Here is a 288,358-nt window from a genome sequence, read left to right on the forward strand (position 1 = left end):
ACTATTGTTAAAATGCTCACAATATGCAGCAATGTTCATGCTTCACATTGCTGTGGTTAAAGCTGGAGTTAGAGCTGGAATAAAACAGCCTGAAACTAAAACTAAGGATAATGACTAAATCTTTTTCATGGAAGCCTGAGACCTTTGGAGAGGCCAGCATGGCAAAATTTTATGAAAGACAGAATACCTCAGACTGTTGCTCTCCAAGACAATTTCAGTCTGTTTCAGAATTTCCACAACTTCATAAATATGCTTTATGGAGCTTGAGTGATTGATTTTTATGCACAGGTTTGCTTTTCAGCCTGCCAACACGTGATCACTACATAAAATATTAACCAGGTACTTGTTTTTAGTGCAGTTACTGGCTAAGGACCTCTTACTGAAAATGCTCCCCCTGTCCCATTTGGTGTAAAAGAGTAACTTACCCAGTTCCATAGACAAATAAGAAGTTCACAATATCACACACAGGGAGAGTATCTCGCAGGTCTTACAAAGTATTTGAATTTCAAGAAATGAAAAATAAAAAACACCTAAACATCTTAGAAGAAACTCTGAAGACAAACTGACACTTTATATTGCAGAAGATGTTTCCTCTGCAGTAGCTGCAAGTCATCTATCTTCTTGAATTGTACATAATGTGTAACTATTTGTATTACAGAAACAGTCTAAAAATTAATTCTAGATTGGCCTAATTATTCATCTTTTTCAAAAGGTATTCCTGCTTCCTCCTCTCACCCCCAATTTCACATTTAATTATTAACACAGACAGATCATTCAATCAGAAATATTATTCCTACGAGAATTGAAGCAGAATTAACTGAAGAAAGCTAGAAGTCCAAACCAGCTGTCCTGTAGCACAGGCTTGTGCCTGCGTGATGAAATTATCTTCTCTCTGACACTGGGTTTGAGGTGAAGTGGCCTCTGCTGTGTTGTCAAGCTCTGATTAATTAGCTTGTGAATTTTGTAATTCCAGGGGCTTGAGCAAGTTTGTGTAATTTGTACATAGTGTACCTAGTACATAGAGAGTACACTGAGCTCATGAACAGGGTCCTGTTATTGTTGCATAAAGCTATCTAAATGGAGGGTTTATTTTTCAGTGCAGCATTATTAATGCCTTATCTATTATCGTGCAGTATGAGGAACAGGATGCCTTCACCTCCCTTGTTGGTTGCAGGCTTTCAGCATTATTACCTTTAAATTTCTAATGCTCTGATCCATAGATATGCTGTAATCATTGATCAAACAGCTTGCCAAACTCCACATTTGAGATCAAGGATATGGACTTTCAAGGAAACTTTCTCACTGAAAAAGTTTTGTAGCTAAGATGCATAACCACATGTGTATTTAAAAAGGAGGAAAAAGTTTGAATGCATCTTTTGAAAATTAGAAGTTTGCCTTACTTCTTCCCAAATGGCGAGATTAGATGTCCTGTTTGTTTCCATGTGACTCCTGGCATACCATGACACAAGAATTCTGGGCTAATTTTCTGTTCTTTGGTGTTTGTAACAAAAGTTAAATGCTATCTCATAAAAATTGATTTCCCTTTTCTCTTTGTTTCTATTTCATCCCACACACACTTTGAACTGAAATCCTTAAAGACCCAGGTGTTGGATAGTTTGAGCTTACAATATAGGCTGCCAGAGCAAACAAGCAAATCAAATGATAGGAGAAGACAACAGTATAAATCCCTACTGTTCAAAGTTTTTGGTATACCCCATTCTTTTCCATCAGTTTGATATAACTTTGTTTGTGCCACACAACTTTGTTCCTCGCTTGAATGACCGTCAGGCAGCTGGCTCCCCATCCTTCAGCAAACGCATTTGATATCGACTGTGATTTGCCTGATTCTCTCTAGATGTCCACAGTGCAGATGTGTACATCTGAACTAGTCATCACAGATCTTTTACTGTCAATAGACATCCAGTTAATGCAGTCAGTGGAGTTTGGACGAAATTCCTCATCTGCTGAGGTGGTAAATAGAATTTCTTTGATTAGACCTTCACTATTAAAGGATAGCAGGATGCTTACTTCAGATACAGATCCGCAGTGCACAACTACAGTTGCAGAAGTATAGATGTCTAGTGTCATTTTAGGTGCTGTGTTGTATCCCCTTCAGCCATTTTAGAGAGGAGTGAGTCTTTTCTAATTCCTGGCTCAAACATTCCAGCATTATGGAGAATTCCATATAAGAGCTCTGGACAGACCTAGATACCTCTGGTAATGCAACTGCATCTAGTCAGATGAGATGAATCCCACCTGTCAGGACAGGAGAGCGAGTGAAAACACAAAGGGCTTCAGCTTCTCTGGCCAACCTTGGGACAGAGCCTTCGTGTGTCACACAATGGTAGGCAGACCCGAGCCTGTATCATACTGCTGGTCTTTGGGAATCTTCCTATAAAATGTAGGAAAACCTTTTTGAACATGTTTCTATGGGGTTTTTTGTTGTTGTCGTTATTAGCCAAATGCATATTAATGCACTGCCTGAAGCCCATAGTCATGATATGGCTTTTGCTGGTTTTGGCTGTCTACAAATAACAGCCCTTAAGGACAGCCACTGGCTTTGATGCTGTCTATTCAAACAAAGCAGGCAATAGAGGAGGAGAAACAGAGGCACCAAGACATAACGAATCCAAAACACAAGTAGTAGGTCAGCAGAGAACACAAAGCAGAATTTGGCTTTCCTAAGGATAATCTGAAGCCCAGGCTCTGGGCCACAGGGCTTCTGTTTCAACCTCTTTTCCACCCATTTCCTATCCTCACCCTTTCCCTGCTCGCCTCACCAGTGAAACAGCAACAGAGATTTAAACTCATTCTCCTACTTTTCCTAACTTTCTTTCCTGGCACTAGCTGTGTGTATACACCCTCTTCTGTTTTCCAGGCTGGGACACATTTTTTTGTGAAGTCATCCAGCTCTGTCTCCACGCTGAGCCCTTCCTGGCCACACTGCTGCTGTGTTTCCATGCAAAGCACACTCTTCCCTGCTGTGAGTCCCAGCAGGATAACTGCTGGCACAGATTTTCACGTTTTCTCTGTTGGGTAATTACACGGAAGGACTCCACATAACAAAAATTGCCTCTCTGTAAAGATCCTGTTCTTCCTGGGTGCTGCAGCTCGAGCTGGACTTCCAGCCCTGATCCCACAGAGTGAATACCGGGGTCTTTTCCAGCACCTGCCCTTCTGCAACCCGGGCTCCTTCCGCCGCACGCCAGGCAGGCTCTCATTTCTCTAGGTCATCCATCCCCTGGCACACTTGATAAGGGCACCCTCAGGCACACTCTTCTCTCTCTACAGGAGAAGAAACCTTATTTCTTGAATGGAATTAAGAAATACATCCAAGCATTGGAAAAAATTCATTGGAAATCCCCAGGAGCACCTATAGGGGAACTACACACTTGGCCTACTCCCAATTTAGATGTCATTTGCCATCACCACTGATCTCATTGCAGCAGCAACACACACAGATCAGAATATCCTCAGAATTACGGTGATAGAATATGGTAAAAAACGTTAAAAGACTGATATAAAAGGACCTTAATTGATTTTATATTCCTAGGCGTATCCATGCCCACTAATCTGCATAGCCACTGTGCCATACAGAGGTCAATGGAAAATAAGGGTGAATGAATGTTAGGGTAGGGTTACTCTGGAGAACTTCCCATCCCAGAAAGGAAGCTGAAACACTTGAGATATGAACAATAACAGTATAAAGAGAAAGAAAAATAAATATAATAGAGAACTTTTTATGAACTATGCCTCTGCAAAGGCATGGAGCATCCAAGAGAAAGAGGAGTATCTTATTTGTCTTCAAAAATGACCTCTGCTTCTGAGTGCATTTTGGTAGTGCAAGGAGCAACAGAGGACAATACAGAACTGTAGCTGAAAGCAGAACAGGAATGAGAGACTGGAAGATGTTGAAAAATTTTGTGGCCACCCCCATTTCACATCTCACCCGAAACATGACCTCTGGATGTGCACAACTTCCCCAGTAATGCACTAAATGGATCTGAGCCAAAAACTTTCAGTGCCAGAGGCAGAAGGCTTATCTACTAAGTCACGGTGACACTAAAGCCCTTCATTAGGACCCAGGATTTTAAAGGCAGGGACTGTTCTATTCCAAAGTACACTTTACTCCGTTTTTAAACAGTTCTCATTACCTCAGTGCACCGTTTCCTAATCTTAATGGTCAGTTTCAAAGACTTCTCAGTTTTTCTTTTTTTCATGCATTTCAGTGGATTTCTGACAAAGAGAATTTTTTGTCACTACAGAAGACACACACAACCTGAGTTGTGTTCAGTGTTGTGTAAGGCATGTCAATAGGTGACCTGAATGATAACTTTTTTAAAATTATGTTGTTAAATAATCCTCCCTTGTGTTATCCTTAATAGAGTAGATTTAGACTTCACATGTGGAACAATGATATTAAAAAGCTGACCGGATAAGAAAGTATCAGGAATACTGTGATATTTTGTATAATCAAAAAAAGACTGGAGCTCTTGGCTAGGGCTCTGCTACGTCAGCATTTCTTCCTATACACGTTACATAAGCATGATGCAAAAAAATAATACACTGGTTATGACAGTAATAATAACTCTGATATAATCTGACATTAGATACATTCAGAATCATTGTATGCTGCCTGTTCTCACTATATTGCTCATTGTCATATGAGGCTTTCAGTCTCCGGTCTACTGAAATTTAAATATTTATCAAGAAGCATCCCTGTTAGCTCGAAATGCTCCATAGCCTCTGATTAGGGAGCAGGCTCCTGATCAGGCTGTTCATGTTGATATGGGAGAAGATGCCTCACCACTTGAATACCCCAGCCACTCCTCACTCCAACAGCTATTAAGCAAACACAGGATGTCACCACCAGCATGTCACTCTTCTGAAAATTTCGCTTCCATAACTATTTGGTTTTTGGGGTTTTGTTTTGTTTTCCTGCAGGTGTCTAAAAAAGACTCACTGATCCGCTTGTTTCATTTCACTTGGAACGATTTAAGGAAAGCCTAATTTTTCAGTTTTCCTCTTTGTAACAAGGAAGGAAACCATTATTTTGTTCAATCTAAACTGCTTTCCCTCTCTCCTTTTGTTTACGTTATGTTACTTCATTTTTTGTTCTGCTGCTAAACCAGAAAAAGTGGGGGGTTTGCACAACTCTAGTCATTAGCTAATGAGTGAAGCATATGAATTAATGAGCTTAAGATGCAGCAGGGAAGACTTCAGATGTGGGGAGAAATTAAACCAAGAGAACAGACAGTAAAGCCAAGAGGATATTGTACAAAATACCAGCAGAATACAGACTTATGTTGGTAGCTGAATCTCCTCCAGCTACACTTTTCTTTCCCCTCCTGGAGTTAATTTCTGTGTACAGTTTATGTTCATGGCAAAACAAATTTCAATTTCATGCATCTAAATTTGCTTCTGTAACTGTTTATTTGATAAGTGCTGACATACTTATCCAATCAGAGAACAAATACAGCTTTATATCATTTTCTTTCAGTTTATGAAATAAAGTAGTGCAGCCAAAATAACCAAGATGAACTAATTTCAGATCCCTGGTCCTGATATATTTTGAGTGAGGTGCATTACAGTGAAAAATGAATACAGTGAAATAAGGTGTCCAGAGACGTTGCGAGGAAAAAAAATGAAGGTTAGCTAACATCATCATTCTCCATTCAGAAGTGGGGATAGAGACCACAAAAAAGGAGTCTGATTTTGCAACTTTGTAAGGATGACACCACCTTCTCACAAAAGTGAACCCTCTCTACACCTGTACTACTTCAGGATGCAAAGCTTTATCCTGGTCAGCCTAACAAATGCAGCAGCCCCTTGTCTGCAACCAGCAACTTCAACCTTCCTTCCACCTTCAAGGAGACTTGGAAGGTCACTTGGTGCAATGTCAGATTATTGGGGAAAATAAAGGGACTGGCAGGAAAGGGTGTACACTGAGGGACCTCACGTATAATTTAAGGTTTTCCCATGGAGGAAGCAATGCATCTACCTTGATAACAATAATAAAACATATTACACTTGCTCAACAAACAACAGGAAAGCGAGAGGTGATTATGGTCACTTCCATAAAAAGCTGCTGATAAAAGCCCTCTATACTCTTGAAATGAGTGTTCAAATATGGGAAAACAAGTTTTTCTTCTGTACCAATGTGTTTTTCAAAGACAACAGCAAAACAAGCTTTTCTATACTGACCAACAATCTTTGCAGCCCTGGAGAAGAGGAATTCAAATATTCCTGTCACTATTTTGTTTTTGGAAACTGCTCATATTGCATGTGATAGCACTAGTTATAGAGTGAGATCTGGAAACCAAGCAATAATTTGTCAGGTTGGGACTAGATGTCAAAACCACTTTTCTCCATCTCTTTTCTGATGTAATCATATTGGAAATGTAAAAAAGAAATCAATCTTCAACGAGATGTACCATTACATCCTTATTAACTGATAATTACTCCAAGATTCTACTTGACAATTAGTAAGCTAATTTCTTTTATCATGGGAAAAAGCACGCAAACTGCAAAAATTACTTTTTTAAGAAGCTGTGGAAAATATTTGGTTTTAACTTGCTTGTCTGTAAAGATCTTACATTTCTCTTTTCTTACTGGCTTGCTCACTATTAGAATGCCACTATTTTGTAAACATCCATCTCTCTAATGTATTATTACCATCATCACTATCATCATCATCTCATAGCACAAGATCTTCTAGTCCCAAATATACCTTTAAAGAGTCCTTCCCCTTTAGTGGAGTTCAACAGTAAAAGTTACAGAAATAAGAGGATGTCCGTTAAGCAAACAGTTGTAATAGTATAGGTCAGGTAAGCAATTCTAGTTACTATATCAAAATATTAGCACAAAGTAAGAGCATGTTTAAATATCAAGGAACAAGATCTGAGGAAGACGGTGAAATTTTATATGTGCGTAACTCTAGTCTGTATCAAAACTGTACGAAAATCTGCTATGTATGTAGGGAGGCAAAGTCTCTACTGAAAAGCACTATGAAGCAGACAAATTTCTATGAATTTACTAGCTTATACTCTCTCACATTCAAAGGCAACTCCTACTTTCAAAGCAATGTCAAAATCTGTTGAACATTTTTCCCTTGAGTTCTTTTAATACACCTAACTTTGCTCCTGACTGGCATTTTTTGACTGTGCCAAAAAATTCACACTTTGTATTATAAATACTGGATGCAGATAATGCCTGATCCTTACTAGTACTCTGCATCACTTACACTGGTTTAAGACAGGCAAAATGAGAAGTATTCATACTTGTAGAAAACATTGTTTGAGTCATCTGGCCTGGAGTTTTCTGTTCAGAAGTTTCTATTTTTCCCTTATGCCTCCATGAGCTTAGTGAGACAAATAGGATGTAACTAAATGGTGTTATCAGGTCAAACAGATTAGATATGATTATTCATGGACAAGAATGAAATGAGCTAGAACTGTCCTGCCTAACCCTGGCAGCCCCTGCAGTGGAAGGCAAACTGCAGGAAGGCAGAAACCCCTTAAGCTTCGTTCTAAGTCCATGCCTAGTTTAGCAGCTGTGAAGAAGGGGAAGGAGCACGACCTGTGAGTCTGCATAATAAGAGGAGGAAGATCCCATGCATCTCCACCCTGCTTTCTTCTGTTCCCAGGCACAAAAACATTGCTTGCCTGTGCAAAAACATGGCTCTTTGTACCCAGACCTCTCCCACAGGCTAATATTGATCCTGAGCAAGAATGTACTGTGCAGACATGAAAAACTGCATCATCCTGAAATGGTTACACTTTTCATCATCCTTCCCTCTCCCATTTTCTGTCTGCCTTAATTGTTTCAATCAAAACTGCTCTTAGCAAGAAGCAGCAACTGGCATACGGTACTTTACAAGATTTAAGTCCTTTTGTTTCCTCCCAGACAATGTAAACAGAGGCAACAAGATGGCCTTCTATGAACAGATCATCTGTGTATTACCTGACATTTTGTTCTACTTTGTGACCAAAGCATCACTGTCTGGGTTTCTTTTTAATTCCCAGTATTTTCAAGAATTCTCCTTTCTCTTGAATTTTACATTTTAAAAGTGAGCTACAATTCCCTTCCGTCAGGAACAGGAAGCTTTGATAGCTAGAAACAGCTGCAACATAACTGATATAGTACGGTCATTATGAGTTTGTTTTAGCCACGCATTAAAATTCTGTTGATTTAAGTATTCATGTGTGTCTAATTCTGCTGCATGAGCCAGAGAGTTTTCAGGCATTTGTGTGAAATATCAATATTACTTTCTATTTACTTTCCATGTGAAAATGAGGGAACAGCTTGTCAGTCTTGGTGCTGATTTTTTTCCCTGGTAGTGTTCTGGTTTGCCTTTTGCCATGTGCCCATTCCTACATCCCACTTTTCAATGTTACTTTATTTTGGCAGGGAAATCAACTTGACTATCATTTATAGAAGCTAAGAGGACTATAGGCACTGAAAAATTTCAAGTCCCACCCCATAGTCCTCCTGGAAGCTTTACAATTGCACCTTAATTTGAATCACATTTCCTAGATAATGAGTAAAATTACATGTTAATTAAGGGGGTTTCCCAGCTCCTGTTAAGTTCATGCAACTCTGATAAAGTCCAAGCAGTTGCTCTAAATTTAAATCACCTGAAAAATTGGTCCTGACTTTTTCTTTTACAAAGAATTAATAAATGGGATAAAAGACACATAAGAACAGATTTCTTGCACAACCAGATGGAAGTTTGAACCTTTAATATGTCCAGGCATTGAGTAAATCCTCCTTAGCTCATATAATGTACCTATTTAAGTAGGAGCAGTAGCTGGAAGTAACAGCACCTGTATTGCAAACTACATGACAGGATCCACCACATCGTACAGCTGTATCATGGACCACTGCCACTTGAGAAAAAATGAATTTATCCACATACCTAAGATTTGATGCTAATTTTCATTATATTTGCCATGAAATCGGTGCAATTATTAGCTTTGATAATTGTACAATGGACTTTTATAGAAACAATAGTTTTAACTCAGTACTATGCAGCACAGACACATCTATCAGATGGCTGTTGGCTGAATGACACCTACAGGCATGCACATAATTAGTAATTAATTACAATATATTTAACAGAGTATCTTACATATCAATGGGCCAGTGACCTATAGCAAGGCTATAAAAACTGAGCAATGAATTAAGCAAAAACTTTTATAAAATTATACTGTATATGATTCTGCACATTAGAAAGGAGTTTCAAGTAATGAGAGTAAATGTGAAAATATGTAAAGGAGGAAGTGAAAAGAGAAGGTAATAATTATTTTAATCATCACTGGCTGTGCTAGAAATGTAATTTCTTCATATAACAGGAGTTGAAGAGGAAAAAACATGATCACAGTAGATATGAAAAGCCTGCGGAGGAAACTATGTGCTAGACACAAAAAATGAAGTAAGAAGGAAGTGAAGAGTTGGAACAAGTGCATATGGTGTCTGGAACTTCCTTTAACACATTGCATATGAACCCTCTCTGGTCAAAGTAATATCTTACCAGATATGCTAAATATAGACATAAAAGAGGCAAACATGGGGTTAGAGGTCCTCTCTTACATAGTCTTTGGGGGTTTTTTAATAACATTTTTAATTGATTTTGCCTTCATATTTCCTGGAACTTCCATGCGTTGGGTGATTTTTTTTCTAAAAATGGATTAGCAAAAAGCTGCAGCTTGTGACAGACTATTTTAAAATCACAAAATGTCCTCCTAAGATTATCTCTTACATGGAAAGATCGGTACCTTTCTGGGAGACAGAGTCCCTCCAACAAGGGCTTGGTTTTTACTTCTCTTTCCCTCATTTGTGGAACAAAAGAAGTGTTAAAGCACCACTAAAACACATACAGTATATGAAAGCTAGCTATTTTAACAGTATGAAATAGTGTATGGCTTAGTCACAAAATATCTTGGATATTCTGCTAAAGCCATACAATAATACAGGACCGTGTTCATATGATACAACTGTCTGTAGCAGTTTCTCACTATACCATTACTGCCTGAAACTTATGAATGCTGCAGCCCATGGGGCTACTTTGTACATTAATCTCAAGAGCTTGAGAAAATTTTCTAAATCAGGGGTTGTGTTTTGATTGCTTAGCATAAATGATAGTAGAGATTGAAAGAAAAAAAATGTACCAGTACTAGAAATACACTTTAAACCCTGAAAAAATAAGGAGAAGCCTCTTTAGAAGTTACTGTAGGAAGTTATTTTCTCTTCAAGAGAAAATCACATAAGCATAGCTGTAAGTGAATGGGATTGCATGTAGCTCAATTCCATCAGCACAGTAACATAAAAGAATTGTTTTCTACATGCCATTTGGAAAGGGAATTATAGCTTCTGCCTTTATATTCTCTCAAGAACTGCTGCATCAGAAGATAAAACCTTAGAAGGTCATGCTGGTCCCAAGAATATATCTCCATCCTTCAAATGAATGGAGGAGGAAATTTAAAAAAAAAAAAAAAAAAAAAACAAACACAAAAAAAACCAAAAAAACCTTTCATTTCTTAAAAACCTTGCTCATTTTCTGGCTGCTTGATTTCCTGTATGACATGACATCTGGTAAAGTGGTATAGTACATTTACCTTTTATATGGTTTTCTAACAGGTGCTCAGACTATGGCCGACTTCCAAATCATAAGGTCAATGTTTAAATCGTGGAGTAACCATATATTTTTTTTTATGAATGTAATTTACAGGCTTTAAAGTTAAGATACATTTTAGTATGCATAACTATCTGATGTGACCAGTAGAATTTTATGCATCTATCCACAAGAGCTGGAAATTGATTTTCTACTTGAACTACCAAGGTTGCTCAGTAATTGTAAACTATTATAGAAGGATAATTTCCATTATATTTTCAAGGATCTCAGTAAAGAGGAAATTTGGTTTTGACATCTCCTTGCCCCTCACTTCTGCTAAGCATTCTGTGATTTTGCTATTGTGTTTTTGAAAATGTAAATAATATGCACATTAAAGTAGAATTTTTGTGCATACAGAGATATATGCAACTGTGTTTGTAAGAGTAGAAATTAATGACTCCAAAGATATGGTTTACCTATTCTACTTAAATGAGTTACATATGGACACAGAACTGGGCTCATAATTCTGTGTGTGTGAAATTTGGCTCAGTGTTTGGCACTCCCAGCACTTAGCTGACATTGTTAACTTTGAGTCAGTTTGGATCTTTTTTTTTAGTTCTCTTTTTCTAAATTCACTAGAGTGAAAACAGCATTAGATGAACTTGTACCTGTCTCCCTTGCAGCACCTCCAGGCAAACACGCAGACTCCCTCACACAAACGAAACTAGTAGAACATAATCAAACTGTGTCTTCAGATGAGAAAGCAGCAGGGATTGTCATGGCAAATGTGTTATTAAAATATTACAAAGGCACGGGCAGAGCACGGTAAGTGATGCCAAACCGTTGTCTTTTAGGACAGAGAGCGTGCACAGATAGCAAAGCGATTGATCCTGAACAAAGGGCTGTGAGCAAACAGCTCATTGCAGCACCATTCTCTGCAAAATGCTTTTCACCAGCATTGATCAGCCCAGGTGCAGCCTGATGCTCTTGGCCAGACAGCTTTCAGCTGGCCAGACAAGTTTAGTCTGATGCTCAGGCATCTCCAGCCTGTGCAGCAATGTGTGGTACAGTCCACCTTTAGAGGAACTAGACAGAATTGAAATTAAAAGAAGTCATGTGATGCATTTATTTAGGTGATTTTTAAAAGCTCACTACAATTAAATTACTGTAGAATTTCTTCAGCAAAGATTTGAAATACAACTGTGGTTTTATTCATTAAACTTTCAAGGAAAAAATGCTATTTACATTCAGAAATATCTGAAATTATTTCTGTGCTAAAATTATGAATGTGTTATTAAAAAAAATGAAAAGATCATTCACAAATAGATGACAGCTTGTAATGCTCATGTCATCATTTAGATGACTCCAAGGTAAAATCTACACATTTTCTCTCTCCTCTTTTCTATATAATTATTCTGTCAAGGTAACTTTCCTAAAAGTCCACCTTAAGTTTTTATTTGCAAAAGTAAAACAAATTGATTTCCATGTTCAGGAAAATTACCTTCATAACATAAGTTCACAGCTAACAAAACTTTCTATTTAAGATTTGCCTGTATATTAATTAGTATTTCCTATTTTTCTCCTCCTGCTTTTAATATAATTTTGTTGTTGCTACTAAATGGTTTCAAAGACTGTTCTGAATGCAGACTTGTCCATTTCAAGCATTGATGTTGCAACTGATAGCAAATAATTAAGTATGTTCTGCCCAAGTGCTGGGTGATTTGTGTGCAATATAAATCAATACAATCACTTGCAGGAGTCTGTCATGGGAAAAAGTAGAAGTCTAGCAGCTATTCGGAAGCCTCTTCATCTATCCATCTACCTATCTATCTATATCTACATATTAATTTTAGTTTACAGCAGTGCTCAGTGGGATTGCAATAGTTAAATCTGTATCTAAGTTCCTATTTTAAATCCCGGTCTTAAAAGGATGAGAACTCAGATAGAAAAGTTCCCTCCAGGCTGGTTTGACATATGGTTCCTGACAATATTGCAAGTGCAGCATGGTGGAAGAAAGAACAGTTAAAATAACTTTCAGGAGGAATCTTGTACACACCTAATCCCATCTAAGACTCCAAGTCCCTGTTGGTAATGACTAAAGTAATTAGTCTTGTACTGTTTGCATTGCAGCGGATGTCCCTGCTGGAGTCTCAGGCCTAGGCCACAATTTCACTATGGGGAAAACAGTGCAAACCCAGGAGAAAGAGAAGCAAGGAAGAGAAGTCTTCATGCCCCTCGGGGTTTTCTGCTCAGTTCCTCAGAATTTGACACTGTAAAGAACTGAAGATGTCTTCCTGAACACATACAAAGTCTCCTTTTGAGGTAAGGAAAAAAAAAAAAAAAGAAGAGATGGTGGAAAGACAAGAGCAGCACAGCACAGAAAATAAGAAAGCGAGTCTTCTGTTGTAGCTGTATCTTGGCGGGACTGATTTTCAAAAGTATGCTGCTGTTCACACACACAAGTTGGGCTAGTACATGGCTAGCCTTGGGTAGGGCAAGCCATGAACCCTGTACCACTGCTGGGATAGGCCCTCCCTTACCACCTACAGAGTTCTTTACTTTGCTCACAGCCTACAAAGATCTTAGTTCTCAAGGATGGCTAGATACCTTCCATTGTGCAAATCTTGCATGTTCGTGTTCCTCCACGCGGCTGGTCTTTGTAACCCTTTCTCCCTATTGCATCAAACAAACTGCCTTCTTTCTCCAGATGCTTTTAGACTATTTCTCACTAGGTTTTAAGATAATCATTTTCATGCCTTCTCCATTACTGCCATTCCTTTTAGAAAGAGTTTCCTGTGATCATCAGACCTACTTCATTATTTTCAAAGCAATTTCCTTGCTCTTCAAAGTTTCAAAGTTATGCTTGAAAATAGTTGACACTGTCTAGGTATCTGCTGACTCTACCATTGTAACATTTCATTTCTTCCTTGCACTCTTATATTTTGACTGTGCATTACAATATTATGAGTTATAGCCCTTTGGAGCAGGAGTCCTCCGCCCTGGCAGCACAGCAGTTGGGATCTGGAGACATCATAGAATCAGCAGATGCTTAGATAATTGCATCAGCAAAAACATCTTCTGTGCTGAAGCATTATGATGGAGTTTCCAAGGTTTCTAGTGTATAGTGTGAGGTCTTCTAAGCTATTGCAGGCACAGAAATGTCACTGAAAATTTACCGTAACTGCTAATCTCACTCAGAGCAAACATGCATTTTGTTCTCTGTATCTCACTGAGTTCAGTTTGGCCTGAATTTCGTGACCTACTCTACGTATTTAATGCATTAGGATGAGAAGCCTGGTTTAGCCAGATGAAACTATGGGAGGTTGAAATGCAACAGATAAATCATTGGTAATTACAACTTCATATCTCATTTCCCCTAGAATAACAAATGACTCCACAGTCTCATGTACCCTAACAAGCCTTCAAGTTGAGTCCTTATGAGCTAATTATGGCTTAGGTTTCCAGCACAATTATTAACCTTGAACCTTTGTATTGTATTTGTTGTACCTGGAACATCACCAAAAATGGTTATAGTTTTAGTAATCATAACACTGTAGGCATCAGTATTTACTTAATACGTCACCTCGAAATCTGCAAAATTGAAACACTGAGTTCTCACTACATTAAAAATATAATGAGCTCACCTCCCTGCCTTAAACAAATTTCAAGGCTAGTGTCAGAAAGCAGACACCAGTCACAGCAGGACAAGGCAAACAAGCAAACATTAGGAGCAGCTCCCTTACCACTCTTCTGGACAACATGCTTTATGAAGTTGAAACAGCTGGACAGAGACTGATCAGGTCAGAAACCAAATAATATATAGTTTGATATTTCACTAAAAAAAAAAAAAATCCCTTTCTCCCCAAAAAGTCTTTCACTTGACAATCAGTGGGAAAAATAAATAAAATTTCAACTGAAAACCCCCTATTTTCTGTATCTAACCATCTAAAAATTAATGAAGTTGTAGCTATGAGAAGCCATTCCACACAGCACAATTCTACTAAGATGTTCTTCACACATCAAAAAACAGTTCAAAACCACATGGGTCTGATTGCCATTTGCACAAAGGCCACTAATCGCCACTTTGGCAGTATAAAGGAGCTTTGAAGTGGGTATAAATTCTTATTCTGCATTCTTATTAAGGCTCCTTTCATCTGTCAGAAAGGTCTAAAAAAAGACAATTGTTATTTCTCTACATACTTCCCATCTCACTGCAAAAGACACTCAAACTCATACTAGCTATTTATCTCAGTGTAAAATTCGGGGCACTTACAACTCAAGAAATTGCATCAAAGTAACTGCGTCTTGCCTCCTATAAAAAACAGTGAAAATCTATTAACAGTGAAAATCTAGTTTTCACATAAATGATACAAAATCTTGGATCATATTAATCCTGTTAGATTTAAACGGAGTTGCGAGTTGTTATCCCTGGGTCTGGTAGTAATGATCACTTCACTATGCAACGGCAGGCGTTTCAACAGGAAAGGGCTCTTGTAATTCACCCTCATCTTAAACATTCTGGCCCATCTCAGAAAAACAGTTACATGTCTTAAAGAAGAACATGTGATTAAATCTTTCTGAAGCAGGCCTGAATCGGAAATATTAGTAAAGGGATTCTTGTTCTATAATATATATTGTTGGTGAGGTGCATGTATGTATATATGTATATTTATAGATATGAGGCACACACCTATATATGTCAAAACACTTTAAAATAGGTGGGGCACAGAGGTGAATAAAAGCTGCCTGTCATTAGAAACACTTTGAATGTAAAAGGACAGATAAATGCTCTTGCTAGAATCGCAGGGCTGACTGTGCTCTGACTCTTCTCTCTTCTACTTCATGACGTACTCTCCTTGGCCTATGTCTTCCTCTAACCATCCTGAAAAGTCCACAGGACACAAAGCTCAATGCTGCTTCCAAATGTCAGTTACCACCCGAAGGAACTTTTGGTAGTTGCACTGCAGCCCTCCACCCTTATTCATTCAGAGCCAAGACACTACTAAAAGAAGAGTAAAAACGAGGAACAATAATTTTTATTTGTCCTGTACTTCAGCAGTAAAATTGGCTTGGAAAAAAACCTGCAGTGCACTCACCTAAGACCTAGTCAAAATGGCTTGAATTGCCTAGCATCACTTATCAAAGACATAGAATCAAGCCATTCAGTGTTAAAACAAAACAGGAAATAAAATGAGCAGCAGTCATATTGAATGAATCCTGACAGATGTTTCCAATGGATGAGTTAGTCCATGACTGCAGTGTTTGAAAGAGAGCTCTGTCTTTCTACAGTTGCATGATGAATGGTTTTAACAACCCTGTTTCAAACAGTACAGTGAGGTGTTCATAAAGTCTAGCTGTAGCCTGGAGAGACTGTCACTGGCCAACAGAGTCTAGGAAGAAACAGAACAAGTTACTCAATTCAGAGTATGATAGTTTCTGCCTCCTGGACTAGTGTGTCTGGCTGTGATTCCCTTTGTCCTTGGCTAAAGACGGAGGTTCCTCAGACTAATACTAGAATTTGCTGACAACCCTTCCATAAGGGTTCATTGATTACTGCTTTGAATGTCATCTACTCGTAGCTAGCTACTTGCTGTGTCAGCCTAGCCACTTGCTATTGCTTCTTTCTCTGCAATGGATGGGTTTGAATCCAAAGATTTTTTAAAGCTGATTTTTAGCTGTTGCAAATACAAGGAGACTTATCTAGGCACACAAATGGTACTCTCTGTGTATAGGAATACCATGATGTGAATATTCGATGAACTTGCTTGTCAAGAAAATTGGTTTTGCATGAATCTTAATTTTAAGTGACTAAAGGGATTGCAAATATCATCTACGTGATTGGTTTTGTATCATTCTTGCCGCTGCATTTCTAGTTATAGGTCCCTGGATAACAGTGAACAGTTCATCTCCTTCCTAGGAACATATGTTCCTCAAATAATACTTGTAGATTGTTATTAAAGGCAGAGTAATTGTAATTTAACCAAGCAATGCATATAAAGTTATTTTAATCTTTTCTCATAAATCATTTATCCTAGCCATTTAATCAATTAGGTAGAACTCCACTGAAGGCCTGCTAATTTGAGAAAAACTTGCTGGTACAGAAAAGCTCAGTGCTTTTAAGTGTCCTCTAGACATCTTGTTAGCAGAGACAGATCGAAAACAAGGGTCTGCCCCCAAGGTAGAGTGCTTCTCTGTACCACCTTCTAGAGAACTTGGCTGAACAGCTCACAGCGACATCACAGAAAAAGAAAGTGAGGGAAAGTGGAACAACACTGACAAACTAGGAATTATGGTATTCCAATGCTAGCCATTAACACAGACAGTATATCCCAACAGTACCTCACTAGCCATAGGCACTGTGAATTTCAGTTCCTGATCCCAAATGAGTTAAATGAATTAAGTCTGTACTTACATGTTCTTTTACTGATTAGTAAAAATGTAATCTTATTCTTGGAAAATACTTTGTCAAGATATACTGAACAAAATTAAATGACTATTTAAACTATACAGCCATCTTTTCTAAATTTTGACAGGCTATTCTTTATTTAGAGATTTATTAATACAACATGACAACTCTCATCATGGTGAGGGTAAGTTGCTTTTAACAGCAGTGTTGAGCTACTCAGGAGAGAAAACTTGTGTCCATAATTAGGGAAATAGAATTCTTTGCTGTCACAGCAGCCCTGGAACACCTCACATCTTCCGTTTAAACAAATGCATGCCACTCATGTCATAGGAAATTTATCTTTCAGTTTGATCCCTCTGGATGTTTGCCAGCATGGAACTTGAGGGCTTCAAAAGTGCATCTTTTAGTGGTTCATAATCCTAGCACCTGGTGTCTTTAAAATCATTGCCTGTCAAACACCGCAAACAGATGTTCCTGTCTGTTTGGCAGTGCTGTTGCAGCAAGTTAAACTGTCTGCGTCTGTCTTTATAGGAAAGACAAATCTTTATCATTTTTCTGATCATTATTTTCCCAAGAATCATTAATCCACTTGGCAGTTTATGTAATACAGAGCAATACATGATCTCTTCTCCTGGGCCACCCATGTCTTGTAATGTAGATAAATGTGCTTCACATCACTTATATTAATTATCTTGGCTGCCTGTAAGGAGAACAGACTTCAAAGGATACTCTCTTCCTCATTCTCTCTCTCTTTTTCTTCTTCTTTTTTTTTTTTTTTTTTTTAATGGGCTGGGGATGGACTTTCTAAAACTTCTTGGTTCAATCAGGGTTGTCAATCGAGGATCTTCTGAACTGTAGGCTCAAACAATCAAGATGGCAAAATCCACAAATTTCCACCTCTGGCTAACGAAAAGCAGCTGTCCTAACAGAAGTATTAGCTATAACCATGGTAACCCACGAATGCAAAACCTCTGCACTGTCTTATAACTGTCTTAATTATTACAGTTATCTACAATTTTGACAGCAATCTGTCCTCCTTCTGCTTCATTTCGCCAGGAAAAAAGAAGCTACAGTCATAAACTCCTGTTAGACTGAAGTTCCATTTCCCTGGCCGTACAAGTAAGTCTTTCCTACACATGGCCGAGAATGGCACAGGAGGCTTCGAGGGCAGGCACAGCTTTAACACTTCCCTGTCTCTGCAAAAACAACAGAATGAAACCATATTCTAGATGCACAATTGCACTTTTGTAGTGCCATCACTTAAGGATACAGACTCATCCTGCTATCGTCTTCTGAGACCCATTTCCCCCAACAGCAACCAGCTTCTACTAAAATTTTGTATTAAATTCAAATTAATTTGGTCTAATAAAATTAATTCTAGAACACCTAAAAAAAAGGCTAAAGCAATTTCTAGCCACTAATTATCTCTGAGAACTCACAAATGGAAAGGGCATCAAACTGCTAGGAATACGGAAGAAATACTTAATATAATGCTGATTTTTTTAAAAAAGAACAAATTTAGAGATGATGAACTATATAGTGATGACTTTAACTTAAATTCTCAACAAATTATGTAATAAATACTTAATCTAGATACCAGCAAAGAGCTAGAAAAAGAGAGGAAAAGTGGACATCATGTGTTTGTCAAAGAGGAACTTGTGTTAAATCAGTCTAATTGTCTTCTATGAGCAAGAATACACAGATAGCAGACATTCAAGTGGAGACAAGAGCTATCTGTTGTTTAAAAATTTTGACTCCAGGTAGTTTAATTTATACTTTCACAATCTAGTTATGCACATATGATCTGGATTAAAATATCTCAGTCTGGGTTTTTTTAACCATATGTGCAAAATAGTTACCAGTAATCAAATGGAAGGATGTCTAGGTTGAAGTTTCACCTTGTTCTGGGTTACTTTTGTGTTTTCCTCCATGACATAAATTATGGAATAGAGTTTATGCTTATAAAATTTGCAAGAAATATGAAAGTGGGAGTGACTGCAAGTATACCAGAGGACAAGATAATAATTTGAAGTGGTTTTGACAAACCAAACATATGGAGTAGAAATAATAAACAAAATTCAAAGGGAGATAAGCATCAAGTTCTACACTTGTGAAGGAATAATCCACTTAAATGCAGAATAGGCAACAACTGGTTAGGAAACATCTTCAGAGAAGGGTCTGGGGTTACAGTAGATGACAGCTGGACATGAGTCAACAGTGCCACACTTGTGAAAAAAGCAGCATCCCCTCAGGACATTCAGAAAGGACAACATTCCACATGATGTGAAGCAATCCTTTCATGCTGAGGCAATTGCAATGCTGGGACCAGTTTTGAGGAAAACATTTCAAATTAAGAAAGTCCAAATGAGAATGACAAGAATGATGAGAGTACATGAAAACTGTCCTAAATCAGCAAGACTGAAAAAAATTAAGTTGTTTGATCTAAAAAGGAGAATATCGAGGTCACACCTGATAACAAAGGATTGCTGTGAAACAGAGAAGGGTATACTTTGTCTTTCACAATAAGACAGCTAGTACAACAGATATGGGATTGAAATTGTATCAAGAAAAAATCAAGAAGGATTTAAAAAGCATTTTTCCCCTGGTAGAGATACTGAAGTGCTGAAATAAACTGCAAGGAGGAAGGGGAGCAGTTGTTTAAGAATGAACTAAATTAGCATATGCCAAGGTCCATCTTTCTTAGACGAGACAGTGGACTACATCTCTCACCTCCCCTCACCAAAAATACTTTCTAGTCCTACTTTTCTGTCATACTTTCCCCTCATTCTATTACATTTCTTCCTATTTCCAATTACTCCAATCTTCCAATATATCCATCCATGGATATTTTGTATTCACCATGATCACCACTCTTATGTGATCAGGAAAAATTATCTCAAATTTTCTGTATCAAGTTTGTAAGTAGCACAATTATTTAAAAAGATTAAGCAAGATCAGTTGCAAAACCAAACACTCTCTATCATCCGGAGACATTAACTATGAGTAGAGATAAAAGAATTATACCTTTATAATACCCAAATAATTTCTGAAAGAATATATTTATTTTCTATGTATTACCTAGGTCAGTGCCAATGTGTCTGTGTGCTGGTTTGGCTGGGATCAAATTAGTTTTCTTCATAGTAGTTAGAATCTTTTCTTTTTAGTAGCAAGCATGGTCATTTGTTTTGGATTTAGTATGAGAATAATGTGATAACACACTGAACTTCCCATGAGAAAGACTTATTCTTACCTGGGTCAGAATTAGATTTTTTCTTTCCAGCAGCTAAGCTGGGTTCTGGATTTGATGTCAAAAGAATGTGAGAACTCACTGATGTTTTGATATTTTGGCTATTGCCAAGAAGACCAAGGACTTTTTCAACTTTCCAGTTGCAGGTGCACATAGAAGCTGGGAGGGAGCATAGCAGAACAGCACCTAGACTGACATCCAGGCTGGCAGGCTGGCCAATGAGAGATTGAATTCCCTACCATTACCGTCATGCTCCATATATAACTGGAGCCAGCTTTTCTAGATCTGCTTCTTTTGCTCTTTTTTTTTTTTTTTTTTTTTTTTTTCCTCCTGAGATCAGGTGTCGAGGACTGAGGTGCTCTCTTTTCCAGGACTGGCTGTTTGGGGAAACCATGTTGGAGCACAAGCTGTTGTCTGGATCTCCAGTCTTCCAGGATCGGCTGTGTGAGACCAGTGTTCATGAGCAATTGCATTGTGCATCATTTATTTTTTATCTATCTATATAATTATTACTATTTTATCTTATTTTGATGTCTTATTAAACCATTCTTATCTCAACCCACGAGTTTCTCCCTTCCCTTTCAGTTCTCTCCCCCAACCCCCTTGTGGTGGGGTGGGTGGGTGGGAAGAGGGGGTGTGAGTGAGAGGCTGCATGGTCCTAGTTGCTGACTGAGGTCAAACCATGACAAGTCAGAACCAGATAAAGATACAGCAACTGAGGCAGTATGAGCTAAACATCTTGGCTCTCATTATAACCACTTGAGATCTATGGCACAAGTCAGTGACCAACAGGGAGGCAGCTATAGTCATCTAAGACACCCTAAGGTAACAGAGACATTTGGACAGAGCTTGCAGATATGCCAACAAAGCTACAGGAAACCTGCACTCCCAGCTGGCAGCCAAGGCTGCTTGGTGTACTAGGGCACCCTAAAAACCACATGATTCTTATAATATGAACTAAGAGGCTTCTGGTAGAATATGTGGTGGATGAAGGGGATGGGAGAGGGCAAAGCAGCTTCCAAGAGTAATTAATAATTTGAAACATTGACTGTGGAGTAAATTGTATTCAGGAGCCATCTATCCACTGCTCAGAGTGGGGACTACAGAACTAGGTTAGATAGAAACAAATAGTTTTCAGGTACCTGAAGATGAGAAAAAGGAGGTGAGGTAAGAAGTGTTGATTTGGTAGAGTTGGCCAGGGTTTTGAAAATAAAGATGGCAAATGTGAACTTATGTGAAAAAGCAAGTCAATAGAAGGTTTTAAATCTCTGGCCTTTGGAGTAAAGTTCTTTTAACAAAACAAGTCTTATGACCCTTGAATTCACACCATTATGACCATCTCAGTCAGAACAAACTAACTATGAAATAAAAGGAATCCAGACACTTCTGTTCCTGGATATTACAGAAGAAGAAACTGTGTGAGAAGAAGGCTCCTACAAGAAATGCAAAATGTTTATTGGTTTTGGCGTGTTCCTTCTCCCCATCCTTTTTTTTTTTGCCTGGATATAGATTAGACTATTTTTTCATGTGCTATAGAAATGTTTTATGATATTACTTAAATCCCATTAAATCATCCCTTAGGATAGGTTATCAATAATAACATCAGCTTCTGCAAAGTTAATAAAATGTTCATTTTCTTTCATAGATGTCACTCCAGCTTTGCAGTTATCTATCTTACTTTTGAGCACTGGTGAGCTATTTACTGTTGTGTCTTTAGGATTTGATAGTTTTTATTTGATAGATGGTGATTTGTTCTCACAGCATCTCAATGTTATTCATTTAACTGGAATAATACTATGGATGTGAATTATAATAACAATGTCTTACACTGCTGCATGGATGAACTAATACTTTCTAGCAAACCACATTCTTGCAGTAAATAGAGTAAATTATTAATACCAGTCCCCAGTTTCCTAATCGTTTACAGAATATATTCTGTGTTATGATTTATAGGGTGTAGTTCTAACAAGTTTTCAATATCTGATAACCATTTTAAGCAAACAACAAACTATTAAATGTAGAGTATATTATGCAATAGAAATGCCAAACTGGAAAAATACCTACCTTAAACAAGAGTTTTAAAACCAGATCTCCCATCTGCGCAAAAGTTTGTAATTTGGAACAATTAGAGATGCAGTTTTGCTCCTTGTGCAGATCACTCCTTTCAATATCAGCTGTCTATTTTATTGGTACAATCACACATCAATGCAGAAAGGCAATGATGCCATCAGTTACTTATGCCTATGAACAAATCACTGTAATGGCTTTATAAAGGGCTAAGAATTGGTCTCTAAGGAAAGCTGCAGAGTACGGAGTCCAGCATACAGAACACAGGCATGAGTGGCATTTAGATTATCTTCAAAAAAAGGTGTTGATTGCACCACTTATCACACACATCGAACTCCCTTCTGAAGGCAGTCTTGAGACGGAATGATTGTTCATGTGCAGCATTACTCTTCACTCCTTACTCCTCAAAATAGGGTGGCTACAGCCGATCTGCTTGTTGCAGTTGATCCCTGGCCCTTGCTAACTCCAAGACCATTCCTGGACTCTGTCTGGAAGATTCCTAGTAGGCACAGGCCCAGACCGTAATGAGGTCCATGTTAGATTGCACAGATTGAAAGCTTTGCAATAGGGCTTGAACCAAGGCTTTGTTACTGTCAGTGGCACAGCCTGCCTATTTAATTCTTCACCCCATCTCCTGTGGCGCCAGTCAGGACCAGACCTGGCCTCTGATTTCTGATCTCTGGACTGAGTCTAGTTTAAAGTAGGCATTCACTGAAACAGAAAATGGACAGAGATGCCTTATGTACAGCCATATGTAGTCACATACACTCCAGAAAGTTAGAGTCCAGACACTAATGTATTACCATCATTTCCTTTTACTTATCTGAAGAAAGTCCCCGAACACACGGGGGGTCCTCTGGAACTCTAGAATGTTCACCACTGACTGCAAAGGAAAGTTAGGATTGTATTACTGATCTGCTATATCATCTTGCTATACAACACCTGAGTTGGAGCTGCTTGATAAAACACTTTAGGTCTTGCCTTAGACAAATTACACAAGAATATTTATTTAACAGTTCTGAAGTAGCAGGGGAGAATTTGCTTTCAGAATTACTCTCTTGAGTCATGAAGCCATGGCAGTGTTGATTACTGCAGCTAAAAATTATAGCGGTACATTACCAAATTGTTACTTGCAGGCCAAATCATGTAGTCCTTCCTCACTTCAATTAGCACAGGCTTAACTGTTTGCCAGACAAACCTAACCTTAAAAACATGCTTAAGCACTTCTTAAACAGAGATACATTCTCAAATACAGATCACATTTCAGATCTCTGATATCACACATAGACTCATTATGCATATGTGTACCTACATAAAAAAATTAACTTCTAGATGTTTAAAGTAAAGTGAGATTGATGTTTGCCACCTGAATACAGTCAAACACTTCACAAAGCTACTCGTCAACATGCTGTTGACAGTCGGTGGCAGGGATGTAGGTTATACCTAGACTGAACTGCTGAGTGACCCAGTAGCCAACAGTCTGGTCCTAGTATCCTGAGAAGCCACATCAAGAACTTGAGGTGAGCTGCAATTCCTGGATCCTTCATCATGGATATGGGTCACAGAGCATGTGCAGGCCATGTTTGTCACCTCATATGGTGCTAGGGGACAGCCAGAGTAAGCAGCAGGCCTGAGAAACTGGGAATACTTCCAGGTGCAGACACAGACACAGGAACTCACTGAAGGTGGCTCATCCCATTTGAGGACAAGATATCTGAGAAACTGAAACAGTTGTCCCCTGGATGTCCTTCTGTGTTTGCAATAACTACAGGAGACTGTAAAACTTCACGCAGCTTTTAAATACCAGGTTAAAACTTTCCAGTTCTAGGGAACAAAATAGATAGTAAGTTTAATCATTACACTAAGGTCTTACTCTCCCTATTTTCTCTCTACAAACTCCATCCGATATCCCTGGCAGTTTTATTATGGACTCAAAAGAATATGAAGAACAGAGATGCAAGCTGTTGTTCTGAATCGGTGTGAAACATCTACATTAATGTCATAGTTCCACGTTTCCTCTAAAATATTCTGACTTTGCACTTGAGAGATGAAGTGCAATTTCTGAGCACTTTGTAGTACAGGTTCAGTACTGCAAATCTCACACTTTCCAATCCAGCCTTATTTTACATACTGCTGGATATCACATTTCATCACCCAACTGCCAATAACCCACAAAGAATCGTCTGCTATCACTTTGTTTTTAAAATGGAAAATAAATTATTTTAAATCTGGCCTTTTTTCGACTGTATCCCCTTTAGTCAAAGTTCATATACAGATGATATTTGATATTAAGGCTTACCATGCTATCCTTCCAGACTGCCTTTCCCATGGGTATGTATGAAGGAAAAGTACTTCAATATGAAAAATGAATGTAATATACAGTAGGAATCATCTCTGAATCTCAATTAACTTGGCTTGTGAAGGATTACAGAGCAAAAATCAAATTTTATTTTATTTACTTATTTATTGCCTACAGTTAGCAAGTCATGTTCCAAGTTGCCCTGGAATTGTTGCCAATAAGTAGTGAAACAAATCTATCTGTAACAGGTTCTTTTAGGCGAAAGTGTGCATGTTGGGACAGACATTTTGCTGAAAAGATGATAACGCCAGTAAATCCATTTTTTAGCTTTCTGAACAATCGGTCAACTCATAAAAATATTTAGGAGAAACTGATAACCTGATCATATCCATTTGTATTCTCCCCATTCCTGACACTGCTGTAAGGCTTGTTCCCACTTCTTCAGACAAACCGTTAATCAGGGTGACTCATGATCATATTTGCAAAAATCACACAGTTACTTAGGTGTAGATTTATTCAAGGAATGAACCCCTCATTAAAAATGCATAAGGCTCTAAAAATACAACAGACAGACAACATTGCTAACCATTTTATGCACAATGTCAATTTGATACAGCATTAAACATCCCTGTAAAGAAGATTCACTGCTGATTGGTTTTAGACACCTTTTTACTACCAGGTTTGCAAACAGGCCTGGATGCGGTACCAGCACACATGACACAGCAGCTTTTGTCTTCATTCTTTGCTTGGTGAAGTTCAAAGATGACAGCAGTAACTCTAAAATGCAAACTGATAACAGCTACATGGAAACAATCAAAATCGTATGTACAATGTGCTAAAGAGATCTGAAGTCATTCACATGAATACTCTACCAAACTCTTGAAATACTGCTGAGAGTGGCAAAACCACATGAAAAATGGTTCATATTCTGTTGTTGCCCTGTTGATCCATCCTCATCCTCACTGTTAATTCTGTCAGTTCTTCAATTGTCTCTGTGAATCCCTGTATACCTTTTTATAAAGTTGAAGGTAGGGATTTTTCAGGCTCAATTTATCATGCAGTAGAGCGTGAGGCATCATATCTTTCCCAGGAATTTCTAGCTGTGTGACTAATAACTTTTTGGTTTTCAATGATGAATTCAAACTCAGTCAAGATGGGAACATCAGTAATTTATGGCCACTTGAAAGCTGGATACAAAATTTCAAAAATTATTTGATGGTTTCAGAACAGTTCTTAGTAGACCACTGTTCTCAGCAAACCCCATCACAATAGACATTAATAACTCAAAGATTAGACTCGGCTAGAAAAGTTATTTGTCTTTAGATAGTCTTCTTAAGATCACACATCACAGACATACCACACTAGTTCTACAGATCTGACAGAATAAGTAGTTCAGGTTTCATGGAAGTCCTGTGAAGGTGTAGTCTTCCATCATCTTACAAACGCTGGTGCTTTTCAGGAGCAACACTTTTCAAAGCTAAGAAACTAAAGTAAATATTGTCTTAATGTTTTCAATACTTACATTATTTTTCTGTCTGAAGGCAGAATTATGAAAATATTTCCATGGCCATGTCAACAGTTAGAAAGCATTTCCTTGATCAGCTATGTATGTATGATTAGTAAATGCACTTAGATCTTGGAGACATGGGTTGTACTCCTGACTCTGCCTTTTAGTCTGTTATTTTGGACAATATTTCTTATTGTTTAGTCTTCATGAGTGACATAATTACATGTACCTAACTGCATATGTAGGCCTTAACTTTCAGAGGCAGTGGGTTCAGCTGGCTGCCAGTTCTAATTGCAGATGCACTTTTCGGCAGAATCGTATTGCCCCAGAAACTCTCTCACTTTATCCTATTACAGATAAATAGTCAGTAAGAAAAATAAAATGGCCTGGAGAGTCAAGGAGTGGTAGTGTAAGTGAAAGGTAGTGATAAACGCACAGGCAAGACACTTACAGAGCTTAGATTTTTTTTCAGAAATTACACCCTTAAAAGATGCATGGTTTCAGCTGATTTAATAATTTCAGGGCATTTTCTTAGATCTCTAGCTTTTTAAAGTCTTTTGCCAATGTTTCTTTTGTAATCTGTTCAGTATTACAGAGGAAGAATTAGACTTCTATTTCTTTTTCTCATATATGAAAACTTGCCTGATATACCGTTTGTTCTTCAAACAGACTAAGAATAGTCACTATTTTCTTTCCTCAGTCTCATTCACTAGATAAAATGCTTTGCAGAAAACTAGCGTGAAATCTAAAGAACCACTAGGTTGTCCAAAGTACAGGCATTAAGGGCTTATGTGCAAAAGAGCTTGACAACTTTTCCCATGTCTGCTACAAAACCTGCTTATTTATATATAGCTTATCAGGAAACTAAGCATTCTGAAGGTGCTTGAAGTTCTGCTACAGAAGACAGGCAAGAGCTGACAGCAGCCGAGCTGACAGATGTTTTGCTTAGAGCGTAAGAGACAGCTTCCCAGCTGAATGATGTAAGTATCTGGTTCCACACTTAGCCTAGGATTCTCCCCACCTCAGCACAATGCTTTCACTTGACTCTCTGCTGTGAAGCAAGAGATTTGATTCCATCCAGGAAATGCAAGAATTGAGCCTACATATTGATTGCCAGAGAATGCTCTAACTGCAAAGCTCTTCTGAAAAAAGAAAGCAGCAACTTGTTCTCCCCTACTGTGGGCAGAACACAAGACATTTTACACTCATGATCCTGGCTGTAGTGGCATGGAAATCCAGGAGAAAGATGGTTCATTGGATACAACCTTCTCTTTGGCATCCCCTGTTTGCTGGTTTAGCCATTCCCCATTCAGTCTATCCACTGTTGCAAGCCCCATTCTTTGGCATCCAGCTGTCCCCATTTACTGTACTTTGGCTTTGTATGAATTGCATTCTTGAACCCAGGACACCACATCTTCAGTGCTGTAACACTGACTGCCATGGCAGGTAAGCCCCTCTGGGGGATCTACGTTTATGCAAGAGCATTGTCTGTATTTGTGTATTTCGCCCTTTTCACCCCAATAATTTTTCACTTCACTGGCTAGTTTCAACCATACTTCATGGAAAGGTAGATATCTTAAAAATATGTGTATATACAACACTTGTAGCAGTGATCAAGCAGATCAAGCAAAGGATCAAACAGATAATGAAGCAGAGGAGAGAGTCTATAAACATCCCGAGTAAACACTATGGTGCCGCATGAGCTAAGGATGTGATAAATGCTGGAGAACCTAAAGCAGATGAAGTTCCTCCTTCTCCCTCCCCTTCCCCCCAGAGCACCAACCATGGGAAGGCCTCACTTGGATCTCACGTTTTCTTAGACACCAAAATCAATCAGCCATGGGATACAAATCTCTATGAAGCCACGATTCTTTAGTTTCCCGTACTCCAAACACTACTTCTAACACCCTGTTCCTCATAACACTTTCACACCAGAACATCAGAAGTGGCCAAGATGTATTTAGAAGGAAAAATGAGAGAGTTTAGGGAAGTGTTTGTTATGCCACAGTTAACTGCTTCTTGAGATCTGCTGTACAACACTGAGGTCACCTTAAATCAGCCTTTCATCTAAAACTGAACTACTGTAACTCACAAGGGCAGCAGAAATAACAGACACCATGAAGCATCCAGATCCTATGTGATCACATAGAGAAAGGAGGGGAATAAATTGGTAAAAACAGCAATCTATGTAAAAATCAGCTGTGTCTTTTCTCTATTACAATTTCACAGTGAAGCAAATCACGTGAGCAATGACCTCACTGAAAAACACCCTCGTTTGTTTTTTTTTTTTTTGACAGTTGAATATATAGCCTTTGAGCTTTCAGTTTCAAATAGGTTGTTACTGTTCTGCCATATTTTTATGATTTTGGGGGCAGGGGGCACATATTTCCAAAGAAGATATGACCGAGGTACTGGAGGAGAGAGTCAGCTGAGTTCAGCTGAAGTCATGGAGAAAAAATCACCTTGTGCGAGTCACAGAATGACTGAAAAATACCACTGTTCTTATAGCTCAGGTATAGCTTCTCAGCATGCTTTTCTGTGTATACTAAGGTACCAAACCAAATCTTTTCGTACCAGAAGCCCATAGCTCACCCAACAGCAATTTTCAAATTCTCTGCATAGGGTAGAGTGGGAGCATTGAAGTCATGAGTTAATCATTGGCGGGGGTAAAAAAAAACGCAAGGGAAGGTTTTATACAGAGAGTTTTAGGTTGAACAATAAATGTTTGGGTGAAAGTATTTCCACATACTTTACAATGACCATCTTACATGGTTTTTATTTATATGCTGTGCCACTAGAATTAGACATAAATTCATTTAATTCAAATCAGAAATTTAGCCTATTGTAACAGATCTTGTGGTTCTCATAGTAAGCTGTCCAATGTTTTCAGCAGATTTGATGTCTGAGTTTATTTAATACAGGATCACCTTGGTTACCAGATAACAAGAGACCTTGTCTACTTAATAGAGCTGACAAAATGCACATAAAGACACTGGAATATATATAAAACATTAATTATAACTAAATTACACATGGCACAACTTTAAGAAAGAGCACTTGTATTCTTTGATCTTTCATTATGACTGAGGGATTTTGTTTCTTTTATGGGGTCAGAAAAAACAGCATACAAAGTCTCTGACTATGAAGTGTAGAAATCTAAATGAAGTTTCCATGATGCACTGAGATTACAAGCCAGGAAATAAAAATGGAGAAAACAGGCAACTGTTGTAATGGAAAAATAAACCCCAGACCTACAGGGAAAATGGAGAGCACAACTCTGGGCAGTATTTGACAGAAGCCATCTAAAAAGATGGTCTAGAACTTGGACTAGTAGAATACACTTTGCTGCACCACCAGTGATGGCCCTGCAAAGGGCACAAGACTACACAACTAGATAAATGTGACCTATACATACAAGAGAATTATTCAAGAAGAGGGGAAATAATCCATGTTGTGAATGGAAGGGTTATAACATTTCTCTTCCCATTAGTCTTCCTGACATTATTTGCCCTGTAAGACTATTACCTGAATAGGTGTACTTGAGTCTCCCATGAACTACATTGATGAAGGCAAAAATAAGTCTTTCAGATGTCATCCCAGTTACAAGGGAAAAAGGGTACACAAAGCAATACATGACACAGTTTCTGAGTGTAGGATGGGGGATAATAACCCAGAGACACAACAGTCTTTACAACCAACATTGATATAGGTGAAGAAATGATTCCCGATCCTTCAACTTTTGGTACAGCTTCTCTGAGCCCAGTGTAATCTGAAGGAGTCACAATATGATCTTTTATAATCTGAAAAGCTAAGTACAAGCTCCAGAGGTGCAGATGGTGTTGTCTGACAGAGTTGCAGAAGCTTTATTTCAGAGAAGATTCCATAATGTAACTAACTGTTTTCCTGTGCTCTATTTTCTATACAGAAAGATCTTTCAAGATTCAGACAAAAAGGTAAGGAAAGTCTTTGTTTCATCCAAGAAAGAAAAGCACCTTTCTATCAGATGTTCTATCAGATGCAAGTATTGCCCAAAAATTAAAGGGAAAAAAATACAAATTATTTAAGATGCAGTATAACCAATATAATTTGTTTCCCTTCCCTAGGATTTATTGTCAATACTGGAGGAACTTGAAGAAGGTATAAAAATCAAGTTAATTTTAACAATGCTGTATTTGAAGTGAAGCTGCTATAGCCCATGGTAACATAGTAGTATATCACCACACACAGACTAGTTTTACGGGATGTGAATCCACTGATTCCAGTGAAGGAGTTCTCACATTCTTTTAGGCCCAAACTCTCCTCCCTGGAGTATTTTCTAAATTCTAGCTCAAATTCCCTGAAGGCTGATGCATACATAAAAATTAAATAGTTGAACAAGTATTCGCAGGAGTAAAGCCTAAGAGGTAGCCTACATGAAGTCTGACATAACATTGTTTTGAGACCTTTAATTTCAACCCAAAATAACATTGAGGTGAGCATCTTTAAAATGGCTATTTTGAACAGCCTGGACTTTTATAGTGGTTAAGGTCCTCTTGTAGAGTGAAAAGAGATATTTTCCATGAAGACCAGGTGTTTGACAAAAACGTTTTTTTAAAATTCCATTCCAAAACAAACCTCACTTTGTAGCATGCTTAGGTATGTACATGCAAACATGAAGCTTTTTTTTTTTCCAGCTAGCTCTTCAAGATTAACATGGTTATAGGTTTAACTTCCACTCTTAGACCAACACAAATTGCTTTATCATTACTATTTTATTTTTACAATCATTCCAACCTAAAATTTCCTCTTGGCAGTGTGGCTTTTTATTAGCCTTTTGAAAACATTGGGTCAGAAATTCAAACTATAAAGTAGCCATTACTTGGTTATTGATGCTAACTCTTTGATAGGTCTGGGGAAGTAAGGTACATAATGTCTGGGCCTTTGAACATTTTTTCCTTTTCATTTCAGCTAGCAATAACATCAGAGACATCAAGCTAATCCTTACAGCTTCTAATCGGTATTGTGGACACATTTATTTCAGTGACCGAGCCTCTCTGCAGCTATTGAGAATTTCAAGTTGAAATGTTAATGATTATAAAAATGTCACTGGGATGACATAGTGCCTGTTTCTGCTGCCTACAGTTTTGCAGGAAAACAAAGTTACTGGAAGTAGCACTTGATCATACTGTGAAGTACAACATTACCACAACCATTTTACATGCATAAATAGAATTTTCTAAAAGAAAATATCCTAAAGTACTACTAGTCATAGACAGTATAGATCTATCTGTTCTGGTCAGTTCCCTCTTTCCTCATCCTCCATAAAGTGGGAGATGGCCTTTCTGGTGTTGGAGGATCTCATGTCACCCATTTCTGTCAAGAGTGAGCTTCCTTGATACAAGTGGGAATCTCAGATCCAGAGACTAGACTTTTCCGATGGAGTTATTTTTACCTCCTCTAGAAGATATCTTTGCTGTCCACCAGGCAGATCTTGCAGAGAAGGCAGGCAGAGCAGAAAGAACAGTTATTTTCTCACTGAACATGTTGAAAGTCAGCATTTATTCTCAAATGAGCAAGCTCAACTCTTCTTTCTGTTCCTACTCTCTCGTGGCAGAGCATCATGAAATAAAAGCAAAGAAGTTGCTCTAAATTGCTTTTTGAGCTCAATGGAGCTGCTAGGGATCACACTTCTACTCCCCTCCTCCCCTCAGCAACAAAAAGGCAAACAAACTTCCCTTGGTACGAGAAAGGATTTTCATACAAGTCACTGATTCCCAGAGCTCAGACACCAAAGAGAATATTAAATCTTGTGATGATTAAAAAAACCTCAAGACTATATAAAAAACATAAGACTTGACAATACTGGAAATTTTAGAATTGTTGTCCATTATAGGAACGCAGTACCGAGACTAAAAGCTTCTTTTAGCAGAGAATAAAACCTCTTTTACCTACAAGACAACCTTGATGGAAGGTGAAGGGAAAGACAGCTACTGATGCTTGAGATATTTAAATGAGGCAGAGCAATTATTCAATGTCCCTTCTCCTACAGGCACAATCACTACAAGAAAGGATATCAAAATAATAATTGCTCAAGATTTCTAAAGCCTTTAACCAACCTCAACATGTTAATATATTCAAACATTATTTAGATCTTTTTTTGCTTACTAGCTCTTTTCTTATATTAACTCTAGATTACTTCAGCACCAGTGAAATTTTTTACCAACTTGTCTGAAAGCATATATCCAAAACAAATGCTTTTTCAAAGTTAATGCAGAGTTATGGCAATGTATATCCCCAAAACCATTATAAAATCCATCATTTTAATCTGTAATCTATGCTGCTAAATTTTTTTTTAAAGTTGTATTCATCACTTCCGCAGTCATATCAGCAGAAAAACTATTCTTTAAAATTCTAATACAAATTAATTAAGGTAAAATGTGCAAAGACTTGTTAAGGTGATTTATACCCATCCTTGGCACTGATAAGCAAAACCAATATCCTTCCATCATATTTTTATATAAAAAAATGCCATACACCACTACACAGTCGAAAAGAATGTCCAGCAAAAGCTGAAAAAATAGTGAGGGTTATCTGCCATACCATCATTCATTTTGATGTGCCAAGATTGGTTAAACTCTTAAACTAGACCTGATGTTTCAGAGTTCAGAAACTTTTAAAGTTTCTGACAGCTTTAGTTGATATACTTCTAAATAATCAAGTTGTCTTCATGTCATTCAATTTACATTATTTCCATGAACAACCAGGAACGAAACTCAGCATTTCTGGAAGTGCTAAAAACAAACAAACAAACAAGGTAATTGGTGTTTCATTCCCTTCCACTCTACATTATATACACTGTACAGCAGAAACTGTCTTCATTTTGCCTCTTCTTCTCTTTCTAGATGAGTGATCTCTTTATTTTGCCACCAAATTTGGAATTTCTCACAATTTATGTAAAAATACTTCAGACTTCTCGACAGAATACTTGTTTTTATTTCCTAGCCTTTCTTGCAGTAACTGATTCAGCTTGGTGCTATTTGTCATTGGCAGAAGTCTGCTGTGGATCTAATCACAAGTTCTCCTTCTCTAAGCAGAAGCAGGGCTGGTTTCCCACACATGCTTGGCAAAGCACAGGATGCACAGACTGGATCTTTATGGATCCATGCTTGGATCTGTCACTTTTCTGACTTAAATACAGAGCTTGTATTTTCCCTGAGATGGTTACTGTTGGACAGCTTTTCATGCCAGTAGCTTGCTCCTGTGTTATTGAAACAGTGTAGCTCAATTAAGTAGATATGTGCATATATGACCAACTATGTCCCCAAACCATTTTAAGGATGTTATTTACAGCCTTTCATTGTTTCAGTTTATAAATTCCAGCCCTTTAAAGCATTCGCCTTTTATTTTTTTTAATGAATATGGAATTCCAGTATTAACGCTTGAATTATTCTTTTTTAAATAAGGAAAAACTTATTCAACAATCTCAATTAACTAAAATTTTAACAATAATTTCATTTTCTCATCTTTGCAGTAAAATTAAAATTCAGTACTAACACAGGTGATAGTTTGCCAATAAAATGCAAACTATTTTGGCCTTTCCTGGTCCTTCTAAGACAGCTGAATCCCAGAATAAATGGCAGTGGCATTTTCAAGGCTGCTAAATTATTCTGATCCTACTGAAGCAGATACTGTCTGGCATGAAGGATCCTAGAACTGGTGAATCTGAACTGACAGGAATAACTGAGTGAGCAGAATTCAGTGTTAAAACCATGATAAAGAGCTTAAGATAAAAGGAGAGATTTATATTGAAATAGAAGCTTACAGTAGCAGATCGGTTTAATTTACTCTGCCATGTAGTAAGCAAAAAGGCATGTAAAAGGTGAGCAGACAGATTTGACTTGTAGATCAATATTTTGTTGATCTCTGACCACAAAACAATTCATTTCTGCAATGCAGGGCAAAAGTAAAGGGGAATTTAATGTCAAATCAGTTAACCACAATCTGAAATTGAAAAAGCATGCAGTATTGATAATGATGGCTAGCACAAGTTCCTCCTATTAAGTGATATCATCCAGTACGTTCATTGCAATGTATTAATTACGCAGCACAGTAAGCTCGATCTCCCAGGCTAACACCAGAGCAATTAATTGCAGCAGTGTCTCCGCCATTCTGTTTAGAACTACATTTTTGTAGCTCAGTCTGGACTTAGAGAAAAATTTAATTTCAGCTGCCTACTATAGGGTCTCTTTATCTACACAGTTTGCATTTTTGAGGGAACACAACTGTTCAGGAAAAAAAAAGTAGGCATGATACCATCGTTATGTTAATATACTCGGAAATTCCATTTGGAAACCACATTTTTTGTCACATCTCCAGACAAAAATCAGTAGACTTTAAAACACATATGCATTCAGTGTTCGTAGGTTTTTTGTGGCTTGTTTTATTTTGTTTATTTTTATTTAAGAAAAATATGGGGGATTGATATAAAAGGGGAGTATAGTAAAAGGGAAAAAAAGAAAGAAAAGGAAACAGATAATTAAGCTCTTCCAAGAACAGCATATTTTTTCAGGAACAGATATGGACACAGCATGCATATTATGCAATGATATTAAAAGAATAACTGTTTGAAATTATAGGAATCTTATAGGAATATTCCAATAAGCTAATATTATTCTTGCTTCTGAGTATCTCCTCAAGTAGTTGAAAACTGATCTCTCATTTAACAAAAGTCAGACCTAGCCAGTTCTCAAGTGATCCTTGGTAGTTTTACCATGAGTTGCTCACATGACTAGTTCAAACATATTTTTTGTTCCACATCAGAGCACAAAACAAAGACTTCTCAGTATTCCTCATGAAACTGGCTGAGATGTACAGATACATTGACCACCTTGGACTGGTTGTTTTCCCATCTAATTTCAAGCACCTGTCCTAGTTACCTGATCAAGAAGTATCACTGAAGTTCCAATACCACTGTGGGACACAGGGTCACCTCCCCATACAGCTGTAAATCAGAACTCATAACATCAGCTCAGTGCAAGGGAGACCCTTGCTAGAGCAACATCCACTTGGATTAATTTAGAGAAAAAAAAAACCCACCTTCACTGCATCACAGCCACTGCTCTAAACCTAAGCCAGGTAACATCCAGAATCATGAGGCAGGACATCTCAGTATATATCTACTGTGGAGCTAGTCAAGGTTCTCCCTTTAAACACATAGAAAAAGGCAGTTTTTAAGTTATGGTTCATCTGATCTATTTTAGCTGTCTACTTTAGGACAAGACAAGCTAAATCTCAGAAGCTCCTGTGTCTCTCCACTGACTATAAAAAGAGATTCAAAAATCAACTTAGGTGTAAACAGTCGTATGAGAAATATGTATTTGGTCAGATAAATGCACTGCTTTCTCCTTTCAGTGCCTGTCCGTGTCTCATCCTGCATTCTACTGCAAATTTTCAAGAAGAGTTTTTCCCTATCATGTTCTTCATGTTGTTTTTTGGTTTTGTTTTTGTGTTTTTGTAATTAAGGGACCAGTTATTTAACTGTCATCTCTGTCACTAGTAATCCTTAACACCTCCTGAACAGGATAGGAAAAAATATTATTTCAGACTAGCTAGGAATTCAAGAAGACTTTTTGCATCAGATAAATGTATTTCATGTTTCACAACTGCTTCAGATGCATCAGTTAGATCAGTCTTTAGAGATTAATGAAAAGTTCTTAAGTCACCACTAACTTATTGTTTACATCTATAATCCAGCTTGAGGAATAAACATGAGGCAGAGCTGTAGATAGGATACTTGAAATTTGCAGCAGAAGACCAGTGGAAAAAAAAACCCAAAAACCAAAAAACAAAACCACACAATGTAATACATAAAAGGGCAGTACTGTCAATTACAAATCATTTTTAATGGACAATTCTTTCAATGTAAATAAAATAGCCACAACACAAAGGCATACTGCCTCAGCTATTAAAGAGGATATGTACATACATGAAGCTTCACTGAGAGAGGTAGAGAAAGAGAATTGTTGAGCCTTCATCATGATCTGCCATTATTGACTGGACAGAACTATTTCATTTTAAGATACCCATCAGTTTTGCTAAAACTCACTCTGAATGAATCACTGTGCTAGAAATTAGGGGAAAACTATTTAATCAAGGCCACTGGCCCAAATGCAGATAAAAACCCAAATCAGTAATTTCTAAACTGAAGCATATTGACTAGCCAAAAATGGAGTTAATTACTCCTGAATGAATGACCATGGAAACAAAATTAATGCTACTGAGTACCTACAAGACAAGAATATTCTTAAGTACATCTTGCTAGCACACTGATAACACCAGCCTATTCCCACTTCAGAGGTACTTACAGCTAAGCCCCATAGGGTATCCTTTTTCCTGAGTTTCCCCGAAACATCAAAGGAGGTGCTGAGTGTACAAGTACCTCTTCCACAGTGCCAGAGCAAATGTCACTAGGCAGGTTCTGGATTCAAAACAGTGATACAATTAATAAAAAAGCCAGGAAAATGCATTAGACAAGTAATGAGGTTACTCAGCCAGTTGTCAGCAGAGAACAATGCCAAAACAAAAACATAACAAACAAAAAAAACCCAACAAAACAAAAACAACCAAAAAACCCACCCTATTTTACATCAGCTCTTGGGTGGATAGTCAGTGGTGAATAAGTCTTCATAGTTACAGGCAATACAGCCTTCAAAGCATCTACACCCTTACCTCTGCCAAAGGGACTTTCGAGTCAGATATACACAAGGGATGACCTGGTCACAGAAGAAACACCCAGAGCAAACAGTTCAAATTAAAAACCATCTCCAACATTTCATTTTTAGGCTAGATCCCACTGTTTTTATTACTTCCAAGTTTTTTCCCTTGAGGTCACAGTGTGAGCTGGAGACATCAGAAGACATGAGAATGGTTCAAATGTTCAATAAAATTAACAAGGGACAGGAAATTTCTGTTCACCCAGCTGTGTACCAAACTATTATAAAACATTTGGGGTTAGCTTCTTGGCTGCTGTAAATCTGAATAGTTCTACTTAATCCCATAGAAGTGCACCCACTTAAAGCTGTAAAACAATCTGATCTCCTTCAGTGATGAGAGTTTGCCTGCATATCACTCAGGTCAAAAGCACTTATCTCTATTTTTCTGGTTTCTGCCTCTAATGGCTGCACTTTACCCTTTTAGGCAGAGGGAGTTAGCAAGTGAACTCAGAGCAATATATTATTTTTGAATATGAATCATGTTTATGTCCCATCAGTCCAGCAACACTTCCTTTTACAATAATAAGCCATTAAAATATGTGTTAGAGGATCACTACTCTTTCCAGAGATTAACATGTAGCTCATCCAATTCTAACACTTCCATGACAGAAGTGGGAATTTGGGAACAGAGCACATTTTATGAAAAAGAAAAGGAAATACATATGCAAAGAGAAATGCATTGTCAAGACATGTGAGTGCCCATGTTGTTATTTCAGATATTTATACTGGAATAAAAGCTTTCACTCTGACCCCATTCTTTCCATTGTTTTGCCCTGCCATTACATCAGTCTTCTGACACAATTGCAGTCTTAAAAATGCACAGTGTCATAAGGTCAAAGATGGGGTAGAGAAGCAAATGTTAATAGCAACGACCCATCACAACAGCACCTTGTAAGAGGCACCTGCTGTGTATCTGCCAGGCAATAGGCATGGATGGAGGGAAGTCCTCTTTGGCAGAATCAGAAAAGCCCAGGTCATTGAGTGACACCTGGTAGATTTCGGTGGTAAAACTGGTGCTCAGACTTTGTAAGCTGAGCCTTAACCACCAGGGAGAAAAAAATCTCTTCAGTGTAAACATGACGTTCCGAGAGCTTATACACTCCAGAAGTGCAGCAAGGAGAATGCATGTGCCCCCAGAAATTACAGCAGTATGCAGGGAGAAAATTGAATCCTCTGCAGAGATAAAGGTGGGATGTGCCCTTGCTTTCTGCAGAGGAAAGGGACTTTTAGTCTCCTGCCCTCTCTTTGTATTAATACCTGTTTGTTCTCTTGGTGACCTTAGAAGGCATATTTATCAACAGCCAGTGAAAAAACAGCTTCCGGATCACATCATCTCCCATTAAGTCTTATGCACTGAAACCTCCTTTCTCAATTGCAATCATTGCTGCTTCAGCTGCATCTCATCCTTTGAAATGGATCTATACATTCTAGTTCATCCATGAGACTGACTAGAATTATTCACAATATACAAAAAGGTTCAAGATACCCAGCCATGCAGCTCATAATACAAGAAAGCTGAAAATCAGATAGGCTTACCAACAACTCTCTGCTCTCTACGGTAATCTGTCAGCACTGCTACTCTGCAGCAGGTGACAGCAGCAGGAAATAATGGGATGCTGTTTGCTCTGTGCACTGCTGGGACTCAATAAAATAGTACTTCCTTTGTGCTACCAGAGAAGCTACCTAGACCAAAGTGGTGAATTCTCTAAAGGGCCTGCAAAACATTAACAGCCTCTTGCTGAGACATTTGGAAAAACAGTGGAAAATACTTTAGTGATCTGCTGCCTCTAGCTTATGAACAATTTGGTGAGCTCTGCAGACCCGTGTAGAACACAAGCAACTGTATGTTTCCCACTACAGCTATTCTAGCTGGGCTGTACCAGTGTAGCAAAATAGAAAACACATACCATGTAGGAAAACTGACTATGGCTTTTACATAGATTACTTTAATATATTATACATAGTATTCTCCCATAAACTTTCAGCTCATGAATTATCTGTTAGTAGATCATGGTTTCTGCAGTGGTCCAGTCATTACTCAAAGTTCTTTGTAAAATCATGTCCAATAATCTATTCTGAATAGCAAATTAAGAGCTTCAAAATATGAATGTTTTTAACCGGATGGTGAGCACACCTTCTCAGTTCCCAAGCTACGTAAGTGCAACTCATTGCAGGCACCCATCAGAAGTTACTGGATATTTAACTTCTCAAAACTCTCTGTAATTTTATGGCACAGCCTGATTTATGCAGAAGCAAAATAAACCTCTTTATGTTACAGAATAGAGACAGAAAAGCATCACTCCAAAAGCCCCTGAACGAACTTTCCATATGGTCATGGCAGTGAACAGCAATGTAGAAAGAAGCATCTGTCCTGCTACCATCTCTGTTTCCATGAGCAATGAAACAAGAACAGTAAATAGACCAAAAGTCCCAGAAACTCATGAAGAAGAAAGGATGAGAAGATTTGTGTCAGAGAGAAAAACAAGATGGGGTTATAGTAAAGCCTATAAAATCAAAGTGGGATAAAAGAGGGTGAATTGTGCTTTCTGGTTCAGAGAACAGTGTCATCAAACCTACAGAGAGCACATCTCCTCATCATGCAGCCAGAACACCTGAAAGAACAGTTGAGGCCTCCAGAGGCCCCTTTCGGTCTCTGAGCAAGACATGGCAACAGCACATTGCTCTTTGCTTCTCCTTCCAGGGAAAACCACAAGTCATTGTTTCTGCAAATGTCCTAGCAAATGGACATTAAATGAATACACATGAATATTGGGAACTGGTCCTTTGTAGTAGTTGCCCAGATGCTGTGGCTACATTATATTGCTGCTAAACAGCTCTAGCTATCTTCGACGGGTTCCCAAAAAAATGAAAATAATTTGAAATCAGCACCAACAAAATAAAATAAACCCTCAACACTGAGCAGGTGCCAAGGCATGTTTTTGTCTTTTATAAGAGACAAACAAGACTACTTTGCAAGAAGAAACACCTCCTGTTTCTTGATTTCTGCATAAATATTTTCTGCAAAGCAAGCAGGAATTTCAACCGTTTCTTATCAGTAACTGGAGCTGACTGAATCATTCAAAGAACATCTGTTTTAAAAGTATCCTTCTTTACCTTGTATACTTCGGTGAAAAAACTGTTAAAAATGTTCAGTTACAGCTGGGTGTCTGAGACATGATACAGCTAAGGAGAAGCCTGTGAGGTGGTTCCACAATTATGGCTGTGGTTTAATGCTGTAGCTAATTTTGTTAAACCAATTGGCCACTTTGACACACACTCTGGTAGATATTAAGGTATGGCCTTCCCAATATTTAGCAGATGAATATAGTTCTGATAAGTATCAAAGGATTATTTAAATGTATTTCATTCTAGTTGGTATTGCTGTTGGAAGACTTTACCTTCAGTGTGACTGAAGCAATGATAAGTCATTTGACTATCTGTTCCTCATTAAAAAAATGCTTCAAGTGCTATTCTTGCTCCTAGACTTCAAACACTACCAAAAATTTAAGAAAAGAATGGCAAAAAAACCTTGAAAAATAGGATATAGAGGGAAGTTAAAAAAAAAAAGGTAACCTAGCTGTAATCTGTCTAGAATAAGCACAAATGTGGTGAGTTGGTAACAGTTTAAAGTGCAACTCCATATGCACTATATTCAGACTGCAGTTAAGAACATTTAAGATTAACTATGAAGAATACACTTGTGACTGCAAGAGTAGCTTTTACTGAAATATAAGCATCAAGACCCTCTTTCCCCTTTCCCCTGGAGAAAGAAATCCTGACCCTTACGTTACATTCAAGATGATTTAGATGCCTGAAGTAGCTTTTCTGTGATTCCAGCAAATAGACTAAAGCTGCTTCAAGCCCAGACAGCTCAGTTTACTCACCCACCTCACTTATTGAGGCTGTTGCAGAAGAGGTTGTGTCTGTATTTGATGTATTGGCACAATACAGAAAATACTCAAATTTACAAAAAGTCATTAGATGTTTATCAGAAGCATATGACAAGCAGACTTGAGAAGCATGTAACAACTTATCAGTCATTACATGCGAATGGAGTTCAGAACAAACTATACGATCACACAATCAAACCTCCTCTATGATGTTTCCAATAGTTCTTCTTCCAATTGTTTACCAGAAAGAAAAACATCCACAAAGAAAGTATACAGACTCTTAATACTCAAAAAGATGAAGAATGCACCACTCCTCATAGCAGTTTGTCCCAGTCCCTCACCGCTTTGTGGTCAGAAACACAAACCTTAAAATGAAGCTGGCTTTCACTCACAGCCTCTGGCGCTTGCCCCTTTTCTGCATCACTGATATTGATCCTCCTCTGAAGTGTGTCTCGTTGCCACTGTTTGTTTTGAAACCATTAGTAACATCCTGCCATCACCTACTTAACACCTGGAACATGTCTGAAATTGTAATTTAACAGAGAGTACAGGTGTTAGTTTTACTCAAGAGCAAGCCACAGTGAGACAGACATTCAGAGCTCTGGCCACACACACCATCAGGGCTCCCTGATGAAGGAGCTCCAAAACCCTCAAACTGCGACCACCAGCACTAAGGGCTGTGCTCTCAGCAACCAACACACAGTTTTCAACCTGGGTTTTCCTTCTTTCAGACACCCTTGGATTTTGCAGAACAGCCAGACATTTTTCAAAGCACCATCATTCACCTGCTCACTATCAGAGCCAGGACGTATGAGACAAATGTGGCTTTGGGCAAGACTGCTAAATGGAAGTATGTAATTTTGCCAAATTTTCCTGCTTTTTGTGGAAAAGATACCAGCAAGGAACCTAAAGAGATTACAGCAACTGTACTGGACTGCAGAGAAGCATTAAAAGTACAAGACAGAGTCTGAAAACATCTACTTTCAAATTCATGATGTTTATATTATTCTCACAGTTCTCCAATACCTCTGCCAAAGCACTGTTGGGTTACGCTGGGGTTATGTCTGGACACTGGTATTCCATGCTATTGTAATTGTTACTTGTTATGCTTTTTTCTAATACTGCAGACAGAGCAGCTGTTCTTAGTTTCTAAAATTCAGCAAATAACTGTTTTGGGGTTTTTTTTTTTGAGGGAAGGAGGGGAAGAAGAAGAAGAGAAAGACTCACATCACCGGAGGAAGCATGGGGAGGGGGAAGACAAAGAATTAAAAAAAAAAAAAGAGAGAAAGAGAAAATCAACATTCATTTGTGTAGTAACCTTAAAAAAAAAAGTTTTCAAAAAGCACTTTGCAAATTTCTAATTTTGACATCTTAGGGTCTCAATATAACAAATGTTAATAGGTTCAATTGCAGTCAAGGTTCTAAAAACATTTTTGTGCTTCCTAAGAGACTTCTCCATGTCAGGCAGAGGCGGGTGTACTCTGAAATATGTCTGGGTAAAAATAGCATCATTAAATTCAGACTCAGATGCATTTAAACAAATGAGATAAGGGGTTCTGATGCTTTTCTGTGTGGTTAACAGTGTTTTGATAACATAGCTTGTCTTTTTGTAAGATGTACCATGATTTCTTAACGGTCATGAATAGTGAAAGTCTCTTGCAGTCATTAAGGCAGACAAATCTGACTCAACAGATGTATAATGGCTTTTCTAAACACAGCCCAGGAAGATGGTGTCAGACACATTCAGCTGACTGTAGAATTAGAAAAACCTTCCTTTGACCAAAGTAAAAGCAATATGTGCCATGATGGGTATTTATTCCTAGTAAGAAAATAGGACTCACTATATGAACACCACACGAAAAGTGTGATGTGAAGCCTATTAAGAATAGAAAAAATTCTGCTGACATCAACAACCTTCAGATCACAACTAAAGTGCTTGATGAGCTTAGTCATTGAAATTCTTACAGAGAGAATGAGTACAGTACATAGAAAAGAGCATTAGCTCTTCAAACTTTTTGGCCAAAATGTTCTAATTAGCCTCTTGTATAAAATCTGGTGCTCACTTTCCAAAGTGTTTATAAAATATCAGAAACTTTGCTAGTCAGAGAATTTTGTAGACATCTTCCAAAATAAAGGCAACATTAATACAAACTACAACTATTCTGATAGGACTGTCACCAGGAACAATTGTTCTCCATACTCATATGACTCCTGGAATCCTCCAAGACCCTCCAAAGTCATGTAATGACATAACTCCCAAAGGGAAGCCGTATAGTCCATCTGCTGGTCCGTGGGCACAATCACTTCTGCCTAAAATATTTCTGACCTATGTTTACCTATCTACTTTGTTTTTAAAAACCTAAATGATAGAGGTTTCACAGCTTTCCCAAGCAATCTATTTCAGCATTTAGCTTCCCTCACTATTAAAAACATTTTCTGTGTACTAAATTAAATCTCTCACATTGCTGTTTGTGTTCATTCGTTTTCTTCTGCCCAAGTCCACTATGAACTATTTATTTCCAACCTCCTTGGGGCAATATCTCCATATTTAAGAGTATTACATCTCCCCTCTATTTTAACTTCTCTAGACTAAGAGAATACAACTGATGGCTGTTTCTTGGGATTTTTTTTAAATGTCCATATCTAGATCATATACTAATTATAGCTGCTGGATAGTAATTACTATACTTGTTTGTATTGGATTGATTAGTATGATATTCATACCATGAGTGCCTTGTAAATAATTTTTAGAGACATCCAGCATCCAAAAATATTTGAAGAGGTTAATTTGTATTTTTGAACTGATAAATAATAATAAAAAAATCTACCAGCAACAAAGAAACAGAAACGTAGTTTGTTCATGTTAATGGGATCAAACACTCATTTTAAATTCTTTAAAAGCTTTGTCCTGATGAAGAATTTTGAGTTATTATTTTAGAGCAGGAAAGAGACAAGGATGCCGTATCACCACAGGCACACAGTCATTTTACCAGTACATCAAATCTGCATCAAATGAAGCCATCGTAAATGAAGACTGGGGAACCCAAACCAAACTGCACATATTTAGGGTGCCAAAGCATAAAATAGGTCACAGATAACGTCTGAGCCTATAATTCAGTTCAGCTGTACTGTAAAGCTCCAGCAAAGAAATATCAAGAAAACACCTTAAATGGTGGTTAGACATCTTGAACTTGAATTTCCGCAGCCTTTAAAACAGTGGATTGCACCATATTGTAGGTGTATCTGAATACTTCATACATCGAATTGTTTCCAGTTTCATTATCGAAAAATTCCAGGTATAACAGCTCTGTATTTTAATTATTGAAAACCTGTCTTCCTATCATGTTTCATTTTTGCAAATTTATTAGACAAATGCCCTAATCCATCTGAAAGAAGATAATTGGTGAGTAAATCTAGTCTGACTATGTATGAATGCGATAAACGTGTGTGTATATGTGACATGCTTGTGTACGGGATGTGTTAACTGTGCATTGATACAAGCTACAGTTAAAGCAAACACAAACTCTGGACCTCACTCTCAGTTTCAATGAAGGTTGCCTTGCACCACTACGTCACTCCAAAGCAGAAATTATGCTTTCTCATTACAGGAACACATTAGGAGAAAGGAAAATCATCCTGAATGTTTCTGCCCTACATCCTGAAAGCCTGGAGGTTGGTTTGTGTGGCCCTCTGAGACAGGGCAAGAGCTGCACTACAAATCAGTTTCCTGTATATGGGCTGTTCTCTGGAACTCATCACTTGACAATTAGTTAAGTGCTTCTACTGAAATCAAACAGCAGAAGGCTTCAGGCACGTGCCACACTGTGCAACTTGAAGCTTTTCTTCTTTGCCAGCATTAGCTTAAAGCTTCCTTGAAGCAATTAAATTCAGTTTGGCTTTTTCCCTGAAGATGTAAGATCAGGGCCAAAGAAGGGTCAGAGTAGAGAGGGAAGAAGAACGAGAGAGAAGATGAAGCTGAGACAGTGTCAAGGGCAGAAACCTGGAGAGCCAGACTCACCGCTTTGGATGCGGAGGATCAGATGGATATGGTGATGCCAGAAACTCCTCCTTTCAGGAAGCATTATAACTCCAAGGTCTTTCCAACAGTGGGAAAAGGAAGGTGGTTAACCTGATTTTCATAGCTCTGGCACAAGTTGTGCCATGGCTGTTATCCCACCCACGACTGGCAACTGTTGTAAACGACTACCTAGTTTGACTGTGTTCAGAGCTACTCCTGGCAACTGAAATGCATATTGTGTTGATTTTCACTTGAATGAAGAACAGATACAGGGCTTTGATCTGTGCCCCACAGGAATATAAATACAGACCCTTGCCCCAGGAAAGTTTCAAACTCTCAAAACAAAAATAGGTTAGTTACTTCCCAGGTCTTCCCAAGCCTGAAAAGAAACTCTAAGATCATCAGGTTTCAACTCTGAGGAAGGACTTTGTTTCGAAATGAATTCAAAACTCTCTTCTTTGCACTCTTTTGTCCTTGGGTGACAAACTGGGGCAAGGTAGCTTTCCATTTTGCATGGTCCAGTCTAATCCACTGAGCCCTGCACGTTGCATCTGCCCTAGCATTACTTCAACACCTCCAAGTCATATGTGTTGCAACATGACTAATATTTATCATGGTAGATCTTTTTATAATACCCTTCCTATGTTAAACCAGTACTTTTTCTCAACACTTTCTGAGGAACATGAGGATGTCACACTTGGCTTTGCAAAACTTGACTTTTATGCACTTCCCTTATATGCATTGATGTTTCTGGGAGAGGTCTGCCTCAAAAAATCAAAACAAGGATTGGAAACCACACTATAGATGTTAAATTTCCACTGAGTTTAGAGCTCTGAGTCTCATCTAGACGATATTCTAATTCTGTATGTTGCATTGTATTATCTGATTGATTCAAATAATAATAAAAAGAATAATAGAAAGACAGCAAATGAGATTCCACTGTGCATGAATTTGAAGAGTGCTGTGCCAGCTGTCATGACATAGTTCACCCCAGAGACATCTGAATTATAAAAAAAATGGGCTTACATACTTTGAGAAAACTTAGATTCTACCATGATTTGGGGAAGTTACCAAGATATTATCAAGACACCAGTATTGTCTTATCATCACTGATTTAGATTTATGACTTTCTGAGTATCTGAAGGGGTTTTTAAAAAAAACTTTATTATGAATTATTGGGAAAAATCTTTGGTACATTCTGCCCCAGATTTGATGCACTATATGGTATTACAATATTACAATCAATAAATTCAGAAGAGCAGCCATATGCATCTTTCTGTGAATCTATAGGGAATTCCAAGGATAATGGATGCTTTCTATGAAAAAAGCAGATAGTAAAATGTTTTCCTTTTATGGTCTCAGGTGAAAATTCTCAGGATGAGAGTGCAGAACATTCCCGTTGTGCACGTGACAACAAATGGCCTCGTGGTGAGGTCTGCATGGAGCCCGTGTACCACAGGCTGACCTCTGCCTCCTGCCTCAGCCCATGGACCGAAGGACGTGGCTCTTGGCTCACACCCCACATGTTTTCATATGAGATTGGCTGGTTTCCATGTTTTGAAAGCATCATACCCCTGCGATCTCAGAGCAGCCTCTGATTGGATCCCCACTTCCTTCCCATAAGGAAGATACAGGTACCCTTTATATGCGTGTATATATTAAGATATATATATCTTTAAACATATAGAAAGATCTAGTAGTTTAATGTAATAAGGACAATAACAAAAAGGCTCATGGAGTTTCCCCCAAAAGACCACACAAACCAGAAGAACCAGCCAATGGCTCACGAATCAGAACATTTTATTTCAAGGTCGGTTTCAGGCAGAGAGGGCGGGTGGCGCGGAGCTCCCTCGTCCAGGGCTGTGAGGAGCCTCCAGCTGCCTGTGGGACCTGGCGCGGTGCAGCCTGGGGCTGTGTGTGCTGCCTTGTCCTTAGGTCAATGGCTTTGTCCAAAGCTGCAGAAATCTCTGGCTGAGCAGCTGTGCAGGGAGGGGATGGGAGTGCACCATGGTCTGGTCATGTCCCTGTCTGGGCCTGTGGCTGTGAAAGGCAGGAGAATAAAACAAGGAGCAGCCACCCTGGCTCACCATGGGTAACTCCTGCCCAGGGATCTACCAGACTCCCAGTTCCTTAACCTGTTGTCAGTGTGCTTGTAGAAGGTAGCGAATCTCTGGCTATGTGGCTGAGGACAGGAGTGTGCCATGATCTTGTCCTGTCCTGTGTAAGCCTGCAGTTCCAAAAGGCAGGGTAAAAAACAAAAGGACCAGCCCCCACCTCTCACCATGAGCAACCCCTGACAAGCCTCTGCCAGGCTCTAGATTCCTTAGCTTAGCATCAGAGTCCTTGTAGAAGACAGTGAGTCTCTCTGGCTATGTGGCTGAAGTCGGGAGTGTGCCATGGTCTGGTCCCATCGCTGTCTGGGCTTGCAGTTGAAAAAGGCAGGAAAACAAACAAAAGGAGCAGCCACTGCTGCTCATCAAGGGCAAACCCTGCCCAGGGCTCTACCGAACTCTCCTCCCTGTGCTCTTGCCTCAGCCGTTGCTTGCCCATCTGCTCCCTGCCAGTCTGGGCTGGCTCACCCCGCAGCCCTTTCTGTACCTGTCCTGGGCAGCCATGTCACCAACTCTGTGATATGGCCACCACCAACATTCTGCCCGCTGTGACATGGCCACCACACCGCCAGGGGTTCCAGGGCTGATGGAAGGCCCAGCCCCTGGCTGCCCAGGGAAAAAGGGCCCTTGCTCTTCAGCCTTGTTCAAACACAGTGGGATGGACAAACCCCACAACTCAGGTCTATGCGGAAAACAGCCAACATGGAGAACCTGCTGTCACCCCTGTCTGTGTGGGGACAGCATCTCACCCGGGGCTGTGGTCACCGCACAGCCTCTCCCCATCCTGTCCCATCCCACCTCCCCTGTGCCTCCTCCTTGCTGTCAGGGCCGGGGCAGAGCCAGGTGGAGGTCAGCACGAGAGTGCAGACAAATACTGTGGTGTCTAAACACCGGGGAGCAATTCAGGTGTTTGATGTACTGACCTAGTGCCGCTTGGGCTCTTACAGCCTAATATCCTATGGATCTACATGAAACCGGCAGAAAGGACACAGAACATGGGAAAAATGCACTAAATGCTTATTTTGATCCTAGTTGTAACACCTAGAAGTCTGCTGTCCCCATGCATGGACAGCTGGGTCACGCCTGGCTGCACAGAGCAGGTTCAGGTGTCTGGAAACAGGCTCCGCAGTGTGACCTCAGGTGCTGCGAGGAGCCTCACCTGGGCTGTAGCCGCTGCACCGGGACAGGGCAGGGCTGGTGTGAACGCAGCCCCGTGCTGGTCTGTTCTGCCTGGGGGTCTTGGGCACTGTGGAGATCTCCCAAATGGCACTGGGCATTTATTTTGTAGGAACGGAACACTCCCTGTACAGAATAATTTACGTGCCTAAGTTAGGTCTGCAGTGCATTTCAGGTGTTCTAGGGTATCCCCAAAGGCCACTTCAGAGATATCCCATAGATACTCTGTCATACATGGCAGCTCTCTGGGTAGGTCTTTTGGAGTCTGCAATATGGTTCTACATAAATGTTTAGACTATTAAAATGCTTTCCTACATTTAGACTTCTAAATTTAATTGTAAGTAATATGCTGCTGACAGATACCATAAGAGACTCGATTCTGTGGTCTAGTGATTGCAGTCATCTGAACTGTTTCAGAATTGTGTCAGAATGGCCTGAACACACTCCTAGAAGTGCTAGGTTTCTCTTGTAATTTAGCACTAATGGTGACCCTGTATTCTGCTAAGTAGAGCATTTCATCTCACAAGTTATAATCATAGCAATAGATGTTGAACCGCTGATTGCAGAATTCATATATTTTAGTAAATCCTGAAAACAGAATGACTGCCACAGTGGCAGTCCCTGTGCAGGATGGACTGTAGTCAGTTAAAGAACAACAACAAAATGCTGTTCAGTACGCAGCCCTACAAATTGAATTTTTTGGCATGGTACTCTTTTCCTGATCCAAAGCTAGTGTACATATTTTCTTCCCTGGTATTTCTATGATGATTGTCAAAACTATACAACTTCACAGACTTTATAACCGGTACTATTTTTAGTCTCAGAGATAGATGGGATCTTTAGGCATGGAAACTTGAAAGTGTGTGCAAATTTTGGGTGCTCAGCCTGGGAATCATACTACCTGGTTTTGCAGGTCTCCTAACACAGAATTTATCACTCATCTCATACTGACTTTGTTTTTGTAACATTTGTGTACCAACAAAATCCTTAGGAACTGGTATTTGTCTCCTTTCACCACAGGTGATTACACTACAGGTACCTTTGTAGAGATGTCTGTCTCTATAGGTATGTAGACGATTGAGTCAGTGGAGAGTGATCAGTACTTCTACAGCAGATGACCCCTTTGATTAAGATGAATAGCAACATTAAATGTTGTTGTTTCTCTCCATGGACTGTAAGAGGAGTCTAACATAACCAGTCCTAAGGAGAAAGGATGCCTCTTTAGCATCACTGCCTGGTGGTTGTGGAGTAAGTTTTGTTCCCTCACTGCATGAACCTTTCCACTTCCCAAAGCCTCAATCCTGTAGATCAATGGTCCACACGCACAAGAGGAGGAAGTTCTGAGCGTCACCAGGGCTGTTTATGAAGCCTGCATGAGACATTTATTGGATAATACATATAAACGGTAGCCTCAAAAGCTTTTTCTCTGTGTGTGTGTGTGTGTGTGTAATTTATCATTTTCTGCTCTGCCCTAACGTGATTCTGAGTCCTAAACAGTAAAAATACATCAGTACCATCTTTATAGCTCCCCTGGGTTCTTGTACCGTGATGCAAGACCCTTTGTTAGGATAAAATCCGTGCAGGAAGGGAATATGTCAGAACTTCAATATGAACAGATTTCCTCTCTGCTTTGTTCTGAAAAAATGTGCTTTCACACAGCAGCAAGGTGAATGAAAAGGCCAAAAAAAATAAGCAACAGATTGCTTTTCTGACTTGTCAAATCTACTGTTCTCCCCTTATCATGCCCTTGCCTTAAGAAAACTTTCCAGGAACCTATTCCAGGATTTTCAAGCCAGATTACACACACAGATTGAACAGAAAATGTAAGATGTGTCAATGTTTTTTTAGCTAGTACCTTTGGTCCCAGAAAATTTGACTTCTATTTCTATGCTCTCTTGCCAAACAGCACCATTTACATTATCCAAATCCAAGTTTCTTGTTTTACACATGTCAAGCAAACATGTTTGTGGGTTTTTTTGTTTATTTGTTTTCCCCAGTATGTATAATACATTGTTCCTCAGGCACCAAGCAAGTTCAGGACGCCTTCTTCCCTTCATATGGCACAAAGTATGTTACTGTGCATAGTGTAGGTCTTATCTGTTCCCACCTTTCCCATGCACCTTGGCAAAGAGGCCCCTGCAGAGCCTGCTTCCTTGCTGCCTGGCGTCTGTTCCCTTTCACAGGAACATCAGGCTAGCAGTCATGGTCTGTAGCCTCTAGCAAAAGAAAGTCTTATCATAAATACCTATTAAGTTAAATACAAGTCATTAAGAGATGGTGTATGGGAAATATCATCCTCACTTTAGAGAAGTCCGCTTTTTTACTGCATCCTATTTGGGTGCATCCTGATATGGGTAACAAAAATTTCTTGTCCTCTCACTCCATAGTTTTTTCATTTCCTTCAGGAAAGACACCACATGGTGGGAGGTAGAAAAGGTATGTGAAATCCATAAGGTGCTAAAGCCTTCTGTCTCAGGGTAAGCCATTTCCCAACATTTCGTATTAAGATCTTACGATTTAATTAATACACAACATCAGTAGCACAAAATAGTCCCCTTCACCATCATTACAAACACTTGTGACCAATTACTTCCAACTCCTTTCAAGCAGGTTTATGAGAGGATGTTGCCAGATATCTCCGATATTAGACCTTGATATGGAGGCTGAAGATACCCAAACTAATGGAAAGGAACAGAGGAAATGGGAATAGAGAGAAAGTGTGAAAGGTGTGAAGACAAGTAGTATGTAACCACTGAAGAAATTAGGGTCATTTGTTTTTCATACCCTTGCCCCTCAGGTGCCTTTTATTCTTTGTAGGACAATGTAAGATAGTCCATTAAAAGCTTCTAGCAATAGAAATAATTAATAATTTCTACTTTCCTATTATACAGTTCCCTATTATTCACTATTCCACTCTGTTCCCTAGTGAGCTGGCACATCACTGCAGGCCTGAATTGTACACGCAATCAGAAAGACTGTGTTCTCTCTCTATTCATTAAACTCTTCTGGGATACTTAAATTCTCTTTCATTCAGTTTCTTACTCTTTCCTGCCAGAAGGTTCTGACTTATTATGGGGAAAAACAAGACAGCACAATGCTAAGTCATTGCATTAGTAAATGTCATCCAAATATAATTTCTTCTTCTCTAGCAATTAATCCGTGCCACGAGAATACTTCTTCTGGAAGTTTTTCTCCTGGTTTAAATATAAGTTGTTACCTGAAAGGACACTAGTATATACTAAAATAAATTTCTGATTAACACCCAGTGGTGTATTTCAGTGTCCCAGTTTCTAGTAAGGAATTAATCCTGTTGTTGCTACTGCTTCTGTGTTATCTGGCACCATAATAACTGTGCTTCTGTGAAGTGACTGCAATGTTCTGACTCATCAGAATTCTCAAGTCAACAATTTTGGTTAATTAAGTAAATTTATAGATATTGTGACCTCTTCGTTATATGTCCACTAATTTTGACAGTATTTCCAGAGTCATACGTTGTGTAGAAATCAGCTCTGTGGTTACAAAGACTGGAAGGGGAAAGCATACCTTTCTATGACTCTCATTTCCATTTCTCCAAGGAAAACTGTTTACTCAATGGCATTGTAAAGAACGTAAGTGATGAGAGGCAGGTGAGATAGAGAGGAGAGAATGTAACTGATTAGTTCTGCCACCTTAGCTTCCAATGGAAAGCTTTTGTAACTATTTTCATTTTACTATAGAAACCAGACAGTTTTGTCTTTTGATCTGTATTATTGCCCAAGAAGGCACAAATGACTACAGAGCTACACGTATTTGGTCTTTTCAGTATTTCATTTCAGGGTAATATCTTTGTTAGTTTTTCAGCATTACTGAAAATCCCTCAAAAAACATCTGAAATAAATATTGTTAGTTTTATTTATTTGTTTAGTTGCTTATAATTTGACTAATTAATTAGTCATACATCTTTCTAGAGCGCTATCACTGATTTTTAAAGTAAGCGGTTCTACCTGACGCAATAGCAATGTTAAGAAAACCATCCCACTGTTTGGTCAGGGTAATTTCAGTTATGGGGATGTGATCCTTCTGATGATGACTTCTTTGTAAAGATGACCTGGAGAGCAACTTTACAGAAAAAGTGCAAAACATAAGTCAAGTTTCTTAGTTATACAAAAAGCTAAGCTTCTACTAGGGAAGGAACTGGGATCAGCTGATGAAACAGAACTTATTCAGCTGTAATATCTCTGTAATGTCTCTTCCATCATCTCTCAGCTGGATCCACTGCCCATTACCGAGGTTTCAATGTATGACATTCTTTATTTTGTGTTTTCATGGTGCTTATTGCAAGTACTCTGTCTTTCATCAACAGCTCTTCTAACACAGCATTCACATAGTTTCTGATCTTACATATGTGATTGAGGTATCTGATATGCCTTACAAATCTTGCTCTTTTTTTCAGGAATTTAGTAACAAGTGATGTCCATCAAGAGTCTGTACTGGTGGATGAAAAACTGAACATCAGCTGGCAATGTGCAGTTACAGCCTAGAATACCAGCAGCATCCTGGGCTGCATCAAAAGGAGCGTGGCCAGCAGGTTGAGGGAGGTGATTCTACCCCTCTACTCCACTCTGGTGAGACCCCACCTGGAGTCCTGTGTCCAGCTGTGGAGCCCTCAGTACAGGACAGACATGGACGTGTTGGAGAGGGGCCAGAGGAGGGCCCTGAAAATGATCAAAGCGATGGAGTACCTCTCCTGTGGGAAAGCCTGAGAGAGTTGGGGTTGTTCAGCCTGGAGAAGAGAAGGCTCTGGGGAGACTTTGTTGAGGCCCTTCAATATATAAAGGGGGATTATAAATCATTCTATGATTCTATGACATGAAATCTAGGGCTTGATCACATGTTTAATGGATGCAGCTGTGCAATGCAAAGTATAGTGTGTCAGTACTAACTTGGCCTGTCTTTAAGCACATGGGATGTGACTACATCCCTATCTGGAGACACATTTAGAAATTTTCGTACAAAATTATACATAATGCTGTTTAGCTTCCTCTCAGAAGATGTAAATGTGACTACTGTCATGGCTGAAATGGATTTAATTTTGAAAGTCCCAAGCAATAGTTTCTAGAGAAAGTCTTTGCCTTCTTGGATGGTCAAACTAGGAGTCCTTCTGCTCATCTCAATGTGAGGGTTTGACCTGGCAGAAGTGGGAGGTTTCGAGGGCAAATATTCTGAACCAATTTTCACACAACGTAAAAACGGTCCCAGAATCTGCAAGGCAAAGGTTAGAGCTGTACCTACCACAAAGATCTAGATTATTGTTCATGCTGTAATAGCTCTTTCAGTAACAAAATAAAACTCTGGCCCTTCTATTGATATTTGAGCTTTGTTACCACTAGGCAAAACCCAGAGACATTCCAGGTCCTGCCCAGAACTTACCTGCCTATCTCAGACAGTGAGGCAGCTTCACTAAGGTAGTTGGTTGAGTGTCCTATCTAAGAATACCTCTAACCTACATAGGTAAACCTCAATTCCCCCACATGGAGGAATAAGCTGGAAGTGTTTTACACTTGCCAGATGACTACAATAATCTCATAATCATTGAATAAAACTATGTGGAGCAGTTCTTCAGCCATGCTTTGTGAGATAAATTTGAGTAAAGCACTTAACTTCAGGAGATGTTTTATCATAGAATCATAGAATGTCCTGAGTTGGAAGGGACACACAAGGATCATCCAGTCCAACTCCTGTCCCTGCACATGACAACCCCACAGTTCACACCATGTGTCTGAGGGTGTTGTCCAGTCTCTTCTTGAACACTGTCAGGCTTGGGGCCGTGACACCTCCCTGGGGAGCCTGTTCCAGTGTCCAGCACCCTCTGGGGGAAGAACCTTTTCCTAATGTCCAACCTAAACCTGCCCTGGCACATCTCCCTGCCATTCCCTCGGGTTCTGTCATTGGTCACTAAAGAGAAGAGTTCGACGCCTGGCCCTCCTCCTCCCCTTATGAGGAAGCTGTAGACCTCAATGAGGTCTCCTCTTAGTCTCCTCTTGTGCAGGCTGAACAAACCAAGTGACTTTAGCCACTCCTCATACGGCTTCGCCTCCAAAATCTTCACCAACTTTGTGGCCCTAAGATCCTTTCTTCACTTTTAAGTTCCTTTCTTCCATGCAGAGAAAGTTTTCTAAATCGTTGGGGAAGAATGGTGTAGTTTAAAACACATTTCCCTCTTCAAGGGGTGAAATCACATTCTTGCTTTCCATAGGTAGGTTCTTGACCAGATATAGGCTTTTGCAGGTTGTTTTCTTTTCCATAATCACTACATCTGAATAATGATCTTCAATGGAGGTCTACAGAATGCATGGAAAATACAAACCTGGCAACTAAAATTCATAACTCTGGAGCCACAGACTGAATAGAGACATTGGTTTGCAGCACATTACAGTTTTCCTGTCACTTCTCACCTCTGCCCCACAGATGCCAACAAACCTTTCACTCAGTATGTTTTTTCTCTGGTATACAAATTGTATCTATATCAATTGTTCCTAGATGGAATGTAGCTTGATATTTCCTGTGTTTCTCCTAAAGAAAGGCCTGTTCCTCTGAAAGCTTGTTTGCTTTTAGCTATATATTTACATATGTATGTACAGACAAGCTAGGCAAATAAAAATATTAATTCTCACAAACTTTGTTTCTCTTTTGAATGAGAATTTACATATCTAATCTAGGATTTTGCTGAGTGTTTCTGTGCAAGAAGATATGTGCTTCAGCCTCTTTCTGCTAGAGAACTGAAACAAAGGCTATATTACTTTGTGTAGTGGTGTCAAGGAGGCACCCCAAAATAAGTTTAGGCGGACAACAAGGTCCAAAACAAACTTTATTGTGGCTGGAAAAGTACCGCCAATAAACCGATTAGAAATGGGGTTTATACAATTAGTTAGCACTCCAATAACATAAGATACAGGTTTGGATATTAGGTTAGGAGATTATTTGGGGTGCAGTGAAATAAGAATAATGAGGATCCACAGTGTGCATACATGCACTCACAAGAAAACAAACCAGAGCCCTCTCTGCCCTGTTTTGCCCATAAGAGCTAAGCATTAGCCTACTGCGGCCAGGACTTAACGCTTGCCTGCCTCAGGCAAGGAATTTACACTCATCTGTCCCAGATGAGGAATTTACACTCGCCTACCAGGCGAGGACTTATTAAAGCATATATCCAGTAATTTATCACTCACCCACACACAGAGGTGAGGCGCTCCCCATCCCGGGAGGTTACCTCAGACAGCTTCTCCGTCTAAGGGGAGGGACTCCGGCAGCACGGCAGACCCGCAGCTCCAAGGAGACCACACAAAGGGAGTCACCGGCGGGAACCCCATTTATAGTCTGCTCAGATCTGGCTGTGGCCATTCCAGAAGCTTCTCGGCTTCTCTACACCCTGCCCCCTCGAGTGTGGGCCTTCGAGAACCTTCTCAGCTTCTCTGGGCTGTGGGCGCTCTGGGCCCCTCCTCTGCTGACGACCCTGCCCAGCGACTCTGGGTCTGCCACACCAGTTCTCAGGGTGTGTGTGGGCGAAAGTGCAACTGCCACAAGTGGTGTTTCCAAATCATGGTTCTCAGCGTGATTTATTTTCAAGCTGACCCTGTATCAGGGTGTATTTTCATTTCCTTGGAATTCTGGTTTCTGCACGAAAGGAAACTGTGGTGCATCTTCTGCGCTCTGGACTCTCTATGGATTCAGCATGAGGGTCACCCATGAATTTATATGAACATAGTTTAGTTTTCTGTTTTGTTCTCAATTTCCTAATAGGTCCCAGGGTTTAATCTGTTGGCTTTTTTCTGGTTGGTTGGTTGCTCATTTTGCCAGCTGGCAGATACCAAGCACATTTTTCCATTGGTCTGTCTCTCATAACCTCAAGTCTCAATTTTGTAGCATTAATGGTCACCTCAGAGCTCATCATTTTACACAGGAAGCTGATAGTCTTTTTCCTCACATGCATTACTTGACATTTATCAACACTGAATTTCATCTTTCATTTTATTGCCCAGTCACTCAGTCTCATACATTCTCTAGTTCTTCATAGTGATGTCCTGGTTTTTTTTATTTTGAATAACTTCATATCATTAGCAGACTTCATCACCTCAGAGCTCACTGTCTTTTCCAGCTCATTTATGAATATGATGTCTAGAGAACAAATGTATGCTGTATAGAGGAAGAGCTCTAAGTGGAAGGCACTGTGAACCCTTCAACACTTTGACTTTAGTACAAAAGCATCTGCCTGAGAATTTTGTGGTGGAAGTGCCTGTCAAATGCTAAGAGATGAAGAATTTTGCAAGCCTTCATCTAGATGTTCTCTATGCAGACAGGTGCAGTGGGCTGCAATGATCCAGGCAAGAGAGAGGATTTCTACATAGACACATCAGAGGAGATAAGGAAACAGTAATTTCCCAGATAATGTGGGAAGGATTGTTCAATATTATGACTGGGTACAGCTTTCTTTAAATGTCGTGCCTATAATTTGTTAGGGTTAGGAAGATACTCTGGCCACTACTCTAAAGGCCAGATTCATATCCGTTCCCATCTTCTTCCAGATGTTCGTTTGAAAATATATTTCTCCATTCTTTGAACTGTTTTATTAGTATGGGTTTGGTCTTGTTAGCCTGCTTTAAATCAAATAATACAAATCTGGAAACAAAGAGCATATATCATACTGAAATCGAGTTATTATTGGATGGAATTATTATAAAAGGGTATCTTATCATTAGGGAGATTAAATGTATTTGGAAAAAACATAAATCATCAGCTAAATGTGTAATCCAAAAACATCAGCAGCTCACTGGGCAAAAGTAAACTTTGTCTCTGCTAGCAAGACAGTAGCAAATAAAAAGATTATTTTCTCTCTCTATCTGGAGATAAGAGGACTACTTGCGAAAGGCCAGTAAAGTCTTCATTTAAAAACATATGCCAGAAAATTGAGAGGTATCAAAGGTCACAGGAATATTATGGAAACCTGCATTATAGCAAAAGAGGAAACTCAGTCTATTTGATTCATGAGGAAAAAAAAAAAAAGACAGAAACCAAGTGACTGGAAGCTCAAGCAAGACAAAATTAAACCAAAATTAGAATTGATGCTCAAAGTGAAGTAATTGATTGTTGGGTCAAATGGATGATCACCTGTTTGAGAAATCATTTCATATTAGTTTGGGCCTTCATGCCAGAATTTTAATATCGAAGAATAACTTCCTCACAGTGTTAACTGTCAGTTGTAAAAAGTAAAAAGAAATCCCTTGGGCATAACAGAGAAGGGACAATAAGTGGGGTTTTCTTACTTCTGCTCTCAACTCAAGCACCAGTATTTTCATCTTCTGATCAGATGGAGAAATACAGTTGTTTCTGAAGAACTAGATTTGAAGGACTGTAATTGGTCCTGGCATAATGACACAGTAACTGAGAACTTCATATCCCTTTATTCCTTATTTGTTCAGTATTTCATAGACAAATAATCCTCTTCCAGATGGGGAGTGTGAACTCAACAGTCCCAGAACCAACACTGTAGTAACTTTCCCAGTTGGTCTGATTTAAATGACTTGTTCCACTAACTACTGTATCATTGTAGCTTTAAATATTTTGGTGCAATTTCATAATTTCATAATTAGCCCATTAACTCTTGTGTTTTATGATGTATTACTCCTGAGAAGACTTTTATCCTGAGGGATTTTGATATTTGTGTTAATATAACAGAGGTATTATGCGTAAGTTTTTCTTTGATCTTCAGAATTTCACTGAGAAGTGCCATTTGGGAATGAATTGATTAGTTTTAATCACAGAGTTAGATCATTAAATAACGTGTATCTAGCAAAAGCAACTATTTTACCCCTTGACTATTTTATACAGGTCACGAATAATGAATAATTTGGCACTAAAAAATAATTAGGACACCAAAGGTAACGTATTTACCACACCAAGACAAATTATTATATTTTTCATGGCTGCTATTAGTACCTACAACAACACTTCAGCTCTTACTTTTGCTTGTGAGTTTTAATGTATGTAGTATTTACTGTGCTAGGTCATTGCTGTGGTTCTCTTTTTAATTCCACAGAGCAATCATGCACCTGATTAAAGCTGTGTGCTTAATGCTTCAGGATATCCAAAAGTTTTCACTGTAACATGTATTACAGTATTACATTTCAGTGATTCCATTTGCTTTCAGGCTTAGGTGTTTCCAAATCACAGCTTTTTTTCTTATATGCCATATTGTCTTCCAAGAGCTAGAACTATTTGAGCTAAACTCACATAGCCTCACTTATTTCAGTGCAAAACTTCTTTTTATATGTAATGGAATCTTATTACCTGATCCATTGTTTTTTACTGTTAAGGCTTAGAAAGGTCATATAGTAAAAAAAATCCCATATAGGAAACAAAACTCTAGTACAGTTATCAAAAACTAAGGGAAAAATACCCAACCATGTAAAGCAACACTGGTGGACTCCACTGTTCAGAAAACCATATGTTACCATTTGATTATGTGTCATTCCTAGGTTTCATTTATCAGCCTAATGCTTCTTTTTAATGTCTATAATAATCCAACACAGTCCACTCAACTGAATTCCACACTGTATTTGAGACATTGCTTTCCTGAGAAAATTGTACTATCCCATGATTTTCCTCATAGTTTAAGAATATTTTTCAGATGTCTGACTTTTCCATTTTCTAACTCTAAACTGACACCTGTGAACTTTGTGCCTTTTTTTCCACCCTGCATATCTTTTCTCTACTTCTTTTGAGCACTGGATCACAAAGCAAATGATACAAAGACCATTGCATTGTCAATTATGCTTAGGGAAAGGCTGTCAGCTCTCAGAGGCAATGATCAAATGCTCACCTTTCAAATATTCTTTTTTCCACCTTTTATCCAGTCTAGACAGGATATGATTCAGTAATGGGGGGCGTCACAGTCAAAGAAAGGCTTTTTTTCCTCCTTCTTTGGATGTGAATTCTTCTCCTCAAATTTATGTATTTTTTACAGTGAATACAACAGTTTAAATAGACATTCTTAAGGGCAGCTAAAACCATGTCTTGCTTTTCTTAAGTCACTGTAATTTTTGATTTAAAGAGAAGAAAGAGGATGTTTGCTGTGAAACAGATTTCGCACTAATCAAAAGAAGTAATTAGTTCAGTGGATATAAGAACATTGGTTTATTTATCCATTGTTTTTTAATGACTCTGTTCCCAAAGTACCCTAAACCAGTGTGTTTTAAATATGGAGATCCTCTGTCAGTTATTCCCAACAAGTTATGCAGCTAGTAATAACTAAAAAAAGATCAAAAATACATATACCAATGTGATTCCATGGGAAAATATCAGTGTTCAAAAAAAGCCCCTCATGCTCAGTTTGTTTTAAGTGGACATTGTGAGAACTAAGAATTTTCAGGTGTTTTTATTTTTACTTTTATTAGGAGGGTAAATTTTATTAAAGGAAGTAACTTTGTGATTTGAAACTCCTTAAAAATGACTGATTGAATGCTTTGTCCCAGAATCTCTGCTGTGGAGTGGCATCTTGGTGACGCACTAGGCTTGGATTCTGTTTTCTAGAGATAGGAATGTGGTGCCATCTGAAACGCCTTTGGTGCCCATCTAGGCCTTCAGATGCTACTGCAGAAGGGCACAGCTCTTCTACAAATCCTGAGTGGTACCAGTCAACATCAATGGGTTCTCTAGAATATCTTCAGTCTTACATACATTTGTGTAACTGAATCATACCACATATACTCCAAATAATTCCAAAAAAATGATGTGACATCCAGAGAAGGTTTTGCATCACTGCCGCTTCTGTGCTGCTGCTCTTTTGAAAGCATGGGGTCAGCCAAGTGCCAACAAGAGCCTCACACCTCTTCAGCAAACTCCTCCAGCCTCTTTAGCTATGTCTACTGCCAGATGTAAAGAAGAGATGCTTGATTACTCTGTCAGCGGGTCAAGTGGCATCTTTGGGAGCTAAAGTATCACACAGAATGCTCCATCCCATTGAATCATTAAATGATTTGGGTTGGAGAGGACCTTCAAAGATCATCTAGTCCAATCCCCCTGCCATAAGAAGGCACGTCTTTCACTAGATGACATTGCTCAAAGCCCTGTATAACTTGACTTTCAAGATTTCTACTGATGAGGCATCCACAACTTCTCTATACATCCTGTTCCAGTATGTCACACCCCTCATTGTAAAATATTTCTCCTTAGATCTAATTCAAACCTACCTTCTTTCAGTTTAAAACCATTGCCCTTTGTCCTGTCACTACAGATCCTGGTAAAATCCTCTCCCCATCTTTCTTATAAGCCCCCATATTGAAGGGTCTCAATAAGGTTTCCCCAAAGCCTTCTCTTCTGCAGGCTGAACAACTCCAACTCTCTCAGTCTGTCTTCACAGGAGAGGTGTTTCAGCCCTCTGGATATTTTCAGGGCCCTCCTCTGGCCCCTCTCCAACAGGTCCATGTCTGTCCTGTACTGAGGGCTCCAGAGCTGGACACAGGACTCCAGGTGGGGTCTCACCAGAGCAGAGCAGAGGGGCAGAATCACCTCCCTCGACCTGCTGGCCACGCTGCTTTTGATGCAGCCCAAGATACAGTTGGCTTTCTGGGCTGCAAGTGCACATTGCCAACTCATGCCCAATTTTTCACCCCACAGTATCCCCAAGTCGTTATCCAGAGGGCTGCTCTCAATCCATTCATCGCCCAGCCTGTATTGATACTGGGGGTTGCCCTGACCCAGGTGCAGGACCTTGTGCTTGGCCTTGGCTTGTATCGGACTGTGGAGAAAATGCTCTGCTAATGATCAGACTTAACAGGACAGTAAGCTAGATAGATAAACATGATGATACTGAAAATAATTGGACAAAGTTTAATAGATAGTAGCATGCTATAGTGATATTTTAATTTTAAAATGCCTATAAAATAAATTGTTTGACTTAGATATTTACTTGTCTTCATTGTTCTTCTCACTGTTTTTTTCCTAATTTTATAATAGATATTGGCTAAATATAAAGTTTATGAATCTGCAAAATAACACGTGTCACCTGATTGCCTGTTCTTATGTCACGTCCTGCGTTCAGGTATGAGTCAGGAGAGAAGTGACTCAGGTTCATGGGTCCTCTTTGGTTGGAAAACAGTACACACAGTACTTAAGGTCCGCCAACAAAAGGCTTTTATTTTGCAGCTTGGCCCAAATGGTATATGATTCGGTGGCAGAAGGATTTACATTATTATAGGTTCGATTGGCAAACATAAAAAGTTTGCGGCATATGCAGGGTTGTAAATCTTATGTTACTATGTTACTTATAAAAGCAAAAAAGGCAGAAGTATGGGAAAGAAAGAAAAGAGAAAGAAAGATTTCACCATCCTGATGGCTCCACTTTATGTACGATGCGGTTCACAGTCTCAGGTCCAGCAATGTGCGGCGTCCTCTGGTGTCTTGTTCAGTTCATATGGTGAGACTGGTGGGCAAAGTGGTCCTCAGGATGGTGGGTGGGTGCTGCCAGTGCTTGCACAAGGTGGGCCTTCATAGCCCTCTGGGTTGCCTGCTTGCATAACTTTTGGTCTTTTGTGGAGGTATCTCAATTCCACCCAGTCCTGGAGAGGTGTCTTAATCTTCCATAGCTTTGAGAATTTATATTCCCATATATCAGTTCCACCTCAAAAATAATCAGGTTCTTCTCTTAGAACCCCCATATTCCATCAGAAACCACTGAAACCAGTGACCAAAAATTGTGCATGGGATACAATACTGATCTGATGTAATTCATAAAAAATGGCAACAGGGATGGATTTCTGACAGCAGTGAGGCAGCCCAAGAGCTTGGAACTTGACAGTGGCATCGATCCACCATAAAAAAGGGTGTTATTATTTTTTAACATATAGCAAATCTAGAAACGTACGTGGTAGATTTTCAGGAAAATTTGGAGTTGGCTTAGTTCTTAGTTCTTCTAAAAAATCCGGTTTTAGTCACTGCAGCTTTTTGGGTTTTTTTGTTTGTTTTTTTTTTTTTCTTAATAGCATTCTAGATGCATTTTCAAAACCTTCATATTCTTTAAGACAGCTATATTAGTTCAACATTTTAAAATGTACTGTTTTCTGTTCTTAGCCAATTGCAGACAGCAAACCTCTAGCAAATCTGTTGCCTGACACTTTGGTTTAGGTTAGTGCTATTTGTTGATGCTCAGAGAAGGCAGGTAGAAAAATATTCAGCATAATTCATTACTTTTGATTATTCCCATATAATACTCAGTGTCTTAAATCCAATGGATAAGAAAGTGACAAATATAACTAAAATGAATAAATAGACAGATCATCTGGCTCGATCTCTAAGAACAAACAATGATAAAGTTTGAAAAGTATCTTGAAAGTCCATTGAAATATGGCTTTTTACATGTCACTGTCTAAATGGTTTTGCATATTTATGGTAACATAAAATAATAATAGCTTACAAGCTACGATGAAAAAATGCACTGTGGCATTATAGGTTGTCACAGTGAATGTTAAAGGAGGAAGTATTTATAGATTTTGTTAACATTTTCTTAGTAGAGATTACTCAAAATTATTTTTTCTTCATTTATTTTTCATCTCAATTGTTTTCTGGGTTTTTTGGTTTATATTTTTTTTAATGTTGGTTTACACCATTGATGTTATAATATTCTGAGAAGCTGAGACAGGGGACAAAGCACTATTAAAACCTTTTAGTAAGGTTTCCCTTTTTTATGCCACTGTGGCTCATTAACATCCCCATTCAGCAAAATAATTAAACTTGGGCTTGTAAGGAGATTCAATTTGAATATGGATGCTGATGTGTTTAAATAAGGCTCAGGACATTTTTCAGATTCAGGGCCTCATTAGTTTCATTATATTCAAGGTATTCTGCATCAAAGTGTCACAGAAAAATGCCCAGCACTAATGTAATCACAGCCACCTGAGAACATAGGCATGGAAAAGTCTGTAAATAATGGCAATGCTTTTTATTAGTCCAAATAGCATCACTGGAAAACTAAGAAAGATTAAGGGCTATTACATACAATCCTTTACAATTGTATGGAATGCCAATGTTGCAGAATTTGTGCCTCCCTTGAGTGGATACATAGAAAACTAAGGTGACTTGGATATCACTTAATGGGATGCAAGCTACTGCAGCCCAGGAGCTAATGTTAGCTGAGCAATATGTATGAATTCCTTTTACAAAATACATTTGAGTTTTCTTTGCCTGTGCAGAAAGCATCAAAACTTATATAATAAAATTGTCTTATGCATCTTGTACCTTTTATACTACTATGAATTCCATTTAGCATTCAATGATAAGATGATTTGCAACTGAGGTAATTTATAATATCTGTTATAAAGCTACAAATAGAAACAGATTTTACTACCTTACCTATTTGTATTTTGCTGTGAATAAAGTGAATTTTGCCATCTCTAACCTTTGGCACTACCTTCCTGCTGTCATCCATAAAGCAAAGACAGCTGCATAGGACAGCTCCATATTCTCTAACACTGAAGATTCCCAAATCATTGCACAAAAGAGTGAAAAATAATCCCCCAACAACTAACAAGTCACAATAAACCCTAGCAGCAAGATGATCTTTGGAAAAATCCCACTTACGCTTTAAGAACTGGGATTGTAACTATTTATACATCATTTGTCTTGACTTCTGTGGCACCATCAATGTACTGAATCTCACTGAGAGCACAAGAAACATTATTGAATTGCACACTGTTGGGGCTTTATATGATGTATAGGCAACTTTATAAAAGATGTTAAACGTAGAGGACTAGAATTTAAGTCTGCTAGGTACGTGACACAGCTCTTCTACTGATGTGCTTTATCATCCATTTAGCACCTTTGAACTTGCAAGTCCCGGTCTTTAGAGTGGCTGTCCTGAAACCTACGTAACTCACAGGGCCCTGAGAATTTAATAAATAATATTTGAAAAGTAGATTCCTATATTAGGATAGCAAGTGCTTGATAGATGAATGTGACTTGATTAGGAAAGGTACTAGAGCACATGACACTAAGAATTAGGTGCCCAAATAACTTTTAAAAATCTGTCCCCTGCACTATATGTGTATTTAAATTTAGATACTTGCTTATATACTAGCTGAGACTGGGACAGTGATGGTTTTGCTAAGTGTGGCAATGTCATTTCCAGAAAAAACGTAATGCTAAACTGGACAGGAAGGAGTAAGGAACCTCTGCTTCATGAACAGCAATTCACTTCCAGTTTCTTACATTGTTCTACTTTTCGTTATACATCCTATCTGATACTAAATCTGAGCTACTTCTAAACAGAAATATTTCTAAATGAGTGGTTTCAACAACTAAGTTTTTTATCCTGTTTCAAGGCAGGAGTTCAGTCTAACTGATCTTCTGCACTCCTTTTACCCTATTTTTTACGTATCTACCCTGTCTTCAAAGAATTTTCACTTCAATTCTGTGTTCTAATAGCAGATTAAATGATTCATGAACTAAATCGAGCATCTTTGAGTCAAAATTGAGCCACATTCATCACCCTTTTAAACTTTGAATAGAAAACTAAGTTCACAGGAAATTTCTTCATGGAAAATACTGTAGAAGCTATCTCGTAAGAAAGAAATAACATTTATGCTCAGTGGGTCTTGCAGAGCTTGCAATGACAGCCTCTTCCTGTGCCAGTGGGAAACGCTTGAGATGATACTATACATTGAACTTAGGAGACCTCCTGGTGGATCACGCCACTGTCTGTGACTTATCAGTCAAGAACACAATAGGTCATAATTTTTAAGAAGTTGTCATGAGCAGAGAAGTTCCTACTTTAGTATTTATTAATGGCTTTTCTTCTGAATACGGCAGCATACCCATACATTTCATATTCTTTTCTCCAATTCAAACTGTTTCACTATTCGCTCAATTCAGATACAAATAAGGGCAGAAGTAAATGCAAACCCAAAGTCCCAAACCCAGGTATCAATTCACTATAACTAAAAGCAGAACACACTGCAGATCTCGTAACTTCTAGTCTGATTACTAGACTATTAGGCATCATTTCCTGTTATGTAATTAATTTCATCTTGTTTCATATTTCCAAATCAGTTAAAAGAGTGTAAGAATATTTTTGACAAAGTATTTCACACTTACATATACTAGAAATTACTACAGGAAAAAATGACTCTATGATTAGGATTAGGTTTTGTCTAAAGCTCCAGGCACAGCAGATAAAAGGCTCCAGTTGTAATGCTGGCTGCTATGACAGTATGAAAATTTTATTTCGTGCCACAATAGTCCTTACCTTTCACACAATGAGCACCTTCTCCTGATCATACCGCCTCACTCTTCTCCTGAAGCCACGAAATAACAATATAGCAACATTCTCTTATTCCCATCATTCTACAGGACTATAGCCCTAGTAATTCCAATTAATTGTTCTTTTGGTTTGGGTTTGGTTTAAATTCTGTTTCAAACCTGGGTATTCCCATTACTCATGAATCATCAAGTGCTTTCTGTTTCCTTCTGAATTCTTATCTTTAGTACACTTTGTGGCAATGAGTTACACTGGTAGTTCACTTTCCTATTACTTTTTTAATATCAGCTTTATTGTTTACATATCTGCAGCTATGCTTGCACTAGTATCTCTGAAAGTCCTGTGAATTTGGAGTCAAACTCTAAAAACTCTCCCCAAAGCATAAGATTAACCAGCTACAGGTTGGGGACAGAAAAAATTATACAGAGGAGCATTATATTCTCCTGTACATAATACCGCTACAAGCATCAGAAAGAAGCTTATGAATGTCATCTGAAGCCTAAGAGTTTCAAGAGATAGCCCAACCTGGTCTCATATTCTATTCCTCTTTTATGCTGAACAGACTATCTTCTCTGATGTAATGCTGCCAATTTGCCCTTTCCATTTTCTCTTACAGCCAGCCTATTTTTTATGTATCTCATGCCCTTTGGGTCTAAATCTGCTTAGTAGTACTTAGAAGTCAAGTTTCTAGGTGCCTTTGAAATGCTAGAGAAGAGAAAGCCAGACAGATTGTCCAGGGTTCCATTTACCTTGTATCTATTTTACAAGAACATTAAATCAAGGATTTAAAACACTCGTGTTAATTACTACTTGCTATAGTTAATTATAGGACAAGATGGCAAAATAGCCTATTGAGTCACTTGGATAGACCTTGCAAAGATTTGGTCTTCTGCAATGCTATGTCTTGAATTTCAAGTTGAACAGAAAATTCAAATCTATGATCTGCATTAGTTAAACACCGCAGCCTTTGGGTTCAGGGCTAATACCTGTGTACACAGGATAATAATCTCCTGCCTTCTAAGAATTTCGTGAACACTAGCTAGTTACTGTTTATATAACTTTTTAAAAAATATACAGTGCTATGTGACTGTCAAATATAACTTGACAATTATAGGATAGAAGGCCCAATAGCTACAGTGCTACTGTGGGTTACAGTCTCAGTGATGGCATCTATACTGAACCTGAGCTGCCTGGTCACAGCAATGTCACATGCTTGTATACTCTGGAGACCCAGTTCCAGGTATCTACCTGTCCTCATAAGCAACCAGAATGAGGACTGAATAAAAATCCCACCTTCACTTGTAAATGGTAAATTGGTCCCTTCTAAGAGGAATTTTGGGCTCTCTTGCATGCATGTTAGTCCTGTGATGTCGCTGCAAAGCCAGGCAAGAAATATGACAATGGCCAGACACATCCTGCTGGGGTGAATCTGCTGTCACTGCAGATAAGTGCCTTTGGATGCACTTTACAGTGCAGAAGGTACTAGAGATTTTCCTACTGTGTGCAGCAGCTAGCTTACTCTGAACCTGGCCCTTGCATCAGTCCTTGTGGTGAATAACATGGTCAGTTGGTGAATCTGCTTTCAAAAAACCGTATACACAGTGCCTATGTACCTCAGTTCTTCTGTAAAATGATGGCAGATTATAATTAATAATGCCTAACAAAGGTATTATGGAGATGATCATATTTTGAAAATGGCTCAGATACTGTCTTAGAGGGGGACTATAAGTACATATTACTGATTGTAATTGCATCAGTTCCATGTAGTAGATCACATAAAATATACTAAAGGTGTGATAATTCATTATTATTTTTAGTACTAATTAAAATAACTGTAGACAGTCATTATACAATGTCTTATCTGTAAATATGAATATTTGCATAATGATCCAAGAGGAAATCTAATACTTCTGAAATGCATCCAGATGGTGTCATCTCTAAAGCATTCAGATAATAATCCTTATAGTTGGTGGAATCTCCAACTTTTATATGGATGTTCTCCGGTACTTACAACCCTAAAAACATAGACACCAAATTCATAATCTTGATTAAGAACATAATATAATAAGCTGTCTTATTCCATTCACTTAGACAGCTGGGGTCCAGCTGGGTTAATCTATGAAAGCTACTCCATATGCAAAAAGATTAGGTCTTAGAGTAATGAAGATGAATCACTGATGATTTCATGAACTGAAGACAGAAGACGATGTCTACAATGTCTTCATAAAGCTGATGATGGGCACCTGGCTGATCAGATAATAAATCCAAAGTATGCAAGGCTCTGTTCTTTAGCAAATACTTAATCAATGTGAACCTTACATAGGGACCTATTACTAATCACATTAGTTCGACTGACTGTGAATTAGCTACAGATTTTTGGCTAAGGGAATGGTTCAGCACTGTGCTGAATATGGTTACTCTGTTATCCAGGATTAATGTCTGATGGATGGATCACTGAAATAAGAAAAAAAAATTCCATTGGTTCAGTTAAGGTTTGGATTAAATACTAACAAAATATATATTGAGCCAATTGGTTATATGTGATTTTGGTTTAGACCATAATTAAATTGAATTTTATATTTATTCCTCTGTAGATCACTGCTGATATTTTATAGCAGGATACCATAGAACTACTTTCCTTTTATGTTTTTTAGAGCAGAGCTCATTTTGCAGCAGCTGACACATGAAGAAAGAGCTGGACTGTGTAAAGGCAACCAAGTATAACCACAGCACAGGAATTTTCAGTTATCTAGGGGTAGTATTTTTGCTTTAATCTAAAAGAATTTATATACATTATGAGCCTTATAATGAAGACGAAAACATAATGATACCCAGTATAAAACCAAGTTGCTTTTCAATTACAATAATGCTCATTATAATTCATTTCTTTTACAACATGTTTTACAGAAATCAAAAAGCTTCATAAGAAAGCTTCATGGGAACATGATGATGGCACAGTGTGATTCTGAATCACATCCTTTCTTTTAATGAATCAAATATAGAGTGGAAAATACAAAATAAAATACCAAGAAAAAATTAAGGCGCTAAAAATAAGTTCACCAAAGTACTAAATGGGAGTAAAATTAATCAAACCCTTAAATGTCATCTTATTAAGTAGAAGAATGCCATGCAACAACTACCTTAACCAAAGAGAATAGAAAAAATATCAGAAAGGCCAAGCATAAGGATCTCAGTATTTGGAAAGTTTGCCCTTTGTACCTTTTAGACTGCAAACGTGAGGGATGAAGGGGTAACATTCAAAGGCTATGAATATGGTCTCTCAGCACAAAAAGAGCAAAGAGATAAAGAGAATACAAAAGATGACAGTACTTGAATAAAAGCCAGTCATATAAAGATATCAGCACACAATAATAGAAGAGACTGGCAGACATCCCAAATCAATTAGGGAAGATTACTACAGCGTAGGCCAATATACTTGCCTTCAGAAAGCCTAAGATGTAGATAACAAAGTTCAAGAAGAGCTACAAAAAAAAAAAAAAGGAAGAAAATGTGAATCTGGGGAAGCAGGAGAAAAACGAAATCTAATTATAAAGGCTAATTATAAATGAAGGTTAATTATAAATCAAAGGAAAGCACAAATGTATTGTGATTTCACTAACTCTGTTTGACACCTCTGTATGACCTACACAGAGTCTCAAATTACTGATTATAGACTGTAACTAAGACAGTAATTTAGCAGGTGTGGAAAATATTGAGACACTTCATCCTGCAACCAGGTAGACTGTAGCTTGAGGTTCAGTACTCCTGAAAAGATATAATACAAATTGGTGTAAGCTCCCAAGAGCTTAATCTACTCAAAATGTGAGATATTGTTACCAAACCAGGCATGTCTAACATGATGGATTTCCATTTTTTAAATTAATAATATTTAATGGAGACTAACAAAAAACTACAAATAAACTCCTGCTCATAAATCAGTTCTGGTTGTAAATAAGCCCAAGGACATTTCCATTACTCCCACAACATGGGAAAAATTATCACCTTAGGAAACTTGGGATGAAGGTAACGTAACCCATAAATTCTGTGCATGGTGGTTCAACAGATGTTAATAATTGATTACTTGGGCTACAGGTATTAATTACTTACTGGGACCGCAGCTGATGGCTGGCAATCGCATTGAGACTGTTTCTGAAAATACAAATTGACCGACAGGAAGTAAAGCTATTAAGACCATCTACTGTTCAACTTTTGTGAATAACAAACTAACATTCCTGATTCAGTTTTTTAAACCATAGCTCCTTGAACTGCAGTTATGGACTGAATTCCATGGTAAGAAAGCACATGCTCCTTGGATTTATTTTTTTCTTTCTGTTTCTCAAATATCTTATATAAGCGCTACGTTCCTAATTTTTCATGTAAATCTCTGTTTCTACTATTTAAAGTGTAACAGACTTAGAAGAGAATTGTCAGGCAAAAAGAAATTGCCCCTTACTCTTAATTTGCTTTTTCTTCTGTGCCTTCTGCAATGGAATTTAGAACAATGCACTGTTACTCCTTCTGTAGAGAGTTATTATCCTTATTTTGATTATGAAAACACTAAGAAAATATGATACAAAAACAGTGAGATTGTGAATCATAGCTTGGTTACCTGCCTCACAGTCACAGAGATATGTTACCAGAACTGTTTTCCTTTCCATCACTGACTAGATCTCATGATGAACATGAACTAGTGTCTCTCTCTTCTGCAAACATATTAGAAGATGGTGTGTGTGTGTGTGGGGGGGGGGGGGTGTAGGTGTGTACAGCAAATTAACAAACTGTAAAAAGCCAGTACTGTGTGGATAGGTAAAAGTGTCAGCTGTAAGAATACAGTCAAGATAAGCGCATGACTTCCAACAGAGAATCTTACACAAACACTACTGTTTTCAATTACTCAAATGAATTCATTCTCTATCAAAACTGTGAGGTTTGATCAGGAAACATTTTTCAAATGCTTACATAAAACCTGTAGTAAACCTCTTTTATCTCTTTTTATTCAAAAATGAGCCTGACCACTTTGCTTTCTATAAATTGTTCTTTTCAGATCTCAGTGACTCAGCTGATTTTTTTCCAGATTAGTTTATTTTGACAACTGACTGACAATCAGAGCAGCAGATTCTGTAGTCCTGAAATTTTAAGTAAGGATATTTCTTTCATAGGTAAATATTTATAAGTTTCTTTATTGCAGTTTTTGCTTGGTGTCTTAGGTTTGTACCAACACCACAATGTGTTCAATCTAAACCAGCTGTGTATAGTGACACACTGTGTGGTGTGTCACTTTTTGGGCATGCAGGCTTGCACTGTGTAAATGCCAGATTGCTAAAGACAATTCATTACCACCTCCACTGACTTTTGATATAGGGTATCTGCCAGCATATCCATGCAAATTGCAGATCTCTCCAAAACATTTTTTCCAACAAAATAAGTAGTCCCACAGTCCTTATTTAAACTGAGGGTGGGGAATGCTAGCAGTGGAAATATGCTTAATCATGTGCTGAATTGATCAGTGTTAATGGAACGACTATAAAGTTCATGGTCCGTTTCTCCTCTCCCTTCCCAAGTAAATTTGTAACTGCAATAGACATACAGTTGTAATGACTGGATATCTACTGTGCCTGCAGATGATGCACTCTTCTGAAAATCAGGTTTCCAAAATTAGTAGGCAGTTTTGGAAATACAGGTCTAAATCAGTTTTCTGGTGTCCTGCAGTAAACTAAATCAATTCAGGTCTCCAAAGCCCATTTCCAATGTGTTAGATGTTAATGCCCTGCCTAGGAAGGTCACCAAATCCTCATACACTGTTCAGTGGGTTCATAATGGCTAATAAAAAAGCTCAAATGATCTATCCCTGCTTAATGAAAGTTGCCATTGCGATACAGCCAGAGTGAGCCTACAGCAAAGCCTCTAATTCCTGATCCTGCTGATTTCCACCATCCAGGGCATCTTCTGAGCAAGTAAAGTGCCAATGAAAGTAAGTTAGGAAGGAAAGGCAATTGTTGCTAATGCTGTTTGGTGACACTGAAAGACATTTCGTTGCTCGTAGAATATCCCTAAGACTTACACCAGGAGGATGCATGAAAGATGGCTCGTAAGTTTAAAAGTAAACTGTGTCTGAGGAGCTGTGAATTATGCGGTACAATCACCTCCTGCAACCCCTGAGATGTTTTAAGTGACAATATCGCACAAACAGTTTTCAGTGCTTAGTCAAAGTCCTTTTCCTTTTGCACAAGTCTGTAATATCAGCATGCAAAATCATTGCCCTACATGCAATGCTACAGTGCAGTTTGCCAGGAGGAAACAGAGTGAAAAATTTGCTAGACATTTTAGCCTAATGACTTAAACATTGACATGGACTGCCATTTGTTACCTGATAATTTTGTGCAATGTGACTCTGGACAAATAATTTTAACCAATGTTTTCCCTATCTCTACAGTACAAACGTTAACAAACACCTAGCTAGCTTCCAGAGAAAGGCTCTGATGATTGCACAATTTCTGTAAAAACTTTTTTGAAAATGCGATGTTCTTACTAACACCAGAGGAATGCTGAACAAACAACTAGAGCTGAGATGTGCACATGCTCACAGGGCTGTCATGCAAGCTCTGTTGTCTGCCACAGAACTGAGAAAGGCTGGAAGTTTCTCAGGGAGAGCTGGTAAAACCACCTATTATTAATTTGCCCTCCTTTTCTACTATAAGACTCTCTTTTCAAACTTTCCAAGTGTCTACCTCAGGATGACGTCTTTTCACTGACAGAGAATAACTATTATACTGCTATTAAGATTGTCATGCCAACCTTTCAAAAGGCATTCTGTGCAACCTTAATTTGGTCCCTTGCGCATATCTATTACAAAGCCAACTAACAAATAACATGATTGGAGACTATTTTTCTTTACAGACTCTCTGCCTCATTCAGTGTCCAAATTGGAAGTCATCACAGAGGGCAGGATTCACCTGCTCTGCCTTCAGACATCTCCATGTCTGCACCTGAACTAATCACTGTGAGCTTCCCTTAGTGTCACTGAAAAAAGAAAAAGGTACTTCTAGAGTACAACTCAGCTTATTCTTAGGTAGACATCTAAAACACATGAACCCTGTTCAAAAACTCTCAATTTTTCTCTATGTTACAGACATAACAGTCTGTAACTGTTAGACGCAGTATTTTATTTGGCAGAATATATACCAGGCATTCAATTTGAGTGTGACTGTATAGCGAAGTATGACATTGTCCTCTTTCTCAAATGGGATCAAGGTGCAGAAAGATTAAGGCAAATAGTTTTCAGTAGTTTTAGATACTAAGATTTGTGATGCTTGGCATTATATAGCACTACACATATTCAGGAAACAACTTCTGCTAACTTCAAATACAGTCACGTGTGCTCTGCACTTCTTCAAGTCAGACTCTACTGTCTCCAGCTGGGTACCCAGAAAATGAGGAACACAGCACTAGAGATCAGCTGTGAGAAATCTGGTTTATGTCATCTGTGTTGGTAGGTGGGTGTAGAAACCCTTTCATGGCACTCAACTGTCTTAGGGATTCGTTTTTCTTCTTCATCCACTTCCTGCCCCACTCACTTTGTAACTTTCAACTCTGTAACAAATGAAGGTTCCACAGACTCTGTCCTGTTGTACTGTAAATCATGATTCATCTCCTCTATTATGTTTACTGAATCCTCTGGAAAAAGTAGTTTGCACACCTAATAATTAAAGCATGTCCTACATATGTAAAAGAAGGCTGTGTTAAGATTCATAAACCATTTTATTTCTGAAATTTTCTAACTTCTGATTGCTGTGATTGTTTGGGCTGAAATTAATCTGCTGCAACTTATGTTTCCTTAGGTTAGACATTGAAGTCTGAGCTAATCACCCATAGTTCTCTTACAGTCACTGGGGAAAGAGCCACTGGGGGAAAGGGGAGCTCCATACTTCCTAAGATAATTATGAAAATGGCATGTTACATTAAGAATCCACTATTGGCGCCTGTTTCTCTCATAGACTATAAAGGGAACCTACGGTGTCTGCATCAGATTTAGCCTTCTAAGTTTTGTTTTGTAAGTCTATGTTTAGAGCGGATTATTTCTACACTTGTTAATACAGTACACCAGTACTTTAGAATACCCACAAGGACTCTAGGTGTGCACAATTTTTTCTTTTATTTGGCTTTTTTCAATGTGTGTTTTTATCTCTTTCTGCCATTCCAGAGGCCTCTGGAGAGGCCTTGGTATTTAATTTAGAAAATATTTCTAAATGAAAATGGAGCTAGATAAATGACAAAATATATTTTACTGTACACTCTACTTCCTAGGAATGCACTGAATTAGTATGCTTTGTTGGGTTCTCCCCCAGGAGACTGATTTAGTCTAATGATAGTGCAAGGTCATTAGCACAGTATCAGCATAAATTCTGCTTAACCAATGCCAGGTGGTTAACTAGTTTATGTTAATGTGTTGTGTGCATAAAACTGTGAACTCAACTCCTCTGTATGACAACGTGATCAGAAGAAAGAGTTGGGCAGCCTGAATGTATTCCCACTAATTTGGAACCAGAGATAAATCATTCTCACTGCTGCCCCAAAGATAAGCTGAAGACTCTCATGCATTGCCACGTAAAGCAGATTGAAAATAATTTTTTTCTCAAGAACCTGATTTACAAAATGCTCATATTTAAAAGAAATAATTTAAAATATGCTTAATGTACTTTCTCCAATATTTACAAATCAAACCCATTTGAAAATCTGGTTGCTTATATATTATACTCTGTTGTACGTGGGTTCTGGTTTTAGTATGATGTAAAATTACCTTCCCTGATAAAAAACAAGGCTGAGTGTATGGTCCTGCACCTGGGTCAGGGCAATCCCAGTATCAATACTGGGGATGAAGGGATTGAGAGCAGCCCTCTGGATAAGGACTTGGGGGTCCAGGTGGATGAAAAGTTGGACATGAGCCAGCAATGTGCACTTGCAGCCCAGAAAGCCAATTGCACCCTGGGCTGCATCAAAAGCAGTGTGGCCAGCAGGTGGAGGGAGGTGATTCTGCCCCTCTGCTCTGCTCTCGTGAGACCCCACCTGGAGTCCTGTGTCCAGCTCTGGAGCCCTCAGTACAAGAAAGACATAGATCTGTTGGAGAGGGGCCAGAGGAGCCACAGAAATGATCAGAGACTGGAACAGCTCTGCTGGGAGGACAGGCTGAGAGAGCTGGGGTTGTTCAGCCTGAAGAAGGGAAGGTTCCAGGGGGACCTTATTGAGGTCCTTCAATATAATATGGGACTTATAAGAAAAGCTGAGAGGGACTCTTCACCATGGTCTGCAGTGACAGGACAAGGGACAGTGGTTTTAAACTGAAAAGAGCGTAGGTTTGGATTGGATGTAAGGAAGAAATTTTCTGCAGTAGGGGTGGTGAGACACTGGAACAAATTGCCCAGAGAAGTTGCACATGCCCTATCAGTGGAAATGTTAAAAGTCAGGTTGGACAGGGTTTTGAGCAACGTGATGTAGTGAAAGATGTCCCTTTTATGGCAGGGGAATTGGACTAGATGATCTTTGAAGGTCCCCTCCAACCCAGACCATTGTATGATTCTATGATTCTATGATACAAGCTCTGGAAGGCAGAGTTTTGAACCTCAGAGTTTTGCATTTCTGTCCCTTAGATTCTGGATTTGTCCTTTTAATGGTATCCAGTTATTGATTCTGAAATGACTGAAAAGGCCTCATTTTGCTGTATCTGTGAAATATAGACATGCCAAGAGGAAGTATTAGAAGTTTGCTTTCCAAGCACAAAACCACACACAGTACTAAGATGGTTAGCAATGGAAAAGTGGTTCTCCATTGTGCGTTGTACATTTCTTACTAAAACGGTGTTGTAAAATTCTTGAGTGGGAAAGAAGAACAGAAAAAAAACCAGAGGCTGAGGTTTTGGGACAATCTGATTTACTAAGTATCTTGATTGCACATGTGCATCTAGACCCCAAAGAGGAATGAAATTACGCACGTAGGAAAGAAAAAAAAAAAACCCAGAGTCATGTCTCGGCAGTTATGAAACACTGTTCACGAGATGAGTAAGTACTTTTCTGTAAAACTGAAGACAAAGGATGAAAGGCAAGCTGTAACTCAGGAGGACATAACTCAGGAGGACAAGGAAAAAAGTTACATAACTGGAAGGTTCTGTCCTTACGAAATCCTGAAAATATTATCATCAACTTTCCGAAGATCTACATGGCTGATTATAGGACTTTGTATAGGACACACATGTGTAATGGCTATGGCTGCTCAGAACTTCAGCTCTCAGGAAACTGAGGTGGAATCTTTAATTAACAAGGGAAGATATTTGAGTTCTTACACATCTTCTCAACATAGCACAAACTGCAAAAGAGTAGATGACAAGAAGTTCATGTGTTACTGCTCTGAGGGGTCAGCATCGAGGTGCATTTCAGTCTTTAGAGCATTGTTCAGATGGCATGTTCTAAATTGTCTTCGAGATAATAATTTACAGAATTTCAGAGTGTTTCCATGATGAAAATGTGCTGGAGAAGTAAAATACTCAAGTTGAGGAAGGAAAATGCTTCCTGTCCCAGTGGAGAGAACACAGAAGAGTCCAGAGGGAATGTCTGGACAGGAATCTACACTATACTGTTCCCTGTCTTAGAAAACCTGGACGCTTTGTTTCTTAAGTAATATCTATAATGTGCAGACAGAAAAAATTATTTATCATGAGAAATTTCAGTCTGAAACTTCTGATCTTAGATATCTCAGGCTACCAGTAAGAAAACATTCCTAGAATTTCTCTAAAATTCTAGGTGACAGTTTTCTAACTCAAATATATTCTATCCAAGACAAACAAAATCTGACCTTGTTTTAACAAGTGCAAAGGAATTGATCGCAGAAATAACAAGAGTGGCTAGGTAGAATTTACTGTGGCTTGATGACAGCTGTTTTCCAAAATCCAGAGAGTAGATTCAGATTACTTATATTCAAATATTTTGAAAGACCAAGCAGAGTATCAGATAAACTGTTACTGTTCATAAACAGTACAAGATCCAGAGGGAAAAAAAAAAAAAACAACCAAACTAAAATCTTTAAAAAGAGTAATTAATCACTTAAATTACTTAACATTGATGTTGGGGGGTTCTCTGTCTCAAAATACTGTAAAACTGATTTTACTCCTATTTTAAAATCAAGTTTGTTTGTTTGTTTGTTTTTCTAAAGATATCATGTTAATTCTTCAGAAATCAAAGCAGGAGGTCAGACAACAAAACACTTTGGCTTATTTACACAAGAAGTCAAACTATATCATGTCAGAAAGGTCTCTTCTGTTCTTTGAATCTATGAACCTGGGAACAGGGATACAGAAAAAATATAGTCTTTTTAAAGGTATTATTTTCTTATTAAGAAAAACTTATGAGAAGGCATAGCCTGTTATTTGTAAACCTGAATTTAAATCTAAATGCTGGTTCTACTGATATTAGTGAGGGAAAAAGTCCTACTTAACCTCAGGAGGGCAACATTTCTTCTTTTGTTGTTGGTCATATTCATTTTTTGAAAGCATGACTCTGAATATTTCATGCACACTATATGTCAATTGGCCTCGTCATTACGTACCAGTGGGAGAGCCTGAGTGATAGAGCAGTTTCTCAAAATGTAACGAATGAGCATGTTCAGCTTGGGACACCCTTTTTCTTTCCTTTCTATGTGCTTATCAAGAGTGCAATATTTGTCTCTAACACTTCCAGAGCAGAACCAGCCAAAAGCTACGTACAGCCAGCAAAAGTCATTTAAGAGCTGGGAAGGGAAGCAGGTGTACATTGAAAGGGAGAAGGGCACAGCATTCTGTAGCAGTGCAGACACAAGAGGGAAAACCAAGAGACTGAATAAATCAAAGCTGCCTGCAGCTGTTCTCAAGAAGGGGCCAGAGAAGCGAACAAGCACAGCTGGCTGCTGGAGGGGGACAAACAGCAGCACCAGGTGCAGGTCTATGGCCCAGATCTAATGTTGAGAGTTTTTTACCATGAGTTCCCATGAATCAATGCCAAGTTCGTAGTGACACCAGGCAGCAATGCTTGGGCTTGTGCTTGATAATCTCAACACCTCAAGTGATGAGTTTCACTGGGGAGTTTCTATGTATGTTGTTGAACTGCTGCCTCTAGCGCAGACAGTAAGTCTGGGCCATGGATCACTGTGGTGCACTTCTCTTCTTGGTGTCTTGGTGCCTGTGGGACATTGTGATTATCTTAGCAAGACACAACTCACACCCTGTTTTCTAATTCCAGACGCATAATGACTTTGGTCTACTTCTCCCTTGCATTCTTTTGGTCTGCCATCATGGTTACATTAATTTACTCAAGATGCACATTTTAGCAATTGTGAGATATTTCTCCATCCTGTTCTTTGCACCTCTACTCAAATAATTCACAGATTATAAACTGGGGGGAGAGGTTGTTTCCATCACTTGCTTGCCCTCCTTTTTAAGAGAAATCACAGTGCTGTCCTGAATTAATCCCTGAAGGTACATTTTTTAGTTGTTGTTTTCCAATAAACTGTGGAACCACTTAGAATTTTCATCTGTGGCTTGTAGCATGGTACATATGAACAGGCTTTTCACTGTCACCTTTACAGACCTTTTAGAAGTGATCAATAGACCCCACGAGTTCCTAAGTACAGCTTGAAACCACTTGACTGGTTAAAGGAAAACATGAAATCTTGCCTTTCAAATTTTCAGTGATGAAGAATATACAACTTTGATAGTTACATGGCTTTGCATGGCTTTCCACACTGAAAAGTATGACTTTCATTTCTAATCTTAATTTGTCTCACTCCAGTTTTCACCTTGATATGTCATTGTCCGCTAGACAGAATAGCCTCCTAGAATCGATATCCTACCTCTCGGAGGTAGCTGTGACTCCTCTGATTTTCTCCTTGACAAGCTAAATCACTTGTGATTTTTAAGCTTTTCCCTGAATGGAATATTTCTCAACCTCTAAGCAATCCTGTGGTTTTCCTCTCAGTGTTTTTCACTTTATCATGGTCCTTTATTTAGACTATATTCACAGGAACTTGATGCAGCAGTCTAATAATAACAGAAGAAAGCATAATGCCCCTACTATAACTGGTACAGAAAGACAGAAACCTAGAATAGTTTGGGTTGGAAGGGACCTTCAAAGCTCATCTAGTCCAACCCCCCTGCAATGAGCAGGGACATCGTCAACTAGATCAGGTTGCTCAGAGGCCCATCCAGCCTGGCCTTGAGTGTTTCCAGGGATGGGGCATCTACCACCTCTCTGGGCAACCTGGGCCAGTGTTTTACTGCCCTCATTGTAAAAAATTTCTTCCTTCTATGTAGCGTAAATCTACCCTTTTTAGTTTAAAACCATTACCCCTTGTCCTGTTGCAACAGGGACTGCTAAAAAATTTGTCCCCATATTTCTTCCATTCCGATCTTTAAATAAACATCCAAGGATCTCAGTGATAATGCACAAAGATCTTGGATTTTGCTACTTAATAACCATATTTGCAATGTTCTGAAGGGTGGACACACAGCATATCTGTGCTCCATGGACAAACAGTATGACACTGGAACATTTCCCAGCCAACAAATTATAACTGAGAGGGCTACAGCCCGTTGACTTCCTCGATAATCCACCCACATATTTCTTCTGCATCCATGCTTTCTAGGATTAAATATTTTATCCAGTAACTATACATGCAGTTGTTCCATACGCTCTGTCTATAATCAGTGGAGAGAAACTGGACCTTCCAGAAAACAACTTATCCCATCCCAGCACAACTGCCTAAAACCGCTGGGCTAGAGTGCCCTCTGATGGGTGTCCAATTGCCTCATGAACAATGAGAACCTCTATGACTGGCTTACACCAGGCACTTTCAGAAGACTAGAGTGAGGTGAGATGGATGCCACAGGCTCTGGGTAGTGCTGCCGTTGGCTATGTTAAAGCATAAGCTATGCTGGGGCTACACGTCTGTCTCCATGTAACACCATCAATATAAATCAGACTATTACTTCCCCAAGGGTTTTGTCATCTGCAAATGTCATGAGTAATGAGTGCATTTTTCCCAGGTCATTGTTGGAAATGCAAATCAATGCAGAAGCAAAAATTAGCCTAAGTGGGGGTCTCTCACAAAGAATCCATTTAAAAATGTTTCCCTTTTTAGTAAATGTTTTTAAACCTGTAATTTAATGAGTTTTGAAAACATTCACTATGCTTGATTTTCATTTCATATGATTTAAATTGTGTGGTACCAAGTCAAATGCCTTATGAAAGCTGTAATTTGATGCTATTCTGTTTGTCAACCAGATTTCCAAGTTAGCATGATAAGATTTTCCAGGTTTATTAGCATTAATTATATTATTTTCCTTTTTAATTTGTATTAAATAGATCTCATATCAACTGTTACATTATTTTATCAGGATCTCAGTCAGGCTGACAGATTTGTAATTACCTAGGTCATCACACTTATACATCAGTATGTCCTTTTATGTAGGAAACATGATTTGCTATAAGTCTTCATATTGAAATCACCCGATGCCTTCAATTATCCCTAACTCTTAGAATACAGATTAGCTAATGTACTAGAACGTTTTCCAGAATGTGAAGATCCAGTGATCTGCTCATAAAACTGTCTCAGCATAACCTAAACTTCTCACCCTTTGACATGGAGTTCTATGACACCTTATTATAAAGATACTATTTTGTTTTGCAGTGGGTTTATTCATATAATTTATTATTATGCAGTGGATTCAGAAGCTGTAGCAACAGCCATTGAAATGCAGGTTTTTTTACAAAGGTCTACCATTGCATGTCAGTCTTGCTGCTCTATCCCAAAATCTTACTGTACACCTGTACATCAAATGGAAAAATCTGGAATTTTTTGATTCTGGGACTAAAATAAATATCTGATAATCGAGAGAGCTAGGCCTCTATTTGGAACCCCATAGTAATATTCCCTGTCTGTTTTCCAACCTGAGAAAAAGACTCGTGCCTTCTGCTACAAAAATATTTTTTGGCTTTAGAACAATGACGGTAGCATCCCATGCTTTGCCCAGGGAGGAAGAGAAATTTGCCGTGAGTGTATGATAGGAGTTATACACAGTTCCTCTTGACATATGTCAAAGCCATTGACGGTGGAATTCACTTGCCTGTTTTCATCACTGTCTAATTTATGAGGCCTCATGCTGTTTTGCTAGAGAGTTCTCTAAGTAGCACAAGCACCTCTGCTGCAGGGACAGGAATTTTGACTTACGCGCCACAGCAGTATGTACTCTTTTTCAAAGAAAAAAAAAAAAAGCTGAGAAAACCTCAGTTCTGTGCCCTGGTCAGCTTGAGGAAGTTTAAACTTATACACTGTATCAAGCCAGCGAGCAAATCGGCCAAACAGCTACCCAGTGTTTTACGCGAAAGCCTGTCCCATTCTTGCGTCAAAGCTGGACCTGTGCAGCTAGGAAGGCACGGGGCCAGAAAGACAATGCATGACCTTAGCTCTAGACCCAGCTCTTGGGAAGATGTATGAATTTCATATAGGAAAATTTATACCGGTAAAGCTGGATACAGAAAGAGGAACAGCCTTGGAAACAGTGCCCTTTCTTGACTGAATTATGTAACTGCTCAGATACTGTCAAAACAGCTTTTGTCTGCCTTCTGAGTGGAAGATAATCTGTCCTTTCTTCTCCACTACCTTGAAACGGCCACTGCACGCCCCCAAAGGCAAGCAATTATAGATTCTAACTCCCTGAGTCTAAGAGAGAATGAGGGCCTGAGGGCACTAAGAAACTTCACCAAGGGGCAGTGGTAAAGGTCAGAATATTGACCACCTCCTTTTACCTTAAAAGGTACCTCCATTCAGAAGAGAGCTACGTAGCTGCGACCCTATTGATGCTTTCTGCCAGTAATGCAATTGGAAACAGGCAGACACATTGTCTGGATGAACAGAAGACACCTTCAAAGCTCACACTCTCTTAATTTGCTCTGTCTCCTCTATTTGACTTTCTCCTTTTATTAGGATGATTGGATTAGCCACCTTTTCTCTGTTTGCCCAGTTGCCCCTCTGAAATGGGCACCTAAAATACAGGCCCATGTACTCACAGATGAAGCACTACTGGAGCCTTTCCATTATCTACCACATGGGAGCAGGATTAGGCTCGCTGTCAGTTTTGGGGAACATGAAAGAAAGAAAGAACCACGAATTATGCATAACAGAATTGCATCCTACTGGTTCCTTAAGACACACAAGATGTTTCAATCCCATTGTCATCTGAACATGCTTGTGGAGAAAATATTTCATACAGCCAGAGGCAGTTGTCTGGGTGCTGCAGGACTCATCTGATATTCCTGATACAGCACCATATCAACAGTCTTCTACTAGATGAGGTGTTGTTTCATGTTCCTGGCATCATGTTACACTTTGTTTGACTAGTCGAGTCTATATGAAATGTCTTAAGAAATAAACTGAGTAAGGATTAGAGAACTATTAAAACCTTGTTGTTTTTTTCTGTGCCTTCATTTGATTATTTTCATTGCAGATAATGGAAGGAAAAAGAGTATTAAACCAGCGATCTATTCACAATCCTCACATGCCTTTGGTTTAGACCTAAACTCTTCCAAGCAGTAATACAATCTTTTAATAGTAGACACAATTTAATGAGGGTCTCAAATAGTAGGAATTAACTTTTTATTAAAAGCTTGGCATGACAGAAGAGCCCATATATTTCTCCCAGGGACAACTGCGGGTTTTCTTCAGCCAATGCGTTTTCACCAGTTATTCCACCAAGTCTCCTCACCCACCCTGGTGCAAATCTGTGATTCGAGTCCTTCCAGCCCAAGCGATAACCTTTACACAGCCACTGCAGGCCCGAGAGTGACAGGACACTTGGGTGCGTGCCCTCTTTGCTGGCCGGGTGCCCCTGGCACACGGCTCCCACCGGACCCACCCGCCGGCAGCCCCGCGGTCCCGGCAGGGCAGGTTCACGCCGCAGCGGGACCAGCCCCCCTCGCACAGCCCTCCGGACACTTTCTGCCCGGGCTGGAGACGGCGCGGCCGGTAGCTCACGGAGGTCCCGCGCACCGCTCCCTGCTTCCCCCCGCCGGCCGCTCCCGCCCGCCTCCCTCCCTGCCCCCTGGCCGCCCCCTTCCCTCGGGCCGCCTGTCCCCCCCGGCCCCGCCGAGGAGCGCGGGGCGCTCCCTCCCCTCCAGACCCCGGCGGCGGCTCCTGCCGAGCGGAGCGGGCGGCGCGGGGGCGGTGCGAGGCGGCGGGCGCGGTGCGAGGCGGCGGGCGCAGCCCGGCAGCGGGGCCGCTGTGACCGCAGGGGAGCGCGGCTGCGGCAGCCCCCGCCCGCGACGTGGGGCACGGCGCTGCCGGCCGAGCGGAGGGGGCGGCGGCCCCGGCCCGGGGATTTCTCACCTTTGCCGAGTTTGGCCGGCCCCAGAACGCAGAAGAAAGTTCAGCGTGCAGGAAGTTTTGGGGCAGCTCGGGGAGTAACGCGGCAGCTCTGACTGCTATTTCGGGCGGTGTGGTTTTTGTTTGGGGTTTTTTTGTGTGTGTGTGTGTCTTTTTTTTTTTTTTTTCCCTGCATACAACTCCTCCAAATACACAAGCAACCCGCAACAACAACATACAAAAAGTCCGGGAAGGGGGTGAGAGCACGAGAGAGGGAAGCACCCTTGGTGGGGAGAGCCCGGTTTCTTTGCAGAGACACGGTCCCGTTCCCGGCGGATCCCAATGCAACTGCTCATCCTCCTCCTCCTCTACGCTGTCGTCTGTGCGAACTTTTGCAGCCGTCAGGGCACCACTGCCCCGGCCCAGGGCGGATCTATAAAAGCCTTGCGGTCCTCGAATATCAGGCGAGATGGTAAGTGTCCCTCTGTCTTCTTTATTCCCCAGGGCTGCATTTGCAGAGGAAGCTCCGATCCCGGAGCGCGCCCCGAAGGCGGCCGTCCCCCCTGCCCCGGGAGCGGGGGCCGTGTCCCCAGTGGCCGGCGGGGGGTCTTGTCCGGGCAGGGGTCCCGTCCCTGGGTTGCCGGCGGGGTCAGCCGGGACGAGAGGCCCGATCCCCGAAGGCCGGCGAGGGTCGGCCCGGGGTCGTGTGGCCAGGTGGCAGGAGGGAGGTGTGTGCTGAGGGGACGGCTCTGCCCGGCGCCTGCTCCTCCGGGCGGTCCCGAACTACTTAGGGCAACTCGAAGGAGGTTTCCCGGGAGCCGGCGGTGCCTCCAGCGTCCCCTCGGGGCTGCGGGCCCCGTCCCCGACGACGCGGGGTGCCCGCTGCCGGCTGCCGCGGGGGGTCCCGCCCGGCGCCCCTCGGCACCCGCGGCCCCGCGTCCTCTGTGTCCCGTTGATGCGCCGACGCCGGGGCTGTACGGGGGGACACGGCGGGTTTGTGGCGGCTGCAGCCGGAGCGGTGCCGCGGCGGTGCCCGCTCTGGGGGGTGTGTGGCGGCCGAGGGCGGCGGCCGTTGTGCCTCAGGGCGGGGCGCGGGCGGTGCCGCCGTCGCCTCAGGGGTGCTTGGCGGGAGCGCGGCTCCTCTCCCGGCCCCCCTGCCGCCTTTCGCCACCTTCGGCTGCTGTCATGGCTCTGGGCGTGCCGTCCTCCTGGTGGAGGGCCGCCTTGGTGAGCGGCTCAGGGCCCGGGGCTGCGTGCTTGCCCGTTGCTGGACAGTGCTCCACGAGGACTGGCCTGGTCCCTTGTGCCGGCCGGACCGCTGGCAGGAGTAGGATGCTCAGTGATGATGAGCACCAAGCAGGGTGGCTGTGGGCTTTTGGACACTGCCTGCCTGGTAGGAAGGGTGGTTTCAGTCTTTCTGTTTGAACTCTGGCCTGTTTCCTGCTGCGAGCCACGGGCAGAGGATATCCTGGACAGTTGAGGTGCTGTCGAGGTTCTGCAGCACAGCTGCGTGGGACACAAGTGCCTCCAGGGACCAGTCAGCGTGGCCATGCGCTGTGGCCTCGTGGTGAATGAATGTGGAGGCTGCATAAAAACAGCACCACTGAAATTCACCTTTGCAATACACGTATTTGTACCTAAGGGTGAAGAAAACCAGGTCTTTCCGTTTGGGAACGGCAATGAGCCTCTGGTTGGGAGCAGCCTGTTGTGTTCCAGCTTCATGTGGGAGGACCTGCTTTTGCATGTTGCAGTGTACCTTCTTGCAGAGGGAAATGCAAGATGTTCTCCCTGAAAATGAACAGAGTTAACATCTTCCAGTTGCCAGAATTTATATATTTTATAAACCCTTTTAAAAAACCCAGCCACTTGAGCCATTTCCAAGACTGTACTCTGTATTTGCCAGTGTTTATTTTTCAGCATGTATACAATGTGTGTAATGGGTATACAGTTGATTTAGGAAGATGGTTTTGTTTCAGCTTTGGAGCCATACTGAACTTAATAATATTTTGTATGCATTTCCTAGTCACTGAAAGAAGGCATAGAGAAGGTGAAGAGGCTTTTTCTTAGAACTGAGACAGCAAGTGTGGAAACAAGACAGAATTGCAGTTACTTCTGTCTCAGAAGTCAAGTTTAATCTAATTAAAAATGAATGTGTTTTTAATAAAAGCATACATCCATTATTTCTGTTTCATTCTTTAAAACTACGGTGAATTTTATCAAGATTCATGACTTGTAAACCTGCCATCTTAACCTTCATAGAATAACTGAGACTGTCTCTGAACTGAGCTAAGCAAGCTTCCTTCCAAGCCAAACTCCAAACAAGATTTTTCATGAAAAACTGCAGTGATTTACTAAGAAAACTTAAAAATGTGTTTTAGTCTGATCTTCTCTGTTAGTGAAGTTACCAGTGACGTTAGTGAAGTCAGTGAAGAGTTAGTGAAGAAACCAGTTAGTGAGTTAGTGAAGAAACCAGTGATGCCTAATGTAAATAAAGTTTTCAGCTTACTGGCAGTGTGACTGGTGTTTTACTCTGCAGAAGAAGCCTTCCCAGAGTGATGAAGAGAACAAGCCTATGTGAAATGATTAATTAATTGTCCTTTTCCTACTTGTGATAATTTAACATTGTGATTAAGCTTAAAATTATCTTGTACAACTCGTAGTGGCTGAACTTTCTGGGTACCAGGGTGGACTGGTACTAGAGCTGTTTGAAAACACCAGATCTGTATGAAATTACCTGCTACCTTTGACCCTTCCTGGGCCATATGCTGGTACAGCCTGCAGCCATAGCAAAACACACACACACCGAAGTCAGACACCTCTGCAGTTCTTTAGCAGATGTTATTCATGTACTGAGGAGGTAATACGCCTTTAGGAAGACCACATGTGAACCCCCAGCACAGTGCAGCCTTGCCCTCTCCTTCTGCTTGGGAATCTTCTTGCTTTTTCTCTGTAAAGGATAGTGTGTTCTGGTACGGCCGGTGGAGCTGGGCGTCAGGTCACAGTATCTAAAGCAGATCAGCTGCTGCTCGGCCCGATTTTACTCAAAGGAACCAGACTGTTGCTTGAGTTTGCTGACTAAAGGTCTATATTTGTGCAGCCGAAGGTTATGAGCAACATTCCAAATGTTGCATGCATGTGACGAGCTCACAAGCAAAGTGTTTAGACCACAGTTGGCTGTTGGCCACTGAAAGTATTTCTGTCTTTTATGATTTTCAGTGGTGCTTGTTTCTTGTTTTGGTCTGAAGTACTGATATGGAATAGCATTAAAGACATGTGGGTTGCATTGCTGAGTGAGGCAGACGGTGTTTTTTGCTTTGTAAATATTTGCAGACATGACAATATGGAATAAGATCTAAAATCACACAATACAGTGGGGGGAATATGTTCCAACAAGCTCTCTCAAAACACACAGCAAGGATCAAAACTAATTTAATATTATGCCCTGGCTTGATGATCATGATTATTACATTGTGAAATTAAGAGAGATACTGAAGAGGAAGCAAGGTCTGTTCAGCTCTTAAAAAAAATTCTATATCTTGGCAAGTCCAAGACCACCTGCACTTTTTATTAAAAAAGAAAACAACCATTTGGATTCCAGTTGTCTGTTACCTCCAAGCAGGATAAACTAGTGATACTGCATACACAGAACTTGGAGTCTTGGTCTTGCTTTTGGCCAAAACAAAACTTTGCACCGTGCACGATTCCAGATTATCTTTCTGCTTTTAGGCTAAAAGAGGTTGGCCTATTTGTAATTGCTCTTACTTGAGACTGAGGTTGCTCTGGGAAGAAATCTATAGATGAAGGGCAGCACATACAAAAAAAGTGCTATTTAATGACTACCAAACCTAACCAGGCTGTACTTCCTGCTGAAGATATTAAGAATATAAATAACCTGCTTACAAGACATCCACCTGTCCTAGTGGAAGGACGGGCATTGATGACTCAGCTGTCCAGTGTAGCACTAATCAATTTTTTAAAGTGTCCTGGGGTTGCCATCCGCATTTATAGCACATGTAGTGGTATTTATTTGAAGTGTTTATTAATGCCATTAACTGTTAAGACCTTGGAAGTTTGTCAGAATAACACAGAGGGGCCTTCCAAAGGCTTCTTTTGTTCTCTTTGCCTCAGTTTTTGTAATATGCAGGTAATGCTGCCTGATTACAGAAGTCTGGTAGTTTGTTTCTGCTATATTGGTTGTTTCTGTGATTTTGGTTGTTTCTGCGATTTTGGTTGTTTCTGCACACTTGGAGATGAAAAGTGGACATGAAGAGTGCTAAGTAATATTTTTTACTGTATGGTGTTTTACTGAAACATCAGTTGCTCATTCTTATCTGTTACTGAACAAACATCTGTATGAATGCTCAGTCTAGGAAAGTATGCCTAGTCTGTATACTTAGACTAAGCATCACTATACATATTTTAAACTTTAAAATCTAAAGTCTGAAGAAAAGGCAGAACAGAACAGACAGCATAATGTCAAATCATTTCAGTGTGTAAACAACTGAAAGCCATGGAATCAGTATCTTCTGATGTGGATTTGAAAATGTGACATCAGAGAACTTGAGATAAGATTCTAGACTCTTGTAATTTTCATTCTGAATCCAAAAAATAAGACATTTCCAAACTTTGGCTTGCTTGTGCAGCACCAAAGTACAAAGAAAAACTGTATTTCACCATTCCGGGGAAAAGGCAACGGCTTCTGGCTCTTTGATGGCCTGTCAAAAGGCATGTGTGCCATTTATCCTCCCCTTCATTGTGTTGGCCTATGTCTAAGTGCAGGGAAAAGGCTTTGATGATCTGGGCAATATTCTCTCATGAAGTAGGTGTTAACTGTCTTCTCCTGGGAAAAGACATAACTGTTTTTTTTCATACTGCTTTGAAATGGCTCTTGTATCACTAGTGGTATAGTAACCTCAGTTTTGGAATGAACTTATTATTTTATAATAGACTTGTATACATTTTTTAAAGGACTTTGGTAACATAAAATTGTGTCAGCTGGAAAATAGCTAAAATAAATTTGGTGTTATAAGCTTTATTTTCCTGATTGTTTTTGTAGGTTTTGTAAAAAAAAAAAAAAAATGTGTGCTTCAGGCTTCATCAGATTAAAGAAAACCCACCTTAGTAATTTGCCTGTAGTAATGCACTTTGGTCTACAATTGTTTAACTTTGATGATGTCTCTTATCTGTATAATTAACTGTTTGGACTGAAGTATCAAAGGATATTGCATGAGAATTCCAATCCTGACTCAGCAGCAAGCAGCATGGAGGAATTCTCCAAAGGAGCTTTGAAACATGTTTTATCAGGCAGATGTGTATCATATAGTAGAAGTCACTTCACTTATTAACTCTCCAGCCAGTCTCTCAACATGTCTTGTTTCTTTTTTAAATAATGTATTTGCATGTAACTTAGTTAGGCCAGCTAATTCTTAAAAGGCTTGCAGATAAAACTTGATGATGTTATTGCTTTGATTCTTAGAAACTGAACACTGCTGAAAACTCAAAAATAATGGTTTTTTTTCACTGTGATGAGAGGCTGTGTTTTATAAAACACCTGGGAATAGGCATAGATCGGAAACTCACAGAGTCAGAATACTAAAAAAAAAACCAACCCTGAGGTTTAATGTAACTTCTTGAAGTCCTAGTTGAACAATGAACAGTTAGACAAATATTTGAGCCTAATTTTTCAAGGTAGTTAAGATATTCTTTACATGATGTTGTTAGCTATGTAATTTATGGAATTTGGTTTGAAAGCGAAAGGTATGTTTAAAAACGTTTGTTGGTTTTCCATGTTGCAAGTGGAAGTTCTGAAAGTAATTTACGTTATGCAATTTTTAATCAAGTAAAAAGGCACTTATAGGGAAAAGGAGTATCAAAGGTGGAAAGTCTTTCAACAAAATAATATAAAAATTCACTACATTACATTTCTGGCACTCCTTTAGACTGAGTGTAAATATTGTATAAAAGGAAAAGATCTGCAAACTGTGTATTATTTATATAACAAGAAACTCCTTTGGGGAACAGTAAATTAGAAGGACAGGGAATGGCTTTCATTTCATTTCTCTACTAGTAATATGGATACAAAAGGTGCAACAAAAGTTTGTATGTTTTATGCTCCAGTCTTTTCATATGGATAGTCTTGCTTATATTAAAATATATCTACAGTAAATTACAAATGGATCTCTTTAACAGCAAATAAAATATCTTACAGGACTGGCTCTGAACACAGGAAAAGTAGGCAGCTGCCCACAATATCAGAGTCAAAAAGACTTCAAAATGTCCAGCTCCTTGTTGCCTCCAGAGCAATAATGATGACTTCCAGAGGCCCCTTTCAACTTCAGTCATTCTATAATGGCATCTACTGCAGCTGACAGATGGGTGGTGAGGAGTGTTGGTTGATGAAAAACTTAATATGACCCAGAAACGTGCACTTGCAGCCCAGAAAGCCAACCATATCCTGGGCTGCATCAAAAGAGTCGTGACGAGCAGGTCAAGGGACATGATTCTGCTACTCTGCTCTGGTGAGACCCCACCTGCAGTACTGAGTCCAGCTCTGGGGCACCCAACACAAGAAGGCCATGGACCTGTTGGAGCAAGTTCAGAGGAGGCCACCAAGATGATCAGAAGGCTGGAGCACCTCTCCTATGAGGACAGGCTGAGAGAATTGGGGTTGTTCAGCCTGGAGAAGGGAAGGCTCTGGGGAGACCTTATAGCAGTTCTCCAGTACCTAAAGGGGACTCACAGAAAAGCTGGGGAGGGACTTTTTTCATGGTCATGTAGTGATAGGAAAAGGAATAATAGCTTTAAACTGAAAGAGGGTAGTTTTAGCTTAGACATAAGGAAGAAATTATTCCCCATGAGGGTGGTGAGGCACTGGAACAGGCTGCCCAGAGAAGCTGTGGATGCCCCATCCCTGAAGTGTTCAAGGCCAGGCTGGATGGGGCTTTGAACAACCTGGTCTAGTGGAAGGTGTCCCTGCTCATGGCAGGGCAGTTGGAACTGGACGATCTTTAAGGTCCCTTCCCCCCCAAACTATTCTATGAATACATCCTTCCCCAGAAGCAGTGGTCACCTTCCCCATCTGCCCTGTACCCCTCTCTCTCTTTCTCACTCTTACCATTATCTCTGTTTGCAGCAGTAACAGGAACATGAAGTCTGGCTGTCCCACAGCTCTGAGCCCAGTTGTGCTCCTTCTCCTTCCTCTCCTCTTCCATTCCTTGTCTAGCAATGGTCAGTTTTGCCCATGCAGCTGAGAAACCTTGAGTTGGCTGTCAATGTTCGTAGCATGTTCCCAACCCAAGAGAAGGGCTGTCTGCCCCTGTCTTCTCTGGCTTTTCTGGACCTGCAGGGATTTGACGCTAGGATATTAAATGAATCCTAAGAAATACCATGAAGGCTCTGTGTTGGTATTGTCTGTAGTAAGAATGTGCCCGCTAATGCAGGAAAAATCAGTAGTACTCATTTTAATTAGATGATTCAAACAGTATTCAAGAATTGCTTCCACAAATGAGGCTAATTACATTATACCACATTTTGGATAAGAGAGACCAGTTGTATCACTGCTTCTGTTGAGGATCTCTTGGCTAAAATACTGGATTGTGTTAGGTTACTTGGCAGTTTGTTTGAAATCAATTTCCTGTTGACAAAGCTAAGGAAATGTCCTGTTTACAGTGTCAAACTGGCTAGATATTCTTTTGGGAATTTGGGTTTGGCTCTAATATTTTTGGTAGTGAATAAATCCTACATGATCTCAAGCTTCCTATTGTACTTGAGTAATCTTCAGTTTCATGCTTCCTTTTTGATCTGTGTCCCATGCTGTGAAGGCCAACATCCCGTATTCCTGCTTTGGCAGTCAGAGCTCCGCAAACTTGGAGATGGTGTGGGAGGACACAATTTTACCTTCTGTACAAACTTCCTGCCAATGTGTTTTAGCCCTGCTGTGCATTGAGACTTGATGATGTGAGACTCTGTAAAAATATTTGTTAAACAACAGGTCCATGAAAAACTTGAAAAATAGCCATCTTGACCTTCGTTTCACTGAAATCAATGTCATAACTTCCATCAGCTGTTACTGCAGCAGGGTCTGGCTCACAGTTTACATTAATTAATACATGACAAAAGAAAATGCTTAGGAATCCAGTGATGAGTTTCTCATAGAATCATGGTTGTAAAAGACCCTTAAAATCCTGGAGTCCAGCTTTAAAAAAATAAAAAAAAAGATGATGACTCAACCACTTCCCTGGGCAGCCTGTTCCAATGCCTGACAACTCTTTCAGTGAAGAAATCTTTCCTAATATCCAATCTAAACCTCCTCTGGTGCAACTTGAGGCCATTTCCTCTTGTCCTATCACTTGCTACTTGGGAGAAGAGACCAACCCCCTCCATGCTACAATCTCCTTTCAGGTAGTTGTAGACAGCGATAAGGTCTCCCCTCAGCCTCCTTTTCTCCAGGCTGAACAGCCTCAGTTCTCTCAGCCGCTCCTCATCACACTTGTGCTCCAGACCCCTCACCAGCTTCGTCACTCTCCTTTGAACTCGCTCCAGCACCTCAATGTCTTTCTTATGATTAGGGTCTTATGTAGGTAACCTTTACAATACTCACAGTTAAGATAGTCAGTGTCCATGAAGTGAAAACATACCAAATCCTTTGCACTGACAGAGATGGAGGGGTAACTGATGTAGTTACAGATTGTGTACCAAAAGTACAGAACAAAACCTCGTGGATTCAATGTGTCCAGTTGCTTTTTCTCCCATACTGACAATCTTACGTGTCAACCACAGGATATCCTACAAGACGACTTCAGCTGTAGTAAATTTCTAAGCAAGAGCTTAAGGAAATCTGTCAATATTTTTCCGTGTCTTGCATTGTTTCTGATTGTTTTTTAAAGAGGCTCCAAGTGTAATAGGCGTGGGGTTTTGTTATTGTTTCTTCTTGGATCAGTTGCAGAAGATTTTTCTCATAGTTGAATGTATTTCTAATCTGATGTGACTCACAATAAAAGCGGATTGAGGATAAAGCAAAGCTCCAGACTGGTTAGAAAAGGAATAAAAATAGGTACATAGAATTTTGATTACCAGAAGTACTGTGGAATTTGGAAACCCTTTATATACCATTGTGTCCTTAATTTTTCAACCAGGAATTTGCTTGAAAAATAAATCCTTTGCTTTAGCAAACCAGTAGCAGTCATATTGCATGAAAACAGCAAGTAGGTGGTAATAATGTCTTTAGATTCTCTGTGGAAATGGACCAACACAGCTTCTTAATCACAATGTCTCAGCAGGGATCAACGCTGTTAGTAATGATTTCACTAGCACATCCAGATGTCAGTGTAAGGGTTTAAGACCTCATGACAGAAGCCTACAGAGAAATTGCTGCTTTTAAACTGATGGAAAGCCCCAAAGTTACGGTACTGTTTCTTTTCCTGGATGAGGCTGTAGACCTGTTCCCTCGCTGCTGCAAGCCTCCTTGTTGTTGCTGTCTGAGGTTGCTGAATGTTTGGAAGTCAGCACAGGGTGATGCTGGTTAGCTCCATTGCTGTCCGGGTGACCTGGGGGTTCCAAACCCCCGTCCCCACAGCTGTCACTGCTGTTTTGGTAGCATGGCTGTGTAGGTGTGAGAAGGCAAAAGGTGTTCTTTGATCCTTCTGTTCTCTTAATGACAGAGAACAGTTGTCTCCCTGGATAGGCTCCTTTTAGTTTTTGTTCGTAATTAACAGTTGTCACCCTGGAGAACTTAGTGACATGGCATGCATTTCTCACTGATTCCCATCATTCATTAGATTCTGGAAAGAGGAAACCAAGGTTAAACTCTTCTTCTAAGCAAGAGATAAAATTCTTGCATCATACAGTAGTGACCTGGCTGCCCTAGTATATAGGGAATCTCCTTTTACATAATTAGCATGTGCAAACATATGAACTTCCAAAGTCCTCTGACAGTGCACACCACATTTACTGTACATGCACTCAGAGTGGCTTGAGTGATGCCTCTGAGAAATGGACACAGTGACAACCCTACCCTTGCAGCACCTTTGGGTGATGCCAGGGCGCCTTCAGTCTGTCCTTGGACCTGCATGGCAGAGCCAGGTTTTGATGTTACAGCCCCATCTCCATACAGACTGCCCGCATCCCAACAGACTTCAGGACACAAGTAATTCCCTTAGCCACATGACAACATGGAAACAAGCACCACTCCAGAAAAGAAACTTATTTTTACCACAGAGGAACCTCATGCCATACTCTAGTGCACATCTGAGGACCGATCCTGGACCTGTGTTGTTCCCATGGTGGCAAGCAGGGGAGGGTAAGAAGTGGACCAGCATGGCTGTTCAGCCTTCTCTTTCCCCAGTCCCCTAACTGGTCACAGCACATGTGGTAGGCCTTCACTGGACAGTGTTCATGCATTTGATGACATTTTTCTGTGGACAGTAACACTGTGTGGTCATACTCTCTGCTTCACTGTAGAGGTTGAGCCCTGGCAGCTTGGAGAGGCAGAAGTAACACCCACAGCAGTCACTACCTGCGTGCAAAGACTGGAGATCCCTACAGGGATGCAGCCATCCTTAAAATGCTGTGGTCTTGCTGCCTGTGCTGTCCCACCTCCTCTCCAATTTCGTGCTCAGAGTTGCCACCATTTTTGCAGCTATGAGGTAAAATATCACGGCACATGGGTAGCTGGTTTTGAGGAACAGAGAATCGTACAAAACAAGTGTGTTGTCCTGTATAAAAATAAAATATCTTGGCTCTCACATGCTTCCCTGAAAATAACTCCTATGGCAGGGGAGTTAAATAGCAGACTCCCCTCCAAAGAAACACCAGAGCAGACCAGGGAAAACTATTATCCTAGTTTTATTTCTTTGCATGTTTCTTGTGTTTGGTTTCATCTAGACCATAAGGAAATAGGGGAAGGCTGTGAAGAAGAAATCATCATGATTTGGTATGTAATTTCAATTTTTTTTTTTTGGAAGAATGCCTTTAAAGGCTTTTTTATCAATATGTGCAGGATATTTTTCTAGGCTTTTAGGTGCTGCCTTTACTTTTTGTACAAGGACCTTGTCTCAGGATTTCTCTCTGCAGCCTTACCACAACAATGCTGTTTCCTAATGCTACTGCTATTTTTTGTGCCATCTCTTGCAACACCTGAAGTCAAGCCTTATTGAGTAGATTGCTTTTCAGCTTACCTCAGGCAAGTTGCTAGTCAAAATATTGACAAAGGAAAAAAAGTGTCACTTGTTTTTATTACCAGAAGAGAGATGGACTGTATTTCTGTAGATGCTTTTGTTGTGAAGTGATTACAAATATAAGTACACAACATTGTAATTTTGACAAAGTTTTTCTAGCACTTCATTTTCAAAAAGGCCTTCAAAGATGATTGGACAAACCAGAGCAGAAGTACCCAGAGCTGCCTTGTTTCTTTGTAGAGAGGATAGCCAGACGGGTCACTTAATGTGGCTTCTGCTTTCCTTTGGTTCACGTGGGTAGGAGACATCCATTTCCTTTGCTTATTTATTATATAAATCAATATTGTCTATTTTTATTTAAATTTTACATTTATTTTGGCTAAAGCAAAGCCTACACTTAAGAGACAAATCATCATGAACTTCATAGTGTCATCATTACTTTCCTGGCTTGACGCTTTTGCCAGTTTAGAATTTCTTAAAATTACCAGGTAAAACAGAGGCTCTGATGCCAGCACATGAGTCCAGGCAGTTCTGTAAATTGGTTTTGACAGAGGTTCCTACCTGTGCAGCAGCAGCTGGCACAGCTTTTCAGAGAGCAGGAGTGGGCCTACTGAAAGACCTGACTTGAATAATCTCAGGGAGCTCCCATTAGGGACTTCGCTGAACTTCTGTAAGAAACCTACATGCCACATCCCAGTTACACAGTGCTTGCTTATGGTGGTTACTAGTAGAGTTCGTACTTGTAATGGTTGCTGAATGGTTTCACATAGAATATCCTTTTTTTTCCTGCACGTATGTACCAGTTCTGTTAAGAAGTTGATAAATTTTGACTTTTTGATGCTGACATCTGAGGCCCAGAAAAACAAAGTTGAGAACAGACTGACAGTACTGGAAGCTGAAGATTAGCAGTGCCTGTCAAATCTCTGCATTTACTATACTGAAAACAAAGCATTGCCCTCATAAAGCTCTTGCCAAATGTTTGCTCTTCTAATAATGCAAAGGAAAGCATGCAAAAAAAAAATAAAAAGGAAGAAAAAGAGATTTCAGCAATAGAGACATTTTCATTTCAGTTCTTGCCATGACAAAAAAAATCTAAACGACTAATCATGTGTGATTAAGATGAAACATAATAAAGAAAACAGAAGAACTAACAGTGTTGTCTTTGTTAGATTTGTTGTAAGGCCAGAGGTGGGAGGACTAAAGAGTAAGATCGTGCAAGTTGAGCATGTGCATTACCAGCTGTGTGCTAAGTGTCAGAGAGAGGATGGGGAAGAAGCTGCAGCCCTGCATCGGTTTCCCACTTGATCTTACCCTCGGTGTACACAGTGAAATAGAAAGGGTCTTGTTGTAAATACTGACGAAGATGGAGAGGTGGAAGAAGTTGGATAGTGTGTTAAGACTACTCCCAGCTCTCTGCTGAAGTCGTTGCTCCATGTCTACCTGATGAAGATGGAAGGGCATCCCCTGTTTCAGTGTGTGCTGGACAGGGCTCCCTTCTGCCTCCTCCCCTCTGCCCCAAGAACTGAAGCCACAGATTAGCACTTTGCCAGCAAATAGTCTGATATATTGCCAAATGTGACTTTTTGCAGTTGCTTCATGTGGTACTGAAGCTTTTGCTAAGGAAACAGGTGATGTGTTCAGTCTCCATATTCCTTGCCGAGCTGTGTGGGAGAGCCAGTTCATTGCTCTGGCAGGGGGATTGGACTGGATGATCTTTTGAGGTCCCTTCCAATCCCTAACATTCTGTGATTCTGTGTGAACTGTGCACCTCACATGAGGCACATAAATCTTTTGTGTCGTTTTTGGTCCATGCATGCCATTTTCACTTCCCACAGAAGATGGACAGTGGGTATAGTTCTTGTCCTCACCTTAATGCCAAGACTGGGAATAATGCAGTTTTAAATATTGTGTGATTGTGCTCAATTTGTACAAAAGTAATTTCCTGTAATTGTGACCTTATTAAGGTTACGTGATTTTGGCTGCTGTTCACCTCTTACTAATGACTGGTAAATAAAATGCTAATTTATTTTACAGCTTTTGTGTTGCAAAAGTTCAGGTGTTCAGATGACTTAATTAGCACCTAATTTCCACACTACACTGAATGGTTGCTCTAATCTGATAATTTTTAGACATCTTTGCTGAGAGGAGTCAAACTGTAATGAAGCTGTTAGTGCCACTATAGTTTGAGTGACATCCATGTTTCAAATATTAACTAGTATTCTTACATTCATACTCTATGGATCTATATTTGACTTTTAGTAGAGAAGAAAAATAATAGAACTGGTTAAACGATGTATAAAACAACGATGGCTTTTCTCCATTGTGGCTGGTAGAAGAGAGAGGAATATTACAAAAACATGAGAGGCAGCATCTTCATGTGTGTTTTCCTCTAGATCTGGTAGCTGGAGCCCATCCTGTATACAAAGAAACATATGCTTGAGGAATCTTGAGACAAACCAGTTTCTAGCATAGTGTATCGTAAATCTGTCAGGATCACTCAGTCAACATAGAGCAGCAGCCGACACCATCTAGTTTTAAATGTGTAAATTATGGGTTATTCTTATATGAGCTGTATTATGCTCTAGTGGTTCATGTTTCTCCCTGTGATTATTCTGGAAAATTCTAAACTCAAATGTAATGAATACACCTCAGATAGCTTCGGTTGTTCTCCCCTTGAAGAAATCCTCTGCTTCAAAGGTGGTTCAGGCTTGCATTCCTGCTGCCACATCAGTGGGGGTGTTAAGTGGATGCCTTAGCACTTCTTTGGAGAGATATCTGGTTTCTAGTGCTCTCAGAGATCTAGTTTTCAGACCTTAACTGTATTCTGTAACCTTTTCCCTTGTCCTGTTTTTCTAAGAGAGAAATGGTGTTTCCTGGTCTGTGTGATTCTTTACATACCTGTACCTTTGTGTTTAGCAGCTAGTCTGTCTATGGAGAGATAATCAAGTGCCATGCAGTGTTACTTGATTCTAGCACAAATATTCTGTGTTTCCTTAGAGCATTTTAAAAATAAGTTGGAGCTTCTATGCTGTAACATTTGTTTCATTCCTTTGTCTCTTCTTGCCAGAATAATTTCGGAATAATCCTTTTCTGTTTGCCTCTATTTCAAAAAGAATCTCTGCTATGGACCAAATGCCATCATCAGCCAGTGAGAAGGTTTCTATGTCACTTATACGTAGGACTTCTGTACAATAAGTGCAAAGTGTTATTTAGTTCCCTGGTAGTATTAATGGGATCTATGCCGATGTTCATTTCTGAGTATCTGGGACCTTACTCCAAATTCAGGTGCCCAAATGATAAAGTTTTGTTTACAGGCCCTACAACCTTCTACATAAACTCTATACAAGACTTTTTATTGTTCTGCTAGACATAGAAAAGCAGGCCATGCTTTTTTGCTTCTACAGTTTTGGAGCTCTCTGGACATAAAGCTTTTATACTACAGTAATAAATTTGTTGTTCTCAGCTATAATCATGCTTAAGATTTCAATGAAAATCTTTGTAATCTGATGTTGTTCTGAAGAACTGATGTCATATGATCTTGGTGTGAAGGTCTATTTACTTTTTGTATTGTTTACATCTGTTGCATTGAAAACAATGCTGGTGGGGCTGCTATGCTCTGGAGAATAGTCTGCACAAATCTTCATAAAATCTGAAAATTTTTCTTTATGATTAGTCTTTGAGGCAGTTCTTGCTTAAATATAGGGCTTGATTGTGTAATCAAAAATGCATGTTTTCTAGTTTGGAAAAGAAACCCATTTGAAATCGTGACAGCTTATTTGATGATGTCTGCTCAAGTTTTTCAACCATATCATAGTAGGACGTGGTTCATTAAAGACCTGTATTTTCTGTGTTTACAGTAGATCGAACGTTGGTGTTGGCATTTTTTTCAAAATCTGAGACTTCAATTGCTGCTGTATAGAAATTACACTTTCATTATTCTTGGTTTCAATTTGTCTTGCAAGTGTGGAGTGAATATTCTTTTTACATTTTGTTTAGTTCACTCAAATTGAGAAATCAGTTTGGGCTTACAGAAACCCACAAAACAAACAGAGTGATTCATTTTCTCTTTCAGTCCATAAGTAAAAAACAACTACAAGTGTATGAAGTCAGCATTGCAGAGGAAAACATCCAAAATACAAATAATAACATACCTGCATAGATGATTTTAAAAATATTTAAATTGTTGTTTCATTTCATTTTGCGGCCCATGAATAATTTCAGAAATATGGCTGCTATTGTGTGAATAGGAGCAATGGGAGTTAATTAATAGGCAGTATTTTGTTTATTTACTAAGTCAGACTTGAATGCAAAGCATGTTATGGTACTTCTTTTTCTGATGCTTTCAACACGATTAGGGTAATTTTATTTAACTAAGAGCTATTTAAAATGCTGGGATATGCACATTTTAATTGAATTCTGATTTCTATCCAAATGCAGCTTGATGCAAATCACAGTCAAAACAATAATTTTCGTTATTATGAATATGTTCTCTGACATCTTAAAAAATTACGAAATTCAGGATGTACAATAAATATATGGTGAGGCAAAATATCTTTAAAATGTTATTAAACAGAGCTCATCTTCCTAGGGAGCAGAAAGAATTACCAGATTTTGTGCTGTTATATTTAATTGCAGACAAATATGTCCTTAATGGTTGTGTCTTTAAATAGTCTTTTAAAACAAACAAGCCTGAAAAGTAAAAATGAAAACTCGGATTAAAATTAAAGATATAAAGCTAGGTTTCCTACTAGTAGCTTAAAAGTTCATTTTACCAGACGTTGGTGGTTTGAAAAATGGGGCATCGTGTTAAAGCTTCCCTTATAATTGAGTGGGAGAGAAAGGCGCCTGCAGAGAACTGTTCATCCCATTTGTTTTAGATGTTCATCTTCAGGTGGGTTGAATTACCTTCTATGTGTGCTGCCTTTTTGCACTCAATACAGAGCAAGTCTAGGGCAAGTAGGTCAGTAGGACAGCAAACTCAGAGCAGTACCTAAAAATATTCCAGTTTTTATCACTCTGTGAGAAATGTGAGTTAGGTCTTCTTGATCTCTTCAAAATGCTGCATCTTGAGGATAAGATTAAAGATTTCTTTAAAGTGATGAACAATGGCATTATACTAGTTATTTCTGAATAGCAAGTGATATCAATATATCACTATGGGAGTGTGAACTTCAACAATAACGTTCACTACCACTGCTTTTGGGATAATATTTGAAGGGTTGACACAACTGTTGGAAGAAGAGCAGGTTTAGGCTTAGATTTGGCTTCCTTTTTTTTTTTTTTTTCAGGATCACAGGTAGGCCGGCATATATTTGCACAAGATCTTGTGTTAGCAGTTTTTTATATGTACAGATGTCAACTGAGATACATATCACCCTTGCCAGCTGTTTTGGACCTCATAATGACACTGGGCTCTGACTCATGGAGAATGAATTTGCCAGAGGTTTCTGGCAGGGTGAAATCACTGCTGGTAAGGAAGTGGCTCTTGGCGATGCCTGGTTGAAGGTCCACAGTTGTGGAAGTTGAGCCAGAGGTTGCTGCAGAGTTGTAAGTACTGGGAGGAAAAGGGGTTCATCAAATGCTGGCTCTCAAACTGCAAAGAACATCATTAATCTTGCGGTGGCATTCCTAGGAAGACACCTTTGGGTGTGGGCTAGTTGTAGGAACATGTAGGTGCAAACATAAATATGTGCTTTTTGAGCCCATTACCTCTCTATCTTCTGAGTCTTTGCTGTTGTGTTTGTCTTGCTGCTCAGCTGAAGCCTCTTTCCCCTTTCTCTCTCTTCCCTCGTCCTGACCAAAGCCCCTCAGACCTGTGCCTGCAGATCTCCTCCCTGGATGTGCAGCTGTAGCACATGTAGTCATGGACCTGTACATGTACATGTGTTCCTGCACCTCCAACTGGGAATGGGAGGTATTTGATGGCTGTCTACCACTCACATATTGTAAGACAGTGTTTTCTCTTCTTGATCAGCAGATGTAAAAGGCAAAAAACAAAAAAAATCCCATACGTATTTCAATTTTGGTTTATAACGTTTTTTCTTGCTTAAAATAAACCTATCTAAATGTTTAAATCTTACTGTGTTAAGACCTAACCTTTAATATATTGAATTCAAATAAAATGTAATTCTTTGGACAGCAGAAGTAATGCAACCTGATCTCATAAGGCTTTGTGCTTCATTGGTAGGCTGCATTTGAAACTTTTCCTGGTGTTAAGGTGTAATGTTTTCCCTCTGGATTGCCTGCTGACTGGTGAGGATGAGGATCATGCTGTTTCCCTGCTCCCAGGGAGGCATTAATACAGACTCTCTTCTCTGCTTTTTCTTCCCATCTTCAGAAAACTAACAGAACTGAAATACTTTTGAGGCTTTTATTCTCAATTTAGCCAACAGGTTCAATAGTTATTAGGGAAACTCACAGATGGGAATATAGGCATAAAGCAAATTCACACTAGTGATGTTATTGAGTGCTGAAGTATTAAAAAATAGATTTTGTGTATACCTAGAAGTCTCTTTATGGAAGCACTACAACATGAAATTAGGCCTCAGCGTTGCCTGAGCTCTCATCCCACTGGAGTGTGGGATAAAACTAGCAGTGCCTTCAATGGGAATAGAGTATTTAGAATTTTCAGAAATCCCCATCCAGACATATTTTTATTTCTTAGAGAGTTATGAGTATTTCAGATAGTAGAATTTAAACACATAAAAGAAGAAAGGCAGAGTCATAGGAAGTAGGGGATTCCCATCTAAAAATAGAACATATTATAGATTACAGAATGGATGGGAGAAGTAGAGAGGTAAATCACATTTTGGATATTAGACTGAGATTTATATCTTGATGGGAACACCATGAGTCTCTAAGGTTTGTTCAGTGTTGTGCAATGGCTCCGAATCCAAAACAAGTGCAAGTAGAAACTGAGTATTTTCTGGGCATCTGAGTACTGTTTCTGGTTCACACGTACTGTATTTAGAACACAAAACATCATAGCTCAGCATGTCTCATTTCTTTCTTTTCAAGAAAAAATCCCATTCTTATTCAGCCCTTTACATTATTTCTTTCCAGCTACTAGTGTTAAAAAAAGTATTTGCAATCTTGGACTTTTGTCCCCACAAATAACTTGTAGTTTAAAAAGAATTATTATTAATCAGTTGTCTTTTCAAAGTTAAGCTTGAAGAGCTTTAGATTTGATACACCAAATCTGAGGAAATACAGGCACATCTGGTGGGGACTTGAAGTCTTTCTTCTTTGTCTTACAGCTGTGAAGCATCTTTTATTTGGTTAAATAAAGTGCACAAAAGAGAGATGCAAGAGCTAGTGAATACAAATACAGAAGTGAGAGGATATATAAATAACATAGTACAGAAAAGCTAAGACAAGATTCTTTCACTTTGAGAATAGATGATGGAACCCAATTTAGCTGAAGAACAGTGTTTCTGCAGAGGTGTTGTAAGGATTTATTTACACAATAAATTCACTTGCGAAAGTTCAAGTGGTAGAAGGCCTGATTCAGAATATTTCAAAAGGGTATTTGATTGCATCTCATGTGAGACAAATGGTTTAATAAGTTTTGAGCAATGCTAAGACACTTCTGGGTTTGACCATATGCCCTGGAAGATAATTACATTGCTACCATTGTTTCCAACGTGCAGAACTTGGCCCTGAATGAAATGGAATATAAACTATTGTTAAATTAATGGAATGTGTCTAGAGCTCTGAATCCAAATAGAATTAAAAAAAAAAATCTATAATCAAAAAGATGTTTTCTTTTGTTATCTAATACTACAAAATCACTTATGCCTATTGTAGTTGTAAGTTGCCCTCTGAGGAACTTGGCACAAGTACTTTCAGAAGAAAGATGTCAGACTGAATGACTGATTTGACCTGTTCCAGCAGTTCCTACCAAGACATACAAAACCCAATCACAATAATTCCTTCTTGGCTCTTATTATTGAACTTAGATTAAACAGAAAAACAAAGGCAGATGTGTAGAATATGTTGGAGATAATGATTTGGACAAGCAGTGGCTGTTTGTCCTCTCCTCTGATTGTTATCTGTTGGCACACTGAAAAAACTCACTTGAACGTGGTCTGAACCAAGGGATCTCAGCATCAATCATCTTTTGGTCTGAATAGCAGCCCACTGGGGGAAAGGCTTGTTCAGAATGAAGGAACTGAAGATAATAATAGCATTTCACATCTTAATTTTAGTCTGCACCTTGAAGGCTTTTAAAAGGCATTAAAAATAAAGCTAAGGTCCTCCTTTATCTTCTTGCATGTCTTCATCTTTTCACTTGACATCTACATGAGGTTGAGAACTGTTAGATGGCTTTTTCTTCCTCCTTGCTGGCTTTATCGTAAAAAATGCTGAGAATTGTGGCTCAGATATAGCAACAAATATGTGTTTAGTCCCAGGAGTAGATTACTCAGTGTCCTTTACATTTTGCAAGTCTGTGGTCTCTCTAAGCTATAGTCCACTTTCAAGGACTTTTTTTGCCTTGTGACTGGAATCTTCTCAGCTTGGTTGTCCTCTCCCATTCTTTGACTAAACTATTTTTGTCCATTTCTCTGTGCAGTTCATTCCCCTTTTTAAGCTTCAGTAGGGGAAAGTAGTGCCTCACACTACCCATGGTTTGTCTTTCACTTCTCATGCCTTTTTTTCAATATGCTATATTCTGCTAAATCAGCATTTTTCAAGGCTTGAATCTTTGCCTATTTATAGAGCTCTACCTGTCTTCCTGCTAGGCAATATTCCTAACATAATTTACTGCTCTTCACATTTCCTATGAAATCCTTTGCTAAAATTCACATATTTTATTCAACGTATACGTGCTTCACCTCTGTCCTTTTTTAATTTACACTGCAGCTGGAAAAGCTGCCTCAGTTCAAGTCTCTGTATACAGGTCAAGTGAGCTCCATCTTCAAAATAGTATATTCTGGTTGGTACTACTTAGGGGCTGTACCCAATCTGCTTAGTAACCTTCCTGTAATTCTGGCCATGATTTGGCTCTGCCAAATTTACTTTTGTTTGCTGCCAGATGAATACTGTCCTCTAGCTTGGGTAGTTCTCTCTCTTTGGAGTTAATTCCTTGGCATATTCATGGAAAATTATCATGTTATGTATTGATGAACTGACCCTTGCTAATAGGAGGATGTTCCTAGTAATTTTGTTTCTCATTCCCTTCTGGAAAGCAGAACAAGCACACTGGTGCCCAGTTTTAGTACATGAATGCTACACTGCTGTACAAACAGTGGCAGCAGAGTAAGAGTGGTTCAAAACTAATAGAGAGGACACATAAGTTAGGTTTTAGGTGCTAAGTTATTAAAATGCTTTTCTGAGTGACAATAAGTTGTCTTGTGAGCAGTGAACCAACAAAGATTGGTTTCTTAAGGGCTTTCAGAGCCAGTATGGATAGCTGGATGCCTGATAAGGATACTCACATTCTGCAGCCTTTTTTTGAGTGGTGTCATTAACAGAGTCCCTTTTTCTAGCTGGCCTCCTGTTTTCTCTTAGCATTCAGAAATACTATATCTTGCAACCTCTCTTCCTATTTCATATGGGTTCGAATTAGCTCAAAGATTAAAAATCCAGTAGTGGGGGTTGACAAGTAGACATACAGACTTAGTGTGTTTACATGGGAAACCAGCTCTAAAACTGTCTTTGCATGTAAATGTACTGACTTGATATAAGATCCATTTGTATACGGAATGTTATTGTGCATGCTTCAAACAGTATAATTATTAAATTATAGTTCAGCAAGTGCAAGTCTCACATGCTTAAAAATACTAGGATAGTTTGACAAAAAATACGTGTAACTAAAGAATTTATGTGGAAACAGTTTAAAAGCCAGTCTCATGCCTGTATAAAAAGGACTAGCTCTATCTTCATCCTTTACAGAAAGTGGAGGTAATGTTGATATTCTTGAAATGTCAGGCATATACAACCCATTGAGGTGGTTAAGTTTCAGAGCTCTAATGCTTTTCACCTATTGGACTTTATATTGGCTTAAGTGGAAGAAAGTCAGCAAGAGCATTTAGTTCTCATGATTTACTGGGTATTAAATATCTAGCAGAAATCTCCATCAGAGCGTGTCCCACATTCCAACACCCATTTTTGAACTCTTCTTTTTAAGAACCTTACTTTCTGGTCCCAAATCAAGACAACATTCAAGCATGTACTTCCATCCCATTGACTTCAATAGCATTAAGTTTCTTTGTGTCCATGCATGTACATTGTAAACAAAAGTCTGATTGCAAAAGTTAAATGAGCCAGTTGCCTGAAGGTGGAAATCTGCTCCCAAGATGCACCGTCAAATCTTCATATGCAGGAGATCACAGAGTGTGCTGCTGCATGCCAGCAGCTAGAGCTAAGGGGGCTCTCGGCAAGAGTTTCATGTCCTGCAGGGTGATGTGACCAATATTTGCATTTGTTTAGAATAACCTAATATATTTGGTACTACTGATCTTTGGTGTTTGTTTGGTTTTGTGGTTTTGTTTTGTTGTTTTTTTGTTGTTGTCGCTGTTGTTGTTTTTCTTTTGAGAGGTGCAGTGTGATTTAAGAATGCATAAGGCTAACATAAACAGTACAATAAAAGAATCATGAATACTTTTTTAGGGTGGAAAGGCTTTGAGGAATCTTCCTTTTACATTGAAGCCTACTTATACTTCATCTGTGTATTATCATTGTTCCTGTTGTGGTTGCTGATCGCCATGTGGTGTTGGGTTGGAAGACTGATCTCACCATTTCCCTCAGCTTTGAACAAAGGCTCCACTTTTTGGGTCTTCAGGACCTTTCTCTTGCTTCGTGCTGCTGTAGCTTGAATGACTTCAGCAGAAGCAGGATGTTACAAAGGAATGGCCTGATGCATTAGGCCTCTGATGCTAACAGAGGCCTTTCAAATAATGACACTGCGGTGGACTTACAATACTGTTATAAACACAAGTCTGTTTATCCCAGGGTAGTTATTCTGGAAGAGGAGTTTCTGCAGAACTTGTAAGCAAGTTTTACACCAGAAGAAACTACTAGATTTAGTCAGACATTCCTCATTAAGCAGACTATAATATTTCACCACAATTACTTCATTGCAGTGACACATTTCTGATTAAGTTTAGAGCAAATTTTTCTTTCATTACTTAAAAATCCTATTTTTAAACGCTGGAAGTTTCTAGAATACATTGTTAAGTTATTCCACTGGTTCAGAGTTTAATTTGGTCTTGTTTTCAGTCTGAATTTGTCTAGACTTGTCTTTAAACTGTTGCAGCTTGCTATGTCTCAAATATAAATATTTGCAATAATGGGAACAGAAGATGTGTACTGGCTAAGAAAATTTTCAACATGTGAATTTGCTCTAGTGTGAAAGACTACTCCCGCTTTTTAAGGCAATAAGAAAAACTAGTCCTTTATGTCAGTTTTAGCCAGTTTTGTCACGACTGTGACTGACACGAATTCAAATTTTTCAAGATAACTTACCACTTTATTAGTAAAGTTTAAAATACAATGTAACATTAAATCAAATAACCCTACTACACTTACGTGAGGTATATACCGGAATGATTTCCAGACTCAGAGCAGCTTATGATATACTGGTGAGAAGCATGGTCCCAACACAGATGCTTTGCCAGAAGTACGTACTTTGCTTTATGCCTTGGACCATCCAGTGAACGTTATTACGAACAAAAATTTTCTTTTTTCCTCCTTGCTGGTTCTGATCCTTTCCATCTGGAAGAACTGTGTAATTAGCTATTTTCTGACTGGTAAGAGGGGATCTGTATCCTCTATGTTATACCTGTTGTATTCTCTCTGACTTGTGCTCCACTCTGCCCTCCTTACTGAAGAAGAAAGTCTCACATAAAACTTCAGAAGTGCAGACCCTTGGGATTAATGCTTCTCAGTCCCTGGAAACCTGGATTGCTGCAGAACAGCAGCAGATCTACAGTTGTTTAAAGCCATGGCCTCTGAAGGACAGGATGTTATGTGAAAAGCCTTTTTTTTTTTTTTTTTCCCCTCCTATCATGTACAGAGCTCTGTAAATTCTGTCTGGGGAGTATCTGCATAGGACCTCTCTCTCCAGCATGGTCATCTTTCAGATCTGGTGTGGCTTCATGAGTCATGGTTCACTTGACGTGTAACCACTCTGTGAGCTGTTAGCTCTTGCTTAACAGGAGCTTGTGGTTGTGGTAGAGTATGGGATGTCATTCTGGAAAAAGGAACTTAGTTGGGAACTTAACCAGAAATTGTATTAAGGTATTAATTGTTTTAATAGAGCTTTCAAACAACGAGAAAGTACTGCAGAAAGTTTGGGACTCGTGCAGGTTCTGGAAAGAGTGAATTCCAAATAATTTCTCAGAAAAAGGGTAGCTTGTGGAGGTAGCAAGCTTTCTGGTGGGGGAGTATTTCCAGTGTTGCCTAACATGCCAGTGAAACAGTGAAACTTTGGCAGAGATCTCTCTGTATGGAATGTTAAATATTATGCTGGAAAATGCTAGCATGTGTTGTCAATTAGTGATTACAGGAGAAATGCTGATGAAAGAGTGCACCAGAAAGGATGGCAAATAGAAAGTGATATCATCTTGTTTACAGGGAGATTCAGTGGAACGCAGACTTGCAGAGGATTCAAATGCACATACATGCACAGATGTTCCCTGAAGCTGCCTTACAGCTGGCTTTTTTTGTCCTTCTTGAAGAATGTCCCACTGAAATGGAGCAGAGTTGGTGACACCTTGGGATTCATCTCACCTAATAATTTAAACAGTGTGTACATGAAGCTGGTCATCTGGTTTCTCTCCTTAGGCAATCAACAATGACAGAGTCGTCCTGAGAAGGTTTTACCTCACCTCAGGCTGATGTTAAGGCAAGGTGATATTAATCCCCTCTACTTTCCTGTTTTTTTCTCCTAACCTTCTGACTGTCCTGGGAGACTGTTTTTTGTGCCAAAGAAGTCTGCATCCCCCTAACTATTCGCATTTCGGAGCACGCTAGCTCTTTCTTAATTTCCATTCAATGAAAAACTTTGGTGAGGACATTTCCTTGATCTGTCTTCATCCTTCTTTTCCTTATTTTGTTTTCCCTAGTTCCTAGGGATAATATACTAGTTTACATTACTTTTTCAACTCTATTTCTGTCACTTTGTAAATTAATACGCTAGGTTGTGTGTTGCTCTGAAGAGCTAGCAGCATGTCCTAAATGTTGCACAACTGGGCCCAAAAATGGCTGAGATGGAGGACAGCATGGAAAAACTGAAAGCTACCATGAGCTGCCAATTTCTGTGTTTGTGTCTTGTTGCTAGAGAGAAGTTAAAATGTTTAATATATGATAGAAAAGAGAGTAGATGATGTGTGAGGAATGAAAAAGAAATGGGAATCCAAAATATTTACTGGGAGCCTGCTTCTCCCCAAAAAATAAGTTTAATAGCTTAAATTAAATTTGCCTTTCCTTTTAATTTAGCAGAAGTTACTCTGGTGCCTTAACTCTTGCACAGCACAGGCCAGAGAAAATCATGAAGAAAAAGTGAGTTAATGTGATTGGTAGCAGAGGCGGAACAATGGAATGAAGTGACTCAGGTGTGATCATGAGTGACTTCACTGCTTTTTTCCTTTAAAAGTTCTAGCTCCTGGTTGTGCAGTCTTGCAGCTTCCTCAAATGGATGATATTTTTTGTGTAGCAGTAGATAAGAATGTGAGAGATGGGTATTGTCAAATAAAATTTATCTAACTGAATTTGATGCACTGCTTACTCGAGGTTAAAGAAAAAGTAAAGCCATTCCAAAGAACTATGCTTTCTTTCTGTATTAGCATTAAATTAAAAATTCTGTGGATGTCATACATATTTTAAAAATACTTTGAGAGAGTTTGAAAAAGTCCAGTGTCATTTTTTATGTATTCCTAGTTGTGGAAACAACAGCATTAAGCTGAATGAATGATGGAGGAGGAAAAAAATGAAACACCATCATCACTTTTCTATAATCCATTACTGTCATTTCATTAATCGGTTGATTCAGTGAGAAATGTTAACCGGCCAGTTCTCTTCTGTTCTAATGCTGCCATGTAAATACTGAAATATAAGACAGAAGCAAAGCAATGGACAAAGCACGTGTCAATATAATGCTTAGGTTTCAACATAATGGTTTTTTTATATTACATATTTATACAAAAGCTGATCTTAGAAATTTTGTAGATGTCTTGGGAAAAAAATGAATCGGTGCTGTTTTTTGTATTCTTATGCACTGTAAATAGGTTGGACTAATTTATGAGTCATAGCAAATAAATTAACGACCCTTTTCATTGGTAAAGCATAAAGAAGATGTAGTAATAGTAACTAAGCAAATAAAAAGAAGTGTTTTTGGAGAACATACAATGAAAAGTAAGGATAACCCTCAGATCTGGAGGTTCAGCAACTGGAGCCTTTTACCTAATAGCATAATCATGATTGTTTGTTTGGTTTTGGTTTGTTTGTTTATTCTTGTTTGGTTTTTTGGTTTGGTTTGGTTTGGTTCTTTCCTCCCAACTCTCTCTAATTTAAGTCTCCCTTCTACGACATTCAATTTATCTGTGTGCTTGTCCTCACTGCCCTCATCCATTCGTTCCTTGTGGCCATTCCTCACCCACACCTGGGTTTCTTTTCCCTCCGCTTCTCAAGAGCTACGCTGCAACATCAATGGGTGAAATACACTGGCATGAAAGTCATTGTTAGTATCTTTTTTTTCCCCAAGGAGAAAGAACTGACCTTTCATTTAGAGATGTCTGTCTTAGGTGCTGGTCTATTACCATTCTGTAGTACGGATATATTTCTTTCCAAGTGCTAATGACAACAGCAAGTGGCAGCATTCAGCAGAAGGTCCCGGAGGTCAGGAGCAATGAGCTGGGGAGGGAGGAGCAGCCCATGGGCAGCCGGGCTTGGCAGGGGAAGAGCCGTGTGGGGAGTGGAGCCGGAGCGGAGTGGAGCTCCTCCACATGTGGTTGCACGGGAGATGTACCTTAGATCTGTACTGGCAGCTTGAGATGCCAGCTCCAGTCAGTGTCAGGGCTGGGGGGATCTCTGCTGGGCACAGGGTTTGCTCCTGCACCCCATTTTCTACAGTACGATATTTGTGTGATAGGAAATTTACTGAAGGTAGGTTTGGTTTAAAATACTCGGATTTCACTAAATGGCTGCTGCAGCAACACTTGTTCTGTGAGTAACAGACATCATTCAGTGACACTGCAGCCGTTCGATTCTCTTCTTTTGCATGAAGGAGGGGAGATTTCAGTGCCTCAGGGATGAATGAGAACATTTCTCTGTCTTATCCTCATTGATTTCCTGTTATAACTTGTAGCATAATAGTGATAATAGGTTGAGTGCACTGTTTTTCTCAGCAATAAACCATGTGATAAACTACTGGTCTTTTTGTCTCTTAATTTGCCCTGTTGGCAGCCACATTAAGGCTTTTTGCATAGCACAGTGATAGTTTTATTACTTTATTCAATTAAAACTGCAGACAACCTGAATGAAGGATGGAGGTACAAATGTAGATCACATCTGATGCGCAGAAAATCTGGTGTCTGGAACTCGATATTGATTCTTACGCACACGGCATCAGCTTTGGGTTTGTGTTTGGTCATTCCAGCCCTTGTGACTACAGAGGAAACCCAGACATTTAATTTAGACTAGACAGGTAGATTCAGATGGCTTATCCAAGCTAGTAAGCCCATTTGTCCTTGACTGCGGGGACTGCATTTGCACATATCCAATGTAATTTTGGACTACTTTGATTATTCATTGCCACCAGTGTAACTATAGAGCTCAGAAGAGATGTGTAAGCTTGCCCGAGGAGCCGCGTAAATTCTTTGGTAGTTCATCCTAAGCTTTCTGCTGCTGTACTTGTACTGTTATATCTATCCAGATTAGGTAGTTTACAGATAATACAGTGGTTTCGATGAACTGTTGTTGCTGCAGACCATAGTACAGACGCATCTATGTTCTTCATGCTCTGAGATGAGATCCATCTGGAAGACACTGCATTATGTCCTATCTCATTACTGGAAGTTTGTGACACCTGGCTTGCATCCATGTAAACTTAATATTGTGTCTTTGAATCTAGTACTGTGTAAAAGCTGAGTAGAATTGGCTATGTCATCAGTTATTCCACCTCACCCTCAAGGCTGTACTGTTTTAATACGGTATTTTAATACAGACATTTTTTTTAAACTGTCAGGTTGCTGTTCTAGAAGGTTTAACAGCTACCTCTTTGTACAAGTTCCTAAATAAATAGGGGTTTCAAGAAATATTTTTCGTTTGGTTTTGTTAAATGAGACCAATTGATGATATGTAGCATATTTCATGCTTAAGACTTATATAACATTAGCTGATTAGTTGCCTCAAACTGCTAGTAAGTTGGTGAATGCAGAAAGAGAACAGAGGCCAAATGCCTTGCCCAGGACCAGAAAGGGAGACAGTGCCTGATGTAAAGTAGTTCCTGGCTTTCCTGCTCTAGTCTCTTGCACACAGAGAGGTTATTTTCAGTTGTGCAAAAACTGCAGTAACACAAGGGTCAGACCAAAGGGTATAAAAATCAGAGGAGATCTAGAGACATTTTCTCTGCTACACTCTTCCAACTGTCAGTAATCAATACTACAGAGACTTGATGAGCCATAGTTTGCATCCAAACCATCATATCTTACAGCTTGTGATGAACCCATCCTCTACAAATGTCTACTTCTTTTTTGAACTTTCTTAAACCATTAGCCTGTTCCATATCCTGTAACAGTGAGCTCCACGAGGTAATTACATGCTGTGTGGAAACTATTTCATTTTGCTGGCTGTAAATGTGCTGCTCGCATTCCACAATATCCATTTTCTTCACTGGAATGTGGCTTCCATCCTGTCCCTGTGCAGCAGGTATGAGGTGTAGGAGCGTGGAGCTGGGAGTCGCTGGCTGTTGTTGTGCTCGGGGTGACCGTCCTTCTGCCTCTCCTCAGCCAAACTGCACATGACTGGAGTGACTGGCTGCTCTGCTTGAGACTCCCTGGACATAGGAACGTGAAGGAACATCCTTTTCATTTTAACCTCAACCCAACCATGTCTTGGCCCGCTCTCTTTATTTTTTAGAAAAAGTCGTCAGTGGCACTTCTGCTGACTTTCTGGAAAGATACTATATTCGATGAAGTGTCTGACCTTCCCTACGACCTCTGTGTTGCAAACATGCTGTACCCTTTTTAGCCTATGAATGGAAAAGCATTTAATCCTTAAAACCCTCGGACAGTTATTTCAGTTAGTTTTAATTAAACCTTCTAGACCTACTTTCTTCTGCTAATTAAAAAAGAGAAAATTAAAGTCACATATAAACAATCTTTAATACACAACTGATTGTACTTTTTATGGTGGATAGCAATAGTACACAAGGTGAGGATTAATATCTGTTGAGATCGGAATGGTTTCTATAGTTCATTTTTAATACGACATTATGGTGTGTGCGTGTCTGGTATCATGTTTTAATGCTGGACCAGTTTCTTTCCCCTGGCCTCCACAAGAGAAAGAAGCAGGGAGGCGGCTGTGTTTGGTGTTAAACCCGCTGTGACTTCGGTGCGCGCCGCAGATCCAGGGCAGGTCCTCGTGCAGTAGCAAGCCCCTCCAGCGGGAGAGGGACCTTGCAAGTGCAGCAGCATCGTCTCTGCAGGACAGTGTCTTCTCAGGTCTGCCAGCATTGCTCTGAATTGCTGGAGAACACTGAAAGCATTTTTTCAAGGTCTTTCCTTGTTGTTCACTTTCTAGGAGGGGTTCTCTTTTGTCTGAGGATGGTATTTTTCCTGATTCCTCTTGGCTGTTCGTTGGAGACCTTCCCACATGCCTTCCCACAGCAACTATACACAATAGCGTGTCTGTGCAGCTCAGCTCGTGCTTTTCAGGACAGAAAATTTCTCTTTTCTTTCCTCCTTACAGAAATAGGGGGGGAGGTGGCAGGTGCTTCATCTCTTTACTGTGCTGGGCAGCTAGCCAGCCATTTGTGGAGGACATTTCACCTTTTGAAAGGATCTAATAGTGGAGGGAAAAAATGTCATCATGAGACCTTTCAAGTGTTTTTGGACCACCACTGGGCTAACAGACAAGCAACTCAAATAAATTCTATAGGCATAAAATGCCTGCTGAAAACTCATGTAACCTTTAATAGAAAATAAGAAAAAAACAAGTGTTGCATTTGGAACATGCTCTACACTAAAAAGCTGTATACTTGTTATATTTTATCTGTGATAGGTCAAAAAGCTAATAGAAAGTTTAGCACCATCTAATAAATCCTATGGCTTTTTAGAGTAATTCCTCTTGAACTTCTAACATTACTATAAATCCTAGATGTGAAATACCTATTCTGTAGGACTGCTGTGCTGCAGCCTGGCTTGCTTTATAGTATGTTTTTATGATGCACTGATTATCCATGGTGCTATCTCATGGCATCTCCCCAGTGATTTTTTCTCTACCCCAAAGACTAAATTCTGCCTTAAGATGGTAATTCTTAATGAGATAAGTGATGATCTTGTCTTGGGGTGGAGTTTGGCCTCGGGAGACATTGCTTTGTCAAGCTCCCAGCCTGGAGGAGCAGCTCGAGTGTTGGTGAGGGATGGCTCCACACCCACCAGAAACAGTAGCAAAGGCCCAGGAATGTTGTTTGTGTCTGTAAAACTCCTTGTGCTCAAGACACACAGGGCCACCCTGGAAGAAGCAAACAAGATAAACAAAACAGCAAACTCCCGCTTTGCCTTGGGAAGCCAAGATGCTTCAGCGGCTTCTGTTTCCTCACTGAGGACCTGGGAATTAATTAAGGTTCCTTGAGTTCAGACCTCCTGTGACCTGTGGCCAGCGCTGCAGCCATCACGATGCTCAAGCTCATGGGAGCAGTGAGCAGGTCTGTGTTGGGTACCCTGCACTGCCAGCTGCCGGTCCCCTGCGGAGGCAGCGTGGGGAGGCAGGGAGGGGTTGGGTCTGCCCAAGGTGCCCAATTTTGGGGTTGTCACTGTCTCTGCACTAGCAGCTGGAGGGTTGTGATGAACCACTCATCTTCCTCCTGACCACCAAAACCGAGGTGGGCACACAAGTGCATGGGAGTAGTGGGGTGTGTGGGCACCAGTCCTCTCCAGCATCTCGGGAATTGCAAAGTCTCGCTGTAGTCTTACGCTGTGGAGTAAAACCTCTTGTTTTACTTTTTTTGGCATGAAGCATTAAGTACAGAAAGTTGTTTATACAGGTAAGGCCCCGAATACTTCCATTTTATGCTCATGGAAATAAAGCACTCCAGTGTTGTTTGAGCCTTTGTGTCCCACTACTGACAGCAGCAACTCTCCCTGCTGTTTCTTTCCCTGCAGTACAGAAAGTGATGGGATTTTCTAGTGCCAAACCATGCAATTCAAGGAGACTTTATGAAAACAGTAGTCTTTTTCTTCTGCTTCAACAGTATTTGACATGACCCAACTTCATTTATATATTGAAGCTTTGGCCTCTTTGAAGAAAACTGTTTAGAGTATCTCCAGACAATGAATTGCTGCAGATAGTGGCCAGGCATTCCAGCAAGGGAGTCTGCCAGCCCTTCATTTCCAGCACGATGTTCAAAGCTGGTGCAGTGGGTGAAATTCAGCTATGTTTGAGGAGCTGTGCCCAGGAGGCTGTTACCTGTATCGCAGCATTCAAAGCTTCCCTAGTGATGGTGCTTTATCTCTCTTACGCAATAATACAGCAGAGCTAAAAAATGACTGCATAACCGAGTGTCAGGTGAATCTTTTTTTTTTCTTTTTTCTAGATACAAATTAAGCAGCATAAATTTGTCTTCTCAGAGTAATAAAGGACCTGTGATATTTTAAATTTACATCTTGAAAAATTTTAACAGAAAGCCAACATTGCAGTAACCTGATTTCTATAAGAGGAATTTTTCACACTGACTTTCTTAATTTTCTTCTTTTTTTACCTAGATGAGGTTATTTATTCTTAGATGTAGTGATCATTTGCAGATTTTAGTCTGCTTCTAAGAGAGCATGAAGGAGTCTTGAATGCCTTCTCCTGCCTCCTTTTCCTGTTGATTTTAGTACTGACTTTTAAGTGAGCTTCATTTAAGTATATGGCATTTTCTGTAGTCGGACATGCCCCCCAAACCTCACCTTGATCACTTTTCTTGCATGGCTGCAAGGAAGATAGGGAAACATTGCTCCCATCACTTCAGAAAGAAAAATCAAGGTTGAAAGTCTCCTGACCAACATGCAGGTTGCAGAAAGCCTGTGACTTTGCAAGAGTTCAGGCTGGTGACAGAGCAGGGCTTTCATGTTGGGAGTACTGCACTCATGTTGAGCACGAGGTCCACACACCTGACTCTTGACTTAAATTTGCAATAGCTAAACCTGCTCCTCGTGTATTTGCAGTGCAGAGCTGTGGCCTCTGTCCCTTGCCAGGACTCCACTGGTCAAATGCAGCATCACCTGTGGTCTCTGTACCCAGCTGTCCTGCTCCTGCACTGTGGTTACCCTCTCTTCGTACAAGGCACCTTCCCCAGCAGCAGCTTTGCTCCGTGAGAAAAGCCCTCCCCTTTGACGAGCTGTCAAGTGGCAACTTGCTGTTAGCATATGCGGTTAGCATCTCTTTTGCAACCCAGAAACACCAGGTTCACTCAGATTCTTGATCTATACGTTTTAATAAAACGATCAAGAAAAAAAGAATAATGCAGCTCTTCCTGGATACTAATGATTTTCTCCGACTTGTTCAAGTCCCAATTTGCATGAGGACAAAACGTCAGATTTACTGAAATATTCAAAAGCCGCATTCTTAAAATGCTGTTAAAGAGTCAGAACTACCTTATATGTGGAATATATTTTGCCTTTTGATATATTTTCTGCAAGCTTTATGATTTAAAACAAAATTATTAATTAAACAAAATAACTTGTAATTAATGACTTGATCTGTTTATTTCTGATAACTGCCTTCAGGGTTTTAGAACTGCAGTCCTCATCGTCTCACCCTGTGCTTTTATTCACAAGATGAAATTAGAAAGCAAGCTGTCTCTGAAGCTTTTGGTTTGTTGTATTTTTTTCCTCAACTCTTAGTTGGTTTCAGCTTGGAATGAATTATTCAGTGAACCAAAAATATTTAAATAAACTGTCAAGAAAGATACATTATCTGTATTTGCAGAAGAGCCTAGTGCTGTCAGAATCTGTTTTAGCCCTTCTTATTCTAGGTGATTAACCACTGTCTTCCATTTAACTTGTTACTAATAAACCGCTTTAGTATTTGACTTGTTTTAAAACTTTGACAACAAGCATGTACTGTTTCAATTATTTAGTGTAAGTAAATCAGTATTAATATTTTATCTTTTAATAGATATAATTGTTTTCATTTTGTTTTTAAATAGGTTTATTAGAGACAGATGCATTCAAATGCAATAGCATAATTTAAACAAATAGTGGTTATGTTCTATTTGGTCTGGTCTTAATTGATCCTTACCTGTAGTTGGCCAAGAGGCAGCCTGGAGACCCATGGTCCATCAGTTTCTAGTTCTTAGACCACAGACAGCTGAAGCTTGTACAGAGGCATGAGATCCTTAAACACCCATTCGTCTGCCAATAATATTTTTTTTAATCTAGTAGTCTTTCTTATTTAGATCTGGTTTTCGTTGGAGACTTTCTTAGGATATGATTAGGAGGGCAATAGGTAGAAATCATGTTTTCTTGACTGTCTGCCCCATGCATGTCCATGTTATCGTCTCCTGCATTATTTGCAATATCCACAAATAACTTCAGCCAACCTGTACAAGGCTTTAAAATTCTTCTGTTTCAGGGATTCTGTAGCAACTCCAGCTCATTTTTCTTAGGACAATGAAAACTCTTCCTCTGAAACTGTATGTATTCTATGAAGCAGTCTGCAGGGTAGTGTTCATTCAAGGTAGATTTTTAGCCTTTCTTCTTCATTGGTGGGTATGGAAAAGAGTTTCTCTGTCTTGTGGTCTACATTCTGGATGTCCCTATCTCTTCTGCCATTTCTTCCTCTTTTGTACTCATTCTTTCTTCTGCAATACATTGCTGGAGATCTCAGATGTTTGTCTGGAATGGCTGTGTTGTCAAAGTCTCTGCAAAACAGCTGAGCTGAGAAAACAATAGTTGAATAAATTTGATGGATTGAGCAGACATTTAATGAAGATCAAGGGAACAGAGGAGTGAGGCTGTAAGGAGCTCCTAAAGTACTGTATTTCCCCTCTGGCTCTCTTCTCCATCACTTTGATTGATACAAAAGAGCTGAAGCCAGCTGCCTTCTAGCATTTGAATGCAGCAAGTTATAGCAGCTGATTCTCATCCCTGAGACCGTCTGTGTATGCACTCCTGCCAGCGTAGAAGTGCCACAAACATGCTGCAGTGGGGCAGGGTGAGCAATCCCCTGACATGGGAGCGACACAGGAATTCATAAGCTTTGTCACATGCCTACCACAGACCCCACCATGAAATTCAGAGTACGCCCTCCCATTCACTGCTACAGGAGTTCCTGACCTCAGCTGAAGCCAGGGGTTGCCCTGAACTGATGCAGACCATTTTTATTTTAGCTTTGTTTTGGAAGCTATTTTGCTCCTTGCAATTGTCCTGAACTTGTGTAGGAAAGAAGGTATATGAAAAATGGCACATTCTGGTGGGAACTTATGTCATCCAACTTTGTTCATTTGAAAGTAAATTAATCCCATTCTAAGATAAACAGAGGGTAAACTCATTTCCAGGGCAGCCTGTCTTTGCTGACTGCCGAAAAAGCCTTGAGGTGACAGAGATATATCTGCTTTAGATCACTATATTTGGATAAACTCCACTTTGGTTAATGTAACATGTATTTGGTTTCTACTTTTTTTGGAGGAGAGAGGAGAGAAAATTCCCTGAGTGGGTTCGAGCTGGTACCTGTCTTGGACTCAAAGCAGGAAGAGAGGGCAGGAGTGGAACATTTCCCCTCAGGGAGAGTTTTGGGTCTTGGTTAGGTGTATGACACAAAAAAGTTCAATCTTTCAGATCAGAAAGCATCAGCAACCAAGTAAGTGTCAGCTTTGTGTTCTTTTTTTCTGGAATTTGTTACTTAGAAATCCTGGATCTCTGCAAGAGCCCGCATTCCTCTATGTCACGATGTTGATTTCATTGTGGCTTTTCCTGTTGAGAAACTTTATTGATGTTCTTTCTGTTTCCAAACCTATGAGCAAACAGTGGCCAAAATATCTGTGTCAAATCTCGTTTAGCTGCAGAACTGCCAGCTTTCTCATCTCGGTTGCTCTGGAAGCTCCAACCTTTCCACCTCTGTCACATGTCCCAGCCATCATGCCTACTGCTGAGGTTTCTGCTGGGGTCTGTGCCAGACCCGAGCCCCGCTGGAGGCTGGCAGCTTCTCCTCTGACACATGGAGCCAGTTTCTGCCTCCAGACTCAAGCCCAGTGAGACCGAGAATGAGGAGAGCTCAGCTCAGGGCAGGGGGTGAATTTCCTTTGGCCTGAAGAAGGCTTTTGGGGATTCTTTTTACAAGCAGCATACCACTTGCACGTTTCAATCCCTGGATGATACCGGATAGTTGCAGTGAGTGAAACTACAGAAGTGGCCAGAGTTACGAGAAGCCTGTTGAAAGCAAAACAGTATTGAGTTGTGGTACTTTGCCAAAATGCGTTAGGCACAGATTTTATAAAGCCACCTTGTCTGGTAAGCCAATATAAAAGATGAAAGTGGGGGTGACCACAAGGTCAGGCACCAGGCTGGAGGTTCATTCCAACTAAGAGGCAGCAATTATAGCCTGTCAGTAGGCAGAAAGGACTGCCAGACTGTTCAAAAGCTTTATGAACAACCGCAGCTTGTCCTCAGAAGAATATATGTTATGACTCTTATTTATTTTTCATTATGTTCATGAAGTGAGAGTTTCTTCAAATCTCAGTGAAAAGTTGGAACAAATGGAATGTCATTGTTTTTTCTTCTTGCTTAAATATATAGAGCTAAATATGTATATATTTAGATACAAGAAAGTTGGTGCTGGTACAAGGCACTTTCCAGTCCTCTAATAACTTGATCATAGGGATCTCACAGCCTGAGATGGCTGGAATAGCTGTGCTAGTCTTAGAGGCCTCTTCTTTTGCATTTGGGGTCAAGTAAGTGACCTTTATTCATATGAACTCCTACTGTAAGGGAGTGGCCTCACTGACATCATGTGAATTAAGGATATTTGGAGGAAACAACAGAGGAAACTTGTATTGGTGCCATTGACGTACACTACCTACAGTACAGAAATACTGCTGTTGGTAGCGGTGTGGATCACGTGGGTCCCAGTCCATTGTTCAGACATCTTTCACATTAGCAATTGCAGAGAAGAGACACAGTAAAGCAATTTTGGATAAGCAGAGAAGGATGAAACTCACTTGAGGTGTAAGGGTCTCTTTTGAGGACCATGCACGCTCTTTTTATTGAGCATCTGTTGCACCCCACCTCCCTTCATGGCTTTCCTTTAGTAGTTATGGAGTTGTTGCTGAACCACTTTTTTTTTCTAAAAAGGCAGAGCTGTCAATACTCCCACAGGGCTGGTCCATTCCGCATGGAAAGGTGGCCCAGTGACTGTCCTGGGGCTCCCACCAGCCAGCCCTGGGTGGCTGCTGTGCTTCAGGGTTCCTTTGTGATAGGTGACAGATCTCTCTTCTGGTCACACTGGTTTCCATCTGGCTCTGGAGATTTTAAAATTAGGCATCTAACCTAGGGAAAGCTTCTGTAATCTCCCTCCACAGCTGATGGAAAGAGCTACCCACCTCTGTAAGGTGGTTCATCCAGTCCCAGAGGTGGTATCTCTGGTAGGTGGTGTGAACCAGACACTGGGTATTTCTGGTGCTCTGGTGACAGCAAGGGAAGCTTCATCTTCATTTCATGGGACTAAGGCTGAGCCTTGGTTCTCTGTGAAATGGCAAGAATAAAGCTGGGTTCTGGCAAGGGCATGAGAGTGTGGCTGTGTGAATGGCACAAGACAATGATTTAGATACTTCCTTACAGCACAGTCATATTTAAGAGCTGCTCATTCCACAGGTAGATATGCAGGTTTTCTTTGCATTTCATCAAGTGCCAAATGAACTAATATTAAATATATCCAATTTCCTTTCCTTTTTTGAACCCCAATAAGATTTTTGTTGTTTAAGGAATGAAATACTTAAATGGTTTTATTTGTAATTTGGTCTGTTAACAGGGATAGGGAGAGATGTTATCATTCAGTTTTGTTTGCTTCAAGATTTTTTGTCCCATTTTTACATAGGCAATGTTCATAAGCGGCTTACTATTTTTGTAGTAAAAGTTAATGTTACTTTAATGGTTAGCTGTGCGTAAGAAGAAATTGCACCTACTGTGCAAAATTGTTATTCCGAAGCAAAAGTCCAGGGTACTTAGTACCTAATTTGTTGAATTTACGCATTTAGACGACAGTTTATTTACATGATATTTTATGAAAAGCAATATTTCCTACTTATCAGAAAACAAAACAAAACAGAACTTGTTTTCATCATGAGGAGAAGAGGAGTTAAAGGTGATAAATATCCATTGGTCTTCTTTTGAAAGCAAATCTGTATTAGACATAGGGTAGTAAAAGTTGACTATCTTATTGGAGTCTGAAATTCTACAGCCGCATGTAAAAGCGTGTGCTAGAACTGTGTCACTACCCCAAGTGGAGACGTGCCCTGCCCCGTGATGGATGAACCTCCTCTCCGCCTGCCCCGTCCTGTCCCTCAGTCCCATAAACGCAGTGCACTATCACAGTGGATTTTCAAAAGCATTGTGATTGTATAAAAATTCTGAATGTTTGAAATATTTGAAATATCTGTATTATATTATAGTGGAAATAGCTTGTGTGTTATAACTGAGACTCTGCCAATGTCTCCTCTTCAAGTCTGTTCTGTTTTACATTCTCAAACACATGCCAGACTTTAACCACAATGCATTTTTCTTTTATCCTTAACATATAACCATGCTATTCAAATATGTTTGTTTTTTTTTTTTTTAATGAGCTAGCTCTTGCCATAACTTTTGATGCTTCAGACAAACTACCCATCTCAGTCAGCATTTAGGCAGTGGACTGTAACTAAGGTGAGACCTTTTTCTTCTCTCATGGTATAAATTCAGTCATTGTAAGGCAAAAGATGCCAGACATAGACTGGAGATCAAAATATGTCTCCGTATTAATTTCCTTTGAGTTCTTTCTCCTTCCTCATCAAAAACTTCAGGAGGCTTGAATTTCTGCTAGGAGTTTCTCATCTTAAACTGATAATTATGGGGGAATCAGGCCAGCACCAGTTCTATAATAATAGTTTGCTCATAAGTCCTATGCAGATGGCAAATAAAGCCCAGAGGAGGTTTGAAGGTGGTAAACATTATGTGTGAATAAGAAGAGTGGAAGAAGAGTCTGATGGAAGCTTGGAAAAGAACATTTTACTTCCCCTATAACTTCCATTCTAATCGTTATTGACCAATTCTCTGTACAAGGTTAATGAGAGGTATTTCAGGGACTGTTTGAGGATTATCTTCTCTCATTAGTATAAAACAACACCATCTGATGTGGTAACATCCCTCTTGTAGCACAGATCTGAATGTTCTGTCACAGTAATACTCCCTTGCCTTACAGGAGGCATGTGAGGTTAGATGTGTTAAAGATTTTACAGTACTATGGTAGGGCTGAGTACAGGAACACTGTGGATACATTCTTACAAAAACCTATTGGGACTGAAATTTCAGGTCAGGATGTTCTTGTTCAGTTGTTGCTCTTATGTGGAATATGTTCCTGTACAGATAGCATTATAAAATACATTAAGTGCATAATTTGTTATTCAGCTTTCTTGTGGATTTCAAGATGGTGGATTTTGTCCTTTGAAGAAGTTGAGTCCGTCTGGGTTGTACAGCAAGGAGCTTGGAAGCAGTCATAACCCTGGGTTAGGATTATCTTATTTTTTCTCATTCTTAATTTACTAAAAGGGATTTTGTATAGATCAACTTACTCTGAAAATGGTGGGGTTTTTTTTCTGAATATCCACAGTCAGTTTTTAAAAGACCACTCCTATGTTCTTTCTGGAGCAGGGTGTTTTTTGTCTTCTCCACTGAGAATATGGGGCACTGCTGGTACAAAGGCAGGGTGAGCCAACATTCTCAGACTACACTCCTATCCCTCACCCAGTCATTTAGAAAACCTCATCAGGGATAAATTTCTTGGGATTAAATTAATAGCAAATAGCAGCCTGTTTGTCTTTTAGGAAACCTCAGATGAAGCAAATACTTTGCTGGCCTGTTCCTGCTCCTTCCTCCCAAAATAGCTGCTGAATCCACCAAAATTAGGCTCTTTACCAGGCCTCCATGCTTTGTTTGATGTCAGATCTTCTGAAGAGAAAGTTAAGATTTATTTTTCTGTACTTTTATATAATTACCTAACAACAACAATCCTTTAAAAACAAATACTGTGTTTGGTGTCAAGAGTAAATGTACATTTTAGGTTAAGGTAATCTCAGTGCCTGACCTATGGTGTATTGTTGCTGTGCAACAGAATGCATTGCAACAGGTTCAGACTGGTTTTATGCCATGAAAGTAACTTGGCTGATACATGCAAGGTTTGGATGCAAACTGAGCAAATTATAGTAGAACATCATGAAATTCAGAAGCTCTAAGGTAGGTTTGTTTGAAGCTTGAGAGAAGATGAAGCAGTCCAAGCAAGCAAAAGCATTCCTGTGTTGTAGTTTGTCATATCATTGATCTTAGTTTAGTTGCTAATTGCTTTTAATGCACTGAAGATTCCCTCTTTTTTTTTCCTTCAGTTTCAAATGTTGTTCACTGATGTTCTTGTGGGGCATCATAGCTGAGCATCATATTGAACCGGTATATCATTTCCTCTTTGATAATATTTTTTAGAAGGTAAAGCTGTTATGTGAAAGAAGATAACTCAGTTTTCTCTGATTACAATCACAAAATATTTAGCAATTTTCAAAATGTCTTGAAACCAATAGATATTGTGGCTTTTATTTCAGAAGAAGCTTTCACGATGTTAAAGGGACAATGCCAGCTTAAAGTTTCTGTTTCAAAGTTGGTTCACCTTTCGCTGCTGGTAGCAAGACACATTTTAATCCTGGAAGAACGTGGTTTGTAAGCTAGTTACATTCTGGAAAAGTACTGAAACTGAAAGGATCAAAGAAAAGGATCAGTCCCTGATCACAGGTCTGGTCTGTGGTTCCTGCACAGGAGAATAATGTTGCTGTCATCATGTTCCTGACACAATAGAGAGAAGGTTAATAGGGTTCAAAATTTCTCAATAAGAAAAAGTAAAAGCTGTTTTGCTGAAGTGTATGAAACAAGCTGACGTGAAAATGTACCCAGGTTTTATTAGACACCCTCAACTTCAAATATACCTACAAACAGGCCTTCTAGTTTCACTATGGCAAGTGCTTCTGGGCTCTGATTTGTGTACTACATGACACGCCTGGAGGAGTTACAAGCTCTTGAAATGTGAATGGTTTGGTCTTTGCTATGGATGCATGTGGAGGTAATGAAATTGCAGGTTGACCTTTTGATATAGCAACCCTAGCAATTGCTGCTGTAATAATCATCTTTTCAGTTCCATGGGAGAATGGAAATTACAGTTCTACAGATTGCTTCTAATTTTATGCATCAGCTTGTTTAGAGCCATTTATTACTGAAGAGCATGTTGTCTCCTCATTGTGGCTTTTAAAGAGGCTGCAGCATTCCCACTGTATTTAGTGGTGTATGATGCTGGATGCAGGCTGACCAGATCAAGCCATCCTCACACGTACATCCTTGCACCAGCCAAATTGAGTTTCTCTATGCCTCTGCCCATGACAAGAGCTGGTGGTGAACAATGAGTTTTCCCCAGTGGGGATGAGTGATGATGCAGCCCTGAGCTCTGGGAGGGACAGAGCTGGGCTGCCTTCTGTAAGGATTGTTCCCTGTCACCCTCTTAAAAGTACTGTGATGACCTGAAATTAATTAGCTCTTTCTGATATGATGTGGCTCTCTGTTGTGCACAGGCATGATGGTACCTGTAGAGACAAAGGTGTCTTTGAGACACTTTTCTGACCTGTCATGGGTTTGGTTGGGGGTTTTTCTTTGTCTGAGTTTTTTTGTGTTTGGAGTAAGCAGAGAGCATCTGCTGGCTGGTTATGGTGCCAAGAGAAGTCAGTGTCCCTCTGTGACACTAATTCAAGAGATACCTTTTATCCATATATCAGGCTTAGTGTCTTAGCGCCTTACCTGAGTCCATGAACTCGTCTTGTCCAGAGGCATATAACCTCATTAAGCCAAATCCGGGGCTTTTTGCAAGGTCCTTATTCACACAATAGTCCCATGGGCTCTCTGTGAACATTTTGCCCAAGTCACATTGTGTTAACGCAATGTAATGATTCCAGGAAGGATCAAAGTTGTGGTGAGCAGGCATGGGGGTCCCTGAGGCTGAAGGAGGGCTCAGGGCTGTGTCGTGACCAGGACTGCATTGCATGGAAACACAAAGGCAGGATCGTTATAAGATGAGGCCAGGGAACAGAAAGATGTGAGTTGATTTTGAGAGGGGTCAAAGATGGGGTGAGAGAGACAACCATGGGAGAGAACCTCCAGCAGAAGTTAGTAGTAGGATAAAAAAAAAACAACAAACAACAAACAACTAATGAATATTTTATAAGACTGAAAATAACAGGAGTGATGCTGCATCATGCTCAAGGCATAACGATGCTGACATTACCATGTGCCTCACCTCAGAGACCTCAACCTGAATGCTTATCTTTGTGCTCCTAGAATTGATCCCAGTGGATAGGAGACAGCGTGTTCAAAGGATATCAGGAGAAAGGTTGTGTTGCTACATGTGAACATTGCCAGTTTAAATACAAGCAAAAGCAGTTAATCGATTTTTGCAGGTTATTGTTTTAAAATTGATGTTATTTTTCTTCTCTCAGTTTCTCACAGTGTTCATCTTTCCCTGTATCTACCTTAGGACTCCTGAATTCAAAAGTGCAGAACTGGGCTTTGTTTCCCTGCTATGTAGTCGGTGTGTTTGTAACAAAGAGATGGACACTGCTAAGAGGAGTCTTAGGGAATAGCTCTTCCCACACCCTCAAAAAAGCAAAAGCAAAGTCATACCAGAAAAGAGGCTGAAAGGAATGTACAGGAGTCAGACGATCTGAGAGAAATTTGGCTTCAGTGTCATTAGTGGTAAAACTTTGTATTACCATAGAGCCAGGGCTGCAGCTTTGGATTTCATCTCCACCACTGCCATTAGATGTGCTGCCAGTTCCCCCAATGTAAAATGAACACTGTGGCACTTTCCCATCATTGTACAGTGCTACAGGGGTCACTGGGAAGAAAGTCCACACTAAATCCGGACACTTACTTGGTTTACAAAGTATTGTTTTATTGCTGGCTTATCATGGGGTAGGAAGTGTGGGGAGGTTTCCCAGCTGTTTCCAGACATCTCCTTCTGGACTCTCCCCTCCTGGCAGCTGAGGCCACATCACCCTTTCTGCGATTCCATTTGTCCTGCCAAACAGGACAGATAGCCACAAAGCGGTCACTGTCTTCAGCATGTGGTTCCCTGTCTGCCTAGCATTTTGCAGCTTTTAGAGATAGATAAGTTCCCTTCAGGGTAGAAAATGTTCCCTGGAGCTGTGGATCCTAGGGGATTAGGGATGCTAAGATGGAACCAATAGCTGGAGAGGGAATTTACATCTTAGGCAGTCCTTTCGGTTTGTTATCAGAAATGCACGGATTTTGAAGTGATTTCTGATATAGCTTGTCCTCATTTATATTGTTCTAAGTTATTACCTCTCAAAGTTTTTCAAGCAGCTGTTTATCATTGTGGAAATACATCTCCAGTTGAGAAGAGCAGATGGGCACCTCACTTCAGACTCAGCAGGGAATTAGTTTTGTGAGTCTATCTTATAAGCAAGCTGGATTTAGGACCCAGAGTTTGCCTTTGTTTTGGAAACAATATTATATGTTCAGCCAGAGTACTACCGCGTCTATGACTGGTAAGCCTAGCATAGTAGTTTCTATACATGTGTGCAGTTGTAGTACAGGGAGTGAATAGAATCTGTTTATCAAAGACATTTTCCTCTGATTGTCAGTGTCCAACATGTCATGTCTTGGATCAGTCAAGTTATTAACTACATTTTAAGACAAATTTTGATGCCAGATCTCTTCTGTCTATTATTGCATATGTCTATGCGTACAGGCGTATTTGCATATATCTGTGAAAAATTATATCATAATTTTGCATAGATAAAGAACATAGTAAAGTAAAATTAACCTGAAAAATTGACTTGAGAGAAGAGGAGAGTGCCAGTGAAAGTTATTCACAGTCTGTTGGTAGACAAAAAGTTTATGCCTCTTCGTCCTATTTATAGGATTCTTCCTATTTACAGGATTCAGTTAAAGCACAGGTGGTGCTTCAACAATATCATATATCAAAGAAGAGAGTATGTAAGAAAGGAGCATGCAGTTTTGGAAGAGGCTTTCCAGACTGGTAACTCCATCCGTGCAGTCCCCCTGCATGCGTGTTTGGCTGCAGGGTGGCCGCAGCTGTGCACACAGGAGGGCAGGTGGGCATCGCACCTGGGCTGGCAGGCCACATGCTCACACCTGGAGTGGGAAGGTGGGGAATTAGGACTACGTAGGACTACGATATTAGGAACAAGGTATTTAATTGCAACTGCTGTTTAGGGGGAATTTGTAGAGATGCACTTGCACAGAGTGATCTTGGCAGCTGGATCCATTCTGTGGTACCCTGGAGAGGGCAACTCCCCATCCCTCCACCTTAAGTACTACCTGCTCTTCTAACAGCATCTGCCTATCTTCGCCCTCCCTACACAAGCAGCTGGTGTCCCCATCACCCCAGGGCAGCAGCAACCCACTCTCACTTTTCCCTTCCTTAGCTAGGCTTCTCCCCACATTGGCAACCAAAGATTGTTCTCTCCCTCCCCCTGAAATAGCAGCCTCTTCCCATCTGCTCCCGCTGAGCCATCCGGCAGAGCCTGGAGGCCCATGAACTGGCACGGGAGGATGTGTTTGGCTGCTCATCCAACCCAGCCATTCTTTGTGCTGCCGACGGAAAAGGTTCAACAGAGGAACTGGGCTTGACTCACCGACTGCAAATTGGGCCATGCTGCTTTAGCACATTCCAGCCATGAACAGAGTAAAATGATATACCAGGAGTACAGATGTGGTTTGTTCACTGGCGCTTTGCTTCCCAACATTCCTGATCCATGTAGCATGCATGTTACTCTTTTATTCTTTTCCTTTGATTAAAAAATGATGAATAAGAGATAACTGCTTTTCTGCTATGTAGGGACCTGGGTCAGTTCTCTCGTCCAAATAACAGAAGTTTTGGTACAACTTCCATGCAGTCAGAAATGCACAGTATCGCATGCTTGTAAAGGCATCTGCTACTCATGTTGACTGCTTGTGTATATGCAAGCACGTATGCATTTTTTGCTGTTGTGCTCTTAAAATGTCATGTACTTTAACGCTGTAGGAAGCCAACTATCAGGATAGTAGGAAAACAAAATAACAGAGTCACAGAATCACAGAACTGTTGAGGTCAGAAGGCACCTCCGGAGATCATCTAGTCCAAATCCCCTGCTCAAAGCAAGATCAACTAGAGCATCTTGCCCTGGGCTGTGTCCAGTTGCATTTTGAATTACTTTAAGGATAAAGCTCCACAATCTCTGTGGGCAAACTCTTTCCAGCATTTGACTATCCTTAAGAGTAAAAAATGGTTTTTATGCTGTTTAAATGAAATTCCATACATTTCAGTTTGTGCTCATTACCTCTTTTTCTTTGACTGTGCATCACTGAGAAGACTCTGTCTCTATCTTCTTTATCCCACATCAGGTATTTTTATACATTGATAAGACCCTCCAGAGCCTTCTCTTCTCCAGGCTGAACAGTCCCAGCTCTCACAGCCTCTCCTCATATGACACATGCTTCAAGACCTTCATCATCTTTGTGGTCCTTTGCTGGACTGTCTCCAGAATGTCCGTGGTCCATGTCTCCCTTTTAGCTGGGAGCCCAGAACTGGACACAGCACTCCAGGTGTGGCCTCACCAGTGTTGAAGGGAGGGTAAGGATCCTCTCCCTTGACTTTCTGGCAGTGCTTTGTCTGATGAAGCCCAGGAGGCTGTTGGCCTTCTTTGCCACAGAAACACATTGCTGGCTTATGTTGGTGTTCACCGGGACATCCAGGTCCTTCTCTGCAGAGCTCCTTTCCAGCTGTTTGATCCTGGCCTGTCCTGGTGCTTCATGAGGTCCTTATCAACCCGTTTTTCCATCTTCTTGAGGTCCCTGTGGATGGCAGTATACCCTTCTGGTGTATCAGCTACTCAGACCCATTTTGTATCATCTGCAAACTTGCTGAGTGTCCACTCTGTCCCATCATCCAAGTAGTTATTGAGATTTCTAAACAGTATTTAGTAGGTCCTGGTATCAACCTATGGGTGCACCACTAGTGACTGGCCATTCAGCTGGATTTCATGCCACTGACCACAACCCTGTGAGCTTGACACTTTTCAGTTTAACTCACTGTCCACTTATCTAGCTTATACTTCATCAGTTTGTCAGTACAAAATGCAATGAATGCCTCAGTTGTTTCCACGTCCTTTGTCACCAAGTCCCCATTCTCATTCAGCAGCGGACTTGCATTTTCCCTAGTCTTCCTTTTGAAGGGATATACTTGTAAAAGTTCTTGTTGCCTATCACATCCCTCACCAGATGGAACATCAGATGCACTTTGGTTTTCCCAGCCTCATTCCTGCATGCTCAGACTGTTTCTACATTTCTACTGTCCCTGCTTTCACCTCTTGTACTCTTCCTTTTTACGTCTGTGTTCAGTCAGCAGGTCCTTATTCATCCATGAAGGCTGCCTGCAACCTGTGCTTGACTTCCTGCTTTTGGAGATGGACTAATCTTCAGCTTGGAGGAGGTGATCCTTGAAAATCAACCAGCTCTTGGAGGACCCCTCTTTGCTCCAGGATGGTATTCCATGGGGTTCTTCCAAGCAGATCCTCAAACAGGCCAAAGTTTATTCTCCTGAAGTCCAGGGCTGTGATCCTTCTGTTTGTCTTGTTCCATCTTCTCAGGAACCTGATCTCCACCATTTCATGGTCCTGCAGCCAAGGCTGCCCCCAGCCTTCACATCTTTGATCAGTCTTTTCTTGTTGATGAATATCAGGTCCAGCAGAGCTGGACATAACTGAAAAACTCTCAGACACAGGAGCCTTAAAGTTTATCTGTGAAATGAGTTAAATTTTCTTGAGTTAAATTTTCTTGAGCCATTTGTAGCTTTTATTTATTACATTCATTTTTTTTTCTTTCTTGAATGAAAGTTCACATCACCATTCCCTGCAATCGTTAGTCCAGAAGGTTTGCATTGTGACCTGCTCTGCTTTTGTGGGTGCCATTGCATGAACACTCCTTCTCTGATCCACTAAGTATTATCCTACAGTTATGGGCAGTGACGCCTACAGTAGCAGAACCACAGCATATTTACACCTGGCCAAAAGTTTTAACATCATTTACAGATAATATGGCATTGAATGTGGAGCATGCAAGCACCTTTCTATCTTAAAAGTCTTTTTAAAGATATGCCAAAATTAAGAACATAATGAAAATAAGATTTTTGTTCCCTCATGTTGCGAGGAGGTTAGGTTGGTTCTGTTGACCTTTGTGTGTGCTTGCCACATTGATCTCATTCTGGCCTGTTACCTGTAACAGTGTGGGCGTATGTCTCCCTGAAATTTGGCTTCAGGAAGAGACATCAGTGCAGAAATGCCTCAAGTCTTGCATCTGATGTTGCTTTTACCAGGTTTAGTTCCGCTTTCTTCCTTCGAGCTGCATTCTTTCCCTAGAACAAGCCAGTGTTTGTCTCTTAGCTTTTCTAGAAAATGCCAGCGGTGATATAATCAATTCCTTACTGTCAGTGCGTCAATTCTCAGTTGGCTAGCACAGCAATAGATTTAAAACTTAAGTGGGTGGAAAAACAGCTTTAATTAATTAAGATGGCTCATAATTATTTCTAATGTTACTGTTCTCTGAGGATATAGATAGTCACCCATGAATATGCTGCATTAGTTTGAAAAAGACTAATTTCCCTAAAAGAGGAAGATAATTTTATATGAAAAGTTAACCCGTAACAGCCTATTTAGATATTTCCGTCTATTTCCTTTATTGCAAGTGGGTGTTGTTAGCATGGTTCACAAATGCTGGGTTACAGTAAATAACATATTCCTGCCTTTTTCGGCATCTGTGTGAACTCACGGACCTCAGCTGAGTGGCCTTGGTGTAGCTGAGGACAATACTTGCTCCAGGATATGTTCAGGTAAGCAAATTTTTTTATTGATAAGAAGCTGTGCAGACCACAGTACATCAGTAAATGCTTGTGTTATTCAGTATCATCCCTTTCCCCAAGAGCATTTTTGTGATTATCCAAGCTTTTGATCACAGTCTTTTTACATGATCAAATTAACTTTCTATATCTAGAGGCTACAAAGACTAAAAATCTTATATCTCTTAGAAAATTAAGCTTCAGCATTCATCTTTAGTATCTCTTTCTAGATCTGTGGCACTCCCTCTGGTGAGTACTTGCCAGGAATGCTTTTTGTGGGTATTTATAGCACTATTTCTTTTGTAAACTAAATCTTTTTTGATAGACTTTGGCTTTTGGGCTCATTTTTATTCCATATCTCTACTTGGGTTGTACAAGACCTCTGACATGCAGTAATCCACTGGAATGAGAGGACAGGGTTCAGTGTACTATGGGTTTACATAAGTTTTGGGGCTTTATGCAAGTTTTGGGATTTCATACAAACAACTTTTTTCAGTATCATTATTGTTCAAGTCTTCCAGATCTTTCGTAATGTATAGTGGTAATCCTTGACTTCATAATATATTGATCATATAAATTATCTAACTAAGAAAACCATCTGTACAAAAATGAAGATTAAGTGTGTGAACTATTGAAAATGCATCGATGGGAATGTTTCTTTAAGCTCTGTATATAGATCATAAGTCTCAAAACAGGAGGAGAAAGAACTGACTGATGGTTCATCTATATGTATACTCCCTTGCCTCAAGATCTCTGATCCAGAACATTAGATTGCTCAGATAATGGTTTAAATCAACCGAGACTGACCGGTAAGAGAATTCAAAGTTTGTTCTGTAAGTTGTGTTGCCCTTTTGCTGATCTTCTTTCTGTTTTGGATGTGCTGCCTGATGTGACTTTCTAAATGTGGGCAATTTCCCAGCACTAATTACTTGGAAATGCCCTTATCTTGAAGAAAAAAATACAAATGTCTAGATGTTGCTTGTGCATCGTACCTGAGGATGTCTCCTTATCTATCCTTCCTACTGACCAGAACTATGTCCCCCTCTCTTTGAAAATTAAGCATATATTTCTCAATTTCCTATGAGAAAATTTTGGCAAATGTGTAAGAGTCCATAATACAACTACAGATTTAGCTTCTTTCAGAGTCCTAAGCTTTAGTCAAAGTAATGACTTTCCAAAATTCCTAGTGTTTGTCATCACATTTCTCTGTACTTTTAAGCCCTGGGAAGTCTCTCTAGTTGATAGTCGCATCCCATTCATTTTGCTTTTTTAAAACATTTTTACCCCTTGACTTCAACTGGAGCACGTCTAGGGCAAAAAGATTGTTTTACATGGTAATTTGGTAAATAACGCTACTTAATAACCTGAATAAGTTAAGGGATGAAGGAGGTGAGACTGTTTTCTGTTTTCTTCCTTCAGCTGATCGGTGTTTTCTCATCCCTCCTTTTCTTTCTCTATTTTATTATCCTTCATTCCTAATTTCTGAACTTGTGATAGCTACACTAAATATGAAAAAAAAAAAAAAGATCCTCATTGCAAATGCTGCTGAGATCGCAGCTCTCCTAGAAATACCTGTGGTACCTTTCAAGCAGCTGCAGTATTTGGCATGCTGTGCTGTGCTCTGTGTTATGATAGCTACCCTGCTATCAATACTGAGATAGCTAATTTAAAGATAGCTCAAATATGTTCCCTTGAGCTCTAGTGTTGACTGTGAATAAGTACTCTGATTACACAGTGACTAAGTATTCTATATAATGTATGGGGTATACCCAACAAGATAATGGAAAATAGAAAAGGAAGACTGCTTTTCTTGGTTTGCAGGTATTCAGTTTGACTGCAGGAAATGAAAAAGGTGAGGAAAATTATGGGAGGAAAGGCAGGACACCATCGTGATAAGGATCACTGTGCTTGTTTCTTCTTGTGATAGGGCAGCATTAACATTCTGAGCATCACAGCAGCACGCGCGGCATCGGTGCCTTCCAGGAGCCAGCAAATACAATTCAACAGCGCCTGCATTTGTCAGCAGATCGTGCCGTTGGGAAGGAGGGGGAGTCCACATGAAAGCTGTTAGCATTTCTGCGCTGGCTTAGGGCTCCAGAATAGCGTATTGTCTCACAATTATTTCCTTTAGAGTTGATCCAGTGAACTTTCCTCCACTTCTGCTGTCCCACATCTGTTTTGTTAGACAGCTGTAACTGGTTTAGAGTCATCATAATAAAAACCAAATCTTTTTCTTCTTTCAAAGCAGTCTGTAGTTTGACAGGGAATAAAATGTCCACTTCAGCACTGGTGAAAGAAAAATCTGCCATTAATTGACAGAAATAGCTTTCTGTAGACTCTTGTTTAGGCACAGTATCAAGAATATGTGTACCCTGAAATACCCTAGGGGTTAGCATGTAGCATCAAAACACAGTTTAATCTTTTATACTTTGTAGTTGTCTTTGGTGGGTTTCTCTGTGATTTTCCTCCCTCTTCTGCTGTAACACTTCATTCAAGTTCATGCATTGCAATACTGCAATGCTGTATTGCAATTTCTCTTTCTCTCCTTTATCTTTTGCAGTAAAGCTTTTATTTATTTATTTATTTATTTATTTATTTATTTATTTATTTGGAAATCATTTGAGTTTCTCTGCTGGTATATTTTCCAGGACTCTTGTCTCTGTGGAATAGGGTACTTTTACAAACCAACAAATTCCGGAGACTCAGTTCTGACCTGGAACAATTTCAGGCCTACTGAAAGAATTCTGGGGTGCAAAATGTTGTTTAATGAATAGTCAGCACAGCTTCTGATTCCACTCTTTTTCTACTCTCAAACCAATGCAGAAAACAGAGGCACAACACGTTTCACCATTTTTATAATGCATCGTGAAATATTTTTCAAATCTCTAGCGCCTTCTGAAGCTGCAGACTCAGCCTTTAATAGAGTGTGGAGTTGCTTCTGGGCAGTGGGAATGGCAGATTTTTGCAGCGATCTTCCTCTGCAGCCGTTCTGTCTCCGTCTCTTTTTTCTATGAGTTCACGTTAAGCTGTTCAGCAGGGAATTTACAAGCCATAAAACTGCATTATTCAGTTATGAAGTAACAACCTCATCACCATGACTTCAGCAAGTACTCATAAAAGCCACAGTCAGATTTATAAGCAGAGGAATTGCCAGCTATGTCTAACATCTGGTTCACAGTGACAGACTTGCCAGTTTCCGTCACCCAATAAGGTAAAATTCTGGTTAGGTATATCGTGGATAGTCTTTCTTTGTAAATTATTAAACAGATTAAAGACAAAGTTAAGCATTCCATATGGTGCACTTTGTTTTGGGAGAAAGCATTGTCCCCTTGGATCTGTTTTTTTACACTGCAAATGAACTTTCAGGTTCTTCATTGTTTTTGCTTAAAGCAGTTGTGATGCAGAAACCTGCTGTTCTTCCATGTCGCAGTTTGGTCACTGTCTCATGGGTAGTTTAGCAATTTTCTCCTCTTTTGATACTCCTTCAACACGACACCCAAGTAGTATGTTCACCCTGTGGGTAAAGTAGAGTTTGAGGGTCTTGGCTGGTCTGCTTTTGGAAGGGCCAGAGGCACATTGCTTTGCTTTTTGGGTAACCTTTATCTTTCTTTTTTTGTAAGATGGAAGCCACATTTTCCTTTTTCTGTTTCTTCAGGAGCTCACTAGATCTATACAATCTTTCGAAACTAATTGCCAGTGGTTCAGGAAGTTCATTTATTCCTCTCTCACTTGAGGCCACATTTCATAGCATTTATTAGTGGCCTGCAAAATATTAATGAAGACATCAAGCCATTTTTTTCCTCACGGGAGTATGAAAAAGGGTGAAAGACACTGAGATCCCATGTATCACCCCCACATATATATAGCTGGAGAGTAATCACACTGATTATTTTGAATATTTTAGGAACTGCTCTGAGGCAAAAAAAAATTGTTAATGTAGTCTGGAGCCCATTATTATCAACAAGCTGTAACAGGGATGTTGAGAGGTCTTTTACATTACTTCAGAATAGCTGTTGCCCATTAACCATGCCAGGACTCTCTAATATTGCAGAAGGTTTTAAAAATCATTTAAAGATCATTAAAAGATTAGGCATTTAAAGATCATTTAGAAGGCATTGAAAGTCATCTGTGTGACTCTGGAGATCTTGCTAGGTCCATGGTTGCCTGTGTGGACACTTCTGTTTTACAAATTAGCCCTGTACAATTTCAGTAGTCATAAAATTATGATGTCTGTAATAGAAAACATTTGGATTCCATGTTAATATTGGCATAATTCCTATCATTGCATCTAGTTGCGTGAAATGCTGTAGCTCATGGACTAGTGGGATGTTGTGTCATTTTTTGCTGAAGCGGTAATTTGGTGACATGAGTCAGCAACAGTTTAAACAGAGACCGTATCTGCTTCTGTTTGCTGTGATTGCCCATCTGTTTCTTCTCTATTACTTTCAATTATTTGTCTAAAAATTAAGGAAATATAAATATGTCTATTCTGGTTTTGTAATAATGTTGTTCAAAGTCCAATGCAAGACCATTATGAAAATCATATAATCCTGAGCATGACATTATACAACATAAGATTACAAACAAGAATATTGCCAAGAAAAACACTCAATATGTAATGAGCTTAGCAAAGTTAATATTTTGTGACATTAACGTTTGCCTGAAGGTCAGAGAGACATGAGTCTGGTTTGAGTGTGGAACGTTTTGTTTCTTCAGATGCTTGATGTGGCACAGGCACATCGGTGCTGCCAGCGTGTTTGTGTGCTGCTAGTAATTTAATTCTGAGTCTGTGCAGAGCATTGTAGTGTGGGAGTGATGCTGAATTGTGTTTCAAAATAAAACAAGATGTGGAACATGAAAGGGGGAGTGGAAGCGATCCTTCAGCAGGCGGCTTCAGAGGCAGGAGCTGCAAGACAAGGACAGGACAGTTGCTCTGTGCTTCTCAGGAGCATTGTGAGCATTGCCCACAGTCCCTTGGAAGTCGTCCAGGTATTTGTTTTGTTCTCCTCTTGATGGATGCTGGGAAAAACAGCACAACAATCCTTTCTAACTGCTTCTGACCTTCCATCCAAGTAATGCCTTTTGAATAGCAATCTCACAAAGATGCTTTAACATATTAAAAATAAGATATCAAAAAAAAAAGAAATAAATAAAAGAAAAAGAACAACTGTGTGAAAATGTATTAAGGCAGTGACATGCATTAAAAATATCATGTCAAGTAAAAAACACTTCTTATCAATGCAACATGAAAATGTAGTGATATTTGAAGCAGCTAAAACATTACTTTGATGCATCTGACTATCCCATAAATGCTATGACATCCCTGGAAACAGGGGAAGATGTTCCTGAACATCTGAAGAGAAAGGGTGAGCTGTACAAGTTTCATTGCACATTGCAACTTAGCAATTTTTATTTAAGAAAGGATGACAAAGTCTTTTGAAATTCTATTAGATAGTATTACCCTTCAGTGGTTCCGAATTACTCTAGTAGTCTGCGTGGGCTTTGTGATTATTAATCATTGATTAGGATTAATTTGGATTATGCAGTTCCATAGATATCATAGCACTTTGGTAAAGAGTAGAATAAATACAAAAGGAGGTTGTTGGTGCAGAGTGGGTCTGTGGCAGGTACACAGTGTGTATTTACAAGGGTAGAAGCTAAAGCTTGTTGTCTTTTGTACAAATTGATGAATGCAGTGTGGATGTGGGCCCTGCTGGGTTTGAGTACAATAAAGGATAACAATGCATGCTATTGAAAACTGAAATTAATTAAGCACAAGCAGACCTTTGCTGCAGCAGAAGGCTATGGTCCTGGGCTTGCCCTCTCCTGTGGGATGCATGTGATTCTTCTGAGGCACAACAGGAAGGGTGGGACTGCAGGGGAGGCTGCAGCCACCACCAGCAGACTTCTTCGTCTCTCCTTCCAAGAAAATTAGCATGATCCTGGGAACTGGGAGCTCAGATTCCTCGTTCACCCATCCAAAATTTCAGGCAGATGTTGAACATACAGATCACTGTATTCAGGCATTTTGCTCTCTCATTAATTTTTAAAAATGTTTACTGAATTTGTTTATTTTGTTAGCCTCTCAAAGCATTTATCTAAAAGATGGTATAAGTTTTCTATTGATTTTATTGTGGCATTCATTTCACATATGACAATTCCTACTTATTTCTTTCAGTAAAAACTACTCAGAAGTCTGTTTTATGCTAGCACATCAGAAAATGAGACCAGTTGTACTTCAGAACAACACTTCAAAGATTTTATTGATTTTTGGTTTTTTCAGAGGAATGTTTCATCACAGGCTTTCAGTGAAGCTCTTTCTTCAGCTCTTCTTGTGATATATAGTGCTCTAAAAAGGCAAAATGTTGTCTTCTTAAATGACTGACCTTCTAGGGCAAAGGCATCAGTGACTGAAGAGTTTCAAACACATCAAGTAAGTTGAGACTGCGTTATATTGGTTAGTAATGCAAATTTTTCTTCTTATTGCATTTAGAAGTATATGTTTGCAGGGACCAAAATATGAAGGCAGTTTTCAGTTAAAGATGTCATCTCTGAGAGTATCCATGTTCACCTTCTCTTTTCTATGCATGTTTGTGTGGATGTGTGCACATTTTAATCAATTTTAATCAGAGAAATCTGAATGTCATAATGTGACAAGCATTTAATGTTGGCCTTATTTTTTAACAACAAAACGCAGGTAATATATTTTGTGAGATTATTTTTTTAGGTGCAATTAATATAAGTCTATATTTTATACAAGATTACAGTCATGATTGTGTGGAAATGCTCTCAAAGTCATACGTGTTTATGCATAGAGAGAAGGATGAGAGGGAGCAAGGATGATTGAGGGGAAAAAACAGTGAACTGTGAGATGTGAGATAAGAGTTTTATTGTGCGTCTTTTGGGGTCTGACTATATTACTAGAGATGAGCCATGTCAGAGTTATGCACTTTTCCTGGAGGAGTGCTGATAAACCCTTGTGTCACACCAAAGCAGAGGGTGTGCATGGTAGAGATAGATCAGGGAAGCTCCTTGAGAAACATTTATAGCGCTCTTGAAAAACATCTGTAAAATTATTAATGATATCCATCTGCCTTTAAAGCTAGATTTGATTCACTACCATGGCCTGGAGTTTATCCTTTTAATTCTGTGCTTGGAGTGAGAGCTCACATGCTGACCATCGTGCCCCTGAGGAGGACAGCAGCCACCGCTCGGGACACTCCAGGGCTGGCATTGCACCCCTGTGTAGTGGGACGTGTTTTGGGAGGAAGGATCGGCTCAGCTCAGCCCGCTCACTGTCTCATTGAGCACCCTTAGGAATACCATCTCTTATGAAGACCTCATTCATTTCCCTCTCTCTTTTTTTTTTTTTTTTTTTTTTAAGTTTTATGACTGCGGTACACTTTGACAGCTTGAGATGAGTTTTTCCAAGATGGATATCAGCCCCAAGCCATATTATTTTAATTATCTTGTTTGGGAAAATAGTGACCAGAAAATTTCTGGCATTTCTGGGAATAAAACGAGAAGAAAATGTTTGTTTTCTGATCTTGATAAATGTGTTGACTTTGTTTGGGTAGCTGTAACTCCTCTGTATTTTGATGGAGACCTGAAATTTGTCAAGGGATGGTTGGTGGTAGGGATGAGGAATTGAATTTCTGATAAGAAAGTGCTCTTTGATGTGCACCTCCTACACTTGTCTGAGTGAAAAGTTGGACATTTGTCTGTACTTAGCGGCTACTCCCCAGAGCTCCTGCGAGTGCAGCCACACAGAACATCTCCTGGCCGAGGCTGGAGAAGACTTTCCCTGTGGTTGAACCAGGGCCTCATGGGTTAGAGAAGGGAACATAGGTCAGCATGTGCTTTCCACAACATCCCTTCTGACTGAGTGGTGTTGAGGGTCACTGACTTGTATAAGGAAGGCACCATATTGACCAGTACACACCAGGAGGAAGAGACTGCTCAGAGGGGAGCCCTACACTCTGCTCCTCCATCTCAAAGCAGTGGGTGATGTGCATCCTCAGGTATGTTGTCTCTGGCACATCAACTGGAGTGTGCATCCGTGCAGCACTGGCTGCTACAGCACTGAGGGTCTCTGGTTCACCCCTCACAGATTCCTGACTCCTGAATCGTAGTACTCAGAATACCCAAAATTGGCAGCATGAAGCTGGAAGTCACACTCTTCTCATTAAAGCCAGTCAGCAGTGGTCACTAACAGCAGGAGTCTTCTTTTGTGTGTGCCCCATTTGGGTCTATTTCTGACCCGTGAAAGTGCTTAGTGACTTTATCTGCAGCTGGCTGTTCGAGCTGTAACTCTGATATACACCCCCGGAAAGAAATTTTAGATGAACTAGGCACTTTGTCTCATGAAATTGAAATGTACGCAGATGGCATTTTTTCTTATATAAAGGCTGGTCACATGGCATGGGGTATGGCAGTCACATTTATCCCTATTAAAAAAGGGACAAAGAGCCAAGGTTGGTTGCGGTCCCACAGCTGCACCAAATGGTGGCAGGGGAAAAGAAAAATCAGTTCCTACTCTTTTTAACCTCTTTGTTCCTCTTAAGCTGTGCTGGTTTGAGGAGAGATTGGGTAAGCAACAAGGAGAAAGAAATACCTGCAAAATCCAAGCTTGTGCTAATAGCTGCGAACAAGCAGTCAAATCTTCTGGTTTTCGAAACAGAGGCAGAAACAACACATTCCTACAAAATTGGGTAAAGTTGTGAGTGTTGTCAAATCTTGCAGCCTGTAACAGCTAATGTCGAGTCTGTCAGAGGCACATGAGTGCCATGTCTCTGATTTCAAGTTAGCTAAGGGATAGAAAAAAAGATTAAATATGCAGTCTTGTCCAGAAGAAAAAGATGAGTAGTGAATCTTTTTCATTTTTTTTTCCTCACAGTTAGGAGGAATCAAATTGCTCCTGAGCCAGTTTAGCTCTCTGTGTCTCTCTGAAACTTAATACAAACCATTCACTTCAAGTCACATATGAGAAGCCTCCATTACTGCAGAGTGGGCAGCATTTTGATCACAGGGCAGGCAGACCAGGAGGCTGATTACTTTTTCCTTAAATCTGGCTTGCTGTCCTTATAGAGCCTATGTTAAATTCCAGGAGCTGGTTAAAACTTGTGGCAGCAGTCCCAAGATCCTCAGCCCTCTTGATGAGACTCAATGGTGTCACCGTCTTGGCTGAGGTACCCAGCTGTGGCAAGGGGAACTGCAGTTAAGAAGCTACTACAGGTTCTTGGACATTGCCCAAGTGCGAGCAGATGCTCAGTGGACCAGGGCCAGTGGTCTCCAGAGCCCTTGGCAAGAAGCTGGAGAAACCAACAACCCTGTGCCGTTGCCTGCTGCCTCCTACTCCAAGGTGGGCATCACCATATGAAATGATGGGCCAGCTGAAGTGAGACAATTCAGCTGTCTCTGCCAGCAGACAAGCATCTTAATTAAACCTGAAACCACTGAATGTAAATGAAACCTATGCAACAGGTTTAGTGAGACACCTTACTTTGAGGCATCTGAAGATTAAAGGTGTGACCCTCTTCAGTATGTTCACATCACAATCCCGAATTTGTTGAGATCACATTCCCCAAAGAAAAACCAGTCTTATCCTCTGCCATCAGTACAGTTGAGCATCTCCTTCATCCTGAGTGTTGTGTGAATGAAAAAGGAGACTACTCTGAGCAGATGGAGTCCAACGCAAGCAATGGTAGGCTAAGTTTACAGACTGTTGAGAGCAGCCCTGTGGAGAAGGACTTGGGGGTACTGGTGGATGAAAAATTGGACATGAGCTGGCAATGTGCACTTGCAGCCCAGAATGCCACTTGTACCCTGGGCTGCATCAAAAGCAGCGTGGGCAGCAGGTGGAGAGAGGTGATTCTGCCCCTCTACTCCTCTCTGGTGAGACCCCACCTGGAGTCCTGTGTCCAGCTCTGGAGCCCTCAGTGCAGGAAAGACATGGACCTGTTGAAGAGGGTCCAGAAGTGGGCTCTGAAAATGGCCAGAGGGATGGTACACCTCTCCTGTGGAGAAAGGCTGAGAGAGTTGGTGTAGTTCAGCCTGGAGAAGAGAAGACTCTGGGTACACCTTGTTGCAGCCTTTCAGTATACAAAGGGAGCTTATAAGAGAGACTGAGAGAGACTTTCATCAAGGCCTGTAGTGACAGGACAAGCAGCAATGTTTTTATACTTAAAAAGGATAAATTTAGACTGGATATAACAAAGAAATTCCTTCAGCGAGAGTGGTGAGACACTGGAACATATTTCCTAGAGAAGCTGTGTATGTCCCATTATTGGAAATGTAGAAAGTCAGGTTGTACAGGACTCTAAGAAACATGATCTAGTTAAAGATGCCTCTGCCTATGGCAGGGGGATAAGACTAGATGATCTTTGATGGTCCTTTCCAACCAAAACTATTCTATGATTCTTAAAGACATTACCATAATAGCCAGCAGCTGGACTGACATGGCCTTTATGAACTTTTCAAAGGTATTATATGCAGGAGAGTGTAAGGAAGTATAAATGAGCTCCTCAGGGGCTGATGGGAAGGTGCTTCTTTGAAAGTTAGACATCAAACTAACTATGGTGGTCACAGACTGCACATCATAAGTCATGACACCTATAGTTGTCAACAGTTTATAGCATGCAAGAAGTTATGACTAAGCCATGATAAATTATACATTCTTGGGAAGTTAGGACAAGTACTTTATATTTGATACGACAGAGCAGAGCGGTGACATATAGATGAGGTGATACGGTCAAAGGCATAGGCCTGGGAAATTATTTCTGCAGGAGGTTTCAGGATGGATATGAATGGTGCAGAAGTCCATGTGATATGGGTAGGGATGACAGCGTAGGCTGCATTTTGGCTGTACAGATGGCTGTGAAAGTTTGTATCCTGTTATCCAGAGAGAATCGATATGGCTCATGCATGGTAGAACAAATACATGATCTGGAGTGAGAAAATACTGCCAACACTATATGCCAGAGTCATGGTAAAAGGACAACAGTAAATGAGATGGAAGGGACTACCTTTTTCTTTTTCTCTATATCAGTGTACCTTTTGTCATAGTTATCTGACCTTACTAGATACAGTGAATCTCAGCATTTGCCAGCTATTAATTGAAATTAATTATCCCAGGTTTTGAGTATTCAGCAAAGCTTTGATGTCTCACTTCCTGACAGTGACAGTTCCTAGTGGTTGCTGTTGGGTTACCTGAAAAAGTATGCAGAGAAGTATGTGAGCACTGTGACAAGGTCAGGTTTTGTGATTTACTCTGTTTTCTCCCTGTTTAGTATTGCAGAATATTTATGTTTTCAGTCCTCAGAAATGTGACACTTGTACAAGGTTTGTGGTTGTCGAAGAGGTGAGGGGCTTGGCACTCTGTTGGCCTGGCACACTGCCAGCTCTGCAACTAACTCGCGAACAAGGCAAAGCAGGCAAACAAGGAATTTCAGACTCTCACCCCTGAAAACTGTGGACACGGCCTTTTAAAATAAATGATTGTCATATGTTTGGTTTTAAGGCACCTCTAAAGGACTTACATGACTAATAAAATTTAAAGTATTTTTTATTAGACTTCTACCTTTGGCGCAAAGCAAAGCTTCCATGAAGGTCGTATTTGTTCCTGAAATCAGAAAACTGAATCTCCTTCTTTGAGATATTTCTTACCCTGGAAAATATTCTTTCTTGTATTGTAGCTCTGAATACCTCTTTTAAAGGTGCTCTTTTTTTTTGCTAACTGTAGAATATTAGTGCTTCCTGACCTGAAGCCAACATGCTGTCCGATTCCACTATGGAGTCTTGGTTGCTTTCTGTACCTATGTGGACATGGGTGTGCAAGACTGCACACTTCCACCGAGATGGCTTTGTCACGTTACTGTCCTGACCTGGGCTCTGGACTTCAGGACCCAGAGGAAAGCAACAAGTCATGAGTGACGGAGCGCCATCATTCCTTGGTCCATTGCAGGGCTGGCTGAGGTACACACAAGCTACAATTACAGTATAGCCCATTACTTTGTTTTTGACAACCATATCCAGACGACCTTATCTCCACTAGTACAGGTAATTCCAAGAGACAAAAGGGTGAATTTTGCATATATTGTTCATGTTTGTTTGAAAACAAAGAGAATACAGTGAGACTTTTCTTCTTCCAGGCATTTAGGTCCATATGTAGCTTCAGAGATGTGAGCGGTTGCACCAAGTGCTGTTGAGGGACCTCAGATCCCTTTTGCAAATGCCAGGAACTCCCTTCCCCTCAGTCTCTGTCTGAGGATAGATGAAGCCCTATGAATATCTGGCTCTCAAGGTCAAAAATGCTGCTTTTTGAATACAAACTTATGAAAACATCTATTTAAAATAAAAGTATTTTCCGTGCTGTATTCCTGACTTAGCATGATCTGAATGTCTTCAAAATCTCAAGGAGCAGCTGCTAGGTCCCACAGCAGTTTTATCTGACTCACATTATAAAGCCAAGGTGCTGCTGTGAATGAAAAATCCTTCAAGGTGTCTGGAATTCTTCTTTTTCTGGGTAAGACAAAACTATCTCCCCTATAATTGAACTGTACATATCTGTCTTCTAAATTGGAAATTTTTACTTTATTTATTTAAAACGGAGGGTTGGGAGAGAAAATAGCCCCAAACAAAACCTTCTCACCCTTATAGTAATGGACATCTTTATTTCATGTCTGCTACTACTACTGCTCTTTTAAGACATTTTCTAGATTGCACGAACCTTTAAAATGTTGCCACGAAAACTGGTAGGTAGAGTATACATTCTAACCCTCCTTTTTTTACCTAATATTGCAATTGCCTTGTTATGTTAAGTTGACCCTTCCATTTTGCTAAATGTAGGCTCCATGGGAAGGATACATTAAAGCTACCTATGACAGAAAGATTAGATAATAATATGTTAGCAACTGTTTCTTCTATACACGTTGACCTTTTCCATCAACTGAATGAGCGCTGACAAACGTGCTTTTTCCAATGCTTAGGATTCAGAGTGGAATAAATTGATATAATTGCTCATCTATTCTTCTGCTTTTTCAATATGCACTTACTTTCAAAGCAGGGTGTGGGAAGTGGTTGGGGTCCATAATGAATGGTGACAAGTAGTGGTCATCATATCTGTCATACACATAAATTTGCTGTCACCCTGGATGAAGCTGAAGGAAAGATGTCGTAATACTGTGCTATGTAATAATTTCCGGGAAAAGACAGGGTTAGAAATTAATGCAGCTGGGAACTCCTTTCTCCGCATTCCTTTTCCATTCAGTATTTTGCTGATTTGAAAGATTGCTAGTTTAAATACCATGTACAGTCCCTGAGATCTGGTTACAACTTAGTCAGCCAACAAGAGCTACTAGTCCTCAGAGTGCAGCTTTAACATAGCATTTGGAGAATTAAATTCGTGCCTGAATTTAGTGGGGAAAGAATGCCATTACTTTTTTGATGGCATTTTAATTAGTTTTGCTCCTTATCCCTAGAGGCATCTAGAGGAAATCTGATTCATGAACATTTGCTCCATATTGCTGCTGGAGTCAAGCTGGGAAGCACCTCTGTGTTTAGTTATTAATATTTCTCTTTGAGTAGCCAAAGTGCTGTCCCTCTTTTCTGTACATAGGTATTGCTTACGGCAAATATATATGTATACATACATGGGTATATACATATACACATTTTACCTGTTATCTCCTGTTCTCTGATCTTCACATTTAAGGTTTAGAAAAGGCAATTTTGGCATCATCTTGTTCCCATAGATCTCCCCGATACCTCTTACAGAGACAAGAACGGGGCTGGCTTTGGAAAATGCTGCCATGAGCTCTTGCCCTGGCTGAGAGTCAGGTGCCTGCTCTTCATATTAGGTTATTCTACACAGTCTGCCATGGTCTTGCTGCATGATCATGAACAGTTCCGTTAAATGCTGCAGCCATAATATCTCTGGGACCTGTTTGCTGGAGTGGTCTATGAGGCAGTGCCAAATACTGTGGAGTAAGGTTTGTAAGAGGAAAGGCAGAGATAACAAAATACCTCAGTGTAATTCAGCTCAGAAGTTGAGCAAGCAAAAGAGAGACAGTAGGAAACCAATCTTCATTTTCTGTGCTTTTCATAGAACGTTGTTTCTAACCTAATACATTTTAGCTTTGGGCTGTAGCCTGTATCCTGCCACAAGCTATAATGGATGCTCGTGGTGCTCCCTTCTGCTTTTATCATCTGTGAACTGTTTGACAATAACATATTTGTTGATTCTTGGATACATATAAAGATCTATTGCTTGTCTCAACTTTTCTTTTTATTTCCCTATTTTTGACATTGTATGATGTGTTGATCATGGATTTAGATGATGATCTGGGTTTGGTGTGATTAGGTTATTGATTAAGTAGTTAACTGCTACCTGTTATCTCAAAACGGCTCTGAAATGTCTTCAGTGAGGTTTTGAGAAAACACTAGCTTCTTCAAGCCATTTTATCCCTTCTTCAGCCATGGACTTTCTGAATGAGGACAGTCCTGCATCCCCCCAAGACCTGTCTGGGTATTTCTGTAAGAACAATTAAGAGATGAACAGTATGTCTCATTTTGTCTTCGTCCTTTATCCATCTTCCTTGCCACAGTAGTATTCATGAGCTTTTGCATCAGTGATGCATATAAAACACAGGTAAACTTAATACTGGTCTAAGTTTTGTTTGCTACTAGATTGTTCTCTACAGAAATCGTTTCTCTTTGGGAAATTATTTGTCTTAGTACTCCATAAAGCTGATTGTCACAAAATTTGATTGTCACAAAAATCAACTGCAACCACAATTGTTAACTTTTATTTCTGGACATTTAGTATTATGCAAAGACTTTGCTGAAGCAAGTCATATGGGAGAGAGTGTATTTGAGTTCGGATCTTGAGATCTCGAATCCCTAGTCAGTTCTGAGTATTTTTAATATTATTGCAATATCCAGGCATGGAAATGGTCATCAAAAATGTTGCAGAAGAGCATGATTGTTATCAGAAAAATGCTCTAAATAATTTGAATCCAGTCACAGAATGCAAATACATGTAAAGCAATGTAACAAATACAACTTTCACATTTTGGTCATGGAGTTACGGCCAAAATAGCATTTTCCATGTTCCTCCCTAGCAGGAATGAAAGTATTGCATAAAACATTGCATCCTGCAGAGTAGAAAGTCCTTGCTCTTAGATTGTGTGTAATGCTTACACAACATGAGTTGGTTTTGATATGAGTTCTATCTGCTGCTTCTGTTTCCTTTTGTTTCTTTGTCTGTACTTCATGTATCAAAACAAACAAACAACAAAATTTTGAAGTTTTTTAAAGAAAAGTAGTTTCAGATATTAATGTAGGTTTTTAGCAACCAATTTCTAGTGGTAAAACTCTCCACAAAAATGGAAAAAAATGGTGAAATACAGGTGATTGATGATTAATGCTGGAGTTTATGTTTCTTTATGGGTTTGATGAAAATACAACTTTATAAATAATAATTGAATATTTATATTCAAGTTAAGATGCCACTTTATAAGAAAAGCTTTAGCATTTTTTCTCACTGCCTTTCTTCAACCACTTTTGCACTGATTTTGCCATAAATACAGCCTCATTTTTTAACCTCGTTGCTTCAAAGGCATCGAAGTCAAAAGTCAATTGCATCCATACTGTTGCCACTGCTGGAATGTATTTTTTTTTCAGCATTTTAAGTGTGTGCTGCTACCTCTGAATGGACACAGCTTATTGAACAATAGTAAGATGATGCAGAGAAATCTTCAGTCTCTTGGTGTATTGAAAATGCTAGCTTGCTTCTGCCTTTAAAGATTAATAGTTTTACTGGGATATGTTCAACTCCTTTGATGTTTAAGTATTAGATGCTACAGCTCTTTCAGACAACATTAAACAGAAGTGATGTTTAGTTCAAATCCTGACAGTTGGCAAAATTCTCTGGCTAATAAACACCAGCTGAAGGGACCTTGTGCACCTTTGCCTGATTCTCACACTAAAACACTGAGTCCAGAGAATATGAGGTGTATATTGCTTGCATTTTACATGTTCTTCACGGTCAAAGTTTTGATTCTGTATCTGATTTTGCATATATATATATGGTTTTTATTCTACCGAAACCCCAAGGGAGTTTTTTCATTGACTTCAGTAACCTTTGAACTGGGCACATAGGAGTCTGAATCACACAGTTACTTTGCCAATGAGTTGTTTTCCCTGATCTGTTTGGCCGAACATTGATTTTACTCTCCCATGTGCTCTGAATGCAATTTGGAATTAATGTCTGCTTTTATTAGACAGCAGCTTTAAGGCAGGGAACAGTGTTATGTCTTTTCTAAGTGTCTTTACAGAACAGCAGCATCACAGCTGCTAGAAGAACTTTGCAATCTGTATGTGTTAATTACTGCTAAAAAGTACTCGTAAGGGAGTAGGTATGACTCTATTTATGGGTTTCCTTAAAAAATGGGATCCAGCCCTGACGTCTCATTTGCATGCAGGAAGGAAGCCCGTTGCTTCAGTCAGGAGTATTTTGGCCTGTCTCCATTTTCTTCAAGGTGTTCACTTCCAGGACACTGGCTCTGGTACCAGTAGTCTGGAGAGTGTATTTCATCTGCCCTTCCCACACTCCAAGTCCCTCAGAAGAAGCAGCGAGCCCTTGAAAAATCCACTTCTAAATCTTACCATCAGGACTCAGCCACAAAGAAGAGACGACCAATGAAAATACTTTGCACCCAAAGGCATTTTAATTTTTTAAGCCAATTCAGCTAGTCTGATTTAAAAAATTTACCTTTTCTTGCAAACATTCTTTTCTACCCTGAAACTACATAGCATTTTTGTACTGTCAGACAGTAGACGTATAGTTAGCAATGAATGTCCAGTGACTGTTGGTTTCTACATATTCTCCTAGCACTTATCATTGTTACAGTGATCTGTTTTTCGTGTTTTTTCTCCACTTCTTTTCCTATCCTGCCTGTTGTCATCATGGCAGCTTTTGCAGAAGGGTTTTGCATAACCATATGGTGCCTGGCTCAGGAAACGCCTTGAATCCTGAGGACTACAAGTCGCTGTCATAATGCATTTTAAGAGCAACAGCCGTGTTCTAAAGAGGCAACTCGTCACTGAAGGTGTCCCTAGGCAGTTGTGCCATGCTCCTTTGCCAGCCCCAGAGGAGGATTTCCAAGAAGCTGTGGGCATATGTGTCCTAGATCTTACACTGGACAGCAGACACCAGGTTTTGTTGTTGTTGTTGTTGTTCATGTGTGTGTTTGTTTTTTCCTGAGCATTGTGTATTTATGGTTAAGTTAGGTGCAAAAATCTTGTGTAGACCTGTATATGTTCGAAGTGGTTAGCAAATTGAGAAATGTGTTGGTGTCATTGTGACCAATGATATACACACAGTCTGGTGGTTTTCTTTGTGTGTTTGTGGAAGGAAGGGAGGGAAGGGAAGGATGGCTCACACAGCAGATGATGTGATTGATCAACATGTTAACTAGTGTAGCAAAATCCCATCTGTTTACACGGTTTACATCTTTCCCAACCATGAAAAAGAGATGAGGGGAAAAGAAGCACAGAAACAAAATCCAGCATGAATGAAAAGGAGCCCGGTCCTGTTAGTGATGTAACTAGCACAGCTTCAAGGAGAATAAGGACATGTCCTAAGAGAGAGGCTGCATGAACATCGACAAATACCGTCCTCCCCTCATTCTGCTTGGCAAGAACAGTGGATGCTTTTCTCTCCAGATTTCCATTTTTCTTTTGGGATGTGCTTAAGCCCCTGGGTGTCTTCTATAATAATCAATTCCCTTTTTAATGACAAGCAGGATCTAGAATAAAGGATATTGTAACAAGGGATCCTTTCATAATAACTAATTGCAACTTGATTGTGGTTGGAGTTTTTTCAGTTTCTGTCTACGTGGTTTCTTTTATTCATGCTGGCAATGGCAGTGAGGGGGATAGTAAAACATTCTGAGATCCAGGCCTATTCTGATAATTGTATGACTTCCTGCAAGATTTGAAGACACTTAAAAAATACTTGTGCTGTGAGCAGATTCTGTGCAATAACAGCGCCCTATCTGCCTCACTTCTTTCTGTAGTTCCTACAAAAATAGTAGCTGAAGTAGCTTTAATTCTGAATGAAGCAATGTTTGTGGTTTCTTTAATCACTATTTACTTTCAGTAAGAGCGTTTTCAAGTAATGGGAGTAAAACATATTCTTCTGTCAATCAGTCTAAACATTAAGAAAGCTATGTAGAAAATATTATAATTTAATCATAGATGTGCTCATTTAGGAGAAAAAAAGTCACCAAATGCATGCATGCAGAAATGTCTTAGCTGTGTATGCAGATTCTCCAAAAATGGCTGTGAACATGTAATTCTGCATGCACAGAAATTCAAACTATCAAGATTTTGACTTCTGTCACAGTGTGCATGGCATGCCTGATGAAAAGCTGTCGTAATCTGCCAGAAAATTCTGATTAACTCTTCCAAACATAGGATCAGGAGTAATTTGTGCCCAGTGAGCTTGTGTTTGGGACATCCTGGATGTGGGCTGTGGGAGAACCTGGAGGGTAAAGCCCTGCAGAAGGTGTGTTGCTCCCAAGCACCTAAGAAGAGAGCCAGAAGTTTTATAGAGTGTACTGGTGGAGTTCAGAAGTACAGTTCTGACAGAATTTTAGTACAAATGTGATGCCCAAGTGGTACAAAAACATGAGTAATGACAAATGTATTCATTCTCCTGCTAAAGCAATCCAGTGCCCAGTCCGTCTTAATTGTAAGTTTTGTCTGAATCCCGAGATAGTTTAGATTCCCTTGATGATATCTATTCAATAGGTAGCCTCCTAGGACTGCAGTCTGTTTCCCATTATATTTGTCAATACCTGCCAGAACAGAACCTTGGTCTTAGTCTGCTGGAAGATACTGTATATTAACAACATTGCTGCTACTACAATGATGCTAATAATTTATAGCTCTAACATGTCTCCTGTCTTTTTCAGCAGCCAAGAAAACTCCCTTTTCTTATCTGCCACTGTTGAATTTGGAGAGTAATGCTACCTTTAATGTCCTTCCGCTAACCTTAGATATTTATGGTAATGTCAAATGCTTTGAAAGTTTTTACCTCTTGTTTCTTAAGTTTCTGAGAGAAAATACAATCTGCAGGCTTCCTTGTAATCAGCTGTGTACTATGTTCTGGTAGAAAGTCATGTTTTGCAAACTTTTTGCCTCTTTAATTGTTGGTCCAGTTTGTGAATTCTTGTCTTTTTGGAGGAGAAAAAAAAATGAATCCCTATATCCATGCTGTACATTCTCAACAAAGAAAATAAATCCCAAGGCCAGGCCGGACGGGGCTCTGAGCAACCTGATCTGGTTGAAGATGTCCCTGCTCATTGCAGGGGGGTTGAACTAGATGACCTGTGAAGATCCCTTCCAACCCAAACTGTTCTATGATTCTATGATCCCCATTTTTTTTAATTTCTATTTTCATTCTTTACCTCATTTCAAGCCTCCAGTTGGCTTGACTTTCAACCTTTAATATTTTATTTTAACGAAGTGCTGTTGCCAATGTGCTTTTCTGGAACCTGCTATTCCAAACTTTTTTTCTTTTGAGTTCACCCCTTCTGCCCTTGGATTTCTTGACTGATTGTTACAGTACACAAAGACTGATAATTCTTCATCTTGACATAAACGGCAACCTGTATTTTGAGAATGTAAAGAACTCAGCACAAATCTAATTGATTCATAGACTTTTAATGACTAGCTGGCATTTCTTTCAGGACTTGCTTCTTAAAAGCAGTCTTTTTGTGGCCATATGGAAATATTTTAGATGATTCAAGAAGGGGAGGGGGAAAAAAAAAAACACAAAAAAACAACCAAAGTCAAATACCATGCCCAGGAATCTGCTGTTGACAAAATTTTAGGTGAGTTTTGAATTAAGGACCTGATACTATCTACATCTTTATGTCATTAACACAATGTTAAAGAGATTGCATTAGTTTTTTAAAATTCACAAATGTTATAGCATCTGAGTAATTTTATAAATGGTAAACTATGTATCTTGATGTGAAATTCTTACTTCAACATCCATGTTTCAGCTCTGTATGCAGTAGTGAAAATTTTGTTCCAAAGGTGTGATCAGAAAAAGAAAAAAATGTAACAGGAGTTACATTTCCTAGGTGAAGGCATTGACCATTGCATTCTGGTGAAGGGCTGAGTGTATCCCTTTGCTCTCTGGCGATGTCAGGGAGCTCAGAGCTCTTGTCCTGTGGCCGAGGAGCAGCTGTCTGCACTGCAGCCTCACTGCTCAGCCACTACTCCAGGACCGTAAATCAGACCAGCTCCATTTTAGTCAGCTGAACAATTCTGATTTTCACCAGCTGATGAGCAGATGTTCGCTTTGAGTCAAATGAGAGTGCCCAGTGCAGGTGGGTGAGACTTTCAAGAGCACCTTATGGACCCTTGTTTTGTTTTCTCTTTTGGAAAGTATAATCCCACTAAAAATGTGAAAAGTAGTGAATGGAATTCAGGTATTTGGCTGAATTCGGCCTTTACTTTTATGTCTAGAAGATAATTCATAAATGTCAAAAAGAATGTTCATCATGTCGTCTTTTAATATTTATTTAGAAAGGCATTTTCAGGATTAAGTGACCTGAAAATAAAATGTTTTGCAGTGGATAAAACAAGTCATCCCATGTTGATATAAACAGGAACCTTCTCCTCCCCGCTTCCACCTGTGAATGAAAAACATCCATTATTTCTTCAACTCTAATTACTAGGTTAGAGAGACACACTCTGAATTTTCCCTGGTATCATTGTGAGCTGGTTTAGTTCAATTCTTCATTAGTTCAATGTATCACTGCTCTGGGCATTTGCTATTCCTCCTCTTCCTCAGATTCTGCATCCGGCTCTTAGAGTTTTCTCTTCCCCTTTTCATCTGTTGCTCTGGTCAGATCCTCAGCTGGTGTAAGCAGCTGTGATCACTGTAAGGATGCTGCTGATTTATATGAGCAAATCCTGTTCCATGTTGCCTTACTGCCTTATGAAAATCGATTGGGCGAGCAACCTTTGTCTGTATTGTCTGATCTGAGTTTATTAGCATCCTAATATGCCTCAGCCAAGTGGTTTTTAAGGGTGTTTTCATTTTGTTTTTAGAAGAATTTTATGTTTATTCTTTCTTTATCAGTTAAATGTTGTATTGAAGAAACAAATTGTCCATTGAGATGGATTTAGTGGAGCATTTATTTCTTTCTTGACAGAATGGTTCTCTGCATCCGTTAAAAAGTAGGAACAAAAAAGAAAGGCATTTTATTTAAAGTTTTATGTATGAAATAACCAAGTAAATGTGTATATGGGTAAACTTTAATTGGCAGGTGGGTGATTACCGGTGTCTTAATTAAACTCAATGAATCAGGAAGACTCACAGCCTTTACTTGCAGCTGTATATCAGACGAACCCTCAGCAGGCTGCAGCCTCCTGGTCTGCTGGGATTTCAGGTTTTCCTGTTGCTTTTTGGGAATGCTACCACCTTCTGCCAGTGCCTGCCAGCACCGACCCTGCTGCACCTGGACAGGGAGGGAGGGAGGGAGGGAAGGAAGGTGGGATGACTGCCTTCTCCTTGCCAAATATTTGATGCTCAAATCTTGGTAATCACTTTAAATCAAGTAAGTCAATACAGAGGCCAGCAATTGGTAGGACAGTAGTGCCGAGCTGTCTCAATAAAACACTACTTACACTACTCGCAACTGATTTTAGTAACAAACAATGCGGCTGTTATTTACCAAAGATATCAGTTATTTAATTATAGTGTATACCAGAAGAAATTCAAGGTCATAGTTGTGGTATTTTCTTAATCACAGTCTAGGCTATAAAAAAAACCCGGAACATGTCACCCTAGGGAACCCAAAAATAGTTGTTGCCATTCCATCCTATTGAGTACTCTAGAGTGTCTGCTGTAAAGTAGGACTTCTGAAGTCTCTAAATCAAGAAAGATTTAAAATTTTATCCTTTGATGGACTATTCTTCCCTGGTATCCATGGAAATGACAGAGATAAACTCAGCAGGAGCGACTGAAGCAGGTTGGAAGTGCAAACAAACAATAAAAATAAAAGGTCTCTGGAATTCTTTCCAACAAATAGAAGCCAGGAAAATACAATTTTGACATGAAATTTGTCGTTAATTCTATTTCCATATCTGTCCTGCCAAGCTGATTTTTTTTGCTTTTCTTTCTTGTGTTAAATACATGAACTTTAACATTTTTCCACTTTTGGGCAAGGGTTCAACCTGGCAAGAGTGAAACGGCTTGTAATGGTTATTTTCTGAGTTTTAAATGCAATAAAGGAACATTTATTATCCTTATTTTCCTTCTTATTCTTTTTTTTCTTATTTTTTTCTGGAAAATGACCAAAGCATAGTTTTAGGCAGTATTATGGTGAAAATATTTTTCTTTTCTTGGTGCCATACCCAGTAATATCTGGCTCAAGGTTGCTGAAGCTAAGAAAAAAACCCCTGGCATCATATATTCTGGTCTTGTTATGAGTAAAGATGGAATGATGCTAATTTTTTTGTCTTACTAGACTATAATCCTACATGCCATGAAAATATGCAAAGCTAACTGAGTCAGAGCCACTTGTTTGGCTAGTCCAGAGAGTGCCAAGGTAGCCTTCTGCATTTGTAGTGTTAGCGTGGAAAAAAGTTTTCCTAAGAACTGGTGCAGTACGTCCCTGTCTCCATTCTATAGCTCTGATACAGGGTGTTCACAAAATGAAATGATGTGATAGTACTGTGTTTATTGGACTTTCTCACCCTTTTTATCTCAGTCACATAAGCCTCTTATCGGGCTCCTCTCCAGCCAAACAGCTGCTCAGGACTGTGTTAAATAGTCAACATGCAGCTGTGCCTTTCTAGTGGACAGGACCTCATTATGTGATGTTCAACTAAATGTGCAACATCAATACCAGCACAGAGCTGAGGTCTGACAGCAGTGAAATAGTCTACTTTGACTTCCCTAGCCAATGCAGATGGAAGGTGGACCTCCTCACCATAGGGCTACCTGCAGGCTGCAAGCCTTGGTGGCCTGGCATTGGTCTCCACATGCTGGGTCCCTCATGCTCTCAGGGACCTACTCTAGTCAAACATCAAAGTCCCATCTGGTGTCCAGCTACATGGATACCACTGTTGTGTGCTTCTCTGCTCTTTTGATATGCAATCTAGGTCAAGAGAAGAAAGGCACAGCCTGAGATTTCTCCCTTAAATCCTCTGCCCTGACATCAACAAGCATTTTTCCACAGCATTAGGCTTTCAACAAGGCAGGGGCAAACTGTGTTTGGTTGATTCACTGGGTTTCTCTGAAAGCTTTAAGGTGAGGGGATGCTGATGGTGTCTGCTGGTTAATGCTATGTCGTCTCATGTGAAAGCTGGAGGAGTGAAATGTGCTGCTTCGTGTTCCTGCTGGTGAGATCTGAGCTGAAGCTGCTGAATTTATCACTGTAACTGCTCAATTCTTCTGTCAAATGTTTCACTGAATCCACAGTCAAAGGACAACTTTGAAGTTTGGCTTTGCCTCCAGTGTGATTACACAGGGGACTCCAGTTTTCCATTTAAAAGTGAGAGTTCATCGAAAGCCCATGAAAGTGAAGGATTATTTAATTACTTCTTGATTTGCCGACAGTATACTCAGCTCTGTTCAGCACATAAAGATACATAATGTCTGCTCCCCATGGAGTCTTAGCACAGTCCCAAATATCGTTTCCTCCACATAGGTTTCGATGTGTTTTCATCCGCTCATACAGTACCTGTTGTGGCTCTAACTTAACAACCCTAAGAGCAGGGAAATGTATTACAAAAGGTTTGGGAACATGTGCAGCAGAATGTCCCAGGCCTGCTCTGAGCACATCTTTTTCCGTTGAAAGTGTCTGAGGTGGGATTTATTTAATGGGTGAAATGGACAGAAAACCTTTCTCACATCTTTATTTTATTGCAAACTGATTTGCTAAAAAAGGATAAAGCAACCTACTGATTTTTTTTTTTAATTATTCTTCTTCTTTGTAGCTTTCCCATCCTATTTAGGGAGCTTCTGGGTAAAGGGGAAAACCTGATTTTCTAAGGCAATTGCCCAATAAGGGCTTTGGAATAGAAATCTGGAAAGATATGTTTAATTCTTTGTCCCATCACTGTTTTGCTGAATGATATAAGTAATGTTTCTCTGGACTTTCTAGTTCTTCCATCCTTTATCTTGTAAACTGTAAAATTTTCAGAGGAAAGGTTATGTCTCACTTTGTTTCCATTTTGTACAATACAACGTTGATCAGAATCCTCAACCACTACAAAATTGACTGAACATGTTAGGCTCACATAGAGAGGGAGCAAAACCAATGAGACATCCACTGTTGAACAGAGAACTGCAATGCCATAGTCTTCTGATTTTGGAATTACCTTTACCTGTATGTGTCTTTACACTGGTTTTCACTTCTTTTTTTTTTATAAATTTACATTACTTTACACTTTACATTGCTCTTCCAGTGTTGGGCACTACAATGAGGAAACAGCAAGAGAAAAAACCTTTGTACTAGATGGCCCGACTCATGTAGTAAGTACCACTAAAGGGCTGGTAAATTCCACAGTCAGAACTGAAAAGGGTGTGATTCTCGTTACGTGACATCCTTGCTCTCGCTGCAGTGCTGGGACCAGCCAGTCACACATGAAGCCCTGTGCATGGACACTGAGTGCGGGTGGGGTGGCTATGGCAGAGGCTCCTTTGACCAGCAGTACGAGTTGAGCCTGAATGGTGGCTTAGCTCCACAACTTCTTAGGGTCTTCTGTTTTTTTGTTAAGCACCCCCACAGTTTCCAATCACTTCCTCTTGGGAACCAGCCAAACAGCTGTTCTTCCAGAAAGGACTTGGGAAGCTGTGATGTGTAAATCAAGCCTTTGGAGCCAACTCCATTTCCAATTTTGGTTTTGGCTTACAGTGATCAAGCTGTGTCTGTGCTGATGTGAGAGATTGTTGCTGCATGTGGCCCAGCAGCTCCTGAGCTTATGGGCTGTGCTGATGTATACCAGCATCATCTTCCCAGCCATTGGTCCCTATATACTGGCAGTGAATGAGTTCTCCTGCCCTTTCGTCACATGTAATTTCATTCTCTGGTGCAGGACTAAGGAAATCTCTAGATGATCCTTTGGTGCAAGATCATAACAATAAAAAGCCACAGCCAAGAATTTTATGAATGTGCCTGGAAACTTTGTTAAATTGCAGTATCTATCCGCATGACAGCTCTGCATCATTCTGATGCCAAACCTTCAGAGAAAATCTTAAGCACTTACAGGAAAGATCCTCTGCACTTAAAGCACTCAGTACTTTCAGTATGTACAACTTAAATTGCTGTCCAGACTCGGGAAATGTTGTTTCCCAACACAAAGTTTTTTATCTAAATGATAGAAAGCTGTCCCTGTGGCCCTACTTGTTTTCTGCCTCCATGCTGGGAAAAGACCTCAGTGTCTACTGCCCTCTTTGCAGCAGTGCTGTGGTTTCCAGTGAAGAAAATTGAAGCATGTGGATGAAAAGGGAGCCGTGTTGTGTTCTGGTCTCAACTGTCAGAAATCTGATACAGCATTCCTTTGAGTAGAAAGTAGGAAAGCTGCTAGATATTTACTTTCTGGTTAAGTCTTGGATTCTGGTCCCTGCTCCAAGAACTTTTTCTGCATTTTACCTCTAACCATTTCTTGGAAAATGGACAACCCATCTTTGAAACAGCATCCAGAACCCATCCGTCCCTTGAGAAGAGACAGAAGTAGTCTGAATTCTCTCAAGCAAAAAGAAGAATCTCAACATGGGCTTCTATTTCCTAGGAAGAGATTTAGCTGTTAGGCCTCTACAGAAAAAAGAAAAGACTACCAAGGGTCATATTTTAATACAGTGAGATCTGCCTATGTTGGTTTTGTTTGTCTGTTTGTTTCTTTTTTAAAGGTCTGGGTATCTTTAAGGTACTTAGGTACCTTAGGTCTTCAATGCATCTGCCTTAAAGGGACTGAAATATCCCCACAAGCTTTTATCTTTGTATAATCAGTTGATATACGGACCCTAAGAGGCTAAAAGCATGCACATGGCAAACTCAGTCCAAAGGAACAATGTCTGCTAGAATACAATTGCCAGACTTTCCATTATAAGAAGTGACCTTTCACTCCCTTCCAGAGATTTTGAATCTTCAATACTGGCGTAGAGGGTAAGGAAACTCACGTCACGGACAAAATTGCCTGGATATTGTGTCCAGTTCTGGGCCCCTCAGTTCAAGAAGGACAGCGAACTGCTGGAGAGAGTCCAGCGCAGGGCAACAAAGATGATTAAGGGAGTGGAGCATCTCCCTTATGAGGAAAAGCTGAGGGAGCTGGGGCTCTTTAGCTTGGAGAAGAGGAGACTGAGGGGTGACCTCATCAATGTTTATAAATATATAAAGGGTGGGTGTCACGAGGATGGAGCCAGGCTCTTCTCGGTGACAACCAACAGTAATACAAGGGGTAATGGGTTCAAGCTGGAACACAAGAGGTTCCACTTAAATATGACAAGAAACTTCTTCTCAGTGAGGGTGACAGACACTGGAACAGGCTGCCCAGGGAGGTTGTGGATTCTCCTTCTCTGGAGACATTCAAAACCCGCCTGGACGCCTTCCTGTGTAACCTCACCTAGGTGTTCCTGCCCTGGCAGGGGGATTGGACTAGATGATCTTTCGAGGTCCCTTCCAATCCCTAACATTCTGTGATTCTGTGATTCTGTGATTTGTCTTTGAAACAGCTTCTCCTTTCATTGCCTAATGTTCTAGCGTATGACCTTCTACTCAGTAATTGCTTGTCTATCTGATACAATATGTTTAACATGAGACACCTTTCCCCCTTTGACAGGATTTTTTTCTTTCATCAACATTTTTCTTTTTTTAAGGAAATTCCACATCTTTTGAGTCTTAGGAGTGCTTGAATGAAAGATTTTATAAAATAGTATCTTAAAACAAATTATCTTTTAAGGTTTGAACCATGCCAGACTTCTGAGGCAAAAAGTCCTTTCTTGGTCATAAAATCTCAACAAATAATGCAGGGAAAAAGAAAAAGGAGTATATTTTCGTTGGACCAGGAGGATTTGAAGGAAGCTTCCCACAAAGGTCTGCTTTCTTGAAGCCATTGTCTAAACAGGAAAATCTGGAGTGCCTAAGTCCACAACGTACTAGTTCTTTGCAAAACAATGTGAGCCAAAGTCTGGTGTTCGTATTCATGCTTAATAGCAATTGTGTCTATAATTGGCATCATCTTGCCAAGGCACTATGCAAGTTTGTTAAGTACCAGCCTTCTCATGTAGCTATCGGCTCTCACTGCAAACTTCTGCTTCAGTTTCAGGTTTCCCTTAAGCTCTTTGCAGCACTAAGAGAGTCCTTTGCCTCTTTATTTTTTTCTCACGGTTTCTCAAGTTTTTATGTATTTTTATTCTCATGATCATACGGTTATTTCCATTAGTCTTACTCCACATAATTAGAGATACACGTTCTTGATATACACATTATTGGTTTTCATACTTAATTATGGGGTTTTTTTAATTCTCTGATACCTTCTATACTGGTATTCTACACAGGCTAATTTTGCTTCTTTTAACTACAGCTCAATTTTTCATTGCTCTGATATATACTATATAGACATAGAACATATTCTTCTACTAAAAATCTTCACACAGCTCAGGGATTCAGAGGGAGCTGAGTAAGTGCACATGAGGTCTGAGTTTGGCTGAACATGCACACAGCATCTTTTGATATGTCCTCAGTGACAGAAAGGGTCCTGCTTTGGATTTGAACTCTGATGATGCCTGGAGTATCTTTCATGCTCCTGATAAAAAGAAAGAGCCTGTTGATAAGAGAAGGGACAAGTACCTGAAGCTGCTTCCTTGAAGTTCAGTGACAAGCCAACCAAACTGAGAGTCTTTCATCAGCTCCAACGGGGTTTGGGTCCACTTCTTAATTACTCAGTTGCTGGGTGACAAGTAACCCATAGGGTGATGTTAAAATACTGCTTTCCGTTTGGGCCTTGATCTAGCAAACTCTTTAAGTATGAGATTATCTATAAGTTATTTTGTAGTCTCCTTGAAGTAAACGGATCTATTGAAGTTGTATAAAACTGAAAACAACCTGAAGTAATGCTTTGAACTGGATCCACTAGCCCGATATACTCTTACGTATGCGTCTTTATAGCAGAATGACTGTTTTCTCAGCTTAGTGCCTCCATAAGAGGCATTTTACAATTTTTAGCCTGGCCAGGGTTGTGCTGTACCTGTTTCATCACTGGTGATCCCAAACCTTTCCCTCCCTTGGTCTGCCTTCTTGGAGAACATCTGGTCAATCATGATGGGAGCAAAGCTGACCTAGGTGTTTTAGGCTTCTGTCCTTAACAGCACAGAGACGTCTAAGACATGTGCTACCGTATAGTATTTTTTTCTTCATTAGAGAGCAGAAATGTGAAGTTGTGTTCACTGACTAGGATTCATTTTATTGTTTATATTCACCAAAAAAAAAAAATTAACAAGGTAAATGACCTTACAGTTTTATATCTTCCCAGCAAGCTGTGACCAGCTATGGAAAATACTGTTTTGACCATGAACTCTGTAATCTTTTTTTATGATTTACACAGAACCTTATGGATAACAAATAAAGTTTCTTCTTATTCCAGGAGGGTGGGGGAATAAAAAAAAAAAAAAAAAAGCTAGTGAATGTCTGAATAGGCTGCCATAAACACAGCTTGCTTGGCATGCCTGTCCCCAAGATGAACTGATTTGTGGCCTGGATTAAAAAATGTTTTACTGTGCTTTGCTTCTCACTCTGTGGATTCAGCTATTTAGATCAGGCTAATTTGCAACTGGAGGAACTAAAGAGCTATTATTCTCCCCAAAGATTATCTCATTTGTTTAAAAACTGGTGGCAAGCCATTGACCACTTTTTTTGTTTCAAAGAAAGCAGCCATGGGGGAGGAGGGTTATATCTGGAAAACTCCCACGTGAAAACTCCCAAGGTTCTTTCCTGAAATAACAAATAGTTTCATGAGTGGTAAAATTAACTTCACATGGTTTCCAGCAACTCTCTCCTCAGCTGTAGCAGAGGATGAGCTCATCAAGTTATGCTTCATGGGATCTTAGAGGTTATATTTCTTGTTATAAAACATCAGAATATGGTATCTTTTTAGCTTCTACCACTGTATCAAAGTTGTTGAGATTGGTCAACCACTTCTACAAGGGGAAGAAAGACAGAAGCGAATTTATACACAGGACAACATCTTAGGAAGTGAGGCTAAAATACCAGAAACTTTAGAAAAGTGGAACTAAATATTCCATATTACTGGTTAGGTCCTTAGACAAAGTCATTAACTGAATTCTTCTTTCTGAAGGAATTGAAACTTACAGACTCTCCTTGTTCAATGGATAACCGAGAACAGATATCAGATTAGCTATTAGCAAGCAGTAATTGCCTTTTTTTTAAAAAAAAAAGTGAAGGAATTCATTGTCCCTTGAATTATGATAATAAAAGTGAACTTCTTTCTGTAGTAGGCATGTAATGACTCAGAGTAGCTTTAAGATGAATGTGTCGATACATTGCTAAAGACTGCAAGGAAATGCAGGCATCCAGAGCAAATGCAGAATGAAATTTGTGTTTCCGAATCTTGCTGCTCATGCAGCATGGCATTAGGAGAACATACCCTAGCTGGGAGGAGAAACATTCGATGTGCTGGGCACCCACATTGGGGAAAGTCTTGAGAGAAGCACAATTTTCTGAATATTGAGCTGAACTTCCCAGCTCCCAGTTTGACACCCAGCTGCCCTCCATTCAGGGGGAAGAAGATAAGCACTTCTGAAAATGCAGCTGCTTTGAGCCCTTAAATGGGAACTCCTCTAACTTGGACAGCTGGACTGTCATATATACCACTATGTTTAAAATTAGTGGTTGGGATAAAATTAAGAGGAAAAGAAAAGAGATTAGTTCAGATGAATAAAATATAGAGCAAGCTGCTTGCCAGTCAATTCAAGCTCTCTGCAGGGAATTGCCTTGCTGGGAAGGATGTCCCCCAGTGTTCTTCCCACTCGTCTTCCTTATGAGATTGTTTACCTCCCTCTGTGCAGGATGTCTAGCTCCTGCCATCTAGAATATCCTCCTTCTGTGTATTGCTTAAATAGCCTTTCTGCCTTATGACTTAACACCTACTTTTATTCATTGTGAAATGATTTTATATGCTTTTTAGTAAATGTGACAGGCAGTGTATTACCTACTGTCGTATTTTATTTACTCCCATAAAGAATTATGGAATATGGTTAGCATTCAGGACACTGAAATACTGCACTCTATTGCGTTGCAACATGGGACAGTTCACTGCCTTGAAAGAGACACTGCCTTTTCCTTTGCCTGCATCTTTTCACAAGTGTTTTTTTTCCTGACTTTCCCCATGGCCTGTGTCTGGTTTCCACAAGTTCCTCCAGTGTATCTCATGAGGACAATTCTTGTCTGCATGGAAACTTGATTTGAGTCTCACATCGTAGTTGCTACAAGAGGTACAGAGGTTGCTCACATCTCAAGCTGTTTCCCAGATCCTTGATGATTCATGAAGGACAAACCTCCAGAGACTAAATTCAGATTGACTGTGTTGCCACATCTATCTAAATCAGCTAACTCTGCAAAACCCCACTAAAAATCCTCTTAGAAAACTCTAGTGCTTTTGGCTCCAGTCCTGGCTGGACCACTTCACACTGTAATTTGGCACATGGGGAAAGAGGTAAGAGGGGATCAAGCAGTTTCAGAACTCTCGAAAAGAGTCTACTCCAGTGTCAGGTGAAAGCTCTGGGTGGCTTTATGTTTCATCCCATGTGAGTTATAGAAACGGTATTTATGGCCATTCTCATCAAACGTATTTGTGGAAAAGGCATATCTTCATCCTGTAATATATTTCTATCCCCTATTTACTATACCAAGAATTGTATCCTCATGCTTCTCTCCAGCCTTTCCTCTATAATGACTATAATTACTGCATTTACCATGACAGAAATAACAAGTCACTGTGCTTTGATTTTTAAGCTTTTTAACCTGTTCAGCTTTATTTTTCCTGTTTATTTTACCTGTTCAACTTGGATACTGCTGTGCCAGCAGTGCTACATTTCCTTTCTGCATTACATTTCAGCACTGATCTTGGTCATCTGTGGCTGACGAGCAGGCAGAGGACCCCTGTCTGTGGGATGCAGAATTTGAGTTAAATGAAAAGCCATGACAGAGCCTATCTTCTTGGGTCACAAGAATGCTGGTAACATACTTTCTCAGCTGGTGTGCTGAGTAAAGTGCAGAGCATTTCTATTCGGGGGTATATACATATATATATGTATATTTAAAATATGCTGTCCCTAGCACTCCAGTCTCAGCATCTGACAACTCCAGAGTAAAGCTTGTACTGGGACTGGATGGGAAAAGGAAACCTTTCCCTCAGAAGCATGAACAACATTGAACCACCCAGTGAAATACATGCTGATAGTGGGAAAATGGCAGGAGTTTGCTCTCCAAGAAAGAAAAACAAAGCATTCTCAGTTATAGGATGAGTTCTGCCATGTTTTACTGCAGTAACTTTTGTTCTGACTTAGGGAATGGTTGTTTCATTCAAAAGTGCAGAATTTGCTATCATCAAGACTGTTTTATTTGTATCCATTTTCCTGGACATTTTGAACATCTTCTTATGAAATACTCTGTCCTCCTGGGTGTACTTGGTGTTTCCAAAGTCCAAAGGTCCTCAGCATTTCAGTAGGAACTCAGTAGTCTTGGCTGGACATTTTGTTTCATTCCAGATTAAGAAAATTAAAAAAAAAAAAAAAAGAGTGGGTTTTTTTTTCTTTTTCAGGAAGAAAAATAGAAAACAGACTCAAGTGTAGATGTTCTTAATGAAAACTACAACAAAACTGATGAGCGGGTGGTCTTTCTTTTCACCGAATTGCCACTTTTCCAATGCAAAATTGTTTGATCAAAACAGAACAAAACAAAATGAAACTGGCTAGCTCTGTACTTTGTGAGCTATGGAGTCAGGGCTGTATTTCCTTGGAAAGGGTGGCTCAAGGTGAGAACATTTCATCTTAAAAGGATGTCACAAATAGATCTTTGGAGATAGTTTTTACAAGAAATCTAGACTTTTATCTTCTAAGTTTCAGGTTGTTTGGAAGCTAGAGTTATTACCCTGTCAGAAGGGTACAATGAACTGTTGACACACAGCCATGCTTTGCTTACAGCTGTCTACAGAGAGGTATTTACTGCTAGGAACCAATGAAAATCAACCTGAAGAATAAATGTACTTACCATGAAGTTTGTGCCTTTTCTCTGAGTTCCTGTTTTCCATAAGCATTTATGAAACAAATATATTTCTTTTACTTGAAGAGCTTAGAAAGCTTCAGTCAAACATTAGATTTTATTTTAAGAGAGACAACTGTGATTACTGCTTGTACTGGAACTGGAGGTTGACGTGACCTTCAGCAGAGTACTGGGGGTGGTGTCCAATTTAAGATCAAGACACCAGAGTCTAGCTGTTTACATGAAAGCTAGTGTCCTAGCTCTTGTAAGTAAGTAGAAATTTGGTTAATGCAGTTGGGTGACTGAGTCAAGACCTGTCCAGGTGTAGCTCCCATTGACCATGTTGGGGAGGGCCTCAGCTTGCCCACATGCAGGTGCCTCCACGAGATGGCACAGCTTCCACGGGCTGCTGGATGTGCTGCTGTACCTCCCTGTTCTTGTGGAGGCCAGGCAGGAAACCATACTATGTCCTAAATGGTGTTAGAAATCTCCCTGTGAGTAACTGAAATGAGCCCTAGATCCCCACGCACCACTTGGGGAACATGGATAGTTGTCTCATAGGTGGAGGCTCTGATTTGAGTGTCCTCATTGAGGACTGAATCCTGCCATGATCTGTTTGTTGCCTTAAAGCCTTTTGATCCTCAAAATTTCACCACATTAAAGTTGTCAATGCACAAAAATATAGTTGTTTGATTCTGGGAGCCAAATTCCGCTGTTGGTAACAGCTGGACAATGCAAGTTCATGGTGCAACTGAGAAGACATTTTGACTTTCTTGAGAGAGTTGGGTCTTGCCACAGTTCCTGTTATCCTTGGAGCCAAGGATATACAGAAGCTGAGGCTTTTCCTTAGTATATGTAAACTTTGGTAACAACTGAGTATTTGTTCAGGTAGAAGTTGTACAATTTTAATTAATGAAAGACTTGGCTATTTGTCTTCAAGTTACTCAGTAAGATGGTTGGTGGAACAGTTTCTGACTTCAGTTACATCGCTGTAAGTGTGGAGTAGCTATTTGTGTTAATGATCCATTAACAGCAAATGATTCATATAGTATAAATAAAATCAAAATGTGACCTAACACATGTTTCTAGGAGGAAGCACTTAAGCACAAAAAAGGAGCTCAAACTCACACGTACTTCCCTGCAACCTTGTTATTGCTGCTTTTCTTCAGATGGCATCTGTCCCCAGAGGACCAAATCTGGGGAGCAGGGATGTTTACCTTTTTACTTTACTCTGTCTCACTTGATTGTTCTCATACTTGCAGCCTTTAATAAAGTTAAAATTATGTTTTAAAACCAAATGGGTAAGAAGAAAATTATATAAATGACTTCAATGTAAAAGTAATTATATATTTATAATAAGATAGCAGTCTATACAGCAGAGTACTATTGTATTATTGTTTATAGGGGGTTGAATTAAGAGAAAATACACTGTACTTCTTATTTAATAATAACTGCTCCTAGGCTCAACTTTTTTGTAGACTTTAACTGCAAGTAATTTGTGCTTTGTTATAAACTGTTGTGTTTTTTGCCTTCCTGTAACTGGAACAACATACTAATTTCTACAAGTTGTGACTACTAACAGAGAGCAATCACCTCACAGACTTGTACCGGAAAGAAGAGACCATCGGCGTGGCAGGGAACGGCTGCATCCACAGTCCGCGCTTCCCCAGCAGCTACCCCAGGAACCTCCTGCTGACATGGCGGCTCCACTCCCCGGAGAGCACCAGGATCCAGCTGGCTTTCGATAATCAGTTTGGACTGGAGGAGCCCGAAAATGATATCTGCAGGTGAGTGGCAAGTGGAAGTTTGCAAAGGGCTCTTTAATACCGCTTTGGTATTAGGGATGTGGCTACTGACTTGAGACTGCAACAAAAACCTGGATATATCTGTCCGGGTCTAGGATGGCCCTGCTTGGAGGACAGACCTCCAAGGGCCCCTTACAACCTGAATTGGTCCTTGAGTTTATAAATAAACTGAGATGTCCTGGTTTGGGCAGGTTTTAGCCCTTCTATAATATTTTAAGCACGAGGAACTTGTATGTTCAAATCCAGCTACCTAACAACTCAGGTACTACTTTAATAGGATTTTGTCCTCTGTCACCTTTGTCATTTTTCAGCCAGGCAAAACCTATCTTTTTTCAGTATATGGAAGTATCTGGGAGGTGTGAGTAAGTAGGTATGTATTTTTATTGGGATGTGATGGACAGATAAAAATACATTGAAAAATAGAATTATGTTCTTCGCATTATTTGTTTGTCTTTAATATTATTCTTCATCGGTAAAGTTTGTTTCAAAGTCTTTAAATGTAAGTCCACAAACATCAGTGTACTCTGCATACTAATATATCTAATAAAGTATACTCTGCTATATCCCGGTTGCTTTGGTTTCCACTTATAAGCAAAAGCGACCATAAGCTCACTTGATCTGGCTGATTAACCTAGGTGGATAAACTGCTTTGCATTAGCAGAACACAAAGGTGAATCTTGCCAACATTCGCTATAACAGTATAAATCCATGGCGGTTTTTGTTTATATTTCTTTTATTCAGCTATCTGCTCTGTGGGAGAGAGCAGGCTCAGGATTACCACGCACTCCAAAAAGCAGATTGCCGTGATGCTACTAACATAAAACGCTCAAGTCTCAGCTTCCAGCTCTCTACCTGATCATGTTGTTACTTACACCTTATCTATGTGGAGAACTGGATTGTTAGGATTTCTGCACACCCAGCCTCTGCTTATCTCCTTTGTCAATTAATTCGCATTTATAGGGTTTGGCAGCTCTGCAGGGTTTTATAGAGTGGATTTTTTTTTCTGGTTTTGCTTTGTTAATTTTCTGCATTACCAATAGAGAGAACCGTTTCTGAAGGTTTGGTTTCCATTTAGTAATAAAACAATGCAGCCTGAAACTGTCTCTCCTTCCCTGTGCCTTGATGGTCTTGGCAGCTGCTGCTCTGCTCTGGTGCTGTTGGTCTGAGATCAGCAGCAGTCAGTAACGACAGTTGCCTCCCAGTGCCGCAAAAGCTTTCCCACATTGAGAGCCTAATGCATACAGAAGTGGCCTGTTAATATTTACATAGTGGATAAACTGTGGCTGACCTTAAAGCGTTGCAACTTTGAAAAAGAGGGCTAATTTACTGTGGAAAAAAAGATGAAGTATTCTCTGTCGAGAGCCATTAAAGGTGGTGGCACGGTGAGGGGAAGTCAAGCGGTGACCGGCATTATGGGTTTGGGGACTGTCTTGGAAGACAGTCTGCCTGCTTCTTCCAGAGCAGCTAATTTAGGATGCAGAGAGAAGCAAAGACCTTCCATCATCCGTAGTGTCTCTAGAAGCTGGGGAAATACCGCATTCTTTTCTGAAATAAAGCTTTCCCTGGTGTTCCTGGAAGACCTTTATTTGTGTAGAATTACTTCCAGAGTGAGGAATTTCTCAGGCAGACAGCTCGTGACGGCTTTAAGCCTGTTAAGTACTGTGTGCATAGGTAGATTTTTTGCTAATGCTTGATATGTTTTTCAAAACAAGGTTCCTTTCTGCGACTTCAGTCCCTGACAATCCCTGCAGTGCTGCTTTACACAGCTAGGCGTGTTTTAATTTAAATGAATGCTGAGCGCTGAGCATACGCTTGAATGCTGTGCATATCGAACAAGTAATTCAGCCCCTCTGCACCTTACTTTCCTTTTGTACTTTCTTTTGACCTTATGCTTTTTTTTTTCCAGAAACTTCGTATAATTTTCTATCAATTTTTCATTAATGCTAATTATTGTAATTTACATACTATTAAGACTGAACTGATTGAAATTCATTCAGGCTGAGGAATGGAAAGGTATACGTTAGCAGAGCTGTTTCAGAAGGAGGGGAAATATTCAAGGTTTTACAGAATTTTCTAGAAATGCTGTTAGCATTTCCGAAGGCACTTGACAAGAGATGATTCTGGAAAGCAGTTAAATTACCCAGCCTCTGAAGCTCTTTGGATGCACAGAAATAACCAAGATTGCACCTACTTCCATGATCATTGCAGCAAAGCCTCTGCTGTTGAAAGCAGAAATAGTCCCTGAAAGCCCATGGTTTTGCCCCATTTTTGCCAGCAGTTTGTCTAGCACCCAGCCTCAAAAAGTGGAGGCCAGTTAGGGCAGTTTTCACCAAAGCATGCAAGGTCATCCTATGCTGAACACTCTGCAACCCCTCTCGTTACAGTAAGTGCTCACTGGCTGTCGTGCTGCCTGGGGAACAGGGGTGGATGCTCGTGTGGGCAGTTGAGAGCTCTGCATGGGTACCACGTCCATCACCATGAGGGAGTGGAGTAGAGGACACTGGAGAGAGCCTGACATAATTTTACCTCTGCCTGGAACTAGACTTTGTAGCACTACAAAAAAATGTATGCATGTTTCAGCAGAGTTTGGGCAGATTTAAGTGATTTGGTTATGGCACATCCATGATTTTCTCTTTTGTGCAATTTGGGGCTGGTGAATATAAAAGCAGCAGTACTAATATTCTCAAGCCACATAGTAATTGTGTTGTTTTCACACAAACTCTCAGCAGAAAAAGAAAAGCAGGTCTGCTATTTACAGAGTTATTCAGCTCCCACAACTGGGCAGGGAGACGGGTGCCTGGCCCACAGACCCCGGGATGGGGAACAGCACATTTCTAGTAAGCATTGGTTAACAGTCTTAAACTCCCTCTTTGGAGGGAGCACATGTTTTGATAATAAAAACCTTTCCTGGTAAAGACCTCCAAAGTTTTAAGGCTTAGCTGTACTGTGAGGTGGCAGCTCTCACCATCTCACATTGCCTGTGCTCATCCTGCCCCTTTGTCATCACCTCTCCCTCACCACTCACAATTCCTGGGGCCTAATTCTGCCTCCACAGATATTGAGGGACTGTTTTTCTCATAGACAGAGTGAGATCAGGACTTTTTTCTCTGCCTTCCTTATTCTCCAGCTCAAGAAATGACCCAAGCCAGCGAATGTGCAGGCTGTGGCAGTGGGTGCTGTCACCATGTCCTCTCGTCCCTGGGGTTTCGTGTCTGCTGCTCCTGGCAGAGCCCTCTCTGGGCTGTGACACGGGTGCCTGGCCAAGGTGTGACCTTGCACAGAGCAAGACATGCTGTTGCTTTTCCCCTGATGACAGCACCCAGGCGAAGAGCAGAGGAGCCCCCTCCATGGCACAACCTGCCCCTCTCTGCTTGAAAGCTCGAAACGAGTCTTTGCAAACTATCCAGCAGGGGCCCTGTGCCACCTACAAAGAAGGTTCTAAAAAGCACTTTTCACCAGCATGGACTGTCCTGTGTCCTCCCAGCATCTCCCTTTGCTCCTGGCATGGCAGCAGCTCAGCTCCAGCCTTGCCAGAGGAGCAGCAGGCAGGAGCTGGTGGCTGCTGCTGCAGGGAGCTGGGGGACCACCAGAAAGCGCACAAGTGCTTGCAGCTGCTCAGTTTGGCCAGCTTGCCTTAAATAATATTTTATCACGTCTATAAATTATTTATCCACTACATGAAATGCAATGTGTATGTTTACTATGTACTAAGCACATGCAAGTGCCTCTCATTGCTATTTTAACAAGGTAGAAAATACTATCTGTCATCTTCTGGGAGCCCAAAAATCAGACATTTGAGCACTCAAGCAGTAGCTTGCGGCTAAGTGTATTTTATGCTACACAGGCATGTCCACCATTTGTAATATTTACTCTGATGTTTTGCAGTGGAGAACGGGAGACAGTTGTACATTTGTCTCCAGCTGTGCTCCTGTCTAATTGCAACCATCTTCTGGAACCAGTGTTAGCAAACACTAATCCTTCAAACTGGTTCACAGGTATGACTTCGTGGAAGTGGAAGATGTATCAGAGACCAGCACGGTTATACGAGGACGGTGGTGTGGACACAAGGAAGTACCCCCAAGAATAACATCGAGAACAAATCACATAAAGATAACCTTCAAATCCGATGACTACTTTGTTGCTAAACCTGGATTCAAGATTTGTTACTCCCTTGTGGTAAGTCACCTCACTGTGCCATGAGTGAGAGAGACTGTAGTGTAAAAGAGCATCAGTACTTGAAAACTGGATGGTGTAGCTAACTGCATTGGATCAAAACACTGATTGACTGAAAGTATTTTCATTCCAACAACTGCATTAATATAGATCAAAGTATTTTTGAGATCCTGTCATTAAATATGAAATAAAGTCAAGACCAGGCCGAGATTTACACTAATAACGTGTTTCAGCAGCACTAACACTTTCTACACCGAGGCTGCACTGCCAGTGCCTTGACACATGCTGCAGAAATAGCAAAGAAATGGCTGCCCTGTGAACATAAAAACTCATTTATGTTCATTTGAGGTCAAATAAAAATACCTTGGGGGATTATGGTTCTGATTCTGAGTTAGGTGCAAAGCAGTTTATTCTACATACAATAAAATTCTACGTACAAGACAATGTGCTAAGGCTCAGGCTGTATTTTTAACCACATATAAACATGCCTCTTTGTATAGCCAGTGGTTTTACCAGTGTATCGTGTACTATGAAAACCTCAGGTTTTTTGTTTTGTCTTTGTCTTTAGGGAGCAGGAATACTCCTTACTCTAAGTAGATTTTGATACAAATATGTATTCGTTTGTATTGTCCTCATTAATATTATAATGCTTTTGGTGCAGTGTAGCTCAAAAGAGGCAGATTTTAGAAACACTCTGGAAATGGCACGCATTAATTCATTATACTGTCATCATTCTATTTTCATATCCATCACACTTCTTTTTCCCTTTTTATTCAGTCCACTGTTATTTAACAAGAATAAGAAAGCCTGGAATAGCAATAATGTTAATGCTGTAACAGGAGAAATCCACTGTTTGAGTCATTTCACTTCAGCCTCTTGGGTTTGCATGTGTGTATGCCTGTGTATGCTAAAGAGTCCATAAACAGCACATCGTCAAGACAACTCTGAAGATATAAAGGCTGTGTTATCTTACATTTAAATTGTTAGGCTTCTAGTGGAGTAAAGCATTGCACAATGAGTAAATCCTGAGCTCTAATTTACTCTAATTTGAAGGTAATCTACTAAAACTAAAATTAAGGCAGAATGGTCTATGAAAGACCACTGGGCATAAAAATGAGATGGTGAAGCAGCCTCTCTTTACACTGCTCATATTTCAGTGCAGCCACAAAAACTCAGCCGCATTTAGCAAGCTTTATTCCAGACCACGTACAGCTAGTCTGATAGTATTAGACTTTCCAAAATGAATGTTATCACTCAAAACACAGAACCCTCTGCACTAGAAAGCTCAAAAAATGCTACTGTATTTATCTAACAGTCTAGCAAATCTATTCAGAAGAATATTCTCCAAGTGCACCGTCTGAATGAAATACTATTTTATTTCTGAGAAGAGAACTGTACAGGTGATTAGTGGCATTTGCGAGATGGGAGATGATATGTACTTAGCTGGTTTTCGGATTCCAAACCATCCAACCTAAAACTGCAGGATTAATATTCAGCAGAGTCAGCCCTTATTTGATAGTCCCCACAGTCACTTAGAGCTCAGTTCATGGATATGCTGAGCACTGCTGACCCCTGAAGGTTGAACTCATTGTGTATTTCTAGGCGGCAAAGAGGGGAGCATTAATGAAGCATGCAAAAACATATGGTATTTTCTATGATAAGAAATCAAAGACCTTTACATTGCTTTTTTTTCTTTTCTTTGTAACCTTCTCCAAGACAAGGCTACTTCTCAGGACTTTCTTGGAAAATGGTTCGCAAGATACGTGCAAATCTTTAACTGCCTTTTGTTTTTCTTCTATTTGGAGTTAGTATCTGTATGGCAGTTGTTTATTTGTATACCAGACTCTGACTGATAATTTTCCAGAGAAAATTGAAGCAAGCGATTTGGAGAGTTCCCTTGAGTTTATTGATCAGCTGCATCTCCTGAGTGAGGTGCCAGAATGGCTGGGTGAATTTGTCCCCGTTACACAGGCAGCCAAACAGCCTCGCAGCCTTGCTCTCTGGGCTCTCCTTTGTGAATCTTCAAGGAAGTCAGTTAAGTTCACTTCGTTTGATGCAGATCAAGCTTTTACTTAGTTCAGCACTCTGCATGAGGCAGAAATGAGGTATCGCAGAGCTTAGCAGAAGCATGCTTCATTATCTTCGTGTACTTGTGTTTTTGAATTAACTTCACATTTCAGTACTATTTGCAGAAACAGAAAGGGTTTATTTTTCTAGATAAGACATAAATTAGACTTTTATTCCTGAAAACCGCATTTGCCCTTGTAAAACAAGGCATGCAAAGTAAGCAACCTGTGTAAGATGAAGGGGCTCGGTCACTCAGAACGGTGGGAGTAGAATTCAAAGTGACTCTGGAAAATTAGGCTGAAAAAATTACAAGGATGATCTTTAACAGGACAAGGCTGGAAGTCATACAGATCTGGGGGTATAATTAACTGTCCCAATATATAATAAGGAACAATGGACAAAGGAGCAGATCTATGAAAAACATCTGATCATCAAAATGTAGCATTTAGCAACTTCTGCTTGCCAAGGCTGGCCCATTCCACCTTCTTCGTCTTCCTCCTCCTCTCCCTGCATCCTCTGCCTCTTGGTGCCTCTGCTTCTGCCCTCCCCTCCGTGGGTCTGAGGGACCTGCAAGGCTGGAAGAGGGGCAGTGAGGGTGGTTTTGGAGGGAAGGGGCAGATCCAACATGCTGCTGCCTGTTGCCTGTGCCTGATCCGCTCTTTTCCCATGAAGCTGTAGGACTCCCTGGGGTGGGAGCTCCGGGGTGGACCTGACTCCAGAAGCTTATTAGTGAGTTGAGCGTGCCCCACTGCTTATCCCAAGTTGAATGAGAGTCAAAAGTGTTCTAACGTGGCTGGAAAAAGTCACTCCTCCTATGCTACGGAAGTAGGTAAGTGCGCCCAGCTGGTGGCTGGTGTCTATGGACACTTTGTATTCAAAGCCCCCAGTGGTAGCTGTGGAGTTTGTTGGCTTAGCCTGGGTGTCTACACAGAGAAATGTCTCCCTCGGACCTCTTTAAAAATTGTCTTTTCCTTCAAGCTTCAGAGGCCTAGAGCAAAAATTGTCTGGAGCAAGACCTGGGCAGCTATTAGGGATTAGCCTCACTTAGCTGGAAATTTGTGTGAAATTCCTCCCTGCCATTATCACTTTAAGTGTTTATTTCTCAAACTGTTTGTTTGTTTTTTCACTTTTCTTGATTGAGTTGCCTTAGAAACATTAATATGCAGTACAGAAGGCAACGAGGTATTCCAGTCTTTTTTTTTCTCACACATTATATAATTTCTTGCTCTAAGGACATAGTGTTTCACAACAAACACTGTAGAGATATGTGATACAGAAGAAGATAAGTAATCCTAGGTTACTTACACGGTTGCTAGAGGGGAGGTAGGCACTGTCATGAGAAAGGCCCCTGGGTGATGTGAATATTCCACATTGCCACAAATGTAAAATTTCATTCCACTGCTGCTTGCAGTGCAGTTACCTCATCTGAGGGATCTTGCGTGTAGCAAGTAAGTATTCAGTAATTGTTAAAAATACTGCATCAATGATTTTGAGATGTAGGAATGTAAATTAAGTTACCCTGTTACACATGGAAATAATCTTTGCTTGATTGAAGTCATTTCATACAATCCCCTTGTTCCTTCTGAAGTGAAATTCTTCCAATGTCCTAATTCTGGAAAGGAATGGATGTTGGACCAAGATTGGACTCCATGTTTTACTAGTATATTAGCATGGACATTTACTAAAACAATCTAGGAACTCGTTCAGAAATGCGTTCCAACAATAAAGGTGAATGTTTTGAATTAAAATTCCCAACCTTGCATCTAATTTCATTTTAATGAGACAACTAGAAAATGCTGGATTCCATTTGCTAATTAAAAACATTATTCTAAGTTTATTGTAAAAGGGACATATTTATTATACGTTTATAACAGTAAATTGTTATTGCCTTACTAATTGTTTCATTAATCCTAAATTAAATCCATATTTTGGAACTTTGACTAAAATCTTTAATGGAAACAAGGGCTACAAAAAAGCTAGAAACATATGTGTATGTACAAACATGCATACATGCAAAGATGTAAGGTTAAAAAAATGTATGTGTAGATATATTATATATATAAACCTATATATTTTTATATGTGTCTAATTACATACAGATCTTTTTACATATATACACATAGATATGTGCTTTTACTTTTATTTTCTTTATAGTATAGTTCATGACTAGGGAACATCACATGGCATTGAGAGCAATCTCTACTTCTTTGGGAATTATAAACCAATGGTGGTGGATATGTGGTGCTAAACAGGAGAACATAAATGCATTTGTCCCAGGATAAGCTTATGTGTCAAAATGTATATCAATGTGTTAGATCATGGGTAATTTTTGCTTGTTTGAAACGACATTTTCTGTATGAAGAAGACATAAAGAAATTAATGGAATGGAGGGATGGGAACTTTGGGGTTTGATGCATCATGTGGAATTTTACAGAGAAGTACCTTTCTGCTAAACACCCATGTTATAGGTCGCCACTGATATGATCAAAAAAAAAGCATTGGTCACAAAGTGGAGTCAGACACCACAGTCAGTCCAATAAAATTTATTTACTTTCCCATGCAAAAAATATTGACCAGTCAAAGTTAATTCAAATACTAAACTTAAACTTTTTGATACTTGCCTGTTAAGCTCACAAGAAAACATCAAAGATTCAAAACGAAATAAGGAAATGAAAATGGGCAGAATAAGAACCTCATCCTGATACTTGTACTAACAGATAGTCGTTCTGAATTAAGTGACTGGTTCCCTGTGTTTTACCAGATTTATTTGCACAAGTAGTGCAGCACCAGGCTACAGTTTTCTTAAGTCAATACATAAACTCCCTTGTAAGAGTTAACATGATCACAAAAAGTTTCCGCCACCAGTGCCAATACAGATTCATAAAGACCATAAAGGATGATTAATTCTTTATCACCGACCACAGAGCTGAATCCAGCCTGAAAGCTGCATGAGTCTTCGCTGCTGTGCTTCTCTTCTAGCTTGTCATTTCTTTCACAGATAGACATTTTGTTTCTGTCTCCAAGACAAAATATTCTGCCTGAAAATCCGTATAATATATCTCATGTGACAGCAGGCGTGATAATGGTGCATGAATACCTTCCCTGCTTTTAGATAATCCACAGAAGGAATCCCAGCAAATGGCTGGGGGTACAAAAGGAAAGCGATGGGGGGGTGGGGGAAATGTCTTGGTTAATAAAGTGGTTGAACATGAAATATATCTCACCATGAAGAAGCAAGAAATTACATGTGGAAGCTTTATCAGTTCTTCTGCTATGCTTTCTCTGATTTCAGGTTTGATTGCCTGTCTCTGCTAGGCAGCAAAGATTTTGTATAAATACTACCCATGTGCAAAAGTCATAACAATCTTTATGATGAAATTTCTATTTTCTTAAGTTCTAGCAGAAAACGATTTTCTGTGGTTTTGCTCAAGGCATACTATCCTCATAAAATTATCAGCCAGAGGCTCATCTTTCAGGAGAGAACTAATTAAGTCCTTTCTAATTAGATAAAACTTGCTCAAAATCTTAAACATTCCTTCCCCAGCTTTACATAAGCAGAAGATTTAAGAGGTTATCTATGCACAATTTTTTTTTTTTTTTTTTACTTTGGAAGGTGTTATAATGCTTTAAAAAGCAACATAAAATGACAGCATGTTAAAAAGAGAGATTATGCCTCGGTGCATCTTGAAACATAGAGCATCTCGGAGTAATTTTATTCTGGGAGGAGCCATGCTTTCCATTTAATGAAGGTTCCTGAGAATCCAGCAAGCCTCAGTCTGCTGCTTAATCCATCTCACAGGACCTAACCTGTCTTTCAACAGGGTTTGCAGAAGAAGGGAAGGTGGTGTGATAGACAAGCCAAGCGGTGTGGTGGGCAGGGACGTTCCAGTTCTCCCAGCACTCAGGGCAGAACAAAAGATAGTGAAGGATACAAAAGAAGCAGAACTGGGAGTCAGATAGCTCAGCATTAAGGAAAAAGTATACTTGGGTTGAGAAGGTACATCTGGACGAGCAGTTTCACAGGCAGCGTTGGCTGCTTCAGGGGCAGCCTAATTAGAAGATTCATTCCAACATTTGCATCTAAGCAAGAGGTATTTCTCCCTCCAGCATCCTATCACACTTTCCAAAACCCCAAAACTTTACTGCCTAATTCATAAGTCTTGCCAGCCCCATCTCCTCAGGTCAAAAACCTTTCAGGTTTTCAAACCTGAGACTGACCAGCTGAATGCAGCATATGAGTCAGAGGGAGCCTGGGTGCTGCAGCCAAAGCTATGACCTGACCTGGCCCAACACTTCAAAGTCAGTTGTCCCAGACTGCCTCTTCTCTCAGTTTTCCCTAGACTGTGGTCTGATGTAGTCCTTCTCTTGGCAGGTCTGTTCTGAAGGTCCGATGCCCCTGCCATGTTTACTCTTGTTGTCTCAGACAAAAAACTTGGTCCCAATCCTTCTGCTATGTGACTTTCAGAATTTTAAATTTCATTATGAGTCTCCTCATCTTGTGTCCTAGTTTCTAAAGCGATTTGTAAGTTCAGAGATGGCACTGACAAGAGAGTGGTGAACAAAAGTAGGTTTCAGGGAGAAGAGGAATCACCTACCAGCTTGGCAACAGAGGATGCTACAAGTACTAGAGGAAAAGACTGCTAGAGGATCATCCAGGAATGGCAATGAAACAGTGGCAGCAGAAAAGACAAGGGAGAAGAGTTAAATATAGTCCAAGTTCAGAAATAAAGGTAATTGTGGGTAAGGCAAGCACACACAGTGGAAGAGGTAAGTCCACAGAGAGAAAGAAGGCAGCAGAAATGCCAAAACACAATGGTCAGAGAGGCAGAAGCAGCCCCAAACAGGCAAAGATTCCTGAAAGCTGAAAGGAAAAATTAAAAAGCCAAACGACAGAGAGGGTGTGATTGACAATATCAAACTCAGCAAACATATAATGAAAGATGAGGAAGAAGAGGCCTTCTCTCTTTATCAGGAAGATGTCCTTGTGTCACTTGTTCATTACGGTAACATGAAAGCAGTTTCAGTTGGATGAAGAAGGGTGAATGGCAATTAAGGAAACATTTTTAACAGGGGAAAGAAGGGAAGGAGGGATCTGTGTAAACCAGAGGAGTTGTGGTGGCATTGTTAGAAAGGAAAGGAGACAAATGAACTGGAAATTTTAAACAGGCAGTGGACCTGAATAGGAAAGACTGGGTCTAAGAGGCAGGGCAGGTGTGTAGCGGGTAGAAAGCAGGGCAAAAGTACGGCCATTTCACTACATCAGCCTCTTTTGGCAAAACTTCTTACTGGACTTGAGGAGTAGTAGGGCTGGGTTTGAGGATGCTTCACAAATGAAAAGACTCAGCCAGGAACACAGGTGAGGAGTTGAGTTATGGCCAGGGACACACAGACCTTCTGGCAAACAAGATACCAAAACCAGAAGCAGCAGGACCCAGTAAGCACACAGAAGCTCCTGGAAGCTGTCAGACTTCAACTGATAAAACAGTTGTTTTAGTCAGAGAGGAAAACAGACCATAGTGTCTGTGTTTTCCCAGGTGCAAGTATGTGTGCCTGGCAGTTTTGTTGTTTGAACATCACGGTGGAGAACTGGCCGTTTGCTCTCCTCCATCCTTGATTTGTTGACAGCTCAGTTAAAGTGTGACTCCTTTCCAGGACTTTGTCATTGACCTGTATTAACATAACAGCAATCCTGTTGATGTCCAATTCCTGTTGAAAACACTACATCTTTAATCCAGTAGTGTGTTATGCACCGTTGGAAAATTCACTGAACTCCTGGCAGTGGCCAAGGACAAGAAAATGTAGCACTTTACATCTTCAAAGGATTATACATACACAAGAGTGTTATTTTCAAATCCAGTATCCTGTCCCAAATAGTTGACTCTAACAAGACTTAAAAGCATTGTTCATTTAGGACAGCTTTAGATTTTGAAGGACTGCATTTCCTGCTGGCAATACTTACCTGTTTTAAGAATTCCTGAGGAAGTCAGTGACCCAGAGGGAATTCCTACTTTTCCAAGGTAAGTTAAAGATACAAAGATGAAAACAGAAAATGACCATCCTGTGCAGTACAAGAGGGTTACCCATGTCAGACAAAAAAATCATAGTTTATTCTTTGTAGAAGCTCAAAAGCCTTATTGAACATCAACATGATTTCTAGAAAAATAAAGTAAGAGCAAATTGGAAAATACCAAGAAGCATGGAACCATATTAGTAATGAGATCAAACATCTACATAGCATGTAAGAGTGGTGTATGAGGGCCATAGAAATATTGCAGTCACTGGTAAGTGTGCAATACTGGCAGAATAGTGGCTCTGTGGGATTTTTTTTAATTAAATGACTGAGGGGAACTCCATTCTCATAGCAACTGGCCATGATCTTGCCACTCTACTTGGCTAAGCAAGGAGATGTGTAAAGATTCACAGGGAATTGTCTGTCCCTTCAGCTTGCATACCCATGTGTCTTCCCAGTTCATAACCAGTTTCTAGTCCTAGCATAGCTGGATACATTAAAAAAATCTATATGAAAGATAATCCTTTCCTTGTTCTTCAAATGTCACTTAGAGTCAAGCAATCTCTGCTAAATAAAAATATAGAGTATACTACAAGTAGACTTCCAGTGAACGAGAGTTCGTGAATTACTGGTCAGTGGCAAAACTGTACTATTGGACAAGTAGAAAATGAAACCCATCCTCAAACTTGTGGGAAAAATCTTAAGTAACCATTGATAATTAGAGAAATAAGTCAATGATTCCTAACAGTCTGAAAGTCTCGTGAATGAGTTGTGATTAAAAAATGGATGGATGATATTATTTTTGTATTAAAACTAATCTGGGCAAATCAATTAGTTTTAAAAATGATTTGCTATTTCAGGATTTTTTCAGAGTTTGCCAGTCTTCAAATCAGTAGTGCTACTTACCGTGTATGTTGGACAGCTTTTTCAGGGTAAGCATAAAGCAATATTCTTAATTAACATTAAACATGTATAGGTAGCAGAAGGTTAGGAAGGATCCAGCACTGAAAATTGTCATGAATGAAATGAAAGGGTACATTTTCTGTGCCATAATGAACATAACCTGGGAGAGGGCAAAGGCCATCTGTTCCCTGACTTTGCTTCCCATGTCTGTGTAACCAAACAGAAAATATCAATAGCTTGGACAGGGCATTTCAAAACTACAATAGGGACAAACCAATAGCAGTCTTAATACAGCTCCTGTTAGAAGACATGGCAAGACCTTGTAGCTAATTTTTTTTGCTTAGAGTTGGCCATTAGGAAGGCACCAGGAGGAGAGATGGGAAATACAGCAGCAAACTGGACATGCCACAAATACCCCATCAGTGCTGCTGGTAGATGTGTGGACCTCTCTGTGTCTACGCTAAAGAGGAAGGTTAAATCCAACCATTCTCACCTAAGTTTACACTAAACCACACATCAGTGTGTATGAACATGAGGTGAGTTTACACTGTCAAACTTCTTTAACAGTATGCACGAACCTGTCCATCACATTAGCTGTTTGGTTGAAACTTCAACCATCTAGCATCTACCAGCAGCACTGATGGGACTATTTTAGATTGCTGACTTAAGGACATGATGCTGTCTCTTTAAATCCATTCTGTCCTTTAATTCCACTTCAGCAACAGCTGAAGAATGTTAGCATGTGGAATAATGAAAATATATTAAGAACTTAACTTATTTTGTTTTGGTAGCTCTGGAGAGTGTTTTATAGAACTCTGGTTACAGATGGCAGATTTATAGAGAGAACAGACAAGCCCTGTTTGATTCTGTAAAAAGATTAATTCAGCAAAAAGGTTGTATTACAGTGCTGCAGAGAGGTGTTAGTTAACTCCTGGTGCTTCAGTGGCAAGGCTGGTCCCTCCCACCACCATGGCCACAAGGGAAGAGGCAATGGTTTGTTCTTCCCAGGTCTTGTTCCTGTTGAGCATACTCTGCTCTAGATTTTCTACAAAAGCTGAAGGTGCAGCTTAACTTTAATGTGTGCCAACTATGTTGGAGTAGGAAGTCAGTCTGCTTTCAGGATTTTTATCTGACAGACTTCCAGAGGATGTGACTGGTGAGATGAAGCATGCCAGACCTCTAACCTGCACTAAGGAACTTGTGAAAACCCATCACAGCAGGTGTTGGTTGCAAGTTGTCCTTTCAATCAAAACAAGAATTGCATGTCTTCACAGTCTTGTGGAGAGCTGGACTCCTAGGCTAAACCTCATGTTTTGTATTCCACCAATACTGTTTATTTGACTATGTGTCCACGTTATCACACAAGGCTGAATAGCACAATCCTGCTCTTGTACTGCTTGATCCCAAGTTTGGATTGCAGAGTCTCTTTCAACCTTAGCACTGTTCAATGTGTTTTTGTCATTCTTGGCAAGCTGGGGAAAACAACGCATCGTGTATAATACATGCTTAATTGCTTACATAATAAATCTTTGCCTTGTTTGTTGCAACAGCTGTAACCTCTACAAAATACTTACAGCCCTGGATCAAATGATACTGAGTGTTTTAAGATTTCTGAGTCTAAATTTAGAGGAGTTGTAGGCTTTTTTTTTTTTTTTTTTTTTTTTTTTTTTTTTTTTTTTGTTCATTAATGTGTGATGCAGCCAAACCTAGAATCTGCTAATTTAAAGATGTGAGGTTGTTCAGCCATTTTTCTCTAAGGACAAGAATTTTCAGTGTTGTAAATTTATTGGTTGTTCATCTAGTATCATTTTTAAATATAACAAGCATAGGAGCATACCTCACAGGAGATTAAACCATAGACTAATAAATCACTGTTGGAAAGACATTTTTTCTTTGATAATCAGTTTTAATTTTCCTTTTTTAAATGACATACTATTGCCTGCAATTCTATTCCTTCCTAATTTATGATAAAGAAGTCTATTCTCTTTGCTGTGGGTGTCTACCTCCTTCAGATATTTGCAGAGTGTTCTCACAGTTCTTTGCTTATCACTTAGTCAAGCAGTGATGTCCATATTTAGCTTTTAATCTTTCTCAAAAATTCAGGATATCCAAGCCCCTCAGAATTTTTGATGTTCTTTTCAGGCTCCCCCAGATTTTCCCATCTCTTTACAATGTCTCTGTGGTAGTAAAGGGAGCTGAATCTGGGGTTTCAAGCATCACCAGGGCTGTGTTATGGGTGGAGTGTCACCTGCCATGGTACCCTGCTTAGGCAAGTCTATATGGCAGTGGCCAGCTTGGCTGCCCTAACATTGGGAATGTGTCTTTTAATGTGTTTTCCTCTGTCAGTTCAGTCTGTCTTTGAGCTCCCAAGTTTCTTAGGTTCCTCCTTCTGCTCAGCATGTAATTTAAGAACACATCAGGCTGCGTTTTTCCAGGGTGAACTTTCCTCTTGCTGGGTTGTGATAGTATTTGTGATTTTTCCCCATCCTCTGTGAAGACGGCTGTGCCTGCTGTTGTGTTGCCTGCAGGTTTGGATGCAGCATCATGGCCTTGGGGAGGGTGCTGGCCTTGCATCCACGGCTCTGGGCCAGGCTCCACCACTGCCTTCCTGGACACCTTCTCACAGCCTCAGGTCTTCCCACCTCAAAGACAGGCACAACAAGCCTTTGTAAAATGCCATGAGATTAACTTCTAAAAGATGCTACAGAGGCAGGCTGTGTTGTTCCTGCTTGCAGTCTGGGATGCTGTGCCAGCTGGGTGAGCTGCGTGGCCAAACCGAGACTGATGAACAAAGGGGTTTGTCTGCTATGCTCTTTTACCTTTTTCTTGCTTTTCCTGTGTGTGCCAGACTTACCTGAAGTCCCCTCTAGTTTACAAAATTTTATGTCCTTCCTCCATGCTGGAGAAGCTGATGTGCTTGCAGACCAGCACTCTTCTTTGCTCAGCATATTGCTTCTAGCTTCAATGACCTTCATGCTATACGCCACATTTCCAACGACAGTCACGGTGCTCTATAAAACTGATTTGTATTTTCTATGCATACATCTTTATTAAATTTACAGCCTTCTATTTTGCTCTGAGCACTTGATAAAGTCCATGCATGTCTTCATAATAATACAGATGACAGATATGGCACAGAATGTTTCTGTTTTTCCCTTACACATGCATATTCACACACACATCTTTTATTATTTGCAGAGTTCCTGTCACTTTAGACTTGATATAGGATAAATCTTATTAGAAAATTTTTGGCTAAATGGCACTGTTATGTAAAATAAGCTGGTGCTGAGCTCTGCGCTACTGAACTGAACACCTCCTCAAACCCAGTGCCTGGTTTGTTAGTATAGTCCTTTGCCTACAATCCCCTGTCTGTTTTTCAACCAACATATATCTCTCCATGTTGAAATGATTTTGAACATACGTGCCATGTCAAAAAGAAAAAAAATCTATCACATTTCCTGTCTCTTGTAATACGAAGAAAAATGCAGTTCTGCTTTCCTCAATTGTCAGTTTGATGACCAGTCAATGCTTAATTGCAGAAGGTCTGAGCCTGTAACTACACAGGGTCATATTTCACAACTCATCTGAAGCAATGAAAGCTAAAAATAATTTTTAGATCTATGGAATTCGTGTATCTTGTCAGATCATTTTCAGCAGAATCAAATATCTGATTTTTTTGTGGCCCTTGACAACAGAGTTTTTTCATTTTAATAGTTTTTGTTTGGGGAAATATTGTAACTGTACAAATTGATGTTTTTTGGGCAGACAAAACTTATTTTCCAGGCCCTCTTCTTTTCTTAAGCTGCAGAAGCCTTTTTTATTTAACAACACTTCCGATCTTGGCAGTTATAAAAATGCTTCTTTTTAATCAATACTTATGTCCTGATGTATTTCTTAGGTGATGTGTGTGAAGAAATACTCTGTAATGGAAGTTTCCCTCAGACTGTAGAAATCAGGCACTGTGTTGTCTCACCGCGTGGTCTTGCTTCTAGGCACCGTTGTTGTCCAACCATCAGTCATGTATATACATAAATACAAGCTCTTGAAGGATCAGACCCTCTAATAAAGAAGTCTGTGTAACCCAAATTTTTGGCAAAGACTATTAAACAGGCTGGATGTGAGCCAAAGCATAGGCACAAGGCGGTTTGTACTCTCACATTTTTAGCACAGCTAGTTTGCAGCCAGCACAGGCCTCGGGCTGTTTCCAGTATGCAGTTTGTTGTGACCACTCTGTTTTGCAGAGTAATAGTTGTGTCCTAGTACATGAGCCACACTGTGTCTGATCAATCTCTACCTCATGTTATTTACTAACATAGATGTAGCCCCAAAGTTCTTACATAGTGGTTGTTTTTTTCTTTCATTTTCTTGTCACTGCTTGACAGCATCATGAGCAACAGAGTTAATGGCATCTGTGAGCCCTGGGATTCAATGTTTGCTGACTTATGGGTAATTTTAAAAGAGAATCTTATATTTGAGAAAACAATAAAAAGAACAAACGAACCCTTAAACTTGGGAATAGGGCCTAGAAAGAATGAGGCTAATTTTTCACCTTCTGAAAGGCAGGATAAAACAAACACCTTTGGGCCACAAAAATTTATCTCACACCAAGGTCTGGCCAATAAATTTGAAACAAAAAAATGGTTGGAAGGACACGGACACTATGAGGACAGGTAGTCTGACTGCTCTGTATGGTTTGTGTTGCATGCCGAAGAGACTGCTAGTGATGGAAATAGGTTACTGAAAACTTTTCTTTTTCTAGAAGTAAACAGAAACTGGGAATGCTGTGTAGGTATAGGTACCTAAACCAAACAGAAGGCAATTGCTGTTTTTACAGAGGAGGCGAAACTTTTGCACCTATCTGGAAATGAGATCGTCATTTCAAAATGTGCGTTGTGCTACGTGTCCATATTAGCTCTGAGCCACCTGTCCTCTAGGCAGGCATGATGAACACAAGGTTTTCTGTGCTTATCTTATGCTCATGGTTAGCAAAGAGCCTAGATATATCGATCGTACTCTTATTCAGGCCTTCCACCCTTTTTCTGCATACACATGCGTTTATACAGAAATATTGGTATTATTAAACTCCGAAAGGAAAAAAAAAAAAAAGACCAGTCAAGGCAGAATATAGGACACTCTCCTCCTTTTATATGTAATTTATCTCCAGCAGAAATATATGAAAGGAAACACTCTGCTTTCCTACCTTAGCAGCAACTTTGTGTGCTGGCACTGCTAGCTCAGTGCTGGTTCAGGTGCATTTTCCAAGTGCATTAAGAAATAGATTAAAAGCAGAGAAAATGCTTGTAATGCCAGCAGCTGAAATTTGGAGGCTTACACAGCTGCTGGTCTTCCAGTGGTGCAGTGGCTGTCCAGAAGGACTTGCCATCCCAAACAAAGATGGACAGGGTGGCAAGAGGGCTGTATTAAAACCAGCAGTAAAAACTCAACAGGCTGTAGGAAAGGAGTTTTTGAACCACAGACCAAAGTCTTTCTGCTGGAGGGTACCAGAGCACTCTCCCTGTGTTTTCTCCCCGTAAGCCTGCCGTGCTGATGGAGGCGGACAGCCTGAAATCCTGGCCTGCTCAGCCCAGCACTGCAAGGCCAGGATGGCATGGGTTTGGTGGCACCTCCTGCAATGTGTATTGATACTAATATCACTGATGGATAGGTTAAAACTAACTGGCTGTGCCTGTTGTCTGGAGAATACTCACCTCTGGTTTCCAGAGATGCCGCTTGCACCCACAGACCTCACTCTCTTATGAGCACAACCTTCTCCTGCACCTGTGGGAAGGCGGTGCAGACATGCAGATGTTCGCACACCCCACCAGTGAGAGGCCCCACCTCTGCCTGGGAGGTGGTGACTTGTGGTGGTGTGGTATCCCTGTGGTATGGGGCGAGCATCTCCCCACACCCTGGGGGACATCTCTGCGTCTGCAGCCACAAGTCACCCTGTGTGCCATTCCACCATGTCACATTGCAGGTTAGCTGTGTGTTTTTCTCCTTTCCTCAGCCCAGGCTCTTGGCACCATTTCCTTACTGAGTCCATGTGTGCCATCAAATAGAGTTTCTAGATTGCACTTTTGTCTCCATTTACATTCTTCTAAACAAAAGCTTATTTTTCTTTCCTGCCTCTGCTTCTGACCTCTGGCAGTCCCAGCATATTTCTTTGTATTAAATGGTGTTTACAACTTCTCTTTTTTTTTTTCCTCAACTTCTATTTTTTTTTTTTTCCCCAGCTTCAACTTCTGTGATATTTTCCAGGTCATTAGTATAAAATTGAACTAAACTGTTCATTTTGATTTTCATTGCTTGAAAAATATTTAACCTATGGTAATTCTACACCTGTCCTTAGTCTATTTGGTTCTTCTTGTATCTAGTCAGAATTTAAATAAAATGTGTCACACGCTGGTTTTAACCCAGTACACACTTTCCTGGTCCTGAGATCATGGTCTCAGTTTGGTGTCTAGGACTTCCCAGACTGGCTTTTGATGAGCTGATCCCCAAACTGATAACAGTCAGATTATTTACAAAAAAGTGGCAAATGTAAGGTATTTTCTTTTTACCTAGCCTTTATTCATAGTGTTATAGATAACTGATGTTTGTAAAAATAACACATGGAAGAAATGAGAAGCATGACTGTTCCTTAGGTACCTGTATTTAGCTTTCACAATAATGCAAATTCGTAGGAATAGTCCTAGAGCTGGAAGTCCAGCCTGAATAGTTTTCCTTATTCTAGCTGTTTGATGAAACTCAAGTTAAAAGAAATTCCAAATAATCAGTGTCCCTGTTTGCAATAAATCAGCTGCTTTTGATCCCATCAAAAACCTTGAAAAACTAAGAGAAACGGGTTCTTGTATTCCTCAGAGATTATGTATTCTTGCTATTTCTATGAAATTGTTATAATCTCAGAAAGTATATATAGCAGTCCTTTTTTGTCGTCCTAGAAAACGCAATGCCTTCCAGTCAAAGCAGGAGGGTGAACAAATTGTTTTGCTTTGCATTATCTGTGAAACATAACACATGCTGCTGCTGCATGCTTACTGCAGAATTAAACAGCATCCTCTGGGAGAGAGCTCAAAAACAAATGGATCCTTCACAAAAAAATCAATAGCCTGGGATTGCTGCTAGGACAGCTAATGTCCCTTACCGGTACCTTTTTACATCATGTCCTCAGCTTTGGAATTAAATTTGCTTAGCTCCATTAGAGTTTTTCATTACTATTGTTATTCATCCTGTGTTTCTCCCAAATAGCATCTGAAAATGTGAGTGTGCATGTCAGAGCACTTAGCAGATCCTCCTAGTAGAACAATGGAAAATTTGGAATATTGAATGAAATGAGACTGTGTTTGTTAATGATTATTTTACACTGATTATAGAGTGTGCTTAAATCCATATTAAAAAAAAAAAAAAAAAAAGTAGAAACCCAAGCAGAAAGAAGAGAGAAAATAAATAGTTAGCTAGTTAGCTCCTAGAAAGTTTTCTTTCATTAATACTTTCCCTTCCAACCCTAGTACTGGGACCTCTCCATACATTCCTGTTTAGTATGAGTCATGCCAAGAAGGAGGACTCAAAATAACCAGCTGTCACTGCCTTATGCTAACTCTGAAAGACTTTTTTGCCCACCTGGACATTGCCCGGCAAGTTAAGTGTCAGCTTTTTCAGTTTTGCTCAGGGAAAATTTGCCTATTGCCAGGGAGGCTGCTTCTAAAAACCTGTCAGTCAGTGTGGCAGAAGCTCGTCAAAGTCCTCTCAGGGGCACTGGACTCTGACCTGGGAGTGAGTTTTTGGCTCCTGGGGTCACTCCTCCCAAGCTCTTTTCCACCTGGCAGCTCCCCAACACCATTTTTATGTGCGGCATCGCACTCACCAGGACCCCTCTGGATGCCTGTTTCCCTCCACCCTGGCAGAGCTGGCATGGGCCATCACAGGGGGACCAGCAAGCTCTGCAAAATGGCCCAGCGCCGTGGCCCAGGCGTGCTTAGGCACTGAACCGAGGTGAGGGAGGAGGCCAATTTCCTTCAGCACCCTCTGGTGCCACCGCCAAGAGATGGGCACTGCAGACCACAAAGCACAAAGAGTCTCTGCTGAAAGCAAATCTCCCTTTCTGTATGATAGTATTGTAAAGGGATTAGGGAGCAGCCGCAGTCTTAGCTTAACACACCTGTCTTGCATCCCTGGAGAGTAATAAGATGAGCCAGGGCTCACAAGGAAATGGCAAATGCAGTGGCAATCTATAACATCAATGGCAGGAGAGTAGCCAGGGCAACTGCATGCTCATTAGTCTGACCTAGAAAGCTTACGGGGCACTTGTCAGCAGAGAAGGTGGTTAAAAATACAGAAAACTAGAAAAAAACTCAATGCCTCTTCATCAAAGGAGCTCATGCCAGACTGGAGGATAGTCTGGAGAGGAAGGAAATGCTATATACCAAATATAATTGGACTTCAGAGGAGCATCTCACCCAGTGCCATGCAGGAAACAATCACTTACACTGGAGGAGATGGCAATTAGCAAAAAAGCCATGAGGAAGTCAAAGAGGAGACAGTGTGCTGTACTGTAAAAAGAGAGTGTATAGCCAGGAAGAGCTCACTAATCAGAGTTTCTAAAGGGTTAGTCTTATTTATTGGTTTTGTATTCGGTCTTTTTTAGGGACCAGAGTATAACCTATCAGAGTAGCATTTTCCTGACTTTTGCAGCACACACAGAGCTGAAGTGCATTGCTCATGAATGGGAAAATCAGAATATCAGAGAAGAGAACCGAGTGACCTTGAACACCAAAGAACTGATTTGCAGTGAAATGTAACAACCCAAAAAGAGCAGAGAGGTCACTCCTGTAGAGATTAATAACAAAAACATTTGCTGATAAATGGCATCTCACTGGTTAGCAAAGAGAGGTGAAGAAAGTTTCTGGATGAACTAGGCACAGGACCAATGAGGTGGTAGTTGCATCTTTTCTGGAATATTTTGTACAGTTTTGGTCCCCATAGTATGCAGCAACCACATCTTCCGTGGACTGTGTTTGGGGAACAGCCACAGGACAGTGGAGTGAAAAGAGGACATTTCTTACTGAGGGCCAAGACAACTTGGCTTGCTTAGTGTGATAAAATGGATGCTGAGAGGAGATATAACATCTCTTCAGAAATACTGCAGGAAGCAAACTCGGGAGAGGGAAAAAAAGGACAAAGTTGGTACTTACATAAGTGCAATAAAGATAAATTTAGCTTGGAAACAGCCAAGAAGTCGGACGGATTTGAAGAAGCAAAGAAAACCTAACTAGGTTCAAAATGGACGGTGAGCTGTTTATGATGATGGAGTCACCCGAAATAATCAGGATTTCAAAGTGACGACCTGGAAGAGCCTTTAAAATTTTCTGTCTCTGTGTTTAATTGCAGAAGTAAAATTTGCCATTCAGGTAAAAATGGCAAAGGAGGGATTGCAGAGTATTTGCAATGAATGCTAGTTGATTTACATGTTGTTTACAATTGCTTAACTGCAGTAGGCACCAGAGTAGCTATTAGCAAACAAAATCCCTTGTACATGGAGATACAAGGACAGGACTCTGTGGTAATTAGAAAAATTAAAGTTAATGCACAATTTGCGTAGCACAGCAGTGAAGTCCAGTGCACTCTCTTTTGGGTATGTGCATCAAACAGGATGCTCATGGGCAGTGTAGTGTTAGATGACATCTGATTTTTCAAAGGCATATCTGTCGCCTCATTTGAACAAGAATTATCTGACCTTTTAGAGAGATCATTTAAATGTCAATGTCTTGGGCACTCTTAAAATATGCACCCAGCAATACCTAATTTCAAAACTAGGTGAAGGTTGATGAAAAGTATTGACCAAACATGACAGTTATTCAATATATTTTTCTACTTCAGTTTTACTTCAACTTTTCACAAACAAATGTATTAAACTGCAGTTAACCTAAATCATTATTACAGCCTTAAAATTTTGAAATTGTAAATATCTTGTGCTTCCTGCTCAGTTATAGCTAGTAAATGTGTCAGAACAAATCAAGAGTGATTTTATATGTCATTTTTTACTAGTATTAACTTAGTCATCACTGATAAGGTTGTAGCTACTGATATGTAGTGGCAACTGGGCCTCATAAGCTACATTTATGTCTTTTTTTAAAGGGCAAGAATCATACTATCACGTTTGGTATCAGACAGTTTGGTGGTTGTCTGACCTTTTGTCACTGACTTCAAAATAGTGGTGTCATGGATGGCCTGCTTTTATGGGACTACACCAAAAATATAAAGGAAAACTGTCTCAGTAATGGTTGCCATCAGTGGTAAAATTTGCTTTTACTTGCAGTTTGATTATTACTGCCTTCAGATTACAGCCATCTGATTTTGTTAAATGCTTGCACTGATAGATACAAGAGCTTTTTGACTTTGTTAATGGCCTCTTGTACCTAAGTACAGGCTATCATCTGGAGAGACAACAATAAGTTACCTCCAACCTTCTTGAAAGATGCCGGCCTCCATTTAGTGTATCATTGCAAAACATGATTTACAGATTACAAATAATCATTGTTGCATACTTTCCAAATTCAGTATCTTTTCTTATAAAGCCTGGTCACCAGAATGGAATGAAGGAGTGGTTTAGGCTATTACTGGAATTGCTGAAGACCGGGAGGGCAGGGTGATTCTGTGATTACTGCAGGTGAGAAAAATACAGCCTCTGAATTCCTAGTGAGTAGCCTGCTGTAGAAAATTAAGTGTCTTTCAGCATCCATAGGACAAGTGGTAATAAATATCATTCTGATATGAAAATGAAACCTAGCAACGTGATCACAGAATCACAGAATGTTAGGGATTGGAAGGGACCTCAAAAGATCATCTAGTCCAATCCCCCTGCCGGAGAAGGAACACCCAGATGAGGTTACACAGGAAGGCGTCCAGGCGGGTTTTGAATGTCTCCAGAGAAGGAGACTCCACAACCTCCCTGGGCAGCCTGTTCCAGTGTCTGTCACCCTCACTGGGGAGAAGTTTCTTCTCAAATTTAAGTGGAACCTCTTGTGTTCCAGCTTGAACCCATTACCCCTTGTCTTACTGTTGGCTGTCACCGAGAAGAGCCTGGCTCCATCCTCGTGACACTCACCCTTTATATATTTACAAACATTAATGAGGTCACCTCTCAGTCTCCTTCAAACTAAAGAGCCCCAGCTCCCTCATCTCCCTCCTCACACGGGAGATGCTCCACTCCCTTAATCATCTTTGTTGTCCTGCACTGGACTCTCTCCAACAGTTCCCTGTCCTTCTTGAACTGAGGGGCCCAGAACTGGACACAATATTCCAGATGAGGTCTCACCAGGGCAGAATGGAGGGGAAGGAGAACCTCTCTCGCCCTGCTAACCACCGCCCTTCTAGTACACCCCAGGATGCCATTGGCCTTCCTGGCCGTAAGGGCACAGTGCTGGATTGTGATGGATTGAAAGTATGGTAAAAAGAAAAAGATATTTCAAAGTGAGTACCTCTATGTCTTTATTTATCATTCAGAATAGAAATGGGAGTGTACTAAAAAGCTACATGAGAAATTGCATTAATCAATGGAAGTGTACAAACTTCAGTGTTTATCACAGCATTTTTTTAATGGAACTGTGACTTTTGCCTCTTAGTTCGTGTTACAGTTACAGTTTGTTCTGAGTTTGGGTTTTATTTGCTTGAAATACCTGTTGCTTTGTATATAAAATGTAACATCTATAAATTCAATGTTCAGAGAAAATATTGGTACTATTGCTTATTACAGGGAAAAAAAAATGAAAGACCTTATTTCCAGATTATTATAATTTATTATTACTAACTACAAATTAGTCTGCTTGTCAGCTTCCTGTCTGCAAACAGCTCTGAAAGCAATAGATGCATGTTGACTACTGTTCAAAAATAGCTATCATTGACTTTCCTTTTATTAATTTAAATGTTAGGATAATTTCATCTCTTTTTCCTCAAGTTGTAATTTACGCTAGGTTTTCCTTACAGACCTTCCACTGTCCTAGTTCCAGTGATAGATTCTAACCTTTCGTTTCTGCATGAGACCTCTTTGAACATGCCCCATTTCACCTCTGATTTGGTTTTGCAGAATATGTGCCTCAGTACATCCCTTAGCCTTTTGTCTCTGCAAACTTCTGGAAGATGCTTCCCTGTCATATAGTTTGTAGCTATGGCATCTAAATACCACAAATGAGGTGACCACAGAAAGAACTCAACACTTTCATCTTCTTTGTTAATTTTTCCTCTAATTTGTTTCTTTGCTCCCCTTTCTGATCTTTATTTGCCCCAAGAACATGACTGCATTTTTGCGTTCACCCCTGACATGACCAGGTCAAAGTAGAGAAGATCGCTTCTTCAGGAAAGGACCTTATTAAACTTGGTAGGCCCTAAATGCCAGTCTAGGATGCTGTTTGGGCTCTTCTTAACCACAGCTCTTTTGTGAACCTTTCCTGCTCCCTGAAGCAGAGAGCGTCCCCTCAGCTTTGGTTACCTATACTTTATAGTTGTTTGGGCAGATAAACAATCTTTTACCAAACCTAATTCAGTCACCCCATGGACCTGCAGATTAGGAGAACGAGTTCAGAGAGGAGGTTATAGAGATATGGGGATGTTTTTTTTCACTGGAGAGAGTTGCCAGTGTGTTGTGCCCATCCTATGGCAGTTATTGCCTATTTTGGGTATTACAACTCACAGATGTCAAGCACCAAGATGACAGAAGACTGGACTACAGTGATAAAGTATATATAAAAAATGAAGAATCACAGAAATGTTAGAAAGTGCTTCTTGCTTTTAAGTTGAGGACCGGGCAGTAATTCAGCATGGCTGAGAGGACTCATGTTTTACTATACCCATGGTACAGCAAAGTGAGTCATGGGCAACATGCTTCTCAAGCTGGCGAACTCCCCAAGCCTCATCACTAGTGTCTTTAGTGCTAGAGTAAGTTATGGTTGGATTCAATAATCCTGAGGGTCTCTTCTAACCAAAATGATTCTGTGATTCCCTATTCTTCCGTGTTCCTACTGACCCTGTCAAACTCCTTGGCTTGAACCCAGCAGGGCCTGTGCTGCTGCAGCAGGTCATGGACCCTCAGGCTGCAAACCATCTCCCTCAGCAACCAGTGCCCTCTGGCTCTGCATTCTCATATATCTTCGATAGCACTGATCTTTCTTCATAATCTCCACTTGTGAAAGCCCTTGGTGAAACAAAGAATATTCCTTGCGACTCCTCGTCACTTATTGCAGATGCATGGTGGGAGACAGGTTATAGACAAAGTCAGTCTTCGAGGGAGAGAGTAGCTTATCTTTGTCTGAAACAGAGCCAAGAACAATATATCAATGTCCATACATATTTAACTCTAAGGACTGACTCAGGATTTGTCTTGCTGAGGTGCAATTTTGGAAGTTGAGGTATGGAAGTCATTTTTCTTCAGTAAAAGTAGCTGCTATCAGAAGGTGACTGGTGGCCCTGATGCTTTGTCTGTATTTTTGCTGCTCGTAGAATAGTTAATGCAATGTTTTGCTAACGTCTCATGTAATGTTATGTTACCATGACACACATACGAAAATAAAAGTACTATTTTCAGGGTGACGTAGCCAAATTATTACCACCCTGTGTTTTCCACTACTCAATTAAAAAAGATGTAGTTTTTAAATGTTTTAACTAAAAAATTTAATGTCATTTTAAGTAGTGAAGAAAACAATAGCTGAATGATCATACGCAAATTCGCATAAACAGGGTACTATGAATTGAACAGATAGCACTGAAAATAGATTTGTCCTTCAGGTTCTGCTGGGGACAATGGTGAGAAAGGAGGAGAGGGTTTTGTAATGATGAGAACCATTTTGATATTATTATTTGAAATAGCTGCAAGCAGAAGCCATAGATAATAATAATCTTCAAAGTGTAGAGGTTGAAAGCTCCAAGAAGCCAAGAATGAATGCAGCTGCCTTGAGTGATGGTGGAGCAAAGCCATATAGTTGTGAATGGTTTATGGAGATGAAATATAATCACAGAGTCAAAATGTGCAGTCATCAGGATTGAGATCCAAGAAGCAGGTGGTACATACGTCTGTCTCAAGGTTTTGGAGAGGTTCCCTGGCATCAACCATCTCAAAGAATCATAGACTAAAGAAAAAGTTTTGAAGTCTACAATTAGATACACAAGGGGACCGTCACTTCAAACACACAATTATTCCTTGTCAACGGTCCTCTCCAGACATTCAATGAGGCAGATTGTTCCTGTTTTAAAATAATGGCTCAGAACTCAATTCCACTTTTTTTTTTTCTTTTTTTCTGGAAGTGCTAAATGGAAGCTAATGACACAGAGGAAATTATTTCCAAGTTTTGCAACTGGCAACCATTACCAGAGGATCCATGAGCTTTTCAAATCCATTTCTATGTACATTAAATCATGGCTCGTCAAGAACTAGGCAACCAAATGTGCAGAGAATATGGCCAAAGTAGCCTGCTGCTCCTAAATTATTTATGACCTGAACACAGCATTTGCAGATCTCTTTACTGTTTATTTAAAAAAAAAAATTGCCAATAATATTTTGCTTCTGTATTCCTAGAAGAAAGTGATCACTTTAATCGTTAATGTTTTAATAACTTTGTGGTTTTGGTGATTACTTAGTGACACTATATTGTGATGGGGTTCATTAACTTCTACTAATCTTAAATACTGAAGAGATCACTATAGTTTTGCTGCCTCCAATTTGAGAGAAAGGAACATTTTAAGCAAGAAGAAAAAGTAACAATATTGAATAAACAGTCTTGTGACTTTTGATACATTTGAATATTTGTCTATAGCAAATGAGAAACATTAAAACGCTATGTATGTTGAGTTTGGATCTGAAAGTGGCTCTCTTCCTTCTTAACTAAAGGAGAATTTTATTGACAGCAGACTATGTGATCAGTCTTCTCTTTTCCATTCCTAAGAAGTAGTTGAATATATGCACGCATGTATGGTCCAATGCAACATTGAGTCTAGAGAGCATCAACTGAGCAGCTACCCTTCCATTTTCCCTTTCAGTTGCCAACTTTAAAAATACATAGCAGATACCAAGTCAGTGTAAAATGGTGAGCCCAGGCATTGATTCATCTTCTTTAAATCCTTTCATTATGAAGTCTGTTATAAGAAATTAAAATCTTGGTATGCTGTGACTTCAGTCCACTTTTCTTACCTGCCTATTCATGCTGATCATTAGCTATTCATTGCATGTGTGGTTTTAATAACCATTCTGTAATACTGCCTTTTTTTCTATTTTTCACGGTTTAATTATTCCACTTGGAAATGAGTAACTGCCAAAAGATTAAAGAAGTGGCTTCTTCATTATTTAAGTAATGATTACCCATCACTGGTCAGACAAGTGGATTTGCATTTAGGTGACCACATGCCAATATCTACAATTTTGACCTCTGTATCTAAGCTAGTTCTCCAAGACTCCCTTTATAGAGAAAGGAGATAAAATAGTTCAGATCATTTGCACCCTAAAAATGCTACTTTTAGTTGACTGTAGATGGAAACAAGAGCAACTAGCTTAGATGTTTACTTCATAGATGTCCAAAGACACATGAGATAGATCCCCTCCCTGTGCTCAAATTAATCATAAAAGCCCAGAGGTTTCGTGCGATGACACTGCTAATGTGAATGTACTGTGGCTTTGCTTTTTGACATAAAGGACATAGTGCCATCCAGTGCTCTGCACAGATGGGCAAGTCCTGTTCAGCACAAGCACCAAAAGCAGTACAGTCATGTTAGGACTACATTTCAAATGGATTAGATTACCCTGCTTTTCACCTTGGCTAAGTACTACCATGGTATTAGCAGGTCCACATTCTTTCCAGAACAGATCTGTTTGGGGAACAGCATTAATATTCTGATTATAGACTTACAGAGGTGCTGTTTAATATTTATCTTGGAAGATACATGTAATGGTCTTGACCAGACTAGGTTTTGCTATGCAAAGCAGTGTATATCATATTACAAATAATAATAACAATAATAATAATAATACTTATCCTTGCCTCAGCAAGCTTACAAGAATGCAAGTAGCATTACTTAGGAATGACACATAGCAAGGGCCTCTTGCATGCAAGAGAGTTGAAAAAGGTGACAGATGTTGAATGCTGAGACAATTTTTAGGTTCTGCAGTTAATTTAGGACATTGCCTTAATGGTGATTTTTCCTGTGGGTTTTCCCCTTAGGATGATTTCCAGCATGCAGCCTCAGAAACCAACTGGGAGTCAGTCACAAGCTCTGTCTCAGTAAGTAATTTGTTACTATTTTACCCATGGATGGATTGATAGGATGGCTTGAATCCAGCTCACTAAAATGGCACAGAGGAACCACGTATTCACCTTTGGCAGAGGATGAGGATGAAATAAGTGTTTATCCAACTCATACTGGAGTCAACCAGTCTGTTTTTAAAGAGAAAATATTCAGGATATGCCATCAGCTGTTGTAACCACATGAGATAGCCATTGGGAAACATTTCTTGCTTTCACACTCGTCCTGCCAAGATGAAAATGCAAGATATAAACTCTGTACAATTTTCAGTTGTAAAAATTCTTGACCTAAATAGAAGATTATACTTAAAACAGGCTGGCAGGAGAATGGATCTAGCTTTTCATTGACAATATTGAGATTTTTTTTTAAATGTTTGCAATAAAATATCTGAAGTCTCCATATTCAGCAGTAAAATGCCATTTGGATTAAAAAAAAAAAAAAAAAAAGAGGAAGGAAAACATGTAGTCCAGAATAAAATTTTCTTTTTCTCTTCATTACATTTGATTTGTGTCATTGGCCAAAAATCTGTCCCCTCTTTTATTTCCCCAGCAAATTTAAATGCTGAGGAATGGCAATGTAACATCAGAATCTGTAGTATCAACAGTTCTATTCTGTACATTCTGCTGGCTGGTCAGCACCATGTCATAGCTCTTGTAAACTCCTCTTAAAACACACAACATGAGGATAAATGCTCAAAGCAGACTTCAGACCAATGTTTGGAGTTTTCATGGAAGAGAGTTTTATGTTGACACCTTTGTTACAGCAGCTGCCAGGAGTTGCCAGTGGAAGAAAAATAAATAAAATATGGGTAAATTCTACTGATTAGTGTCCAAGCCAGGCAGTGAGTAGAGATAAAATTCTGTGTTGCCCAAATTAGCAGATCTTAAGCCAATCTCACTTGTGTTTACCCTTTAATTTGCAAGTGACATTTGCCTTTCATTATATGATGCATTGATAGCCTTGAAATAACTGTGCTGAAAGTCCTGAGTAGAAATGTTAGCAGGGCTGAGACCTACTGGATATGCCAATCAGGAGATGCTAAACCACTGTTTTACTTAAAGACACAAACTCATTTTTCGTTCTAATATGGGACTTGAAAAAAAATTGTGTGATAGAATATTTTGTGTAAAAATATGATAGGTGATGTTTGAAAATGTAAGCCTAGGGCTCCCTCGTCAGGTAACCATGAAAATGAGATGAAGTGTATGGTAAACACCAGGTCAATTATCTTTCATAACGTCGTAAGGCACACAATATGCCAAACGATAATCCAGTATTTTTCTTTTCATATTGAAAAAAAAAGTTTATCTATCTTTCATACCATTTTCTTCTGAAAAGTTGTTGTTAATGTGTTGCAGGTAGGGAAGTTTGCTACCAATATTACAGGTAGCAAGCTGGTGCCCAAGGTCACACAGAGAAACCTACAGATAAACCAGAAGCGGAACCCCAGTTTCACTGGTTTTCCCATGCTATCCTCTATCTAATAAAACATACCTTCTTCCACCGGGCATGTACTGCACCCACTAGCCCTTTCTTATCCTTAGGGAAAATAAGGTAGAGAGGTTGAGCAATTCTGAGGGACAGAAAGACAAACTCAGTCCTTTCTGTTGCTGACAAGATGACATACTGCCCTGCTGATACTCAGCATGGTAGATCTCAGTTTTGCCCCTTCAATCCGCAGGCAACCCAAACACTCATTTTAGGATCTGGGTGGCTTACAACTCTCTGAATGAAAAACTGAGAGTGAGCAAATTGATTCTTTCTTGTCTGAGGTCATATCACAGAACTATATTTTTGGGGTTTGGGTTTTGGTTTTTTTGGTTGGTTGGTTGGTTTTGGTTTGTTTGTTGCTTTGTTGTTGTTGGTTTTGGTTTTTTGTTTTGTTTTGTTTGTTTGTTTGTTTTACTCAGAAAGCTAAAACCCATACTTCTGCCATTAACCCCACATGACAAACACAGAAAAAAAAAGAAACAAAATTCACTCCTTATTAGGTTAGTTTCCATTATTTGTGAATTAATGTTATGATCAATGAAAAACTGTGATGGAAATTGAGCTGCCTGTCAGCTTGACAATGCAGATAGAAAATATAAAAGAGTGGGAGAATAGAAATTAAGGGTAAAAGCACTGACAAAAAAGATACCATTGCATCCCATGAAAATAAAAATGCATTCAGTGCTTTTAAGAAACATAGAAGAGGTATGTAATGTGGAAAATCTTTGCTCTCCACTGCTTCCTGCATTTCACTCTTGCTCTTGCCCTCTCTTTGGATGCGATCTCAGAAGCCAGATTACGACAAGCATCAGCTCTTCTAAAGCCAGCGCCTCGCTCTTGGCAGGACAAAAGAGAGGCAGTTGGGTTGGCAGCTTTGAAGTTGCTTTTGGGCTTGTCACATCATGTCGCTGCCAGTAGGTTATCTGAGCTGTTGAAGCAATTCCTCTTGACTTGGCTGTCACTGAGAAAAAGTTAAGCTTTCTTCTGTGTGTGAAAGAGGTTGCACAAATCTCACGAGTAGGAGATTTTATATGAAAATAAAATGGGGAATCCTTGCTGCCTTTATGAGTTTGAAATGCCCTGCAAATTCACAGCCTGACCTGCAGTTCTGTAATGAAATGCACAGTTGAACACGTGAAAAAAACCTCATGCATTGTCTAAGCCACACACCTGTGGCCTGATTTTTATGCTGCTGTTGCTTCAGCATCCTTGCACCACTTCCCTCACTTTTGAAAGGTGGTCGGGAACTGATGTTTCCCTGTTGGGCTGCAATCACAGATGAGCCGTAAGCTCCACTGAGCTCTCCTCAATGAACAAACAGCATTTGGGTGCATTTTTCTTTTGTAACCTCAAAGGCTGTGTTAGTACACTGCGTGATGCCTGCTCACCACACAGTCTCTCCTGCAGCATTGTTTTGGATAACAACGCTGTGTTCACTTTGCTGGCACGAGCTGCTCAACTCCGGGAACTCTCATCTCTCTTACGCTCTCTATTCCAAGCCACTTAGAAGTCAGCAGGTATGCCTTCCCTTTTAGTGGGTCATGAATTTTTACGGCCGTCTGCACTGTGTCTTTTTTAGCACAGCATTGTAGAGGCATTGCAGTCACAAGTGGGCCCTCTGAAACTTGTGCTGGTGGCGATAAGCAGTAAAATGTAGCTATGCTTTCTTGACCATACCATTGTAATGTTTTCTATTTCTTGTCTTCCTTATTTTTAATAATTTGGACTGTCCATACTTTCAGAAAACATACGTAGTAAAGTATCAAGGATTGTTACTTTTGTTATATAACTTATCATTAAAGAGAAATGTTTTATTTTGAAAGACATATATACTTTAAAACTATTTTAGTAAGCATTGAAGGACACGGTTCTGCAAACAAGTGAGTAACTTTACTCAAATGAGTTGACCTTTCCCTTACTACCCAACTGAGTGAAACTAAACACAAAGATTAACAGTTTAACATACATTTACTTCAGAGATGCGGCAAAAACTTATTTTAGTGAGCCATTAATATTAAATGGCATATTTCTGCTACATTACTTCAGAGCTGGGTGTTCATGAGAGAAGAGGGTTTCTAGGGTTTTTCTCCCAATGTTTTAATTTATAAGACAAAAACCCAAACAACTGTTATATTATGCTTCTTGTTGGACATAATCAAGTATTTTTTGTGGTCTTTCAGAAAGTAACAGGTCTGCATTAATAGTTTTTCTTGCACATATTTTACACATACTATTAGACTTTGTGCTTGGACAAGGGAAAAGGTGATATCAGGGTAGTGAATATTGTGGTTCTAAACAGCAATTATTAAAAATGTTTAAAGTCCTCTTCAGTAAAAATGAAATCGCTGCAATCTTTCTGACAAAGTCAACTTGTGTCAGAAGTCCAGAGGGAACCAAATACACTCATAGAATGGTACTTGGCCCTTCCGGGTAGGAAGCAATATTTCATAATATATCATTTGGTATTATGATATAATCATTTGGTATTATGATGTAATCGTAAGGGTATCACTATGTTGGTAATCCAAATATTCATTCTTGCATTGCTGAGATCCAAATATCACCTTTTTTTCTCTTTTTCTTAGTAACTTGTGGTTTTGCTAAAAGGGTAGGAAAATTGGCATTCATTGATGTTTCACAATACATTTAATTCTTGGGAATAAAGGGCCATCTTTTCAAATCTTTAACGAAGCCAAATTTCTTCTCCAAATTGAAGAGGGAAAGAAAGACAGTCTAGATTTGTTGTCTTTGTCTTTCTCTGCTGCAGTTTCTGATCTGCGTATTATTGATTTACCAACAGAGCTGGTGGAGCTGTGAAGGCACCATCCCAGCACTACAGGGCACCTCTGTTCTGTGGTCATGACCACCACAGTGGTTTCAAAAGACATTTCCACTATATCTTTGTACATGTACAAACCATCACCCCCTTTGAGGAGTGGGTGTGCATGTTGTCAGTCGAGCAGTGGCAGTGCTTCCACTCTCTACATCTCTTCTGGGACTTGCTTGGGAGTTCCTTGGTGTCTCTTCTCCTTCCAAAAGAAAATACAGGCATAACAAAGCCTGGCCCAGCTAAGGACTTCAAAAGATGGCCCAAAGTAGCTGTTTCAGTCATTAATGACAGAAGTTTCTCAGTAACTGTTGTCAATTGTTTTGAGTGGTGCTGTAATTTATTCCAAGTACACTGAGATGTATGTCACTCTTAGGGGGTATCCTATCCCTCTCCATCAGTGACTGACCCTACGCTTACGGCGGAAGCACTGGATCAGACCATTGCTGCATTCGACACAGTGGAGGATCTGCTCAAGCACTTTAACCCGGAATCCTGGCAAGAAGATCTCGAGAATTTGTACACAGACAGTGAACACCATTATCGAGGCAGGAGCTACCATGACAGGAAGTCCAAAGGTAGGAAAAGGCACTATATACATACTTTGGGGCAAGACTGGGCTGTTTCTTCGCTCCTCACAGAAATGTCGATTAGTCAAGTATTAGATCCTGGTGCTCATTTTCCTGTTGGATCCACTGGGCAAACTACAGTCTGTTAAAACCAGGAATAAGTTATTTTATCCTTAATCATTTTCTGACTGAGCAGGATCATGCATGAGAAATCAGACTGAAAACTACCCATCTTTATGATTAATTCACAAATAAAAACATAGGCCTGTGTGTAAAGGACAGATGGTTCTCAGCTTCACCCTCTTAAACATTGCTTTGTGTGTAAGGCATGGGGCTCCTAATTACCTGCACTATCATCCTCCTTTAAATACCCTGCTTAGGGATTGTTCTCTGTTGAGTAAGGAATAATCACTTTTATCACATTGTGCTTAGGGAAGCATCTGGTGCAGACACCTGTATGTGCAGCTGGTTTTTTAGAATGTGAACATCTCACTGTTTTTCATTATGTTGGCGGGGAACATTATTATGGTTTAACATCTTTGTCTGTAAATGAGCAAAGCACGCACTTCTGGATTATGTTTCTTGCTTCCTTCTGTTAGGTCAAGTCACTCACCAAATGACAAACCGAAGGGATGCTAAGCTAACAGTTCAAACCCATAATGAAAAAGAAACACTATTTAGAAGAGAAAGTGGTGCTCTGGGGCAACCGTCCACTGAAGGGCCTGATGAAATGGGCCTTTATGTACAATTGCAGATCTAGGAGGTATGTTAGGGTTCTTCAAGGTGACAATTACTGTGGTTTTCACAGAAGATCTCGGGTGAAATCTTTTATTTTAGTTCTCAATATTGTCTTCCATTTCCAAATTATGTATTTAGAATAATTCTTCTTTATAACTTTAAAATTATAATGTCGCAGTCACAGTTCTGATTCTGTGCAATCTACTGTTTCTTCGCATCTCAAATCCTACCCCCGCTATGTGAAGCATGTGCTAAGCAGGGAGATTAATTCTGTGTTTGTAACTTACTTGCTATCAAATGATGAGGCTTTGATCTTAAAAGGGTTATACAGGCTGCATCTATATTAGGGAAAATAGTGTTGAGGAGTGTTCCCAGGCCCTGATATCCAATCATCATATTGCTAAATTGTCAGCCTGGTCTCTGCTTAGTTTTGGCCCAGGCCAAGTGTCATTTTCCCAGGTCATGTGTCATTCTCCCAGGTCATTGCTGAGCATGAACCAGGAGTTGGCAGAGACCAGCTGCCTTTCCTGGTGGGCAGTTTGCATGTGGCCGCTTTGTTGTAGAGAGTAAGAGGTTAGTGGCAGGGGTGTGGGCTGTCCTACAGCTGCTGAACCTTGTGCAGGAGAATGACCTCAGGCATATACGATGTATTAGTAGATACCCAGCCACCTTGGCCTGCAGTTTCCAAGACACATTGGCTGACACAACACTTCAAAGGTACCTGCAACAAAGCCCTGAGCACCCGCCTGCTGAAAACTGAACCCCTTTACTTTTCCATCTCAGCACATCAGAAATTTCAGGCAACCACAACAGCACATGTTTTGTGAAAAACGTCACCTAACTGCCACTGCATCACTTCTGAGATCAGTTTGATCTCATTTAGAGGTCTGTGAAACATGAGCTGTGTATCCCTTATTCCCAGGCTGGATTTGACACTGATAGACGTGTATACAAAAGGAATAAAGGGTCGGTTTTGATTCTAATGGAAGCTGATTAGAAAACTGGATCCTATACTGGTGCTGCTCTCCAGATTTCATTTGATGCTCAGATCGCATTTGGCTTAGTACCCCATATGTTTAAATAACCATGTATATATAAAATAGCATTTGCTGCTTTATTGATGCTGATCATGCAGGCTACAGGTATCATTCTGATCTGGTAGTGCTTGGAAAATTTAAATGCATAAACGTTTCTCGATTTAGTATAAATGTAATTCAGCTGCTTGGGTAACAAAACACTGTAAAAGACATAAAAAGTTTTCCAGTTATTATTTTAACACCTGATTTACTTTAATAGGGTTTTTTTGTTGCTGTCTTTGTTACAGGAATAAGGAAAAATGTTTTCTAACAGTTTTTCTTTTGTCTTCAAAATAAAGGCTGAATTCCCTGGCTGTTACTGGCCCTCTGTACAAAAGTACTTCACCACAATCAAATCCTTTAAAATTTCAGTTAAGAATTTTTACTTAGTCATAAATTTTTGATAAGATTAAAGCCTCGTTCTTGGATGATGTCATGAGTAGGGAATAGCTTTAACAAGTCCTTAAAGTAGAAGTGCTCGGTGGCTTTTAAACACAGACACTGTGAATCTCTGAGGAATGTTTATAGGCACTGGGATAACCTTGCAGCAAAGAGAGCAATAGATTGTATCATCATTTATTTCAGATATCTATTTCTGCTTCCAGCTTGGGTTTTATTCTTTATCCTTAGTTAGAACAGCCCTGAGGCATATTAGAATAATTTGATGTAGTCTTTGCCTATCTTTCACAGCATTTTCTGAACATGTCATATAAATGGTATAAATGAATCACTAATGATTTTGCTCCAATCCAACTCTCTGCCCATACCAAATTGTGCCACAAAATTGAGCTTAAGAGGTGGTGTTGCTGAATACCAATTCTGATAACAGCAATATGTTATAAATGACATTTAAATGGTATCTTTTGTTAATCATAGATTAGAATTATAGAATCACAATAATTTAGGTTGTAAAAGTCCTTGGAGATCATTGAGTCCAACCTCAAACCTAACACTGCTAAGTCCACCACTAATCCATGTCCTTAAGCGCTGCATCTACATGTCTTTTAAACACCTCCAGGAATGGTGACTTCACCACTTCCCTGGGCAGCCTGTTCCCATGCTCGACAATCCCTGCAGTGAAGAAATTTTTCCTAATATCCAATCTAAACCTCCCCTGGTGAAACTTGAGGCCATTTCCTCTCGTCCTGTCACTTGTTACTTGGGAGAAGAGACTGACATCCAGCTCATTACAACCTCCTTTCAGGTAGTTGTAGACAGCAATAAGGTCTCCCCTCAGCCTCCTTTTCTCCAGGCTAGACAGCCACAGTTCCCTCAGTGGCTTCTCACAGGACTTGTGCTCCAGACCCTTCACCAGCTTTTTTGCCCTTCTCTGAACTCTCTCCAGCACCTCAATGTCTTTCTTGTAGTGAGGGGCCCAAAACTGAACACAGGATTTGAGGTGGGGCCTCACCAGCGCCAAGTACAGTGAGACGATCACTTCCCCAGTCCTGCTGGCCACACTATTCCTGATACAAGCCAGGATGCTGTTGGCCTTTTTGGCCACCTGGGCACACTGCTGGCTCATGTTCAGCTGACCGTTCACCAACACCCCCAGGTCCTTTTCTACCAGGCAGCTTTCCAGCCACTCTTCCCTGAGCTTGTAGCACTGCCTGGGGTTGTTGTGAGCCAAGTGCAAGGACCTGGCACTTGATCTTGTTGAACCTCATTCAACTGGCCACAGCTCATGGATCCAGTCAGTACAAATCCCTCTGTAGCGCCTTCCTACCCTCAAGCAGATCAACACTCCTGCCCAGCTTGGCGTTGTCTCCAAACTTACTGAGGGTACACTCAATCCCCTGGTTCAGATCATTGATTAAGATATTAAACAGAACTGGCCCAAATACTGAGCCCTGGGGAACACCACTCGTGACTGGCCATCAACTGGATTTGACTCCATTCCCCTCAACTCTTTGGGCCCGGCCATCCATCTGTTTTTTACCCAGTAAAGAGTACGCTCATCCAAGCCAGAAGCAGCCAACTTCTCCAGGACCATGCTGTGGGAAACAGTGTCAAAGGCTTTACTAAAGTCTAGGTAGACAACATGCACAGCCTTTCCCTCATCCACTAAGTGGGCCACCTTGTCATAGAAGGAGATCAGGTTAGTCAAGCAGGATCTGCCTTTCCTACATCCATGCTGACTGGGCCTGATCACCTGGCTGTCCTGTATATGCCATATAATGGCACTCAGGATGATCTGCTCCATAACCTTTCCTGGCACCAAGATCAGTCTGACAGGCCTGTAGTTCCTCAGATCCTTCTTCCCACCTTTCTTGTAGATCGGTGTCACATTTGCTAACGTCCAGTCAAGTGGGACCTCCCCAGTTAGCCAGGACTGCTCATATTACAAATAATTGAAAGTGCCTTTGGGAGCACCTCTGCCAGCTCCCTTAGTACCCTTGGATGGATCCCATCTTGCCCCATAGACTTATGTGTGTCTAAGTGGTGTAGCAGGTCGCTAACCATTTCCCCTTGGATTACTGGGGCTTCATTCTGCTCCCTGTCCCTGTCTTCCAGCTCAGGGGGCTGAGTACACAGAGAACAAATGATTTCGCTATTAAAGACTGAGGCAAAGAAGGCATTTAGTACCTCAGATTTTTCCTCATCTTTTGTCACTATGTTTCCACCTGTATCCAATAGAGGATGGAGATTCTCCTTAGCCCTGCTTTTGTTGCTGATGTATAGAAACATTTTTTATTGTCTTTTACAGCAGTAACCAGATCAAGTTCTAGTTGGGCTTTGGCCTTTCTAATTTTCTCCCTGCATAATCTCACAACACCCTTGTAGTCCTCCTGAGTTGCATGCCCCTTCTTCTGCAGTTAATCAAGTCTCCTTTTATTGCCAAGTTCCAGCAGAAGCTCTCTGTTCAGCCAGGTTGGTTTTCCTCCCCGCTGGCTCGTCTTTCGGCACAGGGGGACAGCCTGCTCCTACATCTCTAAGATCTCCTTGAACAATGTCCAGCCTTCCTGGACTCCTTTGTCCTTCAGTACTGTCTCCCAAGGTACTCTGCCAACCAGCCTCCTAAATAGGTCTAAGTTTGCCCTCTGGAAGTTCAAGGTAGCAGTTCCACTGACCTCCTCCATACTTCTCCAAGAATTGAAAACTCATCTTGTGATCACTATGCCCAGGATGGCCTCCAACTCTCACATCACCCACAAGTGATCCACAAAGATAAGAATCAGGGTCAAGGAAATAAGAAGTACTGTGTTTTAGCATAGCTAACCACAGAATAGATGAAGTGGGAAGGTGCATCAGGAGATTGTCTGGTCTAACCTCCCTGCTCAAGGCAGTTTCACCAACAGCAGGTTGCTTGGGACCATATCCAGTCAAGTTTTGAGCATCTTCAAAGATGGAGATCCTGCAACCTCTCTGGACAACCTATGTCTGACCACATTTGTAACAAAAACAAACAAACAAAGAAACCAACCAAACAAACAAACAAATAAAACTTTTTTTCTTAAACATTTAAATAAGTTTTCCTGTGTTACAATTTGTGTCCAGTACCTCTTGTCCTTTCAAAGACTCTGGCTCCATCTTCTTAACTCCCTCCCATCATGTATATATGTATATATACATATACATTTATATACACAGTTATAAGATTGATCCTCCCAGGATAACACCTGCAAGAACCTTAAAGATTAAGAGTGTGTTGATTAAATCTGTATGCATGATAACTCCATTCAATCTACAAAATCTGATCTCACACCTCTGCAACACTGATGCAACTCTATTGAATAAAATGTGTTTTTTTCTATTTACACTATTGAAGTGAGATATTGGTATCAGGTGTGTCTCGCTAATAATCACACGAAGTTTTAAATTTAATTCTACATATGTTCAGTGAGCTTTGCTGTTAACCACTCCAGTAGAAGTCAACTGTACAATCACAGTCAAACCCAGACTGGAAGGACAGAGAAGAAAGGAGAAGACACACATTCACATTTTCAAAATCCTTAAATGAAAAGCCTTGTATAAGCTATAAACCACAGTGTACGCCTCCTACGTGAAAATATGACAAGTAGATGTTTCTAATGACCTTTGCAGCAGTTGTAAATAAATTCAAAAAGGTCTGTTAGCCATTGCTGCATTTTAGAATCTCTGAAAGTATGACTGTTCAGCCTTAAGCTTATCCTAGACTCTTAGGAAAACAGGAGGTCATACCAAATAAAGTATATCCCTTAAAACAATTCCTTTTTCATTGCTGTAATATGTTGTAGCTGACCTCAGTATCATAGTAGTTTGACTATTACAAATATAAAGCATGTCTAGAAGAATATCACTGACTATTGGGTTAGTTAATACTGTTCTTAGCAAGAATACAGGTAGATATAAAATAGAAAACAGCCATACTCTACTATTACGTTGAACATCTAGACAAACAAGTCTCTATTCTTTTAGAGAGTCATCATAAGGAGCACTCAGACATGTTTGAAGGAAACCTCTTCATCCTACAGATTAATTTTTTGAAAGCATCAATGTATCTGCTTGATAATGTTAGAAGAGCTCCTCAGAGATACTGTTGTAAACAGTTCCAGCCATCAATTAAGCATCATTTAACGTTTCCCACATGCTTGTTTGCATTTATCTTTTGTTGTTGACTCTGAAGTTTTACATCTAATTGAAAAAGGCTTTATAATTTTAAAAAGACCTCTGCCTGTGAAATGTGTACAAATGAAGAAGGGAGAAAGAAACAGTTCACTGTTTCTTATTGTAGAATTAGATCCAAATGTCTAGGGGATAGTGCCTAGATAAAGAGGTCATCTTTAAAAAGGAAGGTTTTTTTCACAGATAAGCTTAAGAAGGAGCATAACATGTGGATAGATACATTCTGGTAATTAACAAGCCTACATACGGCTCTGAGCTCATTTTCTTTTTGGGAGATGGTATGCAAGAAGTGTTTGGCTATCAGAAGAAATTAATCAGATGGGACATTCCTGCAATAACATCTGATTGCAATGACAACTTTGCAAACTAAATAAACAAACACTTCCTGGCATAGCCACACTGTTCTCTAGAAGGGGAGTTGCGAGGCGAGACCACAAGTCTTCATGGAATGTTTTTGCTGTCCACTGCCAAACAGGTTCCCCAAGATCAGGCAAGTTTCACCATGTCCTCAACAATAGGTTTTATTTGTCACTACTTACAATGGTCTAGCAAGAAGTTAAAATTTTAACTCAGGAATGTAATTTCTTAGGGGTTTGCAAACAGTGGCCAAAAAATTACTTCAAATGTCCATGTCCTCTTCCTTGAAAGGTTCTGGGATGGCTGCCAACAAGTTTCAGTGCATCAGACAGGGAGTGCAGGCATCATGAATGCTGAATGCCCTCTCATCCATGGCAAATGTGAATATTACAAGTAGATGGAATAGCTTTTCAAATAGCTGCTAATTTAAATATTTCTTGTGCTTAAAAAACAGAGTCTTCCACCCTTCTTCAGTTGGGAACGAAATTGTCTGTTGCATTCAAGCTACACAAATTCATTAATTTCACAGTCTAATTCAGATCTGCATCCATAATCTTCCTTCCTGTGACCCATGAGATTTTCCCTCATGTTTTACGTGACATTATTGTCAGGCACTACAGTGGAAGCTTTTCTTATTAAATCCCTTTTTAAAATGCTAGTGAAACTCGCAGCATGTCATTTGTCACTGGAATAAGCTTTTCAATTCTATTGATTTCAATGAAGCTATATCCATTTACGACACTGATGGTTTGGCCCACTTTTACTACTTGACCCATACCACAGCTGATAATTGGTTTGCCAGTCCATAATAGGCCCATATATTGTGAACCTTGTTTCATGTGGACAGATATAATTTCACTGAAATTTTGATCTCTCATTCTTCTAAAATAATAGTTGCTCGATTGAGGAGGTTTGTCTTGGCATTGTGATTCTGTAGTAAATCTAAATTGCAGCATCTTCTCCCCAGCTCCCACAAGAAAGACTTGGACAGCTTCCAAAGTTTTTAGATATATTCAACAAAGTGCTTTTTGTGGTGTCATTAAGTATGTGTAGTAGAACAGTGATTACCATCAGCCATATGTGTTGAAAACTAAAAGCCACAGGGTTTGATCAAAATTCGGTGTGGAGGAGAATAATTTCATCAGTGTCAGTGAATTTAGGTGATTTAACCAGAGGAAGATGTGACTGTTTACCACATGTCTGGGACTGAATTTTCCAGTTCTGTTTCAACCACATCATAGCATCAGTCAGCTGCAGCACTGCTCTGAATGTCTTTGACTGCTTGTACAGCACCTCTGCTCTACCTGACACAGTCCTGGAACAAACCTTTATGCTAGTGGAGCGTGAATGCTGGGGATAATGGGTGCAATATGTTTATAGGTCTCTGAGAAGTTCCATACTCTCTAGGAGAAATCTTTTAAAGCCAAGAATCAAAATGAAAACAGCAGCATGACCTCTGTTACAAGCTGTAAGCCACACATGAAAAAGCAGGAGAGTCAAACTAGAACTGAACCCTGCATATCTGGACTGATGCATGTCAGGTGTAGGGATTTCCATTTGTCATCACTGGACCTCACGAGGTTCTTGCCAGCACATTTCTGCAGCCCACTGAGGTACTTCTGAAAGGCAGCCCTGCAGCACATGGACAGCTTCCCACAATTCGATGTCACTCACAAACTTGCTGGGGGTTCACACAATTCCATTGTTTGGGTAATTCCTGAAGATCTTTAGTAGTACTGACCCCAGCATTATCCCCTGGGGAATGCTGCTAGTAACCAGCCACCAGTTGTGTTTGGAATTGCTGATCCCTTTGTTCAAGCCCCTTGGACCTTCTGGTTATCTATCCAATTTTTAGTCCATCTATCCCATTATATCTCAGCAGTTTGGCGGCAAGGGTGCTGTCAAAAATCAGCAGGTGCCTCTGCTGCTTTCACCTCATCCAGCAAGGCAGTTGTCTCATCATAGAAGACTCTCAGGTTGGTCAGTCGCAATTTCCACTTGGAAAATCCATGCTGGTTGTTCCGAGTCACTCTCTTGTCTTTCACGTACCTGGACTTTGCTTCCAGATGGATTTACTCCTCAATTTTACCATGAAGTGAGGTTAGGCTGACTGGTCTTCACCTTCCTGAATCCTTCTTGCCTTCCTTGTAAATGGTCTTGATATGTTATAGGAATACCCTGACAAGGTGGCTACCACTTCTTACACTTCACCTCTGGTCTGGGGCTGATGCACAAAAAAAGTGTAAAATGTTCAGACATGTTGATGTTAGGGCCATGTATGAATTTGGAACAGATAAAGTGTTAAAAAAAACTCTAACAGACTACCTGTCTTTTTAAAATTAATCAATGACCAGCAGCACAGGTTTTCTCACCTCTCTGATCTTTAAGGTTGTCCCTGCTGAATAAGACATGGTATTACTAAAGTCCCTGATTTCAGTGCTTACTTCTGATTAAGATAAATGTTTCCAGGTAAGCACATGCCTTAGTGCTATGCGAAATGAGGATGGACTGAAGCATAGGATTTAAGGGGGAGAAGGAGGCAAGCACAGTAGCCCAAGTATCCAACTTACTGCTCCACTGCATCTTTTTATGTCTGCCTTGCCTTTAAATTGAATCTCTGATGCAGACATTCTCTAATAATACTTTGAAGTTATTTGCATCCAGTCTACAGAACCTTTTAGTTCTAGTTTTAAATTAAGGACTCCAGTGGTTTCAGTCCTTGATAAGTAAAGCAGCAGGATTTCACACCAATCACACCAAGGCTCGGTTACATTTTAGTCACAGCAGTGAAGTGATGCATGAAACTGACTGTACTGTAAAATCTCATTGTTATATGGATGAGGAAATGGACTGGCTCCAGACAGTAAAACAATCCCAAGATGGGGAAAAATGCACATCGAAACTTTCAGCAGAGAGAGTTCTTCAGAGCAAAATGTGTTCTTTGGTTAGGGGACTGCAAACCGTGGGCTAAAGCTAATGAGGCAATGGGAACTGTTCTTTGGTGTCAGTGTAATATTACTAGAGTACAGTATACACTGTTCAGAGAAGACATCATGCACTTACCTTATCCCACCAAGCATCAGATTTCTGTAGAGCAGAGTCAAAAAGAGCATGTTTACCTCCAGATGAATGTTTATGGAGGATGACTTGTTTATCTCTTAAACTCTTTATTTAGTCTTTTCTTGTCTGTTTGTAGTTATTTATTTTATACATTTATTATTATTTTTATATTATATATATTTTTTATTATTTGTATATTTATTATTTATATTTATTTTTTTAGCATCACTAAAATAAGACCCCTCTGTTATTATATTTGCCCATTTCACTCTGGACTCTGATACTCAAGATATGCTAAAGTGCAGAGAATTCACATCTTAACTGATAGCTCTGGGATTTGGGGTCCCAAAAACTGCTAGTGAGTAAGGATCAGAATGCCTTGAGTATGAAACCAAGGAGAATTCAAGCAATTTTCCATTGGAAAATTTCCTAGAGGTTTTTCAAAAATAGTTCATAATAGAAAAATACACTAAATAAAATGTATTTTGCTACTGGCTGATTTCAGAATTCCTGAAGAATGTGTCCAGAAAAATGTTTTGAGCCCTCATCAAAAACAGCTGACTCCTTCATACTGCACAGAGGAAAAAATTATCCTAATTGTCTGGTTATTCCCTCCTATGCTTCAAGCAAGTCAACAGCTCTCTGCAGTACTGACTCAGCTACAGCCTAAGAGACCCTGCAAAGACTTCTGAAAGTCATCAAAACTAGGCTTTTGAATGCTAGTTAGCAAAGCCTTCCCTCCAGTGAAAGCCTTTTGCCAGGTCACCCCTTCCATTTAAATTGAGCAGCTTAAGTACTGAAGCTAATATATGTAACATGGTGATGGATATAATATGCTCTCTGCAGGAAAGCCCCCCCACCTTGGTCCTTTAAATGCCGGTGCTTTCCCTCTCTGCCAGTCTCATTACAAAGACTCATTTCAGTGTTGATAACACAGCAGTGATAATAGGTATCAGTTCAATGCAGGAAGGAGGACTGTTGAGCCTAAGGGAAGTTTCGTCTGTGAAAGAGCAAATTTTGTTCAGTCCCTGAGACATCTTCTCCTGGACACAGATGTCAGTTCATGTGACCTAGGTCTGGGCCCTCTTTAATGACCAGTTTGTCGCTGGAAGCCTTGTTTTTTGTGCCACCTCAGCAGGAAGCATTGCAATCACAGTTTGCATTAAGCTTTTGAGCGTTTTATTCTGTCTAGAGATGCACCATCAGCAAGTGCTGTCCTAGTCTGTGGCCAGACTGCCCCGATAGGAGCCTGCATGTGTCAGTATCCATTCCCCTGAATTGCTGCAGTGCCAGAGTGTGGATGATCCAGGCTTTCCCCTCCAGAAATCTCATTATTCATTAAGGCAGAATATCTTCCTTTGGTTATTTTTTCTTTCACATCACTCAGCTGAAATGAAGAGTAGCCAGATACCTCTTTGCTTTATCGGTAAGCAAAGCTGATGGCAAAGGTCCTGATGAGAATGTTTAGAGGAGTGGGAAACACTTCGCTGCAAGAAGAATAAGTTTGAGAGCCTGCAATGAAAAGGGGTGGCTGTGGAGAATGACAGCAGAGAATAAAATATCATCCATTAAAACAAATAAATCAATATTCTCTGGACTTCTAAGTCCTGGCTGTGGACATTTGGAGTGAATTTTTCTCCCAGTACATGAGTATACCAGCAGCCCCATTGATTTTGTGCTTATATCAGGAGGATGATCTATACCTCTTTTGGAGAGATGCTAGTTCTCTGGAGAAAACCTCTGAGATTTCACGGCAAGATGTATCACAATTGCTATAAAATCGCAATTTATCTGCTAAATTCCTTTTGAGTGAAATAACACCTTGCCAGAAAAGTGAAGCTGCTATGATTTTGTGTAGTAGCACTCATGGCATTTACGTACCCTTGCCTCTTGCATATCTGCCTTGTGAATATCTCCAGGCCATAATGTCAAGGTGCATGATATTTACAAATCACAGCTTTTTACATGATTTACTTTGTGATGTTGACAGGGCTGAGTCACAGAAGGTATGAAGTGTTGTAGTGCTCCTGTCTTTGTTGAACATTTTCACATGTTTATAGTAAAGCACAAGCTTAGCTACACTCAGGACCAGAGATGGTGTTGAGCTACTAAACATGCGCACGAAAATCTGATATGCTTACAAACACCACACCATTAGTTCTCATTTGAGCCATTCCTGTTTTCCTGTTGGTATACCTGTTAGAAAATACTGTTTGGAGTGGGAAAGGACTATTTTGAATCTGCTGCACCATCAAGTCTGTTATTTTTCTTCCTTCAGCTTCATTTATATTTTGAATGTAGTTTCCTTGTCTTTTCAAAAATAATGTTCATAAAATTATTGATTTGTCAGTTATATACAGTGTTTCTGGTTTCCAGTTTTCCAATTTTTTTCTGAAATTTGAAGATTTGAATCAGAGGAAGATGAATTCTTCAGCTTTCAAGCTCCATGAGCTCAAAATGCATTTTCATTTTCTTTCTTGTTCTCTGTTTCAGTCCAGAGGACCTCACTTCTCAACACAAGTTCACATGTACTCCAATTCTGAATGAATTATTGAGCTTTTGAACACTTAGTTGGTGGACACAATCCTAAGGAGAAAAAGAAAGTAAAAAAGGAGGGGAAAAGAAATCAGAAAAAATCTATAGAAATAAAGTCATTATAACTGTTATTTTTGTCTGTGTTACAATTGTGGAAAATGGATTTATGGAAGGGTGGTGGGTTTTTTTGTTTGTTTTAGCTTTGCAAGCTAAAGCTAGAAGCAGCACTTAAACTCACAGTTGAGAGTCTATAAGTTATTTTTATGGCTGGCTTTACTACTTGTTTTCATGACACGTCTCACAGAGATACCAGGCATTTAAATACCAACCAACTACTGGCATTCAGTGAAGATCATTAGTTTTAATTGCATTTATTTGCCTATTATAGTAGTATTTGCCAGCTGAAATAAATATTGCCTAGATTGATTTCTCCATCTAAAGGAGACTTATCTAGACTCTTATCCATAAACAATACAGACAGACAACTTGAGAAAGTAAATCATGCCACCTGTCTTAAATGCCCTTTTGAGGAAGAGGTGAGTCACTCTCCAAAGATTTTTCTCTACTGACCACAGGAAGAGCCTTGGTTCAAGTGTTTGCATTTTGTATGCCTGCAGTTAGGCAAAAGGCGTTAAACTCATAATAACAGAAAAGAGCTCATCATCTAAGGAAGCCAGGTATAAGCAGGGGGAGGAAGACAGTAGCAGAGGTGGAATCTCACACCCAAGGATTCAGCAGATCCATGACAGAGCAAATAAAATAACCCATCTTCAGCTTTCAGGCCAATATTTTACTGCGAGCCTTCCCTTCACCTTTATAGTCAGTGTGAACCCTGCTATGGGAGTCAGTGGAAGCAGGATGAGAGCCTGAATGGCCATCTGTAATGTTTTCAAATTGGTGAATTTATGTTTATCTGACCAGAAATTACTGCTATACTTCACATATTTTCCAACCAGTGCCGCATCACTTTGTGTTATCGGTTGCCTTGGGAGTGGTATAAACCAGAGGAATGTCCCACTCGAACCCTAATAATGAAACTTCTTTTGCATTGCAGTTGACCTGGACAGGTTGAATGATGATGTGAAACGTTACAGCTGCACTCCAAGAAACTACTCTGTCAATTTAAGGGAGGAACTGAAGCTGACAAATGTAGTTTTCTTCCCCCGCTGCCTCCTTGTCCAGCGTTGTGGAGGAAACTGTGGCTGTGGGACTTCAAACTGGAAATCCTGCATGTGCATGTCAGGGAAAACAGTCAAAAAATATCATGAGGTATTTTCACTCTTTCTCTTTTATTTGGTATTTCTTTTGGGTTATTTATTGCTTTTGTGGATTCTCAAGGCTTTTCTCAGACCTCTGTGCATTGCTTGTATTAATTATCATGGTATACTGATCATGCGATATCATGTTACGTTATCATTATCAATATCATCATTATGCTATTTCATGTTGTATTATCATTATTATGTTATATTATCATGTTTATATTGATTATCGTGTTGGATCTGCAGTGAAAAAATCAGTGGGCAAAAATCACTGAATGCAGTGAAGTGTCACAGGCAAAGATGTTACCACAGAATCACACCCATCATTTGAGAGAGACCAGAGTGGTTAAATGAATGCTCCCTGTGGTCACCACTCTTCCTGAGGTGAAGGATCTGCTTAGGCCTCCAGATAGGTAGGAGCTTAGGCTTAGATAATGGCAAAGCTTTTGTCACCCATGTCTATGTCCATGTGTCATGTCCATGTCCATGCTAGACACCAGCATTCACACCTTCCACTGCAGTAAGCCACAGAGGCACATACCCACATAATCAACCAGCAGGAAATACTGATTTTAACTAAGTTTAATGTTAATGTTTTTAACATCACATTATAATGCATACATAGCATCATAGCATAGCTTCAGGATACTGCAGTTTCTCTTTTTTTCAGAACTTCTGCTATTTTCTTGATGAATGTCTGTCTTTGGGATATATGATGGATACAAACAATCAACCAGCAATTTGCATTTGGAAGTGGTGAATAAGCAGAGTGGAAAGAGTTTATATATGTGTTAAAAAGGGGGTTTAACGGGTATTTATGGATAAGGTAATTTATAAGGAGTTGGAGCTAACTTTTGCCATCTCTCTGTGTGGATGTTACCACAGTATCCTACGGAACTTTTTTGCAAGGAGGGTTACACTGAACTGATTTTTCCCAGCAAAGGACTGATACAACATGAATGTATATACCACTGGAAATACTCCTTTTAGTAACACAGAGACATGTGTGCCTTGAGGCATTTGACTACACTTCCTCTTGTTTTGTGCTCTGTCTTTTAAAAGTATGACTATGCTTGGAAATGACAAGTAACTTGTAAACTCTCTTCCCTTCCAGATTTATTACCTGTAGGAAGCAGCTGAATCTTTTTGCCTTGGCTTTTCTTCCACTTAGTAATTTTTTAGGAAGGCAAATTTTTTGCATAAGAACAAAGTCTGCTATATTTTTTTTAATCCATTCAGAATACATTTAGAGAGGAAAAAACAAGGAAAGATCACTTCCTATTCTTGCCTCTAAACCAGTGTTTCCAGAACCAGACATGAACCATGTTCACCAAAGTGAACATATCTAAGAAAGGTACTTGGTATTATCCTTTCAATTGTCTGAAAGTAGGTATCTGCATGCCACGCTGACTTTATTTCTGGCACATGTCTTTTAAGAGCCTGATTTGTCACTTCACCTAAGTCTCAGGTGAAAGTAAACTTTATGGACTTTTAATCTGGATGTGATGTGGTCTCATATCATAAACTCATTAACTCGCAAGACCCTAGGGCTGCAATAGCAGTGGGCTGTTGAAGGTCAAACCTTTGCCTCATGGTGAGCAGCATGGTTACTCTTTTCCAAGGCAAGAGGTTTTTCTCACAATTAACTGCAGAATACAGCATACTCCACATCACCTGGGACTTCAGAATAGTTAACATTTTATCTAATTTTAAGCAAGATGCAGGGGATGACCCTGGTAATTACAGAGTGGAAAGCCTTATCTCACTGGTAGAAAAGTTAATTAGAAAAAAAATTAATAGGTGTAAAATACCTAGATGACTATGAGCTGATAAAATGAACTCAGAATGCCTTATGTATGAATAAATATTTATACAGCACCACAATGTTGTCAAGAATGCTAAAAGACCTGGCACCTCCTTCAGAGAGCATACAATCAACCAGACAAGATCAAACATGGATTACAAACCAGTTAAGGGATAAAGAGCAAAGAGGTGGAAGAGATGAGCAATTTTCTACAGAGGAAGTAGCTATATGTGGGTGCCCCCAGCATGTGGATTAAGTGCTATTTCATGTATGATCAATCTGGAAGGAGGTGCACAGAGAGGTGGCAAAAATGGCAGCTAGCACAGGCGATAATGTGCTTTAACAGCAGAGAAGGCTGTGAGGGATTTCAGAAGGCTGATGTAACTACTTGTAAGTGCAGTTTGGAAAAGCAGCAAGCATTAGGATGAGCAGGCTCCACCATTTATTCATATAACACTGGGTGCATGAGGGGAGGAGGGAGAAATGAGGGGTGGAAGTTGGACTGAAGGTCAAGTAGTGAATCGCTGTGAAGAATTTCAGGAAAACAGTTGTTTAGTGCAGTCGTGATCGAAAAAAAAAAAAAGTGCCCTGGGGTGCATTAAGAAGAGTGTGGTCAGCAGGTAGAGGGAGGTTCTCCTCCCCCTCTACTCTGCCCTGGTGAGGCTGCATCTGGAGTACTGTGCCCAGTTCTGGGCTCCCCAGTTTAAGAAGGACAAGGAATTACTGGAGGGAGTCCAGCAGTGGGCTACAAAGACGATGAGGGGCCTGGAGCGTCTTTCTAATGAGAAGAGACTGGGACAGCTGGGTCTGTTCAGCCTGGAGAAAAGAAGGCTGAGAGGGGATCTTATCAATACTTACAAATATCTGAAGGGTGGGTGCCAAGAGGATGGGACCAGACTCCTTTCAGTGGTGCCCAACGATAGGATGAGGGGCAATGGGCACAGACTTAACCATAGGAGGTTCCATCTAAACATGCTTTTCTTCGAGGGTGCCAGAGCACTGAAACAGGCTGCCCAGAGAGGTTGTGGAGTCTCCTTCTCTGGAGACATTCAAAACCCACCTGGACACAATCCTATGTGATCTGCTCTGGTGAACCTGCTTGAGCAGGTGGGTTGGACTAGATGATCTCCAGAGGTGCCTTCCAACCCGAACCATTCTGTGATTCTGCAACAGTCTTCTGCAGGAAGAGAGGTGAACAGGTAATTACACAGCAAATATTTATTATGGCCTGGCTAAATTTATGGGCTACTTGTACTGGGTTTTGACTGTTGGTGCTTAGAAGGATACAAGCAGGAGTAGAAAAGATAAATAGAAAGAGAAAATATAAATCTGGGGAGATACAGAAGGAAAACATCAAAAGCATTTATGAAGAAAGTGTCTCAAAAGTTTGGAGTAACTTCATTTAGAGAAAAAAAAAGGAATTAAGAGAGGACACAGTGAAAGGTAGAAAATAGTGAACAGTACCTAAAGAAAAAAGAGAAGTACAAGTAGAGTCCAAGAGAGGTTGAAAGGGAACTAATTTAAAATGCCAAAAAGAAATGTTATTTTTTTGCACAGTAAATATATATGGAATTTCAACCCATAAATATGGGTGGTACATAACTCAGAATTATTCTGGGAGATAAGGTAAAGTAAAATGTAATCTAAAGAATCCCAGGTCACACCTGTGTCAGAACTTAAGCCAACTGTTGACAGTAGCTATGAAAGAAAAATGCTGATTATAAACACGTTATCAAGCACTTATTTTTTATCAGGTGTTTGGGAGCATCTGATGCTGGGACACTGGAATATCACACTAACCAGGTATTGATCAGAACCAGGATGTCAAGACATACATCACACCAAAACTAATCACTAAATTCAGGAAATTCAATATTCACACCAATACATTACTGCAAATGTATTTCACTACTCCTTTGTTCTTTGAAAACTGTATGAATTCAAGACAGCATTTCAGCTTTAACATTAAATGGCTTTTGTAAGTTTAAATTTAAACTTGATCCCTTAGGGATGAATTAAAAGCTCACTGAGCAGAAATTAAGCCAAGTGGCTCCCATTAACATGAGTGGAAGTCATGCAGATAAATTCACGTGACATACTAAAGATGTGTCCATTAATTTTAGTCCAAAATATTTTCCACTTTATTATTATTATTAGCCACGCACAGCTAATCAGTTTTATTCTTTATTCTCCTTTGACACTTAACTCTAATTTTATTAAATGCCTGGGGAGGAGCTTCTTGACACGCCAGTTTTAGAACCATGGAGCTGGTTTACTCCTTTCGAAGCCAATTTGAAACCCACTAACCTGAACCAAAAAGCCTTTAGTTGCATAACAAAGGATAGAGCTTTACACTTTATGAAATCCCCAGCACTGTTAATTTGTTTAAAAATTACTTTGATTTCCTTGCAAAAGACACCAGAAGGAAATACAAGATGGTGGAGCAAAGAAGGCGCTTGTAGCACCTGAAACTGAGTCCCGCAGACTCCAGACCGCTTCTCTTGCCAGGCTCATTTTGCTGAACTACTCTCCTGGAGCTTCATCTGCTGAGCTCCTGGACCCACCAGAGCTGCTTGTCCTGCACATGGATATGCTTGTTCTCAACAGTAAAAATGCAACTGGAAATCACTTAAAAGTTGTCTGGCATTTCTGAGCTACCCAATATTTTTGGGTGAGAATGACAGGCAGGCAGATATTCCAGAAGCGATAGGCTCCTTTTTGGCTTTGTGGCCAGTGCCTTGCAGTACTTGAGTGGCTGCGTTCAGGCAGCTGTGGAGACATCAGTGCCCAGAACCTTTTATTGAAAGGCTGGCTTCTAGTCCAGGGAGATTTCAAGGTTACCTTCTCCTTGTGCTCTTAATGTTTTTTAGTTCTCCCTTAGCGCCTATTCAAAGCCTCACACTGTACTCATCACCGAGCGCTCCCTCCTGGTATTGCAGGAGTAGTTGCTGTCATGTGTAGCCTTTAATTTCCCCAAGCTGCAAGTGCAGCTCCAGTTCCCTGAACAGACTGTACTGCTCTTTCCTATCACGTCCAGTTGTAAGAAATAATGCAACAGCAGGGAAAATGAGAAAATGAGAATGCCACAGTAAGGGGTATCTTTTTCTTTATTGCACTGGGAAATGCTAATAATGAGATCTTGGGTATTTTTTATAACCTGGAAGTTTGCCATAACTTTACCAAAATACTCAGCAGTTTCCAGAAATAAATGGGTCCATAACTTGACTAAACAGATAGTTTTATGGGTGGGGTTTTTTTTGCAGGAGTCTTGTGATGCTCTGTGGTTTTCCACAGTTTCTGGGTTTGCTTGAGACCAGAGCTCATGGATAAATACTCATGAGTTACCACATAGTGTCACGAACCCTGCAAGCCAAACAGGCTGAGTGCTGGCAGCATCTCAAAATTTCTCTCAGGCACAGTTTACTGTAAGCGATACTGAGTTACATTGCAGGGTTCTGTGCAAAGGAAAGACAAAGCAATTCATGAAAATGGATGCAGCACACCTTAATCAAATGCTCATGTCTAACTTGCTAAGGGGGAGCTGAAATGAAAGCGTGTTTTCCATTGCACTGCATTTGTTTGGAAATGCCTGGAGCTGTTCTTTGAAGCGGAGAGGGGGCTCTAAACCCAGAGATAACCCAGCCCAGAGGAGGGGTGGGAGAACTCAGGCCAGGACTCAATTCAGCTCAGGCTGCGGCTTTGCCATCCGCCCAGCATGCACATACCCCAGAGAAACAAGAAATCGGTTTCCCCCATCTCATTGCTGTAACTGATGAGATGTGAAATGAGTTTCCGTGAGGAATAAATGCTCTTAAGGTAGCAACCAGAATTTGTCAGAGTGTATAAACCTCCACGTACACAGTGCTGAGCAACACAGCTAAAAGGTATATAAGGAAAAAAGCAAAGTGGTGAAAGCTGATTGCATCTTTTACCTACTTACTTGTCTCTCCTGTACAGACATGCATTTTTCACTGTCTAGAATATGTCTTCCCTCCCTTCCTTTTCTTTTTCCAGCGTTATACCTCTGTTCAAGTTTCATATTGACTGGAGTTGTCTGGTGCCTTCACAGGATATACATGCAATTAATTCTCAACGATTTAGATTAGTGTTAGGGTGGCTACTTTGTAACCTCTTGCTGCCCTGAGTGGGGTAGCAGGCACTTCAGAGTGCCCACACAGTACTAAGTGTAGGTACTAGAGAGAGTGCAGAGGAGGTGATGAAGCTGGTGAGGGCCCTGGAGCACAAGTGTGATGAGGAGCAGCTGAGGGAGCTGGGGCTGTTCAGCCGGGAGAAAAGGAGGCTGAGGGGAGACCTTATCGCTGTCTGCAACTGCCTGAAAGGAGGCTGTAGCATGGAGGGGGTTGGTCTCTTCTCCCAAGTAGCAAGTCATAGGACAAGAGGAAATGGCCTCAAGTTGTGCCAGGGCAGGTTTAGATTGAATATTAGGAAACATTTGTTCACAGAAAGGGTTGTCAGGCATTGGAACAGGCTGCCCAGGGCAGTGGTGGAATCACCATCCCTGGAGGTGTTTAAAAGGCATTTAGACAAGGTTCTTAGGGACATGGTTTAGTGCCAGAGTTAGGTTAGGTTGGGGTTGGACTTGATGATCCTGAGGGTCTCTTCCAGCTGAAATGATTCTGTGATTCTATTCTATGATTCTAAGTCTTTGCACAAGTCGTGAAGCATAGAAACAGCTCTAACGGGACCCAACATTGTAAAGGGAAAACTAGACAGTAGGGAATATTATTGGGGAGAAAAGAACAAGGGAGCAGTGGAGAAAATAAAAAGGCAACATGAGACTTCAGTGAGACAAAGGAGTTGTTCCAATGGATTTACAAATGTAACTAATGCAATTTGGTGTTGTGAGGGCTTTCTTCTTCTCTGAGAGAAGCAAACCTTAAGGAGGAGCTTGAGAGTGCAGACAATAATTCTCACCCTGCCTTGACACAGGGAAGCACAAGATAGCTGGACAAAAATTATACAAATGTTGCTGATACAACAAAGGAAATTTGCTAAGGGATTAAAAAAGAGCTGGCATCATCAAACCAGTGTGCAAGGAATATGGTCTGATTGTTGCATGTTCTGGAGCTGATAGGACATGTATAAAGGAGATAAAAGGTTGTTATGGTAATAAAGGCACAGACTTAACCTGACAAAAGAGTTAATGCACAGAAATATTATACAAGAAGCAGCAATGGGATTTATTTGGAATGCAAATACAGGGAAATAGAATGAGTCAGAAATGACTGCTAGGTCACAGGATAAGCAAAGAGAGTGCAGAGGTGCAATGAGAGAAAACAGGTTCATTATTTGCTAGGTCTAAATGAAAGTTCTTGGGTTGACATCTGGAAGTTAAGCAAGTGAGACATCCCGTTATACATGTCTGGGCAGAGAGGCAATTTGGGAAGGGATACATGTGTATCTAGTCAGCGAGAAAGCAATAGCTGGAGCCATGATGTGTGACAAAATCACCCAAAGTAAGGGTGTTGTTGATGTCAGGTGTGTCAAAAGCATCATAGCTTTAGTGACTGTTTCAGATGCCTGAGTTGTAAGCTAATTAATTTATTTTTCCATGTTTGCTCTATTAAAACCAGGTGTCCCTTTTTCATACAAATAAAAAAACCCAGAATCCATAATCCCATCTACATTTAATAATCCCTTATTTTGAATGCTACAACTGATCAGCAAACAAACTCTTTTTTTCTTTTTCTTGTTATCCTATAATTATCTCTGGTAAGAATGAATACAGCTTCAGGTCTGTGTCATTATTTTAGGCTGTGTGCCTACTAGAATAAAGGTCATTATGCAAAATTATGAACCACATTCCCATAATGCTTGGTTTCTTATGCTCAGAGCACAGCTATACTGTGGGCGACCTTTGGATTAGATAACTTTCAAAAATTGCGGAGTAAGATTTTTCGTCTGTATCAGAACTTGGATCTGTGTTGAGTGCACTTTTGATGCTTCCTCTTTCATGAATCTCAGACAAATATAATTTCGTTTGCATGCTAGAATGATGGTATTTTTGGATGAGCAGAAGGAGATTAGATAATGCTGCATAGCAGGATTTTAAAATAAGGTCTGCAAAGTACAAATTTCACTATCTAAAATAGCATGCAGAGTTGTTCTTCATCCTTTGGTAAGCCATAGTCAAGTTATTGATTATCTGTGGTCTTCTAAAGCTTATCAGAAAAAAAGCAAAACAAAATAAAACCCACTGATTTTTGAGTGAAGCTTCAGATTTCTATTGGTGGTTAAACTACTGGTCAAGAATTTAACAAAGGATGTTACTATTGTTCCTAATAAATAAAGTAAAATATAGTAAGTAAAAAATGGCTATAAGTAATGGGATACTCCCTTTCTTTAAATTATTATTTATAAGAAGTATTGTCTGGGTTTCCTATTACTCTCTGCTTTTTATTAAATCAGAAATCATCATGGACTGTCATGGCTAAATATTGCCAGACTTCATAGGTAAATGATGCATGGCCAGGATCCTCAGCGAATGCTGCAGGGAGTGGTTCACCTCATCTGGCTCTACCCATCCCAAACCATGAGTCCAGTCTTTGGGGTCCTTTCTGAGTTACCAGAGCCAGCCCCACCAGAGATGAGTATATCAGGTAAATCTTTCTCTGAAGTCACCTCTTTGTTGATGCTTCTACTGGAGAAATGCCAGGTATGGGTCAAGGTGAACAGGTTATCTCTAGCTGGGTCCTTTCCCCATCAGTCATCACCGCTCTGCTTTCCTCAGCCCCTGGTCATGAAGTTTTCTTACAGATCTGCTGAGATCAGAGGGGCTGCCAGGCATCAGCCGTGACCTTCTGTGCTCCACAGACCACTGGAGAGCAACCTGCTGCCCCCAGAGCAAGACCCAAACTTGTACTGCATACCTTCTGGAAAGTCAGCCATCTTCTGATGTCCCCAAACAGGCTGGAAACCCCATATTTCCTTGGAGTTGACCTGACTTAAACAAGCATGCCCTGATTCCAGTTTGAAATTTTCTGGCTTTAGCATCCAAGTATTGGGTTTTGTGATGGCTTCGCTGTCTCATTTAAAGAATCCTTCAGAAGTTGGCATCCAAATTCAGTGCACGATCAATGAGCGAGATTCCTGGCAGGGAAAGGCATGTAAGCATTTTCTTTATATTTCCTTCACCACTACCCCCAAAGAAAATTATGCAGTGACCACAGTCACCTCACCTTGAAACCTCTCAGATGCTCATGCATATCGACGAAGTAAAATGCCATCCAGCATATTGGTGTGCTCCTGTGGATCTGTCTGCAGAAGAAATGCTACAAGGCCCTGATACCTTTTTTATATTACCTATAGACACCAAATCCAGCTCAGAAGCTAAGTCTGTCTTGATTTTTTTCTTTTTTTTTAATTGCTTTGATAGTTTTCTGATCATAATTAACTCAGTGTTTGGTGAGGGGAATATGGCTGTAGTCATATAATCTTTGTGAGGCAATGATCTGAACAGCTGAGGCACCACATTTTGATTAGTAGTGACACACATTGCTCTTTTAATTTGAAAATGGCAAGGTTATTGTTGTTTTTCACCCACATGAGCCTTCTGTGCATTCCAGACCTTCCTTACATCCTTATTTTCTTACGACTACTGATTCAATCAAAAAAGCAGCAATAAAGTGTCCTGAACAAAATTTCTTTGAACTGTTTTCATGAATTCATTAGTTCCTCACCTTTAAGGATCTGACCATGTAATGAATAAACAGCAGCTATTTTCAAAGGGTTTTCTTTCAGCTACTGTGGTCACCAGAAATGCCTTTACTTCCTGGTTCTTTTCAATTCCCTTGTATTTAGCTGAAGCTAAAACTATTAGATGGAAGCTAGACGGAGAGCTTTGAACATCAGTTCTGTGATCAGCTATTAAAGCAGCCCCATTTCAGCTGTGTTCAAACATCACCTTCCTGTCTTGTCTGGGGAAGTGCCTACCAATTCATTTCTCTACTCTTATCAGCAAAGCCCATATACTGTGCTCATGTTTCTTAATATAAAACACAGGGAAAATCCTCAAGCTGTCAGGAGGTCTGTTAGCTTAAATAAAACCCACATCTTTGCTCTCATCCTGTTGCATACTTTCTTTTGCTCTCAGTTGCAAAAAGGAGATCTACCTACCCATAATCTTGCAAAGTGTCAGTCATCTGAATTTGTCAGATTCTGATGAAAGGCTTTTTTAAATAAAGAATTTTACCATGGGTTCAGCATCAGCAGCTGTACTTGATTTTAGGAGAATGTTTTCTTTAAAAAGGCATCTTTTAAGATGCAGTCTATTTTCAGCTTTGTAATAATCGCAGCAACCTGATTGGGTTCAGTTCCTCTGTGTTTTGGCTGACAATGTGGTACAGTGAATTGTCCTGGTGTTCATCAGGATTTATTGCATATATTGAGGCAGTCAATGTTTGAAATCAATGCAAATCCATAACAATTTTTTTGCTTTAAAAAAAAAAAAAATACTTCTCACTGCATTTCTAACAGGAAAAATACGTCTGCCCAACACGTGAAAACAGCACGTCTGTACCCTGCTTAGGCGCAGTCCTTCATCTCAGTATTACATAAGTGAAACATAAATTTTATCACAAAAGGGATAGACTGTGTTCAGTGTTTGCCACTTTTGTTACATCCCACAGCCTTCCTACCCTTCAAGCATTAGGTAGAGAATGAATGGTCTCATCCTGGAGGCTGTTCACATGCCTGCCCTTCCCCACCTGGTCTGAAAAGCCTTCATGGTTAGCCTTTGGCAAGTCATTCACCCTTAATTTTGGGGACTTTCTGATTCTGTTGAAATCGCTAATACTTTGTTGATCTGGTGTGCAGCTCCTTGTTCCCTCTCCTTCCTGAGACCATCTCAATTCTTGTACAGTGTTGCAACTCCAAAGTACAGAAAATACTTAGTTAAAATAAAAAAGAGGATTATTAACTGAGTAACAGTATGATCAGTGAGTTAGGGGACCTGTTTTTCAGGGCAGAAGCGTAGGTGTTTTTGTGGCTGAGACACTAAAGATGTTTAAGTCCCCCTTGACCAGTGGCTTGGGCAGGTCATAGACAAGACAGATTTCTCTCCATCTTTTGAACAAGCATGACAAATGTAGGTGAATCAGCAGTCACTTGGCCAAGCCAGCCTGAGTCACAGCAGCCTGTCAAGAGGTGAGATGTGTTAGCTCTAGTACCTTACCAGTGCATGGTTTCTGGACTGAGTGCTTCAGGCCACAGAGAGCAGAACCATTGCACCTGCCTACCACCAGCTGTGGACCTGCAGCCTTGCTTTCTCCATGTGCTGCTCCCCACCAGTAAATAAGTGACTTCAAAAGAGAAAGGAGTATATAATGCCACTGGTAGTTTTTCTGCTGATGTGTTGCAGAGCCTTGAGCAAATCAGTTTCAGATACTCCATCTATACAAATCTGACAATTACATGTACCTTTCTGCGCAATGTGCTGTGAGATCTGGGAGGAAAAGTGTTGTAGGAGACTTAAGGTGTTCTTCGTCTTAATTCATTTGTTGTACCTAATCCAAACTAGTATTTGAGTTTCAGGGCAGAAATTGGAAATTAATTTCTCTTTTGTTAAGCTACCGTAGGCCCATCAACAGCAAACTAATGAAACAAAACAGGATTTCCCCCCCCTCAGCCTGCACCACCGTGCTAGTGGGGGCATGAGGTCTTACACAGCAACTCAGCCTCCTACGGTGGGCTCGCAAAGCATGTCCCTGCAAACGCCATCCTCCTCCACTTCTTCCAGTCCATAGTTTACATACTTAAACTATCACAGAAGATTAGATAGGACTCAACATTATTGCTGTTTTCTACATATCCACAAAACCATTTTCAGGAAATCATAGATTCATATAATAATACAGATTGGAAGGCAGCTCTGGGAGTTGTTTAGCCCAATCTCCTATTCAAAGCAGGGAGAATTTTGAAGTTAGATAAGGTTGCTCAGAGCCTTGTCCACTTAATTTTTATGATCTTCAAGGTTTCTGCAACTTCTCTGGGCAGCCTGCTCCAATGTTTAACGACTGTCAGTATTTTCTTCCATATACGCAAATAGGATTTCTTTTGGTGCGATTTGTATTCATTGCCTATTTTTTAATCTTCTTTATAAACTACAACCTTCTTTTTTGGAGTCTCTGTGTTATCTTGCCTAGATAAAATTTTTTCAGAAGCCTCTTATATGATTCATAGTTCCCTAGGAAATAACTTTTTGGTTGTGGTGGTATTTGGTTGGTTGATTGGTTAGTTGGGTGGTGGAGGGTGAGGTTTGGTGGTATTTTTTTCACATTATTCACAGCAATCTCTTAACAAATTATTTAAACTGAGGCAGAGATTTTTAAGATAAGCCAGCAACAGTCAGATTCCAGAGAAACTCAATGGGATCTGGCACATATTTTGCACAAGCTCCATTCATCTCCTTCTGCCTTCCACAGGCACTTTATTTTTGGATCAATTCTAAAGATATGTGTTCAGAAATTTCAAATTACATTAAAAATGTTCCTTGTTCTTTAGAGCAAAAATATTATACAAGTGAGAGAAGGGGTGGAGCAATTTAAAAATGTATGGGACTGCAAAGGCAAGCCAAAGGAAATATGCTTGATAATTCGCATGCAGAGGAGCAACTCTGGGCATGGTTAAGGAACTGCCCGATACAAGGATATCTAATGTGGGAAATAATCCAATCTGTCAAAACTCCAGGATGAACAGTACAGCAAGATGTCACAGAGTGGAAAGGAAAAGCTGGAACTAAAACAAAAATTTGTCCAAATTAGTGCTGGTCAGGGCCACTAATGGCTGTTGGTGCCCTCAGGGCCCCAACACTCTCATCCTCAAATCTATAGCAATGTTTTCTAATCAATGCATTTCTGTTGATCCTCCCAGGTGCTGAAATTCGTCCCTGAGGCTGGGCATCCCAGAAGAAAAGGCAGAACCAGGAACAACATGGCCTTAGTAGATATACAGCTGGATCACCATGAGCGTTGTGATTGTATCTGCAGTTCAAGACCACCCCGATAAAAAATAAATTAAAACAAAAGAAAAAAACAAGACATATTAATTGCAGCTTACCGGACATTTACTTTTAAGCAGGTTTGCTCTGAGGACCTTTACTCACTAATCATTTGAACTTTGCTACTAGCCTGCCTTTGCAATTAGCAAAAATGATTGCTGTGTTTCAGCATAGCTGTGCTGATTAGCGCCATGGCAGCTAAACAGGTATATCGTAGATTTATGTATCAGCATCCAAGAATATAGGATTATGGTTATCTGTAGCTAGATTCTGAGGGTTGAGATTTTCAAAGCTCACTAGTTGTGTAGGTATTTGTGGTAGCTGGCAAAGAGATAGTGTTGTGTTTCTGTTTCTCACTCCTCTGTTCCTACACTCAAATTCTGCTGCCATTTCTGCCCATTCAGCTCTCCTGATGGTCAGTAGGGTTTTGTGGGTATAAATGAAAAGATAATTTGAGCATGTATGAGCATAAAATGGTATGCCCAGCTCTGAGAGGGAACTTCTCAGTGTTCCTGCCCAACAGAGTGAGATATGAGGAAGATGCATCACTGCATGAAATAACGCAACTGTAAAGTCAAATCTGTTTGTACTCGAGCAAATCGTGTGCTGAAATTAGTAGACACTTTGCATAAGCTGGGACACTGGTGGCTGGTACTTGTGCCACAGTGACTCCACGGGAGCCATTGTCCAGGTGCTTCGGCAGGAGGGGGCTCCAGCCGGGTCCCCCAGTAAATCTCTGTGGGCTGGGGCTGATTCTGGCCTCTACTTGCCTGGACTGGACTCCTGCCCCTTGCCCAGAGCTGCCCACAGTTGCCCAGGAGTAGCCTCCTCAACACAAAAAGGGAGAGAAACCCCCCCCTTGTATCCTCCTCGCTGCATTTCAAGGAGTGCCATGTTTCCCCGAGCAGGCAATGAAGATAGGGAACTCGTTTGTTGAAAATATTGATTTGGTTTGCAGTTTTGTTACTGGGAAACAAACCTGTGTTTGAGATTTAATTATCGTTATTTGGTTTGGGGTTCGTTTGTTTTAAATACGGATTATTATAACTTCGTCATGTATGCATTAATCTTAGTTATCCAAGGTTAGATGTCTCATTTCAGCTCTGTGCATTGCCATGGTTAAACTGTTGAGAGTGAATTTCTTTTTGATTGCATTTTGCTGAGGTATATTAACTCATTAAGCAATGTCTGTCTGTCATGGAAAATGTGCATCATTTATTAACTTCCAGAAGAATACTATTAAACACCACCTCATAATAAAACAAGCACTTTAAAAGCTACAGCATAGCTTTCTATGCCTTTTAAAATATTATGAAAGTGCTCTAGCTAAAAAAGGAAAAAAAAAATCCTTCCAAACTAACTTTAAAGGTTTATAAATGCTGCTCCAAACATACAAAATACAGTCAGGTTGAAGTCTGACAAAGAATTGGAAATTCGATCATGAATGTAACAGAGGGAATGGGGCAGCATGTTTAATGGCTGAGATTTTATATTTAATAGCAGACATAGGCTGCATTGATTCATCTTGTTTGTGTTGCCTCTTATGCTTCTGTCTCTCTGAAAGAGAGAAGTAGTTTGACAGTAGTGCATTATAATTAGTGGAAACTGGCATGTGCTGCAATACTGAGAGCCTTCAAGCCAGTGTGTTTTAGCAATCTACAATTCTATTATAAAAATCCCCTAATGTTCTGACTTACCCTTTTTATCAGCTCAAGTATTTTGTAAGTGCTTTTATAATTTTAGCAAAACTTTACTGAAACATCCCTTAGAAATGTATGTTACTTTCTTTCCTGTACTTTAACCTTTGAGATTCAAAAAGTGTGGACTTTTTGTTATTTATATCATTTTTTCCTCTCTGGCTCCCAGATGTCTATTTAAAAATGCTCCTGAATGCGGACTTGGGAAGTGATTCATCATTTTTCAAAGCCATTCACATTAAAAGAACATCACTGTAACCAAAGATTGCCAGTTTCGTTTCATAGTTCAGGACTGTTTAAAGAAGACTTCATTTTTTTTTCCTGTCTCTAGCTTAACAGCAAGATTGACCCAGCCCTTCCATCATTTTTAACTAATTATGGAAGAAATTTGCACACGAGACCTTGACAGTACTGATTGGTTTTGAAACAGTACATTCTAATGTATATTCCTGACTGAATTATGCCCAAATTGTGCCTGAGCACTCTGGCCTCGTAGTTAGCATTGGTTGTAGGAAGCACCCGTTTCACATGGCTTTTTCCTTTGAGTGGTCCTTTAAATCCCACCCATAGGGGGAAATTGGGAAAGGCAATTGGCAAAGAGATGCTCTTCCAAAGTGTGCCTTAGCCCCTTCCTTGAAATTGCCCAATGTAGGAACTTTTCTTTCTCTCTTTTGATTATGTAGGAAGATTGGAAATCTGATTTGGGCATCTAAGTGAGATTCACAAAGGTAGATGGTATGAGTACTTGTTTTAAAGACTGAGCAATTAGTAGTTTAGCTAACTGAACTAAATACAGGCAGCAGGGGATGCCAGGGTCCAGCGGAAAAATCCAGCCGTAAAGCAAAAAGAGATTGGCATAAGAGGGATTATCCTCTTGCTTAATGTTGGGTTTACTTTCTTAAATATAGGCTAAACTTGTTACAGAATTTAAAGTATTTCTCCCGGGACACGTAGTTATGAATGGAACCATTCACTGCTTCATGCTGCCATCTGTTATCCAGGCAGTATCTTCCAGGTCAGTGCAGGAGTCAAGGAGGGGCTTTATGTTGCAGTGTGGTGACGACAACATGTGAAATAAGCAAAACTCCCAAAACCCTGAGCCTGGAGCTGCGCTGAATGACCCTGGTGATACCAAATACCAGCAAAACTTTTCCTTTGTATTTATCTGCAGAAATTGCAGAGATGTGTTTCCATGCCTTCATTTTCTCTTTTGTCTATGTAATAATTGCTATGTTGTTTACATTTTGTTTTAACTTAGAAAGCAAGGCTATTATAAACTCTAATCTGGTTCATTTTTATTGGAGGAATTGGAACACCCCAAAATAAATACATTTTCAAAGGAAACTCAGAAAGATTCCTAATTTCAAATTACTCCCTAGCTTTTTATTTGCTGTATTCTTCTGGGATTGAGCCTACTTTCTCAAGTGCAATCTATATACTTTTTTTTTTCTTATCTCAGTTAAATGCAGCTTTTCTAGCAGTATTTTTTACTTTATGCAGTATGTAATGCGTCTTATCTTGATGAAAAAAAATAAATACTGCTTTTGAAAGAAGATACTCTGAGTGATTATTCAGAATTCGGATGAACTAAAACCCGTGATTTACTGGAGGACATTTCCACAACATGACACCATCCATGCTAGGTCTCCTTGTGAATTTTAGCAGTCATTCCCAGGAGCATCAGGGAAGTACCAAAGTACAATTTTGGGATAAACAGGCTTCAACCCCCAAGCTGGGAGTGCTGACAGCTCCCCTGTGAAGCAGCAGCAGTGTGACAGTGGCACAGTATTTCTGACAGCTGGGTTACGGCACTCCCCGGGACTCAGTGCCAGTCTCAGCCCCCAGAGGCTTGGCTTGGCTCCAGCAGAGGTGCCCTCGCTTGTCCTCCTGAAGCTGCTTCTTGCTGGCAAAGGTGCATCTCACCTGAACCAGGGCAGAGCTAAGCATCCAATTGCTGTATGCAGGGAAGCCAGAGGAACAGAAAGCCTCTCAAGATGAGGAAATTTAATCTACCCCTGCGAGTTCAGATATTTCCCCCAGATTTAGTGGAAACAAATTTTGTCGTATTGCATTGGGAACGTAACTTTCATAGCTTTGATAACTAACTTTCAATTTAAGGTTCTTGTGTTAAGCTAAAGCTGCCCTAGGCCTTCACTGGATTTTGAATTGAATAAGGATGTGAAACTTTTTCCAAATTAATTCTTCACTAGCTAGACACCCTTTCTGATAGGGGAAATACAGATAGTATACAGCCCAGAGACCCAGCTTTGCAGCCTGTCCTTATGCATGTGAGCCTTGTTCTGTACAGTAGCACCACTAACCTGGAACAGTCGGCTGTTCAGATGAGCATGGTTATTCACTTTGGTTTGGTCCTTATTACTCAGAGATTTCTTTTTTTTTTTTTAATAAAAAAGGCAGTCAGAAGAGACATTTCCTAACAAAGTAAGCAGTTCTCTTGTGTATAGCGAACAAGAATATACTAAATGGGTGGAGGAGACATTTTTTGCCCTTCAGAAATGTACTGAATACACTGTGTAGACAGCAGTTCAGCAATTGCTAAGTGTCCAAGGATGGCATAAAGCTCCTCCTATCTGGCATTGCTGTGTATCTGTATATCTGATGTCTAGCTAACATTATCAGTTTGTCCTTGTGCTCTCATGAATGACAGCTTTTATAAATCTGCAACATGAAAAGCAGCTCTATATCTCTTCAGCTGAAAAAGTATATGGTTCCTGAGGTCTTTCAGGAACTCACCATTACCTTTCTTTAAAAAAAATGTACTTTTTAAACATTCTTTTTCCAATTTTTGATTTTAATATCTGCAACAGCTGTAAAAATAGTTTCCTGAAAATTTGTTTAAGATTGTTTAAATTTGTTTAAAATTTGTTTAAGATTGTTCTTGTTCTTTTCTGGAGCACATTGCCCAGTCACACTGCTGTAACATGAATTCAGCAGATGTCCAATTTGTACTTATTCTCCAAGGACTCCAGTGCAGCAGCTAATGAAAATGCAGACATCAGTATTCCGGTCTGTCATTCTAGGAACTTTAACTTTCACTTTTCTTTTTGATAGTATTGGTCAAATATGCTGAAACACATAACTGTCATAATTCATTTGGTCATTCATTGATGGGCCTTGAAAATCTGCTTTAAGTGTTTACAGTGCATATTGGATTTTGCATTTCTTTTCAAAGACGTCTTCAAGAAATGGGATTTCCAACCCAACAAATATTCTGCCATGAATAGTAGGAAGGAAGTATTCTAGGTTTTAGACTATCTTCTAAAATCGATTTGACTTAAATTTGTCTGAAATTCTTCTATAGACAGCAAAAATATTTCAAAACTGAAGTTATAAAACCTGGTTTGTTAAACTGAGTTTCAAAACCCCTATTATGTACTGCATATGGAAAGCTGCTGTGGCACAGACATGCTTTAATAAAAATGGAACTACTTATCTAATAATGGTTACTGTATTAGATGCTCCAGTTTCAAGCTGACAAAGGATTTCTGCTTCAGTTGGATGAATTTCAGTTTCAGAACCAGTACAAAGAGAACAGGATAAAAAGAACTGGATACCTTTCAAATATTTTCATATAAAGGGTGGTAACAATAAGAAAAAACCCTTAACTTTTATTCTTTGCGTTTTGTTATTTTGTTCTGTATTTGAGTTTAAAGAGTATCATCTCAAGTAGCAGGTGCACTGAGATGGGTTCTCTCAGCTCAGTCTGAAATCAATCTACCCTCTTCACCACGAAGATGGTCCAGAGAACCACCCCTCTTATCAATACACTCCTGTCAAACCTTTCTTTCCACTGTCATAGTCACAGCTTTTTACCAAACAAAGACTAAACAAATCCATTTCATTTGGTAATAACAGTGTTTCAACTTGAACCTAGTATATGAAGAAAGAGGATTCCCTCCTCAGAAATGAAAAACTCTAATGCATTGAAGAGTCACAGACCGGCTGAGATGGGAAGGGACCTCTGTAGATGGTCTTGTCCAACCCTCTGCTCAAAGCAGGGCAACTTGCGGCAAGTTGCTCAGTCATGTCCAGTGGGTTTTGAATTTCTCCAAGGATGGAAACTCTATTACTAGACTTTATGTAGACCAAGAGGGAAGGATTAGTTTGTTTTGACAAAAACTGTTTGGAAACAAGAGACAGAGAAAAGTCTGACAGAGTCTTGGGCCTCCATGGAGGGCTGTGGCTCAGGGAAGACTCTCAAGTCCATAGTGACCAGGCCTTCTGCTGCCAAGGTAGTCAGGATTTTGAGCTCACAGCCCCAGACCTACCCAACAGTATCAGTAATACGATAATTCAAGGACCAGACAGAGTCACATATCTTATGTAGTGTGGGGAGAAGGGTCAAACATCCCGGGAGGAGAATTTTTCCCCCAAGGTGTAGTAAGTGTCTGGTTCATTAATAAAACAGAGGCAGCTCGTTAGCTTACATGACTAAAAGCTCATCCCCACACACAAGGAAGAGCAGAGGGGCACACTGGCATGAGAGGGAGCCTCGATCACCTCACCAGACCAATGGAGCCCGCAACTCCCTCAACCTCTGGGGAGACTCAGCCCATGGGCTGGGGAACATCTTTCACCACGAGCCAAGGGGAGAGAGTCCCCATCACCTCACAGATGAAGGGGTCATGGGGACAACCATGGGAGGGCAGGGGAAGGGCATTGCTAGGTTGCACAGGACTGACGGGAAGTTTCAGGAAAGGTGGTGAAAGAGAGGATCAAGGTGGTTTGGGGAAGAGCAAGTGAGAAAACAGCGGGATCAGGGGTCAAAAGGGGCTGGTTGGGGGCAAGCAAGGGCTGGTCAGTGTACCTGCCTGGCCATGCCCTCTGTGTGACTGGCCCAGTCTGTCCTGGCCTCTCACTAAACCCCATTTCTAGAAATTTTCCTGGGCGAGGGACTCTGTCCTGTGTGCAGGAAGGGGGGTACCATGATAGTCCCTGTGGTGGGACCAGGGCCTGGAGACCCATGTGTCCGTGGTGCCAGTGACTGGAGAGACCAAGCTGGCTGCTGGAGGGACAAGAGGGTCCAGGTCTGAAAGCCTGAGCATCTAGAGGTCAGCTGAGACCCACCTGCACGTGTATGTGTGTGCATAACTTGTGCTTGGCCCCACTGCCGGCTGGCCATGGGTGTGTGGAGCTGCAGCAGCCCCGACCTCGTCAGGCTGCCAGACTCAGCGGCCAATAACACCATTCAGCAAGCCATCACAGGGGAATATTTCATAAATTGGGAAAATATTGGAAACCGCAGTATTTCGCAGCTTCCAGATAGATTTTCTCATTAAGTCATAGGAAGGTGAATCGTCCAGCTTTACTGGAATATACAGGCTGGGCTGCAGCACAACCACCAGAGCAACCCCCTGAACTCGGAGAGCACCTGGTGTAACAGGGGCCTTCATTAAACCATTCTGATACCCGACAGATGGCATTCATTTCAACCTTTACATCGAAATACCAGCCTTTGGATTCTGTTGCTAATTTATTTCAAAAGGTCAGGCAAGGATTTGTGTGCCCTCAAGGAATCAATTGCTTTATGGGAAGCTGCAGCGTCAGTATTCAAATAACCCCACATAGGAAAAATGCTGCAATTTTCCTAGTTAAACTGTATCTGAACACCAATTATACAACTGATTATTAAATGAAGATAAGCCATGCAAGCTTCCATGAAGAAGACTAATTGTTTTTTTCAATTAAATGAATGCACTTGGGTCCAAATTAAGAGACTGACAGAAAAAGGTAAGCAAATTAGTTTCACTGAGAAATGCATCTACTGCATACCTGAAATATTCATGATTGAGCAATGCAGGCTAAGTCAGCAATTTTAATAATCAAAATGAAAATATCTCTTAAAAACTCCTTCTACACAAAACTAATTCAATGAGCAAATGAAAACTAGTCCTTGCATTTTAAATCACTAGCTGATTAAGCTGAGCTCTGGCCAGCATCAAGTGCATTTTGTTTTATCCGAGTACACAAGTGCTTTTGTCTGACAAGCATTTTAATAGGCTATGCAAGTTTCATCAAATACTAACCTGCTTTCTTTGCCCTTCATGGCAGTGCCTATTGAAAAACAGAGACCAGAGAGTACTCCCTGCATAGACATGGACATGCAAATGTCTGCATGAAATAAAATACAAAACCATGTTTAGAATGATTTGCATGTAGGCTGACAGAGTTTTCTTGTTGCTGGCATTTGTTTAAAGACACTAATTTGATTTTAGACTCCAAAATACAATGTTGTCTCTTTATGTAGGACCCTACTGAATAACCAACAGTGGCTAAAGTTGGCAAAGTGATAACTCACCTATAAACTATGTTTGTGGAGCATCTGTTAAGTGAACTGTTTTTCCCACTGATTCCTCTCTCCTTTTCCACTGCATTATGACCCTCTAAACTACACCATGTCTGATACCTGGTGACAATGGTCTTCAGGGGCATACAAATAGACAACCTACACGTGGTTTGATGAAAGAAGCAACCTGATGTAGCACCTTCTTTAGCTTACAAAACTGAAGGCTGACACACAATATTGATACTTACTCTCTATGAAATTTGTACAAGCTATATGACTATGTGGGTGCAGCATAAAATAGGCAAAAAGTTGCCTATAGATAAATGCAGGCTGGAAATTTTAAAAGATCATGCTAAGGCCTGTAACTTGAGAAAACTCAAGGAGACTCTATGGTCTAGGAAATCCAAATTATCTGGGTGGTCCTTGAAAACTGCCGAGGACCTTATGAACTTTTGTGACTGTACATCACCTGATGCACTACTGAATAACTGAGAAACTTGCTGTATAATAGTGTACATATATTACACTGAAGTTATGGGGTTTTCTTCTAGTCTCAGAAAGTTTTCTGAGTGATTTCTTTAACTGCATTCAGTTCCAAGCAGTTGCTTCTCCTCCATTAAATCCAAAATGGAACAATCCTCTGATAGAAAGCATCTTGCTAATATATTAGTATCTATTATATATATATGTATAGCCATGTATGCATATATAAGCAAAATATATATTATACATTTTTTTCATATACGCGTGTATGTTTTTCCAGCTGTTTTAATGCCAGATTAAAAAACAGCAGGACAAACATTAAATCTTAATTCATCAAGATAAAATCCATCAACAGGCAAAGAGAAATATTATTTTTACACTGCAGTTAAATTTTCTGTCTTTCTTTGAAAATCACTAAAGGCTTTTAATAAAAATATGATGCAAGACCCTCTAATTTTTCTTCCAGGCTTCCACTGCTCACAGAGGAAATATGAGAATTCTGCTCAGTGCTAATACAGATACTGCAGGTTGTTAGTCATAGTTCATTGAAACTCTTCAGCTAAATTTATTTTTATGAATTTTGCAGTTTTGCTTCTTCTGCACAAGTCTTGAATGATTATTAACATCCATGCTTTGTTTTTTTGGTTTTTGAATCTACAAGACATCAAAGAAATACGGCTCCACTGGAGAGATTCAGTGCATAAGAAAAGAGGAAATGCTACAGATACTTCTGCCAAAGTCTTTGAATTAAGCATTGCTGTTGACCTCAGATATCTGTTAGAAGAAGCCAAAGGTCTTATGTCTTAAGGTGCTAGCAAAGCCTGAAGATCTTAGAGAAATGGTAAAGTGCATGAAAGCCTGAACATGCTCCCTACCTCATTTCACTGACAAGGGGCAGCACCTTGACCTGTAACTCCCTGAAAACCTTCTAGCACTACCATTTTCATCTAACATGATAACTAGTCTTTGGTTCACAGAGTCACAACCTACACAGAGAGGAAGACTCAAAACAGTTATCCAATATATACACCAGCCTTCAGTTGACAGAATGGGAAAGGACACACAGAGGATGAATGACAAATATGAGCCTTCTTTCCTCTAAAAGCAGCAAAAAGGTTACTCTGGCCTCAAGAATCTTTGCTTCCATTTGATTTGTGATTGTGCATTACTTATCAGTTATTGACATTGGAAAATTAACTGGGTCTTTGGCCCAGAAATGTAGCAATGTTGAGATGCCTGATAAGACAGAGGATTCCTCTACCAAATGCCTATCTCTGGCCCAGCTTATATCCCCCGAGAGTCACGGGAGAGAAACAGGGCCATACAGGACAGCTTCCCTGACCATAACCCATACACCTAAAACAGGTGGCCAAAGGCGAACAGAGCAGAACAGGCGCTCCCTTGCCAAACCCTCCAACAGCAGAGTTCAGTGCAAGTGCTGTGGCCAGCCTGTCCCAGGCTCAGTTCCTGACACACACAGCTAGTTAGCAAGTGGCACCACAGGGAGCAGGGACCAGTGAGCACAGGGAGAGCAGCTCATACAAGGTAATACAGAAGGTTTAGTTTAAGTCTTGCTTTTGTTGAAGGCTGAAGGCTGCTCCCAGTAGACACATCTGTACACAGAAAGCTGAAAAATTGGGCTGAGGAGTCACCAGTAACTAAACACACCACTCCCTGGGCTTTGAAGAAAGATCATCTAGATTTACTGTTCCTACTTGATTATGTAGAGTTTCCCCACCTTTTCCTTCTAACACTGTTTTAACATGCTATAGTTACTCAGGTTTGAACTTAAATACGTTAAATAAAGTTATACATGTTAAATATGCTGTTGATACAGTATTTACAAGACCAGAATGCAGAGACACTGACATGCTTTGTAGACAGTAAGGTAAATTTAAGCACAAGCACACTATTGCATTGCAAACATCAATTTCCTCACAGAAGAGAATGAGTGATACAATGCTATTTATTCACACTGCCTATTCCAAGGCAATATTTGCCAACTATGCTGACTACGATGATTACATCATCCATTACTTCATGCTAAAATCTGGCAAAACTAAAGAGAAATGATAGATCACTGCAAAGTCCTCTCCCCTGTCTATTGGCAAAAAATACTCTCCACTCACTTCCCAGTGATGACTGAGTGGCAGGATGCAATATAACAAAAAAGTCATGAAAGCTGCAGAAAAGGTAAACTTCCTGTCTATTATTTCTGAACTGTCAGGACATGCTGAAGCAATGGGCAGTTATAAAGTACATTCCAACTAATAACAGGAACACTAAGTTCCCATAAAAGAATTATTGCAAGAGAATGTACAAGTGGCTGGGAAACCTACCGTGCCCAAACATTGTTTGGAATTCAGCTGAAATGGATGGTGTGATGCAGAAGAAACTACATGACTTCCTCTTTTCTTTGGGATGGATGACAGATGGATTTATCAAGCTTGTAGAGTACTAATTCTTTTCAGGCATACAATGTCATTTATCATGTTATTTGTGGCTTGGATCATTACAATTGTTTCTTGACACCATTCAATACTGAAAGCCCACCTCCCAAGTTTAGTTTGGGTACAAGCTCACAACTCACAGCTTGATATTTCTAACTGTTATTTCTAATCCAAAACAACTGTTTTGCTCCACTGCTTTTCAGGTCCCCCCATATCAGGCAGTGTTCAGAAACAAGATTTTGTTTCACACCCATCTCCTATTTTTTTTTTCCTTTGGATTTCACAAATTAGCTGATTTTGATCCACAAAGAAAAAAAACATTATTTCTGTTGTAGTCTTGCTGAATATTTTATATTAGATCCTGAGCGCAAGAAAAGATATTTGGGTGAAATGACAGGGCAAACCTCTCTCTGCAATTCAGAACAGCCATGCTTCACCGAAGCCAAAGTTTTCAGCTGAGTATTTATTTACATGCATCAATGTGATATCACCACAAGCTAGAAAAACATTCTAAGTACCCAAACCAAAAAATTAATACAAATCAGGGTTTCAGTTTCTCCAGCTTTCCTGATGTGTAATATTAGTTGGAAAAATAGTGAAACTAAGAAACCATTGTGATACTTTCCCCACAAATGTTTATATTCTGTAGTGGTTTTCCTGAGAGGCTGAAGATAAAATCTTCCCTAAAACTATTTCTCTGAGAAAAACAGCTGAATTTTAAACATTCATCTCCAGCCTGTGTACAGCAGGTGATTTGCAAGCCCTGATCACTCCTACTGTCCCTGCAGCGACCTTGCTCAGTCAAATCTCATTGGCATCAGCCAGTGCTCACTCATGAGCAACGAGTACCAATAAAAACTGCTAGAAAAAGCTGAACTGTGGAGCACTCAGGAAAACTGTAGATATTGCAGATGTAATGGCAGAAAACTAGCACTCACAAGATTTTAGAATTTTTTTAAAGTGACATAGAAGTTCTGATTCTGGTTTCACATTTTGTTTTTTTAAATGTATATTTATTTATCTGGAAGGTGTCTATTCTAGCTGATTACAAATTCCCGGTCACATTAAAGGTCAGAATGGACATTGAAAATCACCTTTGAAAATTTTTGTAGACTCCTAATACGTGTAATTTCCTCAGTATTGGGCTCACTGGAGTGTGTAACGCATCACTACAAAGCCTAAAGAAATAAATCAGTGGGATAACATAGAGAGAGTGAGCAATACAAATTTGAGAAGAGATTTTAGACTGAGGGAACCCATGGTGCGGTAAGCCTGATGGGAACTGGGTAAGACTGAAAGCTGTTATGATTAACTCCCCATGACATTCAGGTGTCACAGAGGGTAAAATTGATCTTATTACTTGAGGGATGGGTCAAGTAGCATGTTATAAATTATCCCTTTGCCCTCTCAACTGTCTTCTCTGTGCTTCTTACTGTGCTAAAGAAATCCTAGGTTGCAGAGAAACAAATGCTGGAAGCCTTACAGGAATTATAGTGCAAGAGAGTTACTGTGGCATCTTATTTCTAATGTTGTATTTCTTAGCCGCACTGGCAGTGTGATAGAGAAGATAGCATTTATTTGTGTGGCTTTCAAACTGTAGAAAAACTCTGAATTAATTTTGGTTTGATCTAGTAAACAGAGACAGTTTCTAAACCCTAAAACCACTTTGTGTTATAGTTTATTTTTCAAAACTTTTTTTTTTTTAATTATACATGTTAAGTATCAAAAATGAGCTTAAAAATATTACCTGTACAATTTTGGAGATAGAAAACAACATTAGCCAGAAAGACCCCTTGCAAGAACTGCCCCACAATGAGGTAGAAATAGCAATACACTATTTATATTGAGAATATGTAAAGCATCAAAGTTCTGCAGTTAAAAGATTTTGGATTTAAGGCACAGCTTTAAAGAAAAAGAGAAGTGCCAGAGGGGTAGAAGGGTCCAAAAACTGGAAGATGAGAACAAAATTCATCATAAACTGGAAAACAGGTTAATTTTGGTGTAGTTCATTCCGTATTGGTTACATGGAACTCAGTCTGTCTAGAGACTACAACTTCAGTCTCTGAATCTCAAGACTTTTTTATGACTGAAATTCAGCAAAGCTTGTATGTGCATGCTGAAGTTAATTTCTTGAAGGTAATGAGGTTGACTTAGGACGGTCTGTGCTTCATCGAAAATGTTAAGTTACAGTACCTTTGATGTCACTCTAGCAAACATTAGTTTTGTCTGCCTCACCTCCACTATTGTTAACACTTACATAGCTGTGCAGTGAGCTAGATCATGGGAGTACCTGGATGAAAATTAACCAAAAAGAAAAAGAAAAAATCAGAATCAGTTCTCTGAGCTGGAACAGCTGGCTGGGGGAAGGCAGGACCACCTTGTTCCCCGGCAGCAGACTGCTGAGCTTGTTCAACCCTACAGTCTTGCATTTGGAAGTAAATTCTTTATCACAAATTTGTTAATTGTAATAATGAATTATTTTAGCTAGCTAAACTAAAGAAAGGAGAGAAGGCAGGCAGGCAGACAGAAGGAAGGAAGGAAGGAAGGAAGGAAGGAAGGAAGGAAGGAAGGAAGTTGGAGATGGACACACGTATCAAAAAAATTTCCAGTGCCTAAGAAAAGAGCTGCAAATGCATGAAATCACACAATTGCATGGAATTGCAATGGCACAAAGTGAGACAATCTTGAACAACTGTAAAAATCCAGCAAGTTGAATAAAGTGTTCAGAAAATAATCGGTCTGCCTTTAAGAACCTTTTGATTACAGCCTTGCAATCCAAACAATACCACCTGCCATGATGAACAACAGTCAGACCAGGCATTACTGTTATTAATAAAATGTGATTGCTTTTTTCCTGATTGAGTGTTCATAGCTAAACATGTAGGCATTTAAATATGTAATTAAATGTTACCTGCCACCCCTGCTGCTGTAAAAAGTGCCGATTTCTCAACAAATTTTCTTTGAGTAATGCTGTGCTGCAGTCAGCAAACAATTCTTAAAGCTCTGCAGTCAGAAGAAATATGCTGTGAGTTTTACACAGTCTTTAAAAGAGGTAGAAATTTTAACCATGTTATTAGTTGCCCAAAGTATATATTATCAGTTTGGATTTTGACTCAGGACTCTCAACAGCTTGCCAGAGAGGAAATATGATCTGAGCAACCCACAACAGAGTCCTCCATAGAACATACAGAACTTTTCTACGCAAAGGAGGAGTGTGTTTTATTGCTAATAAAAATATGATTTCATTAAGGAGACTTATCATATGCAATATTACATAAACTATCTTTTTTTCACTGCACGAATTCCATTAAGATCAATTGGACAAGTGTCTAATTCCCAGACTAGGGATTCTCTGTAACAAACAGAATATGAAACAGCAGAAGATTGTTGTATTTCAAACAAATTATAATTTCTAGCTAGTGTCTGGCATTGCATTGTGAAGGACCCTGTTTCACCACTGAAGTACAAAGTCATGGTTCCATAGCCCAAAAAGGCCTCTGATGCTGAGGATGGCAAAAAAAGTTCAGTGTTTAGCAGAAGGGGAGTTTTCAGGGTAGCAGATCCCAATTAATAAGAAATATCTTTTCTGCTCATAATCCCTGAGAAAAAAGAGACTGTAGTTAGTTAATGCTACAAATGGTATTGTGTGGTATTATTTTTGTACACACCCCATTATTCTTCCCATATGGTGTATTTGATGCAATACCAATAGGTATCTACCTAAATTCTGATAATATCAGTGATTCAGGGTCTCTATTCAGTTCTGTAGAATTACGAGAAATTAAAATACTATGCATATTTTCTAATACTGAAATGACAGCTACTAATGACAACTTATTTTTTGTGATTCAGTCAGTCTTGAACAGCTGAGTAGAAGATAAATTAATTTAATTTTCTATATGGTTGCTGTATTTTATTGAGTTCTGTCATCCCTCTTAAGGTTTGTCCTGACTCTTTTCCTCTCTGATTCTATAAAAGATTTTTCCTTTTGTCATCTACATTTTCAACTCTTTATTTTATAATTTGGATAACAGTGCTGCATGTTTTTCTAGGCTGCATTTTTATAATCTCCTGAGGTGTCCTCTCATCGTGACTGTATGAGAGGAGGGATAGCTCTGATGTTTGCAGGCACTCTCATGCTTAAAATGACCAAAATGAAGAAGAAAGATGAGTACAGCAAAGATGGCTCTTCTAAATATCTGCAAAGATTAAGATGAGAAGTTTGACAGCAACAGAGGAAGTTTACTTGATCTGAGGTTGAAGTTCACTCGATCTGAGGTCAAGGAAATCTGTAAAAGACAGTTTCCATTTCTGCATTCCATTGCAGAGCACAGAGAAGGAACATATTTCTTCAAATTAGGTTTAGGTATGGAAATTTAGAATTTGTGTAAAACACAGGATCCCTCTACAGTCAAAAAGGGTGAGATTCAGTTGACCAGGTATAGATGTCCATAACGTAAGCATCCACAATTAAATCAATTATAAGAATGTCCCATATATAACCAAGGGATAGAAACAGGCAACCTAAAGTGGATTTCTACATTTATATAGAAGATTTATTCCCCAATAAATGCTTGTTTCCCTACATCAGTTTTAACAGGATCCTCAGTATCTGCACTGTAGACCTCTAACAACAGGTGAGAAGAATCCCACTGTAAGAGTCAAAGGTGCCTCTGAGGTGGGATGAACTATCTGCTGAAGAAAAATATGTGTGGTTGGAGGTGTGTTTCTCTGTTTGTATCTTCCTTTGCTGTATTTAGTAGTAAAATAAGGCTTCTTCCTTAGACACTTATGTCAAGTATCTGACTTCAGAGATTAGTGCATTATCTGGAGACTGTACAAGACATAAATTTAATAAATATTATGGCATTTAATCACAAAAATTTAGTACCTAAGACAAATTGAAATTGTTGTTTTCTCTGTTCTTTCAAAGTTACTGAGTTGACCCAGCTGTCTTTGTTGTATGTTGAAAGCATATGTTCCCACGCTGTATCTAAACTGTCTTTATTTTTTTTAAGAAGTCCATTGAGATTAAAATATGCAGTGCCAATGTAATCTGATACATGTGAAAAAACAACAAACTATTGAAAGGGAAATAATGTAAACCTTATACAGTAGCAAATTCTCCACAAGACTGTGAGCATGGCATCTTATCCAGAGGTCAGAACTAAGGCAACCTTGTTTAGTGTATTAATTGTTGACAAAAAGTAAAACCGTAGCATATCGGTGAATGACACTAAACTCAAGGTGGAAAAAAAGGAAGGGACTCTGTAAGACAGTACATGATAGAGTCTCAGTCCAGAAGGACTCTGACAGGTTTCAGGACTGGACCACTAGAAATCACAAGGAGTTCAGTAATGGGAAGTGCAAATCTCCATGCCCGGGTGGACCAACCTTGTCCACTAATACAAGGTGGGAAATGACTGGCTGGGTAGCAGCCATGCCTGAAAGGTCAGGGAGTTACAGTCAGTGCCAGACTGAACATTAGCCAGCTATGTGCTCTCAGTGGAAACAGTGCAAACTGCATCCTGGGATACTTTTGGGTGACTGTTAGCAGCAGCAAAGAAGGTGGTGTCCCTCCACATTTGCCTCTGATGAGGCAACACCAAGAATCCTGTGTCCAGTTCACCTGGTTCAAGAAAAATGTTAAGAAACTGGAGAGAGTCCAGTGGAGGACTACCAAGACGGTGAGGGACCTACAGCTCATGGCCCATAGAGAAAGGCTGAGGAAGTTGAGCTTTTTTATTCTGGTGAAGAGGAGATTGAGGGAAAATCTAATAGTTCTGAGTAGCTGCTTGGAGGGGACTTAGAGAAGCAGCACAGCAAAACTCTTACTTGTAACAAGAGAAGAGTAACAAAGGGCAATAGTCACAGTTCCTGGCTTTAGACATTCTGCCTGGACATGAGGAAAACCTGTTTCACTATTACAGCAGTGCAGCCCTGCCACAGACTGCCTAGAGAGGCCATGAAATCTCCATTCTTGGAGGCTTTCAAGCCTAAGTTTAGTGAAGTCACACAGCCATTATCTAGTGTCAGCTGCAGTCTTACTTTGAGCAAGAGATTGGACAAGAGGACTCCAGAACTTCCTCCCAACCATTTAAGAGACTCTAAGACTTCCACGTAGTCCTGTTGCATAGGAAAAATAGGAAGGACTGAGGACTTAATTTTCAGAAGTTAGTTATGTAATTTCAAAACTTTTAAAATTATACCAGTTACAAAAATTGTATGTCATGTTTATCTTCTTCTTTTTCTACCTTCCTTCCCTCAGGACACATAAGACACATAACAAATGGCAATGTTCAGTTGCCTGAACATTGCTACATTTCTCGGATGCTATGAGGTATCTGAGACACCCAACTGGGACCAGCAAATGTAAAACAAGGTCTACAGAGTCCCATAACCTACTGGGGAGGCAGCTTGAAATCTAAATTTAGAAGACTGCATCCCACCCTCTTAGTCAAATAATTTATTGTAGATCTGAGAAAGCACAGTGCCAGAATGGCTAGAATAACTTTTCAGTCAAGCTTTTTTGTTTAAATGTGCCAGTTGTGACAAACGTTCAATGTTAACAATAATTTGCTACTCTTGATTAAAACATAAACCCATAATATCTGATTTAAAACCATTTGCAGGGTCTTAGGATACTTCCTTCAACTATTTGTCATCAAACACAGACAGAAAAGGATTTATTAATATCCTGAAGAGCACCACTACATTTTAAGCACGATTTTCCTTTAACCCTGTAATCTGTATATTAAAGACTGACACCAGTGATTATAAACAGCAGTCATCCAAATTAGTAATTGTAATACTACAACTTTGGGAAGAAGAGGAAGATGCGGGATTATCTGGGGAGGGTTATAATTTGCTGGTGTGCAACTCACAGAATTTGAAAGAGAAATTAAACAGCCAAAGAAAAACAGAAGACAAGCATAGCTTTTTCTTTTCAAGATACTGTGTTGACAGTATGCTTGAGCAGTTTTGAGTGCTAAAAAGACTGGAGCTGCAACAGTTAAGATAAAAAGAAAATATTTATGATGAAAGCCTCAGGTTCTCCATGAATTAGACAAATAGCTGTTATTATGCTCACATGCCAGAGGGAAAAGGGATTTGAGATTTGCCAAAGACACTGAGAAAATATAGCTGTTTAGGTAAGACATGGGAACTACTGAAATTTTTCATTATTAATTCCATGTTTTAACACCTGTATTTTTTTCTTCCTTTGGTTGTTGTGGTTTTGTTTGTTTGTTTGTTTTATTCTTCCAAAATATGAAGCATTCAGAGACCAACAAAGACATCAAGATTTAATTCAATAACTGCTTATTATATCCAGCAGGAAGCACAAATGCAGATACAATGGAACACATATGCACTACCTAGTTGTCAATTGTGCTTATATGTCATTTTTTGTTCCCAAACTGTTGGAATTCTGGTTCAAATTTGATTCAACTAAATAAAAGAAAACATTCTCACTGAATTCAGCTCTTTGGTTTGGCCAGGTTTTCACAGAGTATTGGACCAACATAACGTGAACATCAGTCCCACTCAGTTTCATTGCCTGGACTCTGGAATGAGAACCCACAAAACACACGACTCTATGGATGACTCCCAAAGACATTAAAATCTTAGGAAATGTAAAGACAACAGTGTACAAACTGAGATCTCCTCAGATGTGGATAACAAAAATTAAACATCAGACCTGAAACAGGAACACAAACACTTGAACCTGCATACGGTCACAAAAGCAGTGTTTGCTTTTTAGAACTTCACTTCAAAACTCCAGCAGTTAAAAGCAGCTGCTAACTTTTAGTGACCTTTAATGACAGTGCTCCCATCTTTAGGGAATTGAGATGATTGATTTTCCACAGCTACCAGCGTAAAGAGCTTTTTCCTGGGAGCACACGATGATACCAAGATCAGAGGATTTGAAGACAGCAACTTTTACAGGGTTAGACTTCAGTTGTGTGGTGTTTACAGGTATCAGCTAATGACTGCCATTTTACGACCTGGAGTCACCTGCAGTTTCAAAACAGATTGAGCAAAGTGGTCCCCTCAAGCTCACAGGGATAATTCTCCAAAGTGAAGTATCAGGCTCAAAGGAGTCTGGCAGAATGCAATACATAAATCAAAGCTAATAATGAATTACCAGTGCATTTAGGGCTGGATCTGAAATCTCTGCAGTGTACAGCCAAAGGATGTGCTGTTCTCTTTGTTCCTAATACTGATGCTTTTTGGGGAAAGTGGGCTTATGCAAAGGAGGAAAAGAAGTTGAACTGGCTGATGGATAGGGTTTCGGAAGTGGGCCAGTTATATTCCCTTTTCTAAGAATAATTTAAGGTCCCATTTCTCTTTTTTTCTCAGGGTCCCACACTGTCTGAAGCAATACTTGCTCTTAGGTAGACAGTTTAAATATGCTATGTACCTTCCCTCCACCACCATTTTTCCACATCTTTGAAATTATGAGCCTGTTCAACTGTGAAACTAGAGTATTATTTAGCCAGACAAGAAGAAGAAAATTGAAGAAAAATCTTATTTTGCACTGTACAAACCAATGCGGAGGAAATGCCACTCATACACAGTACAATGAAACACTCAAGAACACTGTCCTGGTTTCACATGGGGTAGAGATAATTTTCTTCCTAGTAGCTGGTATAGTGCGGTGTTTTGGATTTAGTAGCAGAAGAATGTTGATAATACATTGATGTTTAGGTCATTGCCAAGCAATGTTTATACCAAGTCAAGGACTTTTCAGGGAGAAGGCTGCAGATGCACAAGTAGCTGGGAGAGAGCAAAGCCAGGACAGGTGACCCAAGCTGGCCAAAGGGGTATTCCCTACCGTTTGACATCATGCTCAGTGTATAAACTGGAGTTGGCTGGGGAGTAAACACTGCTGCTTGGGAATGAATAGGCTATTGGTGTCATAGGTGGTGAGCAGTTGCATTATGCATCACATCTTGTATATCTTGTTATGAGGATTATTATTATGTTCTCTTCCTTTGCTGTCCCATTAAACTCTTATCTCAACCCACAAGTTTTTCCCTTTCTGATTCTCTCCTAATCCCACTTGAGAGGGAGTGAGTGAGTGGCTGCATGTTTCTAGTTGCCAGTGGGGTTAAACCATGACAAACAACAGAAGTAGTTTACTCCAGTTACATCCTTGTCTTGAAGTGTAACCCTTTGGGTTTGACATAAAGTAGATAAAATGATTACTGTAATACACTGTGGGGATTTAGCCCCATCTTTCCTTCACCTGCTTTCTATCCTATGCTGCATACCAGGCTATCTGAAGGGATACATTGCCTCACACCCCATAGCAAACATTGAGACCTTTCTATACTTTTAGGTACTGAAGTCAAGACAGGACTAAATGCCTTTAGAGTCTCTCTATTTTCAGTGGAAATAAATTCTATTGAAAGAGAACTGGAAAGTAATTTATTGTATTCATGCTGCCACATAATGTAAACCCCTGTAGATGCAGCAGTTTTGTGACTGAAAATAAATGAATACATTCATTTACGTATGAAATGTGTCTTCTGTAATTTTGTGACTTAGTGCCTTTAATAATCTCCTAAAACATTGCTCTGGGTAAGGTGCTTATCCAAAGTGATCAACTGCCCAGTAGAAGACTTTGAACTCAAAAGTGTTAAAGTGGCACACAAATCCATGTAGATATATTTTTAAAAATGAGTCTGCCAGCTGGAAAAAAGATGTAAACGGAGAGGCTGAGAACTGCTAATTATTTGAACCACTTAAATAGCGGGAAGTGCTGGGCTGCGTATTTAATGGTTTTGCATTGCACTAATCTCTGCTGGCAGCAGAGTCAATAAAAGCTCTACAGGGAGTCTGAATACAATGTGATTTTCCTAACCGGATAAATCTTCCCCATCCCCACTATCCTTATTATCCTCCTGACAATGCATGTAACAATTGGAATAAACGTGTAATCGAGATCTATGCTGCAGAGTGAATTTGCTCTGAAAACATTATGCAGGAAAGAGCCATAAGTGAAGGCTCAAGTTTTGTATGAGTTACATGCAGTTCTCGTTGCTCAAGGGGAAGAGAGTTCCATCTAGAAAACAGGAATGCACATCAGTCAGAAAACTGTTTGACTTCCAAATGCATTTCTGATTCCAATTCAGTAGCCGTAAGCACTTTCCTGAAAAAAAAAAAAAAATCCAATTGCTAACAGCTGTGGGATTATCTCAGGTGTGTTCATTGCCTGTGTTCATCCTGACTGAAAACAAGAACAACAAAACCTGATCACAAATATCACTTTGGATGAGAAGTGGAAATGAAAAGGCAGAAACTAGAGGTAAGATAGACTGGCTGAAAAATAGCAATTTTTACATAATCTTTCCATGTAGGCTGCCAAATCTTACCCCACAGGCACTTGCTAAGATGATGCCTGTAAGAATATGAACCAAAAAAGGCTGTCCTGAATCACTCAGCCCAGTCTCTTAATATTACATTCAGCCATAAGTTTCTTCTTATTATCTTTAACAAACTTTACCTTAAATAGAATAAGGTTTTTATCCACAGTTGGAGGAGCTGTGGAAAGCTCTACCAATGCTTCAGTCTTTAGATGTTTAACAATTTTTTTCAATTCTGGCCTATTTTCATTGATAACTGCATCATACCAATTTGTTTTTCTGCCAGAAAAGTCTTAGAGTTAAAATGACTCACTCACTTTGGACAAATATCACTCCATGTTTTTACAATGGGCCAGCATCAGTCCCATTTGTTTGCAACCTACCTTTAAACCATTATTCTGACTTATTAAAGTTTATCACAAACAACAGTTGCCTTTTCTGTATATTGCACACACCAGTGAAGCATTTGGAGAATAATTTATTATATCGTCCTTCGAAGTCCCAGCCCTTAACAAAGGACTCTTTTCTGGATATTTTCTGAATATATTTCTGCTTTCCATGTCATTTCCAAGTAAGACAACAGTCAGTTTGTCTTACTGAATCTAATACTTTAGATATGACAACCTGTATTCAGGAAGGAGTAGAATACGAAAAAAATTCCAGTGGCTCTGCAAGTCATCAGTAGTAGGCAAGACATGATCATCATGCTCTTCCTCTATCTCTCCACAGTGCTCAGTATGGCTAAGACGGGTCACAGTGAGAGAAAATAGCCTGCCCTTAAGATAAGCCTGCTCCTTATGGATATCCAAATTCATAAGAGCTTATCCTTTTCAGAAAATAGAAATAAACATTTGGCAAATTAGGGATGAAATAATGTACTAGTCTGATCAAAAAGATGCTAGAAAGTTGCTGGTGACTCACACTGCTCATCCTTCAAATACAGTCATACCATTACGGCCAGGTGCTTGGATAAGACTAACTTAGGGATGAAGACATCTGCACCTAAAAGCCCATAATAGCAATGGAATGAAAGTGAAACTTACAGTTGGTCAAGCTAAGAGCTGCTCTTTGACCCCTCATGACCAGTAGGTTTGTGCATCGTTGCATCTACAGTGTTGCCCATCTTGAGTTCAATGAAGACTTTGACTCACCGAGACGAGCAGTGAGTTTATTTTTGGTTTTTATTCCCATACTATTTCCTTGCTAGACAATAGCAAAATACAAGCATGAACTTTCACCATGTAGGAGATTCTAGCTAGTATAATAGTAGCTGGGACTCTATAATACTACTAATAATATTAGGGATAGCTTTTTTTTTTTTTTTTCCTTTTCCTCAGGCTTTAGGGGTTTGAAGCCCTAGTTTTTGATTCTCTTCTTCCTCTTCTATTTCTCCTTCCCTTCCCCTTCCTGGAATGTGCCGTAAGTTCACCAAATAGCCACAGCACTGGCAGAACTGGGGTTATCCCACAAGAAGAAAAACCAGATTCCTGCTGACAGGATAGAAGATGTCCAGGAGGGAGCCTGACTGCTGCTTGTGCTTGTATCCAGTGATTTGAACACCAGCTTTTCTCTTCCACCTTGACAGAGGACATATCTGCACAAAGTCAAGACAACTTCCTGTGTTTAGCAGTAGCCCTCTCTCCCTTCTTTTTAAAAGCCAGTGCAGCACCATGACTGACGTTCCCTGTGTTGGGGACATGTGAGAAAACCACTTCAGTGGAGGTTTGTGAGTAGCAATGTGCAGAAGAGCATGTCAGCCTCAAAACACCTCTCCAAACACATATTTCTCTGTGTTGATGCAGGTACTATGGGGTACCCTTGTTACTGCCCCAGCGCTCTGGGAAGACAGACAGTTGATTCATCAGTATTACAAGAGAGAATTTCTACTTTTTTTGGTAAAATGAGAGGGTCTATTCTTTTGTCTCTGCCTTTTGGAAATACTCCAAGCAATGGGAAAAATGTGCAAGTAGAGATAAGTGAGTGCAAAGGAATAAGTCATGCTGGTCAGCAGAGGCAGAGGTCCTTTTCTTTGGGGAAAATAGGAATACTTGTCTTGAATTATTTATAAACTAGGTTTCTATATCACAAATATTGGCCAGTCATACTTTACACACTTGCTTTTGGTCCTTTCAGGTGAATTAATTACCATGTGGGCAATAAGAGTGAATAACCAAATTTGGTCTGTACATCTCCTCTCTCAGCTGCCTGGCCCCCACTGTTTTTCCAAGGCTTATGTAGGAAGAGCCTGTCAACAGCACAGGTCTGCATCACAGGTCACAATATTTCAGTGCACCAGCTGTAATGCTGCACTGCAAGCTATCTCATTTGATGAAATCACAGTACAATTAATTGCTACATTAAAATAGAATTTGCACAGGGGTACTTATGACATTCCCATTAAAATCACATTAGTTCATCATGATTAACACTCTTTTACTGAGCACGGAACAAATTGATCTGTGGATGCTTTTCTATACCTGTGCCCAGAAAAGCAGCTTGCAGAAGTAAATAGGGGACATGCATTGTTTCTGTTGTAAGATGACTATTCAACATCTGTTTCATACCAGAGCAGGTGGAAAGTGAACCATGTCAAAGCTCTGTGTAAACAAGAATGCAAGAAATTCATAATTCAACTCTCCCTGATCATACTTTGAGATATATTGCTATGGAAATCATACTCAGTTTACTCATGGCAGGTAGAAATAATTTACACTGATTCTTTGTATGGAATGAATTTCAACTTCTCTCTTCTTCAGTAGTGAAATAAGCATCATGTTGGGTTATAAATGTCACACTGTTGAAGAAATAATGAAGATAACAACTCAGAAATGACCCATAACTTAATATCCTAATCAACTTTAAAAATGCCTTAATAAAAATATCATTATGTTCATAGAAGTTATGAATGAGAAGTCAAATCTGAATTCCCAAAATAATTAACTTCCAATTTCTTGGGAGAAAACAACAACAAAAAAAAACACACAGAAAAAAATCCTACACCAAACAAACAAAAAATCTAAACCAACCAACCAATTAAGTAAACAAACAAGACAAACAAACAACAATTGGGATAGGCTGGAAGACTGGGCTAACAAGAACATTATGAAGTTCAAAAAGGACAAGTGGCAGGTCTTGCACCTGGGAAAACAGAATCCAGGAGTGCAGCACAGGCTGGGATTTACCCAGCTGGGCAGCAGCTCTGTGGAAAGGGACCTGGGGATCCTGCTGGGCAACAAGATCAGTAGGAGTGAACGTTGTGTTGTTGCAGCAAAGAAAGTCAACAGGATGCTGGGCTGCATTAGAAAGGTATCGCCAGCAGAGACAAAGAAGTCACTGTCCCACTCTACTTTATGCTTGTCAGCCCACAGCTGGAGTAGTGTTCAGTTTTGCTCCCCGCCCTACAAAAAAAGATGTGGACAGGCTGGAGAGGGTCCAGAAAAGGGCCACAAAGATGATCAAAGGACTGGGAAGCTGCAACATGAGGAAAGGCTGAGACCACTGGGCTTGTTCAGCCTTGAGCAAAGCAGGGGAGACCTTACCACCATGTTCCAGTATTTAAAAGGTGGCTACAAAGCAGATGGAGAATCCTATTTTACAAGGAGTCACATGGAGAAGACAAGGGGCAATGGGTGCAAGATACTCCTGGGGACATTCTGATTGGACAAAAGAGGGAAATTTTTCATTATGAGAATAATCAGCCAATGGGGTGATCTCCTCAGGGAAGCGGTGGATTCTACAACAGTGGACAATTTTAAGATTCAGCTGGACAGGGGGCTGGCCCATCTTGTCTGGACTGTGCTTTTGCCAAGAAAGGTTGGACCAGGTGATCCTTGTGATCCCTTCCAACCTGGTGTTCTGTGATTTTATGATTCCATGATATATATAATGTAACATTATATTGGCAGGATGCTTTCCTTTCTTGGTTTTCTTGGTTATATAATGTAACAATATATTACTATATATAATGCAGCAGGATGTTTTCCTTTCTTGCTTAGGCGCAGTAAATGAACGTGGTTTTGTTATCTATGTTGTTGCGAATTTGCTAATCCTTGGCTGCACTGCTCCTGCTAAAAAATTCTGATTCTCTTCCTTAGGATCAATGTGTAGCTTATATGAGCACTTTAAAAGCAGTTTCAGAATTTCAGTGCAAATTCTGAAAGCTGTTTTATTTATTCACCATAATAAAATCGAATCTGCAAAATCCTACAACCTGATTAATTTCAATTTTTTTAAAAATGGCACCTTCTATGAATATTTGTGAAGGTCTTTTGAACATTTTTCTCCATGTATTCATAGAAAACTAGAGGAGTTTTCAGGTAATACCAAGCATGTTTCACTGTAAAGCTATATAGTCAAGCTATGTTCAGCTTTTATTTAATCTTATCTAGAAGTGTATTCCTAGATTATTTGGATAGATGGTATACGTTTCTCTGGAAAGCTTCTATGTAGAAAGTGGAAGGACAGTTGTTCAGGACAGATTTTTAAGGACTAGGCTAAGGGCTTTTTTGGCCAAGAGTAATTTGTTAGCCAGTCCTTTTGTACTGGTAGCTACTAGTAGGCAGTAATGACATTCCCTAGGGAGGGAAGGTCTCCAGTTCTTGGGATAGGCACACATTGCTGGATGAGGAATAGCTCAACCCGAAAGATGCAGGTGCAGATCACCTCACACTCTGGAGAGTGGAACAAACTGTGATTACTGGGCATAGGTGTGCACAGGCACTTGAGCATCCTTAAGACTTGAGTTCTGTCCCCTATCCCCCTTATTATCCTCTGGCCAGTGGATTTTGTCATAGGAAAGTCCAGGAGAGCTCAAGTGAAGCTGAGTTAACAGAGAGTTCCTGAATCATCTGTGAAGAGATAGGGAAGTGTAGTGTGGTCTTCAGCTTTTTACACATAGGAGCAGGTCTAACTATCATGCTTTCTATGCTGCCTGCATCCTCACTTATGAAGCAAAACCGTGACAACCATTACAATACTGACAACTATCCAGTGAAATTACCATTTGTTCCAAAGGCACAGTTGATATTTTATTGAAAAGCTTCTCCTGAAATTCACTGGGAAAACAAATGTCTGACTAGTTTATGTGACTGAAAATATCCTCACAGAAAAGGTATTATCATCCTAAAATCTTGTGGGTCTATAACTCTTGCTGCTGGTTTTTGTTTTAAAGCAGGGTATTGTTACTGCAACAGTCTTGTCATAATATTCTTTGTCCCCTACAGGATGTGCCATCAGACAAAGGGTGCACTCTAACAGATAGACACTTGTCTCACCAACATCTACAAATAGCAGACTGTTAACATTTTACAAATATGCAAAATAAAAGAAATGCACTTGACTGCTTATTATATTAACATCCCTGTTAGAAATACGCCTCTTCTCTTAAAAAATCCCCCAACGTATGCATGGTTACAAAATATGACATGGTATCAGTCTATTCTGCACAGTGTAGTGTATTGCCTGACAGCTAATGTGCTTTGCTGCACTGTTATTAGCTGTCTTGCTGCAATGCAGTATGTTACAGAGAGTTACTCTGGTGCATACGACTCTGCCCTGCTCAGCCTCTGAATTCGCACAGTAAATGTTTATTATCTTGAAATGGTAATAACATGATTTTCCAGTACGAGCCACAACAGCGATCATATAGTTAACAAAAGATGTGACTGTCAGCCAAATTGCATACTGAGCATGATTATTTGAGCCATTAATTGGAGTATAGCATTTCCTCTTGAGATAACAATGATTAAAATTTATGCTGATAGATAACTTTAGGGTAGGATTGAAAATGGAGATTTTTAAATGCACATGCAGGTCACACCTTTGAGGAGAACTTGCTGATAAGCCTGACAGTTTATCACTGCTCTAATAAGGAGAAACGAAAGCACTGTCAATGTAGAACAGCAGCATCCAACTGACTGAAAACCGACACTGTTTTCTAGTCAGCTCCTGTAAGATTTGTGCTGCTGTCCACCTGCAGATGGTCTGAGCACCTTTTATGTAAAATCAGCAGGCATAATGAGGCATTATTAGACACTCAGCAGGAGCCTCTGTTCTTGTTTTTCAGAGGAAATGCTCCACTTGCTGAGCTGATGAAGCATTAAAGTATATTGGCCCAGATCTCCAGAAGCGCTCAGATAACTAAGAGGTATTGATTTCAATGAGCACTATGCATCTGGACACCAAGATAGTAAATCACTGTCACTATATAGTCTCTCTCTCTGTAAGGGCCATGTACCATCATCTAATAATGAATCCGACCATGCCCATCAAGGTAACGTCAGTACCACCGGCTAAGATTTGCGACTACATAAGCTTCATCCTCGTCAGCCACTGGTGCGATGCAGCCCCTGCCTCTCCATAAAAGATGAGTAAAACCCGAGAACGTCACAATTTGCACTTGTTCAGCCTGCCCTGCTCTTAACCAGCCATGAGTTCGGCTGTGCCGGTGCAAACTCAGGAGCAGAGGCCCCATCCGTGCCAGCAGCACATGCCACAAAGGGGAACCCTCCTAGTCTGAAATACTGAGATCATCATGGAAACTCCCCAAATCAACAAAGCTGCAGAATTAACAAATCACAGTGACATTGCCAAATTGCACACGCCTGCATAAAAAAATGCAGAAATGCACATGGACCAGAGCAAGTTGCAGCAGTCAGCAGCACTCAGCACAGTTAGTCACCATTACTCTACTGCACGCTAAGGATCAGGAGATTAACCTTGTGCCACTTTTGCTAACCTATTTTAACCTTTTAAACTCTCAAAAATCTGGCAGACATGAGCAGTCGTCATGAAGAAAGAAAGTGCTGAAAGTTAGTTCACATTCCCCTTTGAAAAATAAAATAAATAAATAAAAATGCCTAAAGACTCTGATGCATTGTATTGTATTTTTTGTGAGCCACATCTTGGACCCAAACCCCTAACCTGTAGCACAATTCTGTGTGAATACAAATATCCAAGACCTTTACTTTAAGTGCTATAATCTGTATATTGTTCTTAGGCTTGAGTAGCTGATGCCAGGAGAGAAGACAGACACCACACTGCCAGCACAGAGGAAGCTTTGGTGACTGGTCCAGTGGGATGTGCAGATCTTGGGAAGTCAGGGCAAGGACTGCGAGCAGGACTCTGCTCTGCAGCAAAGTGTTCTTTCTTAAGGATGTTACATAAAAAACCTGCAGAGTAGTAAATTACTCTAACTTGTAAATGTTAAAGTCCATGTTATAAAGTGTAATGCCACCATGACGATACTTGACTCCTGAGCATTCCCTTGCCTATGCACATAACCAAGCACTGCATTCTTGCATCACTATACAGTAAGGTCACTAAGCGCATAAAAGACCTGCACCCCCCACACACCTTTTCTATTTTTTTGCTTGTTCAAGCAGCATGTGGCATCTTCCTGAGGCAGGAAAGACAGTCCCATTTTTTCAGTGCAGCACGGAAAGCTAGAGTGCCTCTCTTATGTGCAATATTCTATTTATCAATAAGCTGAATATGTTGCTTACTTGACCGTTGCTGCATTTGTCTTCAGGAGGATCTATCAATCAGCCCCTTCAGCATTCTTTAGTCTGTAGTTTAGATTGAAAGACAAGAGTTTCAAGACATAGGTCTGAATTTCTGTGGGCTTTGTAATTATCAAGGCAAACCACAAAAGAATAATCAAACAGCATACCTAAGGGTATTGTTACAAGTTTGAAAAATAGTGCCCAGGAGAGATATAGAACAATAATTCTGAATATGGAATGTCAAAGAGATTCTGTAGGGTCAGGATTTTCTTGTTGTGGGGCACAGAAATTATCATTGTGTTCTTTCTATGGGAAACCTGAGGAATGCAAAGACAGGGCAATATACCCACAGCACCGTGTGACCCAGAGAAACAGGAAACCACTTGACCTCTGTTTTTAACACTCTCGCATCACTGAATGCCCACTGCCTATTAGACAACACTTACTAAAGTAAACCAGAATCCAGAGGCCAAATCTCACACGTAACTGCTTGCTAGCTTTTTCTGCAATCTGTCTTCACTGGAAAAGAGATGTGGTGAGTCTTTGAACAAATAACAAAAAATGCATAAAATGTGTGTATGAAACGACCCTCTTGAGCTTCTCTTTGGTGCTTGACAAAGGTTTCTTAAAGAGGTGCATCCCAGCCATCCACTAGCTCCTGCTCTATTCATTTTCTCTCTCTGCGTAGATTGTTCGTATTCTCCCCACATTGTTGCTAAAGAAATCCACCACAGCTACCCATCTCGCATGCCGTTAATGTTGTTGCTATTCAGGCAGCAGGACATGGGTAGAAATATGAAATATAAAATGACTCTCTTCTCTCAAGGAAAAAAGAAACTGAAAATTGGTCATTGTGTAAATCTAGTGTTTCAGTCCCAGGAATCATTCCCTATTGTCTGGTGCAGAGGAAGTTGTCACATCTGTAGAGCTAGGGTACAAGATAGAAAAAAATCTTTGATAAATGTCGAAGTTGCATAAAGGTCTTGACCCAGGAGTCGCCTTCTAGGATGTCAGCTTTGTTTTCCAGTAATTACTGTAATTCTCAAGACAATTATTTGCACTGACTCATGAAACAAAAGCAGAACACAGATAAGGAAATTACCATGACTTAGGTTCTCGACTTGTATACAAAAGCCGAGTCAAATAGCCATGGTTTTCTCAGACTACTGCTTTGTGATTGGTGTTTACAGGAAGGTAAAGCCACACATGATGTTAGGGGGGTTGCTAAATCCTGTAGCCCAACAGAGGCAAGTCTGCCACATCACCATAACCCCTGGGTCCAGCCAGAAGTGAGGCTGACCTGGTGTCCCCAGAAGGCACAAGTGCACAGAGCACACATATGAACCACATATATACCTATATACATCGCATATACATATATGCTTAGCTGGCCACACAGATCAACACAAGCAGAAAACATAGCACTCCTAAAGACACAAACAGCACCAACACCCTCATGCTGTCCTCCTGTCTGGCAGTTCAGGCTGAAGGTCCCTGACTGGAGAATACAATCATGCAAGCTGGGCTCAGATGTTCTGTTCACCCAGTAGCCGCCCAGGGATCCCAGTCTCCCCACCTGCTGGTACCTGTATATATGTGTTCCCAGGGCTGCAGCCCTGCTCCAGCTGGTGGTATGGACGTCTCTCTGGTGCGTGAACACAGACACACACACATGGTCTCGACCTCCAGACACACAGTGTCTCAGACCTGGACTCTCTGGTCCCTCCAGCAGCCAGCTTGGTCTCTCCAGTCACTGGCACCACAGACACACGGGCCTCCAGACCCTGGTCCCACCACAAGAGCTGTCACTGAGAATTCCCCCACATCCCTGCACACAAGACAGAGATCCTTGTCCAGGAAGATGGCTAGAAATAGGGTTTAGTGAGAGGCCAGGACAGGCTGGGCCAGTCACACACAGGGCATGGCCAGGAAGGCGCACTGACCAGCCCCTGCTTGCACCCAACTGGCTCGTTTTGTTCCCTCATCCTGCTGTTTTCCCACTCACTCCTCCCCAAACCACCTTGACCCTCTCCCTACCCTTCCCGAAACATCCCATAATAAGTCCTGTGCAATCTAGAAATGCCCTTCCCCTGCCCTCCCGTGGTTGTCTCCATGCCCCTGGCAAATGAGCCCTCTTTCTGTGGGGTGATGGGGACCCTCTTCCCTTGGCTCATGGTGACAGGTGCCCCCAGCCCATGGGCTGAGGCTCCCCAGGGCAGCCCAAGGGGGTGAGCTGGGGCTTGTGTCTGCAATGGGGACATTGAGGATCTCTCAGAGTCCTTCATGGTGGGGCATGAGCCTCAGGGGTCTGGTCAGTCTCCTTTGATGCCCTAGGATCAACTGGTTGGGGGTGTATTATGAGTCGCCCCCCACTGATCCTGGGGCTCCTCTGTGCGTGGGGTCCAGCTTCGTACCACATAACCTAACACAAAAAATATTAAACGATTTGCCTAAGGCTACACAGTTACAGTGGATCAGTTACTTCACTGAAAGCTCTCTGCTGTTTAAGTGTTTTTGAAATTTACCTTATTTTTAGTTACCAAATTATTGATTGAAAAAAAAATCTAGATTTGAGAAGACCCATGTTAAGAAAGTCATTTAAGCACTAAAATGTGTTCTTGTGTTTAAGTGGGTTTCTTTGTAAAAATGCTACTCTAGAGGAAGCGTATTTTCTGTGATATCATGAGTGTTTCTACCTACAGGACTGATATCAAGATGTAGCACCAGGGTGACTGCAAACTTCAACTATATATGACCCCTTTGAAAAGCCAAGCGAACTGTTTGGGAACAAACTGGCAAAACCAATCCATTGTTATGTAGCTGGACTGCTAAGTAAACCTTATTTTTGAATTCTCTTAAGCTCATTTTAATATGAAGTTATTATTTTTATAATAATAAAATAGAACAAGGAGCTGCTAGCAGAATCATAATTTAGTTACAGAAAAAACTTTATTATAATGATCCAGCGAAGAAAATTTTTTACTTAAACTGAAATGCTATACTCCAAAGCTTATATCATAGTACATACAGCCATCGGAGAGAAATAAAGCACATCATAGCCTTACAAAGAAGAATGATTACAATGTGCGAATTGGTCATATAAAAAGTTATGGGCTCCCTATGGTCTGAGAAACTTAAGTTGCTTTGCTGAACAGCTAGGCTATTCTTAGAAACTCCTATACATTATATGTAAAGTAAAGAATAACTCTGAAAAGTTACTGATCCAACACATATCTTAGTCACATATGAGGAATCATAATTTGATAAGGCAGTATGCCTTTAAAACCAGCTTGGTCTTAGGAGCTTGTTTAGCTAATGAAATGTCCATAGCACAGGTACAAAAAATGATATTACTTTCAAATACTTTACCTCTTCGTTTTTTGGGGGGAAGGGGGGTGGTGGTTCTTCATTGAACATCCTTTTGCTTTATGCTTTGATTCTGGCAGTTTCTACAATTATGCAGATCTAGTTTGTTTCAGTATTTAGGCAGATAACTGTCATGAGGTCCAAGAAGACCCTCCGTTTTTAAGTGCTATCTCCTCTATTCTGCTCTGTGCCTTGAATTTTTCCTGGCAGTACAATATTTTTCTTTCACCTGTCTCACCATTTCTGAAATTAGCCCATGCAGCTATGGGAAGACCATCCTCTTGCCTTCTACTATGCTCAAAATTTTACTGCAAGCAGAGGGGAGAGAGCCCCTCACATGTGAAGACAAGAATTTCATAGTAGAGTTAATGTTTTAGTGGGCTAATAATCCCATTTATTGGCTTAATAACAACACTGCATGCTAACAATCCAAATTAATACAGAAAAACCTCAATATCTGTTAAATATTTTATATAGAAAATCCTTCCTAGTATCTCTTTTTCTTTGGTGTTATGCTCCCCCTGTTAGTGCTATTGTGGGTGATAATGCTGACAGTCACTATCTGGGGGTGTCAACATCCTGGGGTCTTTGCGTGGAGAAGGGCTGGGAGCAGAGATGTCTTCCTCCTCTTGTCCAGAAGAAGCTGGATGGTTATCTTGATTGTCTTGGGGTCTATGTGGGGTTAATTTTATATCTTTTTATTATCCTTTTATCTTAATTCCAAGTTATTCAGGTTTTTTTCTGTTCTCTTTGTGACCTCAAAAATTAGGTTTTCCTGAACAAGATCTTTAAAGCAAGCCAGGAGTTTTCCCACACTCCATGTTGTCCATATGATGAGTTGTCTAGGTGTTACCTATTTGAGGTAAACCATAGATCTTTATAGTTACCTTTGTGAAAAAGCACATGGATTGTGGGATGTGTGCTTTCTTTCCAGTCTCACATCATTACTGGAGTTACATTTATGTTCCGATCTCACTTCCTCTGCCCTTTTTCCCTGTCAGGTTTTTAAATTTAATTAGGGAATCAATTAAATCGTAATATCATAAAACAACTGGATGTACTAACATTTAAGTAAATTATTACCAAGTTGTTTGACTCTCTGAAAAAAAACACTTGGCCAGTGCAATGTTCCAGTATCAGAAGCTTGCATTGCACTGTACGATTCGTAATTGGTAACCATACTTCATGCAAGCAAAATATTTGGCTTAGGCCAGGAGAAATAACAGTCGTTACTTTTAAGTCCACTGAAATTTTAATATTATTTTAAAATTATTTCTAAATTTAAAGTTGCAGTTGATTTCACATCAATACAGATAAATGTTCTTTATCCCTGTTGTTGAGGGATATATCAAAGAGCCCTACAGAACAGTGCCCACATTGTTTAAAATAAAAGTGTTTTTACCCAGCCTTTCCATTTGCATACTAGTATTTATTTAAGCTCCTGTGCCTCCATGCATTTTAACAGACCTACATAGGAATAACATGAGTAATCAGAAATTCATTATGTCTGGTCAGCAGGCTGTACAGTCTTGCCTAAACTGGACAGTGTCTGGGTCAGGATTTGTTTTACACAGCGTCTACATAGCAGAAACTGGATTCCTGGATACTTGACATTACACGTCTGTAAAGTATACCACATCATCTGGTACAGTCTTGTTTCACTAGTTTTGCACATGCCAAGTAAGCTGCAGATATTTATTATTAAAGTTCGAGATGTTTAAAAATTTTTTCAACTTGCCTTCACATCCTTTTAGTACTGAAGTCATGTGTCCTCGTCACAAGTTCAATAAAGTCAGACTCAGAAGGAGCCATAAAACTTTCCGTAAATGGTATGAAACACCTTTTAGTTCCACAAAATATCATGTCTCAGTGACCTGGTATTTAGGCTAGAAAGAGAGAACATGTATATTTCATAGAAATGTGGGAATCACTCCTACAATTTCATGAAATTTCTGGTTTTAACTCCATAAAAATGGAAATTGCAGGACCTTTACATTACGATTTTTTATGCAGTAGTTGTTACCATAGGACTGAATTTCATCCATCTTGCATTTCAGACAGGAATATGTTTGAGGAGATGACAACATCATGGAGGGGCGCAAACAACTGCCATCTTTCTTTTTACTTACTATTTTACACCGAGATTAAGATTTGTCACTACAGGTACGCAGTGACCACAACCAGCTGTGGTTTGGCTGTGCAAACAGCCAGGGTTTGGTCACAAGCATGTTCCCTGGAGTAGTTTTGTCTCAGACCTGCTAGTCCTCTCCTTGATCTTGTTCACATATAGTTTGGAGACAACAAGTGCCAGGAAGTTTTTCCCAATGAATGGATGGGTAGATGGGTATATGGGTAGATGGGTGGATGGATGGATGGATGGATGGGTGGATGAGGCCACCCTGTTCTGACAGAGGAGAGAGTTTAGCTGTGCAGAGGTGAACCATGCCATGTGCCCTGTCCTCTGGCCAAAGAACAGGGAGAATATTCTGAATTACTTTCCCTTGTTTATCATGAAGATTTGTATGTTCAGAGACATCCCTATAAAGGATGTACTTAGAATATGCCCAAGTGTTGAGGTGATGTGTGTAATATCAGATTTGTGTAATTCAATAGAAAACTATTCTCTGTATTTACATTCTCCGCATTTATTTTTCTCAAGACCAATTCCCAATCTGAGTCTTTCAACAGGTTACATCTATCTATGTACGTGTTTCCAACAACTATCATGCCTATGGTGTCTCTTAATCATTAAAAGGCTTTATCATGACATCATTCTCTAAAAGAGAGAGGTACTGCTGTCCATATTTTATAAATGAGGTGCAGTAGCTGACAGGCCACTTAGGATATTCACGATGATGCTGTAAAACGACCCAGGTTGTCTGAGTCCCAGTTGGCATCCCAGGCCCTGGGAACACTCATTCCACCAGCACTATATTGTGCATCCTTGTGAGGATACAGGGAACGGTCCAGAGTGAAAAATACTGCTATCAACATTTTAATTTATATCAGAGAAATAAGTAAAACAGAGATAAATTCCTTGAAAAATGCTCTTTTGGCAAAACCTGTGCATGTCAATACAAGGACTAGGCTCGGCAAAACTTGCATTAAATCTATTCACAAATTTATTTTAGTTCTGTTGAATCATTCTTCTGAAGAACAAAACTCTCGCTTTTTACATTGCTTGCCTGCATTTAGGGCTGTCATCACTCTGTTGCCACACAAGCTTTGAAGCGTGGTCTCTGTGAAGCCAGAACAGATTCAGCAAAGCTTTAAAATCCTTGCCTGAAGCCAATAGGATAACATGAGGTGCAAAGCTGGTGAAGGTGAGTACCCAGAGGAGCGATCAGTTTCAGGACCACCCTCCAACATCCACTGAAGTCAGCAGGAATCTATTCGCTGACCGCAGTGGGATTCAGTTCAAGTTCATTTTCACTTTGACTTGCAAAAGACATTAAATACAATCAGTAGTAAACAAGGGAAATAATTCATCTTTTTTGCTCAAGCTGGTCAGCTCAGAAGGCCCATGTTTGTGTTGTATGGACATCCTTCTGCATGTGAAGCCATTCCTCTGCTAAGGGCAGAGTCTGCAGTTTCTGGGAAGTGGTGAAAACCCATGAACCAGAAGTTAAGCTCAGGGCCTGCCGCCAGCCGCAGAGGCAGCAAAGAAGCTGCAGAGTCTAGAGCGCTGTGGTGGAGGTCTCTGTGCTGAGCCGGGCTACGAGGAGGCTTAACAGGCTTGAAATGATAAAGTGAGCTGTCATTTAAGAAGATGCATCATATAAATTATAGCAGAACAAAAAGCTTGGCCCAGAAGAGCAAAATATAAGACAAAGTGAAAAAAAGAAAATGTATATCTGGTTCAAAGGAGTATGAATGATCAAATGAAGACAGCTGCCACTTCACATCTCCCAGACTCATACTAATCCATCAGAAACTACCTCAGGTAATGCAGTTAACAAGATCTTTTTCTCTTTCTCACATGGGCATCTTACTTTGCTCACGTAGGTGAGAAAAAAAGGAAAGTCTAGCAAAGCTTGCATTTGCTTCACTAAACACAAAGGTCTGTTGCCCCTGCACCATGAAGCCATTCACCTTTTCGTTGTGTTACCACACTTTCCCACGCTGCTCCACGCTGGGCAGGTCGCTCCATGGCAGCACACAGAGCAGAGTGGCCGTTGTCCACGTCGGTGGCAGAGCACGGAGGGGAAGCTGCGGAGACACGGGAAGTGGTACAGACAGGGTTAGTCATGCCGGCAGGCCGGCAGAGGAAACGGAGCAGGAACGGAAACAAACAAGCAAACCCAGCTCAAGGCTGAGCTGCACCCAGAACAAAGGCCCAAATACAAAACAATTTATAGCGCTGTAAACAAGAAAGGAAAAAATCCTGCACATGGAATGAGGAAAACAGCTGTGTGCATCGCTGTGTTCTCACACCCTGCCAGCCAGCGACATCCCCTCGGTGGCAGTTCACAGGCATGCACTGAGTTCCGTGGGGAGGGACGTGGTGGCCAGGACTGACGCTGCATTACTTCCCAAACTGCATCAGGACCTGTGCGGAACCTGGCGCAGGTTCACATGCATTGATGCATTTGACACGCATTTCAGCAACCGTGCCAGGCTGGCTTGGGGCTCCGCATCCTCTGTATTTCCCATTCTGACTCACATGCTAAATGCCAAATGGAAAGAAGCAAACTTCATAGCACTCTGGGTATCCCGTGGGCTTTGGTGAGGAGTCATGGAGATTTGGAAGGCAAAAGTTGTTTAGCTGAGGAAGTGTATGACAAAACTGCAGTCTGAACCATGAAAAAATGTATTCCACTCCAAAGACACCACAAAGTATCACCTAAATCCCAGTGAAAAAGAGGATGAAATATGACTTTTTGTCTCCAAGGCTGAGGACATGGCTTTTCCATGTCTGAAGAATCCATGTAATATCTCCTATAATGACATAAGTACAAAAAACAATGACTTTATATCTTAATTACAAGAAACTGCTCTAGGGTTTGGGTACTTTACACTTAATATATTCCTCCAAAGTACCTGTAACTCAGCACTTCCAGAGATTCAATAGCAGACAGGACAGCCAGCAGAACTTCTCCTGCTCACTGGTTCCCATGTTCAATGCTTCTCACCCTCTGGGGTTGTTGGAGTTTTCCCACTGGCTTCACAGCAGCCAGGTGTCACCGCAGACCACAAACAGTGCTGCTTTGCTGCAGAACCCACCTCAGGTCCAGGAATAAACCTGTAACATGTAGAGTCATGCAATCTTCACACCACCAACAAAGTTCTTTATAGGACCTACTTGGCTATTGTGTTTCAGTGCTTTTGAAAAAAAATGAGATTTTTTTTCGATTTCTAGCGTCAATATAACCCCCCCTTCCCCCTCAAATAACATATTTTTCTTTCTACTCCAGAAAATTTTGTCTCAGGTGAGGGAAACAAGACACTCATGCCATGGCAGATACAGGTTTCAGGTGTCTCTGGAGACACATTGGACTATCTAAGCACCATTTCAGTCCTCAAAACCTCTGCTCAGCTACAGCCTAACTTTACAGTAGCCTAGAGCCTAAACAGACAGCAACACCCATTAGGTTCTTATGTTCATATCTGTACAGTTGTTCCAACCTACCAGTGATGTGTCCCTGCTGAGGAGACCAGAGCTCACAACACAGGCTCCATGCCCCACTACTGACACCATTTGAGGCTAAACATTGTCAGTGCCCTTCCTGTCCTCACAGAACACAGCCAAGCAAATGCTTTGGGACAGGTTCAATCCAAGAGTTCAGTGACTTGAGGAAGTGATCAGTAGAGATGTACACTCTGCTTTTCTTCTCCCTGGAAGGAAACATGGGAGCATAGACAGAGAGCGAGCTATGGATTATTCAAGTATGGCCCAGCAGAGATCACGGGAAGGGAGGGAGGACACAGACCACATCCGTGGGCCACATTGGCAATAGTTTTTGATGTCCTTCATGGTAACGGGTTGACCTTGATCAAGCTCCAGCAGCAAAGAGAACGCATTGACTGGGAATTCCAAATGCAGCTGGGTATCCGCTACTTTTAAATAGCAGAGATTCGTGAAGAATCCTCTTCTGTTAGCCATTATATCACGTTTAGCTCACAGTTTTCTCTGAAAATTCCCTCCTTACCTGCATAAACTATATATCTCCTTGCATTACACAGAGGAGTCCACATGCTGTACTGAAGGTAGAGGGCTTTCCCGGCTGACAGTAATAGCCAGTCACTGCATCCCCCTAGATCCTCATTGATTCTGTCAAAGGAAATGCACTAGAAATAATTATAGTTTAACCCAAAAGGCTCAAAAATCAAGAAAAAGAAGTGCCAGAAGTGCAAGAGCCTATAATTCAGCGCTGATGATTGTAAGAATATTCTGCATTAATTTGGAGAGGAAGAGAAAAAAGAAGAGAAAAAACAAAACAAAACAAAACAAAAAACACAAAACAGACTGAATCTCAACTTGAAGTTTTAGAGTGATTTTCCTTGTACTGAGGTCTATCAAACTGTAAAAAGCCTCTCAAGGGAAGTGATGGCAGCTCCCTTGATCGGGTAATATTATTGCTGCATTTTGTGCCTTCGGTAAAGCCTGAGAACCTGTCTCTGAACTGAGTCCAGCCTTTCTAGAGAAAGCAGAATGCTTAATAAAGCTGCCAGAATACTTACTTAATTTTTGCAGATTTAATGCCTCGAAGTTGAATGAGCATGTTATATGCTTGTAAGCCAAAACATCCCTTTTGTTTTGAACTAGAACTATCCCCTGGAGTATTGGCCAACTTGTAAATCATTTTGTTTTCACCCCCATAGCTGTTTTATTCTTCCTCTCTCCAGCTCTTCATTTAATTAGGTGTTAGACTCCTAAGTAAACTTCTGCTACGCTTATGCTTCCCACATCTGGGATCATGGCAGCCAGTGATCACCATTCATCTTCTGATTTATACATTCCTGGGGGGCAAACAAAAATATGCACAATGATTGCAAATTTAGATCATACAAATATTGTAGTCAATATCTGGCACCTGTCTATTAACACGTATACATAGGAAAATTAAGTTAGAAACATTCAAAAGTAATCTACAGAGTCATTTCAGCAAACTAACAGTAAGGATAATCATACCTGGATCTTACACAATGTATTCCATCCACAGAGCTTAAAGTGTTTAACAAAGGAAGTATCAGAAGCTCACAATTTAAAATGGAGAAACAAATGCATGGACTGTTCGGTGATATGGAGAGGATGTGAAGAGGGTGTAGTGTGGGCCCTCATGGAAAAGTTACTTATGTGAAATAAAATTTTATATTTAGGATCTATTTTTCAGATCTCCCTTACCAGATACTAGCAATTTCTACTAGCTCTGGTAAACTATAACCACAGCAGTTTTACCGTCCCTATTCAAGACAGCACCGACTCACCAATCTTGAGCATCATCAGGTTGTAGGAGTCTGGGCTGATCAACTTCCAGTTGGCTGTGGAAACCTGCTTCTGAACTGGGAGACCTGTCTCCCTGTCTCCCTGCAGGCTGACATTGAGAGCTAGCTCATCCCACGTCCACTCTCACACAGAAATCCTGGAGGTCCTGATAATACATGCAAGCCTGGTGTGGTCCCACTGATCTGTGGCCCCAGCCCTCTGTTGAGCACAGGGGAATCCACAATCATCATAACTTTAGTCAGACATCTCATAAATAAAGATGGCAAGTTACATGTAGCGGGATACACAACAAAATTTGAGAACTGTGAGCTGCTGTCAACACTCCCTTCACTTTACTATAAACCCTGAATTTAAATTCTGCTACTGGTAGACACTTTGCCCTGCTGGTGATACCTGGATGGGCTGTTGGTTGTGATGGAAACAATGCAGTGATTTGAGAACACTCCTACTTAGGGTTTGTGAAAGCTTTTATGTTTCAAAGTAAGACAATAAACTGAAGGGTACACCTGAAGACCCTGAAGCATGGCACCAGCCCAAAAGTCCCAGCAACTTGCATTGTAAGAAGAGTGCAAGCATAAAAGCAATTGCAAAGAATTTGAGTGGCATGTGGCTTGCAAGCCTGAACAGTTCTGTCTGGGTCAGGCTAATGCACCTCTCAAAGTACTGTTTCTAAATTGAACTTTATTCTTCAGTGAACGAATATACCACGTTTCATCTCCAGACATACTGCGTACTCTGGCCTAATATCATTCTCTGTGTTGAGCTCCAAGATATACCTCAAATTCCTTTTTTTCTTTTTAGTTAAATCTTCTACATCATCAGTTTAGACTAGTCAGGGTTAAGTACTGAACACTCCCAGTATACTGCAAACTACCTTTCTGTTTACTTGCTTGGCTCACCCTGGGATATATAACTATGGGTGGGATCATTTCTTCAAACAATATAGCAAATCAAAGAAGTCCATTCTGCCCATACTTGTATTTTGATGACAAATGATAATACTTCTGGCAAGCTTCTGGCATGCTTTGTATTACTAAGGATAGGACTTAAGTAATCTCATGCATCTTGAGTTGGGTGTATAGTCCAAGCTAGTTTTTGGAGCTCCTTTATAGTCAGTGGAAAAAGATAAGTGCATCTAGAGAGCAATTTATGACCTTTTGAATGGTTCTCCTTCTCTGTCTACAGTGACTCCAAAGGAAACTGAGATTACCTGAAACAAGATGCTTTGGACATTTGAGAGTTTATTTCAACCCACCTAGCTGACTGCCAGTACAGTTTGTTCATACCTGCCCAATTCTTTGCTCCTTACATTTCCCAGCTTTTTTTTTTTTTTTTTTGTCAGAACAAACTCTCAAAACTTCAAATATTTCTGAACAAGAAGGAGGGCACTTGATTCCAATACCACAGCCACCCATGCTGAAGCTTGCTAACTGCACTTGAGGCAGGCAGGATCCTGCCCACTCTGGTGAGATTAATTTCTGAAGGATGAGGGAGAAAATTAATCTCTTTCACTATTAGAATTTTGAATCCTGCTCTCTGTCCCCTCACTTCTTGTTAGATTAATTCACAGACAAAAGCAGCTGACCACAGTAAGTCAAGAGCACAGCTATTCACAGACAAATTCTAGTTCCACCTTGGAAAAATCATGAAGTCTTTCTTTGTATTTCTATCATTCCTCCCCAGACAGTTTCTTCCTTGCTGCCATCAGAGATACAGATTCTGTTTACATAAATGGAGGTAAGACAGGACTATCTATGACCTGAACAGACTATCTTGAGCTTATCTCTGTTTATATGTAAAGTAAACATTAATATGATCAGAACTAAACAGAGAAAACAAATAGGGAAATCAGATATTGTTTCTTTCAGTATCTTTCAATACTTGGGAGAATTTATAATTCTTTTTCTCTTATTAACACTTATTAACAAGGATCAGGCTACCATTTTTGTACATCAAAGCTTCTTCACATACCACTCCACTGCATTTCTTTGTCTTTACTCAGAGACCCACACAAAAGTACTGTTATTTTCTTTCTGGGAAGTACAGTAGCTCAGGACAATTGATTTAATTACAGGTTCTTGTTCTCACTGTGATACTCTGGCTGTACACCAGCACTCCTATGCTGATGACTTAGACACAAGTTTCTACATCCTCGACTTGTTTTGGTTTTTGAGTTAATTTAGTATTCAATGCACAGTTATGACAAAGACAAATACATGGCTGTGCTCACTGTCAGCTGTGCCTGCACTGTGTTATTAATTTGAAGCAATTTATTTTGTGTGCACAAACTCTTCTGTTTACCTATTTTTGTTTACTGTTGTGTTACTCCATAACCAAACTCAGAATGTTTTTCTCCATATTTTACATCACTGGAATTTCATGTCTTTCTATATGTCTGTTTCTTTCCTAGATAAATAAAATGCCTAGCACTAGATGTGCCCATTTCAGTGGAGACAGAAACAGTGAATGCATTTGTTTCAGGTGCCCAGCTTTAGCTCCATTAAGCGTACCCTGTTAATTCCCTCAACACTGATTATCTTGAAAAAAAGATCTTCAGAACTGGAAATCCCAGAACGGGAAATGTAAGAGGCAACTACATGACATTTTTAAAAACTTCTTTTTGCTGATTTCCAGATGCCAGAAACACCCAGATGCTGGACAAATTGTTTCAATGGAGAGAATGACACTAAACTGGGAGGATTAGGGAGTGAACAGGAAGACACATTAAAAAGACAAAGAAACAAATGGAAGAAAGCACAGATGACTGAGAATGGATAGGTCCAGCAGCAACATTCAGAAATGGCCTTGCGGCTCACTGATGGCCACATGAGCTGGAAGAGCAGTGAGCGATGATAAATTAAAAATTAAGATTCAGCTAGTATTCACATTGCTGAAGAGATTGGCTTGTCACAGATGCACTGACATATTGTGATTCAGATCAGGATGGATCAGCAAGTGTTAGCACAAAGAATATTTTATTCTGCTTTTGAATGGTAAAGCTCTGTCAGAAGGATCATCCTTTGGCCTGTGTTAGTACAGAGCCTGGCACTTTGGGCTGTTGATGTATGGCAGGTATTCTTGAAGTTACTGTAATAACATCAATTACAATAGCAATGGTATGTTAGACTTTATGAACTTTCTCAGTGCCCACCTCTGGTTGTGGTGGTAGACTACAAGTCAGTTCTTTCTGCATGGACTGTATAAATAAACTCTACCCTTCTACACCACTCTGGTGAGACACCACCTGGAGTACTGCACCGAGCTCTGGAGCCCTCAGTACAGGAAAGACATGGACCTGTTGGAGAGGGTCCAGAGGAGGTCACAAAAATGATCAGAGGGATGGAACACCTCTCCTGAGGCTGAGAGAGTTGGGATTGTCCAGCCTGAAGAAGAGAAGGCTCCAGGGAGACCTTAAAAGGTGCCTGTAAGAAAGATGGGGACAGACTTTTTAGCAGGGCCTGTTATGACAGGATAAGGGGTAACGGTTTTAAACAAAAAGAGGGGAGATTCAGGCTCAACATGAAGAAATATTTTCACAATGAGGGTGGTAAAATACTGGCCCAGGTTGCCCAGAGAGGTGGTGGATGCCCCATCTCTGGAGACATCCCAGGCCAGGCTGGACAGGGCTCTTAGCAACCTGATCTAGTTGAAGATGTCCCTGCTCTTTGCAGGGCAATTGAACTAGATGACCCTTGAAGGTCCCTTCCAACCCAAACTATTCTATGTTTCTACGATTCTATGTATCAGTAAATTAAATGTGCCCAAGGTCTTCGGCCTCGAGACCAAAAGACCTGGGCTATCCTGTGTCTCTCAGAGCTTCCAATATTGGGGGGCTGTATCCAGGAAGCCCCTCGGAAATAGCCCTTGTACCATATCCAGGAATAGTGTGGGTGGGGGTAAACTGGCATGAACAAAAAGAACCCTACTCACAAGTCAGTTCAGCTCCTGTGCCCACAAACATTTTTTCATGACTGTTTAATCCACAGTAATCTGTGGTGGAGGAAGGGAAGGGGAGAGGCCTCTTCTAAATTTTTATGCTTCCCATTATACTGGAGCTTCCTTTGTCTTTACTCTGGAAGCAGCAAACCTTGCAGCATCTTTGCAATGAATATATCCCTCTGGAAGCTGTTAGAGTGAAGTGGACTACTAGACATAGTTTAGCTACACAGAAAAATGACGAAAGCCATTTCCACTCCCACCAGTTCCTTCTCTCAGTCTTCTGAATTAAACCATACCCTATGTGTCAGCCAGGGCTGTGTTAGTCCTGCCCATGTCTGTGAAGGACTCTGACAACCCTTGTAGGAGACACATGACCTTCTCAGCAGCAGTGAGCTCTGGTGATGTGAGTCTGTCTGAGCCCAGGAACAGGTTGAACAATATTCACTTTCAGAGGCAACTGCCTGACTTTTGACTCACAGCAAATCGTGTGTGTGTCCCTAAGAGTCCTGTTGAAATCAAGAAATATATATATATATAGTCCTTAATAAGTAGCGTTATTACTTTCTATTTAGGGAATGAGACTTTCTTTTTAAACCTGTGTCAATCCTACCTTTTTGTCCTGTTTCTGTCTGGAAGGGTGCAGTGCTGGCCTATAATCCCCGAAGGAAATGTGAGTAGGAAATATTTAACATGTTGCAATCATAACAGAGATCTTCTTTATTGTTCAGATTCTGCGAACATCTCTGGAAGGACTTGAGGATCTAACTCCCCAAAACGCTTGCCACACAATAGAGGTGAATCACAGTTTCCAGGCTCCAGGACCTAGTGCCTGTGCAGACTAATCAGTTGATTTTGTGTATTGCTCATAAATAAAGCCTCTTTTTATCCCTCGCCCCTCAGAGCTTTTAATTCAGGCTTCTGCATATGAAAAGCTTTTCTAATTCCTGTAATTTGTATGAGATGGATTCAGTGGGATTGTTTTTTCCTGTCTTTAATTACTTCCTCATCAGCTCAGTTCACTATGCTCCAAAAACACAGCAGTAGTATCCTTCAGCATTTTGCTTTATCTTCATGTGAAAAGAAAAGCTCTGATCCGATTCTATCCATGTCTGAAAAACATGGTGGTTTGTTTTAGTGTTTCAGAATGACAGCATATGAATATAGAGACTTATCAAATAGTATTCACACATGAACAAGCAACTGCAAGTATTGGCACTGTCAAAGGAAAGCTGTCAGGGAAAGATCACATTGTCATAAACCAAGAGAAGCTACAAATCAAATCAGATGTGGAGCATATTGAACACACAAAAAATAACTAAAGGGCTTGCTCTTTTTAAGAAACCCGAAATCTCTGTTTTTCATATGCTAAAATAATTGGCAAATCAAATATTACATTTATAAATTATTTTAAATGATTAATAGATGTTAAGAGCACACTACAGGTTAAGCTGTACACGGACCAGATTATTAAAAGTGCATTCATGTACATAAATACCATGATAACTGGCAAACTATTGACCTAATGAAGTTTATAATAATTCATTATTTATTGAAATATCTATTAATAATCCAATAATTCCTTATACATTAATTTATATATGAAGGTTTAATAAAAAACACGACAAGCATCTCTTTTCCTACTCACGCAGTAATACATAGCTTATAATGCTATTTAATAACTTTTACTATGCAGCAGTGTAGTTCATGTTATAAGATGATCTGAAAAATATAATATTAGGTATTTGTTTTGCAGAGCTGAAAAGGAAGACAGAATATGTTAGTATTCATCTTGATTATTCATTAAGACTACACTGTGAGACGAGAGGGAAAAAAGGAAAAAGAGAGATTTTCTCCTTTATGCTTGATTCTATCATCTACTAGCAGAAATAACACAATATCTGGTCATCCCATTGTTCCTCAGATGTGTACAAGGAACTTTAAAGCAATAAAAAAACTCCTGGAAAACACAAATAGAAATGTATATTTGGAGGCACTATGCAGTCTCCAGCAGGCTGCTTTCCCTTACATGTTTTGATATACCATTCAACCTTAGAGCCATCATAATATTTTGTGTTTACCAGGCAGCATTTATTCCAGAAGCTCAAAGCCCGTTGCAAACAAAACTACCCTTTCACAGTAGGCTGGATAATTTTATATTGGCATTGCTATTTCAGACTGTCAAAGGAAACCACCACCTTGCTCAAAGTCACACAGATAGCTGAGACAGGAGGGCCGCCTTGGGTATTTTGAGCAGTGATTTAGAGCAAATCTTCAGGAGATGCTTCAGTTGCCGAATGTGCTTTGTGCCATTGGAGATCAGCAAGACGCGTTCCTGCTCACTGAGCCCACCGAGGCGGCTTCTGCCCAGCCTGGGGACTGTCATGCCTCCTCCTTATCTCAGATGTGATGCAGATGTCAAAAGAAAGCAGTTTGATCTCTCAGCTACTCTTCCTGCTACATATTATTCCCCCTAATGATATGTCAGGCACAGTTACATCCTGAGGTCCCTAGACAACACCCGACATGCCACTCACAGCCACATAAATGCAGGAGAAACACTACATGTCTGCAGAGAGACAAACAGTTATCTACTGTAATTTACATTTCATTTCATACACCCAACAGACTACAAATAAGATAATGAAATTTAAAAAATGTGTTTGCACGATTTAAGAAAAAGCAAATACACAAAAGCTGCCTAATTAGCCAAGCAGCTAGGGCTCTGCAGATGTTTTCATCTGTTCTCATGACATCGGAAAACATTGAACAACCTCATCACAGAAATTGGGAGGTAATTTTTTAGTGTTCTTTATAATTATATAACAGATAGCTCTTTGGAAAACAGCCCTTATTAATGAACCATAAATAGACACCTCCCTGAGGGCATGTTAAAGCATATTGTATTCATTGTGAATAGGACACTGGTCAGATGGGCTTCAAAAATTCTCATATAAGCTCATTAAAAAAGCTCATAAGATGCATGTTTATGATTCAGTCTTTATTATAGCAATGCTTATGAGGATGAATTGAGATACTTGTAATCTACTAAGTAAACCTGTATTCTAGACCTGTGCAAGATTCTGTTCTAGATTCTGTGCAAGACAATGGGTCTGCAAAATGCAGATAAAAGACAGATGGAAATCATTTGCATTTTTTAAAGGTCATTTTGGGTTGGGTTTTTTTGTTTGTTTTTTTTTTTTTTTTTTTTTTTTTCTATTTTTTTCAGTAGTCCAAGGATGCTCTTAAATTATTTTTGTTAAACCTCAGGTTAATGTTATTTATGAGATTTTTTTTTTTTAGGTATGTTACTGCGGGATACTATAGGCACTGTATCCTTTGTAGTTCCATGGTTTTGCAGCTCCTGTGGGTTCTTACTTCTGCTCTTAGACATGTACATGCTGAAGTAGCTGAATAATATTTTCCATTGTCAAGAGTCTAGTAAGCTGCCCAAGTCTCTCTGAAAGCTCTGGATTTCTGCATCAGTTCTGATGACATCCACCTAATATCACTCATCCCAGATAGTTATGTTAGTTTAGAAATGCTACAGATTCTTGTGGTGGAGACTTTTTCTTCAGTGCCTAAAATTAGTTCTTAAACCTCTCCTTCGCCTGGCTATTAAGAGACTCTGGCTAACAAGTCCCATTAAATTGTAAAGAAGCTTTAGGTGCTTGGCATATTTCAAAATGTCAGGCTGCTTTCACCTAAATACTAATTAGATATTTCAGACTAGATCGTTGAAATTCACAGCACTCTGAAAAATGTGGTTATTCTTATTTTGGGTTACTGAAGAATATCCAAAGCCAAGAAAAAGGTGCAGCTAGCTGGCAGTTTTCTCATACATATAGCTAAAAATGACAATTACATATCTTCCTTAACCACTTTTCCAACCTAAATCCTTCTCACAGCCTTATTTGTCAGTCAAACTGAATCCATATATCACTCTGAAAGTCCAGTGTTATATTCTGTGTAGGAGGCTTGAGTGTCTGCTGGAGATGTTCACACTGACAACAACTTCACTCTACCATAAGCAGTAGGACAAATTCTTTGCTGGCAATATACACTGGGGGACTAATAAGTCATCTGAGTAAGTGCCAATATCTTGAATTCAGATATGTAGGGGCCTTAGCCTCTTCTCTTAATCAGTGCAGAAATTAGCATCTCTGGTGTTTCTGTGATGGATTGTATCCTCAGTAGATGTCTAGAATGAACCAGCTGATGCACACCACAGATCAACATTACCTTCCAGTCGTTATGAACACACTTGAGAGACCAACTCAGCTATACCTGTTAATACTATGGGTGTCTATAGGTAGGTGAGATGAATCTCTCCTGTGTTTCTGATTAACGGTGTAGAAAAGCCCAGGCAACTCTCCTGCAGTGAATCAAAACCTTGCAAGAGGGAACTCGGTTGTCTAAGAGCGAGCTCCTTTGATCTGCTTTTTAATAAGTAGCAATGAATATTCAGATAAAAGAAGGCATAATATGCGATGTTATAAATGCACACAAAGATATGCTGGAGCATTGTGGAATAGGATGACCATCATCAGTACATATTTTAGGTAGTGCTGCTAATTTTGTTGGAAAATGTTTGTGATCATCACAGACACACTTATGTAAGCAGCCTACCTCTTCCTCAGTACCATCACCCTTGATCACAAAATATTTAGAAAGAGGACAAAAATGGGTCAACACAGGAGCTCTTGCATTAAGTAGTCTGGTAATGCAAGTCAGGCTAGTTGTTTTGTATGACACTCTCAATAGTCTCAAACACCCTGATGTTTAAAAATCATGACTTAAGCCTACATGTTCTGAGGGAACTCTTTGAAGAAACAAATATGTCTCTTGAGTATTTGAGACCACATTTGGCTCTTAAGTTTATATCTTTGCAATAATAAAATCTAAGAAAAGGTTTATGTGAAAAAATAAATGCATATGCAATCACTTGATTCCATCAGGTGTTTCTTTTTACAACAATGCAGAATTATTTCAATTCCTTGGGTCTAAATAGCTGAGCCACTTTCTTTTTCTTGGAATTAGAAAGACCATGAACTCAGGCGTTTTGGAAACATTCTAATATGCTTTTCAGTGCTATAAGATCATAAATGTTAAATATTCAACACTGTGAGAGCAGCCAAGTCAAGAAGTGTAAAAGACATTTTTGGCATGAACCTTTTTACTATATTCACATAAACATTATTTTTCAGTGGCCACAACCTCTCTGTGCAATATGAGAACTTGTTTTGTTTATTTTGAAACTTAGTCAAAGAAGTAACTGCCAATGACAATATGAGAACATTCCGCAGACCTCAAAGACATCTCAAAAACTAACCTTTACTTTATTATGACTACAGCAGGATCTTAACACATTTAGCAATATAATACAAGTAAACGTAATGCAAATTTATACATGCAAATGAAACTTTTCTTATATAATAAACTGATTAGGTCTTGCCAATATTTATGCTGGAGGGAACGTTTGGGAATATGCTATCTATTAATGTGTTAGAAGCTTACACAGTTGGTTCCCAAACACATAATCTACATGTATTTTAAGTAGGCCTTCCTCGAAAAAATTCCTCAGATTTACAGATTTTACTCACTGGTAGTGACTGAAACAAGGGCAGTAAAAAAGACTTTCAAAGCTGAGTGTGGTTTACAGGCTTTACATAGAGTACCTGATGCAGCTTGCTGAAATAAACAAAACTATCTGCCTAGCTGGGGCTTCAAAAAACCTTGTCAGTGTTGAGCAAGAGCCAATGTGGACTCAAAACAGTTTTAATGAAAGACAAGAAAATACAGAAAGGATTTTTGAACACTCTCAAACTGTGTTTTAGTACTAGGAAACAATCCACAGTCATTTCCATATCTTCACATAATGTGCTGAATTTGATTTTATTACTGTTGGCTTATTATTGTAGTGGAAAGGTCAGTTCTATATATACTACCACAGAGCTGTCTATCTCAAGACTGACCAAAATTTTCTTGTCTAGAACAGTCTTACCATGATGCTCTGAAATCCAAGTTGGCTCACTGTGTGAACACTATCATCAAATCCATAAAAAATGCTTCAGATCATTCAACATTTCTTTGGGTACACTTCCAGGAATTTTCAAGCCGTAAAAATGGTGCTTATTTTTTCTGCACTTTATCCAGTGTGACATTGCAATTCCAGATGTTTCTTTTCCACATAAGCACCACTCAGCCCAGGAAATCTAAGAGAAAACCAAGCCAGCTACTGTGAGGTTCTCCTTTCCCTTAATGTCTTTGATGTGACTTACAGTTTATAATGTCCAGAGATGCAATATTCATCAACATCAATTAGACAGAGAAGTTAAGGCAGTCACACAGTTGGAAGGCTGCTGCCTGGATCAAATATCCAGCCAACTTTCCAGGTTATCACATCGATGCTGAACCCCATTTTTCGTAGCTTGTCTAAAACAGCAACAGGCTCCTCAAATTTTGTGTCTGTTTGACAATCACATCAACACAAAGATACTGGGCATGTAAATCTAAGAATTGACATATGTCTTCACAGTCTTTGATCTATGGTCTTGACTAGTTCTCTACAACCAGTGCTTTTCCAAAAACTGCCTTCACCTGTGTATGTATGGTTATTGTCAGGCTATGCATGCAATTCATCAGCCTTGACACAAAACTATGGACTTTTCATGCAAAGTGAACTGATTTGGGCTCAACAAGAAACTTCTGTAAGAGTCATCTTGCCACTGATTGAGTCTATGAGACCTAATACAGTCTATGCTTCTTATTTAAGAAACTGTTGACCAAACCAACTTTTTTATCATATCACTTAGACTAGGAATTTGATCAGGGCAAGAGGAGAGCATCATATAAAGTTTGTTGTTCTTCCTAAATAATCATTCTTGGAAAGAGTTTCAGAAGCAGATGCAGCAGCTGTCAGCTTCAGACCAGCTCTTGATGATTTCCTGCCATGTAATTTCTAGCCTCAACATTTGCTTTGCAGCTGTCAGGCAATATTTGGGTTGACTTTTGGATGCAGCTTTGTGTTAAGTCCTGCAATGACCCATCCAACAGTAAGAATCACACATTCCAGAGGTTATTGCCACACAGCTTACATTGCTAAGGTAGCTTAGAAAAAAACTTAGATGCATTTAAGAGCTCTTTCTGATTTTCAGCTGTTTGGAAACACAACCAAGTTCACAAAAGACCGTATAGTGTTTCTGTTAGGAATGTCCATCCCATGAGGTCAGGGAGTTGTACCCTGACTTATATGTGTATCCAAATATAAAAGCCTAACAAGCTTTCAGGATACAGCTGATGAGATCACTGAGCTCAGAGTAGTAGCTTTCAATTTCCTCTGAGAAGTCCATCATAGATGACATCTAAATACTTATGTTGTACAATGTTCTTGTAGAAAGAAAGAAATGTATGCATCGGGCAATTATTTCTGCTTCTCAGTAGGTTGCTTTATTTAGCAGGAATCTCAGTGTGTACGACAAAGCTATAATAACATCAACTCGATGCCATTTCTCAGATGAACAGATTTTTCATGAGATGATAGTTATATACCACACTACACTACACTGCATTTTACTGTACTTTTTGCCCTTTTGAGTATATACAGTCAGTCAAAAGTTCTTTTACATTTTCTGCTCTCAATTCTATTCGATATTTAACAGTTCATTTTAAATTACCCCTCATTCTCCTAAGCATAAAAAAGTAAGGAATGCAGTTTTTTATTAAAGGTCTAAAAGCAAGGAAGCTTTTTCAGAAAACATTGGGATGTATATAAACTGATATCTGACAAGACTTTCTGAATTAGCATGGCTTGCTGCAGTCTTAAACCAAGAGAGATTTTATCCATACAGTCATGTGAAAATTTTTGTAATTAATAGTCCGTGAAATAAACACAGTGAAAGAAAAGGACAGTTTTGAAATGTATATCAGTGAAATTTAAGACTATGAAGATCACAGAAGAAAAATAAAAAACAGTGGAATGAGAAATAAGCAGCTGGAGATTTCGAGTAGCACCAGTTGATGGGGACAAACTGATAAAGGATAAGAGAAGTAGAGACCAATAATGCAATGTTAATCAAGAAAATTTCCTAATGAAGGTTCACCAGGAGCTCTCAGATCAACTTAAAATCAGTACTGGGGGGGCAAAGGATCAGTAAATGACCTTGCACAACATTTATAAAATAGAATCATAGAATCATAGAGTCATAGAATAATTTCAGTTGGAAGAGGCCATCGGGATCATTGAGTCCAACCATAACCTAACCTAACTCTAGCACTAAACCATGTCCCTAAGAACCTCATCTAAACTCCTTTTAAACACCTCCAGTGATGGTGACTCCACCACTTCCCTGGGCAGCCTGTTCCAATGCCTGGCAATCCTTTCCGTGAATAATTTTTCTCCTAATACCCAATCTGAACCTCCCCTGGTGCAACTTGAGGCCATTTCCCCTTAACCTATCACTTGCTGCAGAATAGACTAGACTAGACTAGACTAGACTAGCCTAGACTAGACTAGAATAGGAGTAGAGTAGAGTACAGTAGAGTAGAATAGAATAGAATAGAATAGAATAGAATAGAATAGAATAGAATAGAATAGAATAGAATAGAATAATTTCAGTTGGAAGGGACCTACATGCTCATCTAGTCCAACTGCCTGACCACTTCAGGTCTGACAAAAAGTTAAAGCATGTTATTAAGGGAATTGTTCAAATGCCTCTTAAACACTGACAGGCTTGGGGCATCAATCATCTCTCTAGGAAGTCTGTTCTGGTGTTTGAACGGCCTCTCTGTAAATAAATGCTTCCTAATGTCCAGTCCAAACCTCCACTTTTTTGTGTGGGTTTTTTTGTTTGTTTTGTTATATTTTGTTTCTAAATAAGGCCAATACTATGCTTAATGTTTAAGGATTTCAAGTGAATATGCATAACGATGATATTGCATATAAAAGTTTACTGATGAAGAAATTCTTAAGACAGAACTGTGCAGTAAAAACAGAAAACAGCATGCAGATATTTTCAGACAGGAAAGCTAAATTACTTGCTACGTGTTTCCCAACATATCAGAGAAAAAGATCCTTATGATTACCTGCTTTAAGTACAATTTGACACTTCCAGGCTCTCAGAAACAAAGTGGAGAGAGGATATATTGGGACAGGTATAGAAAATTATGTTGTGGATGAGATAGTTTACAGAAGATATACGTGCATACTCTACATGGGTTGATGTCCCATCAAAACCTACTGACTTAGCCTGGGTTGCAGAGGACACCTGTCAGCACTGAGTGTGTTTCCTAGTTTACACAGGGACACTACACTTCCTTTGAGTGAAGGATAAAGCAGGATGAAAGGATCTGTGTTAATGGAACACAAGTTTTACATCTGATGCTTAAGGCTTTCTAGCTACAGCCTCCTTTCAAACCATCACTGCAGGTATTAACCAGTCAACAGTTTTTATTTGCATTTATCAGTTGGCAGAGTCTGTTCTCAGGAGAATTAATCATTAAATTACATCCAAAGAGATACAGGAACAGCAAGCTCTGTGTTAATTTTATGCCATTCTTAATTTTGTATATCTTCTAGGTGCTACAGACTGTGCACATGAGAGTGTTCTTGTATCACTTAGTAACGAGACCTATTAGTTGCAGAAACTTCTCGCTCATTTTCTGTATTCACATAGTGGGAAAGCTGCAAAATGCCAGATGATTGCTGCACAACCAATTCTGTCTATGAATATGTAAGCATGTCCCATCAAAATGGAAGAAAATCTCTTTAGTTCATAAAAACTTTGGGCTCATTCTGATTTCATTTTTCACTGGTTTAAATTGAGAGTAATTCCAGTGAAATCAGCACATCATGAAATAAGAATTCATATCCCAAAAGAACATATCAAGCTATATTAAAAATCATTCACTGGTAGATTAAACTGACCTATGTAATGAAAACAAATTTTAAAATGTTCAAAATAATGGACATAGTCTGGCTATTCAGGCTCTTTGGTAACAGCAAACATTTCTGACATGTTACCATCAAAGAAACTGAAAATTTCATAAAAACTAATACATCTGAGTCATCTTTCCATGAAGGTTCAAAAGACTCTTCTAAAGTCAGCAGAAAGACTTTCCAAGGTATGATCAACCCCTCAGGTTTGTTTTATATATATTACATTGGACTCTACAAGTATTACCCAGACTCTTTTCAGCTGTGCTGCTGAGCCACTGTATGGCCGTTATGCAACTTAGAGGGAGAGGTTCACAGAGACCAAGAGTGGCTAGTCACCCAATGATCTTCTTTTAATAGTAGAGCTCTCACGAATCTCTCGTGAAAATTCAGGTTGCCTTGGCTGAGTAACGGTACAAATGGAGAGCTTTTACCAGTGAAAAACACTATTCAGAAGCATCGATTTCTGCAGCTTAAAAACAAATAGCATGGGGTTGTGTAACTCCATGTTATAAGTGCACAAACTTCTCATTACCATTAACCATAAACAGAATCTTTACATCAGGCTGACTAAACTCTTTCTACCAAGCTGTTCAGGTACTTAGGGCCACAAAGATGATTAAGGGAGTGGAGCATCTCCCTTATGAGGAAAGGCTGAGGGAGCTGGGTCTCTTTAGCTTGGAGAAGAGGAGACTGAGGGGTGACCTCATCAATGTTTATAAATATATAAAGGGTGGGTGTCACGAGGATGGAGCCAGGCTCTTCTCGGTGACAACCAACAGTAAGACAAGGGGTAATGGGTTCAAGCTGGAACACAAGAGGTTCCACTTAAATTTGAGAAGAAACTTCTTCTCAGTGAGGGTGACAGAACACTGGAACAGGCTGCCCAGGGAGGTTGTGGATTCTCCTTCTCTGGAGACATTCAAAACCCGCCTGGACGCCTTCCTGTGTAACCTCACCTAGGTGTTCCTGCCCTGGCAGGGGGATTGGACTAGATGATCTTTCGAGGTCCCTTCCAATCCCTAACATTCTGTGATTCTGTGATTCTGTGATTCGAACCAAACCCATCACAGAACAGGTTGAGTGTTCAACACATGGCCAAAACATGAGACCCCATGCTTTACCCATGTCTGAAGGCTTCTGAAAAAAAAACAGGCATGAGAGAACAGACTTATGCAGACAATTTTTTCTGGAAAATCTGGATCCAGTATTCCGAACAGAAGTTGACAGCTCCCGTATGCACCGACTATTTCAACAATGGCTTTCTGGGTCCAGCTCTGTGGGTGCTCTATATGAAAATGTTTGAAATTATTTGAGATCACTGGAAATAAGGATGAAATATATGAGAGATACTATAAATGTCAAAATGTAGCATAGGCATTCTTGCCTTTTCCTGATTAGTTCAGTGATAATTTATTATGGTTTTCTTTGTAAGCAGCCAACACAAAGATCAGAGTAAGAGGAAAGCAAATCATGCAAAACTTTGAAGTAATGTCCTTTCATGCAAAAATTCCATGGCTAAAAATACATTTTTAAATAAGAAATGGAAGGTGAGGAAGGTCGTCTAAAAACACACATCTAAAGCTAAGCCCAGCCCTCTCACCATCCTTGCTTTGCCAGCTCCACTTTTGCAAATTCATGGCTTACGGCAGTTCTCTGTTCCAAAATTGTGTTTCTACCTTCAAGTTTCAAGCTGTCAGAGCACAACAGATTAGTCTGGGCAAAGAAATAACCTTGTTATTTTTTAATAGACTTTGTTTCTCTTTGATAAGTTCCCAGGAAGCATATGGCTGCAACTTTTGCCCTTCTTAGCTTTCCTTTCTGTTAATAACTTCACATAATCTTAGCATGCCCAAGTACAGTTTAAAGTGGGTTAGTGGTGGTATGTAAATCCTAAAGGTATATACACCAGTTAAAGAATATTCAGTTGTAGCTAGCTTGGCTATTAATTAAAAGTCAATTAAGAGTTTCCATAGTATCCAAACAAAACAAAAGAGTAATAATTATGTTCTGAAGTTGGAGGGGAAAACTACAGTAATTGTTTCTGCTGATAATCCCTCACATTACAGCAAAGAAGGACAATACAAAATTAGCAGAGAAAACAATGTACTGAACAATCTGCGAGGCCGGGGGCTATAACTAGCTGGAAGAACAAGTTCCAGGTTAATATCTTAGCAGAATGGATAAGAAAAAAGTTTTAAAATGTTGCTTGCAACATCTGCTTTGAAAAAGGTACATTAGTTCTTTGGGTACTTTCCAACATGCAATAGGGAGAAAATATAAATTGTTGCAGCTCATTAGGTAAGACACATTTTTTTCAGTCTCAGGTTTAATTTTATCCTCACATTTTCTAATAACAAGAGCTGTTGAAAATCTTCATTCTCCATGTGACAAGCTTTTGTTCAGCAGTCCTGGAAGACCCACTGAAGAGTGAGCCAAACAGCCATTTCAGTATCATCTCTTCAGGCTTTCTGACCTCAGCCATCAGCCCGAAGTCAAGCCATCACATGAATGGAAGAAAAAGTGATAGACTATCTCAAATATAAGCACTTAATTAGCCTAGCTGATATTTTTAATTGTTCAGGGTCTCAGAGATAATACAGATTCTGCCATAATTCTACCCACTACTATTTCTCTTCCACTGAAGAGGAGGAGCTCCAGCTCATTTCTTGTTGTACTGTATTACTTGATTTGGGAAGAGAAATAGACTTCAGAGTAAGCCTCAGCGTGGATTTAATTGCCTTTAGGTTGGATATCACAGCACAAGTGTTTTAGATAACTGGCATCAATGCGGAACCCAAAGGTCACTGTTATTGCAGAGAGAATACCTCAGAAAAATAATCTGCAAAACACAGATAGTCAGCAGAAGCCACATACTAAGCAATAGGAATTGCTTCACACAAGAATGTTTCTGAATTTCCCTGTTTCTTTAGGGCTACAAGACAGGTATCTCTTCTTAGAGGGTCCAGTACCCAAAACTAATTCTTACGTTAAACGTGCACATTGTATTTGAATGGTTTCATGACTCCCACAGTTTTCTAAACATAGCTGGCAGGAGGTAAGACTTTTGATGGCTACCTGTACATAAATGTGTGGTGATTAGAAAGCTTAGGAAGAGGATTTAAAGGAAGAAATTTTTCAAGTCTAGGTGGATCATGGGCAAAGTTTTCTTGGAACCCAGTTCTGGATTTCAGGAACTAAAATCTACTCTAATCCGAGTGCACTGGTCTATTCTAGTTGCATACCTAGCCTTTCACCCTTGGAACAGGGGACAGGCAGAAACTAATGTAACCCCACAGAGAGAAACTCTTCCACTGAGTGGCCAGCAGCCAATTTCTTTTGGTCCTTTCTGGTCACCATTAACTGTCTTTGTAGACTTTGCTACAGTCCCTTCTGAGTCAGCTGTGCAATTATAACAGCTGAGCGATTTTAAAGTGATAGATGAGTCATAGGTTCCTTTGCAACTGAATCACACCTAAGTGACCATTAAGAGTGCCTGGGACACAGCTGATAAAGGGTAAGTTTGGTCATTACTGGCATTAGTTCCTATTGACAGTGACAGAGCTGAAAAGGTGCATAAAAGCTGCTAGGTGGCTCATTGAAAGGAGTCCCATTGCTTCACTTTACAGAAGTTACCACTAAAACTAGCCTTTATTGGGAAACTAACCACGAGTCTTAACATAGAGAGCCAGTCAGGGAGCTTCTCAGAAAGGCTCACAGCAGGGTGGAGGGATTTCCATCAGTGCTCCCAGTGCTGTTTTATAGCCGACAAGATGCTCTTGTCTTGAAGTTGCTGCCAGTCAAGCAACTTCAACTGATTTTTAATTCATGTACAAATAAGAATAAAACGTGCAAAAGAACATTTGTTTGTTCTTCAGGCAAGGGAAAGCTATGCTATGCTGTTTCCCTGGGAAGGAAAGTGCTATTGTGCCTAGGCAATACAAAAGCTTCAGGATACACACCTCCTCTGGCTGGATGACCTGCAGTCTTCAGACATCATGTGTGCCCACTGAACCAAATGAAAATTCAGTGTGATAGTTTGATTCAGGTTTACCAGCATGATAGATAAGTTAAGAAGAAAAAATGTAAACAAAACACATTAAAACAAAATCAGCTTTGGGTATCTTTTGGTAACAAGGAAAGTCACTTTGTGAGAGTCTTTCATTTTGCAGTTAGAATTTCCTGTATCTATTTACTGAAACTGTTAATTTCTGCACCACCAGCAGGGAGCTATGTATAAAGGCACTGGATTTACATAGAATACCAAAGGAGCTTCAGCTGCTTCTTTACTCTGTCTTGTGGCACAAGGCAGCTTGTATTTCTAGAGTGAGAAATTCAACTCTGGTAAAAAAGTTTGCTTCTGTTTCCCATAAAATATGTATACGCATTATGAATTTTATTTCTATAAGAAGTTTCTACAGCCAAGAATAAGCCACTTATATGTTTTGGAATTTATTGCTACAAGGAGTTTCAACAGCAAATAATAAGCCACTTATGAAGACCACTGAGTTGTCAGAATATTTAGTGGGACAAACAGATTTCCACACTTCAGAGGCTAGAACAAGGCTCATCCTTTATGCTCTTTGTCTTGTATCCCTCTCCTAAAGATTTTTCAGACATATGTCTGGAACACCTGCTGTTTCCAGTTCATTGCCAGTACTAAACATGCTGAACATGCAAGTGTGGACTGGGGAATGTGGGTTTGCAAATTCCTTCAAGTTCAAGTTATAGGCTTCAAAATGAAAAGACCCTCTTTGTCTAACCTGCTCTTACCTTGTCTTGGCTTCAAAGCTTATTCTTTCAGATTTTAGTCTGTCTCAGTTTCTGACATATATATAATTTAACATCAAGTGAGGTCTATAGACAGTTTCAGCAGAAGCAAACATTGCACATATTAACCTGAAATTATAGTCAAAGCTCAAGAAGATTGAAGAAAAGACAAAAGGCCTCTATTCTCAACATGAAGTGCCAGTTAGACCTTCCACAACAAGAATTATATCTCTGTGACTCACAGTGGAAACAAAATTAACAGATTGAAAGTACAAGATCAGCACACAGATCTGGGAAGGGAACATGCTGTCAGCTAATATTTGTTCACAGACGCAGATACCTCTTGGTGTAAAAACATTGTATTACATTGTTAGATCTGTCCTCTAAGCACTTGTTAACCACATTGTTTTAGAGGTGCTTCTCTGGAAAGAAAGAAAATTCTTTCATTCCCCCTCTAACTTCTTGTAGAGGCAAATCAAGTACTCTGAGTTCATCTTACTCAAGGAAATCTCTCAGCGAAGTCAAGTTTTGCCTGTGTGAGCAGTTCTGAATGGAAATCTTGGTAGCACTCCAGAAGAACGTTGGAAGGGACCTTGGTATAACAAAATCTGCATACAAGTAAACATGCAGAACAACAGCACAGAGCAAATACAAATGAATAGCAGAGGGTCCATAAACTACAAACAAACATATTGATGATGAAATTTTGCAGTCTTTGCTTCATTTACATGTTATCCACTTTATAGGACAAAGAAGCATCTCACTACTAAGCATGCCATTCGTGACTCATAGGTACTTTGTGTAAATATATAATTCATGGCAAAATGTGCCACTAAATGAAAGAATGGCATTTATCAGAATACTCCATTTGAACCTGAAAAATGCATACAGAAATGTCTCACCAAGTAAGCCACACCATAGCTGTCTACTTCCCCTCTACTTCGTCTTTTTTAGCTTACTTCATATGAGAAATTAAAATTAACTCCACCAGAGTTAATTTCAGAGTCTCTTTGTAAACGAAACCATTGTGATGCCAGACACTGATCTTTGTTAGTTTTCTGCTAATGTGACATGTTTTGTGCATGAGGCCTGGGGAAAATTTAGTTTAAATAAGTTCAGATCTTTAAAAAGCAGATGACAGAACTCTTCATTTCTTTCCAATCAGACCCTGTGGACTAGGACTCAAGATAGCAGGAGAGGTGGAAGAGAGAGGACAGGCACTTATTTTATTTGTTCTATTCACATGCATATGAAAGACAGAAACAGAGGATTTGTGGCTGATTGACATGTTTATTCAGATAGAGGACGCTACAAAACAAATCAAAGTGATTTTATAGTTTTGGTTCTCTTCTTTTAGAAAAATTAAATTAAAAATAAAATAAAATAAAATAGGAAACACTGATTAAAAGGTAGCCATCTTTCCATATTCCAAAACATTTTGTGACAGCTTTGTGAAGAATTTACCCTTTTGAATCCATACATTGTGAACTAGGGTGTGCAAGAACCAAGGTTAAAAAGTGACTGCACAGAAAAAGTCTCCCTCCTCGACACTTTGTTCTAACATTATGAGCAAGATTCACAGAAAGCCTCACATAGAAAAATGACAAATGCAGAATTTTTAGAACACAACAGTGTTTCTATGGTATCAAATCAACCTGCGGAACAGCCACAAAAAATTACCAGAAACAAGAGTTCAGTAAGATTTTATATAAATATATATATATCTGGTAGAAGGAATTTAAAAAAATAATCTCTGAGTTGCGCTAGGATAGTGTAAAATTTATGACAGAACATAAACTTCCATGCTTCAAATACAAAATACAAACAATCTCAGGTTAGAAAAGACATTTCTCTGTTCAATGACGGTCCTATTTTTCTTTATTATGGGCTTGTGGGTTCCTGGGAAGTATTTTGCTCCATGTCTTCTGGTCCAAATACCTCTGAGTATTCATGAGCCTCTTCCCAAACATTGTTAGCATTCACTGACCTCCCCCGGCATACCCTGTAACATCTCTTCTGTAGTTTTCCTGTCCTCTGCTGTTTCTATGAAACCCCTGAGGTGGGAGGGGATGAGGCAGATCCTATAAACCAAGAAATGCCACAGAATGGAGTGTTACTTTACAATACCTGCACATGCCAAGGACACCCACAGTAACAGAAATTAAAATCTTATCAACCTCTCCAGAAACGTCATGAGGTATTCCAACATTTATTGAAGTAGGCATCACCACTAATATGGCCATAGGCTGCCCTCTGCTCCTGGCTGTATTGCAGGTAAGTGTGGCTTGAGAATAAAAATTCGTAAATGCACAAAGGCCTGTTATATGACTTGTTTAATTTCAGAGTGTGAGTTTTATAAAAGAAATAGAAGCTATTTTTGCTCTTCCTTCCCTTAATTCCATCACAGAAGCCCTCAGACACTGCAAGGATGACAGAACTTTCCCTTGCAGACTTCAGATGCACGAGCTACTGATGTGGCTGCTAGCAGTACTCTGAGGTGTGGTTTCTGCAGCCCAGTATGTACTGTGAGACTGCTTTCAAGCTCCCACACCCGGCTGAACACACTGGCTGCATCCCTACTCCAAACTTTTGCAAGCCAGCAGATATGCATTGGTTTTCATCCTCATGTCCTTGCATGCTGGTCTCCACAGAAAGGAAAATCAGTCGCTCAGTAGATGCAGCATGCTCTCACCAACCTGAGAGAGACAAAAACAGGTCCTCAGCGTGCTGCAGGGTATACATGTATAGTTTAATTTAAACACAACTTATATCAAAAAGTGTAAGGCAGGGATGAGAAACGTGTTTCCTGGTAGGTTTTACACACTTCTGTTTATGATGGAGGATTGTTATATTCACCAGATCTGTGCTTCTTTTCTCACATGGAGTGAGAAACAAAGCCTTTCACATGAAGTCTGACTATCTTATTTTCATTTCTTCAACATCTCCATTCCAATCTCCTCCCTTGACAAGCCTGTACTAGATTTCACTACTCAGGCTGCCCATCCTCAGCTCGGCTCTATGCCTGGCCAGTTCCAGCTACTGTTAACTCATTTCCCTGATTAAGTTTGCCAATGACACCAAACTGAGTGGGGAAGCGGACACTTCAGAAGGTAGGGCCACCCTGCAGGAAGACCCAGATAGGCTGGAAGAGTGGGTTATCAAGAATATTATGAAGTTCAAAAAGGACAAGTGGCAGGTCTTGCACCTGGGAAAGCAGAATCCAGGAGAGCAGCACAGACTGGGAGCTACCCAGCTGGAGACCAGCTCTGTGGAAAAGGACCTGGAGATCCTAGTGGGAAACAAGATCAATATGAGTGAACAGTGTGCTGCTGCAGCAAAGAAAGCCAACGGGATGCTAGGCTGCATTAGAAAGGTATCGCCAGCAGAGACAAAGAAGTCACTATCTTACTCTACTCGGCGCTTGTCAGCCCACACCTGGGATACTGAGTTCGGTTTTGGTCTCCGCTATACAAAAAAGGTGCACACAGGCTGGACACATCTGCCACGTGCGGAAAGGCTGAGAGCACTGGGCTTGTTCAGCCTCAAGAAAAGAAGGCTTAGGGGAACCCTTATCGCCATGTTCCAGTATTTAAAGGGTGGCTACAAAGAAGATGGATAATCCCATTTTACAAGGAGTCACATGGAAAAGACAAGGGGTAATGGGTACAAGTTAATCCTGGACACATTCTGATTGGACACAAGAGGAAAAGTTTTCATGATGAGAACAATCAGCCAATGGGGTGATCTCCCCAGGGAAGTGGTGGATTCCCCAGCATTGGACACTTTAAAGATTCAGCTCGACAGGGTGTTGGCCCATCTTGTCTAGACTGTGCTTTTGCCAAGCAAGGTTGGACCAGATGATCCTTGTGGTCCCTTCTAACCTGGTATTCTATGATTTCACAGTTTCTCCATTCCCACTATTGCTCAACAATCTTCATATGCACCAGGCTTTGCCTGCCTGTTCTTTTCCGAGAGTAGACATTTTTTACACACTGAAAATGGCACCATTTTTTTCTCTTTGCTCCCAGGTCCCTGTGTCACTACTGACTTTTCTTCCAACAAACACTTAGTGCTGTGGAGCTTCTTTGAGCATGTGCCAGTACCGCAGTGATGGCCACCCTGACATACCATTTTCATATTCATGGAGTAAACAGAAAGTCAACCCAACTGTAGGATCCACAGCTTAAGTTTCATAGATAAGGTTTCCATTCATTGGAGAAGTCTGAGGTTTCTTGCATTGAAGTATTCCTTTTCTTCTCTCCCAGTCTGGTTCATGTCCTTGCTCTTTTTCAGACTGATTAATTCTTCTTTCACACCAGCCAAAAACAAGCTCGAAGTCACTACCTGTACATTTATAGGAGTACATAAAAGACGGCTAGGAGTTAATATCCTTGTCTGGAGCTGGATGGCATAGAACGAGAAAAGCTTAAGTTGGAAGGGTGGAGACCACAGGGTCCAAACTCCTGTTTAAGTCATAGCCAACTTCAAAGTCAGATTAGGTTGCTAAGTGTCTTCTTCAGACCGGTTTTGAAAACCTCCAGAGATGGAGATTTCACAGTCTCTGTGGACTTTGTTACATTCAGTCTGAATAGTTTTTCCCTTGCGCCCAGTGGGAAGTCCCTTTACTTTGACTTGTAACTGTTGATTTTTGTCTTTTCAGCATGCATCTCTGAGAAGGGTCTGGCTGTATCTTTTCTTCAGGTAGATGAAGAGAGCAATCAGATCCCGTCTCTAGTCTTTTGTCCAAGATGAATAAGCACAGCTCCTTCTTTTCATATAATTTGTGGTGCAGCCCCCTGAACATGTAGTAGGGCTCCTAAACTGGACATAGGCGAAACAGAGAGCAAAAAGTTATCTAATAACTATTTTCTCTCTACCTTTGTTGTTGCCAAAGGACCCCAATATAGACCTGACATTCACTACTGCAAGAATCGCTGCAAACTCTTCTTCCTCGATAGCCTGTCCCCATTTCCACCTCCTGGCAAAGCTTCCACCTGAGCTTCCTTTTTGCACTTGAACTCCATTGAGAATTCTTGTTCAGCCAAGCTGACCTTCTGCAGTGCCTGCCTGTTGTCCGGCTGATCAGAGGAAAGGCTTCAAGGAGAGACGTTATCTTCAGACTCTTCCGCTGACCATACAGAATTCTAACATCCATAGTACATAGTACTTAGTTTGGGATATCCTCTGGACCTCCTGTGGCTGTACAGCAGAACTATTGTTTTGTGTTTAACTTAGTTTCTTTTTTTTGTCCCCAGTTCAAATAATCTGAAATAATGTAAGGTCTGCACATAAAAGTGAGGAGCGTTTGCCTGAAATTCAGAGTGTATGTTGTGTTCACTGGGTGAAGGTATTCCTCATGGGATTTGAGAGTGCAAAGTCTTTTGGGACAGTCTTCCCAGTCTTCCCATTCCTACTACCTTACAGAAACTGTCCCTGAAATTCACTGCCAACTGAACCTCCCAGGCTATTGCCTTGTAATAAGCTAAATGGAATAGTCCAAAACAGACTCAGCAGAATTTACAATAAAGCAATGTGGACAAAGAAAGTTCTAGGGCTGAAATTCACTCCTTGAGATATTATTTAGCATAAAAATACAGAAAAGCTAGTTTCTTGGCTTGTTCTTGTATATAGCAGCACTCTGGCACAGAGCAGAAGAAGGTAGCAATTATGAGAAGGTACAGCTTTGATCCTGAAGTATATTTAGGGGTGATAACAGCTTCATTGTCTAGAGCACCAAAGTAGATGAAGGATGTTCAAAGTTGTCTGGAATGCACTGGGAATACAGCTGCTAAAAGGCATCGAGTCACTGTGGAGCTTGTGGGAACTGAATAGTGAAGGCAGGTAATTCTGCTATCACTGAAGCGATTTCCACAGGAGTAAAATAGTCATCTCTTGCATAAATGCTGTTCCTGAGAAATGTGAAACCTTTTCTTCAAAACAACAAGGCTAATTGCAAGG

At 40.0% G+C, this 288,358-nt stretch overlaps 1 protein-coding gene across 5 annotated transcripts; it reads left to right on the forward strand.

Moving 5' to 3' along the window:
- The first annotated feature begins 82,630 nt into the window (after positions 1-82,630).
- Positions 82,631-227,325, forward strand: PDGFD (platelet derived growth factor D). Of its 5 annotated transcripts, none has more exons than XM_065658605.1 (7): positions 82,631-83,216; positions 163,141-163,345; positions 167,359-167,539; positions 192,716-192,775; positions 197,492-197,693; positions 211,110-211,324; positions 224,012-227,325. In XM_065658605.1, the coding sequence occupies exons 1-7, from the start codon at positions 83,087-83,089 to the stop codon at positions 224,144-224,146; spliced, it is 1,128 nt and encodes a 375-aa protein (XP_065514677.1). In that variant the 5' UTR covers positions 82,631-83,086; the 3' UTR covers positions 224,147-227,325. The 5 variants fall into 5 exon arrangements, with proteins under 5 accessions (XP_065514677.1, XP_065514678.1, XP_065514679.1 ...); XM_065658606.1 differs by having other exon boundaries at positions 163,159-163,345; XM_065658608.1 differs by lacking the exon at positions 82,631-83,216 and adding an exon at positions 162,748-162,859.
- The last annotated feature ends 61,033 nt before the right edge of the window (positions 227,326-288,358 follow it).

Source organism: Caloenas nicobarica, chromosome 1 (genome assembly GCF_036013445.1).
Source record: "Caloenas nicobarica isolate bCalNic1 chromosome 1, bCalNic1.hap1, whole genome shotgun sequence".
Classification (NCBI taxonomy): Eukaryota; Metazoa; Chordata; class Aves; order Columbiformes; family Columbidae; genus Caloenas; species Caloenas nicobarica.

Coding starts and splice junctions, on each gene's coding strand:
- PDGFD (XM_065658605.1), top strand. CDS start 83,087: ATGCAACTGCTCATCCTCCTCCTCCTCTACGCTGTCGTCTGTGCGAAC. Junction 163,346..167,358: donor CCCGAAAATGATATCTGCAG/GTGAGTGGCAAG, acceptor ACTGGTTCACAG/GTATGACTTCGTGGAAGTGG. Junction 192,776..197,491: donor CAGTCACAAGCTCTGTCTCA/GTAAGTAATTTG, acceptor TGTCACTCTTAG/GGGGTATCCTATCCCTCTCC.